Source organism: Platalea leucorodia (genome assembly GCF_965183815.1).
Source record: "Platalea leucorodia genome assembly, chromosome: 6".
Lineage (NCBI taxonomy): Eukaryota > Metazoa > Chordata > Aves > Pelecaniformes > Threskiornithidae > Platalea > Platalea leucorodia.
In genome coordinates, this window is record NC_138828.1 from 15,237,576 (window position 1) to 15,525,933 (window position 288,358).

Consider the following 288,358-nt stretch of genomic DNA (forward strand, 5'->3'; position numbering starts at 1 on the left):
GAGGAAGCTTTCAAGCAATCTAAAAACACTGGGAAGAAGAAGCATTAAAGAAATTAACATTTTTTAAAGAGAATGCTAGTAGGTGCTACCCTAAAAAACCCCCTACTTAGCAAAATTATGATATGAATTGCTTTTTTAACATCCGAATTCTAAAAGTTTTATTTTTTCCTCAGGAAAAAAACCACCAGAGGATCACTTTGTGAAATATTTAGTGCATGTGATGAAAGACCTTAATGATACCTTAGGCCTACACCAACGGCCCTAGGATGAACCTCAGTGGAATGCCTTTTTCCTATGGTATTTGTGTAACAGACACTGAATGGCAGGAATGCCTGTGACTGCCTGCCTGCCTGCCTGCCTGCAACAGTTACTGTTCTGGAACAGATTTCAGCACGCAGCAAACGAAGCGACTGATTCAAGATTATGCCATAATAGCTACATCATAAAAATGAATCTGTAAAAATAAATATTTCGTTCCTGAAATACCGAATCCTTTACTAAAGGCTTACATCTCAAAAACCACAAAGAGCTATCTGTCTGTGAAAGCCCACAGTAAATATGGACAGCTTATAGATCAGCACAAGATCTATACTCTAGGAAAACTGGTGACATTAAATCCTTTAAAATATGATGTAATAGTCTCCAGTAGAGGTAGGCGAATCAATGAGCGGAAAATATTTATTTTGGGGTCAAATGTAGCTCTTTCACCTGATCATAAGTTTCCTATGAACAGTTTAATTCATGTTTTTTGCAAACTGTGACTTGCTAGTGAATTGTTTGCAGTGACTCTTCACATATCAATATCGGAGTCGTGTGGCTGATCAAGTAAGCAACAGTTTTGTTTCTTACCACCTTGGATGACCTTGTGGACAAGGTCATGGCCAAACCAGTGAACTGAGATGTTATTACCCTCAAGGAGACAGTGGCAGGTGGAGGGACAGGGACAGGAGAGAATATATGGCGATTTGTAGGAAACTTAAATTTTTGCTTTTAATACAAGTAGAACATGTATCTATTCACCTGTAATTTAGAAAAAAAATTTCCCATCCTTTATTTTTTTTAATTAAAATATTTGTTTGTGCCTGGAAGAAGAAAGGGGAGTGTGGCATTTCTGTTACACAACTGAGGAGCCGCAGAAGGGGCAAAGCCTCTTAACACCCTCACTCCACTGAAAAATGTCAGAGGCATCACTTTGTGGCAAGGAGACGAAGGAAAGAGTTTTTATCTTAGTAGCTTTTACTGAGCTCTCCAGATTTCATCTGAATTTTGCAACGTTGGCAAGAATGAGTCCCTACCTGTCTTGAACTTTTCTCTCCACTATCCCTCAGATTCATCTCATTGTGTATTACTGACAACTCTGATCGTCCTCCACAAGTACTGGAAATAATGCAAGAGAAAAGGAACAATCTCCCTAAACTGTGAACCCGATCATTGATGCTACTTGTAAAACTATACGTAGTTGTCCCTTCCTCCCCTTTTTTCTGGACTTGGCCCAAGACATCCCCAAAAAGCAGCTGTGGCTCCACTGTCCTCCTGCCATCCTCTTTCTTTTACATGTTTTTACGCTGTCTCGGACACTGTGTGACTCTGGGGGCCAGGCGTTTCTCTTTCCCTGACAGTGGCACTACATGTTCTCTAACTTGCCACCTCCAAACTGATATTTTCTTTCTGGTTTGAGGAGTACAGAAACATTTGAAAGATGTAATCGAAGCTCAGGCAATATCTTATGTTCCACTCACTTAGCTGAAACAGTCTGCTTTACTCCACTACGGTGCACTCCTGACGAGATAATAATTCTTGCCAGAAAAAGATCAGATTGAAATTGTTGTATTGTATGAAAAGGCTCTCTAACCAAAATATTCTCTGATATGAGTTTGCCTTTTTTTATGCTGTGATAGAAACCACCAGCCTGCAATGTCCTCATATTTGCTGCCTCTTAGCCTTTACTTGCTCCCCGATACTCTACATTGCAGTAAATTTCTCTTTTGAGAGTTGTTCAATGCAACGTCCACCTTGTGTTTTGCAGGACAAACCATGCTCAACCAAACAGCTTGGGTGATGCTTTCTTGACTATGCATAGCATTGGAGTATTGGTCTCTTACATGACCACGCATTAATTTTTTTCCTGAAAGCATGGTCATCTCTACAGTAATTCTTATTTCTATTACAAGACCAAACCAAATGTGTCTGAACTATTAAGTTTCCATTGTGCTGAACTTGTAAAATGCTTCCTATAATAGAAAAAGTCCATGCACTTTCAGTACATGGTGGGGATATGTGCAAAGTTATTGTCCTTATGGAGGGAAAATCTTGCTGATTAATTTTTGAACAGCATAGACCTGAGGAAGTTTCTGCATGGCTGGCCAACCAGCCAGCCTGCTCCTTCTTCCTTGCCTAGTCTAGAAAGAAAAGGGAAATTCCCTTGCATGAAGTAAGGTAGTCAACTGATCCCCTGGCAAAAAAACAGAGGACAAACATTTACCAGTGAATTTCCATTCCAGAAGTGGGAAGGAGAGTTTTCTACAAAAGTCACAAAGGAAATTTCAATCTATTACACCAATGCAGAATTGAAAACTTGTCCTTTTTTGTACGAGTTCTGCAGTGTACCCTTGCCTTTATTTGCCTACATCAATACGAAAAAGAATAATAGAAAAGAGACAAGAGGTAGCTTAACAATCAGTAAACAACCCTAAACTGTGTGGACATACAGTCATCTAATTTAATTATGTCTATTTTGTATTACTTTCCTCAATCTCTTTGCCAAATAAGCTAAATAACTACAATCTGAAAGAAACAGTAGATAATGTCATCCATGAACTGACCAAAATAACTCTAGATTACATTTACCTGGGAATATTTCTGAAATCAAAAGGGAAATATCTAAGATGAAAACAAATGTCTTAATGCAGGTTTTTTCAAGCTTAAAAGAATCTTTTTGTACTGATCCATTGTTGCGTAAATACCTAAAGATGTTTTGGGGTATAGTTTGGCATGCAAAATTTTTTATTAAATTAATTTTTAATGATTTGATTAGGTTTTTTATTAGAGTGTTAAGTTTCTCGTGTCATAATGAAGCACAAATTTTGTCTTCAAATAGAAGAGTTTAGGGATCACCAGCAGGAGCCACAGCTGACTCTGACTGCAATGTGAGACTCCAGAGGAATGCACAGGTTTTCCTACTGTAAGTATAATACAAAGTCAGGAGCTGTAGCAAGCAGTTTCTTATTATGCGAGTCCAGAATTTCTAAGCTATTTGCATGAGAAATTAGAGTAATTTATATTTTTAAAAACAAACCCATATGAATTTAATCTCCTCTCCTATCAGCTCCTGTTTCCTTTTTCAAGGCAGCTTGGCAGGCAAACCAGAGGCAAATGGATTTCCACATGACCTACTTTATCTGGTGAGGTATATAAATAGTCTACTCCAAAATTTTGGAGAACCCATTTCAAACACTTTGGAATGCACTGGTGAAAGAACACAAAGTCAACGGAGTAATCAAGGCATTTGGCACGTGCTCGTGGAAGGAAGGTGGTAACTGAGGTGAAACCACTGTCAGAGGGGCCTGAACTCCAGCGCAATGAGCTGGAAGGTGGCACGAGCACCCTGACCACGCGCGGCGGCGTCACATAAGCAGGGCACGGTGTCACCATGCTGATCGAAGAGCATTTTATTCAGCATTTTTTGTACTGCGTAGTTGGTCGCAGTATCCAGTCACAAAACGGGTACTGTTTTGGACGGCAACAGCTATGCGGGATTCAGAAATCCACATGCAACACACGCAACGTGTGCGGTAGCTGGGCATGGAGTGGTTTCGGTGCTGTAGGCAGAGAGGATGGATCCCTTCTGAGCTCCCTTCTCTGGCTGCTCTGCTGGGCACATCCTCTTCTCGGCCACCAGCAGCTGCCAATTGCATGCTCCTTTTTAAAAATAGGAAAAAAAAAACACCTCAGTAACCCAACTGGCTGCAAAACGGCTGAGGGCTGTTGATTGTTTTCTTGCTGCTACTAAAAAAACAAAAAGAGGGTCTAAACCGAGGGAACCTCGTTTGAAAAATAAGGTGGCAATTCCTCACAAACACTGACTGTCTGCAAAGCAAAAGAGCGAGATTGATCCTAGTGGGCACAATGACACCTCTGCAGCTTTTTAGGCTATCGCTGATACACTTGCAAGGCCAAGAAAATCCTTTTTCCTCCAGGACCGGCCTTGTACAGAAACACAAAAGACCTCCGTAGTGCAATTAATTGAGCTCAAAGGACCGTTATCCTCCGGGCTTCCTGAGTAACAGCACGCTTGTACAGAAATAACCCATGGGGACAAAGCGAGGGGAGAGGGTGGTCGTGTCCTGACGTAGGGCTACAGCAGTCCCGCCAGCAGTGACTGCCCCGGGGGGTATTCCGTACTTCCAAGCACAAGCCATATGGCAGGGGAGTTTCAAAATGGAGCAGGCTTAGTGTTGTTTAAACTTTCAGAACAACACTGTAGCAGGCAAACTAACTGAAACATTCATTCTTGACAGAGGTCTTTGCGACTTGTATCCTAATTTCAGGAAATTACACCCTAACCTAATTTAGCTGAGTGTACGGATTTTTCTACATGGAGAAACTGACTGGCGTAATTATTTCAGTTGTGCCCACTAACCTCTCTTCATAGGCAGTTTTACAGCTGTAAATATGCAGATGTTAAGGGTCAGACCTAAATATTGTGCTGTTTATGCATTTCATTAGTATTCTTAATTGCTTTGGTTTACGCTAATACAGGATATCTAAATTATGAACTACGGAGCATTGCTGGTAATGCACAGAAATCCACATTATTAATATTCTTGGTTTTGCTAGCCATTCACTTACTTGGGAAGAGGGGTACAGCTACGTGCAGCCCTCTCTCGAGACGATTAGTGAAAGCACCGGTGGAACTGCAAATGGGTAACTCAAATGGTTGAGAGCAGAAAAGGAAATCCACCGTCATGACTAGAAAGGGAGCAGTCCATCAGGCAACACCTTATCTAGTCATTTGGAAACCTTTCTTTGCTGGATTTTATTTTCTTCAATTCAACAATCCAATAAAACATTTTTATGATGTCCCGTGTTGGGGCTTGTGATTAGGCTCAACAACAAGGTACAGTCTAAAAGGCAGTTTTTATTACTTATTATTTATCGCTATTCTTGACACTAACTCCTTTTCCTTAACCTACGATTTATCGTTATATGGCAGGGATGAAACCCCCCCACAAAATTTGTCTCTGGGTAGCTATTTTCAAGAAAATGAATTGACAAACGAATATATGACAACTAATGCCAGACTCCAGGGTAACACTGGTTTCAGTGTGTTTTAAAATACAAATGTAATGTTTTGAAATTTGACCTCAGGGACAACTTCGTGTCTTTGGACCAGATAACTTGTTTGGTTGGTGCCTCCATAGAGTCTGTGTAAGCCAAAAGACTCTGGATGTCTTTGATTAGCCCTCCAGACACAGGTTAATTAATGGGATTTAAATGAACCGTTGGATCATGCTACAACACCCTAATGCCAATGGCATTTTTAGTAAGTTCACACTGATTCTACATGCTCTTGCTCTGACGATACTAAATTGTCTCCGGGTTTCTAAAGGAAACTGGAAAATTTTGTGGTCTTATCTGACACTTGGATAATCTCAAATGTTGAGATGCTTGAACAATGGCATTAGTGGTTTAAAAAAAGAGCTATACTGAAACCCAGCTTGAAATCTAAACCTAACAGTACAGTTTGAGTTCATGCTTGCCAACTGCACGCATCAAATCACTTTTTTACTCTTTCCAATAGCCCCACTGAGGCAGCTGCAGTGATGATGTGCAGAAATGTACGTCAGGATGGTTTGGATGCTAGGATTTGTGCACTTTTAACATTGATAAAGGCCAACATTCACCGTTTTTCTTTTTTCAAATGTTTTTGGCAAAATATCATGGTCTCTCTTTTAGTGCTTAATAGTGCTTTACCTGCCATAATGCTTCAAGAATTAATGGAAATTACTGTGAAAAGATTTATGGTGAAATTGATGCACTGATTCTAACGTCTCTAAGCTTTCACCTTTATTTTTCCTGTTATTTCTGTAAATGCCCCTGTTAAACCACCACAACCGCTGCTTTGTAACTTTTTAATGCAATATACCTTGATAAATCGCAGCATCGCAGCGCTTCCTTCAACAACGGCACACTAGGGGGACTATTTCTCTGCAGTGGAAGAGCACCGGTGCTAACAACCACCACAGCGGTCCCATGCCAGAAGCCTGCAGTTAAGTAATCTGTAAAATAATAAAATAAAATAAAATAAAATAAAATAAAATAAAATAAAATAAAATAAAATAAAATAAAATATATATATTTAGTCGGAGATCTTTTGTGGCAGAGCGGAAGAGACAGAGAGCACCAACGGCGATGTTGAACGAGTTTGATCTTTCCTTTTTATTGAATAGTGTTTAGGGTTGCCCTGCATATCACTCTCCTTTTTTTTTTTTTGGGGGGGGTGGTTATTTATCCATGCGTAGGCAGAGCAGAAAGGCCTGCCCGGAGGGGCTCACGGCCCGGCCCTCAGCCAGCAAGGAAAGACAGGGTGAGAAAAGGCATGGGCGTACCGGTGTGCCGGCTGAGGGCGATCCCCGCCGCCTCCCGGCGGCAGGAGCGGAGGCGGCGCTCGCCTCGCCCCCGGGAGGTGCCACCGCCGCCGGCGGGGCCCGCTCGGGGGCCGCCCCGCTGCCGCCCCGGCACCGGCGGCTGGGGCTCTTTCCCGGGGAAGCGCCGCTGGGCCCAGCCTCGCAGCCCAGCGACACGCCACTTAAAAAAGAAAATAAAAAATACAAGAAATGCCGCAGGTCGATAAGCAGGCACGGGCAGCCAAAACTTGATTTTTCAATTAGTTTTTTTGGTGGGTTTTCGGTAGGGTGCCGTGGAGCGGAGGGGTTCGGGGCGTGTGAGGGGTCTGCGGGGGGCGGGCGCGGGCTGTCCCAGGGCAGATGTAAAATATCCTTCCGACGCCTCCACCCTGAGGAAGGCGGGAGCGGCTGCCAGCGGCCGGCCCTCCTTGCGGCTTCTCACCGGGGAAGCGCCGCCGCGTCCCGGGACCGGGGACCGGCTCCGGGCAGCACCACGCCGGGCACTTCGCCTTTCTGCGCTAACACACCAACTTTTTAACTATATATTTTTTTTTTTTTTTTGCTAAGGCAGTTTCAGACTCGCTAAGAGGAGTTTACTCTTGCCGCGTTGTTTTTAATGCAGTTTTTATAGGGCTTTTTGGGTTGGTTTTTGGTGCCCCCCACCCCCCAATAAATCCTTCAAAGAATCACCATTTCAGCCGCGATTTAATGTTTGTTATTCAAATCGCCACCCGCCTCGCCGCCCCGTCCTTCACAACCGAAAACAAACCGCCCCCCGGGGGGCTGGGGCGGGTTGGGGGCGGCGGGCCGGGCTCCCCCCGCACCCCCGCTCTCTTCCGCCGGCGCACGGCGGCCCGGCCCCTCCCGGCCCCGCGCCCCGCCGCCGGCCGCGCCGCCGCAGTCCCCGCCGGCCGCTGCTGCCGCCGACTACAGCTCCCAGGATCCCTCTGGGAGGCGCCGTGCCGTTCCCTCCCCTCCCTCCCTGCCGGCCCTTGTTGTTTGAAAAGGCTCCGGCGGAGTTTCGTGAGGAGCCGCCGGGCCCTGGCTCCTCCGCTCGGGGCGGCGCGGGAGGCGGGGGCAGGCGGGGCGGGGAGGGGAGGTGCCGCCGCTCGGCTGGCGGCGGCGGCCGGCGCTGTGGAGAAAAGTGGGCTGGGGGCGGGGGGGGACACACGACGCCGTGAATACCAGGGTAAACCCCTCCCACGCTCGCCGGGAGGGAGAGGACCCGGCCCCGGCCCCGGGGCGAGACCCAGCCGCGGCCGCCTCCCGCCGGAGGTGAAGGCGAAGGAGGCAGGAGCGCTGGCCGGTCCCCTCCTCCCGGCGCAGGGGAGGAGGAAGGAGAAGGGGAAGGAGCGAGCCCGGGCAGCCGCGGCGGCCGGCGCTGAGCTCGGCCCGGCGGCGGGGCGAGGGGAGGGGAGGGGAGGAAGCCCCCCGCGGCCCTTCCCCGGCGGGAGGGTCCCGGCGGAGCGGGGGGCGGTGCCACCGAGGCGGGGCGGCGGCTGGATCCTGCCCTGGGACGCCGGAGCCGAAGTTGCGGCGGGGCGGCGGCCGCCCCTGTCGTCTCTCCCGATGTTCGTGTGACTCGGCGGCGGCGAGGAGGAGGAGGAGGAAGGGGGGAGCCTCCCGCCTCAGCCCCGCTCGCCGCTCCGCTCCGGCTGGTTGTTGTGCGTGAGAGACAGACACACACACACCGCTCCCCCGTCCCTCCCCTTCCCTCGCCCCGCAGCCCCGGGAGGCCGGAGCGGGCGCGGTGCTGCCGCCGCGTCTCGGGGCTCCCTCGGCTCGGCCCGGCCCGGCCCGGGCGCCGCTGCTGCCGGAGGAGGAGAAGGGCTGCCCCGGCGGGCAGGCGGCCCAGCCATGAGCGGCGGGGAGGTGGTCTGCTCGGGCTGGCTCCGAAAGTCCCCACCGGAGAAGAAGTTGAAACGCTACGTGAGTGCCCTCTCCCACTCGCGGTCCGCGCCCCCCCTCCCTTCCCCGCCTCTCCCCCGGCGGGGCTCCCCGCTCGCCTCCCGCTCCCGCCCGGCCCGGCCCGGCCTCCCCGCGCGGTCCCTCCCGGCCGGGCCCGCCGGCGGCGCCGCGGACGAGCCGCCTCCCCGTTTCGGCCGGGACTGCTGCCCGGTGCGTCCCGCGGGGCTTCCCGACCCTTTATTTCCCTTTTTTTCCTCCTCCCCCCCTTTTTTTCCCTTTTCCTTCTTTTTTTTTTTTTTTTTTTTTTCCCCCCCAATCTCCCCCTTAAAAAAGGGACGTCGAGCGGTCAGATGTTTCTGCCCTGCTTTTATCGCCTTTCCGAGGGAGTCGGGAGAGGGAGGGGGGCGGAGTTTTTCCGTCTTCCCTTTGGATCCGGGCTCGGTATATATGTATTTTTTAAACGTAAACACTTGCCGTCCCGGTGCTGGTGCCTGATGGAAGGGGAGGGCGGGGGGAGCCCCGTAGCTCGGCTCGGTGCGGGGGGCCCGAAAGTGGCTCCTGGCGGGAGAGCGGCCGGAGCTGTTGGCCGGGAGCCGGGGATGCCCCGGGAGCCCTCCCCGCCGGGGCCGGGGGGGCCTTCGCCCTTGGGACGGGAGCCCTCTGCATCGGGGAGAAGGGAGGGGGTGGAGGAGGGAGCGGCAAGAAAAGTGCCTTTTTCTTACTTGAAGTTCATCCTACTGTTGCTCAGAAGTCAGCGCGTTAGCAGGAGGCTGTAGCGGAGCTGACACGGAGTTCGCAGGAAAATGGAGCGCGTTTGCTGAGAGGGCAGATTTCGTGACAGGGCAGCAGCCGTGCTGTTGTGCGCCGGGGCTCCTCGGTGCTGGCGGGGAGGCTGTCAAGTCACGTAGGAGGAATAGGAGTCATCTCTGCCGAGCCCTTTCCCGTTGGCACCCGGGTCGCTTCACGGCATCTGTGTAATTGGTACAAAATGTTGGGCCTTGTTTTGGTGTTTTGTTCCTCCCCCCCCCCCCCCCCCCCCCCCCCCTTCTCTTTTTAATCTTCATTTAGCCAGTCAGGCGGTGTTTAAATAGAAATGGCCTTTGCAGTTATCAGTGGGGTTTTTTTGGTTTGGTTTGGTTTTTTTTAAGTAGCTAAACCTTCAGATTTGTTTGAGAATCTGCAAATGTGGGTCTTGATGTGACCATGTTATTTTCATCTGTTAGAGATTAACAACCTCTTCTCGAAGAACTGTTGCTGTTATAGACAATTTTTTTTAAACGTCAGGAAGCTGGTGGAATGAGACTCTTTTTAAATTAAAAAATAATATTTGGGATAGCCCATTCTCTGGTTCCCAGTGGTAAAACGCCTGTTCATGTGAAGGACACGGGATCGCACTTGCAAAGAGAACGTCCTGATGGGTCACGGCAGGGCTGCGCTTCCCTGCCAGATTGGACACGGGCTGTGTTTTTGGCCGATCCTCCATGTGTATGTGTATATTCACGGGGATGCTGCTTTACCAATGTGTAGGAATTAAGAGCAGCATTAATGTTTTTAAAGTTTGAATAAATTTTTCACTCAGACTCTAAATCATGTACAGTTATGCTGCCTGTTAATGAACAGAGTTGTAAGCAAGAGTTTGCCCTCCTAAATCAATACCATAAATCAGTCCCTAAATATACTAGCTTTTTTCCACATAACTGCCCTTTCAGTGTATTTATAGCTCCACTTCCATACTGGAATAACATCAGAACCTTTGAGGGGAAAACCCTGACTACAGCGTTGCTCAAGTGGTTCCCTGTCCTAAAGAAGTAATTCCTTAATTTTCACTTGAAAGGGGGATCTGGTTTTTGAGGAGGCAGAGTGTCTGAGTGATAGTACGGCAAGCTTGTATGAGCATCACTTGGTTTAGCATCTGCATGCGCTGTAGGCCATAAGGGTGTAAATTTAAATCTTGCACGTTGTTTTAAGCTGTTTTCTGCTTGTATAAAAGAAAGGTACTGTTTAAAGGAGGACTTAAAGTAAAATTCCTCCTGCTTGCCTGTAGTGCCTGATCAGTTGTAGGCTAAAGGTTCACGCTCACTTCAAAGACCTAAAAGGGACCTTGACATCATGATCGCCATCTTCAAACAGACAAAAAGTTGACGTGCTTAAGACGATGAACTTTAACTGAGTGCACTGATTGAAGTGTTGGCTTATGCTCTCTGTAATTCTATGCTTAAGCAAGGGCACAGAAGAGCTGTGTTTTTTAAAGCCATATTTTATCCTGGTGATATTTCAAGAGGCCGCACCAGACGAAAAGATGGGAAAGTGATTTCAGTAGGAAACTGCTTTTCTGCAACGCATACTTTTCACATATATATATGGAAAATTGTAACTTCGCGCTCTATTAGTTTTTGCATGCAAGTGTTGGGGCAAATCCAGGTTACCATCTGGGAAGGGAGATAAAAAGTCTGAAATTGCAGTTAAATATGGTTTCAGTTCTTAGGAAGGGTGAAAAGGAGCACTTTGAAGCTAGTTCATAGACATATGTTTCACAGGGACTTCAATTTTTAGTTTGAAACAGTTGGACACGGTATTAAAGCTAGCTTACAATCGTTTTGAGGCTAAAAAAAGAAAAAAAAAAAAAAAAAAACAAACCAAAAAAACCCCCAAAAACCAACCACCAAACCCTGTCCTGCAGGTGGAAAAATCAGATTTCCTTGAATATATGCCTTAATGCCATGGATGCCTTTTCCCCCCTTAAAAGGAATCCTATTTTCATGTCTCATTCATGCGTTTTTGGTATGGATGTAACTTTCTGATAACCATTAGCACCTGGTGTTGGTTCCCTGGAGCTGGTATTCAGAACAGTTTGTTTGCTGGAATAGGCTGGTCGTTTCCAGCAGCAGATCTCTGGGGAAAATACAAGTAACTTCTGGTGTCGGCTGGGGGTCTGAGATGAGGATGTGTGAGGATGTGGGTTTAGTAGAGAAGAAGGGGAAGGGAGCTGGGTCTAAATCCTGCACAGGTCTCTACAGCCAATGCAGTGGTTGCACGAGTACATGAAAGAACTTGTTTGTGCGTAGGGATGGAGGACTGCTAAATTTCACAGCTTCTGCTACCCCCTCTATTATTTTCTTTCCTCACTTGTTCTGTTGTCTTCAACTTTGCAAATGTTTACGCCCTCACCTTAAGCTACTGTACCTTTTCTGCTCTGGTCTCCTTACTTTTAAAGATGCAATTGGAAAGCCCCTTTCTCTCCGTGTGTCCTTTAAAAACTGATAATAAACCTTGGCTTCGTGGTTTTCTGCTACGTTGCAGTTCTGCTGTGCACGTGCCACTTAAAATAGCTGATTCTTTGTGGTAGCAGCATGGAGGATTTTTTTACTGCTATTATGCTAAGAAACCACCAGATATTTAAACACAGCTGTCCTTGGTAAAGCAAGGGAGAAAAGCTTGAGGGAATTGGAATAAGTCTTCTAAATTCTCTCCTAGAGCTACCACGCTTTCGTTTGGGTGGTGGCTAGGGCTCAGTGTGACAACTGGATCTGCTTAAAATCAGGATTTTAGTGTTGATGGTTGGTTTGTGGAACTGGTTGGTAGAAAGTCTACCGATGCAATATAGTAATTCTCGGTGTTCTAACGTGTCCCACTTAGAGTGAAATAGATTTTATTTGATAAAAGGTAAAACTTCATCAAAAACATCTTGCATAAACTATATTGGGAAAGGAGAAAACACTTTTTTGGGTAAGTTGGTTCTGATTTTTCTGTATCTGATAGGCTTCCCTGTAGTTATGAGAGTTCATAAGATGACTTTGAAAATAAATTTGGAAACCTTCATCTTGGTGTAATTATTACTAAAAATCCTTTGGTTATTTGACTATTCCTATTGATTGTGCATTTGATTATTTAAAAACAAAGAGTTTAGAAATGAGAAATGGCTTGATCTCCCCAGGACATAAGGGGCACTGATATTATTCAGACAAGGCTACATATAGCATCCTCTTACTTATTCTAATGTTCTCAGTTGTAGACAGTGACTAAAGAAGTGCCAGACTATTAAGCTAGTTATTGATGTTTGAACTATAGGCTAAGACGGTATAGGTACAAAAGTAATGGAAGTGGAATATTTTACTGTGATTTTGTTTGGCAGTTGCTCTTTGGCACTAATCACATAGGTGCCTCTTCTGTCTTGAGTAATACTTAAATGTGCTAAGATATGTAATGGTGTTAAGAAATGTTTTATTCAGCAGAATAGCTGTAATCTGGTAGAAGCTGCAGTGCCTGACAAAAGCTCTTTTTCTAGAAGGCACCTGTTTGCATTAAAGCTTTTTTGTGATCTTGCATGAATAAGCATAGTGTGCAAATTTAAGAAGCCAGTTGGTTTACAGAAAAAAAACCAAGATGAACTTGTTTGACATTGTTCAGTGCTGTCCCTGTAGAGCTGGGTCAAGTTAACTCAAGACAGATGAGTGTAACCAAGTAACATTTTAATATTCTGAACTTGATTGTGCTTGTGCTCCTCCAGGAGTTGCTGAAGACCTTGCAGGAATCCGTGTTTGTGCAGAAACCTTTCCTTCTGGAAGGAAGTCTGTCCCTTCCCTTCTGCTATGCACTGTGCAGGAACCAGTATTTTGACTTCTGGTATTTTTTAAACATGGGTTAGTAAACCCTAAACCATGAATTCGAGAGCATGACTAAATATAATGCTTTTGTTGATTATAGAAGGAAGTTGTGTTGTTTTGTGTGCCGACTGAAGATACTGAAAAGATCTCGGGTATGACTTTGGGGGTATACCTGCCTCCTCAGCTTGCTGTTTGGACGTAAGCCTCGCTTCAGGAGCATGACACTCATCCTACAAGTATTTATTACCTTTGACAGGACATTAGCAGCTGGTGTTGACTTTGCTGCCAAAGCTACGGCACTGTCAGTGCTTGCCCTATGGTGTATGCTCTGAATTAATTGCCAGTGGATGGTTTCAGAGGGTAAGAGCAGGTGACAATACATAAAACAGATTAAGAAGCCTAAATACATGTACTAAGTAAGATAAGTCTCTTCTGCTAGTTATTCTAATTTTTGCATAGTATACTACACTGATGTACACTGTTAATTTCAATGTTTCTGAGCTTGGATAGTCAGACAGTACCTGAACTGCTTGAACGCTTCTTTTCTTGGTGTAGATAGGAAAGTTGGAGACTCAAGTAACAGAAATTGTCACGTTCCTCTTGAAGTGCATGTGAACTGCTGGACGTATGAAATAAGCCAGATATTCTAAAGACGTTTCTTGATGTGAACAATTTTTCTTAACAGCTGTTAAATAGTAACCCTTAGTTTGGGACCATAATAGCTGAGAGATGAGGAAATAGTCAGATTCTGACTTTTTGTGATGTTGAAGATCATTCTCAGTTGGATGTATAGCAGCTTATGGATACCCTTTCACTGTGCTTCACTGTGTCTTTTGGTAGGTGTGTTAATAAGATTGGGAGCAGCTAATCGCAGGGGATTACAGTTCAACGAAGAACTAACAGGGAGCAGGGGGAGCAAGTGGAAAAATAAATTCATGCCTCCTAGTTTCTTGATGCTGCATAGTAGCTGCTCCTCTCTGTATGGACAAAGTCTTGCAGTGTTGAACACTCAGTATAAGCAACATATGTACTAACCAGAGGAAATAATGAAATACCATGAATTTATCTTCCAGTTATATGTAGATGACCTTGTTTTGCATGCCTCTTAGTCAATCGTAAGCCTGAAGCAGCTGTGCTTATAAATGTGAATTGGATATATTGAGAAAAAAATGTTTTTATTGTACAGTTTAGCTTTAAAAAAAAAAGTGTAGGCCTTGACTGTCCAAATGAGCATCAGTTTTGGAGGCCTTTCATTGGCCAGGTCACTCTTTCAGATGAGAGATAATCCTTCCATTTTCATTCATCTTTTTTTGGTATTCAACAGTCCCTTATTTAGAAAGAGGAAAATGACAGACATAGAACTGTTTCCAGTGTCCTTTTCTCTCTCTTTAAACTTAAAAAAATCTTGGAGTGATTGTTTGGACACTTCTGAGGCATGGATTTTTTTTTTTTGTCTCTTTTTGACATGACTTTTGGATCAGATTGTTAGAATAAAATGTAATCTCTCACGGACATTAGGACATATTTATTTCCCATTAAATTTGGCTCATGGCTTTGACAAAAGTCTTGGCAAAAAGTAAAAGGAACATCAATGATTCAAAATGTAGTAATTTTAAGGGAGAGAGTAATTTTGTGTATTGTAGAGGGCTCTGGCTTGGGTATCTCATACTTCTTTAGTCCTGCTATCACCTTTTTCTGGTCTAAAAATAGATCTCACCAAATGGTATTGGATGAAATATTTTCTTAAATCAAGAAGGGGCATACAAATGATGAGGTGCAAGTTTTGTTTTGACATAGAGCAAATAAACATAAAGCAAAGATACACCTTTTTTTTTTCATCCCAACTTCTTTTGTAGTATTGCAGTGACAGACTTGAGACTTATTCAAAATGACCTTAAAATTTTCCATGCTTCAATGACTAATCATTTTATTGCCAATAGAAGCAATTTCAACTGTTGCAACTTAATTGCAGTATTTCATTAGGAGGGACAGACCTTATGTCATGCAAATTACTTGAGCAAGGCAGGCAGAAAGATCAGAAAGGAAGGGATAATCTTGTCAAGGCAGGTATGTGTTGTGTACAGGTGAATATTGTTAGTCCAATGTAATTTGCTGCTGGTTTAGGGACTCTGATGTGAATTCGGCTCGTCGTGTGTACAAACAAGTATTTCTAAGGCAGTACTACGTTTTTCTTTAGTTTGGGGGGGGGAATTCTGCCATCTCCAGACCGAAAATATTGTTTCAGTTCCCCCTTTATCAATTCTTGATTAGGCTATTGTGGTTCCTGTTTTATGAATTCTCTGGCTTGTTTATTTTAGCAAAAGTGTTCATAGTTCTACAAATAGCATTAGCTTTGTAAATATGGCTCAGTGCAATATGGTAGTTGTATTTTTGAGCTTTTTTTTAAAAAAAAAAAAGGCTTCCAATAAAAGGTTACGTAGTCTTGTGTTTGTGTTTGGTCTTGCTTCCAGCTGTTGACAGAAGTTTTGTTTCTCATGATTAACTTTTGAGGCTTTTTGGAACATGCCACACCGCTTTTAGCTGTAAAATACAATCTTATGTTGTATAGTATCTGTCTGTCTCCTTAGCAGTATCCAGTAGAGAAATGTTTATAAGGTAGCTGTCTGTGAGATGAAAGAGACTGAATTAACTGTTGAACTCTCCAACCATCCTTTTTTTTTTTAACTGAGGAGAAGGAATATATTTAATTGCATTTTATGCACCAAAATTACAACTTTAGGATTAAATTCCCTGATGTTATGGTGACACATTTTTCTTCCCTTTTTTTTTTTTTTTTTTTTTTTCCTGGTGAATGGCAGTTATTTGGGGTAAATGACAGCATGATAGTTGTCTCTCTTGGAACTGGTGGTATAACAACAACATGTAATTAAAAAAAAGTCAGGCAGTTATGTCCATATGGCTTGTGTATTATTATACATAATATCTGTACATAATAATACAAATAATTCCGGTTAAAAGCATACCATGAAAAAGAGGTGAACTTCTGCTAGGAGACTGTGCCAAGTTAGTATACCAGCTTGTCACTTCTGGACAGCTGAGTTTGGGCCCCACATCAAGAACTGAATTAAAGGCTGTTTGTTGCTTGTTCTTATTTTGTACAGCGATATATTGGCGGAGTAATTTCAAAAACCCGATGCTTTCTCAGCAGCTGTGCTTGTTCTTTTCTCTGAGAACTTCTAGGAAGCCAGAAGAAAGCTTTGCCTTGTCTGCTTTCAAAAAGGAGGTAACTTCTGTCTGCTGCCGCAGGCTGGCTCGCTCAGGTGTGGGGCTCTGTGCAGGCAAGGCCTGTGGCTGTACCCGCTGGCTGGGGATGGCGGCAGGGTATTGGGATGACCTTGCCCAGCAGAAGAAAAGCAACCTTGTCTCTTTGCCCGTTTCCCGCGCAGGAGTTTTCCAGCCGGCTAGCTGGTCACGTGTGGGTTGTTCTGCTGCTTTATAAGTGAAAACAAGGCCAGATAAACCCTTCATGGCAGTGGAGATAGTGGCTGTCACAAACCAAATCTGCTTCCCCACCCACTTTCCAGCACAGCCAGCCTTGGGGCAGGGTGATGGCAGATCTGCTGCCTGCCTTCCTCCGGGGTAAGCCTGTCTCCACCCCAGGAGGAATGCGATGGGTTTCAGTGGTGCAGGGCAGCATGTTCCTCTCTCTGGAGTTACAGCCACTGCCAGGCTCTTCAGTATTTCTGCCTCAAAAGAAAAGGAAAAAAAGAAAACCAACACAAAAATAGAGAGACTTTGGTTTATTTTTCTATGTTGTCTCGGGTTTGGGATTTAAAAACAAAATAAACCTTCTGTAGGTGTTTATTGCTGACAGTAGGAGTTCACAGGATTAGATTTGGGGTATGGAATAAGAATACAGGAAGCTATTCAAACACAGTTAATACCCCTGCCTTCAAATAGACCTTTGATGCAATCAACACACGAGAGTTACAGTCTGTTTGGGAGAGTTATTAAAAGGGTCAATACACACGTGATATCACATGAAAAACGGATTTTAAGTTTCAAAATGGATTGATACCCGTTTATAAAAAAAGAAGCAATTCTGAAAATAGTGTGTCAGTTTGTCATTTTCCTGTTGTGTGAAGAATAACTGCGCTGAGTCACGTAATGTGCTAGACAAATGTTCCCATTCACACTTAATGCATGTTTCTTTTAGTTTTCTGACGTTTGTGTTCCCATGTAGATTCTTAAGCAGGATCAGATGTAGTCGAGAAGCTGTGCCTGGTTTTGGGATGGTGCAGAGGAGGATTGATGCCTCGGAAGGACTGCTTTTTGAAACCAGTCGGACTCGTGAACTTGAGTTGAATTGGCAATTTGTCCTTGCATAGTTTAATTAAAAAAAAAAAAAGAGGCGGGGGGAAGAGGGAGGGTATGGAGTGCAGTTTGTGACAGAAGAGGCTGGCGTTTCCCAGGACAGATGAGGCAGTGGAGTGCTCCACCACGTCGTGTCCACGTCGGGAATGCAGGAGATTCTGGGAGGCTTGGAGAGAATCCCCCAGTGCGTGAGCGCTTGGAGGTCTGGGGTGTGACGAGAGGAGGCTTCTCAAATGTCGGGTTGTAAGCAGTTCCTTTGGTTCACCTATGCGATCCGGTCTTTTCCTAGTTCTACTGATGTGCTGGAAGTGTCAGAGGTAGGCTGTGGGCATGATCCCATCTGGCAATTCTGCTTTCCTGGCAAGTAGTGATGTATATGAACTTGATTTGAGATTTAAGCCACAAACTGACAAAAACTTATCCCTTTTGAATATATCGCTTGTTATATAATTCCATGACTTCTTGTGGTGCTCTTCATTAAAGAAATGTTTCATTCTTTCAATTACCTGTTACACTGCATGATGTTCTCATGGTGACATTAGATAAACTTTTTGTTTACAAAATCCTTTCCTGTTGCTAAGGGAGATAACTTTAAGAAGTGCAAGAGTAGGTATAAGGGATAACAATAAGTGTATCTTCCTGAATCTTGCATGGTCTAATGTATTCTCATTTACTGGTTCTACGCAATTATTCCTGAAATTATTTGCATCGTGCTATGTGGATAAGTTTTGCAGTCTAATGACTTGTTACTCAGTGCAAAATAATGCCCTTAAAGCTGAAAGCTGAGGTCATGTCATACTCTTAGTTATGACCTATCTAATACAGTTGTCTGTGTGCAGTTAATGAAGTTAAATTGCATAAGCTTGTCAGCACTATGAAAAATAACTTGTTACTCTTCACTACTGAAGGTCTATCGGCAGACAGAACACACTTATATGCACTCAGGAGTCAGTCATTACTAAGATAAAACCTGTTTTTCACTTCTGGAGTTTTGGGGAGGGGAAGGGAGAAATGGGACAGGGGGTGAAGATAAAAAGTGAAGAGTAGCATTCAAATGACTCATTAGTGTAAATTGGGAAACTTTAACCCTGGTTTCATCCCAGGGTAATTCTGTCCCAGGACGAGTAACTACAGAGTTTTCTGCTATGGTGTGTACTTCAGTGCTAAGTTAATTCACACTCCTTTGCATTTTTCCTTGACCTGGCAGCTCTGTTTATCAGTGAATCTCTGCAGCTCCAGGAAAAAAAAAAAAGAGCAGGAATTTATTGTCTGATTTATAAAGAGAGTGGCAGGAAGATCTTTACTGATTATATAAGGGAGGCACCATCATCATTACATAAATTTGATAGTGTTCTTTGGTGGTGTTTTCTTACAGTGCAGCCATAACTGACTGTGACTCAAATCTTCTTGTTTGCTGTTTTAGCCTTGGAATGGGCACGTTAATTATGTGGACTATTACTGCAATTTAACAAACTTAAAACTTTTGCTAGATACGTACTGCTGAGAGTCGATCTAACAAACTGTGGAGGGGAGGTGGAAAGTAGTAAGCAACACTGCCGAGATGCTCAGTTGCTTCCAACGACTGCTGGGAAGGCAGCGCTATTCCCATCGGGGTGCTTCTCCAGCTTTCTGCTTACGGGAAGAGGTTTTCCTATCAATCTCTGCAACCAGCACCCGACAGACCTGAAGTATGTTCCTACCTCCCTTAGCTGGCTGGAAAAATGAGCCTTCTTTCTGGCTGCCTTTGGGTCCTTTGCTTCTGGTAGCTGTTGTTTAAAGGGAGGGCAGATGGATTGCTCCTCTCCGAAATCTGTCTGCTTAAACAAAATAGGGAATAACGAAGACTGTGATATGTCCTTTCCAACTGGGAGACTGAGCTGGACAGATGTTTCTTACTCAGTGCTGAGGAGGAAAGTCCCTGGCCAGGGGCTCTAGGATGAGGGTTAAAAGGTGAAGAAATCCTACAGGGGCCTCCTGCTGCAATGATCGCTTCAGCCCTGCACAAGTGAGAGAGAAGATCCAAACCTTCTGTCTGTCGTGTCCTTTCCTCCTCCTCCTTCCTCTCATTGCAACTATTTTGTGTTTATTTTCCTACTTTTAAATTGCATAGTTTAGTCCTTCCTGTCACTTCCTAATGTCTGAATCATAGGTAGCTCTTCCTGCCTGCAGTAAACAAACATTTTACTCCTGGCACCTTTCCAAACGTTGAAATTGTATTTATGAAGGTGGGGGGGTCCCTCTGGCAATGTGCTTGGGAAGCTAATTCACTTGTGTACAGGTTGGATAAGCTGCTTACTGCACGCTTCTGTGGCCAACTGATTTCCTTGTCTTTCCAATCTTCTAAACTGATGTAGCTGCTCGGCTGATCAGGACAAGCAGGTGAATGGTAGCAGATGATAAAAACAGAGTATAAACAGTAGATTACGAGCTTCTGAAGTTAATAACAGTAGCAACTAGGTTGCTTCAAGTCTTCCTGCTGTTGGTGTTGCCTTTTCTCTCTCTCATACCTTCCATGTAGGTGCACTGCTGAGTTACATGGTGCCTGCCATTTAACCAGTCACTTGTGATAAGCACTGTCTGGTGTAATGCTAGGGCTTTGCTCATTTTTTTGGATTCTTTCACTGCAAGGCAAGAAGGTAACAGAGCACTTTGGGATGCATGGTCTGCCTCCATCAGCCTGCTGGACCTCTTGGGCCATATTTGTAAAAGCTGCAAAATACGAGTGCATCATCCTCACTTTTCCTATTATTACTCTTACTTCTAACCCTTGAAAATCCTTCATTTTATTTTTATTTTTATTTTTGAATTGACTGTGACTCCAGAATGATGCATAGAAGACTTGGCTAACACCCGTGGGGACTCCCCGCCTCTCCCGATGCACTCACTCTCTCTTGGCTGGTTTCTGTCCTTTATGTGGAAAATTCGTTTTGATCCTGATAGACCAGCCTCACAGTGTGCTGAACAGCTCCTACACTGCAACTACATGTGGAACTGTTAAGTGGACTTAACTTAGTAAATGGAGACAGCAGAGGAAAGATCCCGTCCTTGTTTTGGCATCTTTGCATTTGTACCTTCCCGTCCATCTGTGCATCCTCACTTCCCTCTCTGATTCCTCCTACTAAGGTGGGAAGAATGTGAGAATAAGTCAAATATATTTAGGACAGACTAGATGAGGTGAGAACACCCTGAATGTTACACTGACTTCTTAATTGTGCTTTCTTGTAAAAGAGAGAGAGAGAGAGAGAGAGTGTGCTGCCTTTTCAAGTTACCTTGATTTTTGAGCGTTGTGTATAGCATGGGAAGCATATTCTCCGTGCAGATGATTAAAAAAAAAAAAAAGAAAAGCAACAGGATATTACTCTAGCCTAGTTTAATACCAATTTCAGTAAAAGACAGTTGAAGCAAAAGAACTCTGTTACATCCCATAGGAATGCCTCAGGTTCCAGTTTCTCCTGGCTGAGATTGCATATGCACAGGGACATGGGGTTTTCCCTTGGGAAGGATGGAGTTCCTCAGAAAGATAAGTTTGAGAGATTTTTGGACCTGGTAGCTCATCTTAGGAGTTGTGAATGGGTTGGACACCCTTTCTGTTGTCATTGCCTACTTACGCTATTTGCCTGTGTATAATGAAAGAATTTACATTTCTTTCCACAACAGTGGGAGGGGTTACTGATTACTGTGGTTGGGGTTGAAATGAGTTTTCTGTATTTGGAGTATGAAAGTCATTTTCTTGGGGGTGCAGTTTGGGTAATGAACAATGTTGGGGAATTGGGAAGAAAGAAGTGTGACAGAAGACAGTATCCTGGTTATAATATATTCTAGTCTAAAATGATGGCAACCTGTTTCTTAAGAACACTATACCATGTGGGAACTGAATGTGGAAACGATGATATGAAAGTATTTTTATTTTATCTGTTTATTACATGCATTTTGGAATTCTTGAAACTAAATAGTACATATTCAAATAAATGCTGTGTTAAATAACATAGAAAATACTTTTGTGTCCTTTGTATGCTGTATGGTGAAAGTTTTGCTGAATCAGAAGTAAAAATGTAAGGGTTGGGTCCCGTAATTATAGTATTACAGGACCTGTGTACTATTGCCTTTTAATTTAAGCTTGTAATATAAAGTATTTCTGGTTAAAATGAAGATAACACTGACCAAAGTATAATGAAACCCAATTTTTCAATCATTTGCATTACTTTAAGTTGTCTTATAATCTTCCACAGTGCTATTTTATCAGTTCTAGTCAATAAATATCACATTGGTGTGCAAATCTTTTCACTTGAACTTGAGGTTATTAAATTACACTCTTGCATTGAATTTCAGTGACTGCGTTATTGTCATTCATCTAAGGAGATAACAATCTTGCCTCCTCAAAGGGTGTTGGGCTTTTTGTTTCTTTAAGAAGACATAAGTAGTATTAAAGTCGAATCTAGTGGAGGGTTGTGTGATTTTTTTGCAAATAGTTAAGCAGTGCTTCTGCGAGTTGCTGGTGAAATTCCTGTAAGTCTCAATTTAAAGTGCAAATATTTCTCTAGGCAATTGAACTACACAGCCTTAAGTTGCTATAAAACACCTTTATAGTGTTACGAAAAAAATCACGCTAAGCTTTATACCAAAACTTGTAACTCTGCGAGCAGGCGCAAGCCAAGAAAATGATTGAGACTGTAGTAGAAACATGCTTTCCCACGACATAAAATCCAGGGATGTAGCCACCGTAATTGTGCAATAAATTATCATAAATGTGATGTCATAGTCTCTGCAACTTTCTGAAGGGGTAGTCTGATTTTGAAATCAACTGACTAGTGAATAACAAGCCTCTGAATTGGCCCAGACAACAGCAGACACGTCTGCATCATTTGGGGAAAGCAGTCATCTCCTTAGAGAATTAAACTATTTCAAAATAGAAGTTGTTGACTCAATGTGTTAATCTTGGCTTTTCATGAAGAAGTGCAGCGTCCCACACTGATTATTTTTTTTTTAACAGATCCCTAAACTACTGGCTACGTAGGTAAAAAGAAACAGATTGGAAGAAAGTAGTAGGCCCTCTGAACTCCCAGTTATTCCCCAGTAGCATTCAAACAACTTTTTCATCTGTGGAAAAAGGTCCCCAGATGCAATTGTAGGATTGTAGCTTTTGATTTACAAGGATAATTTCACAGGCTTGCCCGAGGGCGTATTGTGAAGATTAGGCAGAACCCAACCAATCTTTAAGGTTTCAATAGCATAATTCAGAAAATTGGTCTTGGGTAATTATTGTATGTGATAACAAGGACATACTGCTTGAACCCTAGCTCTGGTAGTCATGTATTAATGTAAAAAGACAAAATGAGAGAGTCCTCTCAGTTTGTTACAGTTCTGGATTAAAAAATTAAGTATTGTTAATGAAATGATTTGAAAGAACATGTTGAACTTCCATCGAGTGTGGTAAAACTTGCCTCAATGTCCAAATAAGTATATATTCTAAATATAATAAAGCACAATGTATATTTTTCAGCTTCTACCATAACCTCTTGGTCTGTATATAGTAATTAAAACAATTTAAACAGCTTAGAAATTAGTGACATGCCAACAAAAGATATCTCTTTGCCTTCCTAGTAGGAAAATCTTCTCACTCATCCATGTATCCTTCAGGCAAAAACCTGGGTAAATAAGCCTTGCAGTATGCCCAGAAGGCGATCTGTAAGGCGGGAGCAAAATTCAGAGCCAAGAGCCTTCCCAGAAAAGTATCTACTGGTACATCTCCATGTTTGGGAAGCCTTGGCTTCTGCCTGGTTCAGTCTTTCCTCATGACTTTTACAGATGTCCACAGAGGCCTACAGGTGACCTTTTCCAAGCTGATCCTTGTGTTAATAGTTCATTCATTCTTTATATTTTTTCCCTTTTCATCTTTATTCACTTTAGAAACAATCGATAACTCCTTGCTTGAACTCTTGTATTTAGTTTTGTGACGCTATACCCTGCTACTCTGGTAACTTGATTCATGTCTCTACTAAAAGGTGGTAGTCTTTTTTTTCTTTTTTTTTTTTTTTTTTTCTTTTGTCTATCTCTTCCTTTTGGTCTTACTTTCTCTTGGGATCTGCAGCTTCTGTGTTAGCTTGTATCTTTTTAATCTGTGCTCTTTCTTGCCTTTCACCTGTCCATGGGTGACTTCCCGTGCTCATTTTATGTAAGCTTTACATCAATGGCACATGCTTCAGTCTCTCTGCTCCTAAATGCTTCCTCTTCTCCTATGAATTGTCTTCTGTATACTGCTGTCATTAATGTTTTGCTACCAAATGAAGTGTATCTTCTGTTTTCTTGGAAATTGCCTTTGCGGTTCATGTTCTCTATTCCTTTAAAATATACCCACATTTTCCTAATGATTAAGTCTCTTGACCACTAGAGTTGCCTGTTCCAGAAACATGTAGATGATGTGGCCCACGTTCGCCATTTGGTGGGCATGTAGAGTTTTTACCGCAACAGAACCAACTATAGCTGGTGTCGTGGTTTTTGTTTTGTTTTGTTTTTTTGGTCAGGCTTGCTAACCATATCGTAGATCTCTAAACGCAACAACTATTTTCTTCATAAATGCATGAAATTTGGACTACTTAAAGGTTGTATTTAAAGCCTTTTATAACTGCACTGTATCTCTACAGACTTAGATCTCATTATTTTTCCTGTCTGCTCTGACAGATTTATCTTTGTTTTTAAACTCTGTGTTTGGGGTGAACTGATTAAACTCTTTTCTGAACTATTAGAACTTGAGCATTTTTTTCATTCAGTTCTTAATTAGGGCTAATTTCTTCTATTACATGTACAAAGAATGTGTAGGTTATTCTATTCACTAGTGTATTTTTGTGCAATGCTCCTATGTCTAGAAGGGTAAGGTTTGGTTTTGGACAAGGAGGATGTTAGTATTGAAAGTACTTGTTATTCTGGGCATGTTATTTTTCACATGTTATTTGTCACATTTAAAAATTACAATTATAATTCCCCCCCCCCAATGCTAAATGGACGTGAATGCCTTATATAGCAAATAACTGAAATAACCATTTTCCCCATTTTGCTTCTGTCTTCCATCTTTCTGAGATTGTACATTACCAAGGGAAGGAACTGTGGACAATGTTCAGGAGAGTTCATGCTGAAAAACATTCCCATCTCTCTCTTTGCTTGGAAAGCATGTAGCAGGCTTTAAATGTTATTGCTATTTTTTAGTCTAATCTGGGCAGAGTGAGAGATTCCTTTGTAGCTAGGACTTTGCCTATACGGAGATCCATTAAGGCCGAAATGGCTTGAATTTGTGCATAGAAACAATTGACAGAATACAGGCTGGAGAGCATGGGAATTATCTGTGCTCTGTTAGGAGCGCTGCCAAGATAAGCTGCTGTCTTCTGTATCAGCTGTAAAGTTTCTTTGTGGTCATCCTTCAGTAAAGCCCCAAATAGCATACATGATTTGAATTCCATTGAGATATAAAAGCAAACACAAATATGAAAGGCGACCCCCGAAAGAATGTAATTTTAACTATAAAGCCAAATTTTCTTTTGTTTGATGATCTCACTACTTTACTAATAAAATAAATATATTTAAAAAAAAAAAAAAAGGCAAAAACCTGAAGCCAGCAGAATCCACCACATGCATTCCCTCATCTGAATGGGATAAAAAGCTTTGGAGTCTTCGAGTGCTTCCTACAGCATCAGTTGTGTCTTCCCTGGACTGAGCCTCTGTCAGGTACTCTTCTCCCAGCCTGCGTCAGGCAAGTCTGAAGTGATCTGGAGCTGGGAGATACCTTTACAGTGGTGATATGACCACTGGGGCTACTGCTTTCTGTTTTCACAGGTCTTTAAAACATGCTCTAAACATGATGTGTGACAAAATAGAATTAATTACTCTGCACGGGAGGGAATCTCTGTATCCCAAATGCCATAAGGTAATCCAAGCCTGTTGCTGTCCCAGAGGAAGCAGTTGTGTGAGCCACCTCACCACGGTCCTGCTCGTACTGACGTAGTTCAAGGTACCAAGGCTGCTGCTGATCGAGTTAAAACCGATCAGCCTGTACGTTTGAGTTTTGCAATGACCGTGCTTGGGAGAAAAAGATAGAGTTGTCTGCATATAGATGTGAAAGTAACCTGGAAGTGGTCCAGAGCTGTCTGTGCGCTCTTGCAATTGTTCTGCTGCATCTCTCTGCGCGAGGTATTCCTGGAACGAGGGAAGGGAGATGATGATGACTTGTTATTTTCTGATCTTGCCAACCTGAAGTGTTCTTAATGGGAATAACTGGAAATGAAGAGGCTACTCAGGTGTAATGAGGTTTAACTAATGTAACCAATGTTTCAACTTGTTCTACTGCATGTTTGCTCTAAGGCTTGTTTACGTATTGTATAAGTCAAACTTGCCTGTCTTGTTAGGTGAGTGTGGTTGAAGTCTGCAGAGCTAAGTGAATGTTCTGTAATATCTTACATAGCATTAACAAAATATGCCCCTGTGGTATGACACATTAACGGCATATGAAATCTATATGCTTTTGAGACACACCTCGTAATGGTGATATCACTTTTTTGCAGATTGTGGGATATCAGCCATACTCAAAAAATATCGTAACCATCCTTACATGTTTAAAAAATAAATCAAAGGCGGGGGGGCATACAGGACCTGAGTTCCTAAGGAAAGTAAATGGAAGCTGAAGATTTTCCTATCGATGGCCTTTGGGCTTGTTCTGAAATGAATTGAAATTGTTTGTATTGATGGACAGTTTGTATCAAGTGAGGTGATTTTTTTTTTTTTTTTTTTTTTTAAATTCCTACCCCCAGCTCACTGCCTTCTTGGTCTTTTGGTGAGCTTTTGGAATTCATCATAGGAATATTTTTGGTATTTCATATAATATAGCTACTATGAACAACTTCTTTCACTGAGAAGATCTAGTATGAAAAGAATGTAATAGTCATTCAGCATAACACTATTAATGCTGAGGAAAATTGCTCCAGTTACTTTTTTTTCTTTTCCTCTTGGACTAAGCTTAATGAATTAATACTAAGCAAAACTTAGTAAAGAATTTTTCAAGTAATCAGAGCTACTGTAAGTTGATCAGTATTCTGTTAAACAGAATAACATGAAATAAGTCTGGTTTTGAACCAAGTTTTGCAGTTAATATTTTTTTTGCTAGTTTTGTTCATGAGAACTGCTTCAGCTATAGAATCTGGTCTGTTGTAAAAGGTTGTTTTTTATGCTTAGAATTACTTTTTGTCGTCCCTTTTGAACATTGGCATGTAACATCTGTGTGTCTCTGAGAACCTGAAGTTTCTCAAACAAGAAAGTTGAAGTTTCCAACAAGACAGTCATACCAGAAATGCTATCTGGGTGAATTGAAATATTTCATTATAACCCATCGATTTAATGACCTTTGTAGAAAACTGTTTTGATAAAATAGAAATAATGAACTGTTATTTCTGTCACAGTAAAAAACTAGGTATTTTAATATTACCGTGAAAACAATAATAAAATTTCTTCATAAGACTAAAAATACAGCTCCACTGAAACAAAACATTTCCAGATTATTTTTTCCCTTCTGCTCTCCCCACTCTCCCAAAATGTTGGAAGGAAACGGAGCTTCATAATCTGGGGGTTTCCTGATTTTTCCTATTTTGATAGCCTTCCTAACGTGCATGTCATGGTTTGCTTAGGCTAGATCGTCCAGAGTTTATCAGGGTAACTTAAAGCAGAGATAGTAAGCAGATACTCATGTATAGCTTACCTTGTGGCTTGTATCTCAATTTTTCTGTGTAGTTATCTGACATTCTTAATCTCTGTTACTGGAAGAAGGTTTGTGTAAAACGCTGGTTTTTATAACAGGAGAGGCCATGACCCATAGTGATTTTTATCTGGAAATAGCGTCTAGAAGGGAAGATGTTCCCTTGTTTGAAACTTCACAGTCCAACAGTGGTTTTTTTCATTATTTCCATTTTCAGTCCAATTGTTTTGAGTGTCATGTGAGAAACCACAGTCTTTAGACTAGACTGATGTTAGCCCAGTGTGTGGGTACCATAGTGATGAAAATCTGGATTTCTCTTGGGATCCGGAGGTGATGGTGGAGCCAACGAGTGGCTTGGAGCACTGTGAAGATGCTAGACTTCACACTTCATTGCACTGTCTGACATTTCTATCTGTCTTGGGTGGATAAAGCTACAGGCAGAAGTTCAGCCTTGAAGTAAAGGAGATTGTGACTGGTAAACTTTTCTCTGGAGCAGAATAGATTTGTTTATCTAGCAAACTGGAGGTCATAGAGGAATTCCTTGCTGCTCTTATTGCCTTAAATTAAGAAGACGCAGAGAAGAATTGAATAATGTGAGCTGAATTCACTATGGGTGATTGGATGCCCTTATATATTTACATTTGGCTTATTATAGTATAGTCATTCTTCTTCGTCTTCTAAAATTAGCAAAGCACAGCACAATTATAATACTTTCATGCTTCAGGATAAGCTTTGCATTTCATTAGTTCATTGGTTCTTATTTGTGCTACGTCAGTTCAGGAAGAAAAATGTTAAACTGGAATAACTTGTTTTGAAAGTTCAGTACAAGTGTGTGCTTTCTTCATCTCTAATTTTGAATCTCCCACCTCTACTCTTAATGTGAAAGTCTGCTTGCCTCGTCCTCTGTGCTAAGTTGTAGACTGCACCATGGAGCAGCATCAAAGCGGTTTATTTGCCTTCAAATACATCTATGTGTTTGATTAGAAGGTTTTAGCTGACACCCCACTAAATCCTCCTTTTTTCCTCCTCCCCCACACAAATATTCTTAGGGCAAGATTTACTGGTAAAAATAGTAACAAGTTAGAGGCACCTTGCTTTAGCTTAGCTATGCTTTTCATTCAAAAGTGGTGTTTGTGCATCTCTGTGAGGCGCGGTGGCGTTTGTCGCCCAAAGGGCTGATGCCAGGCCAGCAGCACTGTGCTCCGCATAGTTGCTGGCCAACGGGCAGCTTCTTTCGGGTACCTTGATGCCGGTCTTTCTCATAGTATAAGTCGTGGCCTTCAGTGACAGTGAAGCTCAGGGGTTGCTAACTATTTTGGGAGGAAATGAGGTTGGTAAACTGAGGGCAGGTTTTCTTCTTCTCCCTGAACACTGTCCAGTGTAGGGCTGAAGGCTGCTCCCTGCTCCTCCCTCCCTCCCCAGCTAAGGCCTCTGTGGGGCCCTGTCTTACCCTGGATGTCACCTTCCAAGGAGACCACCGCACAGCTACCAAGTGCAGCCGGCTGTCTGGAGGCCCCTGGGTGTGCCTGCCCACCCGCTTTGGAGTGGCACCGCCATTTGCTTCTGCTCCTTGTTGTGTCTCTCCCACCTGGGCTGGACTTGCGCTTCGCTGGTGGGAATGGCGAGTGCGGAAGATGCCCGTGTTCCTATGGGAAGGCAGGCAGTGGTGTTTATCTTCCTTGAATGCCACTTTAAAGGTAGCCAGTGAGGAATGCACGCTCTTTAAAGATCACAGTCTTGTAGTATTTTTATGGATACTTTGAAAGGCAAAAGAGCGTTCAACTGGGTTAGCGGGCAAATAAATGTATGTGGCCCTGGGGCCTCATGCGCTGTTTGAGGGTTGTGCTAACGTACCTTTAAGACAAAACCAGAAGGATGAGATAGTCAGTAGTCACATTTCTCTTCTTTCTGTGACTTGTTGCAGAGGCTGGAGTGAAAAATGAAACGCTCGCGCTTCAGACCACTCTCCAGAGTGCAGACACGTACTTCATCTTAGTATCTTTCCTTGCAGTTGATGTTAATGGAAGTAACCTTTTTCGCCACACATTTTTCTTGTTCACAGGCTTCTATGTGACCTTGTAGTGAAGTCATAAAAGCTTGAATCTTTGCTATCGCAATCCTTGCCATAGCAACATGCGTCATAGCCGTATAATTATTTATTTAATGGGTTTAATTATGAAAACTGGGAAAGGCACTTATGAAAACTGGATCAGGTAGGGAAAAAAAAGCACTGGTTTTAAAGTTAAAAAAAACAAAACAAAACAAACCCAACAAAAAACCACCAAAAAAAACCCAACCCACAAACAAACCCAAAAAAACCACTTTCACGATAACCTGAGAAGGAATAAGTTAAGTACTGGAGTCTTTGTTTTAAACTACTTTACTTTCCTCCCTGTCTGCCTTTTCCTCCTTTTTTTAATTGTTTTTTTTTTTTTTTTGTTGGCTGTGCAAGAACCATGCAGCTGCTTCAGTGATTTTTTTTATCCCCCCCTCCCCCCCGTTTGCAGACCTATAAATACACTTCCTTTGTCATGTTGTTTCCTAAGAGCTTTCCTTCCAGATAGCTTTGCTATTTAAAATTTTTCATCTTTGAATTTCATACTACCATGTAAAAAATAATTAGAAATCCTAAAAAAAAAAAAATGCTCTTTGTTAGTCCTTAAATTTCAGATTGTCTACAGCTGTCTCTCCTTGTGTTCAGAAATCAGTTTTGCTATTGACAAGCCTTCTCAGAAAGAACTATCTACAGGAATAAAATTTAAAGTATTTAAGAACATATAGACACTAGCACACACTTAGAGTAGAGAAACTATGTATTTTTATACCCGTGAGTGCTATGCTCTGGAGGATTTCTTCATTTATTATCATCAGTGTATACACCAAAAGTTACATGATCTGCAGCGTCTTGCAGTAGTATACCGGTGGACTGATCTCTGATTAATAGTTGTTCCTTTTCCTTAATTTATGAGGGAAGAATGAAATGAGACAAATAAGTTTATTGATTCCACTTCAGACTTACTGACATGTTGTGAATCTTTCGGTTTAAATTAATAGATACCTCTGTAGCCGTAGCAGAAAAATACCTGGACTCCTGGCAGAGATGCCCTTTCCTGTGTCTCTGCCTTCAGGCTGCACTGGAGTCTGAATAAGAGTGGGAGCAAGCGGAATGGGAGCATCAGAGCAGGTCTTGGCAGTTTAGGATTTTATAGACGGTTCTTGCTACAAGTACATTAAAGGCTGGTTGCGAAATACGACTTGGTGGCAGAGCAGTGAATTGTTAATCCAGGATGGGGCTAGAATTTCAAATTTGTGAACTTTTGGCGTGGACGGAAGGGTGGGGTTTTGGAAGGAATTTCATTAGTTGGATCGCGATATAAAAATGCAAAGACTTTAACTGAATAACTCAAACACTAACTTGGACGAACTTTTCTGTTGAAGTTATTACTTGACTCAGAAGCCTTCATTAGTGAATATTCCTACTCAGGTCTGATGCATGGAAGCAGAATTTCCTTTTTTGTTGTGTGTGTTTGGTGTTTTTTTGGGTTTTTTGGGGTTTTTTTTGTGTTGTTTTGTTTTTGTTTTTGTTTTTTTTTTTCAATGCTGAAATGTGAAACCTTTCCTGTTGGCATACTGGCTGACTTAACCACTTCTTTAGTAGTCTCTTTCTTGCTGTGTAGGAAGAGCAGACATCCACTCCTCTGCTGTCTGCGGAGAGCTTTGTGGGACATAATATTTTTTTTCCTTGGAAAATTACTTCTTTGCTGGTTATTCCACAGATGTGATGCAAGGCTATGTATAGGACCCACAGACAGTATGTTGGGAGAAAAGTCTTGCGTTAGTTGTTCCATGTGTTTTGTTCCTGTTTTATCTTCTTGGCTGCCCATGATATTCTGCATTTTGGAATTGCAATGCTTATGAGAGAGTGCCTTAGTCTTGGGAGTTGTCTTGTGGCCTCACTCTTCATAAGAGGAATCAGCAAAACCCTTTTGGGTTAAAAGGAGGCAAAAAAAAAAAAAAAATTAGTTCTGAAGTAGACTGTGGGCTGGTGAACACTCGCTGGTCCAAATGCTGTGTGAGTGATGGACGTACTGTGTAACATGTGGCTGCAGGCCACCCAAGGACCACTTCACTTGTCCCCTGAGCTACAATAGCGGAGCCTCAGAAGTACGGTTCTGGAACTTTGTGAGGTTCCCAGATAGGCTTGGTGGTGGTCCAACAAAGCATACTTTTATATTCCTAATTAATCTTTACCTTGCACTGAATCCAAGCATAAATTTAACATTCACAATATTACTCTGTAAGTTTCTCTAGGTGTTCAAAGAAGCAGCCATACCAAGTTAAAAGTACTAATGCAAAGGTATGCAGAAGTGTGTACAAACTTGTAATCTCTCTCTCTCTCTCTCTGCAGCTGTTTTGACTTAAACTAATACTGTCTCCGTTAGTCAAGCATCCAAAACTTAGAAGAAACTTGAAATGGAAAGTCTTCAATTAAAAATAACAGGAGAGCTCCCGTTTGAAATCACTACGCTATATTGTCAAATTGGATAAGCCAGAGCTATTCGAGGTCTTCCACAGCAGGTTGTCGGTATTGTCACTATTGCAGAGGTACTCGGGACATCTTGTTGGTGGCTGGCTGGTATCTCCAGCAGATGCTTCTTTATTAGGTTGAACTTACCAGGGCTGGAAAATATGTTATTTGGGTCTAGTGCAGCCTTTGCATTTGGAAAGGCAGATGAAGTTCTGACAGTGTTCTTTCTTCATAAGCTTCTCCTCCCTTTTCTGGAGCAAAGTGGTCCTTCTACAAGTCTGTCACCACCCAGAGTTTGTAGTTGCTATGGAGGAATGTGTGTGTATGTGGTTTTTTGTTTGTTTTTTTTGTCTGCAGCAGAAATGTAGCACATCCACAATGGAACTCTTTGCTGTCTTGTTGAATTACATTTAAAGAAAAAATGGCTTTGTAGAACAAGATTTGCAGACGGACTTCTTTCTCTGCTGTTGCTTATCTCTCCTGGATTCCTCATCTCTTGACTTGATGAATGTTTCTACTTCAGACAGAAGCTTTTGTTCTTATTTTGGGCTCTGAGTATAGAAACTTGGAGAGTAGCTGGCCTGCAACAGCAAAAAGGCTCTGCCTGAGAGGAGAGGTGGTTTACTGGGAGCTTTAGAAGTGAACCTACACCTGCTGAGAAGGGAGTGGCGGGAATAACTTGCACCTAAGAAAACAAACAAAAAAAACCCAAAAGGAATAGAACTTTGTAATGTTACAGTTTCTTCCATCTGCCTAAGGCAAGGTCACTGAATTCACCCTTTGCATCCATAAAGCTTTCACTTGGTGTGGGAAGCCTTAGCCTTATAATCCAGAAACTACTGAAGAAAAACTGTTTCTTCCATTGCAGTTTTTATCTTTTTTTCTTGCCTGTATCTTGACAATTAAACCGTATTTCTTCAGAGGAAGATCAGATGTTCTTTTAACGTTGCAGCAAAACTGTACCATGTACTTAACCATGTTTTGATGCATAATGTAATCAGCTTGATTGCTTTTTAATATGTCATTCAGACCTACAGTTGCTGTCAGCTGAGCTGAATCTGTTCTCTTGGGGAATTTCAGTAATACTTTCTGGTGGATCACAGCACCTGATGGTAACAGCATCTTTTTTTTTTTTTTCAGGGCTAAAACTGTGTCTCAGGGGTAAATGGTGACCTTACAGGGGAAAGCTGAAGCAAGTTGTGGAAAAGGTGCTGGGTTCTTGGTCTTCCCGTACTTCGGCAGTGGGGAGGGAAGGCTGAACAGAGTTAAGGCTCTCTGTGCCTCGTGTACCAGGCAGCACAGCTGCACTGGTGTATGACAGGCATCAGTGATGCTGGGTACATACCTTGCAGCTCTTCTCAGGTGGAGAAGCTGAGGGGGATGGAGTGGCAGCCTGGCAGCTGTGCCACTGAGAAGTTTTCCTCCTTGGGTATCAGTTGTGCATGGCTCACTATGGTTTGATCACTGCAGAAGTAGTACTAGGCTGTAACAGCTTTAAATGCTGTTCTGTTTACTTTGCAAATCACAGTGCCAGCTTGCATTAAGAGACAGGGTTTTCCTTTTTGAGTGTTTTGTTCTTGAAAGGCTTTATTGACAGTATGAGGTGTGAAAATAAGGCATGCGTGTGGCTGTGCTTTTTTTTTTTCCTTCCCCATCTGAGTGTGGTAGCATATCAGCTTTAATATGAATATGATCTCACTAAAGTACCAGCTGGTGGAATGTGGGACCTTCTAATGTTATGCATTTTTGATTATTTGTGAACTAGATAGGTTTGAGTAATTAAGATTTTCAGTTTTCTTATTGGTATGTGCTGGTCCTAGAAGATACAGGTGCTTCCATTTCTCATTCATTAAAAGGAAGTGTAAAAAAAAAAAAACCAAACTCATTAGAAATCTGCAAGTGACATAGGTAAGAAATTACATTTGGCATTTTCATGTGTTTTCTTTCCTAAGCATACTATTATAACATAAGTATTCGGAGATCTTTTTCTCAACATCAATGTGCCTAGTTTTAAACTTCTGTGGCAAGATGCTTGGCTGCAGCTTGAATGAGTTAAAAATGGCGAGTAGCTGTTTTATATATACTGGGCAAAAAAAACCCTCTGACATAGTGAAGTACTTGTGAAGTGTCCTTAAGGAAAAAAAAGTTCTCTGTGTGGGAGTGTGAGAAAGGATTAAAACTGAGACAGTCAGTAATCCCCCTCCCCTCTTTTTAAAGAAAGGTGGCTTTCCAAGTAATACTGGAGAAAAGAATAAATATCACTAATTAGAAAGACTTAAAGATATGAGAAAGAATATTGGTTAAAACAAGACTAATAACTCAGCTCTTCAGGATGATTCTGCACTGCATGTGACTTTATCTTGGGTAAAATATAGATTTTGATTTCTTATTGTCATGCCTGCTTCTCTGGTCTTTCCTCCTCCCCTCTTTTCTCTGTAGAAAACTTCTTGGCGAGGCTATCGATGCAAATTTGACCTTTAAGTTTTTGACTGAACAGCTCGTGTATCAGGAAATAGCTCAGAATGTGCAAGATAATTTATTGCAGGAATTTAGTGCATTTTATCAGTCTTTGAAACTTTCAAGGCCTTTTAAAAATCCATCTCTTTAATCTTATCCTTTACCATGAAGAAGTTATGCTTGTTAAGTGTTCAAGCGAGGTGCTTGATCATGTGGCTGGTACACCTTGACGTGCTTGCTGTGGTGAGGCTGAGGAGGCTGGGTCCGGTTGCCTTGTAAATACCTCGGTGTTTGAGCAGTGACAGCTACCTAGCAGGGAGGGGGGATGTCTGCTTCAAAACAAAAGAACCAGACAGCCAAATTGTGGCTTGCGTTAGGTGGCACAGCAGGTGCCAGCATCGATAACACTCCAGTGCTGGTCCCGTGTGAGCGAGCAGGTTTCTTGCTCAGCTGCGTCCTGGCAGGGGTGAGGGGGGCTGAGCAAAGGGTGCAGCCCCCTCCATTTTCTCTTGCTGTCCCCTGCCTATTGCTTCTGTGGCCGTATTAATATGGAGCAGTTGAAGTCACTCAGTTGGCTGTGGGCCAGCCTGTGCTGTATGTGCAGCTTCTGTGAAGACCACTCTAATGCGCAGAGCGGTGATGTAAGTCAGAGAGAGAGCGAGGGGCAGCGCCGAGGGAAAGGTACGTCTTGTCTTTCTGTCCTGCCGTCTTCAGTGTATCCAAATCCTGCTCATGCGCTCGACACTTCCTTTCTTCTCCTTACTAGCCTCCCTTTCTATCCCACTGGGATAATTTTACTTTCTTTCTGGTTAGACAAACCGACGCTGTTTTGTAAGCTGATGGTCTGTCTCCATTAAGTCATTAAGCAACCGCGTTTCATTGATGAAAGTCTCGTTGGACAGACTTGGCATTTAAGGTCGGTAGACTATCTCTGTGTAACAGAAGGGCAGGTGTGCAGCTATAAGCATATCATCCAAGCCAAATTTTTTTAAATCGTGGCAGGAGTTCATTTGCACATCACAGCTACTGGTACAATAAATAGAAGTAGCAGCTCAGTTAATCTTGAAAGTTTCTGTATTTACCTTTTCTTTTGGAAAAAGTGAAGCTTTTGCAGTCAAGCTTTCTGCCTAAAATATTGTAGAGGTTAGTAAATCATGGTGAAAAGATCATGTGAAAACTGAAGTCATCCTTACAAGGATTTTGTGTCATAATTCGATAAACGCACTTCACAAGCCTAGAACTTGATATTTCTCTTTGCTTGTAATCTCAGTGACTTGAAAGTAAAGAGACTTTAAACGTGCAGTGAAACACTAACTGGATATATTACAGTGTTTAATATGCTTTTCCTTGAAACAGTATTGGTGAACCTCTAGGGAAAGCAGTTCCTCATAATATTTTTATGAGCTTTTCTCAAGAACTATAGTAAAAAAAAAAAAAAAGAATGTTTGAAAACATACCACAGAGAACTAATGAAAAAACCCCATTGGGTTATGCTTCCTTAAAACATTTAGCTTGGAGGGGAAAAAAAATCCTATTGGGGGTTTGCTAACCATCTAGATTCTCATAACTATCTGAAAAAGCCTAATAAACAATTGAAATACAGTCTTTGCTATTAAGGTAACTTAAACTTCTGTGATACTGCAGTGTTTTGTGTTTAAATCTGTGACTGCTAGTTTACCAAGGCTGTTGCAAAACATTTTGTTTCTTCCTAGTGCATTAGATAAATGTATCTGGCAAGCGACTCGCATTGTGCTTTTAAGAAAAAGCCTGTGATAGGCAAAGAGAAAAGAGGAAGGAAAGTGTGTTTTGGAGATGTCCTACACACTTTGTCTCTCTCCCTGTGAAGAACAGGCTTTTTTTTCCCCTCGCGCAGCACCTGTGTTAAGGAAACCACTGTGAGATAATGTATTGTCCAGAGATACCTGGTGTTCACTCCTCAAGTGAGGAAAGGTAAAACTAACCTTGGCTGCTGTCGCGTTCCAGGTACTGGTATTCTTATACTGAAAAATAAACTTAACTATTGCACTATTTCTGTTTTTAGGAGTAATTGTACTGGCTTTGCTTTAAAGGAGGAATTTTGCTCTGACGATGCCTTCAACTTCACCCAACAAATTACATAGCAGGAACACTCATGTGAAAGGTTGTGTGGGGTTTTGTTTTGGGATTTTGTTTTTTTAATTGTAGACTTTTGGATATGTGCTTGTAAGATTGGGATCTGAAATATTACTTGAGTTGTGTAAATTTCTGTGTCTTCTACATGCAGTTTTTACCTGTAACTGCCTTTTTTCTTATGAGGCTTGAACAAACACTTTCCTCTGGCTGCATTTAGCTATCCAGTGAAAAACATAGGAGAATAATTTGAAAAGTATGTTCTGAGTAGCAGGTCTCTGTAACAGCCCGTGTGAAATATAACTAGGCTTTCTTATTCAGGTGTCAGGATCTGATAGTAATACAAAATAGGAATATCTGTAGAGAGAAGTGAAATAGTTTCCAGCCACTTATTTCAATGTGACTTAGTCAGTCTTTCTGTATGCTTAATAAAAAGAAATGCAGAGTATTAAATGGCAAAGCAGAGGGGACTGGGGAGATGGCAAGGCATTTCACCTTCTCAATCTGTCAAACCAGGTAGCGTAAAACTGAGTATTTGGGCTCTCTTGTGGTTTTAAATATTTTCTGTGCGCATGCTTCTCCTTCTGTATATATATATTTTTTTATAGTAGTTCTTAGGCATACCAGGAGTATCCCTTGTGCTTTATTACAAATAGTCTATGTACTCTTGGCATAAATACCAACCTCATTGCTTCACCCCAATATGGATTTGTCATCAACAAAAATTTCTATTTATGCTCTGCTCTTATCCATAGTTCTTAGATTAATTATTGGTAGCTCTCAGATTATAATTTCCTGTTAAAACATTTAGATAATTCCTATTGGAGTATTTCTTCTCATTCTTTCATGATCTAAAGACAAAGGAAAAATGATGCATGACAGGAGTTGGTGCTTCCTCTTCAGGAACCAATGCTTTCTCCTCATATTGATTGCTTTCAGTTGCTTGATCTACAAACTTGGTTTTCTTCCACATTAACAGCATTACAGTGAAAAGATGGGTTCTGTCTTTCCTAATGCATCCCTAGTAAATAAGATAGATGTGTGTTTCCTACTGATTGAAGTGAGTCAATTGGCTCATACCATGACAGCTGAGAAGTATCTATCCAAATGCAAGAGTTGTTACACCTTGGACTCTGTGTCACCTTTTGTTGTCACAGCTGATATTCCACACCTGCAAACCCAAAGCCAATATGGCAGCTGGAGTTTTGTCTGATTTTTTTTTTTTTTTTTTTTTTTTTTTTTACTTCTGAAAAGCTCAGAGCTTAGTTTGTTCTTGGAGGTACTGCTGTTTGTGCTGGGCTGCTGAATGTCTAAAAATGGACCAAGTTTGTGGTAAAAGCAGTAGGCTATAACCAAAATTTTGGAATTCACAGGTGTGGGCAAGAGCTCTTTGAAACTGCCATGCTACTTTTGGACCTGCAGGTGATAACAAGAACAATCTTGGATTCAGAGGATATTTCAGGAAAATTCCTTGCATGTGACTCAAAAGGGAAAGAACAGTGTGTAGAACAGTTGCTTGAATGTTTTTGCATATGTGTTGCCCAATGAAGAGCCATGTACGCTTTACCAAATGTATGAAACTTGTTCAAATTAGTAAAGCTTCTTTTTGAGTAATCCATTTGTGGAGCTGCTGGCTGTGCTTCGCGGAAGGGGAGGGGGTTCTAAAAACTCAAATGGCAAAAAGCCTTTTGTGTGTGGTTTTTTGTTTTTTGTTTTTTACTTACACAGCTAATCAACCCTTTTTTATCATAACTAGAAATGTTTTATGCTTACTAAAAAGAGGATCCTCAACTTTATGTGGCTTCATTTTTAACTCCTTGAACTATTCTTGGTTTTATCAAGACCAAGATTGTAATTGGAAAAAAGGAATATGACACTCTACTGTCACTAGCACATACTGTAGTAAGCCTCAGCAGCATTGAATCAGTCAGTGTAATTCTGATTGTTTTGATTAGTTCCTCACCATTTTTAGAGGACACCCCTCAGAGACTGTTTCCTTCATCTAAGTTCTGTGTCTGTTATCATTTAGTCTAAGGAAAAGAGTCATCCTTGTTAACATGAAACTGAGACTACTTTGATTTCATTCTTCAGAAAGAATTAAAATTTCTTTCTAATAGGACACTACTGTGAAAACTTACTCTTTAAGTACTTTTTTTGCACTGCAGTTTCAGTTTGGCCTTGAGTCAAAGGCAATTCAGTTCAGTCTACATCAGCTTTAGTCTGTGAAACATTCTCATTTTTTTTCTGAATAGTTGGGACGGTGTGATCAATTCAATTTTTCTATGACTTAGTATTCTAATAATAATGGTAGTAATGAGGGGACGATGAATTGAAGCAGTCGCCAAAAGTAACAATCAGTTTCTTCTGTAAATGACAGTCACAGTGTTAAAGTACACCAAGAGCAGGCATAGTCCAAAAGAAACAGAGCAGTAACAGTTTAAAGTCACAGCACCACATCTTGATGGCATCCTTTGTTTTCTTACTGGAAGAAGTGTCATCAGCATCTTATTGGACCAATCTTGCTCACCTATTTTTGCAAATCGGTAGCAGAAGACTTCTAAGATTCCTTTGTTGGCTCTGAGATGTAGGACACGGCTAATTGCAAGCTCCTTCATTTGAAGCTTCTTCATTAGAGATAATGCATAATCACGGTTAATGACAGTATTTATTATAATAGCGTATAGTCTGGAGCTGCATCAAATAGTGATTTGTTACTCAATTCCGCTGAATAATTAGATTGTTCCACTGATCTCCCTGTCCATGGTTATTTCTTGCAAGAACATCTTGTACTGGAATATGTCTGTCTGGCTTGTCATACATGCACTGATGTAGCTATAACTTGATCCTTTCTTGGACACAGGAGATGCCTAGATGATACAAACCGTCACCCTGTTTCCTGACTCCTCCTCCTCAAAACAATTCAACTGTTGAGTATTTTCTGAACCATGCCAGCAAACAGGACAATTCTTAAAGAGTTCAGCCGTTCCATCTTGCAGGATCTGTAAAGCTGAGGCAACATTTTCTTCTTTGTTTTCCTTTACAGAAGATGTATGTTATCTCCAAGCAAGACGAACCTTAGGTTTGTGTGACTCTGTAATGGCAAAGCTCGCTGTGCAGAATTTAGCCACCTCTTTTTCTATAATGCCCAATCATTACTAGTGTTTTGTTCAGTTTACTCAATTATCTTATGTAGATAAAACGAATTACTTCTTATAAGTATAATTTAATAAGCATTTACACAATATGGTTTAGCTTAGATGACCCTTAATCACTTGTGATTCAACTTCTTGCATGAGCAAATTTGACAGTACTTATTTTATGGAAAACACAGAAATGAAACTTTAAAATTAGAGCGTATGTTAGCACAACTGCATAATTCAGACAACTGTGCGTCATATTGAGCAATGCCGGGAGGACAGTTGATTGCAGGAAGTCTAAAAATACTTTGTATAAGTTCGTTGCCTCATACACACTTGAAGTGGCTGGAAACTCAAATGTATGCTTGTTAATGTCCTACAGCTTGCAATTCCAGGATTTGGAACAGAGAGCCCCTATAGAAAAAGTAGTGAAGCTTTGAATTTACGTTTAGAATAATGTGTTTAGGCAGTCAACTGTCTCATCCTGTGCAAAGTTACTGCAGTTTCTCTTTCCCCTTGTAAACATCTGGGATTGTGATAATTCTCTGCATCACCTTGGAAAAACAACAGGACGTTGCACTTGGAGGAAATCAATTGTTGTTCTCCCCCTGCTTTCAAAATACATCTCTGCAAGTGTGTGTGCACCCGTGCACAGCTGGCAGGAGATTCTTGAAGGATGAGCAAGAGTTGTTTTCTTTATGATCTTAAGAGGTGCCTCTGATCAAGTATAAATAAATACAACTGGCTTTCCCTTTTAAGACAGAATCATGAAGACAGAGTATCGAAGATATAGCCCCATGCAGTCTATACAGAGAGCTTTCCTACAGATGGCCTCTGAAAGCTGCGGCCCTAGAAATATGTTCAGTAGGGGGTAAGGTCTGTGCTGCAGCACATCTCCCGCCAGAGCAGGAGGGGGCACAAAGCTGGTCCTGTGTAGGCAGGTCTTTGCACAAATACACATGGTGTGTTACTGCTTGCTAATGCTGTTATTTCATCAGGTCTTTCTTAGGGCTGATTAATTGGTTTTCCCTCTTCTTGCAGGTCTGTTTCTTCCGTGATACTTTGCACCTGGAACAGCTTACCAATACATGTCTTGTCTCTTGTTTCGTGCACGCACTTTACTACTTCCCCCTCTTCCACAAAACATGCTGTAATTTGTGAAATATTTCAAGTGTGCTTTTAATCAAGTTAAATTAATGAGACTGTTCTGTTTTGCTTTTTGACTATAAATTTATACCATAAAATCTTACGTAGTTTCAATTCATATGTTAACGAATGACTACTTAGTAGTCTTGGAACAATGGCTGAAATCACTGTCTTACCAAATGTCGGTAAATTATAATTGTAAAATCATGTTGTTTCTGATGTATGCATACCATATCTCTGTATGTAACAATGTATAACAGAAATTAGGGGCAGGAGGCAGAGTCCAAAAAAAGATGTTATCCTTTATTTTTAGACCTGAATCTGCACTACAGAGATGAGAAGATATCACAGGTTGCTTATTAGCAGCATCTTAGGTCTAGGGTTCATTCTGCTAGAGCTCTGCTGCCTCTGAAGACTTGTCCAGGCCAGCTTTTTATTTTGACTATTAGTAAGACAACGCCCTGGAGCTCGTTACTTTTCAGATGGTCTGTCCCCTGATAATGGTTGTTCACTGCTCACCTGTCTGAGAGGGTTGCTCGGGGAATAATATCAGTAGAAGTGATCAGGCTTCCTTGCTCCAAGCTGTTCGAATACAGTCTATTTATCAGCCTATACATATGTGTGTGTGTGTGTGTGTATCTTGTCTAGTGCTGTTCATTTAGGTTTTCCAGTATACTAGACAGGAACTGCAAGGGCAGGCTGAGATACGCCTTTTTACAGACGTGGTCTTGGCGGTGCCATACAGCATATATGTTGAGGTTTGTGGTTCTCAACTATATCCATTGTAAATCCTGTAGGTGAGGTTTGAAAGCATGCTGGCCTAAGGAGCACCTGCACTTTCCCAGGACAGACTCTTTTAAATATGCCAAATTACAAAAACACCCAAACAACCCCAATCCCATACGTAATGTGGTCAAATGTCCATCTCCAGAAGCATTTTCTCATCTTTAAAGTTTTCTGTGGGTGTAAGTTCCAGTACAGCTTCACACTCTGCTTCATCATAATGGAGTCAGAAAGAAATTACTGTCAGGTGGGAAGATATTTCTTAAAATGTTCTTTCAACATTTGTGCCTATTGCAATGCCTTGGTTAGAAGTGTGGAGCAATCTGTAGGTTCTGATCAACAAGAAATGTCTCAGAAATAGCATGTTTTTATGACCCAAAATGACTTGTCAGACAAAAAGCATTGTTGTGGTCTTATATATCAGGCTTGAGATAATAACTTTCTGCTATATGGCAGTAATTGGAAAAGTCGTCTTAATTATTTTTAAAACTGCAGCTCACAAATCCCTATTTCCTGCTCGTCCTGTGCTGCAAATCAGTTTCTTCCTGTCTTTCACGCTTTTCCATTCACTGGTTGCTTATGTGTTTGTGCAATTTTAGCATGCTTATAGAATACCTTGCACTAGGAGAAGTATTTTAGGAACTAGGAGATCAATAAAAATAAGCAAATTCAGGAATTGCATGAATCTATTGCTTAGTTTCTATGAAAAAGAAGTTTAGCCTTAGTCTATCCTGAATAGGTCACCTGCATGAGTCAATTCTTACCTACTGCTCTTTCCCCATCCCTCCCCCCCCCATTCCAAATCCTCAAGAAAAAGGAGCAGAAAGGTGAATAATGACTTGATACGTTCAATAAACTTTTTTTTCCCAGGGCAACATATTTTTTCTTTTCCTTTTTTTTTTTTTTTTTTTTTTTTTTTTTTTTGTCCTCTGAGCACTTTGGTGATTCACTGGTGTTTTACCATTATGAACAAGTACTTGGATATCTGTATGGTGCTGAGACTGGGTTTAGTCAGCAATATAGTGTACTTGTTTGAGAGTGTGTGCCTTTCTACTGTGAATAACAAAAACGATTGTGGGAAAATAATGGTACCACTGATAAATGAGTGACAGAAATCCATTGAAGTCTGCACTCTACTATTAGAAATGAATTCTTGCATCCTAATGTGGCTTCCCGAGGCTTTATGTGACTCTCCTACCTGGGCTTAGAATTACTTTAATCTAAATGACAATTTTATAGAACATCAAACAGAGGCATTAGGCAAACTTGGGATGCATAGTAAGACAAACTTCATATGAAGTAGATCTTTTTGGTATTTTTTTCCACACTGAGAGTGCAACTCCTACTTTTTTGACTTTTCATTTGATTAGCATTTTGGATCCTTATGGAAACTAACATAATAACATCAGGATCTTATTACAGATAGACCAACCAATGAATTTCAAAGTTTTAGGTTGCCTAACATCTCCCATTATAGTATTGTCTTAGTTAAATCATGTTTTAACTGGTTGTGCTAATGACTTTTTGTCCTGGATATCTGTCGTAAGCTGACTGTGTGTGAGAGAAGGAGTGAAAATGAGATAATTACAGGTTTGTTTAAGGAAGATGTCCTTCCCTGTCCTCTCCCCCTGTTAAATTCTTCCAGGAGCAATGCTGAGAGACCCTGAGAGGAATTTCAGTTTTTTTCAAAAGGAACTTTTTGTGGAGGGTGGGAAGGAACATCTTGGTTTCAGAAGGCTGTTAGCAGGTTTTTGGAATATTGTTCAAATTTGGAAGCAATATTAAGTTGCTGGGTGGGACAGAATTAAATATTTAGTTCTATTAAAGGTGCAGAAGTTTAAAAACAGACACTTGTGCTTTGCCAGTGTTCCATGCTTACAGAGACTATGTTGCTCTTTCTAGGTAGATTTCAGCGCTATGCTAGTGACAGAATAGTAACGGTGCTTTTAATATCAATATTTGACACTTTAGATGGAGTAAAACATTATTAGAGATTTATTTTTTCCTGCTCTTATTTCTTTTTGAAGCTAAGACAAATGCATTTTCCTTCCTCTCCTCTGTCTTGTCTCCTTTTTATCAGCATGGTTATTTTGATGGAATAGTGGAAGAAGCAATGCTGATTTGTATCTAGAGTTTTGATTTTCTGCAATTTTTAAACTGCAGTAACAGTTTAACCTTTAAATGGAGAGAGATCAGATTGTGTACTAGCTTGTCTACCTGTCTTGCTGTTTCAGTTCTATTCCCTGTTTGGGGTGTGTCTCAGACCATTCAAAATTGCTTCGTAAACAATAAGCGATTTTATTGTTTTCAGAAAGCTCTTGCTCAGTAGATGGCCTTTCAAATGGGAAAGGATTTGAAGGTCTTTGCTTATGCAAACTGTCTTTTGGCTTGTGCATTTATGGTAAAAAATAAAACTTCAAAACACTCAACATACACAATGTTTGACAGTTGATTATTTATATATTCACAGAATTACTGAGATTGGAAGGGACCTCTGGAGATGTACTCCAGCTCCCTTGCTCAGAGCAACAGCAAGTTACTTAGGACCATGTCCAGTTGGGTTTTGAGCACCTCCAAGGATGAAGACTTCTTAGGGCAATCTGCTCCAGTGTTCAATCATCCTCACAATAAAAAGGCTTTTCTTATGTTTAAATGGAATTTCTTGTATTTCAGTTTGTGCCCATTGCCTCTTGTCCTCTTGCTGGGCACAACTGAGAAGAGCCAGACCCCATTGTCTTTACTTCCACCCACCAGGTAGTCATATGCATGGATAAGATCCTTTTCTTCTCTACGCTAAACAGTCCCAGCTCTCCCAGCTTCTCCTCGTACGAAAGATGCTCCAGCCCCCTAATTATGTCTGTGACCTTTCCCTGGAGCTTCTCCAGCATGTCCATGTCTCTCTTGCAGACCCAGAGCTCCAGATGTGTCTTACCAGACTGAGTAGAGAGGAAGGATCGCCTCTCTTGACGTGCTGGCAATGCTTTGCCTAATTCAGCCCAGGAAGCTGTTGGCGGCCTTGTCGATGAGGGCACGTTGCTAACTTATGGTCAGTTTGTCTACCATGGCCTTCCCTACAAAGCTGCTGTCCCACAGCCTGCACTGATGTCTGGTGTTATTCCTCCCAGGTGTAGGATTTTGTATTTCCCTCGGTTGAACTTCATGAAGTTCTCATTGGCCCATTTTTCCAGCCTGTCGAGGTCCCTTTGAGTGCCAGCACAGCCATCTGGTGTATCAATTGCTCCTCTCAGTTTTGTGTCATGGGCAAACTTGCTGAGGGTGCCCTCTGTCCCATCATTAGTGAAGATACTCAATGGTATTGGCTCCAGAATTGATGCCTGGGGTGTGCCACCAGTAACTGACCTCCACCTGGACTTCATGCTGCTAATTGCCAGCCTTTCAGCCTGGAAGTTCAGCTACTTTTCAGTCTACCTTTCTGTCCACTTGTCTAGCCTATATTTCACTGGGTTTGTCCATGAGGATATCACGGCAGGCAGTGCTGGAACCCTTCCTGAAGTCAAGATAATTCAAATTCACTGCTTGCCCATAATCCCCTAAAGCAGTCATTTTGTCAGGTTGGTCAGGCATGATTTTTCTTTCATAAATCCATGCTGACTGCTCTTGATCATAGTCTTGTCCTTCATTTGTTTGGAAGTTTGAGAAATCAAAAGTGTTAACTTGGTATAAAAGTAATCAAGTCTGGGTGAGGGAATCAGCATGACCCAGTTTTATATTCTATTCTGGAGGGTTAGTATGCATTTGGGTAGCAGGGGTAAGTTATTTGTCTGCCTCTCTTTTCTTATTTGAAATAGAGAGCTATTTGCCTTCACTTGGGATGTGCAAAGATGATATCCTATAAAAAATGTGAAGTTACTGAACCACGTGGATTGAGTACGATTGTGGAAAAGCAGAGGGGAAAATGTAGATGCTTTTTAAAATATGATGTGTTTTATCCAGAATGTCAAATGCCACAAGGTTACCTTTTGGTATCTGTTTTCTAAAAAAAGGATTACTTAGCAAAGCAAGAGTCCCAAGTCAGATCCTGGCTTCATTTGGGTCAACTGAGTCAATGGCTCATAAGGCAGTTAATTTTGGATAACAAGATCAAAAGACTTTTTTTTTCCCGAGATTGCTGTGCTGGTTTTCCCTTTTTACACTCCCATTTTAAGTGAGTAACCTGGCAGTGCATTGAGATGCTTTCAGAAGAGTTTGGGGATACTTGGTCCAGTAAAATGGGCTGATAATCAGCAACAGGGTTATAAAGGCCTAAAGCTGCTTCATATTAGTTGTGTGTGTGTGGTTTTCAGTTGTTTGTTTTTCTGTGTTTTTGGTCGGGTTTTTTATTCCGAGATTCTTGCTTTTTACAGGTTGTGTCAGGTTTTAAGTGGTTCTGTATATTTCCAACTGAAATATGACAAGATTGTGGCCTTATGTACTCTGCTTTATTTAATTTCCCTTCCCTTTCCTTCACGTTATTGAGAGCAGCTAATGGTAAAAGGATACGCTAGAGAAGGTGTTTTGGGTTAGGGAGACGTGTTTTAGAGCCCCCAGTCAAGTCTAGATACATGTAGCCTTTAAAAAAAAATCGTATTGTTAACTGTGTTACCATCTGTGCTTATGCTTGTGTGGTTTTTTCTTGCATTGAATGAAGATGTGTTGAAATTCTGGTAGCACCGATATTTTCAAGTGCTTTGGGAAAAATGTAGAAGGTAAAGCCAGTGTGAAAAGGTAGTGCTAATTTAACAGGTATGTCTTGGGTTTTTTCCCATGATTCTTGTGCTTCTTTGGGCAAGCTGCTTAATCTCTCTTGTATAAAATGCTGATACTAGAGGGGCTTTTGTTTGCTTTTCAAGCTGTGTAGTGTGGCTAGCTTTTTTTTAACTGTGTGTACAACAACTGGATTCCTGTGCTACCTAGGAAGATATCAGAACTCGGGGCTATTTTTTCCCTCGCAACCAAAGAACAAAATATAGGCTAAGTTTAGTTTTGCTATTTAGATTTTCTCATTAGCCTCATCTGTCAAATAGAACAGATTTTAGTTGTATATGTGTTATGTTACTTTGAGGTTGGATGCTTCTTGCTTTGGTAAATGAACAGCATTAATTACTGTAACATGTGTTTCTTGTGTTTCAGAAAAGGCAGACACTGATGTTCTATGAAGCTTTATGATTTTCCAATGTGAGATTAATTAACTGTAAACATGTAAATTGTTATATGTAAACTCCATGTTCTCCATAAGGGAGCTGTTGTACTTTGCTATGATTGAGCATAGAATGTACATAAAATTTAAAAATGGAATGTGGCTCATAACCTGTTGGAGAGAAGCGGCATTAATACTAGGATTGGAGCTAGCAATGTTTTCTGTACTGTCGTGGCAATGCTTAGTTCACAATTTCTTTTTATCCTGTGAGGCAGAAACTCTTCACGGTTTTGGTTTCTGTGCGTGGCAGTCATCTAGCTGTAGGAGTGATAGCAGAGTAAGCCGATTAGCATGATTGATACTGCGTGTCAGGGGACTGGCATAATGGGCTACCATTGAGACTGCATTGTGAAACCACACACGGATGAGGTAATCTCATTAGATGATTAAAACCTTCGTTGAGTCTACCAGATTGCAGAGCTTTCAGTTGTATTGCTGTTGGGAACTGATGCTAAGTAAGTGTAGTGCTCTCCTTGGAGTGATGCTGAAGTGGAGATCTTGCTGGGTTTTTCTCCTGGATAAAAGTCGCAGCAGCTGGAGGCTGATGAAGGATGTTCCATCTCTCTGTGTTTTAAAGTAAGATTCTGGGTGATAGTACCATTTTCTTTTAAATTCAGTGTCAGGCTTGTGCTAGTTTAGTTTCATCATGCTTTGCTGTTCTTTGTGAAGTTCTGTAGTATTCGTGTTAAAAGGATATATTTCTGCTTTGTGTAACTTCCGATGTCCGTGCAGCAAAGGGGAATATCACAGTTCATATCACCATTCTGTTTTTATAAAGTAACTGTGTTTTTTAATGAAGGTCAGCTTTGTCTTGACCTAGGATGTGGTGTAGTCTAAGTGGTGCTCCTTATCCTCTTGTCTGTCCTATTTACAAATAGTGGGGCAGGCAGCACATGCTCATGTTACAACTGATGGTGTACAGAAATTCTGACTTGGTCATATGCTACTTGTTTTAAGGAGCTCATTGAAAAACATTGCATTTCAAATGAAAAGTAGTGTACTTGACTAGTCGTATACTTGAGCTTTGGTTTTGCTAGCAAGCTAAAATGAAAAACAAATGTTTTAATTCTGGGACTCCAGTGTTACAGTATTTACAATTCAAGGGTTACTAGAACAGAATTCTGGAAGGTCAAGACTACTACTGTGAAACTGGCAGTAAGGACTGTTGCTGTATAGTCAGATTTTTCTGTATTAAAGAATAGCCCAGTTAATTGGGGGGGCGGGGGGTGGGGTGTGCAAACAGAAGAAACATTTCTAAGTTCCATTGTGTGTTGTGAGCAGTTGGTCCATTCCTGTTGCTTAGAGAAAGTACTATATGACATTAATAAGCAGGTATGCACATCCAGTGAGGCAAAAGCCCAGATACTCTATTGTTTTGGGAAGGGAACCCCAGCAATGTAATACCTTCTGAAGTCTGGTGTCAAATGTGGTCTATTTATTCAGCAGTTCTGCAAGGAATTGATCTTTGCCTAAGAGCTATTTAGGATCCGGTGTCAAAAAAACCCAAAAACCAAAAAAACCAACCAAACCAAAAAAACCCCAACCAACCCAAAAACCAAAACCAAAACCCACACCCACCTGTTGCAGCATGTGAAGAAGTGGGAAAATATGCACAGCGTGAGGAGAATGTTCTTTCATGTGTATTTGACAAAAAATAAAAATACAAACTTGCACAAGCTACTAACGGGTCACAGATAATATTCTGTGAAATGTGATCAGCAGAGCAAGTACACACGAAGTTTTCAGGTTTAGTTTTCCTAGTTTAGTAAACATGGCATAACTTGATGATAGGACACATCATCTTGTGTGATTGATTTTAAAATTCAAGGTTATACTGGATATCAGTGATACACAAATAAGAAGCAGGCCAATAATTTATATGCAAAAGCCAGTTGAGTGTCATCAAATACTAAAAGCTTAAGAAAATAAATGAACTGGCAAGCATTACAAATTTTATTGCATTTTTTCCCGTTTTAAACCGTTCACAAAGCGTTATTTTTGTGTAGTTAGGTGTATCTTTCTCTATAGTACACTGAAGTGAATTACTTGACTATTACAATATCTGTTATGTATAGGTATGGAAATGTTTTCCATTTCAGCTTTAACTTGCTCTCCAAGTGTGCTGGCTGAGTTGAAGTATCTCAAGATCTCCTATTTGGAGACCTTGGTCAAGTCCTGACATTGCCCAAGATGTTTGAGGGTACTCAGTTAATGGCACTACTTTGCAGTTACTTTTTACTTTATGGGCCAAGCAAGGCCTTAGTACGCAGCTGTATTTTGCTGGCAAAGGACCTGTTCCTCTGAATAGAATTTAAAATTATGGAGTATTTCCAGTGAAACAAGGCAAGTGTTTTGGTTATGAAAATAGAAACCTCCTTTGTGGGTATGACTGCAACCCAGCTTACTCTTTGCAGAGCATCTGCCGTGAATGGAGGAAAGCAAATCATAAATGGGAAATCTCACAAAGCCTTTTTCAAGGGGAGTGAGTTATGGGCTTTACTTCTTCATATGGTTTTCTTCTTTCTGTGTGTTGGGTCCACTTAGAAAATGAACTCACAGGGATGGTATCTTGGCCCTGTTGTTTGTTGGAGCAGATAAGTGATTTCAGGTTCACCAAGACAGAGCGTAAACTAGGGAGATTAATCCATGATTGTATTTGTTACCCTGCCTTTCTTATTTAAAAGTTGTAACTCTTTTTCTGCTTCCATAGGCTAGTTGTAATATCCGAAAAATCCATGATCTCTCTTGGTTCATACATATATATGTGCTTTCAACTCTATCTGTAAACTGAGTGCCCTGGTAAACAACTGTAAATAACCTGTCTCAAAACACCTCTCCTTTGATTGAAATGATGAAGAAAAGATCTTTTTTAATGTCATTTTTTAGAGAAATGTTGGGTAGAAAGAAGAATTGGGGTCAAGTGCCTGAGCAGAAGAGAGGTGGGTAAGGCTGAGCCCTTCTCATTAGAGACTAGAGTGGGAGATCTGGACTACCCAGAAAGTATATTTTGTCCTTGTTGTTTGTTCATAAATAAAAAAAAAAAAAAAAAATTTTTTCTTCACTGAGTAAAATTTTGCTGATGGTGATTTGTGCTTTGAGCACTAATTTTCCTTTCACTGTGAGAAATCTATATCCAGTGTTTCTTTGTTTCTTTTGCCTTAAGCATGCTGATTGAAACAGCTTGATGTATCTGTCTCTGTATGAAATGTTCAGGAGTTATTTTGCTGAGTATGAACCAACTCTTGAGCTTTTTTTTTTTTTTAAAGAAACCTTCTACACTTCTTAAAATAGCATATTCACAACATATTTTGCTCCACTGTTTTTCTGCACTGTTTTCTTCCTTCCCACCCCCTGCTCCCTCTCCATAACAGCCTGGTGGGTGAACCCGAGCAGCAGCTCGTGTTCTACCTCTTCGCTGTTTCTTTTGTACTGTTTGTTGAGCTGGCTGGCCTGCCTCCAAAAGTGCATGAGTGTGTTTATACATCTAGCCTAACAATAGTATCATAACACCAATTTGTTTAACCTGAGCTGGAAATAACAATCTAAATATTGTGAATCAAAGAGAAAGCAGTCATTTGTATATGCTTCTCTACCCTGTCAGCTCATTTCTGTTGTGTCTGATAAAATCCCTGAAACTTCTCTTGCGTTCTGTGGGAATTTTATCAATTCTGTCGGTATGATGTGATACCTTTTCTAAATGCTCAGAGAAGTTCAGCTATAGCTTTTCCTCCAAGCAGCATTACATGCTGTCATCACCTTGCTCAGGCAGAAAGTGTTTAATTTGTATGTCTAGTTCAAGCGCAGGTTATTGCAGAAAATCATCTCTACCTGCTGCTGTGGGGAGGGCATTCATAGTGTAGCAAACTCTTAAACTGTTCGCCTATGCTTTTATTGCAGTATTTGAGCAGAGTTGTGAGAGGTGGAAAGCACACAATTAATACTGGTTATGCTTATTTATTAGTCACAAAGTGACTAACAAATTGATTGATCAGCATATTTTGGTTAAGGTGCCAAGACTTCGGTATAAGCGCTCTTTATTGTCACTTTGATTCAGTGACTTTGATCACCAAAATAATTTTCCTCCGAATTGAAGCAATTTGGATGGTGTCCATCAGCAGCTGATGTGAGTGGTCCTAGCAGTATTTAGACTCTTAACATGCCATGGGGCCTCATGTTTTAAAGTTTATAGTTTCTGGGGGTAAAAAAAAAAAAAAAAGACAATGCACGTTTTTGAACCAAAATGAAGTGATACTAAAATTTAAACACTCTCGCTTTATCATCCAGTCCTCAAAATCTTCTGATATTCATTGTGCAGTGATACAATTTTGCTTTAGTAAAATCTGAGTTGACTTGCCCAATCTGCTGAAATCTGTCTTATTTTCCCTGAAAAACTTTATAACGGAGCGTAAGGGTGGATGTTCCCGCCGCTCTGGCACGTCAGCCTGTTATCAAAAGTGAGAGTGTATTTGTTTCCATATCGCTCAGTCTTTGGCCTCCCTGCCTATCAAGAAAAACAAGTGCTCTCAAATCGTGTAGTAGCTTCAGTGAAGTGGCACCTGCCTGATAGGTAGCTGACTGCAGCAGTACAAATAATGTGACGTTAGTAGGTGTCTTGTCTTCGCAGACAGTGACAGTGAAGATATAATCGTTCTGCATCAGCAGTTTCTAAAATTATGGTTTGACATTGCTGTTATTGGTCTTGCCAGTTCTTCTGTCACGATTCACGTTGTGAATAAGCAGCTTCAGCTCTGCAGCTTGCTAGAAGGAAGAGGCTTGCAGCAGAGGCAAAACCAACATGTTCAAATGTGAAGGTCAGCTGAGTATTGCTTAGAGTAGCTATTTAATGTTTTTCTGTGTTTTTGTTAGCCTTTCAGGTCTGGGAGGGAGGGTAGATGATTCCCTGTGGAAGTAGGGGAGCCATCTACTCGGAGACCTCAATATGTGCCTTACATCTGTTTAGCGTTGAGTGTAAATGACAGCTTAGAAAACCTGTGTGAGACCTGACATTGGGTGTAAAAGTGCGCTCCTCTGCCAAATCTCACCTATTTGAAAGAGAACGCTGTGGCCTCTCTTGTGTCAGGACCACTGGCAGTGCTGGTGCGGAGGAGGGAGGCGTGCTCAGAGGACCTGGCGAGCAGCACCTGGCCTGGCTAGCAGCATCCCTCTCACCTTGCTGTACCCCACAGACAAGTGGGTCCTTGTCACACAACCTAATACAGGTGGCACCAGAATTCCCTAGGGGAGGAAAGACTTTGGATGCCGCTGTAAGTGGTGGGGAAAATGAGAATCTTCCTTTTTTTGCTTGGTATGTTTTTGTTTGATATGTTTTTACAGTGGCATATCTTTTTTTTTTTTAATATCTGTATTTAAAATCAAATGTAATCAGTTGTGTATCTTACTGAGTTCATGTAAATGGCATTGTGATATATATTTTTAAGAGCTGGAAAATTTTGTACAAGATATTAAATCTTGTTTCTGATTTCATGCCTCTTGCTGTTGCCCCAAAGCTCTTCCCATTTTAAGGATTAAAAAATGGTCATCTTTAGAAATAGAATACACTTTTTCAGTGTCATTATGATACAGATATTGAAATATAATCAGTGTTATAGCAAATCTGCCAGTCATTATTACTCATAAATAGCTCCAGAATGAAAAGGGTTAAGTTACGACTTCAGACAAAGTACCTGCTGAGGTAGGTTGTTTTGTCCATTTGAGGTTACCAGCTATTAAAAATATTTTCAAATTGGTGCATGTGTACCTTATAATTCTGTTAGATGACAAACAAAATGTAGAAAAACATGTTTTCCCCTTTCCACAGTTACATTGTTCCTGAAGTGCTGGCAGTAGTAAGAGCTTCCAGTCAGTAAACAAAGTAGATGCCGTTTAGATGTATAGAGAGCCAATAAATAAAGTAACAAGGCGTCTAGTTTTAGAGTTCCTTTGCTGCCTGTAAGTTAAAAATTAAACATTTTTACAGTAAGTGAAACTAGTTATGAAACTCTCACAAAAAGGTGTAAAAAGCAGTTGGATAATGCAGTGCTTGCTTTTCATGCCAAAGAGCAAAGCTTAAAAATGTCAAGTACTTTGCAAGCCAGATAAGGTAAAGGGACTGTAACACTTGACTTAGCTCAAAACTACAAAATAAATAATAAAAATCTGATGGGGTTTAAGTTCTCATAGCAGCGTTGGTGGTTTAATGATAGATTTGTTGTTGTTGTTGTTTAATCTATTTTTAATGTTTTTCTCTATTCTGTGATGTGATCTGATACAAATGAAGAAATGAACAATCTCACTGTACTGAGCAAACAAACAGCAGGCTAATTGTTCACTTTTTATCTAGTGCACAGAGGAGGAGGGGAATAGTTTGTGATGAGATCAGAAACTCTAAGCAATTTTTATTTTCCATTATTCTCTTAGTTACTCATCAGAAGGATGCTGTTATTAAAAAGAACAACAACAACCACCAAAAAAAAAACCCTCCAAAAGGATAAATGCTTATAAGAAGAAATCCTTCTTAGCAGTAAGAGGTGGAGATGAATGGCGATATTTAAAATGTCTCTAGTTTCTGGGCATTGCCGAGATTACAAAGGTAATCTTAAAGGGCCTTTTGCCTCATCTTGTTCTTTATCCAAAGAGATGCCTGGCATGAGAATTGCATTTTCAGTGCATTTAATGTTGAAATGGTGCCATTTACATTATTTATCCTTAGATGATACCAAAGATGTTTGTATTCATCATCTGTCCAGATGCACAAAGTATGACTTTCCTTATCATGTTTAGATGAAGCCTTAGATGTGGGATGCTTGTAGCCGAGCTAAATGTGAAACACTGGCCATTTGGTAATCTAAATGCCCTTTGTCTATTAGGTGGTGAGATGCAGGGAGCTGTTCAGCTGGGAGCTGCAGCACAGCTGTGGTAGCTGGCCTTGGAAATTAGGGCTGAGAAACAAGTTCCTTCTTTCATGATACAGCTACATAAAGATATTCTTATTTTTCTGTGTTTACTTACTTCTTGTCATGAGATACTTACAGCAGAAGAGATTAGTCAAAATCACAAGAGCTGTGAAGTAAGATTTCTCCCAGCAATTGTTGAAGGAAATGTTTCATTTTTAGAGAAAATGACATAAAGCTTCCTATCTTTTCACTTGCTTAAACTAAGCATACAAACTTAATTCAAGGTGAGTCTGGAAAGAAGCATGATTGTATCTGCCACCTTCTGTTCTTCTGTTTTCTCCCCCCGTTCCCTGTGTGTGTGTCCCCCCTCCCCCAAATATGCTAACTCCTTAATTTTTTTTTTTAAATGAAGGCTTCATGGACCCTGGGGGTTGGCCATTAATTTTAGGCCATTGTGTGAATGCTAACTACTTAAAAATAGTCGTGGAGCCAACCTTGCTTCCTTTCAGGGTTTATCAGTTGGAAGCATCTTCTTTTTATCCTATGTGTAAGCAAAGACCTCTCTGGATTGATGATTTGATCTGTATAATGGAAAATCTAGGCAGGATATCCTTTCTCTGTTATTCCTTGGTGTGATGGCATCAGGTTGTGTCTTAAAATGGGGGAAGGGAAAAGGAGGATCCTATTAGCAGACAAAGTGGTTTCAAGGGACTCTTAAACTGCAGGCTTGCAGAGAACCTCATATTTACTTTCCTTGTTGAACCATTTGTGCTTCAAGCTGCTATTATAACGTGTCATGGTGGCTTCTCCTGCTACACCGAAAACCTTGCTCGTGTGCAATATGGACGTCTTATATTTGGAAGTTGTTGTGGATACCGTACTGAAATGTATCATGAGGGGCTTCTCTGTAGTTATTTTGAGCACTTGCAGACCTTAATGAAATACTGCATTGACAAGCTAGATCCAGTCTTATCCTGCAGAAATGCAGTGCCTGAGCTTCCCCTGCCAAGAAAAGAATGTCTCGTGTAATTCCATGATTAAAATGCTTCTAAAACCAAGCAGTGCCTAGTGCGCAATAGAGGTACAGTGAATGCACGATAAAGTGTGTGCATGGGGTACCAAACGTACTCAAAATTATGTTGGAACATTATTCATTGTGATTGTGGAAGAACCTTTGATTTAGTCGTGTCGTGTTCAGGACAAGGAGTCTGTGTAAAAATGACACTGACTCTTTATCCTGCCCCATCCCCTTCTCCAGAAACACAGTAGAGCTCTCGTAAGAGGTGAGTCCCTCTCTCGGTTAGTTCATTCTGCTCTTATCATCGTGACCTGTATGTGTTGTGGTGTAACCGCAAAGGAGGAACCGGAGGGATGATGGAGAGAGGACGTGATTGTGGGTTTGCAAAATAATAGTCAGCTGGTACTTGGGGTGCAAGACAAAAAACATGAAAACTAATAAAAAGAAATACTTTAATTACCTATCTGGACTTTGGAATCTGTAACCCTCAAGTGTTCATGCCAAGATATTAGTACAATTTAAAGCACACGAATTTTTTACTGGTAATGAAGATATCTGTGGGGTCATTGCTTGGGCTTTTACATGAGGAGAAGATAAAGATCCTTTCTTCTACACCACAAAGTGCACCGCAGCTACTTAGAATTAGCAAAGGTCCTTTTCGTATTAGCAAATTGTTCTGTGACTTTTCATTGCTGCAGTTTTTTTATAGCTTTAACTGCAGTGTTTAAATGGACTGCTGGTTACATTTCCTACCAGGATGTCATATTATTGTGTGGGACATATAGGTATACCTATTACTGATCTAAAAGCTTAGATAAATAAAGATATTTGAAAGAAAAGACATAATGCTGGAAGAGACTTCTACTGCTATTGTTTACACTGCCGGAAAATTAAGTTCATTGTATATAATAGCCTAACAACTGCGACTTAAATGCAGAATCTCAACATATACAAGAATCTGTACCTCTGTGCTCTTAATAGTGTGTTTCCTAGGCTTTAGCCTCGTTCAACCTAGGATCTCTAACAAATGTTGTAAATCAATGTGGATAACACATGTTTTAAGCAACTGCTGACAAACCAAAGCAAGGGAAGTTTTTCAAATCTTAAGCCCACCCCTCACATATTAAATAATTTGAAATCTTACAATTGCTGTTATTTTCAGTCCATTGTGTCTGCTTCCTGCTGGTCAAAGGTTATGAGGATAGGGTGGTGTAGAGTGAGGTGGGAAGCCGGCAGGAAAAAGAAAGCTTTGCTTATTTTGGGGTAGACACAACTACAGAAATGGCCAGGACATTGCTTAGATTTTCTGAAGACTTGGAGAGGTAAACTAGGAAAAAAACGGTTCTTGATGTTGTTTACTTTTCTGCTTTGTAACTTAGGTATGTGGAGAATGAATTGGAGTAAGTAAACAGCGGCTTCCTTAAAGAATGTTATCTTTTTGCTTGAAAAAATGTTTTTTATTCAAAAAGAGGTGTAGCTTTTGTTTTGGTTTCCAAGCTGACTCGGTAAAGCTTTCTGAAGCATGAGCCTAAACCTCTACCTCTTTGTTCACTTGTATCGCTACCTCAAACAAACAAAAAAAAGTTTTATGCCACAAAGTGCAAGTAGAAGCTCTGTGATGTATCGCTTCAGTACGTTACAGGCATACATGGGCATGCGTAGGTGTGTTAATACAGCCCTCTAAAACACTTGGTTTATCTTAATATTTGTATCATTATTCAAGAACCATCTGTAATTTCTTGGCTGTTAAAACACTAGTGTGAGTACTTCAGTTTTGTCAACAGGGAGGCTTGCAGCGAGTTGCCGTGAGCAGACGCTGGCTGACCGGGGCTTGGTCCTGGCGCTCCGGTTGCTCCGGCGGGGCAGCGCAGCCTTTGTGGTAAGCAATTGTGGCAACGCCGTTTGAAGAATTTGGTTTCAGAACAAATCTTGATTCAGAAGATTGCTTTGGGGTGGGGAGAAAAAAGATAAATTAGTTGGTTGTGGTGGTTAAATTCTACAAAGCTGTTGATCCTAATAATATATGCCATGAGGATACTGTTACAGTCTAGGAACAGTAGAAAACTTTGTGAATTGGTGAGAGTGAGAGGAGCGTTTTGTAAGCTAATCAAAGCAATTGTACTGAAATGTCTTCATTTTCAGGTATGCTGGTATGTAGTTAAATTTGCTATTGGTATGTGATGTAGCTGGGTTTTAAATTTCTTAACCATTTTGTTACTATCAGTGAGTTATTTGAATCTAAAAGTATATTGTTTGCAGTGTTGGAAAAAACAATATTTTTGTTATAATAGAAACTCAGTTTAATTAGCAAAGTAAAAGCAATTTATGTATCATCAGGCCTTAAAAAATGTTGACTTTGTCCTAGTTTATTTTGCGATTAATTTTTCTCTGGAGTTCTTTAGGTCAGTTCTGTTCAGAAAAGAATTCTGCTGAGCCTAGTTGGTAAATATTCTCAGTCATGTAAAGCGAGAATGTATATATCAGATACAATGCTGACTTTTACTTTACCTTAGCTTTTACTTTTCTTAGCAGCTCTTCCTGCCATATCTGCACACTTGGTTCATGCACATTGCAGATCTGATGATTTGTAATGGAAAAGCTAATAATTTTGGTCCTAAAATGTAAACACTGACCGTACCCTCCCTAATTCTTCCCTTTTCCTAGAATAAGGAATTCCTTGCAGTGCCTCACAGTATTTAAAAAATACTGTGTTGATTCCCCTGTAATACCTTGGCAGAACAATAGATTTCCTTTAGCTTTCCCTTTACTGTGCCTGAGTAAAGCAGCTTGAGTAGTATCGGTCCTTTCATTGCTGTAATAGTAGCTGACTCATTTACAAAAGAGGTTCCTGATTTGGTCTACAGATACTCAATTTGCTAAAATGTCAGCTAGTGTACAGCCTTGCTCTCACAAGGAATGGATAAGGATGGAGTGTCAACATGTACAAAGGGTAATTTGTAGGGATTATTTAAAACATTGTCTGAATTTCCTTTGGAGACTTTTCCATGTGTGTTAATGGATGTGTAGGAGCCTCTTTCATTATGCATACAACTAGTAGTTTAAACCAGGCAAGTTAGTTGGGAGGCAGTTTGTAGCAATGATGGGGTATCTTTGCACCATCCCCCTTAACTCATTGCTAGATCCCCCTTAATTCATCATGCCCTATTGAAGTTGGAGAAACTGCTGCTTCTGTAGCTCAAATCCCCTTTCTTTTATGGGAAGTACAAAACACAGTATTAAGGCCTATGAATATTTTGTTGAAGAGATGATGTGCAGAATGCCTGGCCTCTGTCATCTGTAGAAATCTCTTATTTTGTATGCAGCATGAGCACGCTTGAGTGATCCAAACATGAAGCAGTGAAGCATGTGTTGTATCTTTGTGGAAACTGCAATGTCCTTTACAGGACCCAAAATAATGTCAGGAATTGCATGTTTTTACATAGTTCTAGTGTCTTGCTTTTCCTTGTATATAAGCCTTTCACGGATGATGGAGATAGATACCTACATGGGCAAATAAGAAGGGAAAAAAAAAAAAAGGAAAACTTGAATCTGCAAAATACTACAAAAAGCACTGGGCTTGTGAACTGGAAGAATGGGGATTTTTCACACCTTGTTACAAACACCACTTCAAAATGGCTGTCCTCCTAGGAAATGAGAAATGAATAGACAAAAATACATGGTGAAATATTTCATCCCTGGCCATTAGTGGGAAAGCAGCTGTTGATAGACTTGACCTTTCAGCTTTGGATTTATTGTGTCTTTATAAATCCTAAACTTCCTATTTTTCTGTGCATTGCTCTCATGCAACTTGTCACAATGTACACCCATGAGCTCACGATAGTGGAACTTGAGGCAAACAGCACAGCTGGTGTCATCTCTGGCTTGTCTTGTTAAGGGGGTCTTGCCAGCACTGTAGTAATCTAGTAATCCTCATGATAAGTAACGTACAGACACTTTTTAAAAAAAAAAAAAAAAAAAAAAAAAGGTGGCAGAACCTACCCTGAATGTTTTGCTTTCTTAGATTAAGACTTGTGGGGGGAAGTGACTTCTAATTAAGAGCTGATGAAAAGACTGAAGCAACTTTAAAAAAAAAAACAACAAACAAACCTTTGTCTGATGAATACACAAGAATATTACTTTTTAAATAAATCCATGTGATGCAAAGCCAAATTGTAATTTGGTTGGGTGATTGTAAGTACTATCAAAGAGACTGATCTTTAGGAGAAATCTGAAGGAAGGAGATGTCATGCCCTTGCTTATTGATTCGAGGAGCCCTCAGAAGTTGAAGAAAGGTGAGAGATGCAGGAGAGAAGGAAAAATGAACCAAATCTGGTATCGGTGGTAGAGCAAAGCGATAGGAGGTGACTTGCAAAAGGGAGGGAGTCAAGTAAGTGCATTGACTTTCCAAGAAGAAAAAGCCTAAAAATGGGAAAAGAGGCTCAAAACTGCAATAAAGCAAGGCAATAAATGGAGAACTTTAAAATAGAAGATGATGTGATCAGAATGAGAGAAGGAGGATTGTCCTGGCAGTATTAAATAGGATGAATATGGGAAAGACTAGTGAGGGAGATGATCAGAAAATGCTCGTGATCAGAGAGGAAAAGACGAAATTTTGGAAATATTCTGAGAAACAGGGCAGCAAACCAAAGACCATGTAGATGTGTGGGTAAGGGACCTGCAACAGATATACTTCTTATGCCGTGACAAGCGTTATGCAGTGACAAGTGTTAGGTTTTAATTGCTGACAAAGCAGTGAGAGGAGATGGCAAAGCTAATATCTGTGATAGGGAACATGTTGGTGGCAAGGCTGTTAGGGAGTTAGGTCTTAGCCACGCTGGGTGGGTGGTGTGAAGTAGAACAACTAGAATTGAAAAGGTAAGTTTGCAAGTGATCAGCAATTAAAGAATATTTATAGGCACAAGATGACGTAGGAAGATAGAGGGATGATCTGGTCACTGGTCTTAGCTTGGAGACAGTGAAAGGAGGGCTCAGGTCCTGGCTCTGCTGCAAGTCTCCTGCTTTATTGCTTTACATAGCTCTCTGAATCGGTTCTCCTTTGGTGAAGAGATGATGATAATTCTTTGGGCTGCAGGAGTATGGCAGAGAGAAATTTGTGCTTGCCATTAGAAAATTTCTGACACAGTGCAGAAAAGTAAATATTTATTCAATTGACTGATGCTACCAGTCATAATAAGGATCAGTTTTATGTGAATTAGATGATATAGACCTGGCTGCACAATTACACCGGGAATAGGCAAAAGGCTTTTAAAAAAAAAAAAGAAAAAAAAAAAAAGCAAGAATCCCCTGCAAAATGGCAAGGACTATGAAAATATCCAGTTAGTTTTAGATTCACAAAATAAAGCCAGCAGTTAGTGCTACATTGTCTGAATTGTATTTTGCACCTTTTTTGACACTTTAATTAGTGGTGTAATGTGGGGAGACTAATTCACATGCTGACACGTCAGTTATGAAACAGTGCTTGCATTAAATCTGTGTGGAAGTATTGTTCTGCTGTATTTTCAGTGTTTTCTTTTGTTTATTTAACAAGCTAAAGTTAGAATCGACAGCACAAGACTAGAAAATGGTGACAATAGTTTGAAAACAGGAAATTTTGGCCTTGTGTGTATTCGGAACAGATGATCAGGATGATGGCCAGGAGAGTGGAAACTTCCACTGAGACTGTTTTTTCCTTATTTTGCTCAGTGAGAAAAGATGGTGCTTCCTGGAAAACAAGTCTTAAGTATTTAAAGAAAGTTGTAATGTATTCAGTATTTTCCTCGTGTTACATTTGTTTACTTTGCAGCAATCTGTTTACACTTCTCGGTATTTAACGCTACTAAAAGTAGAATGTTTGGACTATTGTCAAATCTTGGAAATGCAGTTTCTGCTGTTAGAATTAAGAGACTAAACATGGGGTTTTTTTGTGCTCAGTTTAGTTGTTCTGTCTTACATTTTAAAAAAAAAAAAAAAAAGGCGAAAAAGAAAAAGCATAGGCATCATTTTTAGGGAAGAGGATGGCAGTTGCCAGGTATTAGGACAATGGTTTTCAGAAGTAACTAGTGATTACATCTTCTTCAGTTCTGGTGCTCATGATATGGCCTTTAAAAAAAAAAAATTTTTTTTTAAAGATTTCCAGAAAATGCTTTCTGAAAAATACCCCTTAATTTATTTCCATGTAGAAATATACAAGTGTTAATGTCTCAGGGAAAACGTCAGCCGAAATTTTGAAATTTCACTATGTTGGAGTTAGTTCTGCAAGGCAGAAGAGTAACAAATGGAAAAAGTAAAGTTCTGTACTTGAAGTGCTGTTACCTAATGTGACCTCTTTTGGCTACTTCCCGGCAGTCCTCCCAAATACGTGCCTTGTGGGATGGAGCTCATCAGTGACAGTTGTCACTGGTCTATGCCTACCACAAAAGGGATTTAAAAAGAAGCATAGTGTGAAGGAACATTTATTTTTATTTCATTTTTGCTTCTAATGGGATGCAGAGCGCAGGTCTAACGCACGAGTCAGTGAAGCTGTGCCAGAGGTGTGTTTGTCTCCTGCGATGAACAGAACACTTGGACATTAGAAATGTGGAGGCAACAAGGAGAAGAAATACTCAGCTTCTGTTTGCGATCCTTCTTCCTGTTGTTTGTCAAAGTCATGTAGCAATTTCACTATTGTTTAACCTTTGCACTGGGAAAAAAGTAAAGGGAGAGAGATAGATGAAATAGATGGGAGCAAAAAGCGTAAAGAAAATTAAATCTTGATCCTGGCAGACAAGTGAAAAGACCTCAACAGTAGGTTCAGGACTTAAACAAATGTCCAGGACAGCATTCTGAAGTGACCTTGGGCTGTCTTTTTTTCCCCCTACTTCTCTCTGGTACACGCTCTGCATGTCTTCTACTTACTTTATAAGTTCTTTTGGAACAAGGAAATGTTTTGTTGTGTGTTTGTAAAACACGAAGTGTTCTTTTGGATCCTTCCCTGTGCCCCTGGGTAAGTCGCTTCTTTCTTCCAAGTCTTAGTTGACTTCTCTGGGAAAGGAGGATGCCAAGTACTGCCCTTTTAAAGTACTCTCTGTGGAGTACGGAGATGAAAACCTAAGCACAAATGTCTGCACACTTGAGAGATACGAAGGAAGGTCTGAGATTTGTAATTTATTCCTGGGTCTACTGGTCATACATGGGGGAGAGATTTATTAGCGGTATTACTGGCGTGGGATGTAAGTGATATTCTCTTTGGCGTAGCCAATGCTCAACAGTTTTGGAGATTTTTTTGACTGGATGCTACCCAAGAGAAAAAAGGTGGTAAATGTGCTAGAAGAGGAAAATCTGCTTTAAATGGCATGGGGATTATGGATAATAATACTTAGCAAACCAAAGACGGACAATTGACCAGTTTATCAGTGAGCAGAGTTATTTGACCAGGTGAGAGCAAATGCTGTAAAAAAATTGTCCAGAAAAAGTTGTCTTTGATTTGACATTTCTAAGCTTTTATTTAAACATTTCATGTAATTATTTTGGCCTCTTGAGCAACAGCTTAAGGGGATCCAAACGGAAGGTTAAATAATTTTAAAAATATAAATGTAAATTATCTACTCCTTCCTGCTCCTTCCTTTCCCTCTCTATTTACACACATGTTCCCTCTTTCCTACATCTTTGAACTACAGCCAGCAGCTGAATGGCGTACATACCGAATATATGTGACGGAGGGGGGGAATCCATAAATGTACAGATTAAGGGAGGTATAGCTACAACTTCTTCAACAGATATATCTCTTGTAAGGAGATTATATTGTAAATCCTGTGTAGTGCATACAGGTTTAGCTACAGTCTTTAAAAAAATTAAAAAAAAAAAACCACAACACTGCTAAATGATGCTTTCTGCCAATTTCTTAGCTGATTCACTTGCTTTTAAATCAGCAGTTTGCATATATGTGAGCAGAAAACCTAATCATAGGAATGTCTTGGTTTTGCTTTGTAACCTACTCAAAATGCTGTGTGAAAAATACAGAATTCCACTATTCCTTTGATCATTTGATGCTCTGTGGGTGAGCAGCTTGTCGCATTTTAGACTACCTCAAAAACAAGCAAACAAGCTTGTTTCTATAGTTATGATGGTCTCATGATACGATGGTCTCATGATACAAACAGGACAATGTTTGGCGAGGACGGTGATGTCCTATGTTAGGCCAGCTGATATGCTTTGCGGCTCAAAGGAGAAAACAAGCTGAGAGGCACACAAGGCCTTTCTTAGTCTGAAACAAAAGCAGCAAACCTCTTTAAACCTTGTTTTGTTATAATTTACAAAGCCTACGCAGGCTTTTGGTGAACTTGATTCCCATGACGTTTGCCATACTACACTTCTAAAAGGAGCAATTTTACTTCTGAACTAGGTATTTGATCTGTGTGCAGTGTTTTGTAACTAGGTGTTAGTATATTTATAAAATACATTTTTAAAACCCTATTCACATTAATAACACACATGTATATGAAAAAGTCTTTCATTAAAAAAACCCTTTTCTCTATTTGCTCAAATATCTTTCCAGAATTAAATGATATTGGGACAAAATGTTTAAATCCCATACTGGCTGTTTTTTTGACTTCTCAAACTTAATGCGGTTGACTTTTAGCACAGAAAACCAGTGTTTGGTAATGTATGGCTGATAATATCAGTAACGTGACAGATAATTAGTACCTGTAATTTTCCTGTGACTTAAACCAGTTGCATCTTTTTTGTTGGTTATGAGAAATAGTCTGTAGCAAGCTCTGTGAAAGAAAATGCAAAATTTTCAAACAAGAATGCCCAAAGGGGTAATAAAAAAAAAAAAAAAGATTAAATTTGCATAAATACTTATTTGCACACGTGCACACCTTTTTTAGAGATTTCTTTTTGGAAAGCCATGACTGAAGAAGCTCTCTTCCTTACACATATAGCACAGTATTCTGTACTTCAGTGAGGCAGTATAAAGCTTTCGCTACAACGACAAATACTGAAATGTTAAAAATAGATTAAGCTTTAAGAATCCCAGATATTTTCAAATAACAAAGAGTGATTTATGTGAGCTCATTTTGCACTTTGACAAAATATAGAGGCGCTTTTGTACTATGATTAGCAAGGGTGCTGATGTCAGTTCGCTTGTCTAGCTTTAAGCTTTATTCTGCTGCTAAATTGTGCTTTGTACTGTAATCCAGAGAACCTTTGTATCTGCCTTATTAGTGTGTAGTTTATGGAATTGCTTTTGTTTTTGAATATAATCTGTGCCAGTTTCAGTGAGTGTGACTCATTATATGACTGAAATAAACATTCACATATGCATTATGTGAAAACTCTTCAAAAATAGTAGCAGGTGCTGGTAGGCTAAATTCAATGTTTTAAGTACTTTATAGTTGCTATTTTGTAGCCTGAAGGGCTGAAAGCAAATTCTGTTTAGCTGGTTGATTTTTCTGCATTTTTAAGAGTCCTATTTACTCATTAAGGCTCAACAGAGATTGTCAGGATTGCTAAGAATCTTTCACTCCTTAACACAGTAATAGAAATAAACTCTAGAAGAGGCATGCGCAGTTGATAGAGTTGGGGTTTTTTTTTGTTACACAAATCGTGAGACAAAATGCATTGTGCTTCTCAATTGCTCGTCCTTCTCCTATCTCTAATCTCTTTCCTCCTGACTTAAGCTTTGAAAATTTCATCTGAATGACTGAAGGCTGAGGTTAAAGATAAAGCTAGTTTCTGAAGCAACAGAGTTTTGCAGTTTGGTTCGTAACCGTTATCTGTGATCGACCTTGTCTGGAGAGAGAGCCTCCGATATTGAAGTTTCCTGTTATCCCAGCATCTAAGTTGTCACTTGATTTGGAAACAGGAAACAAAACAGACTTTGCCAGTGGTTTTGGGTCACTGTTAAACAGTGCTTATCAGCTGTGCTACTAGAAGATGCTCACATTTGAAATCTAAGTTGAAAGGGTTTCATCTGTTGCATCTTCTATGTTTCACTGTTCACCCAGTTAAACTTGCTGCCACCGTGGAAATATTTGCTTGAGACCTTGCCTAGATTCACGCAGTTCAGCATTTAAAGGCAGATGCTGTATTCACAACTACAATAAACATATAACAGTATAAAAGTTATCTTAAAATCAAATAACTTTTAGAGGCTTGGTAGTTGGAGAATGGATCACAAGCCTTAATTAAGCTGTCTGGCATTTTCCCCTTTCTCCTGTTTTCTGTATTATCTTTTCATAATAGCGTCCTAAGCTTGATACCCAAAAAAGGCATGCCCACTTGACAATGAGGGTTTTGTGAGTCTCTAGTGCAAAGCTGGCGGCGCTAGTTCAGAGCTGGAAGATGGCAGTGCAGTTCTCGCTCTTTGTCCTTTATGTCCTTCCCTCCACTAGTTTGTTTGAAGGTAACAGCTACATAAAAATGAAATGGAAACTCTCTTGTGCCTCAAGAAAATGGGTCTGAATCTTTTCATAATACACAGTAAGAAACTCTTGTTTTCAAAGCTACATCCTAGTGTGTAAAGGACATCGCACGTCTTGACATCTTCTGGGACCATCCTTGCTGATTTCGTTCCTTTCCTTGGTTAGCATGCAGCCAGGGCTGGCCAAAAGGAAAACTCACTCGCCTGTTTTGGTTTTTTTTATTTCTTCTGTTTTTTGTCCTTCCAAAGGACTTGCTGGCGACCTTGTCTGAATGTCCTAAAGAAGTTTTAAATGGGGTGCCTTGGGGCATGGTGTGAGTCTGTGGTGTAACATGCAGTGGCTTGGCTACTGCGTTGATTTGCCTTGGTCTTCAGCTTTGCTGAAAAGCATAAAAACAAGTGGACAAACCAGTGATGGCTCCCCACTGTGTCCAGGCTCTACTTTCAGATTTCTAACTGAATGCAGTGCAGCTCTTCTAGTGGGCAATAGCAGTACGTCTAGTTTCTTCTACTGTGCCCGTTACCCTGGCATTTGTGCATATAAGGAAGCTTCTAGCATAGGATGCTGTATTGCTGGTAGAGCTCAGGAACCAAAATGGAGCTAAGTGGGGCAATAAAGATGCTGTTGGTAATGCCAGGAGGACAGTTGTATGTGAACCTTGATTTCTTGGTTTGAGTTAGCATCTTTGGTGAGAATTATGCCAGGTGATAGAGGCCTGTGGGAATGAAAGGCAGCTGAGGATTAGTTGGAAGATGAGGCATTTTCATTGTGTTTTTCTCCCGGATCAGCTTCTTTCTCTCTGCAGTGACAGGAAGGCTGCGATGATGAGCATGGCATCAGACTGAAATGTATTTCTCCTGTGGATATACCTTCCACAGATACTGTTTTTATGTGGTAAAACTATTAACATTTGGTCAGTCTCTCCATCCCCATCTCTAATGGTTTCTAAAATAATAATGTAGCTCTTTTTCTGTAAGAAGTACTGTTGTAAAAATATTATGAGATTCTGAGTGCAGAGTTCCCGTAGCATCGAGGCAAGTGTATCATATGAGCATTGTCTGTTCTTTAAATGCAGGTCGCTATTGTTAAGTATCAGTGAAAAATTTGGAGTTAAAATGCATCAGCCCAAAGCAGCAGATATTGGAAACAAAACACTATGGAGCACTTAAAGATATATTTCATTTTGTCTTCCCCATGCCTATGTCAGCTTCCTTCAGAAGTTTTTTGTGTGTGCTTTTTTTCCCCTCTCCTGGTCCCCTCCCTGCCTTTTTTTTTTTTTTCTTTTTTTTGTACTGGATTCATTCTTTCTCATTTTGTAAACAGTGGTTTAATTATATGTCCCCTTCTTAAAAACAAAGCTCAAATACAGGAGAAATAAACTTGAAAATACAAATTCACTAATCCTCTAGTCCGCTGCTGTAACAATATGTAAATAGACTGTGTTAAATGTAGGTAACTGATGTGTAATCCCTTAGAATTATAATTGAACTACTTATTACTTGGTTCAACCCAGGTTGAAACCATACACAAAAGGTAACATTCTTAAAGTATAAGTTCTTCCTTCTAATTTTTCTTCCTTTTTTTCTCTCTCCAATTTTCAGGCATGGAAGAGGAGATGGTTTGTGCTTCGCAGCGGCCGTTTAACGGGGGATCCAGATGTATTGGAATACTACAAAAATGACCATGCCAAGAAGCCTATCCGTATTATTGACTTAAATTTGTGTCAACAAGTGGATGCTGGATTAACGTTCAACAAAAAAGAGTTTGAAAACAGTTATATTTTTGATATCAACACTATAGACAGAGTTTTCTATTTGGTAGCAGACAGCGAGGAGGAGATGAATAAGTGGGTTCGATGTATCTGTGATATCTGTGGGTTCAACCCTACAGATGAGGGTAAGTTCTGTTGATTTTTCTGAGAAAGTGCAATGCCTGCATGTGAAGAATGTTTCAAAGATCAGATGACTATCTTTAGCTGGCATATGTTTTAAAACTTTTATGCATTGGCTATGAAACTTCCTTGTTACTCTGAAAAAAGTAAGCAGAACAGAGGGAGATATTAAGAATTTGTTACAAATTAAGTGTGCCATAGAACTTGGATGATGCTCTTCTGTTTTGCATGATGTTAGGTCTTGAGAGTACAGGAAAAATCTTTAAGTAAAATCATGCAAAACAGAAGATCATCATAATCATCAAAGGAATCCCATTTGGTATAAAAAAGTATGGTTATGCAAGCAGGAATGAGTGCAAAATGTCAGGTTTCTAATATTACCAATTCTCCGTCTGCTTTGCAACTTGGAAAAAAAAAATCCGCCCCCCACCAGCCGAAACAAACAAAAAATAACTTGTAGTTCTCCACTCTCCAGCTCTAATCCTGCCAAAACAGACATTGTGTGAAAGCAGCTTGTAGGAAACAGGATGGTGTGTTTAATTCCTACAAATACCTTGTGGCCATTGCTTGTCCTGAATCCATCCTTATTTATTTATTTATTCCTTGTGGAGATTAGTGGGTTGCATGACTTGCTTGTAGCTCTGTGCACTGTCCCAAGAAAAGATTAAACAGGAGTGGTAAGAGGGTTATAAATAGAATGTGCATGACTGAAGGGGCTACAATTAAATCCCTGGTTTTTGGAGGATTGTGGATTGAGGGAGGTGGGGAAAAAAGGGCTTGCATCTCTTCTACTTCAGTCAAATCTTCAAAAATGATTGGAAAACGTCATTGCTTTCTGAAGAGGGGCCCTTTTTCTCCTTATTGCAGTTTTGAACTAAAACTTTGTCACAAAAACTTCAGCACGTTTCGAAGAGCAATTGCCATGTGATTCAGTATTCAGTCTGCCAGGCATGTGTTACCTATGGGAGAGAGTTAAGCAGGTGGTTGCTTTTTGGTGGCTAATACACTAGTGCACCAGTGCAGCTGTGGGCAGGAGGCGCTCAGAAATCATTGGTTCTGGGGACAAACTAGGAATCTGGGAAGTAAGGAGGAAGCGTGTTTACCTGGCATCTCTTGTGTATGTGAGATTGCAAAGGAGCCTGTGTCCATTGCATGGAACGGAGAGGTAGGGTCCCCTCAAAGCCGTAAGGCCTTTCCTTGGTGAGAGCTGGTGTATTGCTAATCCTTAATTTTCTGTTGATGTTACATCTTCTGTTGAATTGAAGATGAAACATGCTATGAATGCAGAGAGAACTAACTATGCCCTCACTGACTGTTTGGACCAAAACTGATTTTTGCTTCAGTCAATTTTATCAGTAACTTATCCCCATTAGACTCTCATTGCATGTTTCATCTTCGGCATTTTAGCTTTGTCTGAATTATCCGAACACCTCTACGTTACCTAACTGAGAGTTGACAGTACTGTCTGTTTTATGGGTTTAGTAATGTCTTACAGTGCATTGAGGAAGAATTAAAAAAGGAAAATGGAAAATCAGTTGCTGAGTGTCTGTTAACTGCCAAGTTCTTGTTTTTACAAGATAAATTTCCTACTAATGGAAGAGTAAGTCATAAATGTACTTTAAATGATCTGTGTTAACCTACAGTTTACTTTGAGAAGTTAAAGAATGGATGAAGTTCACTGCAGACAATAAGAAAGCACTATTATTTTAGTATGGAACTAAACAAGAAGAGATTGTATGGGGCATAACCAACCTTCCCTTTAGTCTATGGAAGCGCAAGACAGTTTTGTTTGAAGCTGGACAAAATGTCTCTTGCCAGACTGGTTAAGAGTCTTGTTATGAGAGGACTGTCATTGGCATCCTTTGCTCGATCAGGGATGGGGGACCACTGGCTTATTGCTCATGCTGCTGTTCATTTGGAAGCCCAATTGCCTCCTTGGATTTGCAAAGAAAAAAATTATGAGATGGTGGTAGTTAGTGCTATTAGAAAATGAATATGAAGTTGTTGGTTAGGTGTTGGGAGGAATAAGGGAGAAAGAGTTAATCATAACTGTGGAGAGACAAAAAAAATAAATATAACTTCAGACTAGCTCTGGGCTGTTCCTTCCATACTTAGCGAAGACTCAGAAATTCCTGTGCTGCAAAGTTTATATTTTCTTTTATTCCTTTTCTTAAAAATGAGTATTTATAGTAATTTCTAACTATGTAATGCCTTGTTGTGACCTTCCAACTTGGATTTATGCACACGAAATCTGTTCATTCTGGAGATCTGCAATGTTACATTTGTATTTGGACTGAGTAGATGTCTTTAGTTATATGTTCTCTAGTCATATTTACAAGCCATTGAGTCTCCAGCTTTCTAATTGCATCATAGTATAGTGTAATCTGTAATGATTACATTACAGTTACATTATATGGCTTTTCATAGGGACTTTCTTTTTAAGGATGGGTTTACAGTGATTTAGGTCTTTTAAATTTGCAACAAGGTAGAAACATGAAGGAATTTTTTTTTTTAAAATGAGCTAAAAAATTCTACATTTGTAAAGAAATTTCTGGGTACTTTTTATGTTTTCTTCAGCTAATGCTGCTTGTTTTCAAATGGAAGCTGTAAAATGTTTGTTTCTGTGGCATCTTTCTTTTTAAAATTCATGTGCAAAGGTGGGGGGAGCTACACATGGGCATGGCTTCTAGGTTTACCACCGAGTTTCATACTGCACTTTTAACATTCTTTTTTTCTCTGTAAGGTCATAATATAATAGGTCATTTAGAGGTTAAAATGTAACTATGAGCAAAAATGTGTTGCGTTTTGTGCGCTTTGAACTGCAGTGAGAGATGTTCTGGGATGGAGAGACCAAATAGACATGGGAAATGACTGTTCTCCTCTGCCTGGTGCTGTGGAGACCTCAGCTGAAATACTGTGGCCTGAGCTTCCAGAAGGTTGAGGATAAATGTTTAAAGAATGGTAGAAATAGAGGAAATAGGTTTTTAGAAGTGATCAATGAGGAGAAAAGTTGAAGGATTTGTTTTTCCCAGGAAGAAAATACTGAGGGAAAAGCTGACTTTCAAAGTACAAAAAGCTGTGATAAGCAGGACATGGATCAGTTGTTATCTGAAGAGAGAAGTAATTTGTTTCTCTTTCAGTGAGCGATATAATGATAAAGAAAAACCTTCTAAGGATCTTTAAGCACAGGCTGTGAAAGCCCTTCCCTAGAATTCAGTAGACATCTGCGATGAATGTTTTATATGTGATCCAGCTCCATGTTTCTGTAATTTAGTGAGTTGCGTGCTTGGCAGAGCAGGGGAAGGAGGAAATAATCTTACTATATGCAAACATGTTACTTGCATGTATTCATTTGAATAAAGATAGCAATAACAAAGTAAACCAGAAGACATAACAAAGTAAAGCAGAAGAAAAAAAGAAAAGGGAAGAACAAGACATTGAAATCTACAATTACATTTACACAAATAATTACATGTGGTAAAGTTTCTGTCATCATAAGGACCATCCTTTGAAAGAGCTGCAACTTGCTTCACACACAACGCTTGCAAAGTTTGCAGTAGTTCTGTTCAGGCAGCTGCTATCTGGTATATGCCTCTCATGCCTTCTGCATTTTGAACAGTTAAAATTATTTTCAGATAACTATTTTTTTTAATTGTGTTCTGATAACGCATGCACTGCAGGTTGATCATAGCCTGGGTGCAATATCAGTGACTGGCAGGGTGAACATATCTCCACCTTCCAAATCCTGACTCCTTGAATTCTCTCTCGTGCCGTGTGGTCAGGCGTCACTGCTGCTACGCTGTGTTGGGGATCTCCCTATCAAATCAGGATACCCCTGTGCTGCCTGTAATACAAGCGTAGAACAGAAAACAGGCTCTGCCACTAAGAACTTACTATATGCAGTGAGAGACATCAGCATAGGAGCAGAGGCATGGGAAGAAGTGAAAGCAAATAAGGTGGTTTTGACCATTGTAACAGATACATGGTCCTAGTGCTTCAGCTGTTGAACTGTTGTTGAGCTCTGGGATTTCTGAGAAGAAATTTTCAGGGGGTCTTTGATAAATAAATAGTGGGCTTTAGAGGTGTTTAGGGTGCCCTTCCTGCATGAAGGGTCCACCTTTAAGAAATAAAAAATGTTGTCCTTTGACCGCTTTAACAAGTAGATGATAGAGACTGGCACACTTGGCAAATCAAAATCACCATCTCGGTAACATACGATGAATATTAGAGACCTTGGTCATGAAAGGGCTCAAAAGTGAGGAGAAATAGCATGAGCTTTTAGATGAAGGAAGGGAGGCTCTGGAGGAGCATAGGGAGAAGTGCAATGACAGAGTAAACCAGCTTAAAAAAAGCCTTTGCAACAAAGTTGCGCCACAGAGGTGATGTACTTAATGACAAGTTGAGATTTTTTTGTATGTCATGGATGTGATTAACTAGAAAGAAAGTCAGCTCAAAGATGACATGCCAGATGAGTGACTAGTGACCTGGAGTGCAGTAAAGAATAACATGAAAGGACCAAGTTAAGCATTAGGAGAGAAACGCTCCGGATAAGGATTGTGGGTCTGTTGTCTTAGAAGTAAGGCAGTAGGTTTAGCGGGAATAGTGGCACAAGGGCATCTCTTGTTGTGGAGGCTTTTTTGGTTGCTTGCTTTGAGGAGGTGAAGGTGGGGGATAATGGCCACTGAGATATACAAACATGATTTTTTTTTTTTTTTTTTTGAGGGTGGAATTGCTAAGAGGAAGGTGAGGATAGACTGTGGAGGAGGCTGTTAGAGTTGCAAGATTTCCTCTGGCAAAATTGCAGAGGAATAATAAAATTAGAAGAAGTGGGACCAGAGAAGGACCTGAGATTTGGCATAGCAGGTTTGGTAGACGTGGTAGCTAAAGAGCTTCATAAAGGGATACAAAGCTGAGAATTGTTGCCCGTTATCCAAAGGAGAAAGAGAAGACTAAGATGTCTTCAACTTCAGGTGATACAGCTAAGTGAGGAGATGATGCATAGAGCACAAAATCTGTGGCAGTAGGTCTTCCCTTACAAGTATGTGAAGAAAAAATACATATATTAAAAAGGTATGTTTTACTATCAGGAGTGTGGTCAGAATCTTAATCTTGAGTGTTTGGAGTTATTCTCTTAAGCTGCCAGCTGCATGTGACAAAAATTCATATGGAAGGTGATTCTACTCTTCCTTGAGGAAAAATAAACTGAATCTAATATGCCTAGGTAATTAACTTAATTTTCCATGGTTCCTGCTGGACACCTTTTGTGGCATTAACATCACCTGATGAGTTGCTAGCAGAGGATTGCAAGAGGGTAGATTGGAAAACTGTTCTGCAGATTGCTAGTTCTCAAGTCACGAGGTGCTGTGAGGCAGTACGTGCAGCGCTGAAAACCTCTCTGAAGCACGGAGGTGCCTATGGTTCCAGACAGCGTGCTGCAGCCCCAGCTGGGCAAACTCACCATGTGGCTAGAGCAGCCTGCTCTGCTGAGGAGGGCTCTGGGCCTTTCTAGTGAAGAAAAAACCCCAAATGTCTTAATGTGGTGGGCTGTACTGTTTCTTTTCACAAACACCTACAGAAGTTAGTCTATAACAGGACTCCTTGATTATTTTTCCTGCGTCACCCAGCCTGTGTACCATCTGAAGATGGAGAGAACAGGCTACAGATGTTTCTTTTTTTTCCTCCTTTTGAATAGTCTTCAAAAGAAAATTGCAGGTGGAGAGGGGGAAGAAATTCTGAGTGGAAATGCTTTTGGTGTTTTCAAATTTTAAATGGGTAACGAAAAGTGCAGCTTAAAATTACATATGAACTGCAGATAGTAAGTGCTAAATTTTAGACATGAGCTCTGAAAGCCAGAAACTTCAGCATGTGGTAGGAACTTAGAATCATAGAATCGCTTAGGTTGGAAAAGACCTCTAAGATCATCAAGTCCAACCGTTAACCTAGCACTGCCAAGTCCACTACTAAACCATGTCCCTATGCACCTCGTCTACATGTCTTTTAAAATTACTTGGAACAGTCAGTCATGTTGCTGGTTCAAATGCAGGAGACAGGGTTGTCCTGAGCATAATATACAATGAGCAACTGCTGAATTCTTCGATAGTGTTCTTTAAATAGGGTGTCATGTTTATCTTCAGAAAAAGAGAGATTCTTTGAGATTATATTAAACTAAGAATACAAACCTATGAAATGCACAGGAACTTTTTATTGAAGTATGTAAAAGGATTTTCTCTGGATATAGCAGAAAGGTTCAGAATTGAGGCTCGCTGCATAGATTTCGTATTGATTGTAAGGTGATCACTTATGCTGAAACCCAAACTAACATGTCCGTGCATCTTCTGGGCTGGATCTGGCTCACATCTCTTGAGTTAAGTATGCAAACAGAGCAAGTACTTGTTTCTTTGTGCCCGTCAGCGTACACATGCTTGCGCTCTGTGCGTGCACATGCACACATGTGGCCCTTTGATTCCAGGATCTTTCACTTGAGACCATGTAGGGGCTGACGCTATAGGAAACTCCAGCAGTGTATTTTGGGATGTATCTCATTACATTAGCAGCACAGATAATGACTTAACAGACTTAATTTAAAAAAAAAAAAAAAAGTCGTTTTAAGGACTAAAGTGAAGTTGTGTTTTTTTTATTATGGGTCCCACTGCTGTATCCGTAAATTTTTGTTCAAGGTTGTTACTCTTAATATTTTGTTGGCCATGGGTTGTTTTAATGATAACATTGGCATCATAGTAAATGGATTGAATGAAACATCTCGGAAGAATAGTAGAATCATGTGATTGCATATCTGTTGCTGATTCACTGTTACAATGGGAAAATCCCATTTCTATTTTAGTCCTTCTACCTACGATCTGCAAAGAATGCATTTTCTTACTTTGATTGCAATTTTGACATTTAAAGTGCTTGCTGTAATGAGGCTTCTGTGTTTTGTTCACTATGAGAACATTTCAAGTATTTACATAATTAGAATTTTAAGAGACTATATATCATAATGTAGACAACAATTTAATTTTTGCTCTTATTGAAAAAAAACAAACCAAAACACAAAACCAACCCTAAATGCAAACTCCTGCACTCAAATCTTCTAGATTGTTCATAAAGCACAGATATAGGAACATGTGGAATAAAGAAGCTTTATATAGTTAAGAAGGAAGAGAAGGCAGCCTTTTATTATTCTTGTTCAGAAAAATGTTCTTCTTACCTCATTAATTTTATGATTGTTTTATTAGTGAGGCAAATACATAAATGGTTATGAGAGGAAAAAATATAAATTCTAGCAAAGATGATGCCTGTAACTGCTCTTAACAAATGGACTGAGAAAAGATAAAGCTCTTGCCCTGTTTTGAGAAAGCTGCTTGTTCTAGCTGTACTGAATGCAGGAATTATAAAAACAAAATAGGATTCTTGTTACGCTCATTTGCATGTTAAATATTCTGGATGTTTTTCCAGCTCTCAGTTATTTCAAAGCAGTCAGAGTGTCTGAGCTCTGGGAACAAACCAAATGACTTACAGTGCTCTTTGGTGTGCAGATGACCCCTTCCCTAAAAATCTGCTAGTCCAAAGTGGAGCAAGTTGATGATTGTATTCTTTGAAATCATAATAGGCTGCTGGGAGAAACTCCTTCATATCAGCTTCTGAAGTACGTGGCTAAAGAGAACATCTGAGAGGGTACAGATAGGCAAACAGCAGTCATTTGCTCGGTGATGAAAGTCGTTAACATTACTGTTTTCTTCGTTGTCAAATTTGAAATAGCTTGAATGCGTAAAGCAAATAAAAAGTAGCCCAGCAGTGAAGTGCTTTAGAATAAGGTCAGTTGCTCTTTAAATCAGGCATTAGCCTACACTATTTAACACATACAAAATGCCTGTATGAGGATTAATTTCAGATCAGAAAGTTGGTATTTTAATCGTTTAGTGCTCTATCCACTGGGGAAAAAAAAAATCCCAACCAAACCACACAAAAAACCCCCACAACAGATCTGTAGGAGGACTCAGGGATTTTGTCAAGTGGTATCTATGTCAAAATAAATGAGGCAGCTCATCGTGAGGAAAGTATCCCTAACGATCCAGCAACATTAATCCTTGCCCAGAGAAGAGATCATGAACCTTCTGGACAGTAGGACAGTGTCACCTTTAATACTCAGTAACAATCAAAAGGCAAATGGCTAGGATAGGAACAGAATGAATTATTGTTATGTCTTGGTAAATCAATAAGTGTCTCCCAGAGCTTTTTTGTGCATTTTATGCAATAGTTAGTTTCCCTTCTCAGGAAGAAATTAGTAGAGCTAGGAAAGGTGAGGGTGAAGGGAAACCAGATCTGCAATGAAATGGCTTCTGTACCAAGAGAAATTAAGCAGCACTGACTCAGAAAAGCTGTGACAAAGTTGTGTAAAGTTGGGAATGAGGATTATGAATAGGAGGCCATTGTTCGCTGTTTCTCTGAAGATGGGAGCTGAAGGATATCAAGTGAAAGTATCAGGCAGCAGGTTTAAAATAAAAGGAAGTGTTTTTTCATTCCATACATAAGGTGTGGAGCTCACTGCCACAGGATGGTAGAAGAGGTCAAAAATATAAATGTACTCAAAAGGGGTAGGACAAATTCAGAGAAAACTTTGTGAGAGGCTGGTCAGCACAGACTGTGGATGCAGCCCCTGCAGTGGGGTGCCCCGGAGCTGCCGAGCCCCCGAAGCTGGGGGCAGCGTGGCAGGCTTGCCCGGCTGCTCCTGCTCAGTCTGGCTGCAACAGGCCACCATCAGAGATGGCAGCGTGGGCTTCAGAGACTACAGATCTGAGCCGGTATATTTAGCCTAATGGTCTCCACCACCTTGCTTCCTTTCACCAATTACAAGTTACAGCCAGCCTTTACCTTCTTTTTCTTTCTCTCACACACACGCTTTGTTCTTACTCCCCCAAGAAAGTAACACTTTCATTCTCCAAACTTGGTGGATACATTGGTCCTCTTTCAAGCTTCCTGATTTTATTTTTCCCTGGAAAGTTACCCTTGAGTCTTGTTACTCTTCCTGGGAACGCTAGTGCGTGGTTTGTTTAAATGCATCAGCCTCACGTAGGCATGCATCTTACTATGTACCTGTTGAGCTCTCCTGACTACCTGTGGTCTAATCGACACACCCATCTTCCCTGGAAGCTGCAGCGGTGTCCTGTTTGATTTCTTGTTTTCACCAAGCAGATCTAATGATAATGAAGGTCGTGTGTAGTCAGGGACAAGGAACAGGGGTGGGGATTATGGAACACCAAAGCCCTTGAGGATCTTGTCTGTAAGTGTGGCCAAAGAGTGAGAGCGTACCTGGCAGGAAACCTTTCTTCTCTGCTCGTACTCGTGCATAAACTTACTTGCATTCCTCAGTTCTGGAGGGGACAGGACAGAGAGCTGCTCGTCCTTTCTCCCAGTACCTCTTTTCCAGGAGCAAGAAAGACGTGCCTGTTAGATCCATTCAGGCACCTCTCTGTTCCTCCTATCGAACCCCAGCATTAGGGGAATGAAGAAATATCAGTAAGTGCTACAAATAGGCTCCTTCGAGCTCTTAAAATTCTTAAATAATAGAAAATTGTTTACATTTTAATATTTTAGCATGTGGTAAAGAAACCATTTTATTTTTGTGTGTGATCACAGGGTGCAGTCTGGTTTTGCCTTTGTTCTGCTAACTAGTTTGATGGATAGGTCAGGCACAACCTTTTATAAAAACTTTTTTTTAGGTTATCCTGCCGTTTTCAGGTAGGTTGAGTTGAGGAATTTTCATATACCTAGACTTCTTCCACCCACATGGGTGTGGTGGGATTTAATTTCTGAGCCTGTGTAAGTGCCATGGGAGTTCAAAGCAAGTACTGCTGTTCCTATTTCCACGTCTAAATCACTTGTACCTAGTGTACACAGAACTGGAAGCAGGAGGGCTATGTTCTGGTCTGCTCAGCTGGTTCTTCCCAGGATAGTGCTGGCAAGCAGAAGCTGGGTGAAGTACTTTGTAGTGCATCGGTGGCCTGTAAGCCTCACAGGAGCAGTCTGCATTGGATAATAATATGTTCGTTTAAACAATGCTAATAATCAGCGTCCATTCTTGGGATGTGCAAATTGGAATATACAATAAGTTGCCAGTACAAGGGAGCCTTGATAATTGAGGAACAATTTGCTTAATTATGTTGTTCTTAGTCAATGTATCATTAAAAGAATGAAAAAGTTAAATGATTGTTTAATGTTTGACAGTGTCAATATTTTCCAGTCTCACAGATAATTTAATAGTCAGGATACATGTATTTGGAAGGAAAAAAGAAGTTTCTCTAGAATATACATGAATCGGAAGTGTATAAGAATTATAAAGACAAGGTTATTTAGAAAACAAACAAACAAACCCCACACCCAACACAACGCCTCCCCTCTTCCCCCCAAAAAACCCCAAACCAAACAACAAGAACAAATCACAACTACTTCATTTATTGCACTAAAATAAAAAGTTGGGGTATGTAATGAGGGGCCTTAGTGGAACATGGTATCTGTTGTACTTCTGCATTATTTTTATAGTCGTAAGGGATCTTCCATTGCAAAAGCAGCATTTTTCCTGTTGCTTTTCCAATATTGAGAGAGGCCAGTTCTTGACTGGTGACTAATCTCAAATGTTGAAGTGACCTTGGTCAAAAAGGGATGAATATGTGCAACTGCTGACTCAGGTTACCATATTCAAGTAATAGCCTATGGGCCTTTGTCTGTTCTTGATTAAAACAACAGATTTGTGTTCTTAGCTGTCTTACTGCAGCTGTCAGCATCTTTGTTTTTTCTGTGACCAGAAAGACCAGGTTAAATAAGTCATTAAATAAGGCATAACCTCTGTTTCCAAGGCATACTTAAGAAATTGATTACAGTTTGAAACAATATAAAGAGATTATAAAGATTTATATATAAATATAAATACTCTGAAACAAATGTTAATTTCTAGCTGTTCTTATGTCCACTGATTTGACAGTTTTGAATTAAAACCTCTGACTTTTCTCATCCTCTGTTTAATAAATTTTTTTGGTAGTATTGTAAGACTATTTCTTCATTATAAAAAGAATGCATTGCTTCTATGTTTGCAGATGCTGTGAAGCCACCGGTCAGTTCTTTACAACCATCCGCTGAGTTACCCTTGCCCATCAACACTTCACCGCCTTCCATGCAAGCAGAATCTTCCCTACCTCCTCCTTATCAGCTTATTAACATCCCCCCACTGGAGTCTTCCTCTGGTCAAGAAGATCCTCAAGACTACCTACTGCTAATAAACTGTCAAAGTAAAAAGCCTGAACCTATGAGGTAAGTGACATTTTTTTTTTCTTAACAACACTGATTTGTATTACAGGCCAAGAATGTTTGTGCTAAAAGCACTTTTTTATTACCAAGTCATCAAACATTTGGATGCACGTAATCTGCGGGGGGAAGCTGCCTGTAACTTTTGTTTCTTTTCTTTCTATGCTTGAACTTTTTGCAGCAAGTCATTTGATCGGCACTAGACCCATATTGCGTTCTTCAAAAGTGTGGACAGCAATTGCCAGTATGAAGTATCTGATAAATGCAGTGATCCAAGCATTTCGTTGCGGCTTGGAGTGATGCATGGCAAAGAGCACAGAAGTGCCCTTTCTTTAGCCGCAAGCTGATGTGTTTAGGCCAGTCTAGGACCAGAAAAAGCTGGAGAAATTTAGCCTTTCTCCCTTTTGGTATTCGGTGCCCCAGTTTTGCCAGTTAAAGCTTTCATGGAAGGGATTCTGTAAAACATGCTGATATTTATTATCGCCTGCCAGGTTACCACATCACTGAATATAGCAGTCCTCAAATGGTATTTGTTGACTATTACTAACATGGTTCAGACCCTCAAGCAAGAGTAAAAGAGAATTATTTTATGGTAACTAAGAATGTAGCAGACTTAAACCACTCAGTTTCTGTATCCTGAATTTTAACTTTTTCCAAATAACAGATATTTAAAAACAAGCTCAGATAAGCCTTATTTCTTACTGAATAAAGAGTATCCACACAGTCAGTTCTCCAGAGAAGTGTGCAATAGGAAATTTTAAGGAAAGAATTGAGAACTTCTACTGAATTAAACGTATATTTATTTCTCCAACTGCTGCTTCTAACTTAAATAGATGTACAGCACCTCCTGCATAGGAGGATATGGTATTTATTTACCTGGGAAATATCGCTATGGTTTTTCAGAATGGATCATGGTGGCCATCCCTGGAGCAGGCTGCCCAGGGACTTAGTGGAATCTCCGTCCTCCAAGATTTAAAAAAAAACCCAACCACAAACAAACTTGACTGGACAAGCTCCTAAGGAGCCTCACCTATCTTTGAAGTTGGCTTTGCTTAGAGGTATTGGAAGAGCTGGACCAGATAATCTCCAGAGGTCCCTTCCAACCTTGAGTATTCTGTGGGAGAACCTTCTAAATCTCTCTGGCAAGCGTATTTTCTGCAGTAATTTAAAATAAAATCTGCTGGGGTGTTTCCAGAAAAATAACAAAACGTCACATTCTTTTTGTGATTGCAGACAAGTAAATGGAAGGCTGAGGAAAGCTTCCTTTGAAAGTGTTTGCATGAGTATTTCACATACTCCCTTAGGGCCATACCTTTTAGCGGCGGTGCCTTCTTCATCAGCACCTTGATGCTCTGCCAGTTTTACTTGTGCCATGTGCTCTCCGCTCCCTTGGCATTTTTATCTTGCTCTGTTGTGCCTGAGGAGTTTCCTGCTCCGTTTACTGATGATTACATGGTAGAAAAGTATCCACCCTTTACAGTCTTCCTTATAAAACGGAGGAATGAGCCTACAGTTCCCCCAGAATATGGAATCTGCAGGTTACAGGCAGCATGGCGTGCCCCAAAGCCTCCTGCAAGAGAAGGGGAAACCCATTGTCTACTTTCTCAGAGTTAAAGATTTCAATGTTTAGTGATGTTTAGAAGCTGATGGTGCCCGAGAGGTATGCCACTGTTCCTGCCAAAAGCTATCAAAAAGTTTGGTATTGTTTCCAGAACGGTTTGGCAGAGAAATCTTGACTTTTCATTTCAGCACCCTGGCTCATCAGAAATGTTGTCTGAGCATCCCTTTGCTTCTGTGAGGGATGGGCACAGAGTGGATTTCTACCACCACCACATGAAGCGTGTTTTTAGAAATGATCAAGATTGGGTTGTGTAAATGACTTTGACCTGACTTCCACAGCTGTGTGATGTGTGGGTTAAGTAGAGGGATTAAAGTCTGAGGAGACCATAAAAGGGGACACACAACGCAGCAAGGTATAGAGTCCATGAATAGCCTGCAAAATTTCTTGAGGAAGACACTGGTGACACAGGAGAGAAGGTATTTGGGTGTTGGGGAAGACAGAAGATCTAATGGACATAAAATGCTGAGAAAGAACTGAACAAAGTCTTTGGGAGTGTAGAGATTGTTTAAATAAATGATGTTTTTATAAGAATATTTGAAGACAGCAAAACATTGGCATTGTGATTACTTGGAAATTATATGGGCTTAGTGTATTATATTTAACTAAATTCATTAAATAGCTATGTCCTTTTATTAAGAAGGCTGTAATAATGAATATTCAGAATAATAGTTATGCTGCAGTTTCAGTTCCACTTCCACCTAAAAGGACTGCTTATGTTGCATGTCTGGTACAGTAGGTATTCTGCTGGATTTGGGCCGGACTATAGAGGATATAGACCTTTTCCTATGAAATTAGAGCTTTGTGTATCTGTGTAGCATTTTACTAAGATGATCAGTTAGAGGTCACTCTGTGCACTACCCCAGTCCACGTCCTTACAGGTGAAGAAAAAAATGAAATGACTGCATCATTTTCCTATTAATTTCCAGACATGTATTTCATACAACCTTTTTTTCCTTAGCGTTAAGTGCAAAGCTTAATAGATGTAATTAAATAGACAAGTATTGTTACTTGAATGGCTTATTTCTTTGACGTTTTCCCTTTAAACTTTAAAGTTGCTGATATGCAGAGGGAACATTTTGTGTTCTAATTTTGTATGTTACTTTATAGATAATCTGGGAAGCACCAAATTTTATTTCAAGGCTTTGGGGTTCTTTTCTGGGTAATGTGGGTAACTGGAAAACATAGAGGAAGTATCTGAGCTGCGTCTTTGAAATTTTTAAGAATTGCGGTGTTTCAGAACTAACCGATAATTTTTGAAATGCTTCATTACGGTGTCATGCAATGCGCCACGTACTGTTGTGAGAACATCTTGGATGCAGCATGCTGTATTTTGTCTAAAATAGTTTTATGCTCTGATCACTGTTGACTTGAGAAAGAGCATTGTTTGACTGTAGCATTTAGTGAGATTTTAAGGTTCATGTTTGGATCCTAAATAAGATAATGCAGCCAAAGACTGTTTCCAAAGCCCTTATTGTTCTGGCTCATTCAAGAGGTATATTGAAATACTAAACGCTGTCTCCCTCATCTTTCCTATATTTATGAACCAGCCAAGGGTCACCCTTTCTCTCGGAAGAAGGGCAGGAATACCTGCTATTAGAAGATTTTGAAAGTAAAAAGATTCCACTGCAGTGAGTGCACAGTAGCCATTCTTGGAACGCGTGTGAGAAATTAATCACAGAGCCATTAACTTGCCTGAAAATAGTGTTTGTTTGAGATGCGTCTTGCATGGTGTTCTGTGAGTTTTAACAGAAAAATTATGTAACTTTGGCTTCCATTTTCTGAAAATAGAGCTGGTTTTATTTCTTTATTTATTTATCTATCCACATTTTTACTGTGCTTGCTGTTTCTGTCCCAGATTGCTGGCACACATGAGCAGTTTTGCTGCCGCTTTGTTCATAGTATTCTGTTTAATCGGTCATATCGATTCCTGCAGATGGGAAAAGAATCAGCTCGAAAGGATGAGTGGTCAAGGCAGATTGAATACAGCGTATTCAAAAATGGGATGATTACCCCTCAGACTAAAACACTTTTAAAACTTTTTTCCTGGGTCTCTGTCAACAAGTAGTTTTTAGTACATGGAGGCAGGCTTCTTACTGGGCTGCCCCCGCCTCAATACCCCACTTCTTCTCTGTGCATCTTTATGTCCAGTCCCTGTAGATCAGCAGGCTGTACAGTTATCTCTTCTTGATATGTGGAAGGAGATGTCCAACCCTAGCACCGAGTAAGGAATAGTTTGGCCACTTAGCATGATTTGCAGATATGTGATGCCCGTATGTGATAACACTGAATTCATGTCGCAGTCATCCTCTGCTTATAAATAGAGTGAGGAGTTTTTATTGTGTTATATCCAACTTTGCCATGATTTTAAACTGAGGTGTTAATACTTAATAACTGATTGTTAATGGAATATTTAAGCCAATTGATTTTTTTTGTTGAGCTGTTCTGAAGTGCATGGGAAAAATTAAAATTTTCAGGTAATTTTCTTAAGTGCAGAAGTCATCAAGCATCCTGCATCTGAAATCCTTTAAAAAAAAAAAAAAAAAAAAAAAAAAGCAGGAGTAAAGGCTGTCCCTGAACTCTAGTCCTAACCTAAATTTCCTTGAGGTAACATGAATCAACTATGCATTGTAGATTTTCAAAATTGTATGTGGTGTTCTTATGATCAGTGGTTAATATTGACTTTTGAAAACTAGTTAAACTTCAGAGGCTGAATTCCCTGTCTTCGTTTTGGCATAAACTGCTTTCTTGGCCTGTGTCTCAGACTGTCTTCAAACTTTCGATCTTGCAAAATCAGATTGCTTACAACCCATTCATATTTTGAAAACTATTTCAATAGGCTAAGAAGTTGATTCCAAAAGATTACTTTTTAAAAACATGAAGTAAATCAGAAATGCCCTCTTATAATGAGAAATTTGTGAGAAAGTTGTGGCCATCAGCTAAGCAAATGACAGGCCTGGCTGCCTCATGTGTCCTGATTTTTGAAAGTCTTCTGTTTTCGCAAGTGCTTGTGGTCAAGAAAGACGCAGCAGCATTCACTTAGACCCAGAAAAACTCTAAATTTAAAAATGATAGCATTTGTTGCTTACATATGATGGGTAATCCTTAAGCCCTGGCATTGTACGTGTGCTGCTGTTGCATTTTGAGCTTTGGTTATATACTCCTGCATGTTTTTGTAAGATAAATACAGTCTTTATGTTTTATTTCTGTAGTTTTGGATTTTTTTTTTTCATTTAAAAGTATATGCTAGTGAACTGGAACTAATAATTTTGGTTCTGCAATTGATTGTCAGTGTCCAGCTTCTCTAGACTGCCCACTTTATTTTTATAGCATATAAAATACAGATCACAATCCTTGCCATACTTGCTCATGTAAAACACATGTGACTTTTGCTGGGACTTTAATCCGAATGAATACCACAGAACTAGAAAAGCACATCTAGAAAGTGAGGAACTCCTGAATGAATCCTTTGAGTAAAGAGCAAGGGCTGCAGCAGGGGCTAAGCTCAGAGTGCTGTTAGTCGCACAGTATGTTCACAATTTATGATGTAATCTCTGTAACCTCATGTAGTTCCTTCAGTCCTATGGGCTCTATTTTTTTGCAAGTGTGTTAAGCTTCCAGTGGTTCACTAGTGATTCTTTGAAGGTCTGAGGCAAAGGAAGCAAACTGTTAGCAAACAAGAGAGATGTTTTTGATGGTCAGCATCGTAAGGAGTATAGGAAGTTTCACTTCCTTGGTTGTGCCAAGGGTAAATACTTAATGAGAACATTCTCTTCTTTTTTGGGGGTTGATGAAACTAAATGCAGATTAATGTTCAGAGTCATCTAGAAGCCCATTCCAACCAGTGAGACAGGACTTAAATCTATGTTTAAAATGGTAACCAGAGCAAAATTAGTGTACTTCTTCTAATGAAAAAAACCCACACCATGAAAAAAACTAAGAACAAGCTAATAGAAAAAGATGATATAATTAAACCTGGAGAACTCTCATAAGCCGCTTGGACTGATGGAAGATTGTATCTCTGCCATTAAATAGAACAAAAACCAGTTGGTTAGGCGAATGACATTTTTCTTGACTGCAGATGTCCAGTCTAAGCTAATCACGTTGGTTCCCTTGATAGCTGGCAGAGAGGCACTTTGGGGAGTGATTCATCGGGTTTAGATGGATATCTAAGGAGAATGGATTGTGTTTCACACAGTCTCCATTTCTCCAATGACTGCAGAGGAAACCTAAATGAATAGCTAAACTGGATTCCTTTCTCCTCAGGTTACCAGAACCCCAGGAGATAAATCCAGCTGTCCCTTAAGAAACAAAGTTTTGTGTGATCTTACCGACAAATTGAAATTTGAATAATAAATTCTGGTTGTGATCACTTTGAGGTAGAGCGCTTCTTAAAATAAGGGGGAAAAAAAATGTTTCTTGTGGTAGTCATGCTGTTGATGATGTATTTTATCCCTCAGAAGTTTTGTAAACTGCATGGTCCAGTTGCTTAATAGAGCTTAGTAAGAATAGTATAGCAGCTATTCATTGATACACATGCATGCTGAAATCTTTACATACGTATGTATAAATTAACACAATGGTATGGTACTGTGGTAATGAAAATCGGAAATATCACAGTATGATTGATCGAAAAGTGTGTGGAGTGTGTTAACTCCACCTGTGTTAGTATTTTCCCACTGTCTCGACTTTCATTTAAGCAAGGAGTCAGACTGATAACAGAATTTCTCTGCCTGGAGCAAGGTAACTGGGGAGGTTTACAAAAAAAAGAAAAGATGGCAATATGTTTTCTTTCCACCTAAGTTTACTGGTACTGCTTAGTATCAGTGCTATTCTCATAAAAGTTGGAATTTCCAAAGAAATCAAAGGTAAACTACTGTGCAGTTTTATCTAACACCACTGCCTTGATTTACATTCAACACAAAAGCACTCTGTTGCACATACATCCTATGGATTTTTTCCCACCCAAAGAGCATGCTATCTTCCTCTAATTTCTGTTCTTATCTGTTATTTCTCTCTCCTTTATGTATTTCAAACCAGTTTTACATGGTCAGTAGATAACTTTAGGCACATACTTAAGGGTGTTACAAGCAGCTGTATTTTTTCCTCTAATGTTTTTTTTTTTTCATACTGATTAGAACTAGGAAGTACTGTAAACCCAAGGATTAAGTGTATTATTTTTACCTTTAACAGTGCCATTAAAGTGCTGCTAGTTTGCAGCATGGGTTTAAAAAAAAAAAAAAATTCCCCCAGCCCCCAAACTCTGCTCCAAATTGGTGCCGTGGAAATCACTTGCTTTATGAAACATCAACTTGTTGTTTAGCTGCTGCTAAAGCTCCACACTTGTGTTATCTGTTTCACATGCATGGATTTGTATGTATGTAGTTACTTAGGATCCTTCTTAAGTACTGCTATTTGTTTAATAATTGAGTTCCTGCATTTCATTTAAAAAAAAAAATGGAAGAGACTGATAGACTTTTTAGTTGCTTACATTTTAAATGTTGTGTTTATTATTTGTAATGTTTGTTTTTCGTTATATGTTCATCAACATTTTAATCTTACAATCTTACATGTAGATCTCATGCTGACTCGGCAAAATCCAGCTCTTCTGAAACAGACTGCAATGATAACGTGCCCTCCCACAAAAATCCCGCTCCATCAGCGAGCAAGCATGCTGTGAATGGCTTTTTTCAGCAGCAAGGTGTCTATGACTCTCCGCCTTCTCGTACTGGACTGACAGTGGCAGACTGCAGCCTGTATAACCTGCCTAGGAGTTACTCACAGGATGTTTTACCGAAGGCAGCATCTCCATCTGGGACTGATGCAGAAGGAGAGCAACATGTTTTCAATACCCCGTCAGCAACATCTTCATTAGACGCACAGATGAGACACATCTCCATTAGCTATGACATTCCCCCCACACCTGGAGGTACTTATCAGATTCCACGAACTTTTCCAGAGGGAACGTTGTCTCAGACTTCAAAACTGGAGACTATTCCAGATATTCCTCCACCTCGGCCACCAAAACCTCACCACGCTGCAGATCGATCTCCTGTGGAAACATGTAGCATTAGTCGCACTGCTTCAGACACTGATAGTAGTTATTGCATCCCTACAGCAGGAATGCCACCCTCGCGCAGTAATACCATTTCAACTGTAGATTTGAATATCTTTCGTAAAGGTCAGTATTCCATATTTTATCCTGCTCTTCCAGAATTTGTGTTAAATGATGTAATCTTGTGATGAATGATGTGATACGAATGATACGAATGGGCTGAATGATATGAGGGGCATTTCTAACCTTTCAAAACGAGTGTGTAGCCCTTCACAAAGGGGTCCGTAGTCGCAATGCTTAAAATATGTAAGAAAGAGGAAAAAAGAGAAGATTATTAAAGGAAACCAGCAAAACAGCAAAGCACAGAACATCGATAAGGGATGTATATTGCACTGTGGCATTCAGTCTTAGCTAAAAATATTTGAAGACCTAGACCTATTTATGGTGTTACTTGTCTTTAGAAAACAGCAGTGAAGAACTAATCATCTTTTTTTTTTTGCTAATATGCTTATATAGCTGAGTTCAATACTGCTGTTATCAGTCTTTCAGACCAACCAAGTAAGGTTAGGGTATAGTGGTCCAGATCTGCAGAAGCTGAGAGTGTTTCATGAAGGTCAGTGGAACTTGGTGTATACCCAGAACTTTGAGATCAGCCCTGATCTGGTGATTGTTGCCACCATTTCTCTCCTTGTGATAGATAAGCATACTGCAGTTTTTAAGTAAAATTAAAGTTGTTCCTTACAGTCAACTAATGTTGGCATTCCAGATGTGCTAGTGCATTTTTTTTTTACTGTTTTTCCTTTAGCAGATGGGTATATTTCAGGTCCTAGCAAATCTGGTGGAGCTACTTTTACTTAAAGAATTTGGTGTTCCTTGGGGTTTTTTTTCTGCCTGTTTTTTTTGTTCCTGTTCTTATTCTCTCAGATTTAAACTCGAGAAATGCAGCGAGAGGTAGAGATTGGGAACCTGATATTTATTGTTACAGAGGGTAGTTGTTCTAGTCTTGTTAACCACTTTTGGGCTGAGTTTCATTTTTTTTCAGGTTCCTGAGGCAGGTGGGCATTACAGCGTTATGTTTAAAGTGAAATTTCAATCTGTTTAGAGTTCATGCTAATGTTAGAGGGGATTTTAAAGGAGAATTGTTTGAGTTGTGCTAGGTATGGGATGGGAGGCTGAAATGAGGAAGGAGACGACAGGGCTTTTAGAGGAGGCAATATACAGAATGGATGTGATCCCATACAGGTGCTCAGATAGTATTATCGTGTTTGTACTTCATTTGGTAGGTTAAGTAATAATATTGGTGGTTGTTAGTGTTTTTAAATTACAAAGTAACACCCTGAAAGACCCTTGTTTGCTTCACTTTGCTTATCTTCTCTCATTTTGCTAAGTTTGTAAGTGAGTACTCCTACACTGAAGCTGAGATTGTCAGCCTCAGGAAAAGTAGCCTTTCTGAAAATACTGTTTTAATTTCGCACTTAATAGCAGAAATGTTTATTTTTCCTCTGAGGTGGAAATCTCAAAAAAAACTTCAGAGCTTTTTTTCAGGGCAAGGCAGGGATAAAACCTGGAGTTTGCCCACAGTTTCTGTCTTCGCATCAGGAGGAGGGGCATGCCTGTTGCAGGGTAAGGCAGCCTGTCGCCTGCATGGGTGAGCAGGACCTGGGACCTGGGAGCCAGGTGTCTCACAAACACCCCTGTCCACCAGAGAAACAGACACAAAGCTGAGGACCACCTTAATGCTGTCTGCCAAGAGCCAGGACCCTGAAAATGGAGAGATCTTTGGTTCTGTAGCAGTTCATTCAAACTGAAAGCCCCTGGAGAGTGCACTGGGGAGCTGAGAGCCGGGATTCACCTGTTCCCGCAACAGACTGAATCCTGTTGAATCAGCACTTTCCAAGGGAAGGGCGTTCAGTCAGAAAACCTTTCTCCAGACCCTAAATTATATCTGCTGTTTGTTTATTTGAGAATAGCTTTTTCATGAGGGCCTAGTATGTCAAAACCCACTCTCACACAAAATTCCTACACCTGCCTATTTGAAAGGACGACTTTGCTGCCTCTTTAGAGGGAAGAATTACTTTTTCTTGCCACGGAAAAATGCCACTATAAGAGCTTCGAGTTGTGACTGATGAGTGCTAGGTTTGTTTGTGAACACAGTCCTCTCAAGTATATAGATAAGATCTGTGGGCCACAGCTTCAGGAGGTGTGTTTGTGTGCTCTCAGAAGCAGCCAGTAAATAACAACAGACTCTGGATGCCTGGTGCCAAGTGACAGGAACAGGGATGATAAATAGCCACTTTCTCTTCTTGTTTCTTTAGAAATTAGTTCTCAAGACTGTTATGATATTCCACGAACGTTTCCGAATGACAGATCTAATTCATTGGAGGGCTTCCATAACCACTTTGTAAGTATGACTTGATCTGATGAGAGGCGACAGTGACAGTGCTTGAATGCTCTTTGTTCCCATGTAAAAAAGCAAGCTGCACGGTGTTTGTGATTTTTCAGTTTCAGTAGAATATATTAATCTGAGTAGATTAGGTTAAAAAAGTCATATGATTCACAGCTGATTGCATAACTTATTTTGTTAAAGGAAATATATGTTAATTCTAGAAAAACAGAAGCATGTTGACAGTGGGAAGTGTTTCAAGTGAAGAACTAGATGAAAATTATGTCCCAATGAATCCCAACTCTCCTCCACGACAGCATTCCAGCAGCTTCACTGAACCCATCCAGGAAACAAACTATGTACCAATGACACCAGGCACGTTTGATTTTCCGTTATTTGGAAAGCAAGTTCCTCCTCCTGCTCACATGGGTTTCAGGTCCAGTCCAAAGACCCCTCCCAGACGGTCAGTACCTGTTGCAGAATGTGAGCCACCGCCAGTGGATCGGAACCTCAAACCGGACAGAAAAGGTGAGGAAAACGTCCAGTAGAAGTTGATTCTTATCATGTAATAAAATAACATAGCTCTCTCCACTTCTGATTAGTAGAAAACTATCGTATTTTTAGAAATTCTAACAAAATAATTTTTATCCTATGAGATAGTCATAACATAAAGGAAACCTAGGATTATTTTTAACCATACTAAAACATCACAATAACAATGCCAAATACAATCATAGGTTTAAATTTATTGCTGTAGTTACTAATGAAAAAATGACACAGAATTGCTAACGCTCAGAAGTGTGAGTTTTAGTCCTTATACATAGAAGACAGCTAGCCGACTTGTGATGGAGAGAGAGCACGCAAGGCATTGGATAGAATACAAATTTATAGCCATAACAGTGCTTGGTACAGGATCAGTACACGTTTTCATTGTATGAAGTAAAAGTTAAAAATAACTTACTTAACTGTTTTAGGTATTTGCTTTTCATGTAAACATTGTTAGAAAAAATTGTTACAACAAGAATGAGTTGTATATTGTGCTGCTTTTAAGTCCTACTCAACGTATGCAATGGTCTTACAAATTCTTACATAGAATAATTCTTACAAATGTGTTAAAATCAGGGAAGAATTAGATTGAAGAAACAGTGTTTACTACTAAGTAGGTAATGTTAGGTCCTTGTTTCAGTCTGTAAAAGCAAGGAAAATCACTTGATGTTGGAGGTGGTTAATGCTTCAGTGTTAGTGGCCACATGGGGCAGTCACGGGAAGATGTTTAACATGTGGGCTGTGAGGTTACAACATATATTTTAACGGGAGGAGGGAACTGCTAATTCAAGCCAGCTCTTAAGATACGTTTGCTTTATCACAGGAGCTGGGTGCCATGCTTATATTGAAATTTGTATAAACTGTAGTCAGTGAAAATATCCTTGCCTTTATAGAGGGTGGTAGATTAAACAAAGTCATAAAGCAAAAGGAAAACTAGCTTCCTGTGGAAATATTTTAAAGTGCAGAATGTGTGGAAGATGACTGTTATGAGTCTGAGGAAGCTGCAACAACTTCAGTGACAAAATGGGAAAAAAAAACCCCAAATTTTAGAGGGCCCCTTCAAAGCTATCCTAAAAAATTAATCTCTTGAAGCTGGTGCGTACTGGGTTTACTTTTCCTTAAAATAAGGATTACTTGGGTGACTGGTGTTCTTAAGACACAAAGAAGATACTGTTGTGATGTGTCTGTAAGAGATACTTGAATAGAGAAGTAATAACACTTAATAATAGCTCACTTTCCAGTTAATCCAAAATGTTTTATCAGCCGGCTTATCAGAAATACAGGTAAATGCTTCAGGAACTTATTTCCCTGTTATGTGGTTTTTCAGACTAGGTAACTAACTTTCTTGTAGAAGTAGGAACTAAAGAACATTAGGTCAAATGTCTGCACTATTTTGTATTTGAGTAAGTCCTATTTTTAAAATTATGCACTTGAAAAATTAGTATTTACATTGAGAATGGCTGACTTTGTTTTGGGGAAAGCTCGATGGCAAATATTCAGATGATCCACAATATTCACTAACTAAACCTTTAAATTGGTATTTTTACCAGTAAGTGAAAACAGCCTGTAATTAAGTGAAGTAGATAATATAATTATGATATAAATGATCTCAGTGTGAAATGGGAAGTACCATGTCTCATTCTGGCTGTCCATCTTCAGGAAACGAGGCATGGCCTTTTTCAAGACCTTGGCGCTCTGCTTGTGTCTAATTGTTTCCATGTTACCAGCCAGTAGTTTTGTTTAGTTCTTAAGAAATACTGGACAGTAACAGATTGATGAAAGCTGATACTGGAAAATATTCTCAAAATAAACACTGAACTGCTTTAAAATATTTTCCCTGACTGGCCAGTTTGTGTATTTTACTGATAAAATGTTTGACCTTCAAAAGAAGTAAATTTCTGTGTTGAAAAGCTTCTCACTTTTGCTTTGGGCAGTGCAAAGCAGTCGCACAGATGTCTGCTGGGGCAGCATCGCTGCTCTTTGCATCTCTCTTCTTGAATGTGCATTAGTGTTTTGCGTTCTACAAGTGGCGTGTAAGGCTCCTGCTTTGCTCCTGTCCTCAAATGCTTTACAGCTAGAAAGACCTAACTAACATCAGGGAAAAGATTTTTTTAGATGTAGTAACATACCTCTTAATGAGTGTAGAGTGACTGGCTGTATTTTTTTGCCAGTAGAAGCTGTTATCACTGTAAAATTATATGATAATTTAATATAATTTAGAAGATAAAGTAATTTTAAAGTAAAACTGTCCCCAAAAGTAAATATTGTATAGGAAACGCTTTGTGGCTGAAAAAACTTTGTGAAGATCTTGAGCTACCAAGAATGGTAATGATTCTGATTTATCACTGAGGGTTTTATCTTAGTAACACACACACTGGCTCACTCAAATTTTATCAAGTCTACTACTGTGAGTCTTCCATCGTTGCGAAGAGCAGATAGGATGACACATCAGGATGGTAATATATTGCCATTTCAGTAGTAGAGTTCTCCATGCAAATAACTCCTTCTAGAAATACCTTTGGGAAAATAAAACTGCAGTTCCTTTTTGAATTAAAATAGGACAAAAATCTTGTTTTAGTGGACTCTTAACTAACTAAAACAAATGTGTGCTTTGTATTTTATGTTGCTTTCCCAGCTTTCAAGTTCTCGTAGCAACTTCCATTGTCAGGTTGTTTTGCTTATATAAATGTACTACAATGGTCTTCAGCTACAAACCAGTGCATAGAAAGTATCGAGTTGGCCAGTATGTTCAATAAAACTTATGCAAGACATAGAAAGGGAGGAAATGGTACATAAAATAGTTACCTTCTGGGTATTGCTCCTTTAAATGTGTGGGTTTGGGTTTTTTTTAATACGCTATTGGTTCAAGAATTTCTGTTGAAGACCACTGCTGCTTCTCTAAAAGCTGGTATTACTGCAGAGATCAGGTGTGTTGGTGATAAGGCCTCCAGGTATATAAGGGCCCATCTTGTCTTCTGTCTGAAGAAGCTGCTGTATCTCCTCTATTGGTTACGGATTGCTGCAAAAATAGTGTTTGCCCTGCCTCCAAGTAACAATTCCTTTTTGGTAGCAATCCTTGTTACTGAGAAATACCACCATCACCTTTTACGTGAGCATTAGCTCTAGCTCAGTAATGTTTCTGTGTGGGCCAGGGAAGTTGGTTATGTTCAGTGCTAAAAATGCATTTGACAAAGAAATAACGCGGTGAAACTAGCACATAAAGAAAGAATGCACTGCTTTTTGCTGTCAAATGTATATGCTTAGAATCTCCTCTATTTTTCTTTGGTTTAAGGGCTTACTGCTTACAGGCAGTATAGTTTGACAAGGGTAGAAAATGGAGGGCTCGGTGATGGTAGTGGCTATTCTGTTGCATATAGCCTGCTCTCCCCTCTGCTGTTTGTTTTGTAAACCTGAGATGAAACACATACTCAGTTACTTCTGGTTCTGCTGGCTTTGAAGAACAATGTGTCAGGCAGCGAGGATCTGGCAATCTGTCTGTCAGCAGCGGTGACTGTAATGTGTATGTCTTCACAGCTCTGATATAAGCACCCGATGTTCTGGATAATTTGTTAAATTGTTGAAATTCTCCAAATTTTTAAGAATAGGTACAGTTATGTAGAAGTAGTGACTGTGGCAGAGGACTGAGTTACAAAAAATCAGTAACATGGATAAACTAAGTGAAGGTAATAAATAGGTCTAAAATTCAGTAAAATATGTGCACGTTCTTCTGAGGAGGGTACTTGCGCACCCTGGCTGTGAGAGCCTGAGGCTCCTCAATCTTCCCACCTGCAGGAGTAGCCTGGGCCAGGAGCCATGGTGAGCTATGAGATACCCTGGGTCTTTTTCCACTGGTTTCTGGAACAGCTTTGTTTTAGAAAATGGGTTAAAAAAATAACAAATTTAAAAAAAAATAAATATATATATAGCCTTGAGATTACACTACATTTTCATGTAGTTTCATTTTTCTAGCTCACAGCTGCTTCTGTAAATGCGGGGAGCTTCCAGTACTTTCTGGAAGTCTTGAAAGTAATTTCAAAACATGGTGTTGGCTTCCTGCCCCAATAACTTGAATCAAAGCGCTTTACTATTTCTTTAGAGAAGCATACCAAAAGGTAAGTGATACATTGCTTGGGGCAAAATGGAGAGCATTTGGCCAGGTGCTTTTCTGCATTCACCTGTAATTGAATGACAAAAATAATCTCTCTCTTAATTTGTTTTTTCAGGGTGCTATTTCTTTTATTATAAAGAACCATCATCTATATTGATTTTGTATTTCTGCTTTTTGGCTGCTTTAGCTTGCCATGGTTGCATGTAGTCGTGATGCTAAATTGGAAGCATTGTTGCTAGCAAAAGACTTCAAGCAGAAGAAATATTGCATCCATCCATGCAGTTGGGTCTTATTCTCTGAATTGTTCGAAGAAAGACTGTGGTTCTGCCACAGAACGATGATGTGACATTTGTTTTGACAGTCACATGTTCCTTCCTCAAAATACCATTTATCCAAGAAGGAGCAGTAGAATTAAAGGTGCCCAAATGCAGTAAGGTGAAGACTCCTTAGACAGCTAAGGCAGCAAAGAACAGCCAGGTTCTTTTCTGCTCCACCTTGTACTTGCCCTGGGGCTCTTCAAAATATCTGAAAAGGGTTGTGATACGAGGCAGTGGATCCTGTGATCTCCATCCTGCTGACAGCTTGCAGGACTGTAGTGAACATTTCTCCACTCCGCAGGGAACCACTCTGTGTAGTAAGGCAGGTCCCGGGTGGCTGTGCTGGCAGTCCACAAGAAGGTTTTAAGGCTTGACAGAGGTCTGTGAGTCTAGACGATCTTAATCTTCAGTACAAACGTGACGTAAGTCAGACATCAAGGAAAAATGCACGGTCAAAAATAAAAGGGGTAGGGTGTGAATTGGTTTTTATAGGTCAGGAGGCAGCATTTGAGTGAGGCAGCATTTGAGAGATGGGGGGGGGGGGGGTGTCTGTGAGCCTCTGGGCATGATAATGACCCCCTCCTGCCCCATGATTTATTTCCAGGGGTAGGGGGGCGGCGGCGGCGTTTGTGATCTTAAAGCAATACTTTAAGATCAAACAGCTACAAACTAAGATTTACTTTTTTTTTTAAAATACTTGTTTAGGAGCTGTCCAGAAGGACTCCTTACAGCTATGTAACTTTTAGTGTGTTTCTGTGTGTACATCTCATCTGTAAAGTTCAAAGCTCTTAAGAAATATGTGCTTGCCATCTTGACTGACAAAATGTAGTTTTTCAATATCTGAATCAAACGGTTAAGTCGATGGAATTGGTGATGGCGGAATTTAGTTCTTCAAAGTCTTGGTTTGATGCCCTACTTACTGTAACTTGGTAACTTCTCTTTTTTGAGGGGCAACGTGTCTCTGTACCAAAGTGGGTTTTTTAGGGTTCTGAAAAAGAAGTATATGAACCACGGGCATATAGCTGAATTAACAATTCATGACCACGATGGAATAAAAATCAAAAGTTAAATCTCATTGATTTGAATATAGCGTAACACTGTCATTTTTGTAATGTTTTTCATCCATACTACTTAAAAAGCACTTTATGAGAGAGTTCAGTTTAGCACAGGTCCTAGTTCAGGGTCATGGGGAGCTGTGCTAGAACGATGCACTTGGGATCACTAAGCGAATTGCTGACAGAGGCAGTAAAGAACTTGGGATTCCCAGCTTACAACATGGTACTGGACTTTGCTCCATTTGGTTTCAATTGCAATTGTATTTTCCCAAATATTGTTAGAGTTTAACTGCATTCAAGATTATTCTAAACAAGATTTTTTTAGTCCTAGTTTTGGATTGGATTGCACAGATTATTTTGCTGATGGCAAAAATCACCAATAGCTAGTGCAGTGCATTTTCACCTTTATTTTTTTTTTACGAAAGGCTTATCTTTCAACAAAAATACATCAGCATTTAGTCTGAGATTCTTCCTGCAACTTGAGTCCATACAGTTGCCTTTAAAAGAGACTGCTGCTTGGCCCTGGTAATTTTCAGCCCAGCAAGTGGTAAGCTAGGATTTAGAGACAGTGAGTGATGCACACATTTCTTTTCATGCCAACAAAATACCCTGTTGCACCTTGAAAACAAACAAAAGAAACCGAGGGAGAGGGGAAAAATTCTCACGGAGTTGGGTCTTATGATTGTATTAAAAATGTTAAAAATTTTATCTGGTCGGTTTTTTGTAGATTTTTCTCATTTAAGATGTTAGAAGACACAATTTGTGTGGTTAAACCACAAATATGTGGATTGCTTATAAAAATGTGGCTGTATCTTTGCCATGACTGCTCATGAGCATCTCCCAAGCAGATTAACTTCAGAGAAAATTGGAATTTTCTTTATTTAACAGCATAGGCCCACTTTGAAGAGGTAATTGTGTACAGAGCTTTCATGTGGCAGGAAGCATCTGCCACATCCTGGCCCCCATAGGACCCACTGTGATGCTTCTGGATGACCAGCATAATCGCCCGTTATTGTAGTGTAGTATGATGCTGTAAAAATCCCAAGCAAAGTAGGTAGTTGTTAAGGAAATTAAGAACCCTCATTAATCATGAAGTGAGTTATAAATAGCCTAGTGAACAGTTCCCTTGTTAAATATTTACGTGTTTGAGTGTCTGAGCTGGACAATGTGAACATATTGCACATCCTGATATAGCAGGAGCACCGCACCATCCTGAAATAAAACTTCAGAGAAACAGTTAAGGCATTTGTGACAACAGGAGCTGACATTTCTTTAAAAACAATAATTAAAAAGTTGGCAACACTGCAGTGTTTTATGCTATCATGATTGTCTTGCATATTCTTAAATAAAGGATCACTTATTTTCTCAGGCTTTAGGATAAGCAGGCATGGAAAAATTGTGAACGGTGATTTTAATCAGCAGCAAGAACTGAACTGAAGATCTGTTGAAAAAGAAACTGTAATTTTCATTATGACTTTTCTGAGCAGAAGTACTGTTCATTTTGCTTTTAAGAAATCCATGTGTTTAATCCTTCCATTTACTCTTGGAAGCTACACCTCCTGTTCATTCCATTTAGGAATTTAAAAAAATAAGATTTTGAGGGATGTTTTGGTGCTTCCTCAGAGTTCCTAAAGCAGGTGAATACAAATGTATTGATCTTCTTTTTTTTTTTTTTCCCCTCCTCCTTTTTTCCCCCACAAGCTCCAAAGACTTCAATTTAGCTGAAAATTAGGCTTCCTACATGGCTGTACTAAATTACTTCTACAAGGCTAGTTTTTACTTAATAGCTTTAAATGAAATTTATACAGTTCCTTGCTACGATACACCAGTCCGTAATTTGCAGCTGTGATTTGGCTTACAAAACTTTGAAACAACAAATAATTTCAAGTAAAGATTTCATTTGGATGGCTGCATCACAGCTGCAAAGGAAACTATGGTTTACTAGACATAATGGTTTTTAAAAAATTAAACATGAGTTTTCTGAAGACAAACTGCAAGACTTGCTCTGGTGCTAGTGGTGGAGATGGTAGTGTTGAACTCCAAAGATGCTAGGGAAAGCAGGAACAAGAGAACACGGGTAATAACGCCCTATTTTTTTCTTCCCTCCCTACAATTTTTTTTTCTTCCCTGTGTGCTTAATGCCTTTTTAGGAAAAATAGGTTTTGATACACATATTGTCATGCTATTCCATTGGCTTTTTTTTTTATATAGACTTAATGTTAGGCTTGATTTTTCCAGTGAACAAGTTAAACTCCGTTAGTTTTTCATGTGGGTTTTTTTCTTAAAAAAGGAAAAGCGATCTCAAGTAGTATCCCTTAGACTTCAGGAATCTTAGTGCAGCTTTACACTACTAATCAATAAACTCTCCAGAACACACTACTTTGGTCTTAAAACACTGTCTTTGTTATTGAATGCTTTTAGTTCATCATGCTTTGGGGGCTTTTTAAATACAGACATGTAGAGTTACTCGTGAATTAGAGCAGTCAGATAGTATTTGGATGATTAATAGCTTTGGTATTCTCTGAATAGTTTTTATGGCATTTGGCAAATATTTTATGAATACCAGTGAACCTTAGCTGTCAGATACAGTTGAACTTCTTCATAATTGGATATTTTTTCCAATTCATTCTTAATTTCTGGAGCATTCAAAGTACCAGTGCTCTGAGAGAAGTTATTTTGAGAAGATAAAGGTGTCTAAGAAAACTGGAGAGCCTCTCTTTCGATGATTGTTTTTTGTATTTCATAATAGTGAAAGAATAAATGGATTTGTTTGTTTTTACTGTCTTGAAGAGACTGTAGTTATCGCCATCCCTGTGGTATCACTGACCAGAACTAAGCACATTATTGATATTCCTGTTTGTTGCTGGATACTAGTATGGAAATGGATATGAACGTTGTATAACTAAATACATGTTTCTAATTAGAAGTACCTTGGCAGGAAATAGTCTTAATAAAAACAGAGATGAAAAAGCAAATTCAGGATATTTGTAGAGCTCTGTGCTGAAGAGCATGTACTCGGGAATCAGAGTTCACTGGGGTGAGGAAGAGAAGGAAAGGGGGGGGTTATTCTGCAGGATTGAAAACCAAATAATAAACCCCGTGGGAGTAAGACTGTGAGCTTCAGCCTTGTTTTTTAAGGAAAAAATCTACAGTGGTTCTGAGCACTGGAATTGTTGGACCTCGGTGCAAACTTCAGTTTCCTCTAATTAAAGAGAAAAGGGGGAAAGATGCATATTTTTAAATGGAAATGGGAAACTGCTGTTAGTTATGTCTCTCTGAAAGTACTTTTGTGGATGCAGGGCACTTATGTGGCTGTTTTTGCCTCTTGCTCTCTCCTTCCTATTCCAAGTAAAGCACTGCTGTAGCATTCCTACGTCTGATCTCCTTGTCTCGTGAGGATTAGTCCTGTTGGCCAGGAAACAGCATTAACAGATCACGCATTTCTTAAATTTTATGTCACGTTAGTAGATTTACTTTAAAATTTTAAACCCTAAATAACTGGTATTTAAATAGAGCATTGGCCTCTTTCATGAGGATGTTTGCAATTTCCTGACGTAAAATCCCTTGCCAGCAAGCCATGGAGCGAGCAGGCAGTCAGAAAAGAAGCATTCCTAACAGAAATCGTGTTTAGTACTAGTGCTTCAAGGCGATAGCCTGAAAACAAATGAGGCTCTTCAGTGAGAGGCTTACGTCCTCAAAACCAAAAATGTTAGGACCCACCTACTCTGTTGCAGGAATTTGCTGCAGTGGGACCCCTTCCCCCCCAACATTATATTCCAAGTATTTTATGGAAAACAAGAAGAGAATACATTAGCCGATGGAAAAACCAAAAGGTTTTTCAGTTTAAACTGTTACTTGAAACAAAACCAAACATGTGAAATGGACTCTTCTCCTGATGACTTCTCAGACAAAGGCAGCATTGACACACACCGAAATGCCAGGAGCAGAATTCGTGCCGTCTGAGTGCACTCTAACGCTAGATCCATAACCGCTTGTTCTGCTTGGCAGTTTTTACAAGCAGCCATTTGTTAGAAAAATAGACTTCATTAGTGATTTTTCAGCTCAGAGTGCCCTTGCACAGTATTCATCTGATAAAACGTGCAGAAGCTGAGCTTCTCTGTCCTGGCTGTAGCACTTTGCATTTCACAGGTGGTGACTTGACTGAACAATGAAAACATCTAATTTTCACTTCTTGTTTGGTTGGTTTCACTTGCCATAATTTATTTGGGTTTTTTTCTCTGTAGGTTTGCATCCAGTGGTGTTGCAACACAATTTATTTCCTTTTCAGTTTAAAAAAAAACAAAAAACAAAAAAACAACAAAACACTTTTTTTTTTTTAACCCAGATTTATCTTTCCTAGAATAGGTGTATAGGTTAAAAACATTGTCTTATGTGAGTGCCTAAACATTGGATGAGGTAAATTTGGGCCTGTGGGCCGAAACCACGGGAAATGTGTTCCTTGGTATTGCTGGCGTTGGAATGCTGTTTGGAGCCAGGCTCTCCATAGAACTCCTACTGTCCTTCCACCTTCACTAAGCTGATTTGAAGAATGGCCCTATGACACTTTATTGATTATTTCTGAATAGAATAGATGTTGGAGGCCAGTCTGTTGAACAGCAGTGAGGCATCTTCTCCTCCGTATTACATTCAGCTAGGATGCGCTCTCAGAGAAAATTAGTGAGGCTACTTGGGAGCAGCACCAGGAATTTCAGTTGCAGTACTTAAGATACAAAGTTCTAAAAAAATACGTATTTCTCGTCACAGATCTGGCTTAAGACAGTGACAGAACTGCCAATTTTTAGATAAAGAATGGCACTTCTAATATTTCTGATGGATTTTTTTAAAATACGTCTTTTGAGGGAGTAAAGGATATTATTAAGGACTTTCTGTGCCCTAGCTTGTGTTACTTTATCTTCTTAAATGGGCAAAAACGGGGTGGAGGAATTCTGCACTACGGACACAAGTAAGAAACCTCGGCTTTGTGATTGTGACACCCCACCCCCTTTTCCTTTGCCTGGTGTCAGGTCTCTGTTGCACAGTATAAGCTCCTCAACAGAGATTAGGCCTTTGAGCTTTTGTTTTGTAGGGAGGGAAAAAAAAAAAAAACAAACGCACAAACATTTTAATTCTCTGTGATACGTTAAACTGGAGGAATTGCATTATCCTGGCTGGTTGGTAGCAGCAAGCTGTTTTGCCACCAAATTTATTTAGGTTGAACAGTCTTTCAGCCACAAGAGATGAAAGCTCAGTGAGTTTATTTTATGCTGGAACATTTTGTATGTTCTTGTCTGATGCAGAAGAGAAATATTATAGGGACCTGTACTTATTTATATAGCTCTTCTGAAAGTCTCAGAGTGGTTTATAAGTGCTAAATTAGGTATGAGGCAGGCAATTATATAATGTCCACATTTTAAAAATGGGGATAATCATAGTTCAGGAAAGGTTAGCTGCACGAGACCATGTTAGCATCATTAACAAAAGTAGAAATAATGAGTCATAGCCCTGAGTTCCTGGCGCTTATCTTCTGTATTATGTGTTACAGGCACTTCAGCCTATGTTTGGCTGTAAGAACAGAGAGGTTATAAAGTACACACTGGTTGAATAATTTCATTAACCCTGTTACCTCTGCTAGATTTCTCACCGTACTTACAATCCGTGCTTGTGTGTCAATGCATTGATTGGCATTTTAAATTGAGTTGTATTGGGCCAGATTTCTTTGAAATCCAATTATAAAACTGTGGAACACAAAGTTAATATGATTAGGTAATGATATTCAGCATCAAATTGTTCTAAATAAAGGTGTTTGAATTTGAACTCCTACATTTATTTAATCAATTTTAAGATCTTGGTCTTTTTATATACGCAAGCTTTTATCATAGAGTTGTAGGCAAGATACTTAAGAATATCGAATCAGCTCAGAATGAACTATGCCAACATGTTGGGTCATGCTTTTGACTTAGCTCCAGTCAACAGCATACTTCACAGAATTGCTTTTTGTGCCGCTTCACAGTCTGGATCCTTGGTCAGCATTGCCCAACTGCTTGGTCTTTTCATCAGCACTTTGAGCCATTTAAGGGAGCATCTGATTTTGAAATTGAAAGAGAACTGTCTATGTGAAAAACACTTTATGTCCTTTTCTTTTTAAGGAAGTTGCTATGCAGCACTACTAGTAAATAAATAAATTTGGTCTTACCTGCATGGTCTCTCAGAAGCACTGTGTAGAAGTTAAGATACAGTACAAAACCTTTCTGTTTACCTTTCTTGTTGTTACTTGATTATTCCCAATACTTCAGTGATAACAGTAATAGAGCACTTCACATGCAAAACCCTTGGGGTAGAGATTTGCAAACTGCTGGTGTTTGTTGCCAAGTTTATTTTTTTACAAAGCATTCTCACTCATTGCTGGTAGTACCAGCCCACATCTGAATCTGTGCCAGTCCTTTTCCATTTTGTGCTGTAGGGCAACTTTCTAACATAATCAGACTTAAACTTTTCGTTTGGTTTATTGTAAAGATTTACCTTTCATATGGCTTCTTGGTGTACCACTTGAAGGCACTCGCCTTTTCTAATATTAAAACTTTGTCAGATAGACTTTCATGAAGGGTTGGGGTTATTATGCATTATTGATCATATTTATTTAAAATAGACAATGTGACCTGAAACACTTGCAGAGTTTGGTTAAGTTGGCTAAGAAATTCCTTGTTGGGAGAGGCGTTATATTACTGCCTGTAGGGAGCTTATTGACTCTGATATTCTCTTAGTTTGTACTCTTCACCTTGTTACCAGATTCATCTAAAGTGTTGTGTTGCGTGATAGCATAACATAGGGGAATGTTATGCTAATAGCATGATAGCGTATGATAGCATAACATATTGGGGAATGATTAGTGCATCTACTGCACTTGTATATAGGTATATACGATTAAAAAAAGGTTTAGAGAATGTAATTTTATGACAGGGTCATTTGTGGTGGAGGTTGGGTTGTGCCGCGGTAGGGGAACAGTATGCTGGGAGCTTGGAAAGGAAGTTCCCCTGTGGCTGCAGGGTTGGAGCGGTGTTTTTGGTACAGACAGATATAGACCTCTGGGGGACAAGTTTAACAAACACAGTGTGGAAAAAGATTCTTGGTACTTCTCAAGTGGAAGACGCACAGTGGATAGGAGACCTCCCAGGAGTATCAGTAATATTTAGACTAAAGAGGATTTAATTTCTTTGAGGGTACCTCAGCTTGCATCTGAAACATGACTATTCTCCTGTCATGCTAGATATTCCTCAAATACAGAATTTTTTATGTAATGCAACTTGAAACCAATTAATAGTCATGATCAGTTACAATACTTGTTGATGTACTTTTTAGCTTTTTTGTACACCTTTTATGCTTGCCTCCGACAAATTACTTGCATGCAGTGTTTTCTTTGTTTCTGGTTTGGTGCTTAAGCCCTTAGTGTGAGACGTAGCTAGACTGTAAAACTCTCCTTCAGCAGCTTGCTTATGCTTGTGGCATTAACCTTTCTGCAGGGGATTGTGCTGTTTATTTACAAAATTCCATTTTCCAGATACAAATAGAATATTATTAAGAGAGTCTTCTTTTTACCAATTAGGTCAAAGTCCTAAAATTTTAAGACCTAAACCACATGGTTTAGAGCGAACTGATTCACAAACCATAGGTGACTTTACTACAAGAAGAAAGGGTATGTACTTTAGCACTCTATGTATATGGAGCTTTGTAAAAATAAGTAAAATAAAAATTAAGAAAACTGTTATTCTAGAATAACTTTAACTCTTGTATAGTCTTTTTACTTCTATTATAATCTAAGATCATGGATGCATTTTCCTTGCCAAGCAAAACGTTTCCTATATAAGGAATTAAAGTCTTTCTGGCTTGAACAGTGCATGGAAACATTTCCTTGACATTAACGTGGGTGTTCTGATCTCTTAAGTTTTAGCTGTTCGTACTCTGGATTTATTTTTGTCTGTTTATTCAGAAGCAAGTATATACGACTTACCTGTAAGTTGCTTGAAATAACTTTTGTTAGGCAATAACCTGAAATCAGGGTTTACCTGAGTGTCCTGCTGTTGGCTAAACACTGAAATAAAGCAAAATATTGATCCTCTGACCATTTACTGGTACAGAGATTTATTTATGCATCTTAATGAGCATTGCAATTAGTCTGATGGGCATTATTGAAGGTGCTGAGTTGGTATAGTCACAAGAAGTAGAGCAGATTACAAATAACGTTAAAAACCTCACAGAAGTGTTACTGATCATTACCTTTGGTTGTTAAAGTCCATTGCAACTGGATGAAATGTTCCTGCTCTTCTCAGTGGCCTTTGGATAGTCCTTACTCTCTTTCTGCTGGAGCAGTACCTTGCCCAACGATTATACCTGCCCTGTAGTCTCAGGCCTTTACAGAGGACTTGAGCCAAGCTGATCATTTTTGTGTCACTCAAGCTTTAGTGTCATCTTGCCTACGTCAAGTTCGGTTCTGCCACTCTTATCTCATATGATACCTTATATCTTGAGATAGATGAGTTGTAGTTCCTCTTCCGAGTCTGTGGTGACAGCTTTTTATGAGCAAGTGGGTTGAAGTGGCAAAATTACTGGAGTAGGCTTGATATGCTTTGAGTGCGTAATAATGACTTCTTAACAGAGAAAAGGGGAAAACTATTTGGGATACGAAAGAGTGATATTTATCCAGAAAATTTGAATCGTGAGTCCTTATGTTCAACATGTAAGAGAGCTGACTTTTCAATAAACTCTAGCAGAAGAGTGAGTATAATGAAAGTATAATGAGTACAGTTCTGCTTTTTCCTTGCGAGACGACGACACTGATTAAGCAACTGATTTCTGTCAGTTACTCATGTGGTCACTTATGCCAGCTCTTACTCCACATGAACTGGTGCTACATGCCTGACATTTGATCTTGGTAAATCTGCTAATAAGCAGCAAACTGATGGGGGGTGAGGAGAGGAAGGGGTGTTATTACAATGACATCGCATTTTATTTTCTAAAAACAGTTTTAGGGAGGACGAAGTTGAGATTCAAACTGTGACAGCAGTTTGACTGTATGTGATCCTCCCCCCCCAGTCCTATGATAGAATAGATGATTTTTTTTTTTTCCTAACATTTAGGAGGGGTGAACCATACAAGCTGGAGGGGGGAATAATGCATTTCTCACTAACACTCTGTTTGTGGTTCTGTTCTGAAAATGGAATTTAAAAATGGCACCTTTTTTAGAACAAGTTAGCTGTCATTAATGGCACACACACGCTGCTACTCCGCTTGTCTGTTGATAAGCACCGAAGCAAGCCAAGCACCTCTTGAAATTGAACCTGGGTGTTGGCTCATCTCTCACTTTTGCAAACTTAGTCTTAGCTGCAGATTCTGCCCACACTTTGAGCTGTGAAACCTCATCATTAAGGGCACATGTATGCAGCGAGGGCAGAGTTTGCATAATAATAATTGTCCATGAGCCAAGAAAAGTACCCAGAGTTGGCTCTGCTGGCAGTTTAAGCTCAAACAGTCCATCAGCCCCCTCCTGGGCTTGTCAGTGCAACAAGTCATCGTGGCAGACTAAAGACAGAACATGATGCTGCCATTTTCACTCTCTTTTCAAAACAGAATTACTACATACAAGTATATCATCTTGCAAAATTCTTAAATTGTGAGGTTTTTTTCTAATTGATGTTGCTTTTCAGTACCTGGAAAGATTAAAAATATAAGTTAATATGTCATGGCTTTCTGAGAACTGAACAGTGTCTCCTTTTCCTAACTAGTGTTTACTATTTTAAAAATAGTATTTTTTTTTTTGTATTTAGGCTTTGAAAAGCTATTAAATTTAAGTTTGTTTAGGAATGTTCTGTACTTTAAGATTGTCTTATTTCTTATATAGCAAAACCAGCTCCATTAGAAATAAAACCTCTGCCTGAATGGGAAGAATTACAAGCCCCAGTTAGATCTCCTATCACCAGAAGCTTTGCACGAGAGTAAGTTTCTTAGCTTTTCCTCATTCGGATTGTGTTCGTTGACTAGAGTGTTAATAAATATGTGTACATCTGTATTATATTTTTAGCCTGTGTAATACAAATTGAGGTTTCCTTTGGAAGTGTGTATGTATATGTGTGTGTGTGTGTATATGCACACGTGCATTGAAACAAAGTGTGTCCACATGAATTTTCATTTTGTAATATTAAATATAAGGGGCTGTGTATAATCAAAAAATGTGACACTCTAGTAAACCTGAATGAAAATTTCAGCTCTAATATGCTTATTTTTGTTGTTTACCAGGAGGTTTAAGATATTCGAGATGTATTGTTTGTAAAATAATTCCTGGTAATTAGCTCCTCCAGGTTTCCCATGTCTCCCAGACCGGATTCAGTTCATAGCACAACTTCCAGCAGTGACTCGCACGACAGTGAAGAGAATTATGTATCCATGAATCCAAATCAGTCCACTGAAGAGCCAGTATGTAAAATCTACGTCTTAACTACTCTCTTCCTGTGCAGTCCTTACTTTTAAATCATGCAAACACAAATCCTTCCACTCAACATCACTTCCTTTATGCTTCTAGATCAAAATAATAATAACAATAATAATAATAATAAAAAAAATCTCTGTAGAAAAACTGTAATTCTGGTAAGATTTCACTGAAGAAGTTAAGAGCATAATCATACATAAAGAGAATGGTTAGTATACATATCTATTGTACAAAACAGCTCAGTACATGACTTTTTCTTTCTGCTTCCCTAGAAACTGTCTCCTCTTGTCTGTAATTGCTTGTCCTGGGCTATGCACCAGTTCAGTATTATGACATCAAGGGAAATAAACTGCCTAAAGACCTCTGAGACAGGCTTAAAAACCTTTATTAAAAGGACATCTTCCAAGAAATGTGGAAGGAACAGGGGAAAAAAAAGGATTTATATTTATTTTTTACATTCTATGAAAACTTAGCTATGTGTACTTTTATTAGGCTTCTTTCAAAAAAGAGGATAGAAGGGGTCTTTGTATATGGAATATCTATATTTTTTTCCCCTTTTGGGGGAGAATTTTCTCAGATAATAAAGTTTCAGCTATTCAGCTTGCAGTGCAGTAAGTGAAGAGCTAGTTAGGAAAAGTTAACGATGCGTGCTGTGGTTTTTGTTTGGTTGCGGGGGAAGGAGAGAGAGAAAAAGAACCGATAATAGTATTTTAAAGTAAGAGTAGCAGTAGACTTAGGCCTAAACTAAAATGTGGTCCAGAATACCCCTAAAACACTGGAGGAAAACCTGTGTCTTTAGCTCAGCTTTTTGTTCAGTATAGCTCAATGCATTCACCACGTTTTTACAGCTTGGGTTCTTAGTAGGGAATACAGCAGCATTTTTCATCTTTAAAGCATTATGAAAGACCTTCTTTGGGGAGGGCCTGTCTAGCGCCTTTTTTGTTCTGTTCGTTTGTCTGCCTTCTTATATGGCATGTGCTAGCCCATTTCACTGCACCCTGGACTCTCCTCCTCTGGCAGTGCTGCTTGCTTCCCCATCCCTTGCTGCTCTGGGTACCCTCCCCAATCTCCTCCAGCCTCCCTCCCCTCCAGCTCTCCACTGCTGCCTCTGGATACTGCCCCGTAGGTCCCCCTGAGTTCTCTGCGGCAGCTCGGACTCGGTGCAAGCTCACGAAGCCTGCAGAGCATCCTGGCGTGTGCTTTGCACCATGTCTGACCTGCCGGCAGCGCAGGCCTGCTTCCCAGGTGAAGTGCGCTTCAGCAGTGGGGAGCCAATGGTGTAAAAACGTAGCCCCCCCCTCTTGCAAGAGGCATTGGTAAGTAATCGGTAACGTCCCATTTTACGAATGCAAGAAACGTCCCGTTTTACACAAAGGTTTGGAATCGCCTGTTCCCACAGTTCTGCCTGCAGCAGAATCGCAGTTCAAATTGGGGATTTCTGTTGATTCTTACAATGCCATTTCAGGGGTTTAACTTCAGTGCCAAGATGGTATAATTAATATCACAGCTCAGGTGGCCTGTCATTAATATCTTCTGTTTGCTTGCACTGTTCATTCTTTAAGGTTGTTCTACAGATTTCCTTTCATTTTCATTTACGTATATTTAAAGTTTCTGTTTTCTAATGCATATGTTCTGCCTGTCTAGTTTGTTTGAAATAACAGATTATTTTTTGTTTAAAGAGTAATAGCTTTTTTATTTATGCTGGAAACATTGATACGGAACCTGATTTTTGTATGTTAAATACGCATAAATTTGTTTAGAAAATTTGGGCAAGAAAAATTACCTTTGTCTCAGTTGTTTGTGTTTGTCCTTGTTACCACTTAATATTAAATGGTTTGGATGGTACAGATATAATGGATAACTTCAATTTACAAAGCCCAGTCCATTAAGCTTTAACCCATAAAATATTTTATTTCCTAGAGAACCTGAACGTTTCCAGATATCTCAAGGCCTTTGTTTTAAAATGAGCCAATTACCTAGATGTTTTGGAAATTTTTATTTGTTCCAACTGTATCTTAGAAAGGAGTCCATACTTTTTCATCTTTTTCTGTCATCAGCTTTGAAGCATCTTGTTTGGACGTGTCATACTTCTGTTTTATTTAATAAATTCAGCAATATTCTGCTTTTTCTTTCAAGTTGCTGTCAGCCTTACCCTTCTGTCTTTCCTTCTGCCTTCCTCTTCATTTTTTGCTGACTGCTGCCCTCTGTCTTCCTTTTTTTTCTTTATCTTTTAGAGAAGAGTCCTTCTATTGTACTGTTCCTATAACACCTGTTAAGAGGGAGGGATCAGGCTGGGAGAGGACAGAGGAGGTGAGGTTGTAAAAGTCTGGGCTAATTGAAATTTAGGTATATACAATGCAACTTCAGTTCAGGCAGCCCTCCACAAATTTTCCAAAGTTTTAATCTTTTGGTCTTATCAACTGAATAATACTTTTTGATTTTCAACTTAATTGTGATGGCTTTTGAATGAAATGTAAAAGTTTCATTTGAAGTTTTGCCACTGTTGTAAGGCTGAAATTCTTGTAAGGTATTTAACAGCAATTTAAGGAAATAAAAAAGGTTGTAATTAAGTAATGCTTCATTTAAAAAGAACAAACCACACTCCATTCTTATCTCATGATACGAAAGGGACATTAGGTGGAAGGCACAGATTGTTTGGTGGCAACCGTAAATTTGGGGGGTTGGTTTTGGGTTCCCCCACCCCCCCCCCCACCCCATTGACTTTCAACTCTGTCCTAATTTTGACTTAGAATATATCCCCTTGTTATTTGCATGGTTTAACTGATTGTAAGAGCTCTCAGTCAGTTCTTTAACCCTTAATATTTTGGCAGTTTATAATAAGCATATTTGATAATACGGAGCATTAGCATATACATTTGTAGCTGAAATCACTTATATTATAATTTCAGAATTTGTTTGGAAGCAACAGTCTTGATGGGGGAAGCAGCCCTATGGTAAAACCTAAAGGAGATAAACAAGTAGAATATTTAGATCTGGACCTAGATTCCGGAAAATCTACCCCACCTCGTAAGGTAAGCAAATCTTGAGCTCTTGCATTTCTGCCATCGAGAGTTTAAAATTTCTTCACAAGTAGTTGCTGGGAAAGAGGGAGCCTCCAGCAAGATCATCTTAACTAGTTTGTCAAATGGTCAATCGGAGAGCCTATGTTGGACCTTTCAGAGAAACCTGTGCTTGTTCTATATCTGTTTAGGATATCTACTTACTTTTTGTTGTTCATTTATTTTAACATATGTTTTTCACTCTCCCTTGCCTTTCCTAGAAAAAGAGCAGTGGTTCAGGCAGCAGCGTGGCAGATGAAAGAGTTGATTACGTTGTGGTTGACCAGCAGAAGACGCTAGCACTGAAGAGCACACGAGAGGCATGGACTGATGGGAGACAGTCTACAGAATCTGAAACACCTACGAAAAGCGTGAAATGAAAATACTGCTTGTTCTTCAAAGAACAGAAAGGAGTGAATTTTGAAGAATTACAGAACCACAATGGCAGTGTTGTTCGACTGTACAGTACCTGATTCACTGGTGTGTGAATAGGTTCTTGACTGAATAGGATGGAAGCCAAAGGACACTTCGAATATATCAAAGGAATTTTAAGATCGTAAATTGGCTCTGTGGTCTCTGGAAAAATTGCAACCTGTAAATACCGTGTAAAATAGTATCGCTTAGCTTTCAGAAAACCTTTTGTTCTGTAGTTAACACATTTGTAGTATTACTATGTTTATGCACTTTTTCAGTTACAATGTTGGTTCAGGTGTTGCCAGTTAGTGTACCTTAACGCCTAATTCATCTGGAGAATTTTTTTTTCCTTACACTACTATTCCTTACATTTTTAGGTTAATTAAGCTACATGTAGATACAGAAATTAATATTTGAACTTCATTTTAACAACTTAATTGATTTTGCGGAAATACTTTCACAATTGAATAATCTACTTGAACTGCCAAGAGATGACCGTTAGTTACATACTTGTTTATATTTAATACATGCAAGGTTATTTGGAAGTCTACAGGTTACCTTCCTAACAAAAATTGCTGTGAGTTAATAATAATGAACTGTACTGGGTTTAGACCTACAATCCTGGCTTATATGTTAGTTGTTAGTGGTGGAACTTCTATTGTATTTTATTAATGACAGTGTTCTGTGTTCAATGAGTGAAGATTCTGCAGGGTGGGATCTTACACTTTTAAAGACTGAATAATTAAATATCAAGTAAGCCTGCAAACCACTGATGGCATGCAGTAATATTGTGATCTCACACTTATTAACAAGGAATAACCTTTATATTATTTACAGAAGGTAGAGTATATAAATCAGGTACGTACCAAGCACTATTGTGCTAATACACTGATCAGGTTTAGACAATGAGCTTTAGTTTTGTACTCTGTAGAAGTTCTAATGTCAGTTTTCAGTTCAAGATTAATGGGACAGTTTGACATTCACTGTTTGTAGTACTAGCAAAATACTGTGATTTTGAATTAGACGTTAATTCAAATGGAAATACTATGTTTTGACACCATAGTGCCCTTCTTATGATCTCTATTTTACTTTAATCTCCTGCTTGGCCTTATATTTAAATCCCTATGCAACTGATATTTTATATCTCTGTTTTTAAAAATTAGATAATATACTTCAATGATCCCCTTGTAAACCACTTGTTGCTCTTTCCTGGTACAGGATTTTAAGCTCTGTATACTGTGATCCTTTATTTTACTATGCCAGTTCCAAATAATAATCTGCATTGGTTTAGAAACATTTTTTTGTTATTTGGAAGAAGATAGAGTTCTTTAAATACGTGAATGAGTTAGGTCTAGATAGAAAACTTACTAACACTTTTGTTTTTACACAAACACCCTCAAGTAAGCGGTTGGTTTTATTTTCTCGCCCAACTGTTTTATTTTGTCCAGATCATTTAAAAGTCGAGCATAGAGCTGTGTTGTTTTCTGGCATGTTGGCCTTAGTACTGTGCCTAATCTACCACTGGTTGTTTCTCTCCCCTCACAGCCACAATCTACAGTATGTAAATTACCTTATTCTTAACAGAAGTTCTTTTTAAATTAGTAATATTTTGATGCTTTGAATGTTCATTTTAAAAAAGAAACTAAACACAATGCATTTTGAGGTGAATTTTAAATAAATCAAATTGTTCAGTTTTGATGTGTAAATTCTGTCCTGTGCAACAGCAAACTGATGTTAATGCGTCTGTGAAGGTGCCTAGATACCAACCACACTCTTTAAAAATTGTAGATTACCTTTTAGTGCCTCTCAAAAAAAAGTACAGCTAAAACGATTTTCAAAATGGATCTCTGATTTAAAACCCTGAACCAAGCAGCTAAATAATCTGAATTCCTAGTCGTCTGGGAGCGAGAAGAAGTGATGTGAGCCAGGGGACCTTGACGGCTCAATCAAAAGTAGGTCAAATCCATAAAGATTCTGGAGCTGTAGCTCAACTCTGCTTTGACGGTCTTCCCATCCAATAATAAACTCTTCTTCATTGATGCTACAGCTGAAGCACCCGTAGGCATGGTGAGTACTTGGTAACTAATGTAATGACAGTTTTGGTTTAGGACACTAGCTTTAAGCGTTTTATTGGTGCAATGATAGCAGCACATCTCCACTGCTGAGATGCCTGTAATTCGTTAACAGATGTGGGCAGATAATCACTTGGCTGTTTATCCTACATACTTGGTTTGGTGCTTGCCACTGGGGAGAAGAATCATACTGTGGACTCCCATGCATGCACCTAAGGAGTAAGGTGATCCTGGAATATTTTAAACTCGTGTTTCTTTATTCTCTCAATAGACAGGAGAATTTGAGGGAGAAGGCTTGGAACGGCTGCTTATCTTTTACCTATCCCTAACCCATCTGTCCTTGAAACATTTACCAGCTACACAACTATGTATTATTTTTAAAGCTCTTTAGGGTTTTGTAATCGAGCAGTGATACTTATATTTAGATATCTATGCTATTTTTTCTGTTGTTGTGAGCATCTCTAATAATGAAGTATAAATGCCTAAAAGAATCGGTTTCCTAGGCTGACCTCTCTTGTTGAGGTAGTGATACAAGGTGGTTTTGTTCTACGTTTGCTGATATCAGTCCTTGGTTTACAGATTACACTTACTTGTTCTTTATTTGAAATTTGGCAGCATTCACAATGTTAATTGTTATTATGATTGAGAATCCACTCTTCATTTCTAGGCTTTTTCCTCTTCCTTTTGTTAAGGAAAACAGCAGCTTTCAGCCTGTACAAACAGTACAATGATGTCTTAAGTAATAGTCTAAAATTTCTCTTAATTAGATTTCTAAGCAGCTTTCTCCCCCCGATTCCAGTAATGTATTTTCTCTAGTTGTTGTCCAAAGGACGTTCAGAATCGGAGACCTGATACTAACTCTGGATGATACATCTCATTTTTTACCTATAAAGCTAGTATGGGGCTTCATGCTGTAGGTCTGTCTGAGCTCTTGGGTAGGCTAAGGATGTGAATATTAAACTGAAAATGTGAATCCAAAAATTGTAGGTGGTAGACAGAAAGCTAGCCTGTTGTTAGCCTTGTGTAACTTTCAGTTACTAGCTCTGTGAGGACACTCTAGTTAGAGGGATGGGTGCTGGTGGAAACTCCAGTAGATACTGGTGCAGCAGTTTGAGAGTGGTGTTGACTGTCAAGTATTCTTCTTCAAAGGGGTAAGTTCTTGTTTCGCTAAAACAGTACGTTACCCGTTGTGGATATAGTTTTTATTGCTGTGTGTGTCATAAACGAGTAATTTTAAACGGCAAATACATGTGTGCAATAGGTCTTTACAAACGCACAAAATCTTGCTCACAAAAGTCAGAAGAAAAGCTTAGTGCCTTGTGCACTAAGATTGACTACAGATGGTTTGGTATCACTTTATGCTATAATCTGAGCAACATGTTATCTGGTAAGTACTAATGGCCACACTTCTACACACTGTGACGTAATCACTATTACCTTGTAAAGTGCAGGTGCAAACACACAGCTGTTCTACTAAAAGTTTATGAAGTGAATATTGAAAAAGATGAAAAGATAATTACTCTGTTACTGAGATTTGTATTTCTGTAAAAAAAAAAAAAATTAACAATCCATTCACGTAGGGCAGTTGTGACATAGTGCCACACATAGGGCGTACAGACAAATTACAGTCTTGTTGTTTTAATTAAGTAATTTAGAATTCGCCGCTCCACGTAGCTAAATAGGGAGTGATGGGCAGGTCTATAGCTTTCACATTGCACTGTGAGCAAAGCAAGATTTTTATCACAGTGAAATTTAAGCTTAGCTATTACTGACTGCAGCAGTGAATTTATATATGTGTGTGTGTGTGTATAGTAATCTTGCAAAACTACTTTGGAAACCTTCTGGCCCTGGACAAACCTTCCATTCCCTCCTTTACTATAGAAGTTTGTGTCATGAAAAGCCAAAGAATATTTATTTGCTCAAGAAAAAGATACTGCCGTACAATATCACTGTGCAATTTTAGAAAGCAATAATATCACTTAATTTGTTTGGGTATTTTACACCTATAGCTCTTAATAAGCTGAGCACTATCCACAGGTGAACTTAAATTTGGAAATCATCCTCCGTATTTCTTGCATCTGCTCTTGGTCTCTGTGTATTGCACCAAACACCACTTCTTAAGGTTCGTTTCTTGTTGTCTGTCTTATTACATGGGAATACTAACGTGGTCCATGACCACAAAAAAAGTGTTTGTCCAGCAATTGGTGTAATAAATGTTCCACAAAAACATTGTGTGGGTTGGGTGTAGATGGACCAAATACCAAGTTGTGAGGTTTTTGTTTGGCTTTTTGTTTTAACTGAAGAAGCAGTTTGGGTGTGGGTCTCAACCTGATGAGGTGCAGAGTGGGACAAAAAGAAAAGGTGCTTGAGATGGTTATGAACGATGTCTTTGACATAAAAAGTTTCCCAGTATACGTTCATGGCTCAACGTCCTTGATGTTAATTTTCAGTAACAAAAGTGGGAGAATAGCAGGTATTGGATGCATGACTAGTTGAAAGGCTTTTGCCAACTTGTCGTTGGATAAACAGAGCTAGACTGTTCTGATGCCAGTGGTTTTCTTTTTAGATGGTCTTTAAAAGAAATTTCCCATTTTATTTGAAGGGACGATGTATGTTTGCTTCAACTTTTTGATAAGAAACAAGTTAGCCGAAGTATACAGTTGTGTAATCTGCAGTGCACACACGCAACTTAAGAAACACTAAATATTTTGGTAAAACCAACTTGCAAAATAACTATCTCGCTGTGATGCCAAATTTAGTACGCCAGTAGAATTGTTTTTCAGTTTCTAAACCACAAGGCATGGGCCAATGCCTTTTACTTCTGTGTTTAAAAACAAAAAGTAAATGTTAGGAAAAACTTACTAATTTTTGAAATATTCTTGTTTACTATGGTAAAATGGAACAGAAAAAAATCCCATATGGTTTAGAACATAAAATACAAAGTTGTTAAAATGGAGACTCTCAACATTTTCTTGCAGTTACAAAATCAGCATTTGTAGTAATCATCGTGAATTCACTCTTGAGATTCTTACAGGATCCATCATTGTTGCCAAGCCTTTTCCTGGTAAGTTATATCTGCAATGAAACAATAAGAAAATGTGTCACATCAATTTTGAAAAAGGCCAATCCTACTATTATAATAAGATTCTATTAAACGCTGTTTGAGGTTCTTTTTGGCTGGTGCTGGGTGCTAGTGTGTTTGTGTGTGGCTTGCACAGGGTACCCAGATGACTTGACTGCACTTTGGGAGAGGGTGTGGAAACCCAGTTTTCTGAAGATATTTAAAAGGTGCAATGCAAAGTAGAACCAGGCTTAGTATTCCTTCTAGAATCGACTGAGCACTTTTAAGTAGGAAACAAAATGCTTTTGATTTGGAAAAATAAAAGGCTCACAGTAGGGCATCTCGGTATTTTATTCAAGTTTAGCTGTAGACATTGCAGGAGAGTTGAGCTGTTCTCCAACTAGCTGTAACTAGTTAGTGACTAGCTGTATAACCTCACAGTGCCACTAGATGCCCAAGGAACAACACTTAAAGCTTCAGGTAAAGTGTAAGTATTATATAGTATATATAATATATATAAAAGTATAAAGTATTGCTATTTTAAAATCCTGTTTACAGAAAATATGTTGGTATCTGGAAAGCTGATCATTGGTACTGAATGTGAGCAAACACAACTGGGCAGCTGAAAGTTGCCTTTAAAGTAAAAGTATTAAGAAAACTCTTTTTCAGATTTATCCCTATCTTTCAGTGAAGTCCAGGTTTATATCCAACTTCTTAAAATCCTTTTAGCTGTAAGAATGTCTGCACCAGAAGGAAGTCAGGTGGCTTAACTGGAGTGCCAGTGTATGGAGGAAGTGACTGTTGCAAGGGAGCCTCTTTGCTTGCCTTGTCTCGCTGTGGTTGCCATGCCCTACGGCGAGAAGTGGACTTCACGAGGGTGAGAAGACACGGTCAGGGAAGAACCTGGCCACAGAGGGAGGGAAATCTGGAGTTTTGAAACGGGAAGGATCTGTGTGTATAATGAAATTGTGTGTGCATATTATTTTCTACAGAAAAATGTATTTTACATATTAAAAAAAACCATATTTTTGCATTTGGTTGAGCCTTTTCAGCCACAGCAGCATGCAAGTAAAATGTAAAAGCATGTTAACTATTCTTGGTTTCTTCTGTGAGAGTGCTGCCTTGTACAGAATCTCCATTCTTCAATGATTTCTGTAACAAGTATCAGCAGTTGTCACTGGCTGGCTTTTTTGCATGGGTAAATTTTATTGATCAGAGGGCTTGTTTTAAATCGGACACAAGCAGAGTCTCACATGCTATGTGGATGTGTTGCTGATACCAAATTTTCACTGGTTTGTGGCTGTGCAAAATGTGAAAGATTTTTGGTCTCCATGTGTTACTATTTTTGTAGTCTGCTTTTTGAAGATAGACCTAAAACATAGTAGGCTTACAAATGTTCCTTACAGTTTTAAGCACTGCAGATGAACTCAATGCTGTTGACATTGTATGAAACATTAATTTTGCTAGGATGGTCACACCGTAGTCTGAATAACTTCAATGTCATCTTCACAGTACTCAATGTAAAGAGCCTATAGATAGATATTTATACACTTATATGTGGTAAACTCTAAAACATTGTTTCCATTGCATTAAGGAATCTACTGAAATTAATGTATAATATCCTTTGCGTGTGGGGTTTTTTTTGTTTGGTTGGGGTTTTTTTTGTTTGTTTGGTTTGGTTTGGTTTTTTACATTGAAAATCAGTGTTACAACAAAGCTGCACCTTTGCTGATGGGCAAAGAGTAGTTTTGGTTTGTTTGTTTGTTTTTTTTAACAAATGTAGCATGATTTTGATGGCTTGGATTTGACTGCTGGTGCTGTGTGTATGTATGTATCACCTGTTACCTGCAGCGCCGTTAATCTGAGACTGGAATAAAAATGATTGTGACAGAGAAGTGATGGCTTTGAAATAGGCCTAATTATATTTAGCTTTGGATGGGATAGTCACGCTCAACATCAGTGTTGTGAGAGGCTAGAAAAATTGGCACTATCTAGTCTCTTTTGCATAGTATTTTACTTTTGCATTTTATATGAAACTTTAAAAAACAACAACAAAACCCCCTAAGATCTGAATGCAAACGAGGCTCTCTCCCCTCTCCTGCCTTCTTGAATCCAAATGACTGCCGTATGTCTGATGGTGTGACCACAAACAGCTCTATTTCATTCCTTTCATTTCCCAACCTTTGGGAAGATTTACAGTGTTGATACATGTACAGCAATGCACATTAGCATAATTGCTGCATAGCTAATAGTATCATTTAGAGTTGCTCTTACTTGGGGTGTTTCAATTTCTTATTTAACAAGAAGTCATCTAAAGAATATTAAAGTTATGATTACACAACTGAGCAACAAAATTGAAAGATGTCACCTGAGAGATTTGACAAAAAACTGTAATTAAACTGTTCTTTGCTAACTTCATAAGCATGTTAATAATTAGTTGTCTCTACCGTTTAGTACTGGCTGAGGGAGGATTCTTTTGCCTTATTGTGTATGTGACCATATGTTGGTGTTCAGCACATTAGTAACCCCTGTCATGAGCTGCTTCATGCCACTGGTTGCTTTTAATTTAAGGTCTCCATATTCAGGCTCTGTATGGACTGTTGTGATTTTGTGTGTTCATGAGCATCTTCATGTTAACTTGGAAAGCCCTCTCTCCTGTTTTGGCTGGGGTTTTTTGTTTGGGTTTGGTTTTTGGTTTTGGTGGGGTTTTTTGGTGGGTTTGTTCTTTTTGTTTGTTTGGTTGGGGTTTTTTTGCAAAGTCTTCTGCTCTGCTTGCAGGACTTCAAGAAATTTAGAACCTTTACTCTTACTTTCCACTTTTGACAAGAGGTTTTTTTTTGTTTGGTTTGGTTTTTTTTGTTGTTGTTGGTCGTGGTGGTGGGTTTTTTTAATTTTTATGCCTGCCCTCTGTACTTCTCAGAAGTCGAATAGTTTGCTTTATTTTTGCCTCTAGCTCAGCCTTTTCCTCTGAGCATGGCAGAGATTTCGGTAACTCTTTCTGCTGTTTCAGAGCATGGTTCTCTTCACTTGGAAATAGCTTGTCCAAAATTCTGATGTAGGTGTTGACTCCTAGTGATATTGCTCTCTTGCAGTGATACAGGGTCCGTGGCAACTTCAAGTGAGCAATACTGAATAATGAAATAATGGATGGATTAGAGCTAGAGTTAGGATTTTTGGTGAGAAATGAATCATCTGTTCAGAAGCATTTGGGTCTATAAAACTGTATCATCTCATTACTATCCTCTTAGGTTTATCCAAAAAATACTCATACGATATTGCAGGCTGTATACAACTGTGAGACTTTTTTTTTTTCTTTTTTCCCCTGCATCTGATGTGGTGAGAGAAAAAAAAATCCTGTTTCTATTGTGGAATTCAGGTTTTGGTTAGGAATATTTTTTTATAATGTTTCACCTTTTGTGAATGAAATATTACCTGGCGATTTTAGTCTGATTATAAAAGGTGGCGTCGAAGGTGCTGAAACATTGTCACCTCTCTTCCCAAATACCCGACTCCTTCCCAAAGACCTGCTAGCCCACTTTTCTTCACCAGTGATCCTCCATGTGTGGTTTTGTTTGAGTGCTTTGCAGACACCACGCAGACAGCACTGCATTATCTGAAGCAACTCTAGAAGAGGAGAGGGAGTAGAAGCTGAGGCAGAGCACGTTAAAACTGGACACGAGACTATGCTGGAATAGTGTATGTAGCTAAATTAATACAATTTCGTATAATTTGCTACTGCATATACTTAAAAGTTAAAGCTGTCTGCCTGAATGCAGGGAAAAGCCTTCAGCAAAGCTCAGGGACTGAGTTTTCATCTGCAGTAAGAGATGGCAGCACACAGTGGGAAACTATGTCTGTAAATTTGTTAGTAGTTGAGAAATTCTACTCTAGGGAAACTGAGATTTTCTGGGAAGTTATTCTTCTGAGTAGTTTTGGCAGAAATGAAGTGACACAATCTGTTGGAAATGTCAAAGCTAATAATTTTAACTTCAAAAAATTTTAAAGGATGTCTGTAATAAAAACCAATGGAATGAAGAATTGTAATAATCGTTGTGGAGAAGGTCCCTGTTTAGCTGCTACCTTCATGGTTACAACAGTTTGTCAGGATGTAGGAGACAGCCTCACAAACCTGTGCAGTACACTCACTGGCTTAAATTTACCTTCCTGTTCCGTTTCATCCATTTTGTGCACTGCAGGGTTCTTCTGGGATGTGTGCTCTGGTAGGTGGTACCTGGCGGGGCAAGGGGGGGGTGATCGTCAGGAGCACTCCTCGCCTGAGCAAAGGTAATGCAAATGTCGATGTCTTCAGTCGTGTTCGACGGCACGGGTCCGCAGCCCGTGGTGGCTTCAGGCCCGGAGCAGACACTGTGTTTTACTCAGTTGGTCTGTACAACCATACTTCTATACCTACAAACTTTGTCTGGCTGTCCCTAAAGCGAGGGAAGGGGACCTGAACAGTTAGCTCAGGCAACCATTTTGGCAAATGTTCGAGTCTTTTCATTCACAATTCCCTCTCTACTGCTGGAGATGTTGTTAATTGACCTGAAAAAAAAAGCACTTTACTGAGACCTGCTATTTCATAGCATTGGTCTCCTCCTTGCATTTTATTTTGATGAGGGTACAAATTATACTTGAGTAGGAAGACTTAATTATCTTGTCTGGATAGAAGTGTTGTGATGGTAGTTAACTTTAAATGCTAAGAGCAAGAGAGACTGGCTTCGTGATACATGCTAAATGCTGTAACAAGGAACCTCTGCAGTCACCGGACCAATGTTCAACAAAGCTGCCCTAGTACGAGTGTTACTGTAAAACGCATCCTGCTCATTTGCTTCAATACAAAACGCTGCTGCTCGAACAAGCCAAGGCCGGTGCCCGTAGCCCTGTGGCCGGGCCGAAGCCTGCAGCCCTGCCTCGCCTCCTCAGCCTCCCGACGGCTGCTGCCGCGGCCCGCGCCGCGGGGCACCGCTCAGGGGCAGAAGCCGACGGGGCTTTTTGAAGCGCCCCGGCGGTTGAGCGGCCCCAACGCCCCGCCGGCGGCCGTTGCGCGGGGGCGGGGGGGCGTGACGTCACGGCGGCGGGCGTTGCGAGGGCGCCTCCACTCAGGCGGCGAGGCGGCGGCTCGCGCCAGCGCACTGGCTCCCGCCGCGGCGCACGCCGGCGGCGGGGGCTCTCGCGAGAGCGGGGAGCCGGCTCGGTTCCTGGTTGGTGGGCGCCCGCCGGGAAAGCCGGGGCGGCAGCGGGGACGGGCCTCCGCCGGCGGCCGCGCACCGGGTTCAGCGCCCCGCTTCCCCCGAGCCTCCCGCCGGGCGGCCGCCGCCTTCCCCCAGCGCCCAGCCAGCCGGGCCCGGGCCCGGGCCCCGGCCCCGGCGGAGCATTGTCTGCGGCGGGGATCATGTCCGCCGGGCAGCAGCCTCCGCCGCTGCCGCCGTCGCAACCGGACGAGCTGCCCGCGCCGCCACCGCCAGGCGCCAACAGCAGCGAGGCCGCGGGGACGGCTCCCTCCGCCGCCGGCCCGCCCGGAGGCGACTCCGAGATGGAGGTCAGGCGCTTTCCCCCGGCGGGGAACCCCCCCCCCCCCCTTCTCCCCGGCTCCGCGGGGCTCGGCGGCGGGCCCCGGGGCCGCCGCGGCGGGGGTGCTGCCGGCTGCGCGGCGGCAGGTGCCCGCCATGAGGGACGGCGCCGGCGGGGCGTCCTCGGGCCGCGTGGGGCCGCGTGAGACAATGGAGGGGCGGGCGCCGGGCCGGGCCGTGCGCTGCGGCGCCTCCGGGGCGCTGCCGGGCCCCGGCGGCAGGCAGGGAGTGAGGGCGGCGGGGCCGGGAAACGGCCTGGCGGCGGCTGGGGAAGGGGTGTTTGGGGGGGGGGGGGGGGGGCGGAGGCGGAGGTCCATCCCTCCGCTTCCCCCCGCCGCCGGCCGCCGCACATGGGCCCCGGGCGCCGTGTTCCTCCGCCGGCCGCCGCCGCGGGGACAAGGGGAGGCCTCGCCGCCGGCTCACTTCATGAATTTATCTTCGAAGCGGGGTCAGGGGAGGGCGGGGGGAGCCCCCCTCGCCTCCTCCCGCTCGGGAGGGGGGGTTCGCCATCCTCCCCGCCGCGGAAAGCGCGGAGATCTCCCTGGGCTCGTTCCCCGCGCCTTGCCAGCCGCCTTTCTCTCCTTCCTCCCTCAGAAGCCTTCCCGCTTGTGCTTCCTGCTTGAGTGATGCGCAAGTCCGCGGTCTGCAAAGCAGTAACGTCTTCTGGCTTCTAAAGTGCTTCAAAACTTTTTTTTTGGGGGGGGTGGGGGGTTGAGAGGTTTTTTTGGCAGCAGGTGCTTATTCCAGAAATTTCAAGGGGTCCGAGTGATTGCCTGGAGATGCAAATTTTATCGCAGCATTGTTTCTTTAACGATATGAGGAAACTGGTTGGTCCTGCTTTCGGCACTGGCTGTTCAGTGCTCTGAGTCATGCTGCACAGTCCAACCTACTTGATCTAAATAAATTTGCAAATGCCATGTTTTTCGGATGAGGAAGTAGCCAAAGCACTGTGGGTAATAAATCCTGCTCAAACCTGCAAAAATAGGGCAATTCCGGGCTGGGGCGAAGCGCACGGAGGCTGTGAAACGCGTGCTCTTGAGGCGCCCGTGTGCGAGGGTTCGCTCTCCGCTTGCTAAGTTAGTTCCTTTTTGCGTGGGGCAGGGATTACCTCGCGTAAAGTGACGTTTCAGTTGAAATAGCTTCTCGGTAGTCCTGATCATCTGAGAGACTGCTTTTCTTACTGTCCAGCTAAATTGCAAGGTTTTGTCATCTTTGTCGCAGATGATGAGTTCAGATGGCGCGGTGCTGCGTTTCTGTGTTTCGCGTGTTAGGCATTTCAGGAGAAACGTGAATTTGGTACAGAAGTTCAAAGGGTCCTGTGCTTGTGCTTGCTGGCAGGTGGGTGTTGGCTAAATCTTGTGGGAGAGGAGCAAGAAGATCTGGGTATGAGTTTAGAAGATCTTTAGCTGTAACTTTTTACGCTCAGTTTTCTTTATATATTGACTGGTGAATGAAACACTTGTGTTAGGATTCTTCTGTCTCCACACGCCTTACCTGCCAGAGTTTTGTGAGGAAACACCCGCCCCCAAACATCCCATGTTTTGCCTGCCTTTGTTTCACGTTGCTTCTTACTTTCCTGTTCCTTTGTTCTACATTGGCCAGTAAAGACTGAATTTAGCTCAATTCTTACTTGGCTTAATTAAACAGATGGTTAATAATGATTTTGAAGGCATCTCGTTTGTTTCCTTTTCTTACCTTTTCAAGAATTATTTTGTAATCTGTTGCCTTAGCGTGGTTTACCAGAGAAGGATCATCCCATTGTTTTTGGTTTAAGAACAGAAGATGAAATTATACGTAAGGGATGATGGGGAAAGAGTTAACCTAATAACAGGAGACACAAGGATAAAAAAGCCCTGATCTGTAAGAATAATTGAAGGCAGTATGTCAAGGAGTTGGCAGGAAGAGGATGAGGGAGGACTGCCCCCTCCCAACCAACTTGTTTTTGTCTTAGTAGTGGTACCATCGGTGATAACAACAATTATTTGATCTAGTAAACTAAATAGGGGGAAAATGCAGTTTGTCTAAATTCCTACTCTGCTTCCAGGACAAAACTGCAGTCCAACTTCTTATTTAGACTTGTTCCCTTGATACAGAATGATGAGGGATTGGGGTAATCTGGAAAAAGGAAAAAAACTTGAAACTCCTCTTGCTTTGGGACTGGAGCTAGTTCTTTCGCAGTACTCTCCGGAGCCAGCTTTAGGAGGGTTTTGGCTCAGCACCCTAGGAGCAGCATGCCGAGCTCCTGGACCACAGCTGTCTCTCTCATTCACATTGATGTGATGCTTTAATGATGGAGCTAAATCGGATTACAGAGAGATCTAGCTCTGTCCTTCACCCTTTGGCAGGGATCTTTGATCCATCTCCAGGTAATTTACAATAAGTAATAGAAAGCCGACTATATCAAAGCAGCAAAAGATGGCTGTGCCATCTGATGTGGATAGATAGTAATTTGAAACAAGCTTATTCTCCTTTAGATGGCTATCTTCCCTTGTTCAGAAAATAATTTTTTTCTAATTCTTTTTTATCTCAGGAATCTTTTGATGATGCATCACCAGGAAAACAAAAGGAAATCCAGGAAGCAGATCCTACATACGAAGAGAAAATGGTATGTAATATTTGGGACCGTGTGCAGCTATCTATTACTTATGCAGTTGCTTAAAATAGACTGAGTTTTCTGCTTGTTTGAAATCTCTTAACTGGATTTGTAAAACTTGGTCTAGTTATTAAAAAATGTTTAAGCAACTTGAAACGAAAAAATATCCAGAAAAAACCCCTCAGAACCTTCTTTTTTAGCATTTTGTTCACTGGTGCTCTGATGTTTCTCCATTTCCATTGCAGTCATTTATGGGAATAACTGTTAATGTGTTTTGCTGTTTATAGGAAGCATAGTCCTAGTAGCTTTGAGGCGACTTAGAAGAATGATATAATGGGAAATATTCAAATGTCTTTGGGGGAAAAAATGTAAAAAAAAGTTGTCAAGTGGCTTTTAAAGTTATCTGTAGAGTTGTCCTTCCTGTAGGTAAGGGGGATTATGAAGAGCTGAGTATTCACTTTCTCAGTCAGAAATGGGAAGCTCCTCTAGGAAAGCGTCCATAAGTATTTAAATGGCTGCTACCTTACTTTCTCAATGTATGGAATCAGTTGAAGTCTAGGACCGTTTTTATAGCGCTGTTGAATACACGAAAATAATATTTTTGAACAGCAGGAGTAGCGGTCCTTTGTAGGAAAAGTATATTAATTTCTGTTTGGGGGGGTGAGCAGTAAAATGAAAGGTTTGGCATAAGGCTTTGAGTAGGCACTGCCTTCATTTTCAGTTTAAATATGCTTTAGTAGGAGGACTTCAAAATAGGCAGGTTCTTTCAAGAAGTACAGTTTACAGGTCAAAGTAAATAAAAGTTAGCTTTCAAAATTCACAGGAGGCTGAGGGGAAGGTTTGCCGCTTAGGACAAGTGCTGACTGTAAGCCTTGGCCAACTTTTTAACCCTTTTACTTTGTCTAGACTGAAAGGGATTTTGTTAGCTTTTTTCTGAAATTCAGTTTGTTCTTTGTGAAGCTCTAGTTAGAGTCTTTGAGTTTTTGAAGATGGGTGATTCCGTGCTTCATGGGTTAGATAGGAGAAAGCTTACTATTTTCCTTATTTTTTAGTTTTTATACTACCCTGAATGTAAGAGATGGAGCCGTCCACTCACCATCTCATCACATTTTCTTCCTCTGTTCCTCTCTGTTTTCCCTTCTTCCTGTTCATAATTCCAGTGCCTGTGGCTGCATGCGGAATTTCTTCGCAGGAAAGTGAAACTGATTCTTATAATTTGCTGCTTCCTGTGTTGTTTCTTCTTGCCACTGAAAATAACCCAGTCTTCTGCTAATTTCTTTGTGCTGCTTCCTGGGAAACTGAAGAAAGTGAACTTGGAGTTGTCTCTTCTAGTCTCTAGACAGGCACGATGACAAGGAGGATTGTATTTTACTGCCGCAGTAGTCAGAAGATGCACTGGAAAAGAAAACAGGAAAAGTTTCTCTGTTGGTAGAAGGATAGCTCAAGGTTGCAGAGTACAGCCTGTTCTTGTCTGTGTCCTATCTAAAAGATACGGATAATGTTTGTTAGTCTCTTAAAGGAATGTCCTTAAGCGCAATGGAAATGAGTTGTGGGGATGTGTGTGCAGTGCCAAAACTTGCAGAAGATTCCTCGCTAAAATTTTAGACCAAGGAGGCTTTTGCAACGTGTTGTATCTCTTCTACTTCTCTTTTGCACAGCCAGTGAAACAAGTACTTAAAAATAAGGATCAGCAATTTGGATAGTGGTAACATCTTACCTAGCTTAAACTTCAGAAGCTGTTATGAAGTAAACAAAAAACATCCCATGAAGGATAGACAGGAAAACTTGAATTCAGTGGACGTGAATTGTAGCTGTGCTAATCAAGCTTAAACTACAGTTAGAGTGAGCCTGACTCTTTTGTGGTACATACAGGATCTCTTTCTTCGTCTCTTTCTTCTCTCTCCCCCGTCTTCCTGTCTTTCACATAGTGCAGGCACTGCTTGTTTTAAAGAGGAGAACGCTCACAGAGCTGGCATTGCTCTTGCAGAAGTCTGGAACGTATGTTCCTTTTTGCTGAGAAAACTGACTTCCTGTAACCGTGCAAGTTGCTAAATACCAGGTTATGTTGTGGCAGCTGGCAGAATGTCCGAGTGGTTGTTGTTAAGCGTGGAACTGTTTTCTGTCTTGATTGTCTCTTCTAAAGTCTTGATGTGGCCTTGGGAAGGTGTGTTGGTTCCAAATGAAACCTGTCTCAAAGGAACTGAACCTTTTAGATACTGATATTGTCTCCTGTAATCTTTTTTGCACAGCAGAAACAGCGACTCAAATCAAAGGGGGCAGTCTGACAAGTTAGGCTGAGCATATCTAAAAGGTCTCTGCTGCTGAAATAGGTGTTCTGGCTTCTAGCTATGGGCTCTTCTGCCCCCTCCACCCCCTTTCGTGCCAGCTCTTTGGCTTATCTGACACCACAGTGAGGTGGTGTATCTCAGTGAGCAGGCAGGAAACTAATGGGGTAGAAAATAGTTGTTGCCAGGTTGGTGAGATGAATGAGTTCCTTGAAGAATCCTGTGTGCGCTGGGCGAGGGTAAATTTCTGGGAGTGGGACTAGCATTTTTGATAAGAGAAGGTTGTTAAGGGGACTCTGCGGCCATGTCTAGTGACACTCATGCAATGTTTGTGCCAAAGTCAGATTTCAGTCTTCGCGCAGGTCTGTCTTGCAACTTTGATCTTAACTGCATAACAAAGGCTAGCCTTGACCTAGTAAAAGAATATTGAATCTGTCAGCAACAGTTATATTGTTGATGTTAATCATCTCTTCTTTGTTACTGTAGCTATGTATATAAGAAATGTGAATCTGTATTGTCTAAAAAGCATTTGTTAGCTTTTTCTTTTGAATGAATCCATACTGTAATGTCTCACCCTTGTTCCACTTAATTTTCCTTGTCAACAGCAAACAGACAGAGCAAACAGATTTGAGTATCTGTTGAAGCAGACTGAGCTGTTTGCTCATTTCATTCAGCCTGCTGCTCAGAAAACTCCAACTTCACCTTTGAAAATGAAGCCTGGACGTCCACGAATAAAGAAGGATGAGAAACAGAATTTACTGTCAGTTGGCGAGTGAGTGATGACATGTAGGCCAGCTTGTACTGTAATTATGGATTTTATTGTACTTTAGAAGCGTAAGTTAAACTTGCTAGTCTTTTGTCCTATTTTGGTGTGTGTTTTATGCTGTATAATTGTTTGTTTTTTTTTTTCAACTGCTCACCTGTAAGTTGAGAGTTGTTCAAGAATTCTAGGAGTTAATAAGAATTCTGTGTTGGTGGTACAGCACTATCATGAGTAAAAGTATTCCAGCATGAAGAAAAGCGGAGGCAGAAAAGTAAAGCGTTCGTAGCTGTAAGTTGTCAGAGTTCATGGAGAACATCGGTATACTGCATCTTACAGGCAGCTGGAAAAGCAGAAGTCTAGAAATTTGGATTGTCTTCGTTGCAGCTTATATGGCTACAGTATATCTAGCGTTTGGCAGATGTTCCAGAACTCTTAAATACAGTGTCGTTCCCTGTCTTGTAGTTAAAGGCCAGTACTGATGCACGCAATTTATCCCTTTCCAGTCACTTTGCTCTGATATTTGAGCCCGCTAACAATGTGGTCATCTTATCTTGTTAAGAAGCTAGTGGCTCTAAAGAGTTAAAAAGCAGCATTTCAGTTGATCAGCTAAACATGAGTTCTTTTGAAGAATCTTGCTACAAGCTGCTTTGGGTGTTTGCATTCTGTACGGCCATGATGTTAGATTTGATTTTGGAACAGTTTCACATCTTTTCAGTTTAGCTGGAAACTTACTTCTTTCTTGCACTTTTTCAGCTACCGCCATCGTAGGACAGAGCAGGAAGAAGATGAGGAGCTGTTAACAGAAAGCTCCAAGGCAACTAATGTCTGCACTCGATTTGAAGAATCTCCATCATGTGCGTTTCCTCTTCTTTGTTTTTGGTTTGGTGTTTTTTTTTTTTCCCCCTGTTCTTTCCCTTCAAAATGTTGTTTAAAATGAAGTCTGTTTTTATCCTTCCCAAGGACAATGAATCAATTTTGGGGGACAGGAGAAGGAGAATAAAAATCCAGCACCAGCCTAGTGGGAGAAAACGTCTCAGTAAGGGACTGTTTATTTTCAGTCAGGCTAGAAAGATGGTGCAGTCAGTCTTGTCCTTTAGAAATCCAGTTGCTATACTTTAGTTACTAGGAAAGAGCTAACTGTTTTTAAGTCTGTCATCTTACAATTTTTACAGATGTGACCTATCTTCTGGTACAATTTAAAGTACCTAACAGCTTCCAGTTCATTTAACAGAGAATGCAATATTCTGTTGTTTTAACGTTCGACTGCGTCCTAATTTGGGGGGTGGCGATAGAGTTAGAATTTCTACATATTTTGGGTTCTTGCAGAAAACAAAGCTGTTGGAGCAGCTTGCAGAAACAAAATTAACATATTGCTGTCTCCAGTCTGCATTGTCCTTGGAATTTACTGCATGAAATTTACTACTTGATTTCGTTCTGTAGCTTAGATAATCAGTGTCCATTAGCAGGCAAGGGATGGTGAAATTCTTTGGTGAGTTTTTACAGATCTTTTAGTCTGTTCTTTCATGTCTTTTAGATGTTAAATGGGGAAAGCTGCGTGATTATCAGGTCCGAGGATTGAACTGGCTCATCTCTTTGTATGAAAATGGCATCAATGGTATCCTAGCAGATGAAATGGTATGTGCATAGCCCGTGTTTCTGAGGACTTGTGAACACATGCGATACAATACAATTTTAGTTCAGCTGTATATATGTTTTTTTTTAATAGCACTAAATGCAATATAGAATTTGCCAAATCTTATTTTTCTAGTATGTTTTAAGTCACTAATGTTAAAAGTGTCATAGGTATCTCAATTTAAATAAACTGTGCAGGCAGTTTTAGAAATAGGCATATGAAATGGAAATCTGTCAACCTTTAGAAAAATAAAATTCAGTGGAGGGGAGTTGTTCCATAGAATGACGTGTCCTCTGTTTGTTTTCTCTAAATTGCAGCTATTTTGTTATGGTATTCTCAAGCTCCCCTTGTGAAGAGTGTCATGTATGAAAAGAGCAACACAGGCAGGAACGCTTCCTGTTGCTGTTAGGATAAAATGCAGATAGCAGGGTACGAGTGTCCTATATGGACTGATCTCAGCAGCCAGAGCTACACCAGTGGGAAATTTTCTGGGAAAAATGATGCAAAGATAGATGTAGCTAGAGAGCTGTGGTAAAATTTCTTTCACGCCGTGGCCATGGACATTTCAGTCAGCACTGACCATAGTAGCTTTTGCTTCTGTTTTTGTTCTTTTTCCCTGAAAGACAAGGGATGAATGCAGAAGAAGTTGCAGTAGTTTGACAGGCAGATACGGTTTTGTCCTCTAAGTGATTTTAGTTGTATCTGTTTTTCATAAGGAACAGATAAAGAAAAACAAAAATGTAATTATGTTTCAGTATATTGCATTTCTCATAGCTTCTGGTAATTTCTTTTCTGTGTAATAAAACCTCTTCGAGTAAATTAGAGACAGATGAATTTAAATGATTGTTTAGTAACATGTTTAATTTTGAAATAGATCAAGAATTTTCTTCAACATATGAGCTTATGAATAGAGGATTTTTTTTTTTTTTTTTTTTTTTTTTGCTAAGTACAGTTCTAAGTGGAGCAGGCTTGTTTTAGTGAAAACAATTGGGAAACTTTTTAAGTCCTTGGATTTGTGGTATTCCAAAACCCACCTTGCGTTGAGGAGTTTAAATATTTGCTGTTAAATATTTTTTGATTCATTTATTGATCCTTTTGAACTTAATAACGCCTTTCACACAGCGTGTAAACACTTCCACATCTTACACCAGGAAGACAAAGACTTGAATTTTAGAAGCAAAAATAACTTGCACTGATGGTTTTGGCTTGTTTAAATCCCATGTGTTTGAGTTATAATTTTTCTGAATTATTTAAATAATATGAATGATTTGGGCTTTGCATGTCTTCCTCAGTTGTGTTTTAATTAAAATTCTATGCTGAAGAGACAAGGTTTTAAATATTTCTGTTGAATAAAGAACAGAGCACTTTAAAAAAGTACTTCTAAAGAAGCTCAGTATTTGTTTTCTTCTTTGACGTGTGCAACTGTTTACATTATTTGGCTTTCTTCTCACAAGAACTGACATCATGTCGTGGCCTGTAAAAGCCTCCTTACAGGGTTCTTCATTTGTTCACTTTATTTCAAGTTTAAGAGAACGCATACGTCCAGTTTGTAAAGTTTGTTGACCTCTATATAAATAGTCTGAGTACACCCTAGTCTGCAAAACAAAATTGTATGAAATAATGTTTTCTGGCACTTCGAAGAATGTGTCTTGTTTGAAAAGTGAGGCAAAATTCTAACTTCATAATCCAAGGTTTGAAAATGTAACTCTTATTACTTTTTTTTAATTAAATGTGGGAAGCCATAAAAGCTTTTCCTAACCAAGATTTTAATCCCTTTTGTGAGTAGCACTGTCTTTACTAGATCTCACTCATTTGTTCAGGCTGCTGTGTCTTCCGTGTTGTACTCAGAGCTCACGCTTAGGTTTTTTAAAGGTGTTTCCTGAGAGATTTTTTTTTTCCTGACATGTTAACATCTCTTACAGGGTCTTGGGAAGACACTGCAAACAATTTCTCTTCTTGGGTATATGAAACACTACAGAAATATTCCCGGTCCTCACATGGTATTAGTTCCTAAGTCCACTCTACATAACTGGATGAATGAATTCAAGAGATGGGTGCCTACGCTTCGAGCAGTTTGTTTGATAGGTGACAAAGACCAGCGAGTAAGTTTTGGCGTGGTGGTTTTTCCTGGGTAAATCCAGCCTGTGATCTTGCTGTCCTTTACCTTTCGTTCACAGGGAAGGACATTACTTGGATTTGTAGTGGTTAAACAGTAAGACCTACAAGTGCTACCTACTTAAAATATAACTGGCTTAGAATTCACACGTATGTTGCCCAGCTATTGCTGCATCACTTTACAGTCATGATTTCTTGACCACAGGTTTTCTCTCTCCTTTTGTGAAGGCAGTATACCATGTAGACCAACAAAACCCAATAAATCTGAAAATAGGAAAATAAAGTGTTCCACGTAAAGTGCTGTCATTTATAGGAATATATAAATCTGTAAAAAAGTAATTTGTTTCCTGCTCTCCAGAGTACAGTACGTTGTATTGGCTGTAACAGCAGCTTTTAAGAGGATTATGGGGTCTGTCACTAAGGAACTGTTTTCTGAAAACAGCTGTCAGCTTAATGTTGGAGGGGGCCAGGTGGGTCGGTTGGTAAAAGTGGTACACAAATGGATCTTATTGGCTTGAATTTTGTCAATTAAAAAAGAAAATATTGTTCAGCTTCTTACGGCCTTACTATTTCAATCATTCTCTTTTTGTTACTTCAGTATCAGTTCTTTGCTACTTTTTTTTTTTTTAGCACAGCCAAGAAAACTTAAAAAATGTGGAATATGATGGTGCATTTGTAGATCTGTCAGCTGGAGTTACCCATTTATTTATGGGAGGAAGAGTTATTACTGGTGCCATTAAACTTCTGCTTTTGTCAGCAGATTTTTTTTATTTTAAGGGCATCTAGCTCTATTTTCAGAGTTTGTTGGGTTAGAAATTACAGAAATATTGATGAAACTTTAAATAGTTCTGGAGGTCATCGGTCCAGCTCTGATATTTTGTGATTTTTTTAGTGCATCTTTTTTAATCCAAAAGTTCTTATTCTTTCTTCACTATATTTCTTGCTTACGTGAGTTAAGTTCTTGACGTTTATACATCTCTGCATTTTGAATTCTGACTTAATTATTGTGTCCGCTTTTAACCTTGGATGTCAGCATTCTAGAAATTGTTCAGTTAGCCAAATAAAGCTGTGCTTGGGATTATTTTTTATATTCAAAACGTACCATTTTCTAAACTTAAAACTGTCACCTTGTTTTCTAGGCTGCCTTTGTCAGAGATGTGTTGTTGCCTGGAGAATGGGATGTCTGCGTAACATCGTATGAAATGCTTATCAAAGAGAAGTCAGTATTCAAAAAGTTTAACTGGAGATATCTAGTTATAGATGAAGCCCACAGGATTAAAAATGAAAAATCAAAGGTAATTTATACTTTCACTGGAAGAGAGATTTGTGTGGGTTATTAGGCGGTGGTGTGGGGACTAGTAGTATTTTTCTATCTGCTCATGTCTCAATGTCCTTCAGTTATCAGAAATCGTGAGGGAATTCAAGACTACGAATCGGCTGCTATTAACTGGAACGCCACTTCAGAACAACTTACATGAACTCTGGGCACTTCTTAACTTCCTTTTGCCAGATGTCTTTAACTCATCTGAAGTAAGTCTTCATTTCTCCTAATCAAATTAAATGAACTTTGCTGGTTTTCGAGATTTGAAAATAGACCTGAATACGTATAGTTAGGAGTATCGGTTACTGATAACGCTAGATGGACAGTTAGAAATGTTTCCAGAATTACGAAGTATAGTAGGGTAGTCTATTTTTCTCAGCTTGGCCGTTTTTAAGGGCTGTTGTGAGCTCAGCAGATACAAGAGGTATTTTAAATCATGATCTGAAGATGATCTCTACTGCATTTCAAAATAGGTCTAAACATTATGATGGCTAAACCAACTAACCTTGTTCTTATATTTAACTGTAAGTTACCTTATTGTTTATCTAAGACGTCTTTCCTGTGAATTGGGAGATACTATGTGAATGAGCCATAGACTTTGCAAAGAGAAGCACATGCTTAGCTGTTTTGATGAATTGGGAATGTAACGTCTGTAGAAAGGGAAGCCTTGTGGTGCATTACACCAAAATTTTACTTTTTCCTCTTCATTTTTCATCAAATGCTGCAGTAGTCTGCTTCTTCCAGATCGAATTTGTCCAATGGAGTGATATGAGTGAATCTTTTTCAACAGAAAAGGACTCACATATTGATTTTCTTTTTTTTTTTCCCTCACCTGTCAATGGTATGGAGGTTTTCTTTTTTTTTTTTTTTTTTATTTTTGAAGACATTGTGTTATAGAGCTTTCCATAAAAATAGACCAGAGAGGGTAATGTGTTCTTGTACTTACTGCCCGTGTAAGAGAATCACTTGAGCTGTATTTATTCACCATTGTAATGATATTGCACCTTGCAAGGAAACCTCTTAACACGCCAATGATTTTGTTGATACAGGACTTTGATTCATGGTTTGATACAAACAACTGTCTAGGGGATCAAAAGTTGGTGGAACGTCTCCATATGGTAAGTCTTTCTGCTTTTTGTTTAAGTGTTACGTTTACCGAGGTTAGGTTCTAAGTAATTCTTCTAATGCTTCTTGTGACAGAATGTTAGGGTATGAAAACTTATTCCAGAAACTATGGCAGACTTTCAGAATAGGTTGGTGAAGCTCAGAAGATGATCTGTTTCTTGAAAAGGAAATTGTTTTGGAGGGGAGAGAAGGGTCGATACTTCTGGCTTTCAGCGTTCTGAAATGCTTACACTGAAAATATTGGCTATGAAGAGACTGTAAATATTTCAGTCAAGCAAAACTAAAAAAGAATCAAGGGGCATAAAACCATGTGAAAGGTGATTCTGGCCTAGTCTTTGAGTCTTCCAGTTGTATATTCCCACATATAATAACCTGTTCATCTAGATTGCTTTTTCAGATGATCTGGTAAATAGGTCTGGTGGTTGAGCATTTATGATAGAGAATGTCTGCGCTGCTTTTGCCTGTTGACCTGTTCAATGTTTCAGTTTCCAAAATACATTCAATGATGCAATCTCTTCCAGGTGCTACGACCATTCCTTCTGCGTCGCATTAAGGCCGATGTAGAGAAAAGCTTGCCTCCAAAGAAGGAAGTTAAAATTTACGTGGGTCTCAGCAAAATGCAACGAGAATGGTAATTCACAGACTTGACTGTGCCGTGGTTAAGGCTCAGGAGGAATGTGCTGCTTGTGACTTGACGATTGTGTGGAACTTGATTTGGTGTACTCCCAACTCATACGTATTTCCTTGTGACGCTTCTGTGATGACAAAACCATGCGTTTCAGGGAGAGTTACCTGGTGAAATGAGGGGGAGGGGGAGCTTGTGGCTATACCTACCATGTAAAGAAAGGCCCGCTTTATTTTAAAGTTACAAAAGTTTTTCTGTCTTTGATGTAGGTATACACGAATCTTAATGAAGGATATAGATATCTTGAATTCAGCTGGGAAGCTGGACAAAATGAGACTGTTGAATATCCTCATGCAGCTGCGAAAATGTTGCAATCATCCATATCTCTTCGATGGAGCAGAACCCGGTCCACCGTACACAACGGATATGCATTTGGTCACCAACAGTGGCAAAATGGTAGTACTGGACAAATTGCTACCGAAGTTGAAAGAACAAGGTATGCGTCTCGTTGTTGTTGTTTGAGAGTTGTTTGGTTCGATGATAAAAATGGAAGTCGGTGCTTCCTAACGTTTCCATGTATCCTGAGGAAAAACCAGCACACTCGAGCCAGGATTGTTGTTGGTTCCTAGCATGAGACCAGCTTGTCAAGCACTGTATCTTAAGTAGTTGGTACAAAATCCAATTTGTGAAGTGCCTTCATAAATAATGGGATCGATAGTCCGCTATGGCTTTTTGTGAGGGTGAAGTGTTTTGATTTTTTTTTTTTTTTCTTTTTTTCGTCCTAGCTAAACTGGGAGCACAGAAACATCAGCTGGTCTGGGCTTTAGGTTTTCTTCCTTAACATTATTAGCTGTTTGAAACATAATCACGTGGTAGTTTAGCCGCTCCTTTGATTTGCCATTTAGTACCATTTCAGATTCAAAGTCTTCGTGTTTGATTCAAAGTCAAATCCTTTGTGAAATGTTGGTTTGTCTCACCGGGTATGATTTTGAGCAGCACCTGAGTTTTTTCAGTGAATTCTTTAAAAGGCACGCAAACGTGGGGGAACACTCAGTTATTTTAGTGTTATTTGATGATAGGGACAAGGCTCTGGAATACATTACTGTAAAACTCGGGCGCCACAGAATTTTTGACTCTGGAATAAATTTTTAACTCATTATTTTAATGAGCATGCTTACTGAAGTAACTTCGCTACGGAAGCGGAGGAAAGTTTGTGACTGGGGAACCATTGCAGAAAAATAAAACCAAATCCAGACCTCAGCCTTAGGTAATATGAAAGTAACCTGTACTTCGTATCCCAGTATCATTCAAGCAGCTGTGGCGATATGCGACACTGTAAGACTAAAAAAGAAGAGTTCAGTGGTTACTGTGCTTTTTTTGATCTTGGTTTCTTTCTGCTATGAGGCTTCGTGTTGAGATGTGGCAATTAAAATTGGCCTGGTCTTAAACGATCGTCATCTTAAACAAAAGAGAGTTCACGGTTAGACCTTGAGTCCAAAGGACAAAAAAATTGTGCTAGGAGAATATAGGGGGAAGTGGAAGCTTTGTAATATTCTATGTTTCACTTAAATCTCTCAAGTAGGTTGGAAATGGTTGTGTGTATATGCGTAAATTATGGTACATATACATTTTTTGGAGGTTGTTCTTGGCAGGTAAGTAAGTAAGTAAACTGACGTCAAAGAGAACTTACTTTATTTCTAGATCTCGTAAATCCAAAACAAGTAGTGCAGAATTTCATTCTTTATACTCCTTGATGTGTTTGTATTTGTGTTATCATCTTACTCTGCTGTGTCTGGGAACACTTTGATAAGGAGTACAACAGAAAACAAAAGCAAAAAGGCAGCCACTGACTAGGCTGTAATGTACGGGAAGGCAAGCAAGCCCCACGGCAAGCAGAGGAGCCTGCCGATCAGCAGCTAAATGGCCCTAACGGCTATAATTTGGGTCTGGCAGGCTCCGGTCACAGCTGTCGTTATCTGGTACCCTCTGAGCCCCAGGTTGGGCACCAGGAAAGGACTGTTGTGGTTTAACCCCAGGAGGCAGCGAAGCCCCACACAGCCGCTATGATCACAGCGGCTGCAGCCCTGCGGTATATAGTGGGTTCTGAAGGTCTAACTACTTCTCTTCTTAGTACGTGGACCTGCCCTCCTTCCCCTTCTGGTAATGCAAACTTGCAGAGTTTGATAAATCTTAAGTTTTTTACCCGAACAGGTTCAAGAGTCTTAATCTTCAGTCAGATGACCAGAGTCCTAGATATCTTGGAAGATTACTGTATGTGGCGAAATTATGAGTATTGTAGACTGGATGGACAAACACCACATGACGAGAGACAGGTATTTAAAATTTTAGGTATTATTTATTTCACTTAAGTAAAAATAGTACTTGTACAACATTTGGTTCAACTGCTATTTTCCTTTTATTTATTTAGGCATCTATTAATGCATATAATGAACCCGGTAGCTCAAAATTTGTGTTCATGTTAAGTACACGGGCAGGAGGGCTTGGAATCAATTTGGCTACTGCCGACGTTGTAATTCTTTATGATTCAGACTGGAATCCACAAGTAGATCTTCAAGCTATGGTAAGAATCCAGATGGAAATGATGCTCTTTTTTCTTCTCTTTCTCGCAGAACTTGCCTAGAAATGTGTGTGTGGCATGATTGATAGAGTATTTCCAAAATAAATGGGTATTTTTCTTGTTTTAGGACAGGAGTAGTACTTTTCAGACTGATTTTCAGTTCCAGTGTGCCTTCCACGGTGTGGAACCCTTAGTCACAATGATTTATGCAGTGGGAAATGCTGAGTATATGCTCCAGGACTCATAGTATTTAATGAGAATAGCCTGGTTTGTTTTTTTTTTAAAAAAAATACCTAGCATGGTATGTGCTAATCCCAAAACTATAAAGCTTTGCTTCTGTGGGGAGCAGAGGTGAATGTGTTTACACTGTCTCATTTCCAAGGTATCAGAGAACACAAAGAAAAGGTGAATTAAACTTTTCAGAACCTGCTTTTTATGGTGGTGGTAAGTGAGCAAGCTCCTTATAGCAACCACCTTTCATTTTGTTTAAGTATTTGGCATGCCTCTGCAACCTTGGGAGTAGGGTCAAGAACACTACTGACCCCATAAGAAAGTAAAGTTATTTAAAAACTACCGGTGTTTTTTGACAAATAAGGCCTTTGACAAATCTTGGAAAGTTATTTTTAATTATTTCATTTCAGCTGTAGGTTCTCAAGTAGTCTAGCAAAAATTAGTTCAAAAGAAATAATGATGCAGCTGGTGTCTGGAAACTAAAATGAGGTAGTTCCAGCTACCACTAAAGGTGGCAGTCACACTAATTCTCACAGCGGTTAATGATTTGCCAGTCAGGTGAGGTGGTGCATTGTGTATTATTTCTTGAAATAGTCGTGGCACAACTGACCAGTTTTGAGAAAGGTAGCTTTTGGTCAGTACAGAGATAATTTCTTAAATACTTTGGTTTTACAGAAGGTAACGTAAGGTCAGAAGCATTCAGGCTTCTCCCCTGTGTGATTTAACAAAAAAACACCCCCCCAACACATGCTGTATTTAGGTATGACAGCTGGAGACATACTCATCCATGTTATTTAAAAAAAAACACGCCGGGACTTGCAGTGCAGCTAAGAAGAATGTGCTGTCTTGGGTAGTCCTGTTAACTGGCTGGCTGTAAAGATTTAACTAACCTACGCTATTCCATTTTGTAAGTTAGTATGGTGAAACTAATGAAAATTGAGGACTGATTATATAGTCGTGCTGGAAACCAAGTACTGCATTTCTTGTTACATTTTTTATTGCCTAGGATCGCGCGCACAGAATTGGTCAGACAAAGACCGTTCGAGTGTTCAGGTTTATCACAGACAATACAGTGGAAGAAAGAATAGTGGAACGTGCAGAAATGAAACTCCGGCTAGATTCCATAGTTATTCAGCAAGGCAAGTACATGAAGGCAATTTGTTTGTATATATGATGCAATGCTCTTTTTTTTTTTTTTTTTCTTCACAACATGTAACGTGGTGAAATCAGCTAGTAAGAATTAACGAATTAACGGGAATGCTGCTTTTACCTCAGCTGAACTCTGAAGATAGCGAGCAAAGGCCTGATCCACTTGAAAATTTATTTTACTGTAGGGGTAGGCTTTTCCTCACTAACTTTTTGATTACCTCCCTTCTGATACATATGTACAAGTGGATATAGTAAGTTGTGGGGTGGTTTGGTTTGGTTTTTTTTTTAGCACTCGGCTTCTCCTTGGAACTGGCGAAATTAAGGCCTTGCCTTTTTCTTAAATGGATGGGGAGAAGCGATGATAAGGCAGCCTTCTTGGTTGACTTGACTGGAATCAGTAACTTTATTTCTGAAAAAAGGATTCAATAAGGTTTAGTCTGGAGATTGTGAAAGCGTGCACCGTAACACAGCTTATATGGGAACCCTCACATCCAAAAGGATGTTTGTTGAACACAATTAATGTATAATAAAACAAATGTATGTGGTCCCTGGCTGGACTTCGCTGGCTTTTGGTTCCCCCGCCCCGTTATGAGAGAAAAGGATATAGCTTTAACTTGGAAATGTAAGGGGGAGAAAAATCACATATTGCCCCTTCTGTAATGTAAACTCTTTGGTTAGTTGCTATCCTCCAACGCTTTTATCTTCAGGAAGACTGGTGGATCAAAACCTGAATAAACTTGGGAAGGACGAAATGCTGCAAATGATTAGACATGGAGCGACACACGTGTTTGCCTCAAAGGAGAGTGAGATTACAGATGAAGACATTGATCACATTTTGGAAAGAGGTGCAAAGAAGGTGAGATAAAGTTTAAAAAAATGGAAGCCCACCTGTAGACTTAAAGGTGATGGCAAGATGCTACATCCCTAGATGATAACTTGCTTGTAAGCTGGAGAGAATAGGGTTTTTGCTGTTGCGGGTTTTCATACTGGTCAAACGTGTTTGTTTTTTCTGCTGTTGTAAATGATAGGTTTTATAACAAAGTACCATTCTTTTCTCTCTCCTCCAAGACTGCGGAAATGAATGAAAAACTTTCAAAGATGGGTGAAAGCTCACTCAGGAATTTCACAATGGATACAGAGTCCAGCGTCTATAATTTTGAAGGGGAAGACTACAGAGAAAAACAGAAGGTAACATTTAAATTTCCCTTGGAGGAAAGCACTAAGATGTATGATTGAACCATATTTATTTAAGAAGTGTTGGTTAAAATACAATATAATTTATGAAAATAGTTTATTACAAGTCTTATTACTTCTTATTTAATGAAGTAGCTGTAGACCTAGTTTTATATAACCCTTGTAGCTGGTCTGAATATTTTGCAAGGCTTCGTCTTAATATTTTTGGGGGTGGTGGTTTTTTTTTTTCTAGATGGCGTTTACAGAGTGGATTGAACCACCTAAACGAGAAAGAAAAGCCAACTATGCTGTGGATGCTTACTTCAGAGAGGCTCTTCGAGTCAGTGAGCCAAAAGCACCCAAGGTGAGTTGACTAATGTAAAAAAAAATAAATTGTTCAAATAGGCATGATAAATGGTTAAAGCTGAAAGCGAGAAGTTGGTCTTTATTCATACAAACCGCTCTATTGACTTCTATAAATTGGGGAGGCAATTTAAATTCAGGAAAATCCAAAGGACTTGAGAGAAACTTCTGTGAGAAAAAGTAAGAGCAGAATGAAACTTGTAAGGTGTTGGCAGGGTAAGACTGAGGTGTCTCTTATTTTATTTAAGCAGCTGTGGATTTTCCTTACCTGTGGAAGATTTCCTTATTGCTGCTGGCAACACCTGAACTTTGTTCAAGGGGATGCATGCGTGACTCTTTCCCCAGCTGCCTCCTCCTCCCAAAAGACCCTCCCCTCTTCTCATGGCTCTTTTACCTTTAGAATTCTTCATGGTGGTTGTTGTCTCTTGCATGGTGTGGCTTTTTTTTTTTTTTTTTTTTTAGTAAAGACAGTGAGTTTTTGTAAAAAATTTTGTAAAAAAAAAAAAAAAGCTTTTCTTTTTTTCCCTCATAAACTGAAATCAGGTTTTTTCCTCACAAACTCATTTCCTCATAAACTGAAATCAGTTATTAATTACAAGCAGACGGATTCTGGATGTCAAGGGCATACAAACTTTGTATATGTATTTCAGGCACCACGGCCTCCAAAACAGCCAAACGTACAGGACTTTCAGTTCTTTCCTCCGCGCCTGTTTGAACTATTGGAAAAAGAGATCCTCTACTACAGGAAGACAATTGGGTACAAGGTAATTGAAGAATTCACACATTGCAACAGTTTACTGCAACATTAGGAGAATATGTACTTGTCCTGCCTTTCGCACTAATTTAAATGAAAGAAAAGCATGTTGAGCTGAACAAATGGTTAGGTTATCTTAGCAGAAAAGTGACAGTTGGCAACTATCTGTGAAAAATTTATCAACTTTGACAAGATGCAAAACCTTTCAGGTACCTCGTAATCCTGATCTGCCAAATGCAGCCCAAGCACAAAAGGAAGAGCAGCTTAAGATTGATGAGGCTGAACCTCTTAATGATGAAGAACTAGAAGAAAAAGAGAAGCTTCTAACCCAGGTAGAGTTGGGTCTTTCTTTAGCGAGACTGAAATCAGCCGAAGCTTGCTTCGTGTGTTACAGTGTTGTAGGAACACTTCTTGGTCATTGATGCCTACATGTCATAGCACAGCTGCAGATTTTGGTTCCTACTGAACAGAGGGTTAGCGTTAGGTTTGTCGCGGGCCTGGGCACCTTTGAAGAACGTGCACCAAATGAGCGGATTCAAATTCTACTGAGTCTGATCTGTGTAAGAACTAGCCCGGTGTCCGAGTCTGGCTTCCCAAGTTTGCCTTGACTGTGGACTGTGACATCTTTTCTCAGCTGTGGGACCTTGCAGACTAGCTGCAGAGCCAAACGTGCTACTTCCCACGTTATTTAAAGCCTATCTATCTTCTGCCAAAGTATCGCTGCCATGTGGAAGCGAATCCTGCAGGCTGAATGGTCAGTTTTCCTGAACTGTGACTGGCAGTGGATAGTGTCCCCCTCTTTAAGAGGCTATAAGCTGAATAATATATATATAATTGCGTAGCATGTATATTTAAATAATTTAAAACAGGTTAATGCCTGTTATGCCTTATTTAGGTATTACATTTTCACGTTGTATTTTGCAGCAGCAGGCGGGGAATTACAGGACAAGATGTCACATTTGAGCAGTAATGGAAGAGTTCGCTATTAAAACCAATACAACAGCACAATCAAGCAAGCTGTGACTAAATCGTGACATGGCTGGCAGAATGTTTTGCTGTTTGTAAAAGTTATTGCTAATAGGAAATGAGCCTATTTTGGCAGCTGCTGCTTTCAGCATTGCTATTTCTGTCCCTACCGAACATCATCACAAGATACCTTCTGAGGGAGAGTGACCAGGGCAAATGGCGGATGGCTTCTGTGAGGCACGTGGTGGGCCTTTTTGCTAAAACCATTGTAAAGACTATTGCTTTACTAGAGCGTTTGTTTTTTCTGCTTAAAAAGTGATCCCATGTTCTCTTTCAGAGAATAGTGGTAGGAGAGATTAATTTAGGAGCTGAAGACTCTCTTACCCACAACTAGTAGGCAGTAACAGAACCAGGGCTAATCACGATGCGGTATTTAGATGGCGAGACAACGGTGACTGCAGTATAAAAACAGTTTTTCTGCTAACATCAAACTGCAGAGAAAGCAGAGGTTTAATACTGTTGGAATGATGGAAGTGTTACAGGCCCTGTAAAGAAATCTATTAAAAGAAATTCAGAGAGAGACAAATACTGAACTTCTGTGCAATGTTTCCTTTTGATTGCTATGAAGGGATTCACCAACTGGAACAAGAGAGATTTTAACCAGTTCATCAAAGCTAATGAGAAGTGGGGCCGCGATGACATTGAAAACATAGCACGGGAAGTAGAAGGAAAAACCCCAGAGGAAGTCATTGAGTATTCAGGTAACTCACTCACTCACTCACTCACTTTTTTGAGCAGTCAGCCCTCTGAGTCCATATCTAATGCTGCTTTCCTAGTTTGAACTGCCTGTGAACATGGTAACATCTTACTTCTTACACAGCTCCTGAAGACTTTCAGGGTAGAATTGTACTAATGGATTTGGGATCTACTGATCTAGATTTTTGCCATGCTTAGCCCCCGCATAATTAAAGCTGTACTAAAATATGACTATAAACTGTTACTGACCCGCTTCACTATATCCTAAATCTACTGTAACTGCATAGTGCTGTCTTCAAGTCTTGTTAATTTTTGCAAAACAAAATGCTGAGAAACAGTGCTTAGCTGAAGAAGTTTCACTTTTCCTTATATTCACTAACCAGTAGTTTTCTTGAATCTTTATCCCTTTATTACCTATCCTCATCAAGAGTGGGATACAGTGAACATTTCATGACTGAACGTATAATGGCCATTGGTTTTTGAAACCTAAGTCCACTTGGCTACGTACCTCTGATGTCTCAGAAGTGTTTTCTGCTCTAGTGCAGCTGCAAGGTCCTGGGGCTAAATTTCTAAAGGTATACAGCAGCTTACAGATGTGAGCAATTCTTTCAACAAACCCTTCTATTTAAACACCTAATTGTCTTTTAGACACTTGCCCTTGCCTTTGGCCACTCGCTTGCCCTCCCGCTTCCCTCTGTAAAAATACATTCCTGTTTGTTATATCAGTTTCCATTTTAAGCAGCTTTTTTCTTTGAGAAGAAGATTGGCTACAAAAACCTTGCTGGCCTGCATCGCACCTCATTTAAACTGAGGACTCCTCTCTCTGCCCCCTCCAAAATAGCATTTGTCATACTGCAACACCTACTGTCAGGAAGTGAAGGTTCCTTACTGGGTAAAGGCATGCCTATTTTTATACAGCAGTAAGTTCTGCTAAAAGGAAGTAACACCTAACGTCTTCTTTTAAGGTAAAAAACCCTAACTTTTAAGACGCACGATAAGAAACTAACCAATTGTTCTTTTCTTAGCTGTGTTCTGGGAAAGGTGCAATGAGCTCCAAGACATAGAGAAGATCATGGCTCAGATAGAAAGAGGCGAAGCCAGAATTCAGAGACGAATCAGCATAAAAAAAGCACTTGATACAAAGGTATCTTTGCTGCATTTTCTTCCTTTATTGCCCTGTGCAGTGAGGTGAGATGCAGGACTCTATGATGAGCCAATGTTACTAACGTATGAAGACACTGTGTTGGGCCTGGTATTTGCCTCTTTTCCATATTCCTCAGCCGTTGCTTCCTACAGCTTTTCCGTTCTACAGAGGTGCCGTCCTGGCTGATAGCTATGACGATAACTTTAGGTATGGCCTAACCTGTTGGCTGTAACAATCAATCACCTTTATCATAGGACAAACAGTTCATAGTGCCGTATAACGAACGCCCAACAACTACGTGCTTTTTGAAGAAGCAAAATTTCTTTTGGACCCATGTAACTGGAAATGCTATCTGTACGTTTAGAGCGCTTAAAAAGGGAAGACTTAGATCAGAATGAAAGCCTCCTCTGCTGGGTATGTTTCACCAGCCAGGGTTTGGTAACGAACAGATTTGTAGTAAATTAAGACAGCCTATCAGAATTTTCCCCCCCTTTCAGGTATGACTAGTTAGTTCTCTCTTCTGGGGAAGTCGGGGGAAGAACGGTGTCTGGCTCAACCGGAATGCAGCCGAACCGTGTGCTACAGTCTCATGTACCTTTTTGCTCTTACTCTGATTTTGACCATTCCTGAGGCTTTGTATGTTAAAGAGGATCATTGCCGTTTGAAGCCTGGCGGCTCTTGGCTATTTTCAGATGCAGCGACAGGTCTGAAGTCTGCCATTAATAAAAAAATCACAGACAAAGCTGCCTGTTGTCTAAACTAGAATTCAGCAGTTTAGATGGTGTTGGTAAATGCACTGTCTGGAACCCACAGTTCCTTACATGTGGTGACTTAGCCCCAGAGATCATAGAAGAGCTAGTTTTCTAACTTGGTATGGTTCATCTGCCTGTCTTCATGTGATGTATTGCTTTCATATAAAACGGTTCCATGCTGATTCTGAACTATTTCTTAGTTTTATATGATCTTATTTGTTTTGTTTATAAAGATTGGCAGATATAAAGCCCCTTTCCACCAGCTAAGAATATCATACGGTACTAATAAAGGGAAGAATTACACTGAAGAGGAGGATCGCTTTCTAATCTGTATGCTTCACAAGCTCGGATTTGATAAAGAAAATGTCTATGATGAATTAAGACAGTGCATCCGAAACTCCCCGCAATTCAGATTTGACTGGTTTCTCAAGTCCAGAACTGCAATGGTACGTATGAATCCGGTTTGCTTTTTGTTCAAGAATGTCTATGACAGCACAGTTACACACCGAGCTAATTAAATAGCTTCTAAAATACTGAGGTAATGTATAACACAGTAAATGTTTATAGACTTCCCAGCAAGTGTAGTGGATGGCAAATGCAGTAAACTAAAAGTCTTACCGGGAAGAGAAATTCCAAATGCCAAGGTACTGTTTTTGAAAATCAACATGAATTTGAGTTAAATACAAACACGTTTTAAAAAGCAGACATCTGCAATCAAATCTATTCCTGTGAAGCCAGCCAGTAACTATCAAAAAATATTTCATTCCTTTTTTTGCTCTGCCAAGATACAGCAAAAAACTTACCTACTTAGAGGCATTTCTAATCTTCTAATATGATTTTTACATTAAGTGGTTGCCTAATGTAGTGAGTGAATATGTTGTGCAATGTAGGAGCTGCAAAGGAGATGCAATACTTTAATCACCCTGATTGAAAGAGAAAACATGGAACTGGAAGAAAAGGAAAAGGCAGAAAAGAAGAAACGTGGACCAAAACCATCTTCGGTAAGATTTAAAAAAGCATTTCTGTGGAATTTAAGACAGTGTCTAGGAGAAGTGCTATCTAAAGTTATTTAAAAACAACAACAATGAAAAACCTTACAGGGCAGTATTAAGAGCGGCTTAAAGTTCACGCCCTCGTTCAGCCAGTACAGTTGTGGATGCCAAATAAAGGAAAATAAGTTTGGGTTCTACATTGTAGCTCACATGTTTTGGAGCAGATAAATTTGTTATGTTTTGGATCACTGAGTTGGTATGCTGTATAGGTTTACCCTGGTAAAATAAACCCGAGATTTATTTGGCCTTTTGATTAATTTTTATCCCTAAAGAAATTCTGTGTTTACCACTGAGGGATAGGTAGGCGGTGCAGCCCATTCGTTCCACTTTGAGAATGCTACAACTCTGTTCGCAAGCGTTCCTATGTAGGCTCTGCGGTCTGCCATCACTGTCCTTGGCGGGGGATTGGTCGTGAAATGGGCTTCTAGAGCTAGATTTGAGAAAACAGCACATGTGCTTGACTACTCTGCTGACTAAATGCACAATATTGCTAAATACAGAGGCCTGTTTTGTAAAGGAAATATCAAGTTTACCCATTTTCTTGCTTAGACTTGTTGTTCAGGCTGCTGTTGTATCAAAAACTTAGAAGCACAACTTACTTTGCAGATGTGCAGAAATCAGTAAAGTTAAGAGTGGTGGATTGATAAGTTTCTTAAAACTGCTCACAGAATATTTACACAGCTATTTAGAAATACCGTTTCATAAGCAGGAAGCTTTGTAACATCCTTATTCGCTTCTATACACTTTTTACCTCTATGAAATCGTACTCTTCCAGAATGGAAAGGCTACAAAACAGGGCTATCCTGAGGAGGATGTGCATATTTGCCATATTACAACATTCTCGATTTATCACATTTTAAAGCTGCCAGGGTGCAAATCATCTCCATCTTCTTTGACTTGAAACGCATTGCTTGCTTCACAATCTTTTTGTATCACAATAACTTACTAAAAAAAACTTACCTTACAGGCACAGAAGCGCAAAATGGATGGTACTCCTGATGGTCGTGGAAGAAAAAAGAAGCTAAAGCTGTGAATGCAGAATTTTTGTAATCACTAAATTTAAAAAGTAGTTCTTTAATTTACGGGTCTTCATAAGATGTACTGTATAATGCTCAACTATTATGTCATTAAAGGACATCGGGTTCATCTGTTTACTGAACTAGAAACATAGTACTTAATGTAGTTTCACTTTTTTAAATGCAACAGCTGTGCTGAATTTTTTTTACCATTAACACTTGAAGTAATAAATAGGCTTCATTTATTAATAAGGCTTCACGTGACTTTCTTCATTAACGTTTCCACTTGAATACCTGTTTATTTAGTCATCCCCCAATTTTTTTTTCCTCTTAGGGTGTTGGGAACACTTTTTCCATTATGATCAATAGAACCATTTAGTTGTGTTTTCTTGTTACAAGCCACCACCAGTCAAACCCCACCATTTCTGGAAATTCTGTGGCTCTGACCTTACCTTTATTGTACTTAATTTTACTGCAGAAACAGGCTCTGTTCTTTGACACTAGTTCTTGAGGTACTTACCTGGTCTTCCACTAATGATCAACATACATACAGATATATTATAACATTTTTCTGCTTAAAGTCTGTGCCAGAAGAAAGGTAAGTAAGTCAGTCGGTCATGCTGAGGTTTGTCCTTAATTAGAACGGCCTAAGAACGGTAGAATTGTTTTTATTGGCAAACAGCAACAAGCCAAGATGGAAAACAACCCGCTTCTCTCAAACGCTGCAGTAAATGCAGAGACAGTCTTGGTTACTGCGAAAAGAACTGGTGCTGACTCGAGGTGTGCAAGGTTGGAATTGTCTGGCAGTCCACGCTGTTCACCGAGCTAGTCAAACTGTACCACGCGCTAGCGGTTCCTACGCTGTCCTTTCTTTGTGTATCTGGCATATAATGACTGAGATGAAGTCAGGTGTTTCCCAATACCATCATCTAATGTAGCATAATTTTGGAATTTACTAGGGGGGGAAAAAACAACAAAAAAACCCAACAGAACAGAACAAACGCTGAGTTTGCCTTGACTAATCTTTGCTCAGTTTTAGCTCTTTCCAGGACGCATATCAAAAGGCATCAGTGTTGTGTAAGCAGGGAGAAATGCAACCCTAGAAAAATCAGCTTTTTGGAGCTTAAGCACTTAAGCAAAATGAGACTTAAGAAAAAGCTGAGAATTCACACATAGACTCGTGTACAGTAGTACAGTTCTTGGTAGCACACTAAGTGAGTTTCTATTTGCAGGTGACTGATTTGCAGACCCCAGCTGGAAACAGGTTGAGTAACCATACTTTGCTCTTCAAAAAGTCAAAAGAACTTCATATGTATGTACAGCAGAGTTAGTTAGTTAAGAGCCAACCTACAACACTTTACAAGTTGAATTGTCACGGCAGCCATAGAAGACACCAGTCTTAACTGCTTACGCTTCGTGTACCCTAAACAAAAATGCTGCAGTGCTGAAGCCTTCCTTTAAAAGCGTCCCTTTTCACAAGAAAACTCGAAACACCTTCAAAACTCCAAACCACAACAAGCCACGATCGCTTGTTAACAACTAGCCTAAATAAAAACCTTTAGAGGAAGCAGAAGGAAAAGATTTATCAAATAGCTGAGCAGCACTGCATTTGTGCTAACGCTTCTCAAGTGCTGGTATGCAGAAAGCAATAGGAACTAAACCTTAAATCTTGCAAATGGCATGGAAAGCAGTCACTAGTATTGTTCTGAAGTATTAAAATCTGTTTCAGGATGTTTGAAAGCGCTTAATGCCAGCACCTAAGCATTAACACTAGTTTTCTCGTGTAGCTTTACAATATAGTTCTAATTCTCACTGATCACATGTAACGTTCTCCTTACGGATTATCGCCATTACAGCCTTACCTGAGTGAGTCTCCCACCGCTGTCCGTATGTCTGAGGTCCTCGTTAAAATTTGAGACAAAACTGTTGGTATCACTCATTTAAAAGAAAGAACACTATCATCTACTACTTAGCTTCCACTCTACTACTACTCTTTTCTTCCTTCCCCAGCAATAATTATTTAAAAAAACAACAAAAAACCACCCCAAAACCAGTTATATGAAAGCTAGATACTGTACATGTTATCAAAACCAGCACCCTAAGCACCAGCCTTTCATGATGGATATAAGGCACGTTTACAGCTCCACATACTCAAAACGGTAAAGAAAAACTAGGTTTCGAAAAAAAAAAGAAAAAGGCCTCAACTCCCATTCATGGAGTACTAGTTTGAATTCTATACATAAGTAGTCACTCACACATGAACCTAGTACACCAACCCCGTCAGAAATAGCTGCCCATGACAAATAATTGAACCAGCATTAGAAGCAGAGCAGCCACTTGTCTGTGCAAAGCAGTCGGCCAAGAGCTAGATTTGAGAGTCTGCTTTTTAGTGAAATTACATGTTAAAAGAGAAGCACCCAAGAAATGGGCTAGACTTCTGAACTGTCACTGCCGCTGTGCCGCGTGCTCATGGTTTCGCTGCTGCTGGAGTGGCTGATGGGCGCTTTGCTTTTCCCAGCAGAGGACTGGTTCCTCTGCTTCAGCAAAAAGAGAGTTATGACCGCAGTGCAGATCAGAAGCAGCAATCCTGTCAACCCTCCAGTAACGGGTACAACACTGTTTCCAGAGTCCCCGCTTGTGATTTCCAGAACTGGCCTGTGATGCGACGTGCCAGCTGGGACCGCATCTTTCTGGATGATGACAGCTTTGTCAGAACGGTCAAGTGCAATATGCTGAATATTCGTGCCTCTGTCTTTACCTGCTCCAATGTCTTGCATGAAGACCGGGACGTCTGGGTTGGCTCTTCTGCTGCGTTTGAAGGCTGTGGTGCTAACTCTTCCTTGAGCAGAGGACAACACATGGTGGTAGTCAAGACTTCTTTTGCCATTGTGCCTGTGGGCATTTTCCTTCGATCGGACTGTGTAAATAGTGTGAATGTACCATTCTCGGCCAGCTGCCACCTTAAAAAAAAAAAAAAAAAGACCACATAAAAACCCCCAACAACCCTGAACAACCCCCTCATGCCCATTTACTATAAACTGGAAAACACAAAGCATCAGACTCATCCAGACAGCTGTCCCAAGTTTGCTGCCAAATACGTCTAATTAAAGTCAACGGCAGAAATAGGCACTTGGAGATAGGAGTAATCTTTTAATGCAGACTGCTGAAGTAGGTCAGATAAATAAGAGAGCCTGTTTCTTTCTAGTGTTAATGCAGAAAGGCTACTGCATTTACCTAACAAAACACTAGTCGTCTTAAATTAGGCAAGAACACCACCACTTCAGGTGACCAAAAAAAAAGACTTGAGGAATTCGAATTAATCTGACTTAAAGTAGGATGCATAGTTCTCTCTTTTTTTATTTCATATCATATCCAAACCGATTACCTTCCTCACCCCGCCTCCCAGTTGCAAGAAAATAAAGTAATTTCTTAGTGTTCTCCTATGTAACAAGGCCCCCATGGTAAGCGAAACGAGTGACTTCTGCTCCCAGTCACGGGTGTACATGTCTGCAACAACAGCAAGGCTGCAGAAGGGTAGCTCAGTGTTACAAAGCAACGCTGTCCTTGTTTCTACACTGTTAGGGAGAGGGGAAACGTGTTGCTGAAGTCTGTCGCTGACTAACACAGTGCCCATGATTACCTGCATGCTCTGTTCTCCACCTCAGTCGTCTTTTAGCGTGAAAGAATTTCTGTGATACACTTATCAGACAACTTACCTGGAAGAGCGGAGCAGAAGACAGGCTGAAACCATCAGAACCGGGCTGTTTTACTAGAGGAAAAGCATCTGCATGATCAGCCGCTAATGTAGCATGAAACTCCAGGTTTCCAAAGGCTCTGGCTTGTGTCTCAGGTTGAGCTTTATCCTAAAGGAAGTAAGTTTAGTATTTCCAGATTCACATGGAAATCAGGGATCTAAAAATGCATGCTACCATAACTCACTGTTTACGTACCAGGATCTTGAATCTGTACAAGAGGGAGGGCGAGTCAGCCAGGCATCCGTATTCCTGATTGCCTGGGTTGTACTTGGGCACGTACCCGTCAGCACCAGTGCAAAGGAACACCTTCTCGATGTTGCAGCTGAAGGAGTCACCGAGATTCTGAACTGGATCCACCATCACTCGGCCATAAATTTCAGATCCTGGTAAAGCAGATTAACACACTTTACATTATACCAGTCAATTTAAAATTATTAAATCAAGTTATTACCAAAACAGTGTTCTTTAAAATTCTCAGGACAGGAATTATCTAGTTTTAAGTGTATTTCCCTTCACATGTGAAGACGGGATGCTCCATGGCTGTTACTACTAATTTATCAGGGCTTTAGTCTTATTTTCTGTTACAATTTGTACTGACGTGTTTTTTACAGTGCAGCTCTTTTTAATGCAAGCTCTTCCCTTCTTTTCACTAGAGGGCAACCCATCTTCACGTATAAGAAACTACCCAACCCGATAGCATTCTATCAAGCAAAATAAAGTTCTTAACAGGACATCTGGGTTTCAGACTGATTAACTCAAATAAGGGACCAAATAAAACCAAAGAACATTCTGGTCCAATACCACCATTACCAGGAGTTTCCCTGGAACCTGGTAACAGCTCCAGTCAGTGAGTGAGTACAGAGTGTGGGAGCACCTGCCCTGGGCCAGAACTCAAAAAAAAAAAAAAAAATCAAGAATGAGTCTGAGCAGCATGGCTGAAGCCAGCTGCAGTTGTTGTGCACCCAGTCTGCAATTGAGAACAGCTGCATGACCAAGTCAAGGAGCCTCGGGTGTACAAGTATTCAATTCCTGCATTTCTGACTAGAATAACCTAAGCACTGAAATGACGTAGCCCCCTCAAAATGGGGCAAAAAGTTCTAGTGTGGGCAGCTTCAAAGCAAAGCAGAATGAGGGGAATATGTGATTATGCAGTAGCTGAGCAGGAGTTTTCAGAACTGCGGTTTCAGATATATGCCCCTATATTCTGCACCTACCTTTGGAATGCTTTTCCTCTCAGAGCCCATAAACAGAACCAAAGCCTGTTTCAATTACACTAAATTACATCATATTTTAGTGCTTCTGTATTTTACTTTTCTGCAGTGGAAATACATAGACCATGCAGGGGTTATAAAACTAGTAAAACACATATTCAGCTCTTGTTAAAAGTGGCTCTGTTTTAGCTTTCATAATACGTCGAATGTTCAATTGACTTTTTACCTTTGGTAAAGGCTACGTCAGCTCCTTCTCCGAATCCCATTGATCCATCAGATATCCAAAGCTCCTTTTTGGACAGCAGAAACATTTGAGTATTTAGACTGAACTCCGCTGCCACTGGGTCACTGACCTGTGGGGAAAAATGAAATTAGATGACCAGAAAAATGCCTTGGTTGTAGCTTTACAACGATCATTCTACACCATTGCCGTAGTAGCGATGCGCTGGTCAAACCTTTCAGCAGTACACAGCATTTATAAGAATCCCTCCTACATACATACATACATACACCTCCTCTTGTGCTTCTCATCATGATCCATTAAAACACACAACTACAGTGCTTTATTTCAACATTGCCAAGTAAAACAGCAAAAGTTATCTGTTTCCTCAGATACAGGGCAGCAATGTATCCTTTCGGTGACACTTGCAAAAGTAGTTGGGAGAACAGAGCTGTGGGCAAGAGGCTAATAAAACTAGATCAGGACCAGAACCTAGCTCAACACCAACTCATTTTCCCTACTCTAAACAAGAATCCGCACATTCAAACCAACAAGCACAGGATGGGAAACCTCATCTGCCCCTACTCGCCCCCGGCTACACTGTGCATGTTCCACTTGCGGCCTGGAAGCTGCCTGCAATTGGCCCAGAGGAGTAACCTGGCCAATGGCCCACACCCGGAGCCAACACAGGAGTTGCCCTGCAAGTAGGTTAATTCCTCTGGTGCAATGGTAGGGCACTCCCAGTCACCGCCTTTCTGCCTTCCCCACCACAAACACCTCCCGGCTGCAGGAGCCCGGCAGAGCCCAGCACGTTTGGAGGGAGGAAGCTGGCACTGGGCCACGGGTCTGCGCCTGCCCTGTGACTCCGGCACTCCGGGGTGCTGCGAGAGCCACCACACGTGCGGGGAGATGTAGAGGGGAACAGAAGGCAACCGGCTCTCCAACACAGAAATAAGGTCAAGAACTAAACTGTCTCACACCACTATTTAATCTTGTTGACGACAATAAACCCAGCATCTAAGGGTAACAGTCATAAGGGTGTGATTATATACACAGAAGTGCAAAATTAACTTAATATGCAAATGCCACCACAACTCCAGTTATTTCGCTCCTCATCAAATCATTTTCCTCTTCCGGTGTAGCAGTCATCTCCTGCGTCACAAGCTGGCAGCAGGAAAACTATTGCTGAAGCGGTATCTTTAAACTAAATTCAACACCAATTGTTTGAGCAAACAAGACAGACATTCAGTTAATTTGCATGTAATACAGTCGTCTCCACACTTGCCACACATGCCACGCAACTGGCTAACGAAGCAGAAGGCTAAAGAGCAGCTCTAAAGGTCAAAAGGGCTGAACGGCTCTGACTGACATCGACAAGGCCTCTCAGGTATCCAGTACTTTTGGAGGGGGCGGGAAATCAGGTCATTTTTTATGTACTGACAGAAGGATGCAATGTTATACTAAGGGGTTTTAAAATGTTTGATACGTTCACTGGAAATTAAGCCTCAGATTCAGAACCCTTGCTCTCCAAATGCTATTCAAGTCATTCCTCAAGCTAATTGCAACAGAAAATCTGGTCTTTGTAACAATCTACAATAGTAAGTTACTGCTAGGTGGTGCGCTGCTTTTTTTTTTTTTTTTTTTTTGCTTTAATATATACAGGAAAATTGTCACAATTGCCGCGCTAACTCTGAATTAAGTGTTTCCCGCTGCTTGAGAAAAAGACCCTCCTGATACAATTCTGTTACATTGAATCTCAGTTTTAAAAATCAACCTCGGGACTGCAAGTTATTTTTGAAAACCATCTCCCTTAGAACTAAAATGCCTCCCCCCTTCAGCCCCCGCCTTCCTGAAAAAAAGCAGCAAAGTACTTGGGAATAGGCTGGACTATGACGTAAAGAAATGAAAAAATAAGATTTTAATTACTGAAAAAATGTTAATTTAGTTTGATTTTCTCTCACCTGCGAAGACGAGATCTAGAGCAGGCTATAAGCACTGTAAAACTCCTTCTGAACCCACCTGAAATAATCCATTATTTTCTCTTGATAACTGGTACTGGATGGCCTATGCCAGAACATCTCTTTCAGTGGTTACAGAACACTGGCCTTTCAGCCTAAATTTGCTTTTGGCTTGTTTTGCCCATGAGACTTCATGGAAAAATGTGTAAGTCCTAAGTAAAATGGTGTACCTGTTGGAACCTGATGTCCATATCAAATACAATTGGGTCCCGTGGGTTACAGATGACAGGAAGGGCATATTGCTGACTGGGCGCAGCAGTGCAAGGGATGAATTTCACAGTGTAAGTACCTGAGTAATCTCGTACCTGCGAAAAGATTAGAGAAATGAGCGTTTCTCCACAGCCTCTGAACAATCACTTGCAGCTCACATTGCCCCGAGGTGAAGCTGAATTCCCAGCAGCATCCTAAACACTTTCACAAACTTGGACGTTGCTGTTTGTGATCGTGGTGCTCTCCCTTATGCAGGAAGCGTGTGCACCAACACCATCAGCGCACTTCAGCAGCAAGGCACTGACACACGCTGTCTCTCCTCTACTTCTCTGTAACGAGAACTAATACAGAATATCTACTACCAGGCCTTTGAGGGACTGACCTTGCTGCAGTGGTGGTGGAAATGAACATGTCAATGTCCAAATCTAACATACTAAATCTCTCTGAAGAGATGATGATTTTGGCCAGATTTTTAGTGAATGCAAATGGCTCCCTTCCCGTCAGCTCAGCAAGAGCTGAGTAACTGGGCTGTGTCCCTCTCACAGAAGCCAGACACTTTTAAGCAAGCCTCTTCTGCCCTGCTAGAGGCACAGGCTTTGGGGCCACAGTAGTTCCCACTGACTCCTGAGCTCAGCAGGAGCTAAGCAGCTTTGCCACGTGTGGGGAAAAATCAAGCCTCTTATAACAGCAGCAGCAACTCCTGGATCACAGTTTCCTGGCAATGCCAAGGGAGATAACGTTAAGGCAAACTCTTCAAGAGAGGCCACAGCTCCAGCACTGAATGGTGCCGGCTAGCGGGAGCATGGGTTCAGGCCTCGGGACTCAAGCTCCAGGGACACCAGGGACTTCTGACTGTTCATTAGGTAATGAAAACACATGACTGCATCCAAATAAGTTGATGCTTACTGATCTTATAGCGCTGACAACTGCATGGAAAGTATGTTAAAAACCGACATTCCCTTTGCTTCCCTAAATTCAAGTCTGAATATAAACTCACAGCAAAGTCGGAGATAAAACTCCACTGCTGCACAGGCTGGTGGAAGGTCGGCTCGCTTCGTAACAGACTGAGTGTAAACGTGAGGCCAGGGTGGTCAGCAGACACCACCATTGATGCCAGAGATGTTCCTGAAAGCATAAAAGGCAAATTATAATTTGCCATAATTATGGATGCCTGGCATGGTATAAAATTACCACACAAAAGCAAAGAAGCAAGGGAACGGAAAGAAATTAACTTACACCCCAGAAAGGGAAGCACCTCGGTTACTTAATTCCCCTTCTACACTGAGACAGACCCTTTACTGTGATACCTTTGTGCTCTGCCAGACAGACAGCACTACAGATACCCTGGCTAGCACAGGTGGACAGGCTGGGTACGCACCTGGGTGGGACATCACCAGCTGGCCCCAGAAACGAATCTCTGTTCGGAAGTTCACCACTAATCGCCCTTCGTCATTGATCTGCATACTCACGGGGTAGAGGGAGCCTAGGGAGAAAAAGCCAACGATTTTACCACCAACGGTTCCCAAACGCATTTTTAAAGGAAGGCGCTTCATATCTTTTCTGCATCTGGAGATCTGAAACACTTTACTGAAACTCTGGTGCTCTTCACAGATATTAGACCCTGTCACATTGATTGTTTTGAGACAGATCTCCAAACCCACCACCTTCAGAAAAAATACACTCATTTACACCTGCTAATGGTGCAATCCATTAAGGCAGGTTTTTTTTTTTTCTCCCTTTTGCTGACATAAGACCAGGCTCACCTGAAGTATATCCACATATGCTGATATAAGAGTGCAGGCAGGAGAAAGGAGGAGTCTGGGACTTTTTGTCACACGGACACCAAGGCTGCTCCCTCCAGTAAGGTCCCTTTTGCAGGCACTTCCCCTGCACAGGACTATGTAAGTGCTTCCGTTGCCCTGTAACTGTGTATCAATTCAGCACTGGAGTCTATCTTTCCATAAGAACATCTGCTTCAGAGTTGGTCTGCGCACTAATTTGTCTCATTTTTTAGAGATTAAAAGCAGCATGCAGTTGAGGGAAGATTCAAAACATCTAGTTTAGTAACATACAGCACTGAAAACCAAACATAATTGTCCTTTGGGTGGGTGTTCTAACTGAGGGAGTCAGCATGCTGTTACTGCTTTTGAGAATCTCAAGGCTAAAAAGCATCAAGGTATTGACCACTCGTCTCCCATCATCAGAACATTGAACAGGACGGAGTTTAGAAATGACGGCATCTGAAACAGCTCACCTTGGAGCTCTGATTCAGGAGGGCTGCCTATCCCATCTTTCCACAGGATAGCCGTGTCGTACACAAAGGTGAGTCTCAGTTCAGACTGCAAATCAAAATGTTGCCAGCCACCAATGGCAGCAGGGGAGTGGAAGACATAGGAGACATAGAGAGGCACCCGCAGAGTTACATATGACTGCACCAGATTTAAGACCTGAAAAACATTAAGGTATCAGGTTACTGCATGCAACCTGAAAAAAAAATTACTTTCATGCCAACTTTGCATTCTCATGAACTGCACTCTTTAAACCTAAGCGAAAAAACCTGCACAGAAACATTTTACATGTGTTACTGACATCGCTATTATTTCAGGTCCTGCAAATCACCTCACTTGATAGTGTCCTCAAATCTTTGCCAGTTCAACATAACAGGGTTCATACCTCTCCAAAATAAGGACCATCTAAGATTTTGCTTTACCTTGGGGAAAAAAAAAAAAAAGCCTTCAAAACAAACTCCAGAGAAATTGAAGGTGGCCTAAATTAAAATTCCAGATGAGAACCACCAGATTCCTTAGGCATTCAGAAATCAAACACAAATTTAGAAATGAGTCCTCTAAAGTAACACCTACCTTTACAATAGATTGAACTCTATGGATTATGGCACCCTGAAACACTGCAATTTAAAACTATCTTCTGAGTTAAGAAGGTCTCTCTCTACCAAGCAACTAACAAGCAACCAGAATGGGTGGCCAAGCAGATAATTAGTAAATAAATCTTCTTTGGCTACTGAGCATCAATTGAGAAGGTAACAGCTGAGCACCTATGGAATGGGAAAGCATCAAGCTGCTGAGCCAAGGCTGATTCAAGGTGAAGTCAGCACAGAGGCTCCACAGCCCCCTGGAATTTCCTCCAGTGTAAGTGCAATTGCTGTAGGGTGCTTGTGCCTTGGGTTATTTTCCAAGTAAATGCAGTGTGCTGTCAGACACTGCACAGGGGAGCCACCATGCCTGCTCTTTGACGTAATTCATATCAAAGCCCTGGCACAATGGCTTGTTTTACTCAGGAAAATTATGTGTGTGTTTGCTCCTCCTCAACCAAGCTGCTGTTTATAAAATCTCACCCTACTTGACAGCTCTGCCTAAAGCCCAAACACTGTAAGCCTAAATTAGAGCTTCTACTTAAAAAAGTGGTTTGGTTTTTTTTGTAAAAAAGGGTTTTTTTATGTAGCCTTAGAACACACTTCCAGGGTCAATAACATACTTTACACATATGGTTTACTTCTATAAGGCAATAAAATTGTAGCCTCTTCTTTGAATATGCCGCTACATGGGCTTTGGGCGATAGCACAAGCACGTACAGAGTTTGGAAAAGCTCTCTGAGTCAGAAAAACTGTTTCTAAAATCCAGACTAGGAGCAACAGCAATGCAGTAAGCTGTGCTCCATTACCGGGAAGATGAATCATGTCTGTGCACAGAAATACAGTGCAAAGGAACAAATCTGTACTTCCGAAAACATTTGTGCTAAGGGAACACATATCAAACTGCCTGCATAGTGACTAAATCCTTCCTCGTGCAATCCTTAGTAACACTTTCTGTTGGACTTGTGCTTCCAAAGCCTCTTATCAAGAGAGGAAGGCGCTTCAGTGCCACATACCTGCCCATCTGTGCCAATGGAGCCACTGCAGTCTGTCAGCAGCTCAGACATATCGTAGTAACTGTTGAACTCCCAAAGGCAAGCCTCAAGGTTGAGGTTCTGATAGAAACGCAAGGTTTTGGCAGACCGCAGAGCACTGCTGTACTGGTAAGGTGCCGTTTCTCCAATCACTTTGGGGTTCTTAGTTTCCTCTGTAATAAACCCATGTTTGGTCTGGATCTCATTATAGTCCAGTAGGTTGGAGCACTTGTGGTGTCCCACACGAGTGCCATCTGGGCTAAGTGTTAGCTCAAAGTTGGATAAGGGGCGCGTGGAGATAACCGGCAGCATTCCTAAAACATAAATGTCATATGACCCATTAACATCGTGAATAGAAATAAAGTATTCATTAACTGCTTGTGAACATATTTTTAGAGCTGGAGTCTGGAAACACAGGAGATAAGGATACCCAACATTTCATCCATACGTTAACCTTGCAGTTGGCAAGCTGTTCATTAAACACGGATTATTCAAGGTTCTGCCACAACGCAGCAAGCAACTGTGGAGACAAACCTGTGGGAGAGGAAAAGTCCAAAGCAGTGTGTGTTAATTAACTCTCACCACTTGATGCTTACCATCCATATGGGGCATCGTGACTGTTAGTTGGATCAGATTGCGATGGTCAGGGTCATCGGGACCTGTGTAGCGAATTTTAGCTGAGAAAGGTTCTGCTCCTACTGTTCCTGGGATGCGAGGTTGGCAAAGACCTGAGCAAAGAGGAAAGACAGGTTGTGAGATGACTGCTAAACTGTGTCATATCTGCGTTAAGCAGCTTGGAGACGTCTGTCCACAGAGCTAGGTCAGAAAAATGCAGAAATGTCGACACGCTAATTAGGGAGTTCCTCACAGCTCTGCCCATGCTGCCTGGTCTAACTCCTAGGGCCAAGAAGTCCTTCTCCAGAGAGGCAACAGCAGAAGTATGGAAACCCTTCAATGCCCAGCAGCGGCTGAGGAACCTGACCTCTTCCTGATAAGGATTTGTTCTTCCTCCCTAGAAATGGGGAGATGGCAACTTTACACCAGCATTTACCTTGGCAGCCATCACTTACTGAGGTGAAGGGCAGGGTGATTCACAACCACACCTGAGCTCTTGCCGCAAAAAACACGCTGCCTGAGGGAAGCCAACATCTTGCAGGCAACAGCTAACTAAAATACATAGGGGCAGTTTGTGTTGTTCTGCAGGGTCCACTACTTACACAGCAGAGGTATTTCAGGTTCTGTCTTTTTCTGTGTATGATGAGGCAAAGATAATTTCTGATTAAATTACAGAAAGAACTAGCACTTTAGGCGGATAGCGGTAAACCCACAGAGGAGCTATGGTGCATAATGGCCACTTTAGATCTATAAATCTAACACTTAGGAGCCTGAGGGAACCTTGAAAACTTCACAGGCTACTACCTAACTTCCTAACGATGAAAAGTCTCAAAGGAGCTACTTTTCAGCCACTGAGCATGAACACAACTGACTAAAACCTTGATAGCTTTCAGTCTGGATTACATGAGCAAAAGCTTCCCTTCCTTCCCCAACTTGTGGTCTTAACAGAAAACACTGCCTCTATTCACAAGCCTTGTCTTGGTTTGTTGGCAGGCCGCTGCCACTACAACAGGACCATCACTAATACCCTGGTAACACAAAACTTTTTCAGTTCTTCCCACATAGTTCAATGCTGCCCAGGGGTGTTGCACTGCGGCTGGAGGAGATGGAGGTGGAGGACTCCATGTAGCAGAGGAGATGTAGCAGAAGGACTGAACTGCAGAGAACAGAGCTGAGGAAGCACAGCATGACCCACTTGCATAGTCGGTGAGCTAGTGCTTCTCTCACCCAGTGAGTATTTAATTATAGAGCCTAAATGAAACCTTTTAGTCTAAAGAGACACAGTCACCGCCTAGCATGCAACATTTTGGCCCCTTGAATCCCAAGATGCAGTAAAGTCAAGCTCCTGCTTTAATTTGGGCAGAGTAGGACTTTAAAGTAACTCCCAAGTAACTGTTCTAGTCACTAACTGATTGAGCAAAAAGATGCATTTTCCTCATCTGAATTTCTGAGAAAAAGCAACAGATTAGTCATACACATCCAGATATGGATCACAGTTAAGAAACTTGAGGGATGTGGGCTAAATCCAAAATTAGGATGTCCCCTTACCTTCTGATGCATAGCCTCAGCAGAGTTATGCATGCAGTGCTGCAATATCTGAATTTCCACATGCATTTCATGCCCCCACCCTTTTCCAGCACCTGTATTTTAACTGTCTTTAGTCTGCAAGTCTTAAGACAACATCAAATTCAGTACACCTACAACCTGCTCTCAGTGTCAGTAGCTCTGTTGTTTAAACTAAAAACACATGGAAATAGAGGTGTATTTGAAATATGTATATTGAGAAAAGCAAAGGACCCAAGACTGGGGAAGTCAAATTCTGCTCTGCTCACTAGTCAAATTAGGTGTAAAAAAAATCATTATCATCATACACCCACCAATCTTTTACACATGGCCTATGATGGGCCCAAACCCTTGAAATACCAGAGCTGATGAGACGATTACAAGACGCTTTTGCCTTTCGCTAGAACAGTCCCACGCACGTATGAAAAAAAATTAACTAACATACGAGCACTAATGCCCTAAAACAAAACATCCCACAGCAGACCGCCATCAGCTGCAAACACTACCTCATCTTTTCCCAAGAAAGGCTACCTAATTCCCCATCATTAACAACTTACCTTCCTCTCTGTTTACTGTATATATTGGACTTAGCAGCTCCAGACCTGCATCACCATTGGCATTCACAGCTCGAGCTGCACACTGAAGCCTGGAGCCTGCTTGGAAGTATACAGAGTCCAGGGAGATGGATTTGGTGCTGGTAAAAAAAGTGTCGGAGTCCACTTCTCTCATCGGGCTGGTGACACCATCACTCCCACTTGGAGCACTGACAAGCCAGCGGTACAGGGTCAGAGTATCATTGATGTTTTCCATGGCGCAGATGGATCCGGTTTTGTCGTAGTCTGAATACTTGGGATTGCATGCCTATGGTTTGGCATTTACATAAAATAGAGGGAGTTATCTATTCTTACCTACGCCTGCTCCAGGCAAGCAAACTGTTAAGCATTCTTCTAACAGTACTCTGCTTATTACTAAATCAGCAAAATAAGACCTTTATGCAGGCACACTATCTTCCCCTAATTGAGGGGATATGAAGGAATGCCATGGGGGTTTTTTAATTAAAAACAAGAACAAACAAACAAAAAACAAACCCCAGGTAGTAGTGAGTTGTTGTTACACTTCATGTTTCGACTCTGACCATGCAAACCTGGAAAACGCTAGTGCTGACTCCAAAAGCTGAACTCTTATTAAGTCAGTTCTCCCAAATTCAGACACCCTAGCTTGAAAGATCCCCACTCTAATACACTGGAAACTGTTAGAAACATAAAATGAGCGGCCTGAATTCATACCTCCCTGGCAAAGAGCTGACAAGTTACAACTGTGCCCTCCCCAGCAGTCTGCTGCTGCTCCCACAACAGAATCAAACAGGAGTGAAGACGCATGTGTGCTTTTTGCTAGTGCAAAATCCAGCTTTTTTTTTTTCCCCCTCAAAATCATCCTTGATCAACAGTTTAAAACACCTGACTTTACACAGAAGCAGCAGGCACACAAGTACAGGTCCCTCTGCCAGCTCTATCTGGGAGAGCAGTCTCCTGCAGATGGGACAGATGGCTGATACCAGAGGCTGTTCAGTCAACTTTGATAAAATGTGCTCAGCTGCTCATGGCACAGCTCTGCTCACAAAGCCCAGGATGTGAACTGTTTCTGGAAAGCTCTGTATGGCCACAGACCTCTTTTTTGGGCAGCACTTATCTCCTCCTCACCTTCCTGCCGGCTCAGCTTTGGGTTTAGAAATCTCTATTTTTCTGGCCCTAATTCTACGTGTCCCAGCCATCCCCAAGAACTAGTTATTAGTTTGACAGCACAGCCCAGTACCAAAGCCTATTTAGGTCAGCAAGAAACACTCACTGCAGAAAGAGTTGTCACAGGTTGGGAGTGTTAGTGACCCTCTCTTGGAAGCTCTCGTTCTCTGACCTTGGTCAGCAGAAAGACTTATGCAAGTGTCTCTGACACAGTAACAGCCTGCTGCTTTTGGTTGTCATTTTCCAGAATTGAATACTTTTTCAATTGTTTTACATGGTCCAGAGCACAGAATGAGTACGTTGGACAAAAGCATGCAGAAACAAGCCTTACCGTTACACAGACAACAGGATAGCCAGTTGGAGGGTGTGGATTCTCTTTGCTTTTAGCAGTGTCGTCATACATCAGAAGTGAGACAAGCTGGGGCACAGCTGGAAACATCACATCTGCAACACTGTCCATTTCTTCAATGTACACAATGGCTTTACTCATCTGAGTTGAGAGAGAGAAAAGGTTATGTATACTGCTGACAATAAGGAATGGAGGGAGAAGGAGAAGTAGTGCCTGCAACTTAATTTCTGCCACCAAGCTCATTCTGGTTTTACCTGGCATTCTTTGATAAAATGGTGACTTGTATTAAGGAAAATTCACTCCGCAGTGGTTTTTAAAGATTTTCCACTTAAAACCTGTTCACCAGCAACTAGCTAAAAATTCAGGAGGAACTGATTCCCCAAACATGAGGAAAAGGGAAATAAAAATATTCCAATTTTTGTTTACAAAAAAAAAGTAGCCTTGGCAAACAGTCAAACACCCACCCAGTCACTCACTCACTCCCCATCTTCAGTGTGGCAGGAGGAAGAAATAGAATGAGAAAGGCTCATGGGTCCAGCTAAAGACAGGGAGATTGCTTACCACTTACTCTAATGGGCAAAACACACTCAACTTGGCGAAAATTAATTTAATTTATTGCCAATTAAAATAGATTTGGGTAGTAAGAAACAAAGACAAATTTTAAAATACCACTTCTCTTCATTTTCCCGTGTTCAACTTCACTCCTGACTCATCTACCCCCAGCTAAACCTTGCCACAAACATAAAATATAAAAACAAACCCCCAAATTCTGCTAAACTACTTCAGAGCCCATGTAGTAGCTTCAGCCTACACATCAATTTGATCTCACCTGACAGCCAGTTTGGGCTTTTACCAGCTGAAGTATAAAGACTGTGTGTGTTAACTTTAGATCCTCTGTTTTTAAAATAGTGGCCTACAAATTTATCAAGGTATAATATACACGATGTAGTGGATCCCAGGGCCACAGTTTCTCTGCACGTAGTAATTTGCTGTACATAGTATTGAAGTAAGAAGCTGCTAGTGTTTGAGTCCACTTAGGTCTTAATTATAACCCAAAATGGCAGGCGGTGCTCTTCAGAACTGTAGTAGCTCTAACACTTGCTGCGCTCTCCTCTGCTTCATCAAAATAAAAAAAGAAATGGGAGACAAATCTATGCCCATCTGTCCCCATTCGTGCCTTCCTCCCTGCCCACAGATCTCCTGCCATGGGAACGGGTGAGAAGGCCTCACAGAGCTGCACTTGGGCACATGAAGTGATGCAGAGCACTGATCAGAGCACCCCAGCGTGGCTGCAGCTGCTGCCGCCACATCTCTCCACACGTTTAGAGAGCGATCAACACAGTCTTCTCTGTTGTACTGGGTCTCTAGCAGCCAGAGACAGTATTAATACAAACAAAACCTGCCAATCACAGCTTCTTGCTGTCTTCTTTTATATTTTTACATCTTTTGATATAATGGGAAAAGTCAGAAGAGGTTTCTACAAGTCAGTTAGTGCACTATACTCTCCTAAGATGTATACCAATAACTTGGAAAGAATGAGAGAGGTCTCCACTGCCAAACTCTCGGTGAAGCATATAGTGGGTCATACACAGGATTTGTAATTCAGTGCTTCTAGACTTTGTTCAAAATGGGTGAATTTACAGCTAATTTATACCAGTATTTAGACAGGCATGCACCAAACTAACCACAGGAGCCTATGAATACCAGGCTGGCATGCATGCTGCGAGTACATGGATTTTTAGATGTTTTTATAAAAATAAAAAAAAAAAATCATTACAAATGGCAACTTTTGTTGTCAACAGTTGTTACCTGTGTCTCTGCTACCATGTTCTCATCAGCTTTCAGGTGGACAGTAAAGGCTTCTCTCATTTCTCTTATGCCATCATACAGAATCTCTACTTCAACAAAATGGTCCGTTTCTCCTTCTCTGAATTCAATATCTGATTAAAACAAACAAACAAACAAACAACAAATTAAAGCAAAATCAAGATAATTGCTTTCTTCGTCCATTGTGTTCAAGTAACATACTCTGTATTCTGTTGCAATAAGATGTTTTTGCTCTAAGTAAAATGCACTAGTAGACTGAGCTGCTAGCATCTGTTCTGCAGCATAATGACCAAGTAAACCTAACTCACTTTTGCTGGACAGAAAAAATAAATACAAGTTGATATTGATAACTTGTTGGAAGACTTAATATAAAAACATAATATTCTGACATAATTTTGCACCAAGCCGACTAGCTTGCTTCCAAACAATTCCTGGACACAGTTCAGAATTAGTGTGGGCCAGAGAGGCACTTTTCATGCAGAAATCCTGCTTCAGTGGCAAAGGAACTTCAACAGAGTGGGTCTACATGCCAAAGAATGGTCCCAGGTACATTATTATACCAGTATGGATACTGTCTCAGGCTCCATTTGCAGTGCATATTTAAGCAGGATCCAAACCGCTGCACTTTGAACTGAAAAGTCAACATACTTGGTTTTAGGTCTTTAGGACACATGTTCACCTACATGAAACCTCAAGACAAGAACGGTCTCTTAGAAATAGGCATCTGTGGTCCTTCCTCCAGAAACCAAGTGGGAACTGTTATTTCTTGCTAAAAGTCAGGAGGAAGTGGTACCCATTTTTCTGATGCTAGCTCTTAGTCAATAGCACAAATACTCAAGAAATGAGAGACTTTGTGTGTTCATTTTAGTCTAACTGTATTCAAGGTCATACCTCCCCAGGAGATACTGTAGAAGAGTTACTCCTCTAGGGAGTTTGCATAACCACCAGGCTATAACTGTTCCTGTGAGGGTGACATGCCATCAAAACCATGTCACTGTAAGGAAAACAAAATCCAAATGCAGTGGGTCACAGAAAGAGAATATGGGTCTGTAACTTTGAGGTTTGAACTCTCCTGGGAGAGAGGGGACCTGGGTGCCAGCTCCCAGGAGCGGGCTTTTCTATGAAAAGCATCCCACCACTGGCAACTCCTTACTGTAAGTGCTTAGGGCAGATCCACATGTCCCACAATTAACTTGGAGAAAAACCAAAAATCGACAATACTCAAATCTCCCATTCCAAAACACACAAAATGAAGCAGGAAGTCCTAGTCTAAAGTACAGCACTTACCATTTGGTTATCAAAACAAGACTTCAGCTCCCTGTCCAGCATTCATTTGCAGGAAGGCACTTTCCAAACTAATGTTTCCAATCCCCACACCCAATGAAGCCCTTACCTTCTGACATTGGATTGTAGTCCTCCCCTGAGGTGGCTGAGCCATCCTTACTGTGCACTCTGACAACAGATACTTTGGAGCTATCACCGAGGCGTAGAACATGGATTCTTACTAGTGCAATTTCTCCAGGTTCCTGAGGCTCCTGAATGCTGTGTTTTATTTCAGAGAATTTAATCACTGGTTCTAGACGAGGAGAAAAAAAAAACAGGACAAAAACCTGAACATAAAAAAAAAAAATACTGATGTCAACTAGAACAAGTGCAAATACCTTACCTGAGAGTGAACAGTCCAAAGGAAATGAGAAGGTCATAACAAACCTGAAAATTCAAAGTGATTGTCTGGCTATCAATTTATTTGCCTTATTAATTGCTGTCTAGAATGACTGAAGTGAAACATTTTGAAAACTGTAATTCAGATAGAAGTTTGTAGCTATTATTAAAAGAAGAATACCTGGTCCCCTGGTGTTTGCTTTAGTGAAGTCTAGAGTGGAATATTTAGAGGTAAAATATGTTTAGCTTTTGAAGAAAGCAGTTACTTCTATAAGTTATTTACTCTAATACCTTGTCAAAGGTATGGGATAAATCTGATTTACTTAAATGACTCTCTATGACTTGCAGAGTCCATTTTACAGCATTATCAATTATATTATGGTTGGGGTTTGGTTTGGGGTTTTTTTTGTGGTTTTTTGTTGGTTTTTGGGTTTTTTGGTTTGGTTTGGTTTTTTTTTTGGTGAATTTGACCCAAGGCATGTGTGATTCTTTCAACTTAGTCAAATTTATGATACTCTGATGAAAGCAACACATATAGAGCAATAAATGGAATGGAAATAAACAAGAGAATTTCTCTTCCCATTATCCCACAAAAGGCAGAGCCAGGGATGCATTCAGAATAGATTAAAAGAGTGTAAATTCAAAACACAAAAATAAAATACTTGACAGTTTTTGAAAAACTTGTTACTGGGTACTTTGAAAACTGTTGAACCAAACACTGAATGGAATTAGTCCCATGTTCCCATTTGCAGCTACCCACAATTAACATAAAACTTACTGTCTTCTTCATCCTTAATCTTGATCACCGTCTCTTTCTGATCCCCAATGGAAGCACCGAACGCGGAATCACTTTTTGGTGTTCCAAGCACCAATCTGAATTCCTCCTCCTCCTCATAAATTACATCATCCTCCAGAATTACCACACAGGGCTTCTCAGTTTCTCCTGCAGAAAGGTATGAAGCAAGAACAAGACATTATCTTCATAGGAGTACAAAAGACCAGGATAAAAACAAAACAAAAACCAAAAACCCCACTCTTTCTCAGGCTTGCCATAGAAAAGACAGTCTCAAGAACATGGAAGCAGAGACTAGCGCTGACTGGCACACTTCATTTTTTTGTTGTGTTTGAGTCAATCTCTGCTAAGGAAAAATCCCATGACTGCCACAATGGGAACTAAGCAGCATCCCTTGCAGCATTCAGCAGGGTGTTGTACGGCAAGGAACCTGCTGCTCCGATTCTCCTCTGCTCAAGGCACTGCATCAGTATTATTCCTGCTTACTCTCATGAACAAGCGCTATGCTCAAAAGTGTAGCAGAGGATGTTCAATATTACTGAATTCTGTATTATCCAACTTCAGCCATAATCACCTTTGAAAATGCTGCTGTCATAGTCACAAAACTATTTGTTAAATAGTCCTGTGCCGCCTTCTTCATCCACAGAAGCTCACCTGGCATAACAACCCCCAGAACGTCCTGGAGGTCAGAGTTCCTATTTACCATCAGATTACTTGTCAGACAAAAGTAACACCTTATTTTCTAATTCCAATGGGAAAAGCTTACCTGGGAGAAACACCACTACAGAATCATCTGTATTTGGCCTCTCCTTGTAGTCCATCATAACTTGGGCAGAACCCTGGCGAGTATAGCAACACACTGTGGATTTATGGTTAATGTCACCGCTTCGATAAATGAGGGCCACCAGCTGTTCATCTTTTTCATTTGCCACGTGCATTGGTTCTTTGAACTGGACTTTGGGTACTGACAACAGAACATGTTACACAAGTTGAAAAGAACCCTCACACATGGGCAGAAAATATTAATCACATTCCTTGATTAAAAAAAAAAAGGTAATTTTCTTTAACTTAGCATTTTATTTGCTAACCTTTTACAATAAACTGAAGAAGGTTCGGATTTACACATGCTTTTTAAACACAGATTTTGAATCTAGATGAATTCAAATACTTTCTTGGTCTACAGCAGCTAATTGCCAACTTTGTACTAATTCTGTCACCAGTCTTCTCACAGTAGCTAAGACTTGGTGATTTTTTTAAAAACAGCATTTGAGCCACTTCAGAGCTGTGGGATTATTTTCTATAAAGCAGTCTCTTTTACCTTTGATGCAGAGAGGAAGTAGGTGCACAATACCACAAGGGCAAAAAAGGGTGATGACCACAATTCCATCTCCGCTGAAGTCAGTATCGCACCTTGCACTGACTTCAACAAGTGAATATTTCAGAGTGAAACTGTAACTGCTCTTCAGAGTTCTGTTTGAGAATGAGCTTTCTAAAACATAGCTTCTTTAAGTCTTTGAAACACAGTATATTTGCAGAAACCTGAGACTGCTGAGAGTCAGCTTGGTTTATTTAGCAAGTGCTGGAGAACCTGTAAATGGGCTACGCTGAGTGTTGTTTACTTTTAAAGTTTTACACCTACCTTTTTTTTTTCCCCTTAATGCTCCCCTAGAAGAGACAATACAGTTACAGCTTCATGTAATAGCAATCTGCATAATTATTTGAGAAACTTAGCTCCCTACAATTTTTGGTGTTCAAATAACTATTAGGGGGAAAAAAGTTTAATCCCTAAGGTTCTCTACCTTCAAAATGAATATTCATTCAAACAAATAGCTTTAATGCACCAGGCATAAACAAATGTACTTTTAGCTCATGGCACAGTTCCACTATTATGTTAACTTGTCCAAAACAGTACCTTCAAGTACATAATGAGAAGGAAGACAAGCCAGAGTAAAGAACCTGCACTATAGCCCCATGTTCCAATTTCAGGTGTAGCACACGGCTGTTAATCTTGATAAGGTAGTTGGGGTAAATGATAGATCACAGCACTTACGTACATAGTAATTTATGCTACTGCAACAAGAGCTCTTCCACCTTCTAAGTGCACTTAAAACACTAAAAGGAAAAACCCTTGGAAAAACTCTCCCCCACCCCCTTTATACTTACAGTCAGTGACAGTGTCGTTGATAATGACAGTAGTTTTGCTAGGCTTTCCAAGCGCTGCATTCACGGGCATGCAGAGAACTAGTTCAAACTTCTCCAGACCTTCCAGCATAGGCTGGCCCAAATCATCAAGGATGATCACTCGAAACACTTGCATGTTGACTCCTGGTGTAAAATCCAGGTTACGGCTGATGCCCACATAATCAACTCCAGCTGTTTGGGAAGCAACAATACTTGTGTGGTCAGTTACTACTATATGTTAACAATCACTTGTACATTTATGAAATGTGTTTGCAGCTGTTTCTGTTGCTGGACTGGAGAAAATTTAATTTAGATTTTTGTCACGTACAAATCAATTTGGGAACGATGAACATACAGTGCAACACACACACAAATAAGTATCTGGATCATCATTTACTCTTTATGCCATCAGCACAATTAAAACTTGTTTATGATCCCTTAAACTGCAGAGTAACAGGCTACAGCCTCAACAACACACAACAGACCTGATGTCCACAGCAATTTAACCCTTTTGCTCAACTCTGGACTACATGCATGAGGTTTTACTTGGCTATTTACCTGTAAAGGAGCAGATGCCTGTCCCAGAATAATACCAGCTGTACCCTAAGAAAAAGTGTCTTGCACTAGGCTACATCACTGAGCTTGAAAATCATGCTGTTACCACTGTCTCAACCCTAAAAGAAGCAGGCAGGCTGAGTGCAGGCGAAAACACCTAGAATGACTTTTTTGTGTATGAGACTTAAATCTAAACTGGAAGACGTAAAATGACTTCACTTCTTCCTTCTGCTTGTGTCCCATTGTTTCACTAAGATTCTGACTATTTCCATAATTTTGCATTCCTTTTAACCAGACTGTTCCTTCCTATCCCCTTTTAAATGTTCTACTTGTTGCTTGTAATGACAGCAATTCTTTCCCTTCTTTGTCACGGTATGTTGAAGTTGACATACTTAAAAGCAACTGTGCCTTTTTCTTTCACACATCATTATGCAGCCTCTGGACTGGAGGCAGGGAACACTTACCCGCACAAGAGCTGACCGCCCTGGTTGGCTCTGTGCATCATGAAGAACTACAATTCTTGCACAGGTTTTGTTCTTTTCTTAATCAAATATTGTGTGCACAGGCATTTCATATACAACCGTATTAATATTTTTTGTATGAAAAACCTCTATAAATACTCGAAACTAGGAAAAGATTTTGTGAAAAGAATTTTTTTCCAAATCTCATAACTAGGCTTTGGCAGAAGTGATTTTTAAAAAAAACCCTATGAATACAAGATTAGAAATGCAACACTACTTCACTACTTTATACACAACACAGAAAATCCTGTAGGACCCAATCATATTTCTTCACCTGAATAGTGAGTCTTCACATATTCATCACATAGATTGTGTATTTTGCTAACCACTTCTCTGTTCTTCAGTAACTGTAGTCAAATTCTATTTCCATATATGTTCCTTCAATCATACATGCTGCATTACTAGTTGCTATAATTCTTTGTTATTTTTGTAGCAAATCTTATTATGTATCACATACATGCTAAAAAATACAATTTTGCTTTCAGCTTGATCTGTCTCTTGCCAGTGTGTCACCAATTCGTTGGGCTGAACAGGGAAATTCTCATGAATACAACCGATTTTCTTGACACCCAGCAGCTGTAACTGCTCCTTAAGATTAATTTAGCAGCTAGCAAGTCAAGCAACATATTTAAACAGCACTGCAAAATTTTGGCCAGCCTAAGTATTCCCAAAGTCTGACAGGGAAAATGACTTTTCGTTGGGACTGAAAAATAAAAACAGGGTTTTACAGAGACAGTCACCATATTTGGGGTATTTTGGGTCAGTGTTGGACAGAGAAAATCCTTGGAGGTCACACTGGTGGCGCCTTCCAGAATTTCTCTGTACAGTAACTGAGAGACCCTAAAATCTCAGATGCACCAGCTGTCATAGATAAATAAAGCTTCCTTGGCTAACGTACCGACAGCATCACTTCAGGGCAACAGCAGATTGATGCTGTAAATTCAGTTTTATTCCTGGGAAACACAGTACTATAAAGACAATGCTCTCTTTTTCACTCCGTTTCTCCCAATGTCTGCCATCAGTTAAGGTGCGCGTAAATTAACAATCATTTCATTCACATTCGTTCTGCAGTCTCCATCAGAAAGTCAGTGAGCTTAGCCGAGCTGTCCTTGCCACACACAACTGGGACACAAATATCGTGTTTTCTACCTGATAAATCCACGTCTGATGTCTTTTACTTAACTTTTCCACCCCATATATATGCTGAAGGTAAATAAGAGCGAATGCCAGATATCCCATTTCCATGCTCACATACTCTAAAGCAACCTGAGTGACATTTTTATGAGTAACTCACCCTCTGCTGACACTGGTTCTGTTTTTCTGGAACGCACCGTGACAGAAGCTGCTTTGGACAGATCTGTTCCAGTCCTCCAGACACGAATCTCCACGTAACCTGCACTTTCATCCACTCGATATTCAGCGTTATCAAAGTACAAAGCAGGTTCTAAATACAGAGAGAAAAGCATATATTTTTGAAAGAGCCTCTTTTGGCTTGCTCTTGTGCACATGTATATTTAGTGCTTAAACTTTCCAGTCTGACTTTTAGTGCTCAAACTCTCCAGTCTGACTTTTATTTTGTTAACAGCTGCAAAAAAAATACCAAACCAAACCAAACCAACAAAAAACCAAACCATTACTAATTTCCCCTGCAAATCCCAGTAATATCTACTGTCCACTTACATAAATATTATTAGGCACCTGCCTACCACTTCATGTAAGGCTTTTTTTATCCTTTAAAAAACAAACTAAACACTCCTTGATTTAAGTAAATAAAGTGTTATATCTATGTATTTTTTATCTTATCTGCAGCTGACAGAGATCTTCCACAGCCAGCTGTTTAGCTTACTGGCTGTTTACCTTACCATCTGAAGTAAAAGAGCCATTTCAGAAATTATAGACTATGTAGCATAACACAGACATAAGACATGGGATAGTTCTTCCATTATATTTTTGTTATGCAAACCAAAGCAGAAATTTTTTTTGAAATTTACTATTGAAGGAAATACATACCTAAATATACCTTCCCCCCTCCCTAAAAGACAAAGGCAGTTTGCAGGATTTCAAGAGTTTAGACTTTTTGTTTGTTTGTTTTAAATTGTTTTCAAAACAAACATTTGACATGGATGTGGCAGATTAAAGGGTTACAAGCTGGTTTTTCTCTTCAGTGTGGTAAACTGACTTTAGTTATTCACAGGGAACACAAAAAGTTGCACAATCCAGGTCATGGAAAAGGTCAATATTAAATTGGGTTTAAGCAGACTCTGTTGTTTAGTATAAGAGATCAAACATCACAAGACTGTCTCAAACTAGCGCCAATTTAGCCGCCTTTCTGAATACCCATCAAGAAGAATGAAGAAGCACACACTGGAGACACGTTATACCTGCTGCTTTTACTAAGTAATGGATAGAGTCTGCTAAATTCAATACATGGCCTCCTTTACTTTTGTCACCTAAACAATAGTAGGCTTTATCTTGATATCAGTATTAATAGAGCCTGACACATTTTTCCTGTGTTGCATATTACTGCTAATCTGTATTAATACAATGTAGACAATCTCTCCAATACCACAGAAACATTATTTTAGCACAATAGCCAGCATCTTCTTTAGTAGAAGCACGCAGTTGCACAAAGCCTGGCGCTCATCTAATAGGCTGCATTTCTATTGTACCTCTTGGGGAAATTCAAAGAACTCTGAAAAGCTTTAGAAGACGTGATTGTTGTCTCCTACAGCTGGGGAAATGGAAGCTTAGAGTAAAACACTATGGTCCATAAAAAGTTTTTAATTTTTGGCTACCTGGTGTTTTCCAGAGCTCAGTTTGTTACTGAGCTTAAAGCCAGTTTTACAGAAGGGACAGACAGTTTCCAATGATTCAATGTGCCAAGTAGAGCACAGAAAAATACACAGGCTTTTCTATATAATGTGAAGCAACTCAATAATAAAAGTGCCTCATCCTAGTAATAATTTTCTACATTCTGGATCTCACCTTCCCACACCTAAGTAAATGTGCTTTTGCAAATGGAGAGAACATCTAGCTAAGTTCTTTTCTCAGCAGGGACAGACAGCACTGCTCAGCTAATTGAGAATTTTACACTTGCCTAGAGGCACTATCTGCTTCCTCCATGTACATATAAAAACATCAGAACACCATCTGGCACATACCTATGCAAACATTGCCCCTCCAGCTTGCAGGCACCTTTGTTGGATATTTACTGCAATTTTCTTGAGCCACTGAACTGCGAACCTTTGCGTTACTTTACCATCAGAGCAAACCCTGATAATCACAAAGACTTGCTGCAGAAGCAGACGAGGTCTTCAGCACACAGTATTAAGGAAAGTACAAGTGTTCCAAGCAGGACTGCATTAATATTTACTTTCAACCTTTTGATAGATTACCTTTAACCAGGCTAAAACATTTCCTTCCTCAGTCAGCCCAGCAGCATGTCTGACAAGCAAAGCTTTTGCATGCAAAACTCAAGAGAAAGATTAGAGAATGAAACCAGACACTTGATGATGGGTTAAATAGTTTAACAAAACACAAAGCTCTTTGAAAATGTGGTTTTTTGAGGGACAGATCTATTCATCCGGACTACAGGACTGACTTCTAGCTAAAAATCGCAACCTTTGGGAGACTGAAGGTGTTGGCTTTCTTCTTGAAAAATTCTTTTTCAATTCTTGCAGTATTTTTGTGTTTTAAGCAAAAGGGTATAATGACTGAAAGTCAAACTGAATGTCTCATTTTATGTCAATTAAATACTTCAAGCTGTTTTCAAAGAACATTGTGCTTTGCCTAAAACAGTACCCCAGCACAAATTTTTCTCCCCACCTTCCTCCCATCCCTCCAATCAGCAGTTTTAATGATCAGTTATTTCCCAGTTTGGGCATTTTTCCCCCTGCCATGACAGGTAAGAGTTTGAAGATGATCACATTCTCTTCCCACCAGCTATGCAGTTTTTACTATTGAAGTCTTCCCCACATGGTGGGGAGAAGAGTAGGAGTCTAAATATCCAAACTTACACACCTTTTTGTCATAACTAATGGATTATCGAGTGACTAATGATGTCCCATAAGTTGTTAATCAACTTGTGTAAAGCACAGAAAGAGTAATTCTTCACAGGGCAATGGCAACACTCCAGGTTATATCGGCGTCACTGGGACCAGGATCCTACTTCAACGGAGTGGGCAGAAAAATCATTGGGGTCCCCCACCAAGAGTGGAAAAATACAACTTGACAAGAATGGTTACAATTTCGGCTACATTTCATGAAGACGATCACTGCAAAGTACTTACCCTGGCAAGAGTAATCAAGAATCTTTGTAATTAAAAGAAAACTATTCTTTACATTTTTAAAAATTTAAAAAAATATTCCTAATACAATATCATCTATTGTTTCCCATTCCTTCTTCCTCTCTTAAAGAACTGTCCAAGATTCTAGATTTAGTTTAAAAATTAGACTGGTTAGTTTTCTCTATTTACATTGGAATCTTCTTTCAAATATCAAAAGTCCCTCAATTTCCCTTAGACACAGCTTAATGGATTTTCAAGTACAGGTTGTAAATTCTTTTAAAGTTTTAAGAGATTAGGTAGTTCAGCTTATTGCAGTCCATGATAACTGTCTTGAACTGGCCTTTAAATACCAGCCTCCTTAATTGGGAGAGTAACTTTTTTCCCCCCTTGAAAGTGCATACAGTGTCTACAACTATATGGACTGTAACATCGTAACTTCAGATGTCAGTGCTGCTCCTTCTGATAACAAGCTTTTATTTTTGAAATATGGCTTAAGGAAATGCAATAATCAGTCATAGTATTCTTATTACAGTCATCTTTCCCATTTCTATTATACTCATGGTAATTTGTCATCTTAAATTGTGCTAAGCTGTTTATAATTCTCCTGCTGAGAGAACTTGAAATGCCTGCTGCAATGATCCAAAGTTTCTCTGTCTTATTGTATCATCAATGAAAAATACTGAGTAAGCAAATACTTTCATTCATTTCCAAAACAAGCAGAAAAAAATAAGATAAAAAAACCAAAGGTATCTCTATAATTCCCTTTTTTTAATCTTTCAGATGAACATGCTTCCCATACAAATATAGTACAACGAGAGAGAATCATTCCTTGGATACTGTGACCAGTGACATATTCAACAGCATTTTCTGCATCTTCAGAGTTTCTGAATGTCCAATCTAGATACCCCTACTCTCCCAAAAAGAGTAGGGATAATAAACATCAGTCAATGGGCTATTAGACATACAGGTCCAGCCCTCAAGGAAGGTGACACTTGTGACTCAAGTAGTACAGTGAATTAATCACTTGTCTCTGAAACACAATCCATTCTTATTATGGAGCGCAAAGATAACCTCAGTACCCTTTAAATTCTACCAAGCCAATGTATTTTAAAGACACATACCTTATTTAGGATTTCAAAAGCTGACACACCAAGTCAAAAAAAAAAAAAAAAAAAAAAAAAAAAAAAAAAAGGAAAAAAGAAATGCAGTTTTAAAAGTGGAGGTCATTCATGTATTTATACACTTCTTTTCTTTCCCTTTTAGGATGGTCAGTGAAGAAATCATTACATTAATTACTGAATATTTAACTAAGAAAGCAGAACAGCGTCTGAGCTAACTGGTAATCTTCACTCAACAACAGTGATATCAATCATGAAATTCCATAAACTATTAATTTAAAATCCATTTTCCTTCATAAAATAATAGCTCTAAATGTCAGTTTGGCCTGGAAGGCCAGCCAATTTTCTGTTTGTTTGTTTGTTTGTTTGAAAGCTGTGGTCCTGAAATCCGTTCTACCTGTGATGCCACTTAAACACACGAGCAAAGAGCTAATGTGGATTTCCAGTTGCTTAGAAAACCACAAGCTCTTTGCACCTATTTCTTCAAAGCCATTTACTGAACAACCGGACCCTTTGTTCAGCTAGACACGGACAGCGTGCTCCCAAGCGCCCCCATTACAGGAAAATGGCACGCAACTCGGAGCTTACTGGTTTAGGATCAAGGGTCTACTACAAAACCTGCATTGTTCTCTGGCTTGGAGAGACCCTAGATCAAAGGACAGACATCATGTCTTGACTATTAACTTGCTGTTTCTTTTTCTTTTTAATTCTTGAACTAACACTTTCCTTTATTTAAATGTTACTATGATGCTATGAGAATGTGGAGTAATAATTAGTTTTAGAGATATTTAAGTTTTAAACTTTTTCATGCACTTAGCTATATGAAACTAGTGACTCCTGAAAACTCTTGAGACCTAATAACGAGTTATTTCTGGTTTTTATGAGCATGTAACATGACTCTGTGAGGAGCTATGGGTCTTCATTTGAGGCAGTCTGTGGCAGGCCTCTCCTTATGACATTGACAACAAAATTTTAGGACTGTCTTCTTTATAAAGTCTGTTTTCTCTTTAAGGAATCCCTGGGCATATGCCTCTCATACCGTACTTCAAGCCTTGATCAATGCCTTCCTCCATATAATGCACAAACCGTACCACATCTGAGCAGAGATGGTGGAAATTTGAATCCTTCAGATGCTAAATAGGGACAAGTTTCTACAGTTGTAATCTGAGAGATGAAAACAGGCCCATGTACAGAACTAATACAGAAAATTTTCATCCATTTCACAGAAAAAAGTCACTGTAATGTGTGCTTTATTTTCCAGTATAAGGCCATTATACAGAACCATTTATTTAAAAATGCAGCAAGGTAGGGCCTTTCAGAGAGGGAGACCCAAGCAGAATACATATAAGAAACCTCAAACCCTGAAACAATAAAACCAAGAAACTGCTTTCTTCTCCATCCTCACACACACATAGCACTGTGGATACCAGTGATCTCACAAGTTTTATGAAGCTCTCATGAGACATCCCAACAGAACAGCCAGCAAGACAAAAATCATTTCCGTTCCCGTCTGTGCTCTGGTATCAGACTTTCAAAATGGGAACAGTGACTAAGAGAATTTAATAATGTTTGAATGCCTTATATTTATCTCACCTTATGGTGACATTACCTTTACTGATAGAATGTTTTTTTTTTCTGAAATATGCTATATACTTTGTGAACCACTCTGTATAAATATTTAAACAGCAGTAATTTCACTAACAGAAACTCTGACAACATATCTGACTGCTTTCCTTGGTGACACTTTAAGTGGCTTACTTCTTGCTGTAAAGTTTAATGTGAGTGAAAATATTTCAGATCACTTAATATAACTAATTCTTCAACTTTCACTGACATGTGGCAGCACCGAAATGATTGACATTAAAGTTGTGGCAGTTACGTACAGCTTTCTTTGGCCTAAGAAACTCACACCTTTTCTCTCCAAAACGTCTTCTTTTTTTAAAATTGTTGACAAGAAATGTATTTGTTACTTCAAATCTTACTAACGTTAGGCAATACTGATACTAATACCAAGCAATAACCTGCTCTCTTTGTATTTGATCATTGTGAGACATGGAATGCTGTGAATAAAATTAGCACAAGGTATTTCCTTTTACGTGTATGCCAGGGATTGTTCACAGAATCTCATCGTGGGTGAACAAAAGAGCAAAGTAACCATTCCCAAATTACTTTTATTCAGAAAAAGTGTGAGGAATATTTCCTGCGTTGCTTGCTATAGCAGGGAACACATTCATACTGCATATATCTGTATGTGGTCATTGCTGCACACCTCTCTACGCTGTCAAAAGGCCTTATCTTGCTATCGACAAAAACTCTATTGACTGCATTGATGTACTCTAACGCCTCTGTAGGTATTTAAGCGCTTATGATGTAATTGTTCAAGCTTATCTGCTATATTGCCCTTTACTCAATTCCAGCTATATTTTTACCATCTGCACTTACAAATAAAGGGGTTCAGACCTCAGAGCTTGCCATAACACATGAAGGACTACACCTAGTACTTTGCTGCAAGGTTACCTACTTTCTACTTGAACCGCTAAGCAGTTCATAAAACTGTAAAATTCTGGAAGTGGTGCCAGCATTACAGACATTTCTGTAAAAATTTGTAATACAAAAAAAGCCCACAAATGCAAAAACCGTGTACCATGTCCCAGGTTCATTTATGTCAAAGCTAATCACGGCCTGAATCATCATTAATTTGTGCTGTGCATGGCCACTTATACATACAAGTAGTTTTGGAACACTATCAGCTCTTAATAATAACATTTTGCATTTTCCTTTTCTTTTTCCAGGGCTGGCTAACACAGGATTACTATTATCCCTTAATGCTGCAAATAATTCTATTGATACATATGCTAAAGTCTTTGTCTCTCAATTTCTTTCTTTTTCTTCTTGCAGGGTTCTCTCTAGAGAAGAGAGAGGCATCACAGCGCACCCCATCATGACTAACTTGACCAAAGGATTGTGCGAATACAGTCACATCCCCTATCAAAGCTGTGCTTAGCTTTTTTTCCAGTTGGAAAGAGGCACTTTCAAGCTTACTATTGCCTTATTCCTTTGCTGAGCCTATCAATGATTCCAAGTTTGGTCTGCATACTTCAGCTATTAGCTGAATTATTATCGCACTTTACAATGGGAAATTTTATCTGTTTAAACAACCCATTTTTCCCGGTATTAACAGAAACACCAAAGCATTCATCTTTCAGACACAACCAGGCATATGGCTATGAAATCTCATTTTTCACTTCAATGGACAGTAGGACTATCCACTCTAGGAGTGGTAAGTATATACACTTATCCACTGTACATACACTTACAGTACTGTATAACTATTAGAAGTGTTTGGTGGATCAAGGTATCATTCTGCAGAAAAACAAAACTGGTGAAACTCTACTCTTTGAAACTCAAATTTTACACATTTGAGAAAGAAGTCTGTCCAGTTTCTTATCAATCAGTCCAATGCCAGCAGGCTCCTTCCAGGTCGGATCAAAATAGAGTGGCAGCCTGTTTCCTGTCTCTTTATTCAAAATGAAATAGCCTTACAAAGTGACGTATTCTTTAGAGACTTTTCATTTCAGAGCACACTCTTTAACAAATTGAGCTTAAGCCCTGGCTACCTTCCCATATGACATAGCCCGAGTACAGAACTACTCTGAATTTATCTGATGATAGGTTGTTAAGTATTTTGCCAGATGGTTCTCTTAGAAAGAAAGCTTTGTAACAAAGAAAGAAAGTGAATATATGATGACTTATCAAAGTTGTATTGAAAAGTAGAAGCATGATAATTTTCTGTCAATTAACATAAAATAATTATCTATATAGTAATTTAGCTTTATATAAAATAATTTTCTATCTATTAAAAACTGCATAGAACCAGTTTTGATCTGCTGATAATAAATAATTTTGTTTTCCATGAAAATAAAAATCTGATCATTGTGTCTGGTAAAGAAAACAACTCTTTCCTTAGTGGCTAATTCTGCATTATTTTCCCCTTCCTATACTCTGAAAAGGATCAAGAAGCCTGTTGACAAATCTCATCAAGCTAAAGACCGTGACACTCTTATTAACTTCATTCTCATGGCAAATTCACTTCTGATGTAAATCCTTTGGCCTCAGAGGAATTACACCAGTGACTATTTTGGCCCATTCACATTCCATTTGAGTAAACAACATTGTTCCCCTCTTCCATTTGACTGTCTGTTTTGACTAGTTGACTTCTGCAGGACATACAAAAGGGTAGAAATAAACAGTAGCTAACAGAAATATTCTCCTGGATCTTTAGCTTCTTACTTTTCTTCATATAACAGAGTGAAAATTACTTTTTTATTACAGGGCACAGAAATCAGCCCCCAAATTCTCATTATTTATGAAGGTAATCAAAAGTTCCAAAGAATCAGCTCAGTATAGCTTAAATACTGAACCCGACCACTATTGTATATCATGGATTTGTCTAATCACAGTACAAAACTCCTGCCTTACTTAGTGCAATTATATTCACAAGACTGGATTAGCAAGAAAGATTTAGATAGAGACTAAAAGAACAAACAGAAGTATGACAAGGAAGTACGTGGCTTTTCTTCTACTTCTGTCTAATAGTATCAATTTTTGAATTGAATTCTGTGTCTCTGATTTTATAATAAAACAGGAAGACTTGCATTTCTACCTTAAAAGTGCACTAATCTTGATACACTGGGAAATACTGTGCATGCAAATTAGCCTGTATTAACTATTTCTACTCTTTAGCTTTATCTGATAGTATACAATTTTTTTCATCTATAATATTGTTACAAAACTAATCCTATACCTGTGTAAACTACTGTAATCACAGACTCTGCTGCAGTAACAGTAAATCTAATCCTCACAGATCTACTTCGGAATAATAAAACAGCCATCTAGTCCTGTGTCAGTAAAGAAAATAAAATCTAATCCTCAACTCCTACTGCAATAACAAAACAGCGTAAGCCAAAGTGCACAATACATATTTACACTGTATCTTGAACACAGTTCATGTCTGTTCTGACAGTTTTTCTACTGAGTAAGCAATTCCGAGACCCATGTTTTCAGCTGTTTAAAAAACAAAAACACAGTGGAAGAGATTATTTAATCAGTAAAACGTTCAAAGAGAAAAGTCCCAGCAAAACAAAATTACTTCTTCATACTTACCATCATCTGTGTCAGCCAGGATTATTACTTTAGTGCTCGGGAATTCAGTGCCAATTTGGCCACCCGCTGGCATGCTCAGAGAAATATTGAAGGTCTCATCTTCCTCATAGAGAGAGTCATCAATAATGATAATACGACAGATTTTCTCAGTCTCATCCTTATTAAAATGAACAATGCTGCTATGATCTTCAGGACGTGAGATGTAGTCAGAGTAAGATAAGACAGTGGATGGTACTGTGCCAGTAGCAGAACCTATGAGGAGAGAGGGTAAAAAAATGAATTACAGGGACCCAGGACTTTAAAGCAGCGGAAGAACAACAGCCCTTTAAATGAAATAAACACAGAAAAAGTATTTTATGCTGGAACTGGCTAATAAATGTGCTTTGGTAACAAGTTAAACACAAGAAATTCTTCCTATTTATAATTACAACTTCTCTAGTAGCAAAGTGGCTCAGAGGGCTCTTATTATCACCCAGCACCCTCATGAAACCATTCCTGCTCCCAATGCACTATTAGCTCCAGTTACCCTGACTCAACTTCTTTGTGGGGCTGCACTTCAATCAGGTGAGAAGCGAGTCAACTAATTAAAGAAAAAAACACTCTCAAAAATATGCTTTGATAGGAATTATGTAGAGCACAGCCCCATCAGCAGTTGAACAGTCACAATAAAAAGCAATTTTGCGAGGGAAGAAGAAAAGAGTGCAAGAGCAGTTAGGAGAGGCAATGGGCAAAACCCCCAAATAGGTTTTGCTGTTGAAAGATGAGGACATGGAGTCGCCCACAATTTAACATTACACACAACTGACCACATCTCATAACATTTGCACTGAAAAATGGCAAGATGTTTTCCCTTTTCACTTCTACACGCTATTCTTTCATGGATCAGAATGCCTATGAAAGTCACTGGGGCTTTAGGATGAGAACTCTTCCTGAAGAAATGAATGGGAATTTGAGGTAAACTTCACGTTTACCTCATTGTGTGATTCTTAGAAGGTGGGGAAAAAAACAATCCCTCCCTCTTACTTCTGCTGTGTTTATTTGTGTGAAATACTTGTTAGAAAAAAGTAAGGCTTATACGCAGTAGGAATCTAAGAACTGCTGTGGATTTGCACTACTGGCATCCTTGTAGCCAACTAGGATGTTACTATCTGGTTGGGTGGACTGCTAGATGGGTGAAAACTGGCTAGATCACCAGGATCAAAGGGTGGTGGTTAATAGTTTGTACTCTTCCTGAAGGCCAGTTACAAGTGGGCTTCCTCAGTGGCCTGCCCTGGGTCCGCAGGGATTTCCAGGGGACAAAAGCCTGAGCAACCCTGTCCCAGCTCACAGCTGCCTCTGCTTTGAGGAGCAGATCTAAGCAGAGACCTCTCAAGGTCCCTTCTAACCCACGTAATTCTGAGTACGTTAGGTGGCCTGATTTTCAAAGGTCGTAAGTACACACAACACGCATCAATTACCTTCCTATACTGCAGACAGGGGTTAGTAATGTGTCAGACACATATTAAGCAGGCTGAGAAAGATTAAACGAGAGCCAGCATCATGTTTACTACGCTCATCAGGTTTAAAACTTTGAGAAAAATTATTTTACTGCAGCATGTGTGTGAAAAACACAGATCATGACAACAATTACAGCAATTGTGCATTTGGGTAAAGAGCTAGCATTATTAAGGCCAAACAGGTTGACAGCCTACAAGGACAAAAAGCCTTAAGTAACTAGGTAAGATTTTCTGTGCCTCAATACACAACAAAAGAGGGGGAAATTCTGTTAAGCCGTTATAAGTCACTGATGAAGGAACAGTGTGTCAGGCATTCAGAGGTCGTTTGAAGATTCCTGCCAGCCACTCAGGCTGACTCTTACAGGTAAGGGTAAAATAGAAACAAAAGACGCTAAAAGGATTTTTCTGAACCAGAAGTTTAAATAAGTCACAGAACTAAGGATGATCCCCTATTTTCTCTGCCCACGAAGCATACAGAATGATGGTATCTCAAGCTATGACCAGCTGACAGAAGACTTCTATACAAAACCCAGTTTTTTTCAATCAAAACATTCATATTTCACTGCTTAGGATAAATGCTAACCTCTATCTTAAGCCTGGTTTCGTTTATAAATGCCCGTTACCTTATCTTTATTAAATCTATTTTTGAATGCACATTTTAGTTTTGATTAAGAGTTATCTGATATATTCTATAATATCTAGTATTTCTACAATATCTAATATTTTCTCTCCTCTGCCACCTCGCTTTTTCAGTTTATAGCAGGCTTATTTTGTAGTCAAGAACTGTATTTGGAAAACTTAGGATTCAAATGAGTTGAAGAAAGAATCATATTATTAATTAACTGTCTGTATTAACTATAGTATTTGAGTGACTATCACCATGCTGGAAGTCAAGGCACCGCCACCAACTTACATTCACACATCTCTAAATATCTAGTGAAGACAGAGTTGTGATCTGAACTTTATAGTTGGCCTCTAACCTAACCACAACCCAAAAATCTCATTTGATTTTAGAAATGGTTTAGTTCTAAATCTACATTTCTTCTCTGTGGTTCATGACCAACTCCATACATTGCCGCCTTTCATAACACAGATTCACAAACAAGATAAAAAGCATTATTAAGACAGATCATTGCTTCATGCAGCCTTCTGTGTCAGCTATGTTTAAACAAAAAGTGATACTCAATGCCTGTAGTCTGTCAATTTTTAAATACTAGTTCTTGCTGAACCAACTGAAGCCCTGACTTGGCTTCTTCCAGCTACATAATCAAAAAGCAAAACACTGACGACAGGAAAAACTCCACGCTGGGGACCTCAGTTCTCATTCAGGGTATAACAAAGGTCAGTCAAATCCTCAGCAACAGGAGAGGTACAGGGCTTGAGACTAGAAAAATCCTTTTTTCCCTCTAAACATTCACTGCAGAGACAGGCATTTCCTCTTCCGAAGGAAAAGCTGCAGGAAAAAAAAATGGTGCCTCTTCAAAAAAAAGGTATACATCTATGTACACATATATATTTGTGCGCGCGCGCACACACACACACATTCTTACATTTTGGGCTTTAAAACACTCTTTAAACAGAGAACCAGACACGCATAAGTTCACTGCAAAAATCACTTGTTCCAGCTACTGAAGTTACTGGCAATACTTGCTGACTAACAACAACTGCATTTACTCTTTTACTTACTTAAATGTGAATATTATACTGAATAATCTGTTACCTAGCTAGGTAACATACCTTGGTGTGTAGAACAAACGACCATGAGTTCTTGACTGACATCTCCAGATCTTCTAACAGGAATCAGCAGTTCACCTATATCTTCCTCTACTCTATATTCCAGCTGAGGAATATACACTGTAGATACTGAAGAAAAACATGATGAGAGAAAGGGGGAACCAAGGCTGAACACCTGTATGACTTTGCATACAGAATATAAATTTAGCCAGGGAAGAGATTTAATAAGAAATACAAATTCCTTGTTCAGCTAGGTGAAGCTTTAAGACAAGGCTGAACCACAACAAAGCAAGGACAGATGAGGTATACAGGTACTCACAAGACCCGCAAGTGAACAATACTGCACCTAATAACAAATCCTAAGGGAATAAGAAGTGATATATACCATCACCAGGATCCACAATTTCAACCGTTGCTATTGCTGGAACCTCAAGGGCAGCCATAACTGGATCAGACAGAACAATCTGGAATGTTTCAGATGCCTCGTATTCATTGTCCGCAAATATCCTCACTCGCCAGGTAGCTGAAGCTTGTCCTGGATTGAACTGGACCTGTTTCTGAGGTTTCCCCTTGAAGTCTTTATCCTTTACTGCTGTTCCATCTTTGGTTCCAATACCTGCATAAAAATTCAGAGGAATTATTCTCCATGCACTTTAGTATTTTAATAAAATTAAAACCACCACCACAAAAAATAGTTTTAAAATGCTAATCTGACAGTTACTGACCTTCTGAAAAAAATAAGGATGGTTATATCACACTTTCTCTAACATTGTTGCATAGCTAGTAAAAAAATAGGTAATTAGGGTAGGTCCTGCCGACATTTGTATGCATAAAGAATTGTATTTGCATGAAAAAATTCCATTGACTTCACCTGCTGGGCACTTAAACCCTATACACGCATCAACAAAGTTACTGAGGCATGAAGTTATTTATCAAATATGACTGAACAGAACTGTTCAACAAGGTCAATTTTCCCATCTATATAAAAATTTGTGGAACAAATTTTCCAGTTATGCCTTCAGAAAAGATGTATCAGCCTGTTAAGAAATTTATGTCCATTAAGGTGTTCAAGGCTTCGTTGAAGGTATAATTTAGTCACCCACATAAAAAAAAAAAAAAAAGACCTACCCCACCACTCATCTCTTTCAAAGAGAAATTAATCATTATATGTTTAATACTTCGTGCTTACAGTTTCTGTTACTGCTCCGCGTCTGTGCTGTACTTATGCACATTTAAGATCTGTGAAGTTCTTTTATCACTTTTACCTGCACACTAAATAAGCCCTAAAGATTTTTGCCATCTGTCCAAGAAGTCCTGCTTCTGCAGATGCTCTCCTAGCTAGGTAGGTAAATAACTGGACATTTGATGCGGAATTGCAGCTGAGTACAATGTTCTCAGGGTTATTGGGTCCACCACGCTGTGTAAATTTGCTCCTTCTCTCCCACCCCCGTTTCTTCTTCCTCATGCAACTCTAAACTGCAATACCTAGTCACATATCCATCCTCGCTGCTGGGGTAGTATCCAAGCAGAAGCTTTTCATTGTACAGGTTTAAAAGACTGCACATTCTCATCTTAATAAAAAACACAGAAGGTAGTTGCATAGAGATTCTAGGGCTAGAGATGAATCCGTTTAGCTCAAAGTTAAGCAGCAGATGAGGATTTAGCTCAAAGTAAGTTTCATTTGCTATTCAGATCAGATGGCTTTTGCTGCAGCATGAGTTCATAAAATGGTGATAAACCATGAATGTTTTGGAAGAGCAAAACCAATATCCAGCAATGTGAACTTGCTTTATTGGAAACTCACATGCAGGATGCTACAACTGGCATAAGGATTCATTCAGCTTTCGCTACTTAATGCACCACAAACACTCCATTTTTTTATATTTTTGTTTTAATTTTTTTCCTAAGTGAGACTGTATCATGCATAAAAATATATCATAGGAAGGCACTCAAGAAAAATTTTTTTTTTTTTTAATACAAGGAATTGTTACACATTTTTAAGCCTGTATATTTTTATAGCTACATTTCTTGTTCATTTTAATCAAAAGTGCACACATACTGGCAGAATCCAACTGTGGATGTAATGAAGCAAAGATCTGTAACTCACCGTGGGGTTTTGAAATTCATTACTGCCTTTGGGTTTCAATCCAGCATTAGTTCAAATATACGACCACCTTTTATTAAGGTTCAACACCAGCAATTATGAGTCACTTTACCTCCCCAGTTGAGAATGATTAGTCCCTCTCAAGTCAATGGCCTACGTGTTTGTTGGAGAATCTGATGGCTAGCGAAGAGCTTCTGAAGGCTGGGAAGTATGAAATCATTCCTAAATTATTTAATTCCTAAATTACCACAGTTTTTTCTATTCCAAAACTGCTTAGGTTTTAAATGCCTGATTAATACTCAGATAATAGCCCAATATATTTGTGTTGCACAAAGCAAATATCATCATACATGGGTTTAAATGATAAAAAAACCCTAAAACTTTAAACCTTTTTTCTTTTTGTTTTAAATCAGGGAGGAAAAGACCTTTCTGCTCAGTGCTCCTTGAGTCGCTCCATTGGTGCAAACATTCCTATGATTCCTATTTACTTTGCAGAGCTGTCACGATTGAGTACTCTGCTATCCCACGATAGCACACTCGTAACTTCAGTGTGCTCTACACCTGCCACCTATGCTAGCAGACGACCCTTTGAGAATTCCTAGTAGCTTTCAGATTTTCTCGTAGCTCACAGGCCGGCATAACACTGCCCTTGTAAAGTGAGGAGTTGTGACTAACTTCTCCACAACTTGGTTCTGAAAGCAGATACCAGCTACTTCAAGAACTTAGTTGTTTACTTATAGCTAAAGTTAATGTGTTACGAAATGTATCCTCCTGCCAAAATAAACAAAGCAGAGTATCCCAATTTCTGTTTTGTTGTCTGGCAAGTGACTTCAGGAAAAAGACACTGGGCAGATTTGTTTATTGATTTGTTCTTCCATCTACTAATATACATACTCACTTAGATTTCTGGGTGGCAGCAGTGGAAAATGAAACACACAGCCACACCTGAGCAATAAAAATCTACACCATTGTTATTCTCATTATTTGACATTTATTACGTAAACAGAGGAACAAGCAACTATGGAACAGCTCCTTAACAGCTGCCTTTTCTGGTGCAAGAAGCTTCAAACATAAAAGATTTACTTACTGATAAAAGAGGTTTCTCGCAGATATCCTCTGCGTCTGATGGTCACCTCCAGAAATTTGGAGTTCTCATCTACGACGTAGTTCTCTTTCTCTAGTGAAATCCAAGCCCAGTTCAGTCGAAATGCCTGGCTCTTTAACATGTTACCCCCTGTGTCACAGAAAAAGTATCCTGAATACTACATATAGTTCACAAAACACAACTAGAATTCCCTAAGGTCATTGCTTAAGTGTATTTATATCACTTCAGAACAAAGCCAGCCTGCTTTTTCACCTGCAGATATGAGGGACAGAGGTGCCTCGCATGAACCACAACGGTCCATCCTCCCAGACCTTCCAGAGTTGACCGGCACACATCTTCCAAGAGGCTGGAGGCGAGTCCAGGGGTCACAGCCTGCGTCTTAGCACACCAGCTCCCTAATTAAGCTACCAATTAACTCTCAAAGATTACTTTTGCAAAGATTATTTCTGTCAGGAGTGGGATTAAGTTGTGAAAATAACTCTTTGGGAGGCTTTAGATGGGTCACATTGTAGTCTTGCATTACTGACTCTCTTTAACAATGCTAGTGTGTGCCTATCAACATCAAACATGAGCACAAGCTGAATTCAGCATCTCCTAGTAAACGTTGGCAACATGTAGTATCAAGTAAGGAAGATATCATATCATGAACTATATTTTGACTGATTGTGCAAAAATATTTGGAAATTGTGACTAAGCTTCTATTCTTTGCTTTCAGGAAAATAATTTATTAAGAACAGTAGTTATTTTGTATGACACAAGGGAAAATTGAAAAAAAATCAAATCATGAATGTAATGTTATTTAAAATGTACAAAGCCAACAAAATTTAGGTTGTCATTTTCTTCTGTTTTGGAAAATTAACTCTTTAGAAGTATTCTGTAAAATTCTCATGTGAGCTGGCAAATCCCCTGTTTCTACACAACAAAGGTAATCAAATAACAACTGGTCTTGAAGCCAGAAGCTTCCAGTTCATTAATTAGCTTTTTCTAGCAAAATTAGGCCTTATGCTGCATGCAGTATGCTTTGTAGTACAGGATTCTAACATCTAATTTCAGAAAGTTTTCATTGCTTATAGATAATTGACAAGGTATAGACAAGATAAGAATAGACAAGAAAAAAGTTGCCCATAACAAGAACTAATAAGACTCTGTCCTCCACTTGTCTGATGATTTTCCACATAATGAACAGAAATTTGCAAAAAAAGAGTGCTTCAGATATTTAAGCAGCCTCTACTTACTGAAACAGACAACTTAATAATTAGAAAATTGTATCCTGATAGCATTTTTTTTTGTTAAAAATTATGTTAACACTTCTAAAATAAAAATCACATTTTGCTCCATAATTATTTACTTCTATTACAGAAGGGTGACAACATGAGAGCAACTGACTAATTCAGCACTGGATAAAATAAGCACTGAAACTTTTGCATTAAGGGATCTAATTCTCTACTAGTGCCCGGTTGACATCTAATCAAAATCACCACATAATTCTCATTTGCTTTAACATTGCTAATTCTTAAACTAATATTATCTCTATGGGAGTTGCCTCAGGCTCTTAAAAAGTGTAGGGCAAAGTCCAGTGTAGGATTCTCCTGCTAACTGGAAGCAACTCTAGATTATATATTGCGAGTAATTCCAGTAATTAGTGAGGTTACAGCTGCATAAAACCTAGGAGCCTGGAATCAATTTTAAGATGTTTTAAGTAGTTACAACTTGGAATTAATTGCACCTTCGAACAAAAAATGAAAGTCATTCAGCAACATTGTGAAAAAAGCATTGAAGAATACAGATTTCTGAAAAATCACCTTAGTTGCAAACCTGAAGCCTAAACCTATTTACCAACTGGAATATTTTCGTAATATATTTAGCTGTTTGGCTGCTGCTTTGGCTGACACTCTGTTGCTGCATGTATGCTGGAAAAAGACCTCTGAAAGCATAATTTACATGTGCTTCTTTGTCACTACTCCCTTACAGAAAATAGAAAGGCTTCTTTTTATCCTGGAAACATCCCAACGAATGACATTATTTCTGCTGAAAAAATGCTTTTCAGCATGGTCATTATATTCCTGCTAGACATCTTTCCTGGTGACTTTTTGTTTCACAGCCTTCATCTCTTGACAGACTTCAGTGTTTTGGGTGGGTTTTTTCCCATTTTTTTACAAATAAGGCTGAACACAGTGTGCTCCAAATTAACAAAGACTTATCAGCTCAGAAACGAAGGACTGGAAACAAAGGGAAACTCTGACTTAAGGCTAGATTAAAACCAAAACCAATGAAAAGGCTCACAACATGAAAACACTTTAATTCAATAATAAATTCATGATAAACCAGCCAATTTCCTCCTAGTCAACAACTGCAGTCAAAAGCTAGTTCTCAAATGTGAAATTACTGATGAACTGCTATATAGATCTATGCAGAGCTAAACCCCAGATGTGACGGGACCACCTGCACACTTGTTTCCAGTCACAAATACCAACATCTCCGTTGTCCGTTTGGACTGCAAAGCCCTCCTACATACATAGAAAACACATACAGCCTCCTCCTCCATACTTACAAAACACACTTACATGTGTAGGCAAATACACTATTATGTATGGCTGTTTAGCAGAGACATATTCATCGTTCTTCAGGTATTCTACAGATATTGTCTTTTGGAAATGTCTGCTCCTACTGCCAGAGTGGGAAGGGTTTTAGGAAAGTTAATCTGCAATATAACTATCCCCAGACTATTTAGTCATGACATAATGTTGCTGAAAAACTAAAGTAAAACACCCCCCCAACGGTTATCCTTAGTGCGCAGTACATGCAAAAAACCATACTGCTGGGAAACACTGTGGGAAGAAAAAACAGTGTATTGCATATGTTCACCTATAGCATTGGCAATCTCAGCACCGTGTGTATCACAGGATCTGACGACTGACTGCTGAAGCTGATGATACAAAGCAGCCGCCATGTATCGTTAGAAAATGTCTTTTGCTTTCATCGTCACTAGGAAAGACCAGAGAGCAAGAGAGCTAAAGATACACATCACTTTTCACTGGTATGTATATCACATCCAACTGAACTCAATACCTGGCTTTTTCGAACTCCTGCATTAAACAAAATGATCCCAAAAGCAGACCCCAAACACTCTGTAGGTTTAAAGTAGGCTCAAAGTACACGCATATCATTTCCTATTACTGGGAATACCACAGAACTCAGCATCCTAGAAGATAAGTGTCTGGAACACTCTTTGGCCCTGTCTTTCAATATGCAAATAGCAAAATACCCATTCATACTCCTAGACATTTTTTTCCGCTTTCTAAACAGACATCTCATTTGGTAGATGCACTTCCAACAGCAGGTTCCCAGCCTTGGGCTGCTTAAGGATCCTGTTCCTCAGGATAGCTAAGGAACTTGTGCTATGCACAACACTAATGTGAGGTTCAACACTTGTTTACCGCCTCACAACTTCTTCACCCATTCCTTATTTCAGAACTGGGAAAAGGCTAGAGCAGGAGGCAGTTAAATTTTTAAGGTAATACATTTTTCTGTAGTTTTTAAGAGATAATAAAGTATAGTCTAAGGAATCCATTCTTTATGTTGAGGATTTAGTACTTGTACTTTAAAAATAATAAACAGGAGAACTTTATCCTGTAAAGTGTGTTCTAAATATACGCTTAAATATCTCTATTTTCTAACTAAACCACAAATTCATTAGATTACTTGCATATGCATCAGAAGCTATAAAATCTTGCAGCTTCCCATTTTGCAATTTTTAGGAAGAATATAGATGAAGGGGCAATCGCTGGAAAAATTAAGCATTCATATTAAGTATTTTACATTTGCATTTTTCAGAGAAAGAAAGAACATTGAAAACGACAGCAAACCATATGTTAAAAACAGGCCAGTATGAAATTAGATGGTTGCCAGTTCTACAGTTACGATAAATGGAGGTACTCCAACAAGATATAGTTAATAAGGCCCCTAACTCTTTCACTACACAGTCCAACAGCCTTTTCCTGGCCAACAAGGGAAGCCTTCAAGGGATGTCTCATGCCATCAGCTTCGTAAATCTAACAAAAACAGAACTGTTTTTCTCTTGTCAAAGAAAATTGCATAAAAACCTCCTGAGTTTCATAAAAGAGAGCCCCCCATTTTCAGTGTTTTCCTAAAAATACTATCCTAGTTACGGCTTTCTTGGTTTTATTACCCCTAAGCAAGGGTTGATGTCATGCCAAGTGTTATTAGGTCTTGAGGAAAAAGACTAGATTAATACAGTGAGGTAAAAGTTGCCCATGTGCTTGGCAGATGCTAGGAAATGTAGACTTTCTTTCTGTAACCTTCAGACAGCATAAATATATATTCAGCAGTTCTAAATTAGTAAAGAATAGTACAGTAATAACCCAAATGGCAGGATGCTTTCTTCCTTTTTGCTCTGGTGAAAAGTCCATCCGACCACCATCTCAGACTTCGTTTAGCTTGGGTGGTTGGCAGTATTTCTATCAATTCCTTCAAGTAAAGTTATTATTTTTTACAACAGCTGCTCTGTGGATGCAAGCCTATTTGCAGTTGGCTTTGATTTGCTGGATAGCTAGAATTTACTGAAAGGGATCAGAAAGATAGAAAGCAGTTCAGGGGAATAAACAGTGAAGGAAATAAAAGGAATGAAAAGCTGGAGAAGCACAGAAGGAAGAAAGAGCAAAACCCATCAGCTCAGAAAAAGAAAGTAAATATACATATGTATGAAAGGGAAACAGTTCCAAATGTTGGGAAACTTAAAAAGGGAGATGAGAGGGAGGGGAAAATCTAAATTAATTTGTAACTTTAGCTAAAAAATTAAGGGGTGGCAAAGTCACAAATGGGCACTCATCCCTCTACCACCCAAAAATCTTCAAAAATTCTTGGGCAAGATAGCAGGTTAGGAAATGTAGAGTTTGTTGGGAACTAGGCAGTTTTTCTTTTTGTCTTTATTTTGAATAAAATTAATCTTTCACCATGCCTCAAGGTGTTACTTTTTTAGAGAAGTCATGGAAACAAACAAACAAGAAAAAAAGAATGCACAACAAAGCAAAACAACACCTCTCCTGCCCCAGACATCTCATTTTCCCCTGCATTTACACAGATGCACTTAGAAACGGTTTTGGTCTTTGGTTGGTTGGTTGGTAGTTTTTTTTCTGTGTGTACCACAATATCAGGCTGTATTGTAACAAGTGAATATTCTCAGTCTGGTATTTGTAATGAGCAAACATTCTGGCTCAGAAGGAACAAGTGGCTGTTCTAAGCAGATCAGCTAAAACAGCTGCCATTAATCCCTAATCTTTTATCTTCCTTCTTTGCTGGTGTGCAGAGAAGGTCCAACGTGCTACTCAGACAAGCAGCAGGCAGGCATACTACTAGACGCAAGAAAACTTTGTTCTCACAAAAATATTTTCCAAGAAACTTCAAATAAATAAACAGCCAGCAATAACCTCAGATTGAAAATTCAGAAATGGACTTACTGTTCCTAAAATTTTTTTAATTCTAGAAATTGTTTCTGTAAAATTAATACTGTAAGCACAAATTGCAAAATAAGATGATGTAAAAAAGGATGAGTTCTTTGTCTTTACTTTTGATGTAATTAGTAGATTTTCCTCACCTGAATGTCTCAAGAGCTGAAATAACAGCATAGGCTATCAACCTAGAAAAAAACCACTTTTTTTCAGGAACAGGTCATCTTCCTTGGACTACTCTAAGCAGCCACTTTTATCTGAGATAAAGGAAAATCTAGACAAACATCAAATTATTGGTGAAATGGCTTTCTAAAGAAATGCATCACTCTGGCCTCCCAAATACCTGAAGTCTGATTATACCATACATTCCATTTCAAGGACATACCAGCATTTAAAAAGACCTTGGAGCTGACTTTGAAGAACAAACAAATAGAAACAAAGAGTAAGCAAGTTATAAAATCACTTTTTAAAAAAATATCTAAATGCAAAGTACAGAACACTTGTAAAAAGTGTCTGCTGTATAGTATCATGCTTTAAGTGTACACAAGTCAAAAATAGGAAAAAATTGTAGGTGTTGGAAAAGAGCACTAAATACCAAAAGAGCAAAAATTAGCTGACAAAAACCCACACCTAATCATTTTGAATGCACAAATCTAAACCAGTGGTACCGCACCATAGTTAAGCCTTTTACCTGGCCTTTAAATGAGTATTTAATAGGTCTTTTACAGTTCATGCCTGATTTCAGTTATCATCAAGAAATTTTGAGGCCTTAATAAATCTACATGAAGCTGCTTATACTCAAGACTTTTTTTCCTATTTGATGTGGTTGGACAGGGCGGTGAAAGGAACAGGCACACCGTTGTTCATATTTCATTGGAGCCACCTTCATTATTGCAGCTTGTGGTGGAGGGCTGGCGTGCACAGGTCAAATTACCTTGCCTTCTGCTTTTAAATCTAACCCAATTATGAGGATTTCATCTCTTCATCCTCCTGAATTCCAAGAGACCTGGAAGTTGACTAAAAGATTTGTAATTTGAGAATGATGAGCCAGTGCTTACAGTGAAACACAAGGACAGCCTGCGCAGCAGGAGACCAAAAGTCATATCCCATATCTTTGCCTTCCCTTGCCCACCCTTCCCCACTCCTGCTCCAGGACTGGAGGGCTGCAATGTATCGTCAATATAACAAAAACTACATGCATTTTATAAAAACAAACAAACAACTGATCTGCTGCCATATTCTCTACCAGGAAAGAGCGTTACTTCATTTGTGACTCCAGTGGTTTTACTCATGTTCTTTGCCTTAGTAGCTTTGCTTTGTCCTGTGTTTTTATCATGAATTAGTAACCTTTACCCAGACCCAGTCATCCTCCACCTAAATCGAGTATTCTTCTGTTAAAATTTGTCATTTACACTATATCTTTACAGTCTTTCTCTTTCTGGAAACCATTAACTCAAGAGAAAAAATGTCCTTAAAGCCTCACAATAACATGCTTTGCTGGACTACATGATTCTACACTAAAGCTATTTATCCGGTGGAAGCCATCGTAACACGCTGTTCATCCATGCCAGTGTAGCTCACTGGAACACAAAAGCCATGCTCCAATTTGCTCGAAGTATTAGCATGAAGGAATACGGTTTAGCCTGCATGGCTGGAAAGGCGTTTTCCATCAATTAGACCTTCTCAGTTCTTGGAGTTTTTCTGATATATGAACACACTGCAAGAGATCAGATGGTAAAAACAGCTCTCAAACAAACTTACTGCTGCTCCAATTTCAAGTATAGGAGTTCACGAGAAGCCCAAGAATTTTTGTTCTGGCAAAAGGGACCTTGGTATTTGCAACAAACCATCCTCACTGCACTTTTAAATAAACTGGTTTTGTTGGTAGGGTGGAGTTGCATTTAATAGTACAATTAGGAGAAAAGTAAGGAGAGAAAAAAAGTTTTGTATCACAGGCTTGTCTAACTTTTGCCTGTTTTTCTAACAGCCTCAGTCACAGATAACTGCAGTCTAGCCATGACACGTTCTATTTAGAAACACTCCCTTTTTTAGAAAGGGATGGAAAATTTAAAAGCAGCGGGTTCAAGAAGGGGAGATGGGGCAGGGACCAGGACGGAGCTACTGTAGAAGGATGTGTGTTAGAAAGGCACAAGACACTCCTTACCACCATCCAAGGAATTTCCAGTTGTTCCTGAGAGCAACTTTATATCATTACAGAGATACAACGAAATTTATTAGAGGTCATGCACGTACAGAGTCTTACATACTCTGCTTGTTACGAGTTAAGTCTAACTCCCACTCCTCATTTAATTTAAGAGCAAATTAATCTTCTTCATGTAACCAGGCAGCTCAAACAACAATAAACTACCCTGAAATCAGGCCTATGATCCAACAAAGATATATACAAGACAGATGAGAAATAGGAGTTTCCTAGCTATCATTTCACAAAAGTCTCTTTGTCTGGAAAGACTCAGAAGAAAAAAGAGAAAAGAGAGAGAAAAAAAGACAGACAGAATAAAGGAAAATCAGAATAGTGAAGTTAACAACAACAACAAAAAATTTAAAACCTGGAACACGCCCCTGAGGGAAGCTAAGAGTGAGCTCTTTAGTCATTTTTCACATTAATTTGAACAAACAGGAAAATGAATTTTTGGGTAACCAGTTCTGTGCCAGAAAAAAAATCTTCATCAAAAAGAGGAACTGAAAAACTTCCCTGTCACTTGTTTGCTCTAGATGGTTCTTAGATTTTTATTATCCAGGAGACTATTAAGGAAGTATATTGTCCGCAGAAAGTGATGAGTGTTCCTTGAAAAATGTTTGTAGGTAAAGCTAATACTAAAGTCTCTGCTTTTCTGGACTGTATTTGGCCTGAAAGAAGTCATGGTAACTGTGGGAATTTGTTCTTCCACCGCCATCCTTTTTTGTTTTAATGACATTAAAAACTATATTCCAAAGAATCATCTTCATTTCCATGTTTAGGTTAATTACAGAAACTATCTGCCACTGTAGAAGAAGCAACATCAACCAATTCATTTAATTAGACAGTCTAAATTGTGCAGTGTTAAGTTTAAAAGCTATTCATACACTATGACTATTTTACCAGAGAATTCTACCAGAGCTTCACAATAACAAACACATTCAAGAATTCTGCAAGCCATTTGAACTGATAAACCAGCAAAACTTATGTGATACAGTCTTCATCAGAAATTTCCTTCCCCAGTCATCGTCTTGCATATACTTATGGTCTGCCTGGGCTTTGATCCTAATCCAACCTAATACATCTGATCTAATTTAGGCTTCCTCAGTATCAGTTGTTTCAAACAGCTATCAACCCATTTGCAAGCTTTTAAGTCTGATTACCTATACAAATGATCTGGCAAATCACTAAAATATCATGAGAACAATATACAGATTATTATTTTTAACAATGATTCTTTTATCATATGAAGTGCCTTACAGACTCTACTACAAGCTTTTGAAAGGGCAGTATGATAAACATGCTTTATGGATGGTAGCACAGTGCAGCCAAGGGAAGTTAATACAGGAAGTAACAAACCATAAATGAAAGCAGAAAGACTGACCGGCAGGCTCCACAGCCAGCTGTCCAAATTCTGGAGAGGTGCCCAGAGGTACCACAGAAACGTAAGATATGTTTCTTTCATGCTTCAGAGGCCTTCCCTTTTACTCCCGGGTGAAATGCCTGCTCAGCCTTAAAGGATCACTGCCACATGACTATTTTGCACAGCCATAGTAAGATCAGTAGATGAAGACGGATGACAACAAAAAGGTTTCCTGAACCCTCTAGCCACTTGACGTTGGCTGAAGGTCCACAACAGGGTAATGACCTGGAGCCTCTCCAGGAACCTTACAGAAATCAGTACTTGTCTAACAAGGACCAGCATTACAAGAAGCGATGACTGCCTCTGCCTCCCTTTCTCTTGATTTTCTGCCCCTGTAACCCCATGACAGTCTTGATTTCTTCACACATGAAGGCTGCTTGCCCATACACCCCGTCCCTTGATATCCTCAAAAGGGAGTGCCAGCTGGGTTGCCCGAAGAAGGGTGCTTGTTGTGTTTCAAGAGAACGATCATTTTTTATATAATTACATTTTGCAGACAATAAAGAGAAGCACTAGGGCACTGTGAAAGGTGCTCATGTTATCACACTTGGCCAGGACATTCTCTAGGCAAGCCTACATAAAAATGTAGGAAGAAATGAAAGCTTCCGAATACAACCTCGCTCACTTCTACTCACAGAACTCATGAAGCAGGTAAGTTGTCCTTGGTAAGAGCTTCATCATCACTTACACACTGTATCACAATAAAGCAAGCTTGGTATCAATTTCATGACAGGGCAAACGAGTGATGCCAATGCCATTTAGTCATGGAGCAGGCTGAAATTAGGAGATAACTCCTGAAAATCTAAGAAGAGCCAAACCGCACAAGTAAATAATTGCCACTGAAGAAAAATAGATGACTGAGTTATTGAATGTGGTACACAATGAAGAAGGATGATATCTTCTACCCATGGGTGTACTGATTTGGCAAGTATTTCCTTTATGCTAATCCTTGAATCTGCACAAAAGATCACAACCTAATTAAGGAACTGCAGACATTAACTGCTGCACATTAGTTTTTTTAAAAATACTCTTTAAACTTTTGTCCTAGAAACTACATTACTTGGCAGAGAAAAATCTTTGGATCTGGTCTTAAATTGTCCCCTAGCCCTTTTGCTAAGATGAACTCAATCCAAAAGGAATCTCTAACCTGTCAGTGACAGGCTAGAGTAAGAGATATCAGCTGACCTTGCAGTCTCCTTCCCAACAGCTCGGTCACTGCCTAAGACTGTGCTAGCACGTAACAACAACAACAAACTAAGTTATCTGATGCCTCTGATTGACCAAATTTAATAAAAGGTATAGTGACATGTTCCAGTCACGATAACTATGATGAACTGACTATGCATTGTAATCTTACAGAATATAAAAATTCAAAATTTACTACCTGGATTGGAAGAAAACTCCACGATTCTTTCAAGCAAATCATAGGCCTGATTTTGAGGTGGACCATGAAGAAGCTTAAATTATTCACTATGCTGGGACAAGATCAAAGTGATGTAGATAGATATATACAGCTGAGTGGATATACACGACAATCTTAAAAAAGGCTGCTCTTTATGTGTTTGTTCTTCAAACGGTACTCATCACACAGTTACAAATGCAATCCCTGTCTCAGAGAACAACAAGTCTTTGAATCTCTCTGGCTCCTTTAGGAGAAAGCAGGAGGAAAGATCAATGGATGCATTCATTCTATCCAATACTCCTCCATACTCCATCCTGAACAAAATATAACTTCAGTTATGCTGTTACATGGTCAGTGCCAAAATGCATTACATTTCATAACTGTCAAATTAAGTAGAGAGGAAAGATATATTACCAAGTTTATCATTCTCTGTGCAAAAATAACATCATGACTGACAACACACATGTTCAATGCACAAAGGATGCAATTATCTTACACTAATCGTAACTCAGAAGTGCAGAGCTTTCATTATAAACAGAAAGCCTTTACGTTTTCCAAAAGGTAACTTTCCATGTGTGCTAACATGAGATAAAACTACCCATCCGTAATGCAAATGGTAGCTTTAATCATAAATTAAGTTCCTCCCCTGAATCAATGCTCTTTTTCAACACACTTTAATACACTTAGTATTTCAGGTCCCTGAAGAAGTTGAGGCTTCACAGTGAGACCTTGGAGATCTTGTAAATCAAGGATCAGTGCAAGAGATCTATGTTATAGTTTGACCTTTAAAGTGTTCCAGCAAGAGGCAGCTGACTAATCCATAGTTTGAATCTGCAGGGTTCATAAGCATGATGGTTGTCTTGGGAAGCTGTAATTCCCCAAATTACATCAACACATCAAAACTAGGCAACACAGTTGATATATAGGCAGTCATTAGGGAAGGCTTCTTGAAGTGCCATACTAGGTAGATGCTGAGGCCGCACAACTGTCGTGGTTTTACCCCAGCCGGCAGCTAAGCACCACGCAGCTGCTCGCTCACTCCGGCCCCCGGTGGGACGGAGGAGAGGATCGGAAGGGCAAAAGGGGAAAACTCGTGGGTTGAGATAAGAACAGCTTAATAACTAAAGTAAAATAAAAATAGAACAGTAGTAATAGTAATAATAACAATAATAATAAAAACAAGTAATAATAGCGCAATAGTAATACAAAGCAAGCGATGCACTCTACAATTGCTCACCACCCGCCGGCCGATGCCCAGCACGTCCCCCAAGCAGCGATCGTTGCCCCTCCCCCGGCCAGCTCCCCCAGTTTATATACTGGGCATGACGCCATACGGGATGGCAGAGCCCTTGGGCCAGTCGGGGTCAGCTGTCCTGGCTGTGCCCCCTCCCAGCTTCTTGTGCACCGGGAAGAGCAGGGGAAGCTGGAAAGTCCTTGACCAGTGTGAGCGCCACTTAGCAACTACTTAGCACTGCTTAGCAAGAACAAAGCATCAGCGTATCATCGACATTGTTCTCATCCTAAACCCAAAACACAGCCCCATACCGGCTACCAAGAAGAAAATTAACTCTATCCCAGCTGAAACCAGGACAACGGACAATGCCTTTGAGAAGTGAGAAAGGGCTTTGCCATCTGGGAATGATAAGAATATATTATTCATTTCTTATCTGCAATCACAAAGAAATGCCTCTATAACATCAGGAAAAGCAGCTGCCTAACTTCAGAGATATTGCTGTCCTAGACAAGGCTAATGCGATTGTTGCCAACCTGTGGAGCCATTTCCTGCATAACAAAGTGAAATACACACTGGGTAAGAAGGGCACAAGCCAGAGCAATGGACAGGAACGTGGCTGACCTTGGAAAGTTTGGTCTCATCACTGGTGCCAGTTAAGTTCAAATGACACGTGAGAAGACAAATACCTTAAGAAGTATTTTCCTGGTCACAGCATTGGAAGTAGAAAATCCTGCACACTTCCCCCCCATCCCAGCAATGATCAGCCAGCCAGGACAAGGCAGCGCAGGCCCTGCCTTAGAAAGAGCACAATGGCTCTTCCCTTTGCCTACGTGGAAGATGAAGCTAACAAGGGAGAATCTGGGACCACCTTCATCAAGATGAGTGCTATCAGTGCAGCGGCTGTGCCTCTCATGAGTTCTGGGGACTCAGAGACTTGCCTCTTGGGACACAACCCCCTTATAACCTCCTTTGGAAGCTACTGCTTTGGAGAAACGTCTGGTCTGCATATTATGGCCATTAAAGTACCTTCACTTAATTGTTTACAGGTGAATAACAATACTGGAATGCATAGCTGACTTCTAAAAACTCATAACAGGATGAAACAAATGGAAAATATTAGACTCAGATATCAAAGGGGTTAATGCTGAGAAGCTCTGTGCTAATGCTGACAATGAACTTCAAGGAAATTTAGGTGAAACCAAATAACAAGTTTGCAACTTGTCGCTATTTCAATTTCCATTCTGCATAATTCAGCTTGAGTTCCAAACATCCGAAACTGAATCCTATAGTATCCTAAAAACATTTTGAGTACTACAGGAATGCACGTTGAACAGAACAAATATATTTGTATCCTGTTTGAGACAGGCAAATTACATGGAACAGGTTTATATGTTCTTTTTTCTTCCCCTAACTTCTGGATAGTGACAGAGAAAGGAATAACCACACTTCCCTGAATGTACCACACATGTAAATGGATCGATATCCAATAGAAAAGCACATAAAAATACATGTTTAAGTTAATTAGCTTTATGTTATTTATAAATACCTTCTGGATTCAGATTTTGCACTTTGAAACTATACTTCAATTCCTAACTGCCCATCTACGTATTCAGATGATTCACCAGATGTTAAGGGAATTACAAGGGAATCTCTGTCCCTCTAATTACAAGAGGTTAAACTAGGAGCCATTTCATACCATTTTGAATTCACATTTAATCCTCATGCTTTAAATTCCCATCACTGACAACACTTATGGAACAGAAATATTTTCCTTCTAATAATACTCTTTAAAGAAAATCACCTACTTATGCTGTCAAAGTCATTAGAAAGACAAATCACAGGCTCATGTGAACCCTGAACACAGAGACAGTAGTTGAATTTATTTTTGCAGAGCTTACTGATACATAACATAGGAAAAAAAAGGAATGAGGTAAAGAGGAATTGCTAAAAGGCATGCAGAAGAAAAAAATCTGAGATTTGAAAGAACCAGAGGAGGACAGAAGACTGCCCAAGGCATGTCATCTGTTCAGGAAAAACATCACGGGCCACCAAGTCATCAATTTCAGCAGCACTAGAAAATGACATCCTTTAATTAAGTATGCCCTGTTCTGGAAAACAACGTCCTTAAGTGACAGATTTGAGAAATATTCACTCAGTATTTTGAGGGGAACTGAAATCCAATATTACCAAAGGTGTCAGGTAAGCAGACAAAAAAGAAACTAACTTTACTGTCCAAGGAGTTGACCTTCATCAGCTCTCCTAAAAAGAAAAACCTTATCATGCCACCCAGGAAGAACCTATCTGCTGCCACACATTCACAATACAACATCAGTTGACTGGGGTAACTGTGTTTTGCTTCAACCTCTGTTACCGTTTTGAAGCAATGACAAGTACGTCAAGTGCCTGATATACAAAAACCTTCCTGATAATGTTTTATGTATCTCTTAACAACAGATCGAACACATCAGAGACTAAAACATGTGCATGCCTGTTTACCCATATACATTCAAGCAAAACTCAAAGAATTCTATTATCTCATGTTATAGTTACAACAAAACGACTATGAAACACATTAACACATTGGTAATGGTAAAGGAAGGCAAATGCATAAATTTAATTTAAAAAAAAAAAAAAAAGATGGTCTAAAGACAGGTTAATTTCAACAGTAAGCCATAAAAGTTCCTAAATGTCTTATTAATGTTATCTTTTAAATCTCTCAGGCTAAAATTGTCAAATGAAGATACAAACAGATTGAGACATGAAGAAACTCTAATCAGTGTCCATAGACAAATTGCAAGAGACAGCCGTCCCATAGACTCCTCCTTTCATTTAATTTTCCTTCTTTCTCACTCCTGTGCTCTCTTGTGTTCTTTTAAATTTTGTCTTACGACTAAAAGGACAGAGAAAAAGCCTTGTAGTAAGAAACAAAGAAAAATTTTGTTCTGGTACGGGCAAGGTATTCTGGATTTGATAAGTTAGAAGATAAGGAAGATTCTGCTTTAAGGCTTTTATCATTCTTGGTGAACCCTTCTATTGTAATGAAACGAATAAAACAGACCAGATGAATTTTCTGTAGGAACCGCCAAATTAGTCAAGCCCATCAAAGGAGTGTGATGGGGGGAGACAGACAGATCAGAGGGCTTCAACACTTGACCAAGTTATGACAGTAACATATGAGAGCTGATCTGTAATAACTCTGTGTACATGCTCTGCGACTGCAAAAAATGGGGGAAAAAAAATACCATAGTCCCATTTCCTTGAGTTTATAAAAGTGTTGAGAGAAACACATGGAGAGCATATGAATCCAAGATACTCTTGAAGTCATGCTTTAAACAAGTGTTAAGTACCATTTTGAGTGGGAATGTATTTGTAGAACCCACATTCTTACATTCTTGGGTAGCCATCAGGAAAATAATCTACTTATGAAGCCTGAAGCTCTAATAATCTCTGCGATAGTTATACAAAAAACACAGAAATTGATCTGACATTATGCTTGACACGGTAATGCTATGTAAACTGGCAGCAACATATTAACTGGAAAGAACCAGCAATGAAATTTTAATCAAGTATTTTATTCGCGCTCAAAAGTATATGAAAAATTTTCTGTTATATTTTGTAGTTGCTTTCCCCAATTGTTACCCAGATTGTTACCCAGATGCAAGAAAGTAGTAATGTATACATATTTTATCTCCTGTCATTAGGATGAAGAACCAAAAACATGAAGACAAACAAAATGTTTGTATAAAATTCAACTCTGAAAATTTGCTTACCTCCACCATATGCTACAGGAAAAAAATTGTCCCAAAAGACTGAATTAGTCCATGATGATTTAAATCACATCAAACAAAAAAATTCCTTCGGATTTCCTACGAAAAATTTAAAAAGGGGAAAACACAAACATTCTCTAGTCCACTTTGTTCACTTCACATTAACATTAATAAATTTTATAACAAGGTGCCAAGACTCTCTAAAAAAGTACTCTGTGGAAATAAAGTTCAATTTACCTATTAAAAGAAAATCAAACCACACAACTCAATGATAATAAATCTTTTGCTGCTACTACTATTTAATCACATTCTTAATATATGCAGTTTGGTGCTCTTTTTTTGCACACCTTATGCAAGAACATGCCACCATGGTAGGTGACGCCTTAGGTTCACCAACCAAGCAGCTTTCCAGCTGCTTTGCACCATCTGAACAGCTTTGTGTAGATGGAAGCAGCTTACTGAGGACCTGTGCTGTTGCTCCTGTCTAGAAAAGGTTACAGTCTATGATGCCTAATCAAAGCTCACCGGATTTTTTTTTTGAAAGATTTCCATTGACTTCAAAAAGTTTTGATCAGGCTCCTAGATGAGAAGGGACATGAACACAGGGGTAGGAAGAAAGTGAAGGATTAAAATAAAATTGTAAATCATATTGTATAGCAAAAACATAGCTTCATCTTTCTTAAAGTATACTTAAAAATTTACACACATACCGTTCATCGGGTTCTTTATCACTAGGTTAAATGAAAAGCAGACTTGTGGGTTGTTCAAAGACAGCAGTTAAATTTATGCAGAGTTGACTGGAAGGGCCATTGGGCTACCATAGGTGATAAATGTATTTGCTAAGGAAAGAGGAAAAACTACTTTTTTTTTTTTTTTCCCTAGTCTGCATACAGAAAATACAAGAGAGATTACTGTGGCTCTTGAAGGGCAAGATGTAGGTTTCAGCACAATTACTATATAAACAAGAAGATCGCTTGTTTGTTTGGTTTTTTTTTAAGAATTCATTTTATCCTAAGCTTTAGTCCAGTGAAAAGATACCAGCAAGGAATTATTTAATACACATGATTTTGAAAAGTTACCACAGAGTTCTCTGTTTTGCATGATTAAAAACAAGTACTCAGCCATGAAATCCTCTATGTACAAAGAAATATACATTAAACCTAGCCCACTTCCAGTGCATTTGTTGTTTAGTTTTTCCATACTATACTCTTAAGACATTTTTAAATGAATACAGTTTCCTTTCCTATTAACATGTCTCTTTACACGTGCATATTCTGACATTAATGTTTAAATATGGTATTTAACTTTAAACAAGCATGAAAAGGTTTTTGACAAATGAAATAGTAGTGTTCAGAAGCAGTTCGCAGTGTGTGCGTTTAAACACGCATAATAGGGCGGTCAGATGAAGACCAACGAAGGCAAAAGCATAGTTGTCCTGCTTGCCCCAACAATTATCTCAGGCACTATGAGAACGGAGCTGTGCAGCAGATGCCAGCTACTTAACAAATTCAAGATTTAACACTACTCACTATGTTCAGTGCAAACACTCTGGGGAAATTTTAGTTTTATTTGAATCCCAGTATGTAATACTGGGACAACCATTGCACTGACAAGAAAGTAGTATGAAAAAGTTTGTGCTCTAGGCTGCAAAAATCCCTTTCTCTCCATTTAAATTCCTTCAATATGCTCAAATAATGATGAACATCATTAATAATATTTCAAAGTTTAGCTTTAACCACTAAGGTTTTAAAAGCTTTTAGTAGAATATCAAAGATCACACTCCAAAATTAATCTGAACTCAGATATAACTGCACGTGTGTGGATCTCCAGCTAAAGCATATAGGACTTTGAAGAAAAGCCAGGAAAGAAAAATCAAGTACTTTTTCCTAAAAGTCTGTATTACTGTTTGAATGGGTTTAAACTTATGGGACTGAAAAGTAATTTCTGAAAAGCCATAATATTGGCCAAAGCTCCCTCCCAGCTGACATCTTCTAAAGTAGGTCTTGTTGTGACATTGATAATGACTAGGTTCTGTGTGAGAGAATTTTCAGGATTTATAGCGCCCTGGTTTTAATCTCATTCACACTGGCGCAATACTAGAATTACTTTTTCAGCACCCGTCTTTAATTTCTTAAAATTCTTGAAATTAACAGTCAGTCACAGTCAAATCTCATCTAAATCCTAGGCCTCATACGCTGTTATTATTAGAAGAAACAATAGTCAGTGGAGTAGTATCAACATGAGATGAAATTCAGGACTTTTTTCTTTCAGTTGAGGAAGTCCTCAAAAACCAACCAAAACATACAATTTTCTTATTAGATGCATGGCAGGAGAGCGAGTAGCTCTCAAAGCTGGTTCAGCTTCAGAATTGCCAAAGCATCTTTGCTGCTTCATCCTGGCCTTGTAAGATCCCAGATGAAAACGAAAGGTCAAACATAAAGGCAAAACAGAGGGCAGCAGCTTCGCAATACTTGCCTCACATATAGGGCTGCTTCCATACAGTCAGCTTACAGTGTAAGTACTGCTACTCTGGGTGTTTGCTCCCGCTTCAGATACACATCCTATTTGCTACACACACATAAAGGGTACAGATTTGAACCCTATGGCTACTGGCTAGAGAAGAATCTTACTTCGCAAGGACAGGAGTTGTACATTGCAGAAAATAACGAGGCTTTTACAAACACGACCTTCTAGCTCTTAAGAACCAAAGTTCTAGCTCTTAAGAAGCAAAAATCCACAATCAATCAACGAGATGGAAGCTCTGCAAATACCCAGCATGTCTGAGTGAAGACCTGAAGGCAGCAATTTGGAAAACAGCAACGCATCAGCGAATGAAAAAGAGAGAGCAATCAGTGTGAAATAGAAGTTACCAAGTGCCAAGTGTCAGGGTTATGCTTGAATCTGTTCAAAGGAGATGATAGTCTGTAAGTATTACGTCTTTGGTAGTCGTCGTCATCAGAACAGAACTGGTTATCAGGTAGAGATCAGCCTCTTTGAGCTATTGCCCATTAGAGCCTTCACATCCTGTTTTCTTGTCTCTTGTTTTGGGCCTGCCCTGACACTGGGTATTGATAAGGGACAACAATAGGAGGGAGAAAGAAAGTTAACACTTGTAAATCAAAGAATCATTCTTTCCATCCCCAAAGATTCAAAACTTAAACAACAACGTCATTTTTTACAGAGATGCTTAAATTACTAATGAGGCAGGAAGGACATAAATGTTCAGCAGAGATTTCTTTATCGATAGAAGCAGACTGATGGCCTTGTACTATATGAGAAGAAGGAACTACTTTCTAAAGCAGCACAAACCAATTTCTAAACTGCCACTAGAAAGAATTAAACACCATGTACTCAGAGTAGGTATTTTTAAAAAACAACAATCCCATGTACTCTTCAAACACATGTAGTATGTGCCAATAATAAAACAGCCGGCAGATCTTACTCTCTTTCAGAAAGCACTATTTCTAAACGGGATTAACAAAGGTTAGTACTCAGTGGGATGCTAACTTGTTCCGTTTGTGATCAAGGAGCACAACATCTTTTGTGGTAATACTTGATGGTAAGAGATTGTTAAAAAGTTAAAAAAGAGAGGCAAGAACAGGGAAAAATTTGCTGAACTAAGTCAGCTGCTCAGTAGGCAGAGTCTATTAAAACAAACCCCACATTTCAATACCTCCAACTGCAAAGTTTTACAAAGACCTTTGTAGATCTTATCAACGTATAAAGTAGATAGTATGTATGGAATGAGGCACTGTGTCTTGGAAAGCTGCATTTCTGAAAAGGATCTATTATGCAAAGCAGAAAAAAATATCAACCATAAATAATCTTCCACTGCAATACTGGAGCTAGAGAGTCCTTTGTTTTACAAAGCGGAGAACAGCAATTAGAAGCATCAAGGCTATTTTACTTCTCTACATTACTAAGAATCAGAATTCAGCACACAGTTCTGCTTTCTACAGTTAAAAAAGGCCTTTGAGAAAATGGGGCAGACACAGCAAAAGGGACATAAAAATAATCATTGTCTCATTGAAAAAGTATTTCATGTTAGGAATGAAGTACATACAGATATCTACATTGTGAAAAATAATGCTATGGTAAGAAACCTGACAGCTCTAGCTGGCAAATAGATTTACAGAACAAAGCAGCACCACGTGCAGAGATACAGGTTTGGATTCTGACTGGATTTCAAAAGCTCAGTCAAAAGAAAACCAAAAGTACTTTGGCTGCAGAGTTTCTGCATATTCTTTCCAGGAGAAAACCAAGAGCAATAAACAACTCTTCAATCTAGCATTGTCATGAGAAGAATTTTTAGCCCAAAGGTGAAGCTAGACTACTCGAGCTTTTCACACACATTTTTCTCAAGGAGTATGCTAAATTACTAGAACATATTAGCATGGAAAGTTATGGCTTTTCTTTTTACTTATTTATGCTTTTAATCTAAAAATCAAGCCTAGATATTCTATGAAAAGTGTTAGTTCAAAGAAGAGGCTTCTGGACTCAGTAAAAGAACTGAGTGAAATTACCTGGGATACACAGCAGAAGAGAGCAAATGACCTAGTGGTCCCCTTCACCTGAAAACACCTGGCCTGAAGAACTTATAGGAGAAATGAACTTACAGGTTTCAATGTACCATTTTTAAAAAAAAAAAAAAAAAAAAAAAAAAAAAAAACACCACAGAAGACATCATAGCAGGCAACTAACAGAAGGCTGCGAAGTTGCATATGTGAGGGAAGAAGAGAGCAGTCAAGCAGCTTTAGGAAGTAAAGAATGGAAAGGAGACTGAAAGAAACATGGTTTGGGAAGGAGGGGACATAAAACCTTGATTGCAGTGATAGTTCAAAATGGTAAGGATTAACGATAGAACCCACTAGTGTCAGGGCACAGAGAGGAAAAATGAAACTGAAAATGTTCAAATAAGGATGACCATTAGCCTCTGCGTCTTTTTGGCTCTCAATGAGGCCCATCAAGCACCTCAAGATGTCAATAATGTTCATATACATAGTGGGGAGGCAAAATAGACAACTTGTGAATTAAGATTTTCTTGTGCCCTGCAATTTAACTCTTCTCTTCCAGGCATCTCACATTATACAGGGTGTTAAAAGTAAAATTTACTAATCATAGTGGTAAAGAAGAATACTTCATTCTCTTCCTCTTACCTGTATTAACAAACGCCATATCCTTTCTCTGTCTGCTCTACTCCAGAGTGAACAGTACCAAATCCTTTAATCTTTTCTTACTGGTCAAGTTTTCTAGATCTCCAGTGATTCTCACTTATTCCCCCAAGACAGTGTCTCCAGTTTGTGTACATCCTCACGAATTCAGACAAGACTTGTGAAGAAGTCTAGTAGGGGACTTATTAGCACTGAGTGGAACAATTATTTCTTGCATCTTAAAAACAATACCGTCATCTAGTTCCTCTGTTCTACTATGACTATTCTCTATTACACAAGAATAAAAATAAAAATCTTGCATCAGCAGAAACGGTATTCAACACCTTGAAGGGGAGGATTAAAATAAAATTTAAAAAAAATACATAAACCCTTGTCTTCAGGTGTGTAACTTTATTCATTTGGAAAATGTGGCTTTAGAATTGAAAACACTGTCGAGTGCCTATCTTGAAACAGCAATAGATGAAGGGATGAATCAAAGCCATGTCAGAAACACTTCAATGTTTTCATTCCACAATTGCTCAGGTTCTCTCCTTTCCACAGAAACATAATGCCTTTGCAAATAACTGTATCAACATAAAGCCTCCCCACCTAATGGCTTTTCATTCTTGAGGTCAACACAGGTAAAATGCATCATGCAGTGCTGTCAAGCACGACAGCAAATTAGAGCACACCAAAACCACATGAAAAATGGAAGGCATTTTCCTACTGAATTCAAAAGATTCCTGCAGTGCAAGTTATTTGACAAGCTTTGTTGCATAAGAATTCATACATCTTTGCTGACTAATGTTTTCAGACTTTATTAAAAATCGAAAGTTTTTGTAAACCCCGTAAAAATTCTGTTTAACTTGGGAGAAGTGTATCTTTGGGGTTTTTTTTAAGGCTGCTTGGAGATGGCTCATCAGTTGGAAATTCTTTGCCTCTTATATGATGCACTTTTATGCCTGAAAGCAGTGAAATTGTATCACTGCAACATCTTCTGCAAGGTGTGCAAACTATTGTCAGATTTGCGGATGTGAGGAGATAGATGCACAAAACCTGCCTACTACAAAGGAGTAATTTTTAGCAAGAGGATGGTGCCCTGACTGGCATATGGTAACACAAAGTTGATTTGTAAAATCATTAGTATATTAGAGGAAATCTTACTTACGTGTAACAGTACACAGTTGTGTTAGATAAATATAGTCATTAACATGCACAAACCTCACCAGATATTAAGTCTGACCAGTAACTACATTCTGCCACTTTAGGTGATTGAATTCAAACCGGGAATGCTAACAAGCTGCCAGAATTGCCGTGTTTCAGTTTGTGTTACAAAAGGAAACAACAAAACACCATTTAATTCTGCAGAGAGACTAATTTTTCACTTGCACGTTGTGCATTAACAAAAATACCTATTTTTAAGTGACCAGATACAGTAACATTTCTAGATTTTATAAGCATGTGACTTATTATAATATTGTATTACAATCTGCGAGAACTGTGTAGCTCACAGAATTATAAAAGCCTGTATTCTTGTACCTTCTTAGGTGCAAACTTCAATCAAAACCCTGAGAAGTTATTCAGAATTAAGGAGCCATAACCCTTGCCTAGAAAAACATTAATAAGCTTAAAGATAAAAGGCTGAAGCTCCTTATATCAGCCTCAGGGAAGCCTGGACCAGCCCCTGGATCAACTTCCTGACTGAACAGTCTAAGTCTTTGGAAAGCAAGAGCTAAGAAAAAAAGGTGGAAAAATCACATACTACCAGAGAACTGCTAGGTTTTCCTTAGGGTTTTCACCCAACCACACCTCCTCCATGCAATTTATTTGCAGTAGCACCAACCAAGTACGGGTGAGCAGGCCTCTGAGTGAAATCCCAGGCCAACCAGAATTAATAGCAAAGCTCCCACTAACTTTAGCAGCGTCAGATTTTCACCCTGCGGACCTGGGATCACATTGAGCAAAATGCACAGAACACATTCACACTTTAGATCAGATTCTAAATTTTTCTTTCTACAGAGCTATTTTTTAGTAGGTAGAAGTACGTAATACAATATTTTCTTTAATATTTTATGGACTGCAAAGACTCTTTAGTGCATTTCAGTAGGATTCCTTCGTCCAAAAGGAATTCTAAGTTTTAAAATCACATTCCACACAAGGTTTGAAAGAAGCCTGAACTAGTCCCACAAAGTTCATATCGGCAAAACATCATAGCTTTCAGTATCAGCAAGCTCTCATTACTCTTTTGGCAGCAGTAATTGAAAACAAAGTCTAGAGGGTAGCAATGACAGGAGTGTCAAAAGGTTAAACGTACTAAAAAACTACAAAATAAAAAAGGTGAACTGTACAGGTAAATAAAGGAGTTACTTATATAAAATATCACCACACATAAACCAGGTGGAGAGGCATTGAACTAACCAAGTCTAACTAAGCTGATCTTTGCATGAAAATCACCAAGGAAAAATAACAAATACTTCCGAAATCAAATATGGTAAAGTCAAAAATAACCACTCTAGGTTTACTGCATGCATTGCTCCATTACAAATCTTTGAACAGACTTAACTTTATGCTATCTGTACACTCACTCCAGGAATAAATAATGAACACCAGCTGAACCTTACCTACTTTGTATTCAATTTGTACCAACATTTGGTTTGGGAAATGAACTGCAGGCTCAACACTGAACACTCACAATTAATAACTGCCAGTGCGCACCAATAATTAGTAGGTTAAAATTCTAGTACTTCTGCCCAAATGGGCAGGAATGGGTACAGTTCCTCGAGTTAGAGGGATCGACTTTTCTGAAAGCTGCCAGCCATTCTTTCTCACGCATATCACTGATAAAGGTTTCCCAGCAGCTCTCTTAAATAGCAGAGCAAGTAGTTATCCAGATAAAGAACCTAAAGGAATCTTTTTTACCTTCAGGTTAGACAAAATTCTATTATTCAAAAGGTATACTTCCCATTAAAGGGTCAAACTTCTGTCTGGAAGAACCTGATTGCGTTAGTGCAAGGGAAGTGACAAGACAGAGAAAAACGCATACACCTTCTCCTCGCATTTGGTACACACACGTGCGTGCTTCATTGCTCAGTTTCCCTTGGACTGATGCAAAATCAAATGCTTTTAAGAGGATTTTAGAAGCTAGAACATAAAACCAGAAAATAGCAGGCTCTTTCTTGAGTGCTGCTGATGCAGTTGCAAGCTGTACTAAAGCAGTGTACATTCTCTCCTGCTGCTGGGCCTTTAGGTATTTTTTCCTGAGTTGTACAACAGCTATTACAGTTGTGCCTTCTTTCCAGCACTCCCTTGGGAGGTAAATGTCCCTGAGGGAATATGTTTAATGCATTTCTAAGCACCAAAGCCATCAAAAGACTAATCCAGATAGAATTTCTGTTAAGAGCATTTCCTTGTGCTACAGCAGTAATGACAGCATTGACTTTTCCACCTTCTTTCCCACACCAAGCAAGTTTTAAGTGAATTTCCAGATGTTACTTGCTCGGCACACCTTCCTGTAGCCATGTGCTCTTCCTGTACTTGTGCCAGTCCCACCAGTATGCAACAACCCTTCAGTCAGTACATACTTTTGTTATAAGCGTAGCTGCACACACTTATTGCCACAGCTTTCTTTACTCTGTCTGTTGATATCTGGACCAGACAGATGATGAAGTAATCTAGCTGAAAGAATCACTCCATTTAGCAGAGACTGAAAGTGCTGTTAACGAAAACATCTAGTAACTGACTCCCTTTGTGTCCCTGGGTGTATAAGGAATAAGAATTACCATCTGTTCAGTCATGTCATTCCTTTTTCCCCGTTGTTTCTCATCATTATTACATTACCCCACTCAGTCACGCCACAAAGACTTGTATATTGACCAAGTGACAGCAAAATAAGATGTCTGTAAGAAACACAGGTAGCAGCTCACAGCACCTTCTCCTGGGTGCTAAGTGAAATGTAAGCAAAAAATACAACTCCAACCTTTCTTAAATTAATAGCCCCACTTGATTTTCATTCCATCAGTTGCACACTACTTCAAAAAGAGCTGCAAAATAATTGGCTTGTGAAATCTAGCTTGTTTTTTCCATCCCTGTCAGCTGGCCAACGTTCAACCTTTTTCTTTCAGCATAACCAGAGGAAGCACAAACCAAAAGCCATTTTCAGCCTGTCATAGCTTTGTCTCCCAATTACTCTCCTGGCTCCTAAAAGAGAAGATCTTTCCAGCTGTAAAGTTGCCAAGGATACGAAGTGCCAGCCATGGGGAATGCGTTGGTGCATTCTTTGCTTATGAAACAGGTCTTCCAGTTTCCTGAAGCCCGGTGTAACAACAGCTGAATGAAATGATTTGCTTATCCAAACCTTAACTAGAAAGGAAATAATTTCCTTCAAGCTATGAATACTGTACACATTCCCATCTGCCTACTATCCCATCTTCATTTGTAAACACGAGAAACTTGTCCCCGACAGGATCACAATGAACCAGAGGTGCGGTTGATCTAATATTGAAAATGTTTTTAATGTCCCTTAAGCTACATAATCTTTCATATACGAGCGAAGCGACAATGCCAAATGACTGGTTCCAAATGGCCAATTACTTCCTGGACAACTGAGAATAAACAAGTCACATTTCATTGTTTTGCTAACTGATACCCTCAGTGCACTGCCAGAAAAGAGGAAGTGTTACGCTACAGGTGGGATAAAGAAAACACTGGAAGTCATACCCAAGGTGCTCGTGTTCATCCTCAAGTCATAAAATGAACGGGTTCATCTCAGCTAATCAAAATGCGTCAGCTAACCAAAGTGCAAGATAGTTCTTAATCCATAACAGAATGCTTATTTCTCAGGCACGTACTTACCTGTGGCTGGATTGGTTCATAGCAAATGGTGGGCATAAAACTACAATGATTTATATGGCTACAAGAACAGAAACAGACTGATTATAGATAGAACATAATAACTGGTTTTCAAGAGATCAAGATGCAAATCTTCTGGTTTGCAATAATTAGAATAGGAAGCCTTAGCAAACTCAAAGAAGCTATTGCTTTTCAGTGACTATCCTCATAACTATCAATGCGGATTTCTTTTTATCAAGTCTGCCAATTTTGGACAAAACATTTTAATGGTGTTTCAGACTTGTTTTGAGGTCCGTTAGGAAATACTCACAAATTGAACTTTTTGTCAAATGCTGTGTTAGAATGCTACTCTGACATGTTCTATGCACTCAGGATTACATCAAACTAGTCAGGAAGTTTACAGAGATTATTGTGAAGGCAGATCCTTACACAGAAGTTATTTAACTGAATTGCAAACTTATTTTACAAATCTTCCTGTCTGTCTTTAAGAGGAACTTGTATAAAATTTTGATGAATTCTCAGTGAACTTAATTCATGTGGATGATTGGGGAAAAATATTGCAGTCTACAGGAAAAAAACAATACACAAACAGAACAAAACAGATTTAAAAATAAAAGTCATTGAAGGAATATGCAAAAAATGCAACATACACATGTCGATATAAATAATCACCAGTCCACTGAAGCTTTTGAAACAATAACAACCTATGCAAAACAAGGATGTGCTTCTGTATAAATAAGAGCAAAATGGACCTAACCAGCCTATCTTACCATTTTGCCAGGCTCTCAGCCATGATCTAGATCAACTGAACTCTCCTTATTTAACAAAGGTTAGTGTTAATTTTCTCTTTTGATTCAGTAGTTGGCCATGATTCCAAAACCATCAATGCTCCACCTTGCACGGTTGAATTTTTGTAACGTGCACAGCTGACCATGAGGGACTGTCACTGCAAACAGTTCTCCATAAAGGCCACTGAACAAACGGTATTGTGACAACAGTATATCCCACTAAGACTTCATAGCTTGCCATAACAGTCTGCATTAATTGTGACATTATACATTAAAGTGCATAAAATATTCTGATTTGTGTTCTTATGTGTTCATGGCGCTTTTACATATTACTTATAAAGAAATAATAGATGACTTGTTTATTTAATGTGAACAATCTTCCAGATGGTATAATTCTAAGATATGTATAATTAAGCATCTTAATCTTACCATTGTCTTCAATGGAGAAATAGAAGATGTCGCTGGTAGCATTATCACCTTCCTTCAGGATGTAGCTGATGTTCATGTCGTCAATATCAGCTAAGAAAAGAATACGCTAAATGAATCACTGGAGAATTTTACTACAGAATATAGGACACAGTTCATTCTACCTTTACTATTTGATTACTTACTAATAAGTCAGCTAATTTGTGGATAAAGCATTTCATCAACCAAACTTGTGTAATGTGGCATGGCTTCTTACACTGGTCTATACTCGGCGACACAACATATATTTAGTTATTAGCTCAAGGAACAATGGCAAAAAGACAGTGAGATATAGTTTACCATAAATTTTTATTATAATATTTTAAATACTAAAGTCACATTCTTGTTTCAGCACGTTAGGAAGGATTACTTTGCTATAACTAAATTGAATCTATTGGGAGTAAAGCCTATTTTTTAAAGATCAGTTTAACTAATTTTTTAAGCTCTTCTGTGACACAAAACTGTTGCAGGTACATTGGGAGTGAATATGAGAATGTATTAAACAAATCACAAATAGGTCTAAAAGTCAGTAAAATTTTGATTTGATATTCCTAGAGAATAGGGGGAAACCATCAGGATACTTCTATTACCCTGAAGTTGCAGGTGTATTATCCTGTGCCACATTTCATCAATATGAAGACTTCGGAGAAGTCTTCTACTTTTGCTTTTATTTTAGTTAAATAAACAACAATTTCATTTGATATAAAAATGTTTGAGATATACCTAAATGTTCTTTATACTCTGTTCAGCATTAAGCTGTTCCAGAGCTAATTCTGATCTACTAAGAGACTTACTCCCCTGGGGTTACCAGTTGCTCTCATTCTGGCATGGCAGATTTGGGTGCTTTCTGTCAACTGAAAATGTATGAAACATTCTTGAATGAATAGCAAATGATTTTTCACAACACTGTAGCTTGGCAGATGAACTGCAGACTTTTAAAAATAAATTGTGTTATCATAATCTTAAAGCTACAACCTGTCTGGAAGTTACAGATAAAGACATAAAATGGAGATAAAGACTCTTTCTCTCCTCAGATTGTTTTCTCTTGCAGAAGAAAGGTAACATACCTGAGCACATAAAAATAATGGAGACCTCTAAACCCATTATAGTGTCTAATGAGAATTTTGGTAAATCTTGTCCCCCCTGCTAACAGTCAAAGCACACTGGAGGCTGCCAAAGTCTAGGCTGGAAGTTTTCTTGTAAAAGCTTTCAACACACTATTCTACCCAGGACAGATGAATCATAGTCCTAAACCCAGCGAACTCCCTAAGATCGGCTGGAGCACGAAGACATTTATACAGAGTCTGGCTGCTGTCGCTGTGCCCCACCACCCTCTACGGCTTTTCCCTCTGCACAGGTTTGGTGGAGCTGACCTAAAGGAGGCCTCCCTACCTACTGAGCTTTCTCTGTGGAACAGAATCACACAAAATGTAACCCAAACTACTGAGGCAATACTGGGTGTCCCCTGCCCCGCCTGCCCTTTTTTTTTAAATACTAGATCCAGTGATGTGCAGAAATGTTAAGCACCTTTCCAAACAACTTTCTCTGAAGACAACAGTGATTTTTGAGCCTGGGTTCAATTTCCAGGCAGGCAAACAGGTACTTCAGTCTTCAAAAATAAACTGGTGCAGGACCTGCAAATCACCATTTCAGCTTTTATGCCGTCTTCTTATGAGCAGTACCATGCTATGTACATGGTAAGATGCACATTTAGTGCACAGTAGGAAACACATTAATGCATGCACACACAGCACAGAACTTTTCTATTGTGTCTTCATAGGTAAAACAAAGCTTCATTTCTAAAATGCACGTATTATAATTCTGATTATTTGCATATACTTCGTAGTTTAAAAGACATTACTTTCTAAATCCCCTGAAACAAAGATTCAAATAATATAACACAAAATAACGGCTCATTGAGCCCAATGTTTATAAGCAAATACAACCACCAGCACCAACCTTGCATAAACATTCTAACGCTCTCATTTCCAAGGCCAGTATTAATGATGAAGCCATGCTCCGGCCCATCTGTTATTTCGTATTTCAACAGCTTGTGTGGGCTGTCTCGATCCTCTGCCTTTAGTGCCTTACTAGTGATCAGGAAGCCTAGATGCCCAGCTGGAAGTCTTCTCAGCGTAGGGGCACCCTTGTTCACCACTAACTGTGGCACTCTGTTGTCCAGTGAACTGATCTGAATCCTCATCATCTGGGGTTGATGGATCTCCTTGCTAGTGTCAGGGAAAACATAAAAGTTTGTGTGGGTCCCATCAGTCACAGAGAAGGAAAAACTATCCTGGCTGGTTTCTGTACCATCATGTCTGTAGGTGATAAGATTCTCATTCAAGTCTTGTTTGGTGAAGCTGGTGACTGGGTAGCTGTTGTTGTACAAAATCTGGCCATGCACTGGAACTTGAGTGACCGTGAATAGGAGTAAATGGTCAGGTGTATCCCCATCTTCCACGGTCAGTTCAAAAGGGGTGATCAGCCTGGTCTCCCCTTCCTCAACAACCAGGTTACCAATAGTTAGAATTGGCTTTTTATTGTCCACATCTGTGATGGAGACCCTGAAGGTACGGAAGACTGGGTTATACCCATCTGTCACTTCAAACTCAAAACTGTCCATCTTCACCTCATCCTCTGCAGTGTGAATGTAGTAAATCTTGTTGCCAGCAAGTTGGAGTTGAGTGAAGGAAACAACAGGTACTCCAGGACTGTCTGAATTCTCTAGATGGCCCCGGGTTGGCGACCGAGTGACACTGAAATGCAAATTTTCATCAGGACTGTTAACATCACTTGTGCTGAGCAGATCAGTTGTGAGTGTCACCTTTCCACCTTCTTTCAGAGTTACACCCTTGTTGATCACCTCAGGGAAGACCATATCAATGCTACCAATGGTAATATAGAAGTACCTGTCTATCAAGGCATTAATACCATCAGTAACATCAAATTTAATCAGGTCACGCACTCCATGAAGGCCAATATGAACATAGCGGATAAAACCCTGGTCTAAATCATCTTGTGTGAAGTTTGTGCCTTGTGTAATGTTGCACAGCACTTCCCCTTGTCTGTTCAGATGCTGTAAGAAACCCTGCACAGGTGCCAAACGGATAACATAAACAAGGCTCTTGTCCTCTGAATCAACGTCTGTGGCTTTAAGGTCTTGACTAGAGATGACCTTTGACTTGCCAATCTCAACTTCCAGACCACTGTTGATTGCCATTCTGGGGGTCTCATCATCTACCAGGATCACCATAATCGGCACATTCTGCTCCACTGTGTGCTGTCCATCAGTCAGCTGAATTTGGAAGCTATCTTCTTTTGTCTCTGAGTCATCGTGTTCATACACAATGCTGGAAGCCTCCTGGATCTCCTCCAGAGTGAAGCTGTGAACAGGCACAGTGCCTGTGGACAGCTGCTGCACAATCTGCCCATGCTTAGGAGGGACAGCAATAACAAAACGCAGTTCATCTGGAGGCATATCTGCATCGGCTCCGTTGAGGATGAGAGTGTCAATCACCAGGCTCATCCCCTCAAGCACTGTGAATTCATGCACAAACAGCTCCGGCTTTTCATCGTTGGTGGGGAGGATGACAATGGGGAAGAACTGGTGAGGTGAGAAGTTAACGCCATCAGAGCACTGGAAAGTGAATCTATCCTCCACAGGCTCCACCCCTTTGTGAATGCTCTGCACATAGCCGACATGGCCCAGACGAACATCTTTGATGGAAAAAGCACTAATGGCAGTACCAGCTCTAGACTTCTCAGACCCTGGGGCTGGAGAGACATTCTCCAAATATCCTGAAGTGGACTGAACAGTGACAATGCACAAGATGTCATCTCTGGGAGTATCTACATCTTCCACATCCAGCTGATTCAGAGTTAGAGTACTCTTCCCTCCCTCGAGGACACTGAGGGGCTCTGCCGCAACCATCACTTCAGGTGCAATGCTGTCCACAGGCAATATAGTTACAGCCACACGCACCCTTTGTACTGTGCTGCCTCCCACCACCCATTCACTAGAGAGGTCAGAAATGGTGAGATTGAAGGAATCATACCTCTTTTTCAAGCCAATCTCTCCACTGGTGTGAGCATAGGCTACTGCTCCGCTGATGAGGTCATGCTGGGTAAACTTTTCTGATCGCACTCCATCCACGAGGATGTCACCCAGCTGGGGGGGATCCTGCACAATGAAAGTCAGCACCAAGTCATCTGTGTCCTCATCTGTACCCTGGATAAGTGACGTAGTAATTTCAGTAGCACCATTTTCCAGGACATCAATGGCTGCTCCCACCCGCCTGTGACCACCAGGGAGAGTGATACTTGGGCTTTCATCATCCACAGGCTGCACAGCAATCTTGACTGTGATTGGCACATGATGCACTCCATCACTTACTTCCAGCTGATAAGAATCACTGGCAAACTCATCGCCGCTGTGCTTGTAGGAGATGCGCCCACCAGCAATATCATCTAGCAAGAAAGATTCCCCTTGCACGATCAGACCCTCCTCTAGGTAATATAAATGGCCATGCTCCGGAGCTTGAGTTACAGTGAAGACAATCTGGTCTGCAGATGAGTCCTCATCTGTGGCATCCAGTTGATTGCTGGTGAGAAGGAAGCTGTTTCCCTCAAGCACACTGAAGCCTGTATTGGTGATCTGAGGTGGCTGGTTGTCCACTGGCTGCAAGAAGAGAGTAAAGGCACCTTGTAGAGAATTGCCAGCTGAGTCCTCTACAAGGAACATGAACTGAACCACCCGTGGTGTGATCCCCAGCTCCTGATCCGGGGGTCGATATGCCACCTTGTGGTGGTTGACCTGGGCTTGGGTGAAATGCGTAATGGATGTCTCAGGACTGTCAGCCAACACAATCTCTCCAGTCACCACAGAGTGGTTCTCATCCGTGTCTGTTGGGGGTGTCAGTAAAGTGTACTTCAGCTCCCTGTCATCCGTATCCAGGTCAGTGTACCGTAAATAGTGCTTCTTAAAGACAGTCAGCTGGTATTCCTGCACTGTCATCTGCAGGCTAGTACCTGGGTACAGTGCAGGTGGCAGGCTGTCTACCGGTTGGACTTTAACAGTGAGCACATGCTCCCCTGACCGGTTAGGGGGGTCATTGTCATCCTGCAGCTGGAACACAATGCGGCCCATCACTGGGCTGGTGCTGTGAGCTCCCGTGTGCCTGAAGAACAGCCTTCCATCAAGGATGTCCTGCTGCAGCCACTCGTTCACCACCCTCTCATACATGTGTTCATCCTCCACAAAGTGCCAGGGGGAAGAAGAGGAGTCACTCTTCGACCCTGCTCCGCTTTCTTTGCTCTCATAAGATGCTGGTTGCTCTGCCTGACGCAGCAGCAGCTCACCAAAGTGGTGGGAGCGTAGTTGGGACACTGCAGAGTCCCCAACCAGGACAAATTGGATAGAGGCATCATCAGAGTCAATGTCTGTGGCACTGAGGACAAAAGGTGGGATTTGGACAGTCTGGTGCTCGCTCAGCACCAGCCCCGTATTTGCATTCAGCAGCGGTGGCTGATCATCATCAGGAGCAATAGTGATGGGGTACAGAAATTCGACCTGGTGCTGCCCATCTGCCATGCAGAAGACAATGTTGTCACTGTAGCTGTGCTCACTGCCATCATGCTGGTAAATCACCTGCCCTGCTGCTAGCTCTGCAGCAGTGAAGTACTTGCGGCTGGGCGGTACTCCCAGTACCTTGAGCTTCCCATATCGCAGGCCCCGTATGACCCAGACCTTCACCTCTTTCAGATTATCCTCATCACTGATCTCCAAGTTGCCAGACAGGGGCCGTGACTGGCCCTCAAAGAGCATCAGCTGTGGGCCGGCCACGTGACTGAAAGTGGCTACAGGGGCCAATGTGTTCATGGGCTTTACCAGGATCATGAAAGCAAAAGGCTCTGAGGAAGCACCGTCAGGGTCCAGCACTTCCATTTCCACCTGGAAAAGCCGCTCCTGGTCAGAGTCCAGGGTAGGGGGCTGGTAGGCAATCTTCAGCTCCCTCACCTCCTGCTGTGAGAAGGCAATGAGGGGGTGACTGGGGTCATCGGTGCTGAGCAGGAAGCCTTGCTGCTGTGGGTCACTGGGCCAGACAGAGGTGAGGTTGAAGATCAGGAGGTCTAGGGGGGTCTCCAGGTCCTCAGCAGCCAGCATGTCCAGGGTGAGGGCTGTGAGTGCAAACTGGTCCACCTCCATCATAAGCAACGCCAGGAAGCTGGGCTTGGGCGGCGTGTTGTCGGCCCCTTCGTGGATCCGCACCAGCACCTGGAAGTACTCCTGCTGCTCCGGGCCGGCGGCAGGCAGCACGGACACCCGCGCCGGGATGCGGTCCCGGCCGGGGGAGGCAGTGGCCGCCATGTGCTGGTAGCGGATCCCCGCTTGCAGCACGGCGGAGCAGCCTCCGCTGTAGCCAGCGGACAGGGGCTGCCCCTCGGCATCCAGCAGCCGCCCGTAGGCCGGAAGGGGGCCGGCGCCGGCGGCCTCGGGGGGCAGCAGGGTGAGGCGGCAGCGCCGGCCGGGCTCGCCCTCGGGGAAGCCCAGCACCTTGCCGTCCAGGGGGGCGCTGAGCCCCCGCAGCTTCTCCACGGGCAGCGGCAGGTTGCGGCTGAGCAGGCGCAGCGGCTGAAAGAGTACCTCCACCTCCAGCGTGAAGGGCACGACGAGGGTCCGGCGGGGCGAGTCGTAGCGGAGCTGGAGGCGCAGGCGGTAGCTGCCGGGGCTGCGGGCCCCGAAGTGGGTGTAGGTGACCCGCCCGCGGGCGAAGGCGCAGGGGAAGCGCGGGGGCTGCAAGGCGCCGGCAGGCTGCGGGCCTGGCCCGCTCCCCAGCGCCGCAACGGCACACCTGTCCCCCGGCCGCACCCGCAGCACCAGGTCCGCCGCCGGGTCCAGCGAGACGGAGCGGCCGAGGGGGACGCGCAGCCCCCGCTTGGAGACCAGGATAGCAGAGGCGTCGGGCTCCAGCGGGGGCTCCGCCGCCCCCTGCGCACTCAGGAGCCCGAGCAGCAGCAGCGCTGCGGCCGGAACCCCCCGGCGCCCCCCAGCCATGGCCCGGCTCCTGCCGGGCGCCCTGTGCTCTACACGGTCCCCCGCCCCGCCGTGGCTACTAAAGGGCCGGGGCGGGGTCGCCGCCCCAGGGCTGGAAGGTGGGAAGAAGGGACCTCCCCCAGCGCCGCAGCGGGGGCCACCGCCCCCCCCCGCCGGGGCTCGGGGCCGGGAAGCGCCCGTATGCCAGGCTGGGGCAGCGAAAAGCCCGGGCGACCCAGGTCCCGGGGCGGGCTGCCGAGCCGGAGCGGTGCGAGGAGAGCGGCAAGCCCGCCCCTGCCCCCAGAGCCCTTCTCGGCACAGGCACGGCCGCAGCCTCGGGCGGTGCGACAACGAGAGGATGCAGCGAGATTAAGGGCGGAAAAGAAGGAGAGGTGGACGAGGCAGGAGAGCGGGAGCGAGCAGGTCAGGAGGAGCGAGGCGGAGTTGGGGAGATGCAAGTAGAGGCAGAGGGGAGCGGGCACCTGAGGCGGCCGGCGGCAGCCGGGCGGGCTGGGCCCAGCCTCCCCCGCCCGGGACCGGGCTCCTCTCGCTGCCGGGGCAGAGGAGCCCGCACGGGCTGCTGCAAGCGCCTGCCCGCCGGCAGCTGTCCGGCTGAAAACCCGAAAGACGAGTTTCCTCTCGAGGGGGAAGCGAGTTCAGCGTGGAGAGGAGCAGCCAACACGACCACCCCCTCATGCTCTAGAAGGGGCTATTGATATTGCATCTTTTCGTCCAGACAGACGTTTCCTCCCGTTCACCCCCAAGCGTGGCATACAGCTCATGCTATGTGCAGACAGTCAAGGAGGGCGAAAGGGGAAATCAGCAAAACCGCACTGACTTTAGCATGTTTGCTTACTGCTAAGCAATTTCTCACAGCTAGAAGAATGAGAGCAGCCTAAGTGGCAGTTTCCACTTTGCTTGGGACCATTCCTATTCAGTTTCACTTGCAGGTGCGCTCAGTCCTTGCTCAGGCTCTTGGCAGAGGACAGCAGATAAAAATGCTACTGGATTTTAAAAAACAAGGTTTCTGTTGAAATTACTACTGCACTTTTTAATATTTTGGACAGGCAGCCTACTTTTTTACACTAAAGGGATAAGTTGCTTAAAGCTTTATTTACTGTTTATGATTTGGGTTTTTTTTGGGTTTTGTTTTTGTTTTTTCCCAAATTCTCCAGAAGAATATCACCAACTTACTGAGTCCCACTCATGTAAGTCCCACTCATGCACTGAGTGCATGAAGATTAATTGCTTACCACTCTTCACTACCATAAAATAGGATTGGGCTTTTCATTCTTAAGTGTTTCACTTGTGTTCTGGTGTCTTTATCAATATCAACATATATTTGAAAATAAAGTGCATAGGGAGACCACGGACACTTCTCTGATATAGTGCTAGGTTCATACAATCATTTGCTATTAGTTTATCAATGGCTTTTTTTTTTTTTTAAGCATAAGGACTTTCTTGTACATAAGTTTCCCTGTACTCTAGACAGCAGTTCTGTACTCCGTGGAAGTGTTCTCTGGAGTGAGGACTGAGCCCCTGCTGTGCTTGACACTAACAAACTTTTACTGGGACTTGTCTTTTCAGGAACCTAAATACGTCCAGCTGATTTTCCTCAAGCCAACAGGATATTTCTGGGCAAATATAACTAGACTAATCAGTAACAAAGACATTGCTGAATAATCACTTACAGGCAGGGGTTTTCTGTTCTTGATAGATTCAAAGCCGTTAGGCCAACTTCTATTCTCTGGTAGAACCGTGTAATCAATAACCCAAGTTACCCACTGAAACCTGTATGTACATCTACATATATACACAAGCAGGCAAAGTGCACAAAATTTTCATTTTTTCCATCCTTAATCAAATCTAGGCATTTGTTCTATAAGGAACAGTGCCAGTACACAAGATCTGTGTAAAACTCAAAGATTGTATGCTGTTTCCATCAAGTTTCCTAGAAGGTAAGACCTGCTTCTATCTTTCATTTTGTTGTGAGGTAGTATAATTTATCAGAAATATGAATGTACACCAGAAAAAAAGTAGATGATGGATTATGAAGTTATGGAAATCTGACATTAAAGTGTTGGCAAACTAAATCAAAACCGCATGCAATAGTTCTGACCACCTTGCTCATACCTATTCTTGACTTCGTGCACAGTACAAGAATCGTTTTCTCCTCTTTTAGTTTCACTGGCTTTTAAAATACTTCATCTTTCTTATGTCACTGAAGCCCAGTCCTATGAGCATGTAGACATAGGTGCTCATATTAAGTGTTAAAATCAGTAGAAATGCTTTCATATATATTTGCAGAAAAGGAGCATTTGTTTTTCCAGCTCTTAGGACCTGATTCAAAGCTCAGTAAGTCGCACTCACCTTTCAGTTGACTTTCATGGGCTTTGCATCAATGTTAGTTTTATAAAAGATATTTAGATTTAAGTTCAAAAAATTGTTAAACAAAAAGTTTTACTTGCTCAAGTAGCTTCATTGTGCCTCAAACATAGCCGAGTCCCTTCCTTCCTACAATCATATTCCAGTTAAAAAGAACCCCACTGTATTCCAATATTAAAGTTATGACTAACGATAGAGATCAGACAGTCAATAAAACATGGATGCTTGACATCAGTGAAAGATTCTCAAGATCTTGATTTATCACCATGTTAGTCCAGTGTTATAGTAGCATAACTAAAAAAATGGAAGTTGTCCATTTTTCCTCTATGTTCTACATATCTTTTAGTAATACTCCTGATCCAAAATTAGGCTTAAGAACATTTCTGCTCTACATTCACATAAAAACATAAGGCATTCATAGCTAGGAGACAGTCCAAACCTTGGTGCAGCACACCACACACAGCTAGGTCCTCAAGTTCTAAGTCTAGGTTATTTAAAAGAAAACAAAAGGGGGGGGGGGGCAGCAAAAATAGTTGCTTAGAGAGTTCATTAAGCTGGAAAAGAAAGTCTCCACTTGTTCCACTAAAACCCAGCATATCTTAGCTTAAGTGTTACACTGAATTTTGTTTAAAAAAAGTGAAGTTAAGGAGCTCCTTGCAAGTGTTCTCTTCTGAATCAAATTTTTTCTTAAAATCACACAACTATAATTTTGGATACACAAGCACTGATGTATATGTTAACCTCTAGTAACCAAGTAGGTTGAGCCAATCTGACAGTTCACTGTGGTAACCCTCTGATGTGTTGGGAGTTAAGATTTCAGAGCCAATTACTATAGAAATTATGACCTGCAGCCCAAAACAGCAGACAGATTTTCCACAGAACAAGACTTAGAGTAATCACACCAAGATTCTTTTTCACAGTCACACAAACACACATAAAATTTCAACCAGAACGATGTTTTGAGTGAATATTTGCTACATAAGTGATGTGTGGGCACTTTAAAAACAGACAAGTCTTCCAAAAACTCTTTCTGATGGTTAGGTTATTTCTCACACTTAACAGTAACCATTATAAGCAAGCCTTAACAAGCATCAGTTAAGTGTGTGGAAATATACAGAGATACAACAATAGATTAATATTTTTGCTTACCTTGGAATTTCTTGCCCAGTTGCCTCTGAATTCACTCGTGGTTGTACGGCTCCAGCTTACTCCAGTTTAAGTCTGGTACAGTACAGTCTTACTGTCTGGACCCTTCAGTGGTTTGAAATGGTCCTTTCCATCTAGCTTGGTTTCAAGTTTAACAAAAAAAAAAAAGAGAGTACTCAGCTAGTAGTGTGAGTCCATCTTTTTGTATATCGCATCTTGAAGTGAGGTAAGAGGAAGTGTTTTCTTGGATATATCTTGGAGACACCAGTTGGAGGGAAGGGACTCTTGAAGGTATTCAAATTGGAAAACATGAATGAATCTGGAAAAAAAAAATCAAAGCATAAAAATAAGTAATTTATTGAACTAACCTAATGAATACAACTATTTTGCTAAGTGCATAACTACATCTGCTTTGTTTTTCTTTTAATATATTTGTTTCATTTGTGAATGGCAGTATGAGATGCAGCAATGACCAGATTAGACATCTGTCCCCCACCCTGGAAGTAATCTTAATTCCATAGCAGTAGTGTCAAATTCCATAGTAGTAGTGTCAGTCAAACACTGCTTTGTGAGGCTGAGCATACTAGTCCTGCTTTCACTTAACGTGATTTTGATAACAATAAAAGTCAGCACGGGCTCCCTTTAAAAAAAATTCTACCTTATGCAGATCAGATGCCCTGGTTTGGAAGCATCAGGACCCTGCCCCGTATCTTATGAGAGCTTTTGCCACGTGATCTACCTTTCTTCTGCGCACACGCCAGGTGCCAAACACCCCTGTTTAGAGGCTGTGAGTAGTGCACCAACCCCTGGCACTGCACAGCCAGGGCTTCTGCACGCATACTTGCATTCATCTGCATGCTACCTCTGAATTTCATACAGGGCTTTGCCCCGCTCCCACTTCCTCCCCCTATTAATGTAGTTCCAACACTATCCGTCATGTTTCTCTTCAGAAGAAGAGGAAAAACTCTATCATATGGCATTAAATGACGTTAGGACAGATTAATTTATACTGCATCATGCCATAGGGTCTAACTGGCTGAATGAATGAGAGCAAGCATGTACCTGCACTTTCAGGCAGCAGACTTGCTGCACTTTACAGCTCACAGGAAACAAAGTACCAAAGAAGAAAATAGAGTGGATCTGCAAGATCTCATACTATGAAATATATGTACCTGTTCTGGTGAAATAAGATGTTGAAATGCTTCTGCTGTACTTTCTGCAATGCTGTCTACTGGGAACAGTTGTCCCGATCAGCTGTCTACATGTGTATAGATAAATGTGGGTGTGTATATATGTACCAATTTGATTTCTAAATCTCAGCAGCTTTATAGGACTTGTAGTCCTTAAAAACTCAAGAACTAGAACCAGGTTATAAACCTCAGTTCCAGGCTAAGGTCTTAGGATCACACTACTGAAATACTTTCTTCTGTTGTATTCTAAACCCCTTTAGAAATACTCATACAAGTTAAAAAAAGCAGAGGGGTAACTTTTGGAGAAGAAAGTATCACTGAAGACCCTTCCCTAAATTCAGGGTACATGACCATCCAGCAGAGAACAAAGCCTGGAGATAAATCAGCCCCCAGAATCTGGCTGTTTTGGCTGTATAGATGAACACCCGCACAGTCAGAAGAACATATGCTGCAACTTCCCATATAAAGCATATACTTTTGAGAGTTTTTTTATTTTGTTTTTGGTTTTTTGTTGTTGTTTGGTTGTTGTGTTGTGTTTTTTTTTTTTTTTTCTTCTTTTTAAAGTGCCTAAAAGCCCTTTTACAGTTCCTAATAAATTTCCATCTGATTTCTGCACTGGCTGAAGTCTTGTCAACGTAAGGAGGAATAGCAGGGGATTCTTAGGAACTTCAGCATGAACCCAGAGCTATCCACTTTTGCAACTTTTAGAGAGAGATCTGACAGGGTCAGTAGGCTAACACTACATGTCTAGTACGTAAAGATCTACTTACTTACAGTAGAGAAAGGAAAAAGATTGCAAAAAACCTAACAAAGATCAAGTTAATTTGTATCGTGTTTAATTTGTACAGTTTTATGTTTCACTTCAAATAAGTAAGCATTCCACGACTAGAGATTCAGCAGATGCTTAAGGGTGTTTTGTTGTATCAGCGTAATGACTCCTCACTTTTTAAATAATCAGAGGAAAGTAAAAGTATCCAAGAGGCTATTTAAATAGCAATAGGAATAACCTTAAGACTACATCTTTGACTCAAAATCAGCCTTATAGTGAGAGATACTGGGACCTTGCACACTTGTTCATTCTTCCTTCCCCACCCCCCCCCCCCCCCGTAAATCAACAAGGATTTACTATAATGCTTGAGATAACAGTCCTTAGGTACGTTTATCTTCAAAGGAGGCCATTCACATTAAAAAGTCCATATCCATGAGATGTACTCTTTTTTATTTAACCTGATACTGCCAGTCTTGCAAAATGCAGGGACTTCATGTTAAGCACAGGGCTCCTTGCATTCTGGGTGAGCAGATACAATAAATGAAAGCAAACAAATGGACTAATTAGAAGCTTTTCATGTAAAATTATTTTAGGGTTAAATCACAGTATTACTATGAGGGCATAAGATATTTAAACCCATGTATAGAGTCAGAGAGCTCCCTCTGAAGTTTAAGTAAATCTATGAATGGTCAGTCTTCACTTAGAATTGAGAATCTTCCAACATTGTACAAGTGCATACGATGGCTTCATGATGTTCATATAGTTATTTTGCATATTATTGTAAAAATACAATTACTAATGAAGAACTTTGTAATTATTACAAAATAGTCACAAACATTGTGATGACGTTTCCTAAGCAGTGTATGACCAACTAAAGCTACATACAGGTTCTTCCTTCTATATCAACATTGAAAATATAAACGCTAAGTAATCCATCTATAATATTGGTTTTCTCACAGACTGCTTAGTTCTTAGTCAGATGTAATTAAAAAAACAAGTAGCAATTTGATATTGAAAGTGATTGAATACTATTCAATTTTCAGAAAGGTATATTCCATTTAAATAGGGGAAAAAATGATCCTGCAGCTGCCACCCGCGGGACCTCTTTGGACCTTCTCCATCTTGCAGCAGCAGAGCACAAATGAAGTCCAGGAGCTCCCCATGGAACGCTCCAACAGACATTTCTTACCATGACTCTCCCCTGCGATGGAGCCAGTGGCTTCATCGAGTTTGATTGACAGGGTGGAGCAATTGGGCAGTGACACATACAAACATCAAGGAAGCTCCCCTGTGCACAAGGCTCCTAGACTCGGCTTTGCTGTCCCTTTGCTAATTCGCAGCAGCATCCTGGGATACATAGACAAGGCTTGCAAAGAGTTACAGATTTTGAAAAGGCCAACTTTTTACTTGTGTAATCTTAAATGTTAGTGTCAGATCCAAAGCAAGCTGCCCAGGCAAAATGGTAGTCTACCACAAGAAGAGGGGGAAACAACAGGTCTTTGGTATCTGGGTACAGGCTCCAGATGCACACTTGGGCAGTTCTGCCCAGTCGCCCCCCCAGAGACAGGTTCTGCAGCGTGAAGGGGAAAGGCAGTCACCTAAAGTCATGCGCTCCTGCGCACACAACTGTTCTAACCTGTACAGCAAGTAGGAGAAGTGTTTGCCTTTAAATGCATTCCCAGACTGCCCAATTATTACAGGCGTGTAACAACAACGAAACCAACCCTTCCTCTTCTCTCCAAGAAAGTTAACATTTCATGGACCTCACAATAATTGCTCCCGAACGCAAGGGCAGAACTAGACAGGTGTATTGGGAGAGGCATATTTTGAACCAGTGTGCTTTCCAAATCAATTTAACATAGTTAGAAACTAATGAGCATATCCAGTGACTATCCATGAAAATAAGATAAGGGATAAATTCTCTAACCACACGATAGTCCAGAGCAGAAACAGGTATTGCCTTATACCTCAATTAAGAGAAAAAAAAGTAGTTAAGACCATGACCAAAGGCTAGACACTACTATTTCATACATTCATATTTCTATAAATATATGCAACATTCTAAAAAGTTTACAATGTCCATCTTTTAAAACTGTACTTATATACAAATGTAGTGAGATCCCAATGGTTATGTGCACCTTTGAAGAAGTACAGAAACAGAAAGTAGCCTTTTATTCTTCTCACTCAAGTTTCAAAAACATTTCAGTGTACACACACTTCATCTGTGTTTGATTTCTGGTGGCCAAGTAGCTACCCAGGCATGTTTACCAAGTGCATGGCACAGGTTGCCTTCCCTCCTTCATGCTGCAGGTGTTCTCTCTATGACATTTCCTGATTTTATAGAAGATACACAGACAAACTTCTGCCCAGGTAGGTCAGGTTGCTAATTTATCTAGTACTCTACTGCCTATAATCTTCCTTCCATCTTAAATAAGTAAATCCCAAACCATGCATTGAGTTCTTTGAAATGAATAGGCTAGTCCTTCTCTTCTTAAGACCTCTTAGTACTCTTTAGAATAACTAGGGAAAGGTCAAGGAGGTTGTTCACATGAGCACTACCAACATCAGAGAGGATTACAGAATCAATAGCTGCCCTCAGAGATCTGCTCAGGTAGACTAGCCAGCCTTTCATGCAAGCAGCCCAGTGTACTCCAGGCAAAACTACTCTGACAGGAGAAATGGCTAGAAAGCTTTAACTCTTTCATGCACACGGAGGAGCCGCCTCTGCGCAGAGCAGACACAAAAAGGTTGCAGAGTAGAACAGGAGCACATTTGTGATCCACTGTTCACCGTAGAGGTGTGGGCTCCTCTAGCCGTCGCCCTAGTGGAAGATAAATTATATAACTTTAGAGTGCATCTCACCACCTATGAAAGTTGGTAGGTATGAAAAATAGACAAGAAAGTAAGTCAATGGAAGTTAAAGAAACCTTAAGCCAAAGTAAACATTACGTATTTTACCACAATACAGACATACAGCAATAAATTATATCCATTAAATATTTATGGATATAAAAGGATTTTTTTTTAAATCATGTACAAAAAGTTATAAGGTATTGACACATCTTTCCAGATTTTGTCGCTCTAAATTCTATTTTACACAAAATGAAAATGGCTGATATGCCAAATATTTTCTCCATATCTTTGCTCTAATCCATTCTAAATCAGGATGGATTACATAAATTTGGTCTTCCATGGCAATCTGGCCCATTTTATCACTTGGCTTTGTTTTAATCAAATCTGCAACCTAGCAACTTTACTAAAAAAACAGTAACATTTTCTTTAGATCCATTCTTTAGCAGGGTATAATTTGATAACTCTTTGCTCACCCACAACTGTTAGAAGCTACTGCCACTCTGGAGACTTGCTCCCTATATTTACAAAACCAAAAGCAGTTGGGTGGCTCTAAGAATTGGTCATTTCTCATATTTTAAAGGAGAAAATGGCATATTTGTTTTGTTTTTTTTTTTAAATATTTGATGGCTGATGGATTAAAAGAAGATAACATACAGGAAGAGCATTGGGATTGGTCAGAAGTCCCAGGAAACTGAAATAAAGTTAACCCCCTGTTTTATTTGTAAGAGCCACCATTTTCATTCTGTACTGTCATGTTTTAGTGCTATTATTCTTTTCCTAAGTGTAACCCAAACTTAGGAATCTGAGCCAAATCTCTCCCTGAAGATTCCCAAGCCCTGTAGCAACTATTCAAATTGTTCTTATTTTGATGAAGAAATATGGAAGAAGCTTACACAAATTAAAACCAAAACCAACATTTCAATATTCTACTAGCAATGGACTTGAAGTTGTCCTGTATTTGCATCACAGTTTTGCCACACAGGTTTATCTTCAACAACATACTGGGGATTTTTGCCATGTGATGTGCTGCTACACTGATGCAGCGATATGTCTGCTTAGGACCTATGAAACCAGATGCTACCCATCTTATCTGCACCAGCTGCTCTGGCATTGATATCAGAAGATCTAAGTTAAAATTCTAGCTGTTGTTGTTAATATAAAGAGGATTTAGTTGGCTCGTAGTCAGTGATGCCATTCTGCTCTAGGGAGTCATAGGCACACTCCAGTATTCAGGGGATCTGATCCATATCTTTCTTTCGGACAAAGATCCTTGTGTTCCTTAAAAAAATTAGAGCAAAAGTGCATTGCTAGATCACAGCAGTAGTTTTCTGAAATTCCTATTCTGTGAAGTGAGAAATAGTTCCTACTTGTTTAGCTTCCCTGTAAAGCAGAAAAATAAGAGTACTTTACTGTTGATGCTAACCATTTGAAAAATAATCCCCTTTTTCACCACCATAAAATACCTCTACCCATATGTAATCTTTAAAAGATTCTAGAATTAGTCTTCTCCTCCTTACTTCATTGTTTCTATTTATGCTAAATGAGAAAGTTGTTTGGATTCATGGGACAAAAGAGACTGAATGGAGGTGCTTGTAATATTACCAAGCTACTCAAAACAGCCCAGAGGGGAGGAGAATGAAAGCAATAAAATCACTTTTCACGGTTTATGTATCAAGTAAGTAAGAGCAGACCAAGGTTCACCTGGAGGTTTTGCTTGTTTTATTTTTTGACAAAATGGTTCTCTTCCAAAGGAAAGCACTGATTTGACAGAAAAAACAGCTTTTCAACACAGACATCTACTTCAGTGGTATGAAGTAGATACTTACAATGTGGAGAGCACTCTAAGCGAGTGGACCCAGCTGACTCCAGACAGGAGTCAGGAGATAGGTTCAAGCCTGGGCTCCAGGCAGCACAGCTACATGGGAGGATGGTGCCAAAAAGAAAACCTGTGACACGCGTCCCCCAGGGAGCCTGGGGCAAAAGGCAAAGTGGGCACTTGAACACAGGTCTCCCACAGCCCAAGTTAGTATCTAGGCTAGACTAGATGAGGTGAATCCCCCCCCTTGGAGAATCTCAGGTTACCCTTAACACAGCATAACACATCTTATTAAGGCTTTTCCCCTTCTGACATCTCAGCACGCAGTTTTTTTGCCTACTCTGGTCACCACACTGCTGTAGAGAAACAGCAAGAGACTTGAAAAATTCACTTTTTCCATGCCCCAACTTTGAGAAAATAGTTTCTGACTTAAGTCTTTTAGAAGACCAAACCTATAAAATCTAAAAAACCCAAACATATACAGGATATATATTTGTTGACATGAATGTCCACAGTAGGACGTTCAGGCATCCTGCATATGCACGCAAATTAGCTATTGCAAGGCACAGTACAGATGTTGCAAACATCACTAGAAAGATGCTGCTCAGTGAGAGCACATGCAGAAGAACTAACTAATGACATTGTTTCGTTTTGTTTGTTTTTTCACCCTGCCTCCCCACAAAGAGAATCACCTTTGCCTTTTAATGAGTCCATCTGACTTCCCCCCCAAACACTTATTTTATACAGTCATTCTTCTATTAACAAGAACTGGCACAGTTAGGCCAGGCAGGCTAGGCAACTTTGTGCAAAGGAAGACTATTCACAGTAAGGTTAAAATACAAGGCTAGAAAAGAAATAATAAAAAAAGAAAAAGAGAGAGAAAGAGCTCTCCCATCGAAGCAAAAAAACCTCTTCTAAGCAGTTTTGCTTAGGTGGGGGCACCACCACTGATTGATTAAAGCATCATGTATAAGACACTATGCACAAAACTGTCAGAACTCTTCTCCCATGATCCCCAACTATGCATGGAAAGCAAAAAGCTAAGCCTCCAGCTGAAGTAGAGGGAGATCTATCAACCCATCTCTCCAGTACTATATTGCTAGATAGTCAATATATAAATCATTGACTTTATATAGTAGTCAATATATGTATATTGACTATATATAGAGAGTCAACAATAAAGCAGGAGATTAATCAGATGCTACAGGCATAGTATGAGCCTCCCATAACAGTCCTACTTTCTTCCAAGTCCCTTGTCCAGAAGCAGACACCATCAATAGAGCAATAACAACTTATACTTACCAGTAGTCCCTCAATGATGCATGTATCTACACAGCACTATATTAAATCTAACCCTTATTGCCAGTTTGGTGTCTAAAAAAATTAAAGAATAAAGATAACGACCTTTTCAAGTGCTTCCAATTGCTTGGCTTGTAATATATTTCAGCAGTACCCTTGAGGTTAGCATTTGGCAGTTTTATTTCCTAACATGGATGTTGCATTTTGTATCTCTAGGACAAGTCTCAAATACACATTCAGAGTCCAACACTGTGCAGAGGTAGCAATCATTTCCTTCTGAACAGCTGCTTCTCTTCCCAATATTTGAAAATCTCACGTTTGAGATTATTTTTAAGTTTGATAGTTCTATGGTCTGCAAGCCAACAGAAGTGCTTTATGTTGAATACATACATATGGAAAACTGCACTGAAAGCTACCTCTAGATTTTTATATATCTTATCAGAACTCAGTGTAAAGTGTATATTAAATTTCAAATACTTTTTCAAGACTAACTAGTATAGTTCAATGGAGGAGCAATCAAGTTTAAGATTAAGAGCGTTCACTAATACAATACTTTACATTGCAGCACAAACAGAAAGACAAATACCAACATTATGCAACATAGCAAATTTATAATAATCTAATAAGATTTGGCTGTTGACATTACTAGTGCTCTTTACTTCATTCTATGCTACTGAGCTCTCTTCTCTATATATTGATTCCATACCTCAGTAAAGAAATTGTTTAAGTACAGTGTCAGACTGAAACAATCATAATACATCTTCAAAAACCACTTCTTTGGATAGGGACAATGAGTTTATGGACCATACTTGACAGCAACTTGCAAGGTCCACAACACACCCTAGGGGCTCACAGGCAGTTTAAACACAGATGAGGGACTTATGCAGAACTGGCTGTGCACAGGTACAGCAGCAAACACAAAGCATCTGATATATAAACAAGGTTAACACAAACAGGTAGGAGACTCTCAGGAGGTATAAAGTACTATCACTACACTGAATTGTAAATAAAATTACAACCAACTTAGAATACATCCTACTGTATCTCTCCTTTAGCCAACCTCACATGCCCTCAGGCACTCGGACCCAACCAACTGGTATTTATTTGTATAATCCTGCAGTCACTATGGCCAGTCAGAAACAATTCCCCCACTCACACAATAACAAAGTTTGAAAAAAAGAAGTTGTCATTTACAGGTTGAGTCTTTGAAAGCTGATGCTTGAAAACTTTTTTTTAAATAGTCACATATAATTGCAGTTTTTGTTTAAAAAGTAATATACAAAGTTACTCACTATAACTGCAAAATATAAATACTGCCTTAACCCTGGTAATAGCTTAATCAGTAAGAGATAACAGCCATACTGATTCATTTGGTGGTATAAAGTCAGAATATGGCTGCACTAGTTTAAAGCAAGTTTGAACATCAGATGGCATTTGAGATTCAACTGTTTATGTTGTGTGCCCTAGGGCACACAAGGGACCTCAGTGGTACCAACACAGGAGGCTGTTACCCTCCATCCACAAACAACACAACTCTCACTGTTCTGGAGAAGCAGTGGGCTTTTCCCAAGGTCAGAAATCGGACCTCTGGTGGTGTCCTCTAAGGGTTCAGTGCCTCAGAAGTTGCTAGTATGTAGCACACGCCAAAAAAACGCTCTGCACTATGCCATTACCATGGCAGGTTTTAGCTAGGAGCGTAACAGCAATGTGGTAGGAGCTCTAGCTAAAACAAACTTGGCTTTTACATCAGAAAAAGTCTCCTAAGAAATGGAACACTACAGAGCTTTTTCTTGTTCTCTCCCTTGATAAAATAGCATTACATCATCTGTGCCTCCTAGTATTTCTCAGTAGAGTCACAAACATTTTGGCTAGTCACATAGCTTAAAAAGAAAACACGCACCCCCAACCAGAAAACAAACAAAAGCTATTTGTAGTATGAAACAGAAGCTAAGCAAGGAACAAAATTTTTAAGACTAATTTGGGAGAGATTCAGTGGAGTTATCAGTAAGACAAACCTTCCCAAGTTTAGAAATGCAAAAAACTGAGAGAAAACTTACTAAATCATTCAAACCCATAGAGAGAAGAGCTGCCTACCTGTACAGCTGCTGGCAAACACTCATTTTCACAGACTTGCCAGTGCTCATGTAAAACTTCCACACTCTAAAGTTAACTTTGTCTACTAAACCAGTGACCTCTGCAAACCACTGCTTTAAGGTCTGGTTCTCCGGTCAGGTGTTAGGAGCAGGTGTTGCTCAGCTGACCTTCATTTACACCTGGGGAAGGTGCTGCCCAGCCCCCTGCCCCCCAGCAGCTGAGATCAATGGAGTCATCACATACATGAAACTACCCCCTTGCTCTGAGTTGGCAAGACAAGAGGCTAAAGAAGAAAAGAAACAAGCTTTGGATCCAAATGATCTAATTTCTTTGGTTTTTTTTTTTTTTAAAGCTTATAGCTTTTGAGAGGAAGAGGCTTTACAGAAAAAAGTCTATAATTTGTAGCTGCTTTGAAGGCAGAAAGGGAGGATTTAGATCACAGAATAATCACATTATCACAAAGAGACTATTATAAGTCTCCCATTACAAACATTGAAGTCCTTTATTTAAAAAAAACAATCCCCCCAACACTCTGAAGTAACTCCCTCATCAAAACTTCTTCTTTCCTCACCCTAATAGCATGTTTGGAAACACTGAACAAGGAGAGCAATTCATTTCAGACTGCAGTGTGCATACAAGCCCTCATCAGAGCTTATATTTGCAAGCTATTGGTTAATCTCCATTTACAGCATTGAGTTTCACAACTGGTAGATGAGTTTATTAAGTTATGTGCTTTGATAAGCCAAGATGCAAGCTATTTTGACTTAGTTCCTCTGGCAATTATTTAAATCTTGGATTTGAACAACCACTCAGAGGTTATGTGGCCAAAAGTTCTCATCTGAAGAATACCACTACTGTACTATAGATGTACTTACATATTTCTAACTATTTAGTGAACCTTAAGAGCATGATAAAGTTTATTATAAACAAAAGCATGCCACAGATTGGCATTTTCTCAAAGCCTTTACATTCCCTGTTTTCTAAACTCTCCCTAAATTTTATGCCTTTCTTATTATCATAAATATTAGAATTCTGAGCTGCCAGTATCTGTGCTTGCCATTACCAAAGCTACAAAAAGGTAGGATCATCTTTGTACTTCTGTTCATTACTGTCTTGGTTATACATCCAACATTTGCATTAACCTTCTTAATCACACTTGAAAACTCACATTGAGTTATGCTCTGGGTCTGCCTGCCTTCCAGGATATGCGACTGAATTCCTTGATCTTAAATGCATGTTTCATGGTCTTTTTTTTCCCCATAATACTAGAAATTGTAGCATTCATATACCTCAGACTGGATCCACACATATTTACACACCCTTAGATTGATGTTATGATTTTCCACAAGCTTTTCTTAAGTGAAAAAATTATTCTTTACGTAGCACAGGGTTGTACATCATCTTTTGCATGTCTAGCATAATATGTGCCTCAATAGTTTGCTAGGTAGGATTTCTAATTTCTTATGGATTAATTTTTCTGAGAAGGCATGAAAAAAACCTGCAATTAGTGTTGCTTGCCTAAAAGCACACACTTTTACACATTTTCTTAATGGATATACAAAATAGCAAGGGCATCAAAAGAGCTTGGGATTCCTACCTAAACTATTTTAGAAACCCAAGTCCACCATGATGTTCGGGGCAAAACCCCCAAATAAACAAAACACCCAAAACAAATAAAATGCATTTCTAGGTCTCAATAAACATTTACTTTCTTTTTTCAACTAGACTTTAATTGAAAAATCTACCCTGAAATGAGATGCAATTTATGACATTTTGGTAGTAGTAGGAAGCTTACAGCTGGCTATTGGCATTCCTTTGTCAGTTTTTGCTGTCTGCTACAGAATAATATGATACTTCAAACTGAGTGCACCAAACATTAATTGAAGCAGTAATAAGCAGGCAGAGAATAGTCCCTGGACATTAGTAAGTGATGGAGAGAAGCTGATACCCTTAGGATTAACCTTAGGTGCTTATTAACAGTCAGGAAATATCCTGCATGCTGTGCTTTTTTGCTTTGGAAGATTTTAAAGAAAAAATCTCTCTTATTAAAGTATTTTATAATTAACAATGGTTTTGATCAATGAATATAATATAGAATATTTCTAAATATTACTTGTATTTAAAACAATGTGGGTTTGTTTGTATTTCCTCAGCATCAAGTTCGACAAATACTTCTCAATATAACCAATTTAATCTAATTAGTGGAAAAACTCATTTACTACGCATAAGAGAACTCTTTTGTCCCTGTAGCACTATACCTAGCATTTCTTCAAGAACTTTTAGAATCTAAAGGATGCATGACAGTTGTCTGTGAGACTTTAAAACCTTTAAAACCTAAAAAAAAAAAAAAAAAAAATACAGGGATTTCCATCCTGCCTATGTTTCTGACAAATTGCCTCCTCATCATTGTATAGCAAGGAATAAGTGTCTGTCACCAGAAACAGAAGTTATTGTTAGCTGGCTTTATAAAGGTATCTTTAGAGTTATTTGTTCTGTATGCTAAACTTAGGTTTGTCAAACAAAAACACGCTGTAATCTTCTTTAAGCACATGCTAACAACACAGTCCCACGGTCCTGGACACAAAAACCTGTTAACAGTAATGAAACCTTGGTCCCTCTGAAGTCAACAGGAGTTTTGCAGCCAAGTTCCACAAGAACTTGGTTCATCAGTATCAAACTTCCATATTTCTTCCATTTCCTTGATCATTTATTCTGCCTAGAATACAGAAAAACATCTTTGCAGGTTTCAGATATCTACATGCTTATCAAACAGGTATGTTTAGGCCAGTCAGCAAACACCTCTGGAGTAGCAGGTCTTGAGAAATGGAGAACACTGCAAAGCTTCACAAAAAGATATTTTGCTATGTTGGGCCCATCACGTGTTGCAAGCAAGGTGAGCGCAGGCCCTTCTTTTGGGCAAGTCCCCATTCCCTAGAATACTTGTATAGAAATAAGATTTAATTTTTAATCAAATAAAAAGCCTAAAAATAAGTAACCACAGTATGAAACACTTTTTTTACCTTTTAAAGGAACAAGAGTTGGGAGAGCAGTCATTTGTTTCATTTATTTCCATTCATTCATTTCCATTTGATGGAAAACGGATGAAGGGAAGAGAGGCAGGCATTTACATTGAAACCAATAACACTTCTCCTACCAGTCTTGTCTAAGTCATCTTCCCTGACACGTAGAAAGGCATTCCAATTATATTAGCGTAGGTGTACACATCCCATCATTTCTGTGTAAATTTTTGCCCACACAGCTTTCGTGGTTGAACAACTGAAGTTATGAAAGTGGTACAGGGCTCTGGCTGGCTGTGCCTAAAAAGTAGCTATGGCACGTAAAAAAAAGAATTCAGGTCAGAGTCAAAACACAGAGATAAGCCTCATTCAGGAAGAAAGGTTTAGTTACAACATGATTGAACAAGGTATTTTACACAGTTTACCAATTTATAATGGTTGCATGCATGCGCTAGATTAACATGAACTCCAGACATTGCCCTCATCTCAGCTATCCTGGTCTCCTATTGCCTCCCTTGAATACAGCTCTGTCATGGAGTTGACTGGATCTTTCCAGGACAATCTCACTTGGCTACACCTTTGAGGGCATCGAGACCAACTTCTGCACCAAGAGGCAGCCCAGTCTCATTTCCTCTTAAGGACCCCGCTCACCCCCACGCTCTGCTGTCACTTTCCCTGGATCTGCTCTCAAAGTCCTGTCACATTGTTTCTGTGGCATACCCCAGAGCTACACAGCTCACTGCAGACCTCCTCTGAGCCCCTCATAATCCACATTTATGGAGGAGGAGCTATAGGGCTTAGGAGGGTCTAAATAGTTTGGCTTTTCCTCCCCACTAACATGAATTGTTGCAGCTTTGCTCCCCCAAATTTCCTCACAGCTGGCCAGCTTGTTTGCCTTTTACAGGATCTTATTGACTCACCTACTTTCACCCATCTGAAGCCAGTAATATTACTTAATTCTTCAACAGGGGAAGGTGACCCAGAGCAGACACAGGTGCAACGCAGCTCCAGTGCCCTCCCAGGGCCAATCCACCCTGTGATGCTACCAACAGTCCAGAAAATAGAGACTCAGGCTCCCATGAATCTTGTCCTTAGTTCCAAGGCAAGAAACACCACCAAAATTACCCAGAAAAAAAATAATCAGTAATTGCTTATTAATCATGTTTTTCTGAAGGTATCTGAGGGGTTTTAATTGTCTTTACCAATAAGAAAAATGTGTTGAAGTTTAGATACAGCTCCAGTATACTGTACATCGTTTGAGAATAAAGTTGGCCTTTGAATGGAAATTGATGCCAACACATAACAACAATACAATGCAATAGTGTTCCTTTACAAACTAAAACTATCTATCAACAAGAAAAATAAACAGGCAAGCCAAAAAAGAAGGTACTAGAATTTGACTTACAGATTAGATAGATGTGATCAATGTAACCTGTAAGTTTGGAGGTATGATAATGTGATATAAAGTATTCTCCTGCAAGGACAACGTTGTTTAAAATAAAAGATTTTTCTTTTTTCATCCTCAGAGAATGGCTGCTTGTCATCTTTGAATTTAAGTAGGTGAACTCATTTTTTCATCACTTTTTAGTATTCATAAATGATAATTCATTGTTGTTAGTTAACGCCACACTTCCAAAACAAGAGGAAACATTTGTAGGGAACCACGTACAGTGTGTGCCTGCTTGCATAAGTGAAGACTCTCCCTTTTTCACCCCCCAAAAAAATCAGAAGCCTCTTTCCTCCTTTTCCATTTTCTCATAGAAAACACTCAAAAAAACCTGAGACATGTAATTAATCCTGCTGTCTGCTCTGCAGTCTCTTATGTGTGGGCAATGACAATGCTTTGCTTTAAATCGGCCTCCTTTAGAAGGATCAGAGTGATTTACACAGGTACGGAGAACCAGCAGACAGATTCAAGTAACATTACTGTTATGGTTTAACCCCAGCTGGCAACTAAGCACCACACAGCCGCTCGCTCATCCTCCCCTGCCCTGGTGGGATGGGGGAGAGAATCAGAAAAAAAAAGTAAAACCTGTGGGTTGAGATAAAGACAGTTTAATAGGACAGCAGGGGAAGAGAAAATAATAATAATATTAATCATCATCATCATGATAAAAGAATACACAAAACAAGTGATGCACAATGCAATTGCTTGCCACCCACCAACCGATGCCCAGCCCCTCCCTGAGCAGCGATCACTGCCCCCCGGCCAGCTCCCTCCAGTTTATATACTGGGCATGACGCCGTACGGGATGGCAGAGCCCTTGGGCCAGTCGGGGTCAGCTGTCCTGGCTGTGCCCCCTCCCGGCTTCTTGCGCACCGGGCAGAGCAGGGGAAGCTGAAAAGTCCTGGACTGGTGTAAGCACTGCTTAGCAACAGCTAAACCATCAGTGTGTTACTAACATCATTCTCATCCTAAACCCAAAACACAGTACTATACCTGCTACTAGGAAGAAAATTAACTCTATCCCAGCTAAAACCAGGGCAATTATATAGCTAAAAGTAACACTCTATTGCCAATGACACCTAAAAGCATTTGATTAATCTTGTTCTCCTTGACATGCTCTCTTTATGGGAGCGATATATAATTCCTGTTTTCAGAGAGTTCCTGGATGTCTGACTACTCTACCCTCACAATTAACTTTCTTGTGTCTTTAATGTATGGTTTTAACAAATCCTGCTTGTGCCTAATCTCTTCTTCTCAGACAACCAGTGGGTTCAATTATGCAACTTGAAAATTTCTGCAAAAGAGGTGAAACTCCAAACTCCTTTCCTCCTATCTGAAGTCCTGCCCATTCATCTGTCTCCTGGCTCTAAAACAAAACTATATTCCATGGTCACAGCACTCAGCAAAAAAATTACAGTAATCAATTACAATAAGGGAAAAAATATCAAGTTACTTCATACTTAAATGACAATTCAATATGAAGCATAATGGCATTTGGTTGCCTTGAAAACCTGTCTTCACAGCTAGTGAAGCAGCTAAGTAAAGCAAAGCCCAACCAATTCAGTAAAACTCCAGAACTTAGCAGACTAGCTCACATGCACTTCTGCATCCAGCCTATTAGCCAGGGACAAGGCTAGAGAAATATAGCTAGTGTATGTACACAAATAGGGCAGAGACAGCAGGGCAGGCCTGTTCCCATGCTCTCTGAAAATGGCAGATGGAGATAAAGAGCGCTGGCTGCGTGGGGAGAAAGTCTCATTTCATTCCCAGTACAGTACCACATCCCAGATGGGTCAGTCTGTCTCACTGTCCAGGTGAGACTTCTTTCTCCCAGTGCCACCTGACTGACTTAACTCTGCTTACTCACGCTCCCAAAAATTTCTTCTGAGGAGTTGAAGGCATGAGGAACTGTTCATACAAAACAGAACAGGCGAAGGCTGCTTGAAGTAGCCTTCCTTGTGAAATTGAAAGACTTTGCCTGCTTCTCAAACAGATAAAAGTAATTTAGGAAACAAACCGGTCAGAGTTCGGCTGCACAGGATTCTGCTGAGAGAGGCGGTCATGCTTTTAACCTTCAGTTTGAGGCCCAGTTACAAAATGGGATAGTTGTGGGTAGCGAAGACTATCTTTGAAATTTCAGTCTACCCCTCTTGGGAAAATGTCTCCAAATGCAAAATGAATTTGTTCGTATTTTGTTTATTCTAAATTTTATTATCAATATCTTTTTTTGCTTGAATATGGCCCAGTGAAGCACGCTCCTGAATTCTTTGGGTCTCATGTCTACAAAATAAAAGAAAACCAAGATGGGATGTTGAATATAAGTCCACCTATGCACAAATTCTTGCAACATCACTATGTGGCCTCCTTTTATCCTACAAGTGAGTTTAAATATCTCTTCAAACTTCACTGTCTGGGGCACTCCAGACACAATATTATTCAAAGGTGGTTCATAAGATGCTTACAGATTTTTAAAATAATGTCACAGGTCTGTGTTCAAAATGCACAAAAGCCAGGAGACCGAGAGTGAAGGCTGAAATAGCAGCCCTAAACTTCCTTCTCCTGTCTGTACCTAAGCATGATGCCATGTTCAAGTGCAGACATGCACCTGCAATATACGGGCATGATGAAATAAATTAAGGATGGCTTTTCAGTCCTAATCCTAATTTCATGGGGTTTTTTTGCAATTTAAGAGAGACTTCTAAGCCTGTTTTTCCTCATAGTCCTTTTTAGCAATAAAATTGACATAAGGTACATAGAAGAAAGAATTTGTGTTAAAAATTGATGGAAGGTCCTACTCCAGCTCACTGATGAGATTACCAGGGATAGATCTCACCATTTACTAGGCAACCAGATGGTCAAACAGCACTTCTTTAACATATTGATCATCCATTTAAATGAAAGGTGAACTCCTTTAATGAGATTCACAGAAGAATTTCATTCACAAAGCAAGAGTCCTTCAGACAGTCCTTCATTTATTATATGCCCACAAGAAAAACTGGTGGAAATATTAAAAATCAAAGACAAACAATTCCCAAGAAAACACCAAAATTAAGTTTCTGCTATAGATGTATTGTGGGATTCAAAGCATTCACTCATTCATTTAAAATTAAAATGCAACAGCAATCCCCCCAAAACCTCACCACCTTTCCCATCTCCCATATTATACAGATAGACAGGGATAGCAAGCTGCCCACAGATTAGCCCTGCTTCTCGGACTGCGTTTCCTCTTTTTGTGCAGGGAAGGTGCTGGAAGTCTCAGCCCAGCTGGAGCTGCCGGCAGGGGAGCTGAGCCCCATGGCTGCTGGGTGGAAAGGGCAGCGGTGGGAGCCTGGCTGGTAGCTGTCACTTCTTGTTGGCTGAGCTGCACTGGACTCGCCCCCTGCCCCAGCCTGTCATACCGCCTTGTCTTCTAGTGGAGGTACGAGAAGGAAAGAGACAGCCTCTTTTACTCTGGCAATCTCACTGCACTTTCATTAAGATGCTGCACTACAATAGTTGTGAACAGAAAATAAAAATAAAATTGGAAAGGAGGAAACAGAACCACTGCTTTTCTCAGCCTTCTCTTGTCTCCACGTGCATCAGTACAACTGCTCGTTTTAGCTCTTGGGTCCCATGTTTCCAAGGGTATTCAGGCTCCAAATTTCTACTCTGGTTTTTAAAGTAAGAGGGAGAAATATATTAATAAATAAGGCCCAAACTGAATTTGAGTTAGGGCAAGGAAAAAACAAGTAAGTGTAGGACTAAGGTAATCCAGCCCCTTTGAGAAGTCAGGCCAAAATTCTCATTGCCAGTACACACCTCACAGCCTCTTCCCCTCTGAGAGCCAGTTGACCCAAACAGGGCTGTCTGCTTTGGGAAACTGTGTCACTGTAATATACAGGGTCAGACAACAAGTCTTTAAAAATAGTATACAAAAGCAGTAAGATGCATACATCAGCTTCATTGCCAAGTCCAAATCCCTGCCAAGATGGGAAATATAAACCAAACTTCTTCCCTTTCCACTGCCTTCCTTCCTGACTGCAAATAGACACGTGTGCACGTGCACAGACACACGTTTTTTTTTCATTTGTTATGGGCCATGAGTAGCTTGCAAGGTCTGCTCAGCCAACAGACATGAGTATCAATTTTTGCAGTGAGGAAATGGAAGCACTGGTGCAGAAAAACAATAACCCACACAGCGATTTAATGAGAAAAGTGTTGACAGGGAGCCTTACTATTAAAACAGAGCATAATACGTGAGTACAGTCTTAACAGCACTCAAAAGGAAGAAATTAATGTATATACATTCTCTCACAGTTATAGTGATTTGCAAAAAGATAAACCTCTAAAGGTGTACTGGGAGACCTGCCTCTTGTTTCAGGATCTTTAAAAGCTAGCGTGGAGAGTGAGCCTGGTGACCCAGGGGTCCGTATAAGCATTTGTTAGTTTGAGTCACTTACTACTCAAGACTGAGAAAGAAATCAATGTGTTGCAGGTACCTGTCTTCCTCTCTCACATGCCCAAGAGGTCATAAAGGACTTTGAGATTTCAGCGTTGTCTCAGAGAACCTTCCCTGGTGCCTTCCCAGCATAATAATCTGCTATGACTATGTATTGGGTTTGCGTGGCAAGGTTTTGGTAGCAGGGGGGCTACAGGGGTGGCTTCTGTGAGAAGCTGCTAGAAGCTTCCCTTGTATCTGATAAAGCCAATGCCAGCCGGCTCCAGGACGGACCCGCCGCTGGCCAAGGCCGAGCCCATCCGCGACAGTGGTAGCACCTCTGGGATAACATATTTATGAAGGGGGAAAAAAACCTGCAGAATTGTAGCTGGAGAGAGGAGTGAGAATACGTGAGAAGATCAACTCTGCAGACACCAAGGTCAGTGAAGAGGGAAGGGAAGGAGGTGCTCCAGGCGCCGGAGCAGGCATTCCCCTGCAGCCCGTGGTGAAGACCATGGTGAGGCAAGCTGTCCCCCTGCAGCCCATGGAGGTCCACGGTGGAGCAGAGATCCACCTGCAATCCGTGGAGGACCCCACGCCAGGGCAGGTGGATTCCCAAAGGAGGCTGTGACCCCATGGGAAGCCCGCGCTGGAGCAGGCTCCTGGCAGGACTTGTGGACCCATGGAGAGAGGAGCCCACGCCAGAGCAGGTTTGCTGGCAGGACGCGTGGCCCCGCGGGGGCCCCAGGCTGGAGCAGTCTCTTCCTGAAGGACTGCACCCCGTGGAAGGGACCCACGCTGGAGCAGTTTGTGAAGAACTGCAGCCCGTGGGAAGGACTTACATTGGAGAAGTTCGTGGAGGACTGTCTGCCATGGGAGGGACCCCACGCTGGAGCAGGGGAAGGGTGTGAGGAGTCCTCCCCTGGGGAGGAAGGAGTGGTAGAGACAACGTGTGATGAACTGACCGCAGTCCCCATTCCCCGTCCCCCTGCGCTGCTGGAGGGGAGAAGGTAGAGAAATCAGGAGTGAAGTTAAGCCTGGGAAGAAGGGAGAGGTGTGTGGGGGGGTGTTTTAAGATTTGGTTTTGTTTCTCATTATTCTACTCTGATTTGATTGGTAATAAACTAATTTTCCCCCAAGTTGTGTCTGTTTTGCCTGTGACAGTAATTGGTGAATGATCTCTCCCTGTCCCTGTCTTGACACATGAGCCTTTCATTATATTTTCTCTCCCCTGTCCAGCTGAGGAGGGCAGTGACAGAGCAGCTTTGGTGGGCACCTGGCATCTAGCCAGGGTCAACCCAGCACAGAATAATAGAATAAAATTATGCAAAAAAAACCCCAGAAAACAAATGAAATAAACATTTCTGTAAATTCCAACCACAAATCCAGAAACATCAAGAGTTAGAATAATCTTCAGCTAGAGTTTGGATTGTTTCTTCTAGGCTGTGTTGACACCTTACAGTTGGCAGCCCCTAAGAAGGGCTCCAAATAAGGAGAGAATAGCAACATGTAAAAGCTATGGCCTAGGAAACATTCAAGTGGAAGAAAGGATTAAATTTAAGCCCTGTGGACATGGAAGTTTATACTAACACACACGAGTTCAGATTTTGCTGCTGCAGAGGACACCTTTTGCCTTTATGCAGCATTGCAACTCCACCAACTTCAGCACTGAAAACAAAAAGAAGCTGTTGAACAGAAAGCTGTGAGGAACCAATGCTCACTGCCTATTTTCAGGTCTCCTGCCCTAAGGGTGACTTTGATAATTATAGAGAAGCTGGGGAGAAGTATCTGGAGAGTCTGGATCAATAAGTGACAGATACACGCTGGCAATGACCGTAGGAAGGTGTTAGCAACACCCCTGGACTACACAATTTTGTAAAGATGCTTGGGTTTGGACTGTCAAAGCCTGGATTTCTTTAAAGAATATGTTCATTTCAGCTGGATCTTTGGTGCTTTAGTTAAAATAGCTTAATAAAGTGCTAATTCTTTCAAACTAAAGGTACATGTGAGACGTGATAGCATATTTGGAATCAAAACACGTCAGGTAATTCAACCAGCCAAAGTTTTGTACCAGTGTTGCTAGATGCAGTTCTACAGTTGCATACACACATTACTTGGAGGGCAGAGAGAGAAGAATATACTTTTCCAACAGTTTAGTATTCTGAATGAGAGAATGCAGCAGTGAATAAGGGTAAGTATTATTTCTGAGCAAAACTGCAGTTCTGATAACCTACAATCAGCTGACATTTCTTTTTTAAACTCTTTCTGAATATTTTCCTGAATGTTCATTAGGTAACCAGATATGCACCTCTTGGAGCCCTTCCTTCATTATGCATGAAAAGTTTTGTTCAATATACAAAATATTGTAATACCCAACATCTGGGTTTTAATTATTTTTAAGATAAGAGAGAGAGAACGAACCCACTTTAAAATTGTGTATTCTACTCAGGGGAAGACTCAAAACGCCAATCAAGTCAAGTGCCATCCAGGAAATAAGACACAGAATGAAACAGGATCCAGAGACAACTGTGAACATTTAAATCCGAACCTTAGGGGACATTATTATGACAACAAGGCAGTAAAATTCAGGATTACCAACACAGAACAAAAGTCACATGCGAAATCAACCTAAAAAGTTTTTGCAAGTACAAAATCTTAGACTAGTACACCAGTGCAAAAATATTTCATAAAGCTTTAGACTGTAATTAAAGTTTACAAATAGTTTTTCTCATCTGAGACTTATTTTATGCCTTGGTGAGGTTTTTCATGAAAAACACTCACTAAGACTCATCTGTGATAAATGTAGTAAAACACAATTAAGAATATTTCTATAAAAGGTCATTTTCATTTGTTTATATGATTGACAAATGTTCATTTTAGGCTGAAATTCAGTAAATTTGGTTTGTTTGAAGGACAATTTGCAAACCATGTTTTAGACCTGTACTGTGAGTCCATCAGTTCACTCAGAAGAGTGCATTAATTATAACTGCACAATGTATTCTGATTAAATAACTAAACAGTTGTCACCCACAACATGCAGGTTATCTGGTAACACGCCACAGGCCTTGAAAGACTTCTCTTTTCCCTTCCTTGTCTTTCAAACAAGCAATCCTTTGCAACAGTGCAAATATAGAGAACAGAAGTAAAGATGAGCAACAATTTCGGAATAGTAGATCTTATCAACTCAGATATTTGTGCATTCAGCTTCCTAGTCCTCAGAATTAATTGTGGTCCTCCCACAGTAGTAATTTACTCCATAGATAAAAATAACTATGAGTAGGGCAATAGCTCTTCAGCTGTTATAAATGCAGCTTATACTATGAAACAGTTCCCCTAAATATCCTGTCTGCTTAAGTGGCCACAGGACATCAGATGCTTCAGAGTTGTGTTTGAAAAATTCAAACATGAAAACCAGAAAGGAAACAAGATTTTTCTGATGACTTGGATAAAATTAAATCCAAATCCTTATGGTTATTTCTTGTAAAACTAAAAACAATAAAAGGTTTCACAAAATAAAAATTTGGCTGCCTTTCAACTAGCAACTAACTGATGAGACTCCCCTGCTCCTCAGTCAGTTTATCAACTGCACCAGACACTTCAAAACACTTGAATTTTAAGGTGTTTGGGTTTTGCTGGGTTTTTTTTTCATTTATTTTTTTTATCCCCCCTCACCCTTTAAGAGTCTCAAACTAAAGATTATGTCCTTGCATGATGGAATGACACTGTACTACCTTCCATAAATGTAATTTTCTGACAGCAGATTTACCGTTTCTTGTGAGTAATTGTTAGTGATCGTAATTGCAAGGGATTTGTTAGGCATCTGGTTCTCATTCAGGTTTACCTGAATTGCTATTCCAAAAGGGTAGCTGAGGATCTGAAGTTACTCCCCGCTAGTCTCTTACTATTTACAGGCACAGCACCTGGTCCCTTGATGCCTTGGAGAAAATGTTTTACATCTATTTTTTTACTTTAAAACATTTTACTTCTTTCTCACCCCTGCCTCCCTTCCCTCCTCCCTGGTGAGGCAGATTGGACTAGTTTTCCTGTCTCACATCTGAAGTTGTTTCAGGTTCTGCTTGAAATCACAGTGATGCTTCATGTCTCTTCCCTCTGACCCTTTGGACTTATACGTTATGGCCATTCCTTCTTCACAGCCTAACATCTCATGTAGCTTTCTGGGAGCATACCAATAGCTTTCCTTTCCACAGCCTTTTTTTTTAAGGTTAGTTTTTAGAGGATGAACTTCTGACCAGTAGTGATTAATGGGTATCAGCTATACATGACAAATTTTCTAAGCTGGAAAGCATCCAAGCTTCATACATTACTGAAACTGGAGTATGCACTTTACAGCCTGCTCTGCAAATTAAGTACTCTGTCTGAAAAAAAGCCAGTAAGCACCAAGAAGCTAACCCTGCCTGTATATTCTATATCATGATCACAAAAATGTTACTATTTACAAAGACATAATACTTCTTTGTTAGATTTTATCTTGAGACACTAGACAGCAGAGTCATTATTTAGTGTGTAATAATAAACCCATATAATTAACATACAAATTGATAGTTTTATTTACATTTTGCCCCAAGGTAATTCTTCCCTCTTTCATTATAAAAAATAGCATAAGATCTAAACTACAGTTTGTAGCAGCGCTACCTCAAAATAAGATGAATAGTCTGTTATCATTTAAGTTTAGAGACTGTTGGACCTTCAGGATATTCTCACGGCTTTTTGTGGTGAACAATTTTTAATTCACTAAATATGCATGCTAGTAATTAATTTTTGCACTACTCTGTTGACTTCTCCTCCCACTCGGCTCCCCTTACATATACGCAGGTTATACTGCTTTCTTCAGATCTGTTTGTTTCTAAGAAGCAAAAGACTATCACATGCTGCATGTGTCCACATGAGAGTGATAAGGATAGAACTCTCACACTGTTTACACGGGATCAAAATCAGCTATTTAAAAAGCTGCTTTGATAGTGTGTAAGTGTAAATAAGATACTGTTGCACTGGAATAATTTTGGCTGATGTTTGTCAAATATTTACTATAAAAGCAGACTAATTTTGCATTCTGAAACCAGATGGTTTAAAAAAATTTTAAGCAGCACTGCAACACCATCAAACAGCCATCAGACGTGAGAATTTGTTGCACAGGCTAAGAGTGATTTAGACTTGGACTCTGAACACCTGTTTATAGAAGTAACTGGTTCCAGGTACTTCTTTATGCAAATATTCTTTAACAGAGAATTAGGAAATTATTTGGCCATGGTGAAACACGTTTCTAGATGCAGGCAAATATTTCTTCCAAGCAAAACCAAACAAATAAAAAAAAAGAAAGAAAAGGAAAAACGAGTAGGTGTTTTGTTTATCTTAAAAATCTTGCCACATTTTACTTGCAAAATCTCAAGTACACGGAACTTTCACAAAGAATGAAAAATCAGTCTTGCAGTGTCAAAGCACATTTTTTCAGCTGTCCCTGTGTGTAGGAACCACCAAGTCATCAGGCTGAGGAAATTTTGGTCACTTTTATGTGACTAGGATTACTATAAGAGATATCCGAATGTCCTATTTAGCAGTAGGACAAGATACTCCTTAACTAGGAGAGAGATCTTCCAAACCTGTTAGCATATTGTCTAAGGTTTGCAGTGGTATGGCCTCACTGGCTTTCGCCAAATTATGCTGCTGTAAATTGGAAATTAGATCAGTATCAGTCACTGTGCTCATAGGCAAACTTTGTGGGCCTTTTGCTTGCCTTCCAGCCGTGTAACTATGTGGGTTTAGACTTGCAGAAGGGTACATTTCAACACCACAACCACTTGAACATCCTCACCAAGCCCTGGGTATTCTTCCTTGGAATTCACATATTTTTAAGTGAAGCATAAGTGTCTTATCAGATATAGAGTCGGGGTGATACACCGGACTAAGATCACTAGAGTAGCTTGCTTTATATAATTGATCCCAGGTTAGCAATTAAATTCTTTCAGGAAATTTTCATGACTGTCGCACTATTACTTTTTACTATTTACCATGTATCTTCTTTTAAGCCACTGGATCTTTTTGCTTGCATGGAGACACCGGGACTTCATCATTACAGAAAAAAAAAGTTAAAAATCACACAGATCTCTCTCACCAAACTTCAAAGAACAATAAGAAACATCTCCTTTTCCAGCCTTCTCCAATTCTGGGTTTTATATCTGATCTTATCCTCACCAATTCACAAACCACACTACTTCCATCACTCTATCACAACCAACATTTTCCCTGTGTGGTGCATACACATTTCCACGCTTCCCAAGCACCAGCCGCTGCTTCCCATGCAGAAGGCTTCTACTACCTCGCAAAGGTTCACTGCTATTTGGATCTGCCCACATCTTTGGCAAGCTCAAAAATTTATGGACTTGGCAAATTAGAACAACCCTCCTGAGAAAACTGAAAACAGTCTCCTAGGAACGGTGGATGTCCTCCAAAGTGGGAGAATGGTATAGCGGGAATTTGAACTGCTAAGTCTCTGTATATCAAATAAGCCCCCCACCCACTGGGCTAACAAAAATTGAGAGATGATCACAATCTTCCCTCCTCCTTTTTTTCCTTCCCAAATATTTTAAACTTTCCCATTTCATCTGCATGTGAAATAAGAATTGCTTTTGAAATGGCAAATATTTTCATGGGATAGAAATAGATTTTTCCACACAGTTTCAGGGAAATAAATTTGAGACAATGGTCTACCCTTTAGTACTGCTACTGTTTGTTGGCTGAAAAAGAACCACCTTTCTTTCTGTGTTTCCTGATTCCCTCCCAATGAAGTTACAAACACATTTCACTTTCTGTATGCCACAACACTGTTCCTTTCTATGCTTCAAGACAATTGCACAGAATTTAACTGCTTTCTTCTTGTAATCACAAAACAAGTATTACTACAACATTTCCATGCAAGATCATGGTATTAAGAGGATACTAATAGCTTGGCAAATATATTAATCTGGCAAAAACACTGCTTCCAATCCAACACTCCCAACTCTTTTCTCCTGACTTTTTCATCATGACCTAGTGACCTTTGACTACATTAGGGCCAAAGGCTAAGAAGCCTATGGAAAAGTAGTAGTTAGCTACTCATTCTTCTGCAGCAGACTCAAGTATTCATTGAAAGGATTACTTCTGTAAACTACAATTAAAGGCATTTTAAAGCATTTTTCCTTTTAAAGGGAGAAAAAATAATTTTAGTACTTGTGCTTTCAATAACTAATTTTTTCCTCTTTTTTAAAATAAAATGAAACTGTAACCCAATTTAGTGATCATGCAGCCTTTCTGGAGCAAACAATATAAAAAACACGCAGTGTAGATACAAGAAATAAAAAAATACAACAGAAAAGGTCAAGTGTCTCATTTCTCAAAGCTAACAACTGATTTTTGGAAAGGAAAATTCAGAGGGAAAATGAGACCAGCAGGCCTAAGTATTGAAACAAAGCAAGAAAAAAGAAAAGTGTCATTATCTGAAAGTCCTTTTTTTTATTTCCCTATTGTCCCCATGGTCTAAGAAGCCCTAATACAAAAACTGTTGGATACAATATAGATTTTTAAGAAGTATATTCAGTGGTCTATTTAAATTATACTAGTCAACTTGTTAGAAAAGGAAGCATATCAACTCTTGGTTTCAGTATTCTCTCTGAAGAAAGCAAACAGCTAACTTTTTAAGGCAGCCTTAAATATCTTTCATTCTAAGACAGTAAACTGCTTTGGGTTTAGGTTAAACTCTTCACTGCCATGACAGGTGGCCCATCTTCTTTAATTTATTTGAAAGCTGACATAAGCCAGGGCTCCTGTTTCACTGAAAGATACAGCTGAAACAGTGAGTGGTTTACACCACATTTTATTATAGGTCTTCCACATTATTTGAACAATAGTAACAGGCCTGATAGGGCCGTAACTTATAAACTGCTTTTGTCAGAGAGATACTCAGGAAAGCAGCCCTGGAGTTCAGGTCATAAATGAGTATAATTTAGAGGAAATAAATGAATATGAAAAGGAGTTTCTTGGCCATCAGGAACTAATGAGACAGAACTCTGTAAGCAAGCCAAATACCCTTAAAGCATTCAGGCATTAGGTGTCAGCAAATTCTTTAACCAAAAGTCGGTATTCCCAAGTAAACCACAATATTTGTTATTTTCTACTACTTTCCATGCTATGTGCAACTATTTGCATCTCATCAAGCTTTTCATAGAAGTTATTTACCAGCCAGTGTGGGAAAAAAAAGACATTTTAAACATTAACTACATTCAATGCAACACTACCGAGATCCCATTATAGTTAATATCTTCAATTACTTCTTTGCTTGCTACATCAATCCTTAAGAAAACTTATATTTCACCTCCCCTCACTCCCCTGCTTTTCAGTCCCATATAATCACTATATAGTCATTAGAGATTTAATATAACTTGGGAATTATTTTGGGGTAATTTTGGTTAAAGGATATTGCATCAGTGCAAGAAATTATCTGTGTGTCTGGCAGAATCCACAATGTTTCCTAACTGAGGGGTCTAGGTGATTATCACTTACAGCCAAATAAGTTGTATTTTTAAGGCATTTAAAGCCTCCTTTGGAGAAAAAGACATTCATATTTCTGAGCAAGTACAAGATATTTTTAGCAGCATTTTGCTGTAGATAGAGTTGAAGGATATTGGCAGTATCTATTGGTAGCTGGAAAAATCAGATAAATTTCCAGGCATACAAGTGATTGTATACAAACATGCCCACAGCTGTCTAGTTTTCTTTCTTTTTTTTTTTTTTTTTTTTTTGTTTTGTTTTGTTTCCCCAGTCGAACTAATTGGAGATATTATCTCTGCCTATAAACTTTGTCCTGACAGGTACCTTTGGCATTCTGCCTTCTGGACCATTCTCTTAGTCAGGTCTCATTCATGCCTGTTGTCCAGAGCTGGCACCACACCATGTTTTCCCCAAACTGGTGAAATTGGGCACATTTTCTTCTGGATTAAAATTAGCGGCACAAGGCAGATCTCCAAGACTCTGCAACCAGGGCTGAACAGGAGTACCATGACTAGCTTCTGTGGCCGTCACAGACCACCACATCCTTCCTCTTGGTTCTCTAGCTGGGCATCTCCTCTCAGGCTCTGTAGATCGGTTGCCCATGGCAAATGCCTGTTTAGATTTTTGTCCCCTGATGTGCTACAACATATAATTTTTGGAAATGATACTTGGAAAAGATGGCAAGGCTAAGAATGACCTCCTGAGACCAGCAGTTTAGCAATTCCACTATTATGTTAACTCTAGGCAACATCATATTTTGGAGTGATATTTTCCCTCGGTTATTACCCCATGAAATGCCAGTCGTGTTCTAACACCTGAACTAATGGTCTAAAACAAATTCACTGAGTCAAGATGCTTGTCACTCTGAAAAGGAGGGAGAATGGTGTTTCAGCTGAGCTGACCTCTCTAATCATGCAAGACATGCTCAGCCAATTAGGGACACAGGATAAATACCATTAGACATACACCATTGCATATGTCTTAACACACACATCTTCTCGGGGTAATCGTTCACTGACAGTCAGATAGAGCAAAAGGTGACCTCTTCATGAGAAACCTGTGAATTAAAATACAGGACTGGCAATGGCGCATTTGCTAATGTTAGTAAAATTTGAGTCAGCCAATTCAAAAGTATTTCCTTCAATCCAAATTTCAGGCTGCTTTGCTGAAGAGATGAAGTTTCCTCGGTAATAAAATCCATAATTTTCTTTGTCTTGCATTTTTCTTCAAGTAATGGTTAATATTCCAAACAATCCTTGTAATGAGAGGTCAGAAGAACAGAAAAGAGGGATCAACAAAGCAGATTCTGGAGAAGGTTAACAGCCCAAAAGATCACATTTGAAGGAGTTAATTAAACATGCTGTTGTTGCAATAATGGAATAAAAAAAAAGGATTTAGTTCTTTTGATATTTGACTGTCGATAGTGTATCTTGCAGACAATGGATTTGTTTGTTATTGTTGTTTCTTGCCAAACTACTGCAACTACCAGAAAAGCAGCTATAAAATCTCTGTGGCTGTGCTCTCTCCTTCAGTAAACAGCTGTACATTTTTTTAGTGTATTCTCAGGAGTTGCAGGAAGGGAGTGTTGTTTATTGTCCATTCAAAACTACATATTGCTACATCAAGAAATGTAAGTTGTCTTAGTGGTGCTGAAAACAGTGAAATATTTTTCTCTTTTGGCTTGATTTTAACACCTTCCCTGGGGCCATTCTGCCACCTACCTACAGCTGAACAGAACTGTAGAGAATACTGTTAACACTTGCAAAAGCTAATTATGTTATACATACGCAAAAATACAGGCTGAAGGCATCAAGCAGTTATGATGTTTCTCCATCTATATCTTGTCAGGAACACATTCATAAAAGTTTTAGTCAATTGATAGAAAAGATGCAACTGAGGGAAGTTGCTGCAGTAATTTGTGGGGCAGAACCTCACCTGTGTCATTCATGTCACAAGGAACTCTCATAGCCATCAACTTTGACAGCTGTCAGATTCTTCAGCTTGAGAATTTTCTGTTTGCCAGCTGGGTGCTGATCTTCTGCCCCCTTCTAAATGCCATTATAGATTATTTCACCATGTGAAGAAACATCTTGCCATTCCACTGCCTCTCAAAAACACATCCTTCCTTCACGCTCTATGGGAGGCATGACTGACCCATGCATGTAAAAGGAGACAATCTCTGTTGGTAACCTGAGGAAGTTCCTAACCCCTTAAAGTAAAGAAATATCCCATTTTTTCCTCAAATAAATTTTCAAGACTGTTTGGAAAACCTTGTATTTTGTTTTCTTTCTTCAATTTTTACTTCCAAAGTTGTCTCACAGGTGTTACACAGTATTTGGGAATATGGATTCTTTGTCGCAGAGATTATAGTTATTGAAACAGCACTGGGAAAGAGGCAATTTGGAAACACATTTCTCTGGATGTCAAATGAGAATGAATGCAGATGGATGAAAAGTAGTAGTGTCCAGATGTAATTTACATCAAACTTTAATAACTACATTTAGAGAAACATAGTTCACCTATAGCATATATCTCAGCTGAATTTCTAACCTCTTTTACAACAACTTGACTCAAGGTCTTGAACAACTTGACAACTAAAGAACTGAGCTGGATAATGATTCAGTGCCCTAGTTCACTGTTAGCAGTCAGCCTGTGATAAGATGCAATTGTAAGTCTGCATAATTCCTGAGGAAAAAGTGCCACTGTAACATTGTTACTTTTACAGAATTGCAAAACAGTAACGTAGGATGACGTAGAACTTCTTAAGTCATATTAATGTGACTTGTTTTCTCCAGGCTTTACTTTTTCTCCAGACAAATGAGATGGGTCTGGTCATGTAATGCTCTCTCCAAGCTGTATTCTGATTGGTTTTACGTATGGTTGCCATAGTAAGGTCAAACCTATTGAATTTCTCTTCTAGGTTTTAAATTCATTTTAATGGGACTTAATGAGCCAGATTAATTTCTCAATCCTATTTATGTTTACATTGTGAATAACCCTGGACCTTGAGTAAGGCTCCAAAATATGCAATACAAGTAAATAGGTGCAATACACCATAACAGTAGAAAGACATTTTTCCCCCGTCAGTATGTCCTGAGGGGGAAAGAAAAAAAAGCTAACTGGGTGGAGACAATGACATGCTCCCAGAAATTACTACCAGTTTTGCTACAGCATGGCCACACCTGTTTTTTGCCCAAGAAATCTTTTGCAAAAATTTTATCTAAATGTCATCTAAGTTATCCAAGTCTCTAATTACATCTGTTGCATTTCACTACTTTTTCCATAGGAATCACTTGTCCTGGTTTAGATACATTTTTAATGCCACTATTATAATATTTCCAATGTAACCATTGAGCCATTATTTTTTGCTGGCACATCTGAAATTCCCATTAACAGTATTAATTCATAATAATCACAAAACCAAAGAGAATCTTGTGGCCATTTTAGTTGATACTCAATTACTTTTATTAAACTGCCTCTGCCAAGTGATTGTGAATATGCAGCCGAGTAGAACAAGTAAAGGAGTTACACCTAACTGAACATCCCTTCCTCACATTTTTGGTCTAGTGCACAAAAAACAAATAGGCTGATTTTAAATTATGTATGTATGGGGCATTTGTAGTTTATACCATAAAATGGTTATTTTAGAAAAGTGGACCAGACCACTTCTAAACACAGACTCTCTCTAGAACCCGAAACAACTATTTTCTAGTAAACTGAGGAGAGTTACTCACCTTACTAGGAGCCCTAGTTTTATAATTAAGGCCACCACTATTCTCCCCATACAGGTATATTCATGCAGAATGTTTCTGTACCGTAAGCGACACAGACCATTTCATTGCCTTTCTGAGGAGTTCAGACCAGAAACTGAACACTCCTAGTGTAAGGGGAAGATAATCCTTTTGTGTCATGATCACCTGAATGAAAGTGAGATGATGTCATTATTTAATTTTCTCTTTTGCTTTGTCAAGTTTTTCCAATCATTTGGCCCATGAATGGAGGCATTCAGATGGTGATGTATCATGTTTTGTACTCAGCATATTCTCTTCCATAAGTAGAACTGCAGCAGTCTTCTACAGCCACTGGGACAGTCATACAGATGAGTTTATAGACAGCTGATAATAGTGGTACACAAGTTTTGCTTGCATTGCCACTAGCAACGTAAGCTGATTCTTCAGGCTGTCTTGTTTTGGTTACTTGATGCTGTCCGAGTGGAAAGGACAGCTGAATCTTAGGAGCACCCGATGCAATCTGCTACGTCAATGATCAAGCTAGTTCACACAATTGCAGAAAACCAGTGACAAATATGGATCACCACCCAAAATTCTAATAAACCCTCTTTCTAGTCACTTGTTTTTTAAAACAAATGCTTCTTTCTAGATCCCTGCAATGGTGTGCTGGATGATTAATTTAGTTTTCAGAACTTGCACATCAGTGAAGTTGATGCACTTTGTGCAATACCATTACTTTTCATTCCAACCTGACACTACATCATTGCCCCGCCTTGTGTTCACAGAAAGTTCTGACTTTTGAGATTTGATCAGCACTTGCTCCCCTTCCCTTTCTCCTAAGTAGGAATAAACTGCACCAGACCTTTTGCTGGCACAAGGTACTGGCCTAGTGACACCCTCCTGATGACCCGAGATCCAGGTAGCATATGTAGCTTTGCAAGCTAGTGCATTGTGGGCACATCATGATCACAGTTTCCTTGGAAGTCAGTGGGAGTTTATCTTGAAAGGCACAGAGTAAGGATTAGGTGACACAGATTCAAGCAGGTAACTCATTTCAGTATTACTGTCAGTGCTGTAATATATCAACTTCAGAACTTGTTTCAAGTATGTTTGCATTTGAAATTGGAATTTTTGCAAACGCAAACATGTCAATTTGCATATTTAAAACGTAATCCCTGAAGGGATTGATGCCAGGAGGCTGAAGTGACCTGAGTTATATTTGCCTGGGAAAGTATATGCTCCTTCTCTACAATAGGTAAGTTGTACTGTGATTCAGCCTTGTATCTCCTGTGGTGATTGATATGTAGCCTGCTTCAGGAAACCTCTCTGGAAAAGCTGAATCTTTATAAGTGTTTGATATTAATAGAATAATCTAAACTATACAAATTAATCCAGAGCAGTAATGCTTGTGATACTTTTGAGAGAGGAGAAAAGATGGGGAAAGAAGGCAATACTAAATTCTACCTCCTAAGCAGGTCTGTCAAATCCTTGTCAAAACTATATCCAACGATAGAATGCAGCCATGTATCTTTAAAGATTGCCAAACCCGGCAATGGCTTGACAGCTGTTCATTATTCGGAAAAGGCAGCCTGAATGCAAGTAACTTAAGCTTTCACAGAAGCTGCATGACTGAGTGCTTAGTTGATTGAGAAAGTGAACTCATTTCAGAGTTGTTATGGCCACCTGACCAGTTTGAAGTGAAAAGCGTGCTTAAATGCTAGCAAAATTTTTTCTCCTATGGCAGAATAAAGCCACAAGAGCTGTATGAAACCCAGCAAGAAAAGAGAAATATAGCAGTCTGTATCAGGTCATTTTAAGTTAGGAAACTGGAAAACACAAAACTCGAGAATCAAGCCTGTTATGAAACGTTTAATTACTGCACAGTTCAATAGACTCCTGCCTGTGCGAATTTATCAAATTACACAACAAACTGACATTTAGAAACTGCTTACTGAGCAAATTTCATGAGTAATTTCTTTGGCCTAATATGCTGGCCACTTCGTATTGAAGTGAAGGAACGCCTAAAGTCAGAGGCATCTGACCCAAGCACTTTTATCTTTCAGAGCTTCAGAAGCAATGTACTTTCCGTAATTACTCACCTTATCTGCTTTATAATTGTGTTGTGCTTTTCTGAGTAACAACTTATTCTTAGGGTCTGTTTAGACTTTCTGAGGAGCATGTTTATCACATAGCGAAACCTATGTTTTGCATATGACAATTGTTTTATTTGTTTTACCATGTGTTAATCATGACATCTTTAACGTCCAAGAATTAAGAAGAAGTATAAATCTAATCCTAGAAGTTTTGCATGATACATTAGTGTCAGTTCTAAGTATCAGTTCAAGTCTCTCAGCCATAAAAATAGACAACCCTGTAAAATTGTGCTAAGTTCCCATAATACTGTTTACAATCTACTTCTAGCCTTCTGACCTCAAACTAGGAATACACATGGCCCAAGGGGAAAAAACCAAACCAACCCCCCACATTCTGGTTGTTTCTGTGATTCTTTTCTCTAAACTTCGAGTCACGAATTTTGAAAACTGGCAAAATAAACAGCTACAAACCTGCATATACTTGATTACCACCCTTCACATCTATACATCCAAATCCCTACAGGGGCAGTTCAGGACTGCCTTGCCCGTTCCCCATGGATAAGCCATCCATGATGCCCAAAGAATAAGAATCCCCACCCACCCACACCCTGCCCCTTGGAGTTCAAAACATGCTCTGTCCCTATTGTCTCATAGGTTATGAGAAAACTCAGTGCCACATGTTACTTCCTTCACTGGCTTCTTTTTCAACATGTGCAAATTTTTCATCTGTTCTCAGGGAGAAACCAAAACTCCATTCAGGAGAAATTCTCCACATATGAAACGCATGACTGATAAAGAATAAAACTGAAACAGAAGGAAAATCAACCAAAATAACTAAGGAGGAAATAATATATAAGGGAACAATTATTTTAAAAGTGCTTTTCTTCCTCTAACCTCAGCCTCACAGCACAAAGATTGGTATGGCAATAATAAGTAATAAGTTTTCTGTAGTCAAGTTTAGTTCAGAATTATGTGTACTAATGCTATGACAATAAGTATTTACTGCTAATAGCTTTCCAGTTCACAGCTTGAGTATTTCCACTGTGAGCTCTGAAACACCATAAAGTCCTATAGCTCATCACAAGGGCCCGCTGCATTTAAAGCTTACACCATCTATTTAGCTGTAGGTATGTGTGTGGGGGCAAGAGGAAAGGATAGGGTAAAGTGAGGAAAATGCTTTGACAGTTCTTTAAACACATCTAAAGCTTAGGCATACAGTTTTTGGAAATAAGTCTATTGCATAGTACTCATGGAGATATTAATCTACTAGTTGAGAAGCTGAAACAGCCCTAAGACACTTGGCTTTTTGTGTTCTCTGCCTTTGCAAGGATGGAAAATATCCATATTCCTTCTATAATCTCTAAAATAAGGTTATTTATTTATTAATTAAACTTACTAAAATTAGTACTGTTCTCCCCAGTACTATGTCTATATTGCATATATTTCCCTATATTTCTTTGGCAGCTTTTCCCATAGTAACACTCCTTCCCTCAAGTCCAGTTATTAACTGAGTATGGTAGTATTGTTACCCGCCCAGAAAACCACATCATCCTGTTTTACTATGGGAGAATTCAATTTGGCAAAGAAACACTTGGATATAAAAAATTAAGTATTTCTTTCAGGCTAACTACAGTCATTAATGTAGTAGCAAGTTTAACAGTTGGTTGTAACTTCAAAAGTATATTCTAGGCCTGCCATAAACTACTTTGTTGGTAAAAATAATCAAGCTTACTGTTTTTAGGAGCAAATTACTCTCTCTAAATTGGAGTATACTTCATTTTTATTTGTAAGCTTCAACTTTACTATAGATAGTAAACACTAGATTCGTGAGTATTTCTTTTTTTTTTTAATAAACAAAACTGTATTTTTCCAGGCTAGCTGAAGTTTTCCTATGCTTTCAAAAAGGATTTTTTTCCTAGTCTACCAATGTCTTCTTGTTATTCTTGTCTCCTTCCCATTCCTTCCTGCCCAGTTCAGAGATCTTCTACTTTGAAAACTCCCCTTTAAGGATCAAATTAAGTATTTATATTAATCATCCCAACAGACTATTCAAGATTTTTTTTTTTAATCATGATGCACCCTTTCCTGCAACCAACTTGAAATACTTTAAACAAAAAAAAAAAAAAAAAAAAAAAAAAAAAGGCAAGTCCTTCTCCAGAACCCTACAGCTTCTAGCAGCCACTCCATTATGTTTCAATATATATGAAAGTAATATAAGGAGATAAACATATTAAAAGATAAGACAATTATACCATCTCACACAATTATGTTAATCAAATGCATACATTCGTCTGGAAGAGCAGGAGCTAAATCAACCACATTCTGTATCCTTATGTAAAGGCTAAACTTGGCTTATGTAAGACCTTCTAATAACTGTTAATTCAAAAAATGAAAAAGAACATTATTGATATATGATAACACTATGTATATATACACAGATATGTACAAACCTAGCTAGAATTGGGTCTGAAACGCTAATTTAAAATCTGGTTACTGCTAAACCAACAAAAAGATTTTCAAAAGCATATTATAGCTTGTAAATAATTAGGTTTAACATCTATTTTACAGTAAATTTCCATCTGTTTTAAAATTGAGAGCTAGATAACTGTCCTGCTGTCATTATCTCTATACTTTTACCTATTTGTATCCTGTGAATAGGTGGACAGATTGCTCTGTACTATGTGACGGATGAAAGCTTAAGATGGAAATCTGAGCCAGCAATCATTCAGGAATGACAGACATTTCCCAGAGCTTCCCTCAGAAGACTTCATCTCCAGAAAATTTTGTAGGACAATGGTCTCACACAGTAAATCCTTTAAAAAACAGAAAGAAAAAAGAATACTGTCAGAAATAACCTGTAATATCACTTTCATACAGGTACGTGATAGCTTGTTGTCGGTTAATGGATTCAATATGCGCGGTTACTCACAAAGGGCTCCTCTGGGATTCAAATCACTGGTGTTAAGCTTTTCCTTTCTATCTGCAGTGCATCCCTATAAGCAAACTTAATGCTTGGTTGTAAATAGGGATGTAGAAAAATGTGTAAAATGTCTTTGCATGTACTATCTTAAGTCTTAAGTGGAAGTTTTTGTTAGCAATACACTGCAAAAGCATTATGGAAACACAAGCCTTCTAGCATTTGAAATCCAAAGAGTACTTGCACTCCTAAGTGAGCTGAGTATTGGTGACAGATCCAAGATTACGAACCAAAGATCCCATGCACACAGCAAGTGCAGAGATATGCTAACTACCATCACACAGACTAACCACAGTGCCAGAAGTATGCAAAGGTGTGGTCTGGAGTTACCTAGCAAAAGGAAGCCCAGATCTGGAAGCCATGTTCACAGGATACCATGTAGAGCCAATAAACATTGTAGAAATACTTGGAGACCCTGCCATACTCTTCATGGACATGGCCTGGTGAATTTGTTTTGTGCTGTTACACATAAATTTGCCACCTCAGTTCTCCAGTTACTAGAACGCGTCTGCTTTATTAAACTAACAAGCAATTTTTGGAAGACATGCTTGAGGCAAAGGCAATGCATAGTGTCACAGTTTGGCTTGAGCAATAGCAGTAAGAGAGTCAATATTAACATTCTCATATTTTCTTTCCTGAATCTTTCCTTTTTAGTCTATTACAGATTGAACAAAGATATCTGTTGTTTTTAAACAAACCTGAGTTCAGACTTCATCCAGGGCATATAAAACTATTCCCATTGATTTCACCAGGTTTTTGATCCGCCCAGTCATACTGTGCTTGGCAGCTAAAAACAACATACATCCTACCTCCCTAAAAGCCCAAAGGAACTGAAAGGGCAAAACACACCCTGAGAGTAGATATGAACAAGTATACCTACTAGCATTGCTAGCATGCTGTTGGCAACCAGCATTTCAAAGAAGTGGAGGGAGGCTGTGGTAAAATGCAGGTAAGAGAACAGAGGGGTCATATGGACAATGCTGTTGTGGGGCAAAAGGTGTTTACAAAACACTTCCTCATTACTCTTGAAGATACTTGGTGAGGAAAAGTATAGTACAGTGACACAGTGCTCTTCCTCTTCCGGCCCTTTCCACTGTTTTCTGTTATCTTTGCAGTCTACCTCTCTGCTCTTTCTTTTCTCCACCACCACTAATTCCTTTACATCCCTATTTACCTCACACAGCCCTGCTTGCATTTGTATGGAAACCCACCCTGTGCTTTGCCTAGCAGAGATTGCCCTGGTGCCACCACTTGGACATCCTTCCCTCCCAAGGCTACTGACACTTGCTGAATTGAGCTTCATTTAGCAACAGTCAAGAAGATGAGGAATCATCTCCGAAAAGCTAAAGCTTTAATGTGAGTCTAATGGAACATTACAGAATTAGAAGAGAGGTATAAAATTTACTGGAAGTAAAATGACGAGATTCAGAGAAAGATTTTCAGGATCATTTGGGTGGCTAAAATGCAATTAGGTGTTTTTATAACTTTACATAGCTGATTTTTAAAATACTTCTGAAACTTTCAGTCTAGATGTCACATAAGCTGGTCAAAATGCTGACCTCTCTTTCCTTCCTCCCTCATCCCTCCAGTTTTTCAACTGGCATGGCCAAGAACTGTAAAAAAATGCCACAAAAAGTATATAGAATATACTATCCCTTCAAGAAGGCCCACAGAGATTTTAATCAGAATCTGCTGATCAATTTTGGGCTTGTGACAGATGACAGATTAGCAGCTGCAAGGAGTCAAACCTTCTCCTTGACTGCTTGTTCAGTCACCTTTATTACTAGTAAAATAGAAGGTGTCTGAACTGAAAACTACAACTAGAAGAACAGATCCTATCAGCTCTTCAGAGTACCTGTTCTCTAGACAAGGTTCCATAATACACATGGAAAAACTCAACGGACTCAGTTTTTCAAACAGCATCATGGTGAACATTGAATAAAGCCAATGTTATTCAACTTTATGGAAAAACACTATTTGTTATACATTTGGATGTATTTTCTGCTTCTTTTTTTCAATCACACTGGAAATACCATTCACAAATTTCTTCTAACTGTAGAAAATTAAAAAAAATAAACTGCATCCTTTTTCATATAACTTTGAGGTATAACGCAGGTCACAAATTAGCTTTGCGCCACCTATTATCCAAAATAAATGATGAGAAAGAGATTTATAGATTTCAAGGAATATGGGATTTTAACTTTTATCTAAATAGAGTTTATATTAAAAATGACCAGGTTTTTAAAGAATTAGGACTTCTTTTCTGCGCTGGTAAAAATTCTGCAACCTGAGTGCCTCCATTCTAAAACACGTCACTGATTCCTGAAGAGAAATAGTATTTCATTTTGATACATATTTCAGTTCTTTGTCAACAGGCGCTCTACTGCCAACACTTTTTCTTTGCAGAGCACTGGTCTCTAATTCAGAGTTGTAAAGAATGTTGTGGTGAATTTCTTCAGTTCATTAGTAATTAATGAAAGGCAAAGAGGAAGGATTACTCTCCTCCATTGCCACACAGGAACAACCACCCAGGCAGACAGAAACACACCTCCCATGGGATAATTACATAGCAGCTTTGGTTCCCAGTTTTACATATTACCTCACCATGTATCATCCTGATTTAAGCTTTTATGGGTGTGAAGCGATTAATTTAAAATCATGGCAAATGCTTCTAAGTTCTATACTGTTTTAAAAGAAAGAGATGCTCCGGCTGTATTTGAGTGGAGTTTATGGAATATACTGTGTTATGACCGATCAGGAAGATCAAATGCTTCCAACGTTGACAGGTACTGGTTGCACAGGCTGCTTGAAAAGGAATTGCTTTTTCAAACATATTCTTTCTGCATATCTGTAATCTCTTTTCTGGCTAAATTCACTTCCTCTCCCATGCTATCATTACTGTCAAGTTTTTTAAAACCTAAAGAGTATCACATTCATTCAGTCATAAGCTTCACCAGGACTCCTGCCCCAAAGGACCTGGCTCAGGAACCTGCAATGTCATAATAGTTTTGCTGTTATCACCTTGACTCGGTTCCTCCTTGTCACTGAGAATGTCTGATAAGAAAAATTCCCTTCAATGTGTCTACGTAATTGGATAGGAAACGCTCTTCCGATCTAACAAATGTTAGAGTCTAAAAGAGTACTTCCTTCTCTCAGCTGGGGAATTCTCTTTCCTACCTAAAGAACATATAGACTCAATGAATAACACATTAAGAACCATTACATCAACTGACAACTAAATTACTGCACTTGCACTGGCTTGGGAAATACAGCTCAGATACAATTCAAAGTAGTAAATGGTCCCATTGGCAGCGAGGATTCCGAGATTACCTTCTCTGAAACACACCAAGATTATTTAAAACCCAGCACATCCAAACCCCTCAAAACCCTAAGCAACAAAATATCTCTTCATTGCTCCTTCCTTTCTCTGCTGTCTTTATCTCACAAACAGTAAGACTAGCCAGCTTAAATGCTGCTTCTTTGTCATCATATTTACACAGCCCCCCTCATTTGGAGACAAGGCAAGCCACTCATGGAGAACAAGAAGGCCTCTCTTACTTCAATTACCAGAAGCTGGTAGAAAACTTCTCAGGAGTGAAACATCTTTTGTCTGAAGCTAACAACACAGCACTGGGTTTTCTGGCACAAATGGATAGACGTGAGTAAGATTAATAACTAACCCGCAGCAGGGCTTCTTAGCCAAAAATGAGTTTTGCAAGCTGTTATGCATCCCCAGCTTCCAGATACTGCTTGTGGATGCAGCGGTGATTTTTTAAATTTAAATCCCTGTAGCCCCTTGGATGGAGTATCTGCACTTACGTTTTACTCCAAGGAACACCAGGATGGGAACCCAGTGGGCAAATTATAGACAATATGACTTTGGGTGGTGGATAATGGTAGGCTTGTACTTGCCTCATAGGCTAAAACCTAGACTTTCTCTAGTTATTCATAAGACGACATCTTTCCCAAACCTCATGGGAAACTTTAAGGATATGTTCATAGGACTTCAAGAAAAATGCATGTTCTAATTTGGTTTTGCTTCAGGCTTAGGCTGGGCTTGGTGTGGTCTATTGATAGATGCTTCCAACAGGGGTTTCTGGTTTGCATTTTGCTTACTTGTTACTTTTTCTAATAACTGTTGTTTTGCTTGCTATGGAACACCGCCTAGCACCACACATTTCTCAGATCTAAAAATAAGTAAACTTACAGCAGCAACATAGTGGCACTTAGCTCATTCTTCAAAAGGCAGTCTGGAAAGCACTCCCTTGTAATCTAGGGCTGAGTAAATAGTTCTAGCTCTTTCCTTTTACCCTGTTGCATAACAAAAGAAGCTACAAATGCAAACATCCTGCTAATTTCTAAACAAGCAGCTCATGGACTCAAAACTAAAACCAGAACTCCAATTTCTGTGACAAAGAGCACAAAGTGAAAGCAGTGCCTGTGCCATCTCTCTGTACCACACTCTCACCGTCTCATTACAGAGAAGCTTTGAGCTTTTCTGGGTGAAAGTCCTACCAACTCTTTGCCACCCTTCAACAATTAGCTTCATCACAAAGCTGAAAATTACCTTGGCACAGAATGGAAGGATAGGTGAGAAGCCGGCTAATTCACTAACTCATTTCACGGGTCCATTACCACACTCACCTCCTTAGCCACTTGAACATAAACCATGAATGAATCTCAAGACTCTACTTTCTGGCTTAGCTACAGTTGCCTCAACTCAACTATATTTGGCTTGCCCTGTCCTGTCTTCTTTCCCCCACCCCACACCTTCATTCTTCATTGGGCTTTTGCCAGGGAATTTGGCTCATGGGGTGGAACAATACCCAACCATGCACAAGGCACGGGGCAAGGTACTGTGCAACCCCAACCCAGTCCCAAGGCAAGTGCCCCAGCACTGCTACAGCTGTACCAACTGGACAGGGATCACTATTCAGAGGTTTTCTAGCCTCTCTGCAGTACAGAGAGAAAGAAGATAAAAATCTGTCATGAAAATCCCTGTGGGATGGAGTATGAATGGGAATTAACAAGGCTTTCTACACTACAAGAAATATTTCTCATTCTTAGAAAGCGTGAAGTTTAGACATAGTGAGCTGCCTATTTGGAGGCTGCTTGCCCGATTGGTGTTTAGAAGAATGCGTTTTGTAGTTTGCAAGTGTTCTACAAACGCATGATAACCACATCATCTATACAGCAAGATAAGAGCATAGGATTGAAGCCAGTTTTATTCTTACAGAAATTTCTTACTTACTGCCACAGTTACAGTACAGCCATCAAACAGTGGGAGTTTAGTATGTAAGAACATAACTTCTGTGCTTGAAAATCTATTAATTTTCTGTTTTAAAAGGACAACAGCAACTCTTTCATTCTCTCTCCTACAATCTAGCCAGTTCATTCTCTCTCCTACAATCTCTACAATTTCTAGCCATTGTATGATTACTCAGATGCTCTCCTGCATTTTAATTCACTCTACTGTACTGTGTGCTTCTTCATGGCTAATAGCTACACAATTCCATTATTTTATATCTGACTAGCTGCAAATACAGATCGATCATTGTCACCAGTCCAATTCAGGAAGCAGTTAAATGACTTATCATTATGACAAGCTCCATAAATGTTGCCAATGTTTTTCCAAGCAAGTACGTTTGCCTGAAGTCTCTGAACAGATAGTTACAACCAGCCCAACCTGATGCTTCAAAATCTGCTTTGGATTTTGTTCCCTTTATCTATCTGCCATCAACCTCCACTCTTGATTTGAGTGAGTTCAGGTTACTCTATCACAAGATTTTCTCTGCTTGCTTTTTCTACTCCCCTTAGGTTTAAGCACAGCATAGATTTTTCTTTATTTCTCTGTAAGAAGTTTCTAACAGCTGTAACAAACATCTGGAGGACATCCTAATTTACAGGAAAGAGGAAAACAAATACCTACTCTTTTGGCAAATACCTACTCTTTTGGCAAATACCTGTAAAGTCAAATATTTCTGTCTGCACGAGAGCTTTGCTACACTAACAGTAAAATTCCAAGTTTTATGCTCAACTCTTGAACTTTATAATTCGTCCTACCAAATCTATTTAATCCCTTTCCATATCCTACAGGTTAGAAGTAATGTTTACATGTGCCTGAGCAACAAACTTGATCAAAAGTTCAGCTTCTTAATCACCGCTCTGCTTCATAAGCAGTTCTGCCCAAGAAAGTATCTGGTGCAATAGACGTTTCCAACAGCACTTGCCCTAAGCACGTTCACTGGCACTTTAACTCAGAAGCCTTTGGAGAGCAAGAAAAAGGCCTGTTAAAAACTTACTGACAATTTAATAGAACTTGTCAATGATCTTATAGAGAGTAGAAGACTTTTCTAAAGCGACTTGAGAAGGGGCATTGTATTGAGTGACGGACAACATTTATGTTTACTGGAATGTAGTTTCCACAGCAGTCTCTACAACTTCCTCTGGGATTTCCAGCTTCAATAGCTGTCTACATTTTGGACTTTCAAACTCCAGAGAGTAAAACTTGCTTTAAGTTTACTTTGTCTGCACTGAAGGTCTGACAACACTGCTATAATCTCCCAAGACTGACAGATTTTTGTATTTCACTATTTTTGAAGCCTATGCTACCAACTTGGATTCTTGATTAATGAAGATGACTTGGTAAAAATAACAGAATAGGAACATGAAATTGTGTCGCCTCCTTTTTATTTACTCTGAGACTGCGTCTGTAAGACTTCACACTCCAAAGTGCCTGTCAAAGTGATTCTTGAAAGACTGAGCTAGTATTTGAAACCTGTCATCTCCTGTAAGTGGTGTCATACTTGGGCTCACACCAGATCCAGTAACATGCCTCCATACTGACCTCTGAGTCTATAGCTCCTGAGGTGTGAAAAGCAAATCAAATGAAAAAATGCAGGATTCAACATTTCAACAGCATTTCACAATGTGTTCATTATTTGTGTTAAGAGTTTAGCAACTATGGAAATTGTCATCTACTACCTCTTCAAGCAGACAAACCATTTCAGGCCAAGTTCAACAAATGCCAGTTATTACAGATCAAGAACCGGTATGGTAGGGCAAAGGGTCAGATGCCCTTCTGCTTAGATTCTGCTTGGCTTAACAGGGAGAGGAAGATTTTAACCCAAATGACCGTCACTAATGGGCTCAGACTACACTATAGAGGTTCCTCAGGTCTGCACCGTCCTTTGTGAATGTACCACAAAACTGTAGAGATGAATGAGATGTTCTCACCTGGAGATGCCAGGAAGCCTTTGCCAGGTTCTCGGCCATATTGCACTGGGAGAGACAAAAAACCACTGAAGTATGATACTGAGCTGTTTTCTTCTCACATCAGCTCACCTGTTCATACAAATATAATAATCTTACTAAAAGCTAGAGGACTTTTTAAAGAAATATTTTCTATTGGCTTTGAGCTCAAGTTGGTTTGCATTAGAAATTACTTCGAGGCCCTGGCTGAACCTAAGGGGTTCCCTTCCTTCAAAAGGGAGTTCTAGAAATCAAGATGCTGTCTGTTCCCAAGCTGATTTTCCTCCTCCTCTTGCTTCTGCAAAACGTATGTTCTCCAGTTTATCTAAAGGAGAAAAATTACATTTTCTTTTAGTTGTACAAGTCAGCAAGGCAGTGCTCTGCATCTTCCCCTGACCACCATGAAAGAAGAAAGATTTCTGGCACCCCATTAGGAACACCCAGAATCATGATGTTCCCAATGGTTCATATAGCAATATACATAGCAGGGTTTCGTTTGTTACTTTTCTGGCTTACACTCATTCTGTGTTGGCTGGCTCAGCAGTATTTAGCAATCATTCCTTGCTCATGTGGAAATATTTCTTGGATTAGAACTCAGTCTCTCTGTGCAGCTTATTTGTTGAACTATGCGGTAATAGAAATGCTATTTTGCCCTTAATCATTGTTAACAGAAACATAACCATGACCGAACTATCTTGGATGTACATATGATATTCAATATCATGTATAACAAAAGGCATTGTATTAAAAATTTCTATTGAGTGTCAATGGTTTTAGTTACAACCTATAAAATTACACTTAATGAATCCCATAACGTTTCACTTACTAGCGTTTCTGTCTCTAACAAATACTGAACTGAGAACTGCAAAAGGAGTACCACACCGATTCTCATAATAACAGGGTTCATTGCAGTCGTTCTACATAATCCTACATAACTTGCGTTTTCCAAGTTTGTGACCCTTTGATGCTTATTTGGCTACAAAAAGAAAGTTGTGTCTCCAGATAATGAAGGAAAGGAAGGTTGTCCTGGACCATTTGAACTCTGAAAATATTTGATTCTTTCATTGCTTACAGCTAGGCTGGTAAAGGATCAAAAAGATTTTTGCAAGACTAGTTTAGTGTAAAGGCTTATTTCTGATTTGTAGCACAACCAGCGACCATAAAGAAGGTATTATCTTTGAGAAGCAATTGGACACAGTAATTAAAAAGCAGACTACAGATCACTTCACACAACAGGGAGAGGGGGTAGAGAGCCGTTTCAATATGGAAACAACTTCTGTATGTATACTCTTAATTTTAGCCAAAAAGCTTGAATTCACGTAGAAGCTAAGATCTCTGTTTACTGAAACTTTCAATTTCTTCTTACTCTCTTTCACTCGTTCTGGAAATCAGCAGACACCCAGATTGCCATTAATGACTGGATCTGATTTCCTTCATGAAGCCATGCCTAATTATCCAAATGGAGCACTAAGACACCATAGAGTAAAATAGATTTTTAATAAGTTTGCAGCTTAGTTCCCCATTGAAATTTATCTCCATGGGAATGAAATTTTCCTCCTACTAGGATCTGCAGCGAGTGTTGTAATATATAGAAAAGGAGAAGAATCCCACTAAACAGTCTTCTAATAACGCTTACTATATTTTCTTATTTTCAAAGGCATGTTAGTGCAAAGCAGCAGGATGCATAGGCAGCTAAGCCCAGCATATCAAACACTATTGAAAGAAGGGCATTTCAATCCACACAAAAGAACAAAAGAGATAGTGGCAGACTAGGAATGCATGATGAGTCCTGTTTATGATAGATTAGTATCTATGCAGCTGAATTAAAAACAATATTGGAACAAGGACAAAGATAAGACACCTGATGCATACTGCTTCAAAGGAATTCAGACCTATTTGGGGCCTCATTTAAGTGAAAGCAGCTTCTATTTCCTGACCAGACCCCAGGATCAGTGGTATGTCATACTTGAGTCAGTGGCCTGGGGAAAGATGTAAATAGGCTGTCAGCAGACTTGGGGTTACACCAGGACCAAGGAAACCTGTCCCTTCTGACCTAGGGAAGGGAACAGAGCTTGTGCTGAGCTAAGGGTAAAGTAAACTTGGTAAGGAAATTCACGTGTGGGATCCTCTTGTGAACATGATTTTCTTTCGGTACAGAAATTCGTCTTTGCTCAGAACGTGATCTCTTTGAATCATGATTGAAAAGTGGGCTTTCCAATGACAAAAGCATTTGACTTACGGGATCATGAGGAGAGAAGTCAGAGATCCAGTCCGAGACTAGGACCAGGGTCTGTGTGAAGAGAATAGAAAGGATTTCCAAAGGAGGACAAGTGACCACCTGAAAGGCATTTTTATATATGGAGGATAGAGAGCACGTCAATCCAAAACAGTGAATAACCTACCGGTGTACTCTGCTGTTTTGGGTCTGAGCTATGCATTTTACATCTCCTAGGTATTGTACCTACATGTCCCATTTTCTGGACAAGCACTTAAAGAGCCAAAAAATGGTAAAGGTGGACATCAGCACCATCATTTTCACTTTTGCTTTAGAAGAAGGTCTCCACGCACATATTCTGTGGGGGACCTGATCCTACATGAAAGTGTTGAGCATACTTTAAGTATACCTACTAGACTGGGACAGATAAGAATTTTTAAAATACCAGTCCCAGGTGGCAGATGATTTTTCTCCCCCCAAAATTTAATGTCTTAACCCTGCATATCCTTGTTAAATTTGCAACTCTACGGTCTTGCTACTTATTTCCCTTTTGAGCTGCCTACATTGTAGATTCAAATTTGTACTCTGCCATCCTCAGGGAAATTGATATTTTAGGTCCAAAGGAACAGAAGATTTCTATTTTAGACTGTACTCTTTGAGGTAGCCTGCAGATGCCTATTTAGGTTACATGAGCAAACAACACACCTAGACATCAAGGTAACTGCTACCTAGCCCTTAAAAATAGTCCGGCCTGTATAACCTGAATATAAAGTATCTGCAGCACAGCAGGCTTAGAGAAGTGGATTCTGTTTACGTTAACTGAAGCGTTGCCAGATCTTAAGTAATCTGAGGTCACACCTAGATCTAACAGACTCTGTGACTGCAAGCAAGCCTTGCCTCACACAAAGACAGCTCTAGACAAGGTAGTGCACTGCGATGCTGCAAAGAGCCACCATAAACAGTCCCAGAAGCAGCACTGTGGCTTCAGTACAGAGTGGGGGCTCAGCTACTCGGGTGGCGTGCACTACCATGCAAAGGTGGCCAAGACTAGTTTGGCATAGCTGTGCACATTCTTGATGGATACAGATCTTTGAGGTCTTACTCTACAATGACAACTGAAAGCAACAGGAGAATGGAAACATGAAAAATAAGCTCTTGAGCTCTGCATCTCAGTTACCCAGCTATAAAAAAAAAAAAAAAAAAGAACAGACCTCTGCCTCTTATGGTGATAACTGCTACCAAAAATCCTGTGCGTTAACAGTATGTAAAGTGCTACCTAGAAAATCTTCACCATATTTTTACTGCTCACTTGATAGCTCTCAGAATACTCTGACTTGGCAAAGGGTAGAAACATCATGATCAGACAAATGGTTTCTAAAAAAAAAAAGCTTGATTTATGACAGATTCTGTTTAATTCTGTTTACAGAGAATCCTGCAGCTGGGAGAAATTGATCTTGGCACTGATGTGTTAACATAATGCTACCAAGGGTGAAAATGAACAACCGACATCACAGCTATGAGAATGTGTAAGTAGTATTGGCTGCTAGGTTTATATGCAGATGTTCATATTACTATATCACAGCTACTCACAGTGATGCAAAATGTTTGTAGGAAGACTTATTATTGCTACTGAGAATATTCTTCTCAACCTCTTTACATAAATAATAAAAATGCCTTGCTTTTTACAACTATTTCTTCCTGCTAATTACTGGGGTAATACATGTTGAGCTTAGGATATTTTAAAACCTGGAGAATACAAAAGATAGGAACACTTGAACTTCTTATTACAAAATATTTTGCTTTTTAAGGTGCTTTAAGGTGTAAGATGACTATGAATTTCAGACTTTATGTGGGTATTGGTCTGCAGCTACTCTGCTACACACAAAGGACAGGCACAAGGGAATGAGTTTATCCATCTCTCTGGCCTGGGCTTATTATTCACTAAGACTATAAAAGGAGAGATGAAGTGCTTAGCCCTACGGTAGTCAGCACAAATGTTAAGTGATTTTGTTTGTTTGATCTCTGAAACTTTTTATGTGGTTGCTAAAATCCACCAACATTCTGTCTGCACTAATTCCTCCTATGTTGAAGGGTGGCTTGTGATACAGTATTGCACCCCCAGTCACTGAAACAGAGTTAGAAAAAGTTGGATTGCATCTCAGAATCCCACAATATTGAAAGATTTGCAGGACAATAGGGAAGTCTCATGTTAAAGTAAATACAATCATGAGCACATACTGACAATCTGTCTGTTGGGTTTTGGGTTTTTTTCCTGCTTTCTGTTCTCTGACCATGGGCTACAGAAGACAACTATCTGACTCTTCGCTGCATAGCGTGAGATGTTTCCATTTTCACATTCCCAGGTACAAATCTTAATCCTGCAAAAGCTATGCTGAACCTTTATCAGCTGGAAATATCACTTTCTGTTTGTTCGTAGAGATACACAAGTAAGCTTCTGACAGTCTAAGTACAACATGTTCAGCAGAGACTTTCACCTGCCTCTAGTTTGAAGACTGAGAAGTACAAATCACGTGTGATATGTCTAAGGAGGAGGAAGTCAATCACTTGTCATCAGTTGATAAAGCCACAGAACAAGATGTTTACTCCTGTTTTGTTTTCATTTGGTTTCTGGTTTATTTTTTTAGTATGAAGGTAACCAACTTTGTAACAAGAATGTTTGCTAAATAAAGCATCATGCTGCTTAGCTGCACAGTTTTCTCTAATAAAGGCATTTATTTTCCTGAATTTTTATTTCTTCTTCTCCTAAGCACTGACATTCCCATTTAAACATGAGCTTATACATTAAGAAAAAGGCTTGGTTTGTACCCTTCCAGCTTACCTATAAGGCTGGAACTTTTAAAACTTTGGAACTAAGCCAGAAGTTATTTATTTTGGGAACACGATGATACAACAGGATATTAAGACAATTAAGTGTGATCATGATACATATTACAATTTGGTCTCAGAAGGAAACATGAGAAGGGGGGAAAAAAACTTAGCTGATAAAGTTCTCATTATTATTAGTCTTTCATAAATGCTTTTTTTCAGCTGTTTCTCAGACATTCAGTGTTTATGAAAACAACATATTTCAGCTAGAACAAATAATAGCTTTTCCCTTTTACTTGGGATTGTATTATTACAATCAGTCTAGTTCCTCATATGTGGTGAAATGCTCCTCCACATACTCTGCAAATGGAAGCATGCTATTCATGCTATATGTGAGCTATATTAAAAATATGTTGAAGCAGATGAGAAAAACGATGAGATAAATGGGATATATGCTACACTTCACAAAAATCTTTTGGATACTGCCATGAACAAAGACAATGATCACACCATAAGTTCCTCCTGAAGGGGGGGGGGGCGGAATCTTATATATGAGGTGTAAGCATGTGAGGCATATGTCTGTATATTTAGCTTCCCAAAAAACAAACACCACTAATATCACACCCAGCCTTTCCAAAACCGACGTTGTAGAAACCCTTCTGGGTTAACAAGAACTGACAGTAATTCTAGCAGTCAACACTGCCCCCCAGTGTGGGTTGTTTCAACTTCATTCTACAAAGGCTTCCTTTTTCAGGGTTAATAAATACATTTGGAGTACATTGTTGAGTATGTCATTCCATTACTTAATTTAACTTTATTTTAAGAAAATAATTTTGAAAGCTAGTGTTTATCAGCTGTTACTCTTCTTCTTTCTATGAATTACTGCAAAAATAGAAAGGAATGTGTAAATGTATGAATATTGGTTTTATCACTTATATTTGCTTTATGTTGTGTTTAGGTTTTTTTTAAGAGTTCTACAGGCCCGGTGGATCAGCTTCACAGGTGATGTGTAATATGGTGTGGATTTGCGTTCTGCAATTACTTTTCTATCTATTTTATCTATATGCAAATTTGATAGTGCTTACAGAGGTCTATCAAAAAGCTGGCAGAACATACTCATTTAAGCACATACCTGTCTCCTCAATGAATGCCATGAGTTTGTACATGAGAAGAGCAGGTGTATTCACATATAAGGACCTAATCCAAAATTCACTGACATCAACAGGACTCTCCTCAGCAGACTTCGTGAGAGATGAAGGACTTCATACTTTTGTATACTGAGCACTCAAGCTATGATCTAACACAAATCACACAAAATACATCCAGAAAGCATCAAACTCTACAGAAGCAGTCCTGCTGAAATCAAGAGTCTTCAGAAGGCAGCATTATGAGCCGGTGAGCATCTGCTCTACCTGCCACCTCCAAACTGTCCTACCACACCAGCATCCCTGTGCAGTCAGGCTATGGACCACCACACAACCAAGCTCGTTAGCATTATCCCAACTGGGCAAGCAAAAAACATTGTGAGGTTAGCAACAGACAGAAACATTCTGAAAGAACCTTGGCAGATCTTTATGAAACAGTAAAGAGAATCAAAACGTTGTTACACTACCATCCCAGCAGATTTCTGATAGTCCGTACAGTATAAAAAAAGAATAAAACTCTTCCAAATCAATAATGCCCTCCACCAGCCTCAAAGCATTAGGAACTGTTAATCTCTAAATATATGATTCATCTCATAGTCAACACACTGCATGTATATACACAAACATCTCAATCTCACTTAGAAATAACTAGGATTGTTACAGGCATAGCTGATTTTAATCTATTACTGAATTATCTTTTTTCTATCATTCATCTAGAATATACTACTGAATTTCAATCCTGAATTGCATTATAAGATAGCATTAATGTAACACTAAGTTAGCATGCTCAAGTACTCACAATCAACAAGTTGCAGAAAGGTTAATTTAGCCACATATTCTCTGTATTTTATATTAACATATTGAACAACTACTGGAGTTTGCATTTCATAAGGAAAAGAAGGGGTTCCTAAGCAGTTTTGCTGCTAGCAATTGAAAGAAAGTTTCCATACATTTTGGATTTACCATCATTTAAGATCACCTATGTGTGTCTGCAAGATTTCAGCATTTCCACTGTTGCAGAAAGCACTGTAAAGAATAATTTCCATAGTCCAAAATATATACAGCTTTGTGCATGAATCCATACCTCAGAGATCAAGGAAACATAGCTGGTCAAAACTGTCCACCTCAGGGACTGCTTTTTGCAGATTTTGTGCAAACACTTCGCTACACTTCTGTGTGAACGCTGTGCTACATTCCTGTGTCACACAGGACATTCTTTTAATATAAAGAAGCATGTATTTTCCCAAGTTAAGACACTTCCCAGAATTATTCAAGGAAATGGTAGTGTGAAGAAAAAAGGTTAGCAAGTGCACCGTGGTCCAAATACAACCTATAGTATAGTAAGACCAGTATAACATTAAATGTAGCTTGCTAAAAATTATTCTGATATTAGTTTTCCTAAGAGCAACAGTTACAGCACATATGTTGGAGAACTGTAAGTATTATGGAAATGCAGTATTTTGCTGGTCTAGGAGGAATAAGAACTATGGGTTTGACCTGCCTGTGTGGAGCTGAAAATTCATATTGAGACTGGAGGCAGGGGGAAGGGCAAGTCCCAAGGTGCTAATGACAAGTCACTAAATAGCACAAGACAGTCAAGGTGCTGTAATTCTCTACCAAAAGACACCATAGGGAGGAAGGCTGGAAAGCACATTACGATCAAGAAGAAAAGTAGGTAGGCTATGATTTAATCTTCAATTGTCATGAGAAAAATGAATGATCCCATTGCTTCCAACCAGTACGAAACAGCTGTTTTGTGATGCTGGTGTTGTAGCTGTACTTGGCCACCAGGCTGTGAAGCAGGCATGTTCTCAAACACCCTCCTTTCCTACATTACATGATGCAAACCCCTCAGTTCTGGTGCACACCATTACGCCGAGTTCCCTGGTTTGGTTTGCGTTTCATCTGATCTTTGAGTAAATAAATTCTGATGGAATTGCAGCTCTGCTTGGCTTCTCTTCAACCCCCTGCTGGCACCAGGAGTTGTTCCCAGTCTTTCTATTGCCAGTAATACGGGAGGTTTCATGCCAGGCAATTGCAACTGCTAGTGTCAAGGGTCAGCTCCACGGTCTCTTGTCTTTGTCACCAGCTCTCACAGCTGGCTGGCACCAATTTATTCTATTCTTCCAGTTTACAATCAGCTTGAGACTTTCTTCCGCATAAAGTTTGCTTCCCCCTGTGACCCTAGTAACCTTTACTTGAAATAATTTATATTGCTAAATCCTGAGGTAGTTTGGCTGTGCCCCTGGGCATCGAATCAGTTTCTGTGTCCTTTCAACAACCTTGTGTATGTATACGCGGTTGTCAGATGCCATCAAGTGGCAGAACACGTTTCACAGTTTTCTATTCTGCACTGACGCGGCCCCACTGCCGACCCCTGGGGCACCCCACTAATGACTGGCCTCCAGCTGGACTTCATGCTGCTGATCACAACCCTTTGAGGCCGGCAGCTCAGCCGGTTTTCAATCCACCTCACTGTCCACTTATTTAATCTGTACTTCACCAGCTTGTGCATGAGCACGTTAGGGGAGACAGTGTCGATAGCTTTGCTAGAGCCGAGGTAAACAACATCCATTGCTCTCATCTCCACCAAGCCAGTCATCACATTGAAGAAAGCTATCCAGTCGGTGAAGGATGACTTCTCCTTCATAAATCCCTGCTGATTACCTCTGATAGCTGTCTTGTCCTTCTTATGTTTGGAAACTGCTTCCAGGATTAGTTGTTCCATCACCTCCCTGGGGATCAAGGTGAGGCTAACCAGCCTGTAGTTCCTCAGATCCTCCTTCTTGCCCTTCTTGACGGCAGGGGTGACATTTCTTTCCTCCAGCCCTCAGGAATCTCACCCGATCACCACAACCACCCAAAGATTATTGAGAACTCTCTCCTAGTCACTCTTCACACAACATTAGGAGCATCTCTGTTCTGGATTTATTAGTTGTGGGCTCCTCATTCCTCATTTTTAAGCAGGCTATAATAGCAGTGTAGAAAGCAATCCCCATTTTTAATTTTTCACAGATAAACCTTTTCACTGGAGCACCAATGGAATAAATACTAATTTACAGATTACTAGTCCCAAGGTGCTAATGACAAGTCACTAAAGAGAGTAAGACAATCAAAACTATATCACTCCATCTGGTGGAGGCAAAAGCTGAATGTCTACTTCAACAATGACCATGACACAGAAACATTTTGCCATTATTATGCATGCTCCCTAAGAAAAAGACCTGAAGGAAAAAATGCTGGTTTTGTACTTGACCATTCTCCAGAGGCATTTCTTGACTTGAAATCTGAGACCAGTTCTCTGATCACTATCTTCCAAAACAATCTCATTGCTTCAGTGGATAGCTAGAAACCTCCAGAAAAACAGAAACTAAAATATGCTCAGGTGTGATGACAAAAGTACCTCATTGGACAATGTTGTAAGAATTTTAGTGAAACTGGAGTTATGCTATAGTATAGATCCATATCTCTTAGACAAATTAGTTCCCTTAGTACAAAAATAAATCGTTAATTCATAAGCCTTCTGCCCATCCATTTTTCCTCAGGAAATTCTAAATCTCCAAGATGATAAATCACTTTGCCCTTTAGTTCTTTTAAGTAAAAATGCTGAAATCCTATTAGGCTTTTCTAGGGCTCAAGCTACATAGAAAAAACGTGGGAGAGCTTTATTCCCTGCAACGAGCCTGCAATGAGCCTGTGGGGAGGCAGTTTATGGCAAAAGTAGGAAAACATTGTACTACAGACCCAGTCAGAGAGCCCTGAAGTAGGCTGTTCTTCCCTTTGAAATATTTTTTTCTTTCCTCCCACTTTAGTCTATCTTTGCATAATCTCTTTTATTTTGTTCAAGTGAAGCAGCAAGAAATTCCCCCTCCTCTTTTTTTTTTTTTTTTTTTTTTTTTTTAATTGAGAAGAACTGCTCTCTCACTCAGCCTCTGGTGGGAAAAAGCACAGACTGAGGCGCAGTCCTGGCTCACTTCTCCCACATTATTCACTCTGATGCAGTTAGAAGCCAATGCGCACTAATTGCTGTGATCTCTCCTTTTAACTTTTAACTTAAATAGCCATCTGTAGGAGAATCTCAGCTGCTTTCAGCAGCCAGAAGCACTTGAAAACAGCAGCCCCCTAACATTGTTTAATTTTTACAACTTTGAGGTCACAAAAGAGACCACTAACTGTTTCAATGAAACTCCATAGGATGGGCTTGGCTGGATGATTTGTTTCTGCTTTAGGATTTAATTTGAACAATATGGACTTTTCCCCATTAGCATAAAATAAATCAGCACTTTGCACTAGTTTCCCACGCATCACTTTCAACAGGCTGCCAAGATTAGGATCATGTGGATAGATGACAAGCACTCAAACTACTTACATCTATTAGAGTCCATTGGTCACATCAGCTCTTGGTTTTGATCATTCTTGAAGTTGTATATCACTGTTACTTACTTCCCACAGTCACCAGGTTTAATATACACACATGCCTCGTAACTCAGCCACAGAACATATTTAGACAGTCATAAATTCAAATCAGGTAGCAGGGGTTTGAATAATACAAGACATTTTCCCTCAGTGAGGCAGTTATTTGAAATACACCATAGCTATACTTGCAGGATTTCAAGGAGATCAAGTATCAGAATTCACATTTTCCTTCCCCAGCTTTCCATATTCATGTTAGCACATAAAATAGTGCTTTATATATAAATTATTTTGTTCCATAAGTCTAACTAAGATAAGTTTGAGATTTACTGAACTAGAGTCCAGTTATGTCAGTTCATCTTCAAAATAATGTGGGATGAAACAAATGATCCAAGTTAATAAAGGTAACCCACTGAACTAGCTGGAAAGAACAGGATATTTTTCCATGAAAGACTTTCAGGTTTCTTCTTCCCCCCACACCACCCCTGCCTTATTGCACTGTGCCATAGGGGACATCACAAGGAGACAAGGAAATGCACCGGATTTATGCAAAAAGCAAAAAATTAACATGTTCTAGATGCCCCTACCCCTTATCAGCCGTACCATCCCATACCCTTACCGATCATGAGGCACACGAGGCCGCATACAAACTCAGTTTGCGGGCAGGAGGTCAACGCTTCAGGGACAGTTTAGTTTCACAGAGGTGGCCTCAGCCTCAGGGCCGGCATGGTGCAACACAACATGGCCACCGCCCCAGCATGCTAGTCCAAAGCTGCCCCCGCACCCTTTCTCAGCAGCCCTCAAGGCTCTGTGGTGCCCTCAACTTCTTTCCCACAACCACACCCTGCTGTGAGCTTTCTGCATTTGGCCATACAACACACCCCTCACCCTCAGGAGGACGAGCAGCATCAAGTCTGCCTCCCCTCTGTAATGGCGGACCTCCTGCCTCCCCTCTGTAATGGCGGACCTCCTGCCTCCCCTCTGTAATGGCGGACCCCCTGCCTCCCCTCTGTAATGGCGGACCCCCTGCCTCCCCTCTGTAATGGCGGACCCCCTGCCTCCCCTCTGTAATGGCGGACCCCCTGCCTCCCCCCAGGGCTGCCTGCCTGACCCATCCACCCATCCCAGCCTGTTCCTGGGGAGCTTTTAACCATTTTCTACCCAAAAGAATGGGAGTAGCAACTCACCTCATGCTGTGGGAGGCAGCAGCAAGCTCTTTGAGAAGCCAACTGGCTTTTCTGAGGCAGGGTGCCAGGTGCCACAGCTGGCACCAATCAAACTGATTACCGAGGGGCCTATCTCCTCAGGGGAGGCCAGCAGCAGCCTCTTTAAATGTTTTTAAGCTGCCACTGGGAAAGCCCAAATAAGACAACACGTTTCTTATCTACAGTAATCAATACGGTGCCGTGTAAAATGCCGTAGTTCTCCATCTCAACGAGTTGTTCACCATTTAAAAAAAAAAAAAAAGGCGAACACAAAAATTAAAAGTTATTCCAAAATTTTCCATTACTCCTATGCCTATTACATTTCTGACCCCTGTCTGATACCGAGAAGGGGCCAGTACTGCCGGAGGAGCCTCGCTAGTCAGCACGCTGCCAGGAGCAGCGTATTTTCTGGGGAGAGAGCAGTAACGTGGCCACAGGTGTTTCAGCCGCCAGCCTGGTGATGTACAGAGGTGACACCCTCGATGGAGCAAAACCAGTCTTTTGTACTTGCTTTTACGACACAGAGGAGCCCTGCTGGGGATCTCCATGACTATTTTCCGTAAGATTCATGTTCAGTGATTAACGCTGAGTATAAGGTGGGGCCGGGGGAGCCCTGGCATTTTGGGGGGCTCACGTCAGAGAAGCTGCCGACAGCCCCGACTGAGCCGCCTCTGTGAAGATGGGCGAGCGCAGGAATTACCATATCTGTACAGACCGTCTCAAACAGCCTACGCTTTCTCCCCTGGCCTGGCTGCGATGGGTAGGATCCCTCCAGCGGTCACCCTTCCCACAGCCTGCTTGTAAATACCCGAGCCCTCTGGACTCTGCCATCCAGTCCTGCACCAAAGGAGGCAAGGCAGAAAGCGGGTTCGCGCCGAAGTGGCATGACGGGATCCACACGCGTCCTTGCAGTCAGTGTTGCACTTAGTGCCTGATACAGTTCCTCATGTGCAAAACAAAGCTAAGTAAGTACACACAGTTTTCAGTTGTGTAACCATGAGTTCTGCCTACCAAGAAACCACTTAAAAATAACCACATTTTCTGGATTCTTTTGTGAAGCGAGCATGTCCTGAACTATCCATGAGCTAAGACACAGGATACAAAAGTTTGGGGAGATTTAAAGGGGAAAAAAAAAAGAAAAGAAAGATAAAACTAATCAGAAACTGAACTAGGGCATAGGCAGGAAAAGCATGTGGTTCCTGGCTGCGGGTCCAGCAGACGGTGTTGGCGATCTTCTGGGTGTGTCTGTTGTGGAGAGGGCTTCTACAAAGAGTTTTGCAAACTACAGCAGAGGTCCAAAATATTTACAAAGCATTCAGAAACACAGACTGTCATTCAGCTTTCTGCACCAAGTGAAAATATGTATCCTATCCATGTTAAGGGCCTTTACCTGTACCTAGACATGTCTATGATCATCTTTTCAGATCCAGTTATCTCCAGTCCAAATTATCTGTAATGCTTCTTGTCTAGACCAGTCTGTATATTGTATATGTAAACTTACATGCCAGTTTTAGTTACGAAAGACAGACTTGCTGAAGAAGTTGAGTATGTATCTAAATACTACAATAAAACAAACTGTAGATGCTTCTCTGAAAACCATGACAGATTAAATATGCACATTTTTTTCTAAAAACTTCATGTTTCAATTGGCAGCTATAAGCCAAATTACTCTGCCTAACCCCAAAACAACACTTATACAGAAGCATCAAAATTGCATGCAGAAATGTTTTTGGAAAATGAGGGGATTTTTTCTTAAGACTTTACAGGGATAGACTAAACATTTCTAGATTTTTTTAAATACACAAAAATCAGATGCTGTCCACCTGCTAATCACAGAGGTCAGATAGAAAAAAAACCCAAATTGCTCCACATTCACATCTGAATTTTTGTGTATGTATAAAAACTTCATGTTGTACAACTGTTAGAGCAGTTTGGATTGAACCAAATATTGAACTAAAGAAGTAGCTTCAGACTTTGTGTTAACAAGTGATCATTTTCCCTGTATCGCTGGACAATTCCAGCACAGCTGCAACCAGCCTCCTTGGATGCAAAGTCTTCCTTTCTTGCATTTGCCCAAGATTCCAGTGCTGCAACAGCTCAATGATTTTTTTTTTACCTTGGTAAGAGTGCAATAAGTCTTCAAAATGTGCCTATGTTTGTATGTGCAGAGTAGGTTACAGCCGGAAAAAAAAGGGTAATTTTTTGTTTTATGGGAGGAACGGAGAAAGACTGGTGCCATAGACAAGGATTTCATTAAGATGAAGAAATCCCAGTTCTCCAAAGGGAAAGAAAATTAAGCTTTGCTTGAAGATCTTTCATGAAACAATTTGTGTGGTCTTTATCATTTCAGTCCCTTAAAGAGTGATAGCTGCAGATTTACATGATTGTCTGACCTGGCCTTGAAATTTGAGTTCTTTGGCCTGCTTAAGCCCTAAATTCCATTCCAACGAAGTAGAGACAATTTTGATCAAAAAGCTGTTGCACCAGCATGTAATCTGCCAATGAAATCTATCAAAACCATAGCAGTAGGCCTAAAATAAGACACTAAAACTTGACAACCAAAAAAATTAGCTGCAATTATGTATCATTGTCTTATCCTCACTGCATCTTCTAAAGTAGTCAGCCTCTAAAGCACATATAGAGCATGTTTTTGCATGTCTGCAAATATTTTCATTATCCTAAAGTACGACCAAAGAGTCTCCCAGTGATGTTAAAATGTTGGGAGCAGCAGAAAAAAAGCAAGACATTTTTCGTATCAGAAAGTGAAGCAACCTGAATTAATAAAGTGAAATGCAATGAAAAATTGGTTAAGATGGAACAAAACCAATTTATTTACGTATTACTTTCCATCATTTTAAAACTTTTTTTTAAGTTGGTTTGTGGCATTTTTCACTTTCCTTTTCCAGACCAGAAGTTAAAAAGTTTCATTAAAAATAAAGAAATATAGAAATGAAACCTTCTGTAACATTTACAAATTGTCTGTTTCATGTACATGATGAAATGTTTTGTTGTCTTCAAAAATCCCCTTTTCTCTCTATTGTGGCTGAATCTATGTGCCAAAATAGACACGTTTTATAGTGGTATTCTTTATGCTTACTGATAAGGCTATGAAGCAGTATAAGAGAGCAGGAGCTGCTGTCTTAGAGCACATGTAAGTGGGTTATTTTTGAGGGGAAGATTCTCATATATAAAAACAGTATTATCTAGTTGTTACTAGTGTTTTTCACTTGTATGTCTCAAAGCATCCCTTAAAGAGAGCCAGGGTCCTTAGTAGGAGGCCTACTATTCTTTCCTAAATAAGAGAAACATCATCTACAAGGAGCATGTTAGTGGACAAACACTGACAACGGAGAGTAATTATGAATAAACTGCTGTACTCATCATACGTTCTTAAAGCAAGATGGGAACAATTCGAAACAATTCTAATAGCTGACTGGAACAACAACGGAAACATTGAGAAAACTTCTTTCATTGTACTGAAGCAGAAACTGGCATCTGACTACAAGTATGACGAAGCTCCCCTCTAACAGAACGCAAGCATCTGATGAGCAGAACATTTGTATGTGTGGCTGCACACCAAGATCAGGTATTTTCAAACCCAGCCTAATACTCAGATGTCTAGTTGAACAGTTGCATGTCTCAACACCCCAGTTTTTGACACAGTTATTTAAATACCTTGGACGTGTAGATGCTTTTGCCAATTTCTACTCTAATCTGCTTTCACTAAAGGAGAAGTAATGACCTAGTAGCTATTACTTCACATTTAATTAAGGTACCAAGACAGAAGGTGGGTGAACGATGAGGAAAAGGGATAGAAAAAGTCATTCTAGACTACCTGGCCATATTTATTAAAATTTCTTTAGACAAAAATTGGCTCCTTTGAAGATCTCCAGAGGTTCCTCCACTGATTGTGTAGGAATGCTATAAAAAATACTAGTTGACTTCTACTACTTGGGATCCAGACTGTTCAACTTCTTGAAGATAGATGCATCATGGAGTGAGAATAGCTCTTAAAAATAATAAAAATATAATGCCATGGGGCAACACAAGTGCCAGTCCTAATATCATCTTGCTTTTCTGCATAATGGTCTAGTGGGTAACACTAGTCTGAGAAGTGGAAAATCTATGTTCTAGGTTTTCTTAAGCTGAAAGGCTCTGAACTTACACCTTCCAACTTAGAGAAGTGTATCTTAAGCAGCAGGTAAAGGGCCTTTTGGGATGGGTGAAGTGGAAGAGGGGGCACGCTCCAGCCTTCCTATGGCTATGCAGTCAATGATGCCAGTCATGGGGCCAGAAGAAAAGAGGGCAAGCAGGACTCTGTGTACTTTAATCTGAAGGACGGGACAGCAGGGGATATTATGCTCTGCTACCAGGCAAGTGCATGTATTTTACCCTAGATTGTCCCTGGTTAAAAACCAGAGGCTACAACCCCAAGTGGGAGAACAGCTGTCAAAATTCATCAATATTGTTAGGCTGAACCTACACCCTACTTGCTTCAACAATGGGACTAGAATCGATCGACTTATTTGCTGCCTTTTTGACTATTTGACTTTAATCTTCAAGTAATTGCATGGTCAGCCTTCAAGGGAGGGATGAAAAACAAACTCGCTCTGAATTCACAGTACCTGGTGGCTGAGGTGCTTTCCTGAAATACAGATTCAAGCTACCATAGTCTCATGCAGCCTTGAAATATAGCCCTGCCCTCGGACTCCTGGGGCAGGTGCTGTAGTAACCATCACTGTACAGGGTGGGCAGACATCAATAAACTGTGTTCCAGGAGACTAGGGCTGTGTCTTGGGTGACAAGCCACTTCACCTTAGTTTGCCTCATCTCATTAGTTTCAATTTTGAAAACAAGAACAAAAACCCCAATGATTACAACCAAAAATAAACCAACTAAAGCTCACTGGTCTTAGCTACATTAAATTTTCTTTTCTGCTTAGCCCCATTTTTCACTTTCACCCCATTACTTAGATACCATAGATGAGGCAAAGTAGACACAAGAGCTTCATGTTCTACAGTCACAGGAGGGCAGGGGCAAGAGGAAGACTATTTTCTGTGAAAAAACAAGGAATAATTTGGATATTTATTTATTTTTTAAAGCGGTAGTTTTTGTATCCCATTGCAAGCAAAAAATATATACCTCTCAATCATTGAAAGCTTCTGGAAATTTTCAGTGAAGTCCACAGCAGGCTGACTGGAAGAATTACTATAAACAAAGAAACAGTGTTTTGCCCGAATGTCTAGTCAGGTTCTTCTGGAGACATTGTCATCTGAATTCTTCCTCTTAGTAGCACGTCACCTTGATGTAATGTGCACCACCCCCACCCCTTGCCCCATAAATATTTCATACACTGGATTATAAAATTAGATTTCCCTGAAATTTCTAGCTGTCCATCAGTTTCACCTTGGTTTTGTGAAGAGACACGCTCATTTTCCCGACTATCATCTGAAGAGACCATGGTGCTTCAGTTGCTGATGGAAATGTGCGTGTGCCGTAGTCAGAGTATTCAAGCACATTTTTCTTTAGAGACTTCTGTTATGGAATTTCCAGCAAGTGAAATACAAATTTCTATTGAAAGAGAATTTTGTAGTTTTAGAGAGCTTTATCAGTCATTTCATGTAGCAAAGGAAGTAATCTGCATGAGCACTATGCATATTGCAATAGTTCGGGACACAGCTTGCAAAAATTTGAGCCCATTCTAGAGTTTATCTTTTTTCATTGGAAGGGATTTAAGGCAGGTTATCATAGAAATGAGTGATGAAGCAGAAACTGGCTCCTGACAAAAAAAAACAAACACGAAAACCACCAAAAAAACCCCCTCCCCCACCAAAACTCCAAATATGAAGGTTTAGCAAGAATTCTCCTGAAGAGAAGAAAAGAAAGATTATTACTAACCTTTCACTTAGGGATATAGTGTGCATCATTAACTTGCATTGCATTTGGTTGTTGAAATCTGTGCGTCCACACAACCAGACAGCAGGGCTGTTGTGTAGAAATCACCGTAGAAAGGGCGTCTACCATTAGGGAAAAAAAAAAAAGACTCATAAATACCTAGTCCTTCGGACAAAACTCCTGTTTCCTTATTCACCCATTATGTAACATTTAGAGACTGCAAGATTTTCTATTCCATCTTGTGAAGAAACACTGGAAAGTGAACAGTTTTATTGAGTTGATTTCAATCTGTACTGGAAATACCAGTTCATTTGGATTTTTCTGTTAACTAAACGGCCTTCAAGGAAAAAAAAAAATTGGTAGGTATCCTCTAACCAGCAAGCTGGTACCAATATACTGACTTAAATATAATTGAAGCCTGTGCCCAACAGCTGTGTTTGCAGAGCTGCTGAAGGTACAAAATTTTTTTTTTTTAAAAGGAGAATGCTTACATCATCAATATTTGGGCCAAAACACCCTGAGTTCAGAATTACTTCAAACTACAGTTTTGTTTTTCCCATTATAAAGACAGTCCTTGCTTCCAGTACTCAGGTCACACATAAGCTCTTATTCTGAAACACGCTGGTCCTCTCTTAACATTTGGACACTTCAAATCAATACTCGTGACTTTGTTTTGCACTCATCTTTAGTTTTCCAAGGATAAAAGTTGAGTTGCTTGATTTCACTCTCTAAATCTCAGCATTTCCTTTCCACTTCCTTCTATCTTACGCCTTCAGCCTTCCAAGCTTCCACCTCCAGTTGTCTTCCCTTGCTTCAGAGATCTCGACTTCTTAAGACTTCATTGTTGGTTGCTTACTATCTTGGCTGCTTTCAGCCTTCAAATCTCAATTCCCCATCTCTTCTTCTCGTCACTGGTCTTTTTATACTCTTTTTGCTATTTCATCCTTTATACTCTTCTGGACGACTTAGACCTATTTCTTCCATTTATGTAAACTATTGCTAACCCTGATCTCTGTCCTTGCTTCATTCTTGCCCCCCGGCATCTGACATTGTCACTAAAGCCTTTACATCTGAACCAGAATATTTATCCCATAGTCTTGCTTAATCTCTCCATTTCATTTATTCTTCACATGCTCCCAGCTCTTACTTCAAATTGAAAACACAGCTTTTTGCCATAGTATTTCAGAACTGCACTTTTTGATTTCTTACATCTTAGCAAAGGGGGGGCATCTGTATCTGTATTATTTATACGCAGAAAGCATTTTGGTCATGCACGTTGTGTGACTACATAAAAATTGCATTGTTCTGTGTCTCCACACCACCTCTGAGGGTTCCAGGATTCTGTGTGGTGAAAAAACACAAGGGAGTTTTGGAAGATCGTATTTTCCACTGACAGCTCATTCTGAGATGAAGTGAGTACACACAGCAGTGACATTTTTAGCTGCGAGTCCAAATGCAATTTTTCTTGTGGTAAAAGCCAAGCTAACCCTAGTATTCAAAGGCCTGCTGCTATATCCACTTTCTTCAGTTAATACTTGGCCCAACCACATCTACCTCTAACCTGACATTCAGCTTCAGTCTTGTGGTTTTTTTGAATTTGGCATAATCTACATAGCTGCAAAATACTTAGCGCCAGCCTCCACTGGTCTGGAGTTGTCATTAAAACATACCTAATATGTCTTCCAGACAGGAAACTGAAGATTCTGTGAAAAGCAGATATGTTCTCATAGAGACAGATCCTGCCATCAGATGTTGCCTTATGAGGAGCTAGGACTGATCCGTAGCACCTCAGTCATGCAGCACACAATCGCGCACCCACGTGCAACGCATCCCCCAGGCAGAAGACGGGATGTTGCCCCATTTCTTAAGCTTGGGTAAAAAAACAGTAGGAGAAAGTTCCTGGTGTTTTTCTCCCACTTGCACCAATGTAAAGGGCAGAGAATGAAGTGCCTTAGGAGGAGAAGATATAAAGCATATTCCTTGATGAATATGGATGGACTCCCTGATGTAATTTTTTTTCTTAATTGACTGGATTTTGTCCAGAACAGAGCAATAAACAGAACTCATTAATTGTAACATTAAAGAAGTCCATGTAGGTTTGGCTCAGACATCTCTCTGTTCAGTTGTCAGAGTACCTGAATCCAATACAAACATTTTGGAGAAGAGCAGAGACAGGGTTTACAATATTGTCATAGAGTTCCTTACTTTCTTCCAAGACCTTTCTGCTAGGCCCCATTCATGCTTACATCTCACTTCTTGCATTCTCTGTGAACGTCCTTCATTGCCCATGGAATAACAGTCCATGAAAGAAAGTTTTAAGACTCTGGAGCCAGGAAGATGGAAAGTACAGCTTTTTCTTTCTTGCTTGCAGTAGTTGTTTCCTCCTCTAAACCCCAGCTGTTAGTTTAGCACAGTCATATCCCAAGTTGCCGATTCAAGCTGGTTTACGAGATACGGACAACTGTACCTGCCATAACCTCTCAAACATACTGCATTGCTCTGATTTGCATGTATGAAAGTGAAGGGCTTTGCTGCTAACCCCCCCAAACACTTCCATGACGGGCAAAAATTAAAGCAACTACCTTTATTTTGGATGCCAGATATCTTTCCGTTACTCGTCTATGGCTGTTTGTTATGTTTATATGGGCAAGCAGATTATTTTGGGAGATGAGAGCTGCACTCACGAGACAGGATTATTGTGCATTTCACAACTCTGCTCACAAGAGAAAAGCAGACAGCTCAGAATGGCATACAAGGTAGAGTTTTGCCATGAATTCATTATCAGTGAGAAACTGGCAGCCTTAGCTGGCATTCGTACAGCAACAAACGGAAAGCCCTAGCTTGGCTGAGGAGCTGAACCGGTAGGCCATAAACAGGTCCCAAATCATCTATCAATGTTCTGGATAATTTCTGCCTGAAGTTAAATTTTCAACTATTTTCCCCACTAGCACACAATCCAATTGTACTGCCAATCATAGTTATAATTAGAACGTGCAAACCTGCTTGGTTTTCTCAGTTGGCTTCCTAGCAAATACATGCATATAGGGAAAAAGCCATGCCCCTTATTAGCACTAACCAAAATGGTTGTTAGTAAGATGTGTGAATGAGAACTGAGATCCAGATTTCCAAAGATACTGAAACACCTGTGAACATTTCTAGAATCAGTTTAAGTTTCCTGATAAATAACTAAGTAGCCTGTGACCAAGGAGTCACATTTCTCTTTTGCTTGGTTAGCATAAAATGAATAGAATGAAGTTTCTTCATCTTGGCTCCACCAGCACCAGCTCATCAGGAGCTTATTGGAAAGAAACCATTTTGGATTTCCAGGGGAAACAATTTGTGCATTTCTGAGGATCTGACAAATTTAGATTGCTAAATCTTGTTTCAACAGCACACAAATCAATTTTGATTTAATGTCTTAAATGTCTAAATGGCTTTCAGAAATGACATATTTCTACCCAAGACCCTTATGAACTGCAACAGTGAGTGAAGTAACATTAAAATATGTTTTTAAATCAGAGGCTGAATTGAGCACTGATTAAGGCATTCTCTCTCCCTAAGAGGAAGCCCTATATGAAATTATTAAAACCTAGGAACAGGCAAGCCCTTATAAACCCTAGAATTCTGACTTAGACATCCATGGCAATTATATATAAATGACAATGGTGGGAATTTCGTAAATGGTGGTATACATACATAATTTAGCATAATAGCATCTATTTTAGCAACACTACAACAACCAAATGAAAAGTAGGACAGAAGCTTGCAAAAACTAAATATGAAACCACGTTTGGGTTTTTTTCTGTACCCTCAAAAAACCCAAACAAAACCCCACAACAACAGATACAGTTCTTGTCGTGGTTTAACCCCAGCTGGCAACTAAGCCCCACACAGCCACTCGCTCACTCCCCCCCAGTGGGATGGGGGAGAGAAACAAAAGGGTAAAAATGAGAAAACTCGTGGGCTGCGATAAAGACAGTTTAACAGGTAAAGCAAAAGCCGTGCACACAAGCAAAGCAACACAAGGAATTCATTCACTGCTTCCCATCGGCAGGCAGGCGTTCAGTCATCTCCAGGTAAGGAGGGCTCCATCATGCATAACGGTTACTTGGGAAGACAACCACCATAACTCCGAACGTCCCCCCCTTCCTCCTTCTTCCCCCAGCTTTCTATGCTGAGCATGACGTCATATGGTACGGAATAGCCCTTTGGTCAGTTGGGGTCAGCTGTCCCAGCCGTGTCCCCTCCCAGCTTCTTGTGCACCTCCAGCCTCCTCGCTGGCAGGGCAGTATGAGAAGCAGAAAAGTCCTTGACTTAGTGTAAGCATTGCTCAGCAATAACTAAAACATCAGTTATGGACACTATTCTTGGCACAAATCCAAAACAGAGCCTCATACTAGCTACTATGAAGAAAATTAACTCTATCCCAGCCCAAACCAGCACAGTTCTGTTTAAAGGAAACACAGAGAAATGGAAATGACTGAACACTGGCACAAGTTGCCCAGAGAGGTTGTGGAATCTTCACCCTTGGAGATTATTCAAAACCTGTCTGGACATGCTCCTGGGCAACTGGCTCTAGGTGACCCTGCTTGAGCAGGGGGGTTGGACCAGATACCCTCCAGAGGTCCCTTCCAACCTCAACCATTCTGTGATTCTGTGAAATGGACAGATGCTTCCACATATACGTTAGAATTCAGCAAAATAAAATAAGTGTAGTTGGTTTGTCCAACCTTAAATAGTAAATCAGCAGAACAAACAATTTCTTGTGAAGCTGGCTGGTAAGAGGTACACAGATCAAGGACATCCATGCCAAACTACGTAACAGGAACCACCTCAGTAGTTCTCTTTGCTGAACAACGTGGCTTAAATGTTTATCATTCATACCATTCAATCACAGCTACTTTGTCCTGTCACTACTAAGCTACTGTTGAAATTGCTTTCTCTTCCACATTAACCAGCTAATATTTTCTTCTTGAGTGCTCACAAATTTATGAGCTTTACTTTGATATAAGCGTTATTTGATGGCTCATATCTTAGGTGAGAGCCAAACAGGCATTTTCTGCAGCACAGCCACTTGAGATCCCCTCCCCATCTTTTTAAGTCTCTCCTGACTTGCTTTGCTACCCTAGTCCTCTCCAGTCAGCGTCCTTCTGAGCTCTGAGTTTTTCAATTGAGTGTCTCTGTGTATGTGCATATGTAAATCTTTATTTTATATTCTGTTCTCAGCCCTCAAAGCTGTTTTCTGATATATATCCCATATTCTCTTCCAGTACGCCAAGGCTACTGAGGTAAATTTCTACGAGGGAACCGATAGTCCTGGCTCCACTTACTGCAGCTGGTGGCCACCTTCTACTTTCTGGCATGGCAATCCACCCTTCAGTCTTTCTCTATAATCCGAATTTGTTCGTTGCTCTTCACCCATACTGGGTGTTCCTGCAAATGCATGTCTGAAAGTCTTGGAAATTTCAGTCACTACAACACCCAGAAACTGACTCAGCTTCTTAAAAAAAAGTATTTCAAATATGTTTTGAATAGAAATTTAAAGGGTTGAATAAGATCTAAAAATACCAGGTAGGCATCTTTTAAAAGGTAGCTTCCCTCCCCGCGAGCTCTACGTCTTGCCTGATTGTATAACAAATGCAAATCCTGAACAGAATATATTTTTAATCTTTGACAACCTTAAACATGCTATGCTCTAATTCCAGTTGCATATGTTCCCTGTTTGTATTTCAGTTACTATATTAAAGCTAGCCATAACCTCCTCTGTCTAGTACTGAATCTATGCGCTTCAAAGAAGTTGATACTTCCTTTTTTGCTTTTAAAGCTTTTTGCAATGTCATTATTTTAATGAGAATCTTTCCCATGATTACAGACTATTTTTCTATCATCAAGGTCTATCATTGGTCTTGAAATTCAATATGCAGAGAAGAAAGCAAATCTGGCCTTCTGAGTCACTAGAATGTCTCAAGGTGCTAAGATTCAAAATGCAGTGGTGATGAATTCATTCTTCTTCTAATCACAGTAGGATCAGAATTTGGGATGCCATGTTAATCATCCTCACAATAATCCCATTTTAAAATGTACTTATTTAATGCCAGGATTATACATCTTGATCAAAATGTATTCTTGGGTTACAATAGGGTGCCTATAACAGGGCACAGACAGACTGCCTAGGTGTAATGAGGCCGATGGATGAACAACAATGTCGCTATTCATATAGCCAGACCCTGCTGTATCTGAGCCATCTGCTGCTGAAATTGCAAATCTGTACTGAAGAATGGTAGATTATTTTTTCTCTTCTATTATTCAGACAGCGCTTTTCATTTGATATAACTTGCAGGCACTGGATCTATGCTGACTTGTTCTAAGTGAGAATCCGAGATCAACTTTTTACTGTCAGAAAGCACTTTGCAAGCTCAGAATAACATGCAACTGTGAAATTATAATCCTTAAAAGGTTATGCCTGACTGGATGAAACTTTAAAAGGAATTCCTTTGTTGACAAAAACGAGATCTAAAACTAGAATTTTAGTTGT

At 40.0% G+C, this 288,358-nt stretch overlaps 3 protein-coding genes and 1 long non-coding RNA gene across 7 annotated transcripts; 2 read left to right on the forward strand and 2 right to left on the reverse strand.

Annotated features, from left to right (window-relative positions):
- Window positions 1-3,669: 3,669 nt before the first annotated feature.
- On the reverse strand, window positions 3,670-9,503 carry LOC309592634. The gene is made up of 3 exons (XR_014228648.1): window positions 9,257-9,503; window positions 6,146-6,278; window positions 3,670-3,918 (listed from the first exon to the last, which is right to left on the reverse strand). It is a non-coding gene; the product is annotated as an uncharacterized lncRNA (long non-coding RNA).
- GAB1 (GRB2 associated binding protein 1) lies at window positions 7,748-109,920 on the forward strand. Of its 4 annotated transcripts, none has more exons than XM_082316273.1 (11): window positions 7,748-8,555; window positions 66,479-66,773; window positions 77,859-78,072; window positions 85,261-85,865; window positions 88,055-88,140; window positions 88,440-88,650; window positions 101,749-101,838; window positions 104,041-104,134; window positions 104,489-104,612; window positions 107,535-107,657; window positions 107,906-109,920. In XM_082316273.1, exons 1-11 carry the CDS (start codon window positions 8,484-8,486, stop codon window positions 108,062-108,064), a joined length of 2,073 nt encoding a protein of 690 aa, XP_082172399.1. In that variant the 5' UTR covers window positions 7,748-8,483; the 3' UTR covers window positions 108,065-109,920. The 4 variants fall into 4 exon arrangements, with proteins under 4 accessions (XP_082172399.1, XP_082172397.1, XP_082172400.1 ...); XM_082316271.1 differs by having other exon boundaries at window positions 88,347-88,650; window positions 107,906-109,919; XM_082316272.1 differs by lacking the exon at window positions 101,749-101,838 and having other exon boundaries at window positions 7,749-8,555; window positions 88,347-88,650; window positions 107,906-109,918.
- Window positions 109,921-118,608: 8,688 nt separating this feature from the next.
- SMARCA5 (SNF2 related chromatin remodeling ATPase 5) lies at window positions 118,609-143,432 on the forward strand. The gene is made up of 24 exons (XM_082316546.1): window positions 118,609-118,770; window positions 121,332-121,406; window positions 124,285-124,451; window positions 125,196-125,296; window positions 125,977-126,077; window positions 127,998-128,177; window positions 129,330-129,485; window positions 129,589-129,720; window positions 130,561-130,629; window positions 131,158-131,267; window positions 131,531-131,757; window positions 133,473-133,594; window positions 133,690-133,842; window positions 135,077-135,213; window positions 135,931-136,075; window positions 136,288-136,407; window positions 136,646-136,756; window positions 137,406-137,519; window positions 137,719-137,841; window positions 139,104-139,236; window positions 140,257-140,375; window positions 141,361-141,573; window positions 142,018-142,128; window positions 143,147-143,432. The coding sequence occupies exons 1-24, from the start codon at window positions 118,624-118,626 to the stop codon at window positions 143,210-143,212; spliced, it is 3,132 nt and encodes a 1,043-aa protein (XP_082172672.1). The 5' UTR covers window positions 118,609-118,623; the 3' UTR covers window positions 143,213-143,432.
- A 2,192-nt stretch (window positions 143,433-145,624) lies between these two features.
- On the reverse strand, window positions 145,625-217,119 carry FREM3 (FRAS1 related extracellular matrix 3; the record flags this gene model as incomplete). Its single annotated transcript, XM_082315040.1, has 24 exons — window positions 145,625-146,155; window positions 146,912-147,058; window positions 147,146-147,333; window positions 148,388-148,514; window positions 150,570-150,704; window positions 151,607-151,734; window positions 151,988-152,092; window positions 152,864-153,056; window positions 154,495-154,826; window positions 155,109-155,240; window positions 157,248-157,551; window positions 158,761-158,919; window positions 160,588-160,718; window positions 161,999-162,181; window positions 163,046-163,210; window positions 163,827-164,024; window positions 165,224-165,433; window positions 167,612-167,761; window positions 176,885-177,136; window positions 180,118-180,243; window positions 180,500-180,730; window positions 183,306-183,452; window positions 210,030-210,119; window positions 212,025-217,119. The coding sequence occupies 24 exons, from the start codon at window positions 217,117-217,119 to the stop codon at window positions 145,625-145,627; spliced, it is 9,459 nt and encodes a 3,152-aa protein (XP_082171166.1).
- Between the last annotated feature and the right edge of the window lie 71,239 nt (window positions 217,120-288,358).

What these genes read in the sequence shown, in the direction of transcription:
- GAB1 (XM_082316271.1), top strand. Translation starts at nt 8,484, where the DNA reads ATGAGCGGCGGGGAGGTGGTCTGCTCGGGCTGGCTCCGAAAGTCCCCA. An exon ending in TTTGAATATCTTTCGTAAAG is followed by an intron (nt 85,866 to 88,054) that starts GTCAGTATTCCA and finishes TTGTTTCTTTAG; the next exon opens with AAATTAGTTCTCAAGACTGT. An exon ending in AGGGCTTCCATAACCACTTT is followed by an intron (nt 88,141 to 88,346) that starts GTAAGTATGACT and finishes TGTTAATTCTAG; the next exon opens with AAAAACAGAAGCATGTTGAC.
- SMARCA5 (XM_082316546.1), top strand. Translation starts at nt 118,624, where the DNA reads ATGTCCGCCGGGCAGCAGCCTCCGCCGCTGCCGCCGTCGCAACCGGAC. An exon ending in AGCAAAATGCAACGAGAATG is followed by an intron (nt 131,268 to 131,530) that starts GTAATTCACAGA and finishes TCTTTGATGTAG; the next exon opens with GTATACACGAATCTTAATGA. An exon ending in AAAAAGCACTTGATACAAAG is followed by an intron (nt 140,376 to 141,360) that starts GTATCTTTGCTG and finishes TTGTTTATAAAG; the next exon opens with ATTGGCAGATATAAAGCCCC.